General features: G+C 40.9%; 5 protein-coding genes and 2 long non-coding RNA genes across 16 annotated transcripts; 4 read left to right on the top strand and 3 right to left on the bottom strand.

Moving 5' to 3' along the window:
* The first annotated feature begins 3,508 nt into the window (after positions 1 to 3,508).
* Positions 3,509 to 71,251, top strand: mef2cb (myocyte enhancer factor 2cb). Of its 8 annotated transcripts, none has more exons than XM_086030833.1 (11): positions 3,509 to 4,133; positions 27,106 to 27,340; positions 37,428 to 37,631; positions 52,845 to 52,988; positions 55,361 to 55,541; positions 57,363 to 57,410; positions 63,385 to 63,557; positions 64,845 to 64,868; positions 65,647 to 65,776; positions 66,720 to 66,855; positions 68,065 to 71,251. In XM_086030833.1, exons 2-11 carry the CDS (start codon positions 27,287 to 27,289, stop codon positions 68,318 to 68,320), a joined length of 1,350 nt encoding a protein of 449 aa, XP_085886959.1. In that variant the 5' UTR covers positions 3,509 to 4,133; positions 27,106 to 27,286; the 3' UTR covers positions 68,321 to 71,251. The 8 variants fall into 8 exon arrangements, with proteins under 8 accessions (XP_085886959.1, XP_085886963.1, XP_085886961.1 ...); XM_086030837.1 differs by having other exon boundaries at positions 55,364 to 55,541; XM_086030829.1 differs by having other exon boundaries at positions 3,512 to 4,133; positions 67,969 to 71,251.
* A 4,154-nt stretch (positions 71,252 to 75,405) lies between these two features.
* LOC147147329 (uncharacterized) lies at positions 75,406 to 113,175 on the top strand. The gene is made up of 4 exons (XR_015086990.1): positions 75,406 to 75,622; positions 85,782 to 85,878; positions 107,203 to 107,296; positions 112,967 to 113,175. It is a non-coding gene; the product is annotated as an uncharacterized LOC147147329 (long non-coding RNA).
* Positions 113,176 to 130,753: 17,578 nt separating this feature from the next.
* On the top strand, positions 130,754 to 147,212 carry tmem161b (transmembrane protein 161B). Its single transcript, XM_086031491.1, has 12 exons — positions 130,754 to 131,035; positions 135,681 to 135,784; positions 136,611 to 136,691; positions 138,317 to 138,414; positions 138,541 to 138,697; positions 141,327 to 141,478; positions 141,560 to 141,620; positions 141,692 to 141,832; positions 142,054 to 142,167; positions 142,887 to 143,061; positions 144,283 to 144,379; positions 145,332 to 147,212. The coding sequence occupies exons 1-12, from the start codon at positions 131,033 to 131,035 to the stop codon at positions 145,607 to 145,609; spliced, it is 1,461 nt and encodes a 486-aa protein (XP_085887617.1). The 5' UTR covers positions 130,754 to 131,032; the 3' UTR covers positions 145,610 to 147,212.
* A 12,527-nt stretch (positions 147,213 to 159,739) lies between these two features.
* Positions 159,740 to 190,367, bottom strand: LOC147147331 (uncharacterized). The gene is made up of 3 exons (XR_015086948.1): positions 190,227 to 190,367; positions 160,271 to 160,377; positions 159,740 to 160,123 (listed from the first exon to the last, which is right to left on the bottom strand). It is a non-coding gene; the product is annotated as an uncharacterized LOC147147331 (long non-coding RNA).
* A 410-nt stretch (positions 190,368 to 190,777) lies between these two features.
* Positions 190,778 to 196,298, top strand: ccnh (cyclin H). Of its 2 annotated transcripts, none has more exons than XM_086030851.1 (10): positions 190,778 to 190,905; positions 191,197 to 191,315; positions 191,408 to 191,530; positions 191,955 to 192,028; positions 192,279 to 192,492; positions 192,863 to 193,026; positions 193,262 to 193,332; positions 193,412 to 193,520; positions 196,043 to 196,106; positions 196,187 to 196,298. In XM_086030851.1, the coding sequence occupies exons 2-10, from the start codon at positions 191,199 to 191,201 to the stop codon at positions 196,211 to 196,213; spliced, it is 963 nt and encodes a 320-aa protein (XP_085886977.1). In that variant the 5' UTR covers positions 190,778 to 190,905; positions 191,197 to 191,198; the 3' UTR covers positions 196,214 to 196,298. The 2 variants fall into 2 exon arrangements, with proteins under 2 accessions (XP_085886977.1, XP_085886978.1); XM_086030852.1 differs by having other exon boundaries at positions 190,784 to 191,094.
* rasa1a (RAS p21 protein activator (GTPase activating protein) 1a) lies at positions 193,960 to 219,969 on the bottom strand. 2 transcript variants are annotated; one of them, XM_086030849.1, is made up of 27 exons: positions 219,570 to 219,969; positions 218,666 to 219,480; positions 207,487 to 207,639; positions 206,218 to 206,353; positions 205,932 to 206,002; positions 205,608 to 205,725; positions 204,771 to 204,802; positions 204,631 to 204,683; positions 204,340 to 204,490; positions 204,189 to 204,267; positions 203,860 to 203,983; positions 203,615 to 203,771; positions 203,405 to 203,492; positions 203,182 to 203,262; positions 202,571 to 202,728; positions 202,415 to 202,491; positions 202,146 to 202,318; positions 201,909 to 202,068; positions 200,521 to 200,663; positions 198,979 to 199,094; positions 198,776 to 198,862; positions 198,428 to 198,495; positions 198,004 to 198,092; positions 197,856 to 197,933; positions 197,581 to 197,715; positions 197,267 to 197,346; positions 193,960 to 195,514 (listed from the first exon to the last, which is right to left on the bottom strand). In XM_086030849.1, exons 2-27 carry the CDS (start codon positions 219,193 to 219,195, stop codon positions 195,466 to 195,468), a joined length of 3,186 nt encoding a protein of 1,061 aa, XP_085886975.1. In that variant the 5' UTR covers positions 219,196 to 219,480; positions 219,570 to 219,969; the 3' UTR covers positions 193,960 to 195,465. The 2 variants fall into 2 exon arrangements, with proteins under 2 accessions (XP_085886975.1, XP_085886976.1); XM_086030850.1 differs by lacking the exons at positions 218,666 to 219,480; positions 219,570 to 219,969 and adding an exon at positions 211,482 to 211,858.
* A 27,813-nt stretch (positions 219,970 to 247,782) lies between these two features.
* cox7c (cytochrome c oxidase subunit 7C) lies at positions 247,783 to 249,021 on the bottom strand. The gene is made up of 3 exons (XM_086031017.1): positions 248,867 to 249,021; positions 247,981 to 248,110; positions 247,783 to 247,884 (listed from the first exon to the last, which is right to left on the bottom strand). Exons 1-2 carry the CDS (start codon positions 248,939 to 248,941, stop codon positions 247,994 to 247,996), a joined length of 192 nt encoding a protein of 63 aa, XP_085887143.1. The 5' UTR covers positions 248,942 to 249,021; the 3' UTR covers positions 247,783 to 247,884; positions 247,981 to 247,993.
* Between the last annotated feature and the right edge of the window lie 20,868 nt (positions 249,022 to 269,889).

The following is a 269,889-nucleotide window of genomic DNA, read 5'->3' on the forward strand; positions in this document are numbered from 1 at the left end:
CCCCTCCTGACTAAATGGGTGAATGCAGCACAAAGCTTATGCTTCACAGGTGAACTTGAAAGGAAGGAAAGATTAGGACGCTGCTTGGTGTCAACTTACTCAAGTGAGGCACATGAGGGAGGTCTTTTCTTTCTTATTACATGTACAGTTTTTTCTCCAAGGGACACATACAGAAGAGTTGAAAGATACAAAGGTCATTTAGAAGTTCTTCATATTTAATGTACTAAACACATCCATCGAGACCTTATTATATATTTTATTGATTATATATCATCGCTGCCAAAATATGTAATATTTCATATTTTTTCGACAAAACGATACCATTCGTCTGTCCTCACATCATTTGTATGTTTTGCACATTATTAACTAATTTAAAGTGTTGAAAATCGAATAAGAACAAATACATTAACTCTTTTGGACACTTGAACCATCTGAAGTGTCATAAAACTCTGCTTTTTCCTCACTCCACGGGAGCCGTGCAGCATTATTTCGCCTCATGATTGAAAGTCTGGATGTTTTTTTAGACAATAGCGTGTGAAAATAGATGACGTACATTTGAGTAACCTTTTGTTAAAATGGATAGCTCTAATGCTTTAGTGAAGAAGAAGCATGTCAGCAACAAAGGTAAATGTGGTACGGATTAATTTCTGCCTATTACACTGCTTAGTCATCTTATTGTTGTGTTTATTGTGTCACTCATGGCCAAAGACCTCTTGAAAAGAAAAAGCTTCGGGAAGATGCTGTAAACACAGCCATTTGCTTTTGTGAGGCAGTAAAGGCTTCTTATGTTGTGGAGGGAGCATGTGAGCACAGACTGTGATGTGAAGGACTGGCAATGCTGACTTGACTTTGAATTGCGGCTGCGTATGGTAAATGGTCTTTCACTTTTCCACCTATTTAGGCACTCAAAGCGTTTCACACTGAGTTCGCATTCACTTACTGATGGTGCCGCATCATGGAGCACCTGGGGGTTCAGTATCTTACTCAAGGACACTTCGACACGGTCACCAGGGTCGGGGATTGAACCCCCAACCTCTGGGTTGGGAGACGACCACACTACCACTGAGCCATGCCGCCCCATAGCCTGAGTCAAGATGACTGAGCTGCATTATTCTAATGCAAAAAGCGCGGTGACAGACTTGAACTGGAGCGCATTATTCAGCAGTGCACCAGCGCACCTCTTAGGTGCACCCCTGGATATGAGACATAATACTAATTTGAATGCTGCAGTGTTTTGTAACTCAAGCACAATTTTAGAGATGCAACAATTCCACCTGACCGTGACAATATGTATTAGACTTATTTTGAAAAACTATGCTCAGCTATGTCACAGCTATCTGTTAAAACTGATAAAGGAAAAAGTTGAAGTTTTTCAGGATTACGGGGTGGCCCTGTATCACACTATACTAGATCTGCCCCTGCACTCAGCAGATCTCCACTTACAGAACTAAAACAAGAGCAATCTTTTGTAAACTGATTAAGTTACTTTAGGATCACCAATCTGGTATGTTCACAAATTGTACCTTGACATCAAGCAGAAAGTGGAGCAAAACAATGTTTGCTTGTGAACCTGAATTATCGTTATTCACAGGCACAATATGAAGAGGCAAATTTGACTATTTTAGTTATAGTTATAGTATATTTGAAGCTGCATATCTAGAAAATCTCGATATTAAACCGCTGTATCAATAGTCGTAGTCATCAGTGATCTCAATCACCCCCCCCATATTTTTCAACTTTTTACAGACCCATACTTTTAATAATTTTCATAATGCATTTTCCATGTGGTATATCACCCGGGCTGCTAAATAATGGTGTCCCTGAATGTTTTAGATTCAAACCCAGAACTGCGAGGCAGACTTGGCAACCACACGATCACTGTGCTGCCGCTCCCCAAATCACGATGACCAAATATATAAAGTAGCAGTAAGCTAAATTTTTATATGTTTTCCTCAGGCGGTCCTGCAGTTGTGGCATGTAATTTATTTTAAATGCGGTAAGCACTGCACATACACAAGTCTGCAAAGCGAAGTTATTCAATAAAATAGGTTGCTACGGCAAAGGAAGATGTGATACTCCTTACATTACAAAGCACTGTCGCATCACTGTGATTTTAAATCTGTTATTTTAAAATAAGAGTTTTATTTTCATGATTTTATACGCATGGGTTGATTACAAACCAAACAAGCATTGACGGAACACACTTGAACCATTCAAAATCTTCCCTTTGACAGCCATATAATATTCAAATAATAGAGCAGGATTATTACAAGGCCTATCTGGGATTCATCTTTGTGCATAAAGCCATGGTGATGCCTGTCTGGCTCTTATCTGAAGTGGCAAACTTGCTGCTTTAATTGTTATCGTCACAGCAGTGGAGTGGATGTTTTGAAATCATTCAGTTGGATGGATAAGGGCTTGCTAATTCCCCATGCTTACTGTCTGTGTCAGGCCTTATCATCTGCAGATAGCGCCTTCTTCCACAATGATCGGCGCCATGCGGGAGGTGGAACTTTTTTGACGGGGACCACCAGAGAGGGGGAGGGGACTGTGTTCAGAGTTTCACTTTCGACAAAATCTGCTGATGGCGTTTCTTTAAAAGCACCGTTTACACTATAGTACAGCACTCCTAGCTGGACTTTTAGGGGCAAAATGGTACAGGTGTCAAGCACAAGTTGCAAATGTCAAGAGCTTCAGCAAGATACAAGCCATGCTAATTGCTAAGCTAACCTGTGGTTGACACGGCTAGCGTATTTAACACCGGAATGGGATATGATGGAGTACACTTTTCCAAGACGTCTGGCTGGAATTGCGTTAAAGCAAAGAACATTAAACTTTGCAAAACAAAATAGCAGGCAAGTTAATAAGTGTCTGGACCCTGGAGAGAAAATTGTACTTGCGAAACTGAACCAAGATGGATGGAAATGAGTAAGACCTATGCGCTGTGCCATATGTCACCCAGGAGGAGTGGCCTATAAGGTTAGAAGTAGGTTAATATAGTATAAAATATTTATAATACCCATAATCTTACTTGTTTGTTTTTACAAAATAGTCCTGAGTTTGGAGTTTAAGTCTTTTGAGGTCTGCGCAATAAATCTTAAAATTACATTAGAGTAGGATGGATAGATCTTCTCTCTCTTCTTAAAAAAATCAGTTTAGCTTTGGTTCTAGACATGAAAATACAGTTTACTGCTACACAGAATGTAAATTTAAGAAATAAATACTATAATTTATTTTAAAAAAAAAAGAAAATCAATTGTTCACGTGTAATGAACCTCTTTGCTTCAGTTCCTTGTGATTGACCTGCAAAAAATTGCTCCACTATATATATATATATATATATATATATATATACGCACCCCCACACACACACCTACACACCCCCACACACCACACACACACACACACACACACGCGCACACAACAACAAACCATTAGAGCAGACGTGCCTTCTTTATAAAAGTCCTGTTCCGGGCAAATGTGATCCCGCCCCCTTTTCTCAGTATTCAAACAAAAAAAAGAAGAAGCCACGCGCTAAGAGGAAATAGAAGATAGCCTTTATGGAAAGATTTTGTCACGACTAGAGAGAAGGGGGGCCTGGGGGGGACAAGACTATCAACCCCCCCAGACCAAAGCAGACGGTCCACTGTACACCAGCATCACCAACACCACCCAACGGCACCGATCCACCGGGTCTGTACCTGGCCTCGCCGTATCGACTGACACTTTCTGCTGCACTCTCCTGCCTGCGAACACGCTCACTGAGCGATTAGAGAGAGGGAGAGGGAGGGAGAGAGGGAGAGAGAGAGAGACAGAGAGAGAGAGAGAGAGAGAGAGAAAGAGAGAGAACGCGCTCGTAGTTCTCCGTGACATTGTCGAGACTCCCTGCGTGTACTGTAGATGACTTTTTTTCCCTCCCAGCGGCGTTCTCTGCTAAGTTGCGCTCCTGGATTTTAAGTGCGCGCTCGATCGGTCCGTCCTCTAAAACCGAGCGGCTGTCTCGCGTCCTGTCAGTGCTGTGCTGTCCCGTCCCGTCCGGACCCGGAGCCCGACCCACCGGCGGACCTGCTCCTCGCTGTTCGCAACCTTCTTCCACATTGACACCAAACGGATGCGTTTTGTGGCTTCTTGAAGTAAGTAGAAGCGCGCGCGCACGTCGTCTTTGACAGTTGGGTGGTACTATTTTTTTGTTTTGTTTTGTTTTGTTTTGAAATGTGTTTTTCTGCTTTTTAGTTGTTGTTGTTGTTGTTTCATTATCCACTCTTCTAATGCGCGCACCTCTCAACAAAGTTACAGTTGCGGTGATAATCGGCTCATTAAATGGGTTTTTTTATGGTCTGTTTGGAGAGTTAGGCTCATCGTGTCCACATGCAGGCGCACACCTCAATGTTTAGTCACCCCGACGCACTTTATTTGTCTTTGAAAAAAAGTTTATTGTACCTAACACATATTATTTTGACATTTAAAAGTTAGCTTGACTTTATGTGGTAATAAAGTGACAATAAGTGTCCTTTGAAGTGTTTAAAGGAAGCTGAATCGCCTTTTAAAATGGTAATTGATTCTAATAACTAAAATATGGACAAACACACTACAATGAAGCTTCTTTGGGTAACGGTTGGACAGGTTCAAACACTCCAGTGCATTGATTTACAAAAAAAAATAACATTTTATATGTTTTCACATTAACACTACTGATCATAAATTTTAAATGTTTTTTTATTGTTTGGATAAATATGAATAGAGCAGAGGTCAAGCATACTAAAAGTGATTACAATGTTAGCCTATTCAGGCTGTATAAAATGTATTTTTTGAAATACTAGGAAAATATGTATTTGGCGTCATTTATTTGTAGCGTAGTGTAGTCTCATATGTTCACTTAACCTGTTGCAGTCTGAGTCTTAATGTTTTTTTTACCATAATGAACATGTCAACTGAATGGCTGGAAATTAAACATGTATAATACATACATTATGTATGTTTTTTTTTCCAAATGACAACAATCATTTGAAAAATGCAAAATTCACCAAGCAGTCTGTTTAATTCTAAAGCAGCCGTAGAACTTCCTTATTGCATTCACTCGCATAGTTCTTATACACACACACGATTAATTTTACAGCAAATACACCCTTTGTTCCAATGACCCTTCATTTTAAATGATGTGAATGTAATTCATGAAAGCCGGAGTCCACAGCACATTTTATAATCCACGGCAATTGAATTTAAAGTATGAATTAAAATTTTCAACAGCACGTCAGCCTGAAAGTTGCCCTGCTTAATAGTTGATTCAATTATAGGATACAATTAGAGCTTGTGAATGTTTTTTTTTTTGAATTATTATTTATTTTTTTACTTTTATAGTGAAAATGATTTTTAGTTTTAGACAAATATTAGTCCCTTTGCCCCCCTCCTGTGGCCACGGTCAATGAAGTTGTCCTGTCTGGCCTGTTGCTCTCTTGGGACTTAGCGTTGGCTTAATCCGCTCAGAGGAAGGTGAGTGCTCGCATGTGGACCCACGATTACACACTGAGGACTCTGTCAGCCAAGCACTGTAATCTCAGGGACCCCGTGCAAGCACACACACGCACGCACGCACGCACACACGCACGCACGCACGCACACACACACACACACACACGCACACATGCACAGACAAAAAGCATGCCCTGTCCCCTTAATGCTCAGACACCCTAACACTGTACTGACTTTTTGTTTCCCCTCTTCTCCTTTTCGGACAAATCATGTGAGATTTTGGGCGCTGATTCACAAAACCAACAATGACAACACACATTTGCCCCTCTCAGAGAGGGATTAGAGGGTCACGTGGCCCTGTGATTGGCCGGGGCATTGAGCCGATTGTCAGGGCACTTTGCTGTACACTTGGGGCTCAGTGAGGCTTTACTTAAAGGAAGAAGTGTGTGCGCGTGTGTGTGTACGTTTGTGCGTGTGTGCGTGGATCATCAGCATATGCACTGCATTAAGCATAGGTGATAACAGTGGTAATTCAACCCCCCCCAACCCCCCAGCATGCTAAATTAGGAATTAGCCCCCCAAGCATCATTTACCTAAATTGTATCTTTTCTTTTAAATGTCGCAGGAAAAAAATATGCCAAGTGTACCACATAGACATGCAATCCCGAAGAAGAAAAGAAAAATGCACATTTCACGATTCGCTCCTCATGGAAAACCAGATCTATGAAAACATTTAGCTTCATAGAAACATCAGAGGCGCCCATGTTTAAGCAAATAATTCAGCAGCCCCCTTTGCTATGCTTTAAAGTATCCCCCCCCCCCCCTTCCGCCTCCAATGGTGTTCCAAATATTTTGGAAGAGGTTTTGTAGAGTTTGCTCATGTTAACCATCAGCAGAACGCTCATTTGCAGACTGCAGGTTGGCAAGATGTGGCGGGAGATCTCAAAATGCAGTAATTGGACTTCATTCCCCTTTGGTTGAAAGGAGAAGGTGATAGAGGAGTCAAGTAAATCAAATCAGGAGGAACAGGTAGAGCGCCAATAAGATCATGAGCTAAATATTATACAGAAAAAGTCATTCTTAAGATCATTTTGACCGACAAATGCAAATTTTCCACTGGCTGCTGCGAAGCAGATGAAAAGTTTCTTACCAACTCAAAGGCTTGTTATGTAGTTTTTTACACAAGGCCGGCCAGCCTTTTGTTGTTTTATGCCCATAATGAAATTATTTTTGCACTAATGAAATTAGAGAAATAAGACGTGACCTCACTTTTTCATGCTACTTTATCTCCGTCTTCAAACTGGCTGCACCTTCTTTTAAAACTTTATAAAATACAGCAAACCCAAATAAATAGCCCTCTTGTGTGCTTTATGGTGAATGCAAATATTTGAAAATGTCCTTATTTTTGCATAATGATGCCAAGTCTTGTGTCTCTGTCTAGTAATTAGCGCTGATGCTCAGCAGCGTTCTGTGTGTGTGTCTGAGTTGTGTGTTTGTGGGGGGCGACGCAGGGGTGGGGGGGCTTGTTCACTGGGGTGTTAAAGATCACAGCGGAATAGATCAGCCTTTGATGTTTAATTGTATTGTAAAACACGCTTTAGAATATTTTCTCTCCTCTAAAGTTGATTTTTGTTTCGTGCTGCTTTGTGTTTTCTGCGTGCGCGTGTGTGTGCATTTATTGTCTCCGTTTGCACATCGGAGTGTTTATGCCTTTGTTTTTGTTTTTTGTCTGAGTCGTGTGAGGTTCTTGCTGGTGTATCTTCCGAATGAAAATGCGCCGTCGTCGCTAGTCTCATCTGAAAAAGAAGCATTTTGAGTTTGAGGGCTGAAAAGGCAAACTTGAGAAGACCCCGGGAAAAAAAGGAGATCAAATCCTATTAGTTAATCACGCCTCCCTTTTTTTTTTTTCCAAAAAATGACACCATAGTGATGTCGTAGTGAACGCGGCCATCTCGTTGGACAGGACGTCCTGCCTCCTCCTTCCTGTTTCCTGTTTCCTGCCTGGCCTGTCGGTCACGATGGCGGCGGCGGCGGTGGCGGCAGCCTGCTGGGTGGTCCGCAGGCAGCCGCGCGCTGACCACACAATGGTATCGTCAGCATTAGCCCACCTAAAGAGACACCCGAAGCACCTCTCACCATGCTTGAGGCCGGCTCCTTGATATATTTGGATAGGGAGAGGAGGAGGGAGTTGTTGGACTGCATGTGCGCGATAAGACAAAGGAAACATTTAGACTAGAACAAAGTTTGTACATTTCGCTCTAAATATTGAACTGTACAGGCTCGGTATTCAGCTTTAAAGTTTTTTTTAAAATGAGCTAAGATACTAGTTAAGTAACTTCCTCAGCGCTCCCTTTCTGAGAAATTAAACATTTCATTTAAATCTTGTGGGAAAGGTAGGATATTATCTTGGACCACCACAAATGTGTTTATCTGTTTATCCGAGCAATCGGCGTCCCCCATGATGACACACAAGAGGCCCACCTGTGACAACTTTCGACATATGTTCGCTTTAATGTGCACCGTATTTGGACTACACCCGCTATCAAACAAATAAACACAGGACAAGAGATATAGAGAGCGGTTGGAAAATGTTTTCCAGCGACTGTCATTTGTCTTTGTCGCGCCTGCGACGCAGCGGAGTCATTCGGTAGCGTCTCGTCCGGCGAGACGCACAGAGGTGGCTCTGTGCGCGAGCACGCATCCATCTGAAGCGTCTCCCCTGCGCCGCCGCCGCTCCCGCTATCGAGTATTTTTAGACGATCTCGTGTTGACACATGAATCCAAGGGGGAAAAATGAGTCAAGTTTTTAGCCTTTCTGCCGCCACTGTCTCACAAAAAAAAAAAAAAAAAAAAAGAAAAAATCTTTAAATCTTCTCCCGCTGCCATGGACAATATTACAACGCTAATTCACGTCATATTAGAATGTTTCAACTCTTTTCAACTCATACGCGTTTAGTCCTTTCTGAGAATCAACACTCGGCAGTCTCCGTCTCGAACAAGAGGCTTCGACCTGCCAAAGTCCACACTGGCGTTCCTTTCCAGCGTCATCTGGGCCGTTTCCCCACACTGGAGGCCAGCTTGTGAAAGACTCGAGCGCGCAGGCTACTCGCATGGTCCTCGATGAAAGCGAAACTTTACAGCACAGCACTGCAGCACAGGCCTTATCTCCTTTCCTTTTGGTCTGGCTCATGTACAGTAGCACTGTGACGCATGCCCCTTTTTCCAAAGTGCGGCTTATGATGTCATTAATTTTATTCATACTTTATGGATGCTTCGTCCGGAGGAGGGAAGGAGTGGTCGGGGGGGGGGGGATGGATAGAAAGGAGAAGAGATGGTGTTGCGGAAGGAGATTTTCAGTGGAGGAGCATGTATAATGAATGAGGGGGGCACTTTGTTTGAAACTCCAGCCCCGCGCTTCACTTCAAGCCTTGCTGGCCAGAGTGGGGGCCTCTCCCTCTCTCTCTTTAGAATCTCTTTGAGATGCTTTCACCTGGCTGGCGTTGCGCTTCCACCCGGTGGAAAAACAAATAGCCTCGTAGGAGAAGGCTCAGAGAGCTCGAGCCGACAATGGAGAGAGGGTCGGGTGGAAAAAGGTTGAGGAGTGACTGAGAGAGAGAGCGATAGAGAGAGGTGAGGTTTGTATAGCGCCCAGACGATGGAGGAGAATACTGGCACCCGGCCCACACTTCCTAAATAGTGCTCTCCACAGAAATAGCTCAGCCTTGATATTGACTTTTGTCTGCCGCTTTTGTGTGTGTGTGTATGCGCTCAGTCGAGTGACACTTCCATTGTTTTGTAAGATTTTTTTCCCACTTTGCCAGTTAACTTTTTTGGCACAGCGTGTGTTCATGTGAGTAAGCCAAAGGGGGCGTCACCTCGATCGTGTGGGATAAAAACGGCCTCTTGACTTATTTTTGGCCCTCCGCTGGCCCGGCAGTGTTTAAAAATAGCCGAGGAAGTGTGGGAGATACCTACCGTTGCTCCGGTTTGGCTCCCAGGGCCTCCTTGCCGCATCCATCCGCCGCCGGCCCGCCCCGGACGCCCCCCTTGGGAGCCGCGCAAACAGGATGAGGGTGTGAGAAAACCAATGACTGGGGAAGAAAAAAAAACTGTCAAGTGTCAGAAAATTAGAGACACATAGTCTACAAAGATGTTGCGACAAAACAAAAGCAAACTGCAGGCGTACAAGGCCTTTATGGGGTAGGGGGGTTGTATTCATTCGTAGACATTTTTCAATTTTTCAATTTTGACCATTTCCGCACAATAAATAATGATGCTTGATCAAAATATTATTCACGAAGAAAATGTACATCAAGCAAAACAAAAATAACTATAAAAGGGAAAATGGAGCTCGGAAATATTAAATACCAGATCAGTAATAATATGCAGCGAACCTATTTACAACCTCACAGGCAGTTAGGTGCCGCTGTTTTGGTTAGCAACTCACACAGACGCTTTAATGTCAATGTGAGAATAATTGCGTCAATCACCAGGGGTACTTCAAGTTGCCACAAGTTTTTTGTTTTTTTTGTGGAGCTTCTATTTCAGCATATATATATATTTTTTTTATATATTAAAATGGAGAGCACTGTTTGAAGAAGCATGGTACTTGGACTCGGCATGCGAGGTCACAGGGTGCTTTTCTCTCCTCGCTGCCATCTGCACGCCGATGTGTTAATTTTGTTTCTGGATCTCGGGCATATGTCATGTGAACAGTGTCAAGAGTGTTAACTTTCTCTCGTCGCCTCACGTTTGGAGTGACAAACAGCTAAATTAAACAAAAGAAGATTTTCAGGCGAAATGTGACTCTTCTACATCTTTTCATGTGTGTGAGTGTGTGTTTTTAGTATTGCGTGTGGTACATGCAATTTGCCCCTTGAATGAGTGGCAGTGTGTAGCTGGGGCCCCCCAAAGTTGATGGCCAATAATCATATTAAGAGTTGGCCTGAGAAAGAGAAATATACAGACTAAGAGAGAGGAGGGAATCTGTGAAAATCATTAGTGCCCTTGGTGTTTTTTTTACACAGCCAGAGAGAGATCATTCTTTATTTCCAATGCACCCCCTCATATCCCCTCTGTGTGTGTGAGGGGAATTGAGCGGCCTGTTATTAATGTGCTTTTGACAGCTTAATTTGATAAGCGGGCTACTTGTTAAAGAAGTCGCGGATTGTTCGCCGAGAAAGAACACGCTTTTTTTTTTCTCCCGTCTTCTTCTTCTTCTTCTCCCATGTTCTTCAAAATGCTGCCCATCGATGACCCACTTCTGAGAGGTGGTCGAAAAACAAGGAAAAGCAGTGCAAAATCTACAGGGAAAAGAATGAGAAGGCAAAGAGAGGGTAGCGGGTGCACCAAAGGAGAGAGTGAGAATGGATAGTATGTGGGAAGTTAACGCAAATGCTTTTTCTCTCTCTTTCTCTCTCTCTCTTTCTCTCTCTTTCTCTCTCTCTTTTTGCCGCCTCTTCACTCGCTTTCCTCAACCATCTTCGGCTCCTCTTCCCTAATCAAGGGAGAAATGCTTGGAACGATAACAGGGATTAGCTCTCAGCGCTCAGCAGCTCCCCTCGGTTAAGTACACATGTAATACGTTGTTTATTTGATATAATGCACAGTAGGAACCACAGAAGCCAGCGCTGCCGCCCGCTGACGCTGCCACACGCACGCACGCACACACACATTCAATACAACTATGTACAGTATTCGCAGGATCAAGTCATATTAGTCGTTTTATTCACACAGTATAGCTCCAAATCACAACAGAAGTTTTCTCAAGGCACTTTATGCATCCAGCAGATCAAGAACCAAACTCCTCCTACATTTTATATTTCATTTGTTTTTCAACGATTTAATTCATCTAAATTTCATCCCAGTTTTCAGATCCACTCCAAAACAACACATGACTCGGCCAGTCTTTCCCTGGAATCGATGCGTGCTCATCCAAAGCGTTTCATAAGTTGTGTAAAAAGGGTCCAGTGGACGTTCTGTACAATGCAAGTGTTTGTTAACAACTCAAGGCAATGACCCTCTCTGCAACACTCAGGGAACGTCGGTGTAGCGCAGCATGTCAGGTCAGACCTTCAAAAGAAAAACACACAAAAATAACAGTTTCACAACACTTTCTTTGGCTACATTGTGTTTTATTTAGCAATTGCACTCAGTAAACAAGCACACACCAGCTTGAGTATGATTTCTGAATCAGCCACAACGGGGCCACAGGAAGTGAAACTGTCATTAGACTTTTATATCTGTATTATAAATACTATATATTTTGAAGGCCTGACTTCTGACAGAATGTTACGCCGAAGTCGCCCCAACTTTTCCGACTGTTGCCGAGCAGACCGGAGGACTTGTTATTCCCTTGAGGTGTGAATCAAAGCTTTCCTTAATGTCTCTTGAACCCTTGTTAAACAATACATGAAAATGGCTCCGAAAATGGCTCCGTTCGCTTCCATCCTTGCCGTATACGTCATCAAGGGTCTTCACTAAAATTGAAAGTTATCTTGAATGTTCTATTATCACCTTCAGCAGTCATTTATATTTATTCCACACTGTTTTCTGCATGTAAAACTATAGTTATTCTCTATGTTTTTTAATGTATTTTTTTTAATTTTGGGAATTCTGGAACAGATCATTTGAATTTACATTAATTCCTGTGGGATACGTTGCTTTGGTTTTTGTATGGTTCGGTTTTAGTCCGACTTTCTGGAACAGGCTAATCACAAAAACTAAGGTTCCATTGTATGTTTATACAAAAAACAACAGTACCTCACATGAGCAAGCACTCGGTGATGCAGGCAAGAAAAACTAACTTGAAGGAAGAAACCTCGAAGGGAACACAAACTCTGTCTTCCTTGACTGATTGGTTTGAGATGGAGGGACGGAGATTGTGGTTATAAGCAGTCAGTATTCGGGTTAAGGTCAATATTCCGGTTTCCGAAACTTTTGGGAATAACCTGTTCAATGTGTGAGGGGACAGAGTTACTCCCGCATTTGAATATCTCAATTGAAACGGCGACGCACGGACTTCGTGACGCACATGACGTCATTTCCACTTGTTAGTCCCATCAATAAAACACATGATATTAATGTAAATCAAAGTACTTCCTGAACTACAAAGACCAAGATTCCTTGTGGGTAGAGCAAGAACACAAACCAATGCCCATTTTGAAGGCGGTAACACGATCGCGTTTACATGACCCAATATTCGGATTAGAAAAGGCTTAAAAAAAAAACAACGGAATTTGAGCATATTCAGGTTTTTGTACATGACCTTTAAAAACCCCAATGCTGCCAATATTTGGATTCTAAAAGAGTTATTGACTGCATGTAAACGTGGTCGGAGAGGGACAGGACAGAGCGGTTGAGCAGCCAGGGGAGGGACGACGGAACAATGGGCACAACTACAGCCGTACCGACAACAGTAGTCACACACGCAGCGTGACCGTGCGCAGGTATGTGCAAACACACGCGTTCACACACTCCACCATGCAAGTTCCCACACACAGCTGCGATGCAGGTCACTTGCAGTGAGGGGGGAGGACACAGTGAGAGAAAACAGTATGGAATCAGAGGGGCGCTTAAGTCTGCGTCATGTTACTGTGCGAGTGTGTATGTGTTGGGGGGGTTGTCTCGCATTCTCAGGCCTTCTTTGGGTCAGAAGGCAAGGGGATTTTTGGGGGAAGGAATTGAGTGATATGAGAAAAATAAATGAAGGGGAGGAGAACGAGGGAGAGGGTGTGTGCGCCGTGCCCACTCGTTTCTTGTTGTGAGTTTTGTGTGGAAAATGCTTGCGAAAGGGGACATGCTCTGCTATCATTAGCCGGGGCGGCGGTGGTGGAGCACTGGGAGGGGGCAAGCGAGGTTATGTGAACGATGCAGCTGTCCTCGTAGCGGAGGGATTTGAGCGCTCCTGATGATGATGATGATGATGATGATGATGAAGATGATGGTAGCGGCGTTGGGGGAAGTCCAGGCAGCCAGGTCCTTCGCTGAACCAGAAGCAGAAGACGAAACCTTGTGAACCAAACAACTCTTCTCGCCCCACCACTCTCACTCTTTACTTCCCAAATAGGAAAAATAAATAAGTAACGATTGATGCTTGATGGCAAAGATAGGACTGCCAGAGAGACGAAGAGGAGGTAAAAGGAAGCTGTCATGATTTATACATACAGAGTGGGGGGGTACTTACTGACATACTCCCCACCATTTGTGGATTTCTCTGATGTTTGTTGAAGAATGCATTGGCCAAAGCATTAGGTACCCCTGCACCGTTTAGGATCTGCTATACAAGAGCTTTGTCTTATTTTCTTCCCATGCTTAATTTCAGGGATGACCAATTTAAATGTTGGAGGGGGCCTCAATTTTTGACAGTGCTACTGCGGGGCCACATGGGACCACACACTTCCTAACCAGATGTATGACAGTTTTTTGATAATACATGTATTTTTCAATGTATTTTTTTTCCAGTGCAAAGGGTTCTCTTTTCTTGAAATTTCCATTCAAGGAGGGCACAAAAGTGCCGAACAAGAAACCAACATTAAGTGCAAGAAATCATTTTGTCTTTCACTGACTTTAATTAGGTAAAGTCATAATTTTGTCAGTGACGCACATTTAATAATTATCTTAATGAAATGTATTTCAAAGACAATATACTGGAAACTTTAAGCACTTTTTTTAAACAGATATGTTGCTGCCCAATTAAACATTTCCAAACCGCATGCCTATTTTGTAGTAATTATTTTTCAAAAAACATACTTTTGCTTGGACAGTGACAAAATACAACATAATGATTTGATTTCATTCCAAATCGTTTTTGTATGAGCAATATTTGATTGGCTGTGTGACAACGTCTTACTCGTGAGGCATGCATATTTAATATTTTTTTAATATTTTAACTTTTTACCAAGTATGGTTTGTGCATGGCTAGACTCGAAGTCTTATCGTTATAGTGATGGAGCAAAAGCAGAAACAGACTTTTTGTTCGGGATTTCCCCTGTAACTTGGCACACAATTCCATAAATCACTCAAAAGCGTTCAGCGCTTCCTCCCCGCACCTTTTTGTTGTTTGACTTTGTGAACGAGTCAGATCCCACGTAGTGAAGAATGTGGCTGCAGACTGCAACCCAAACTGGCTTGTCAGCCTCGTTGTGATCAGTCGATGCCGAGGAGACAAGGCGCAGGCGTGGCGGCGAGACAACAGATAACAGAATGGCATCGGCATGCGCTGCTAATGCATTCAACCTGCCACCGCGCTCCAACAACAAGGCAAGCGATCATATAAGATATTCTGACATCGACAATAACATTCAGACACACGCATGCATAAAGAGCGTCAGCTCGTATAGTAAAAGCCAAACACGGGTGGAATAGAAATGTATACGCAAACAAGTTCCAATGTAACTTGTCTAAGTCTTGGTGAGCCGAAACAATAACAGAAGACGTCGCCGTGCACCTGCCATTCCGATGTTGTTGTGACAATGAGCAAATGAGCTTACATTCCTGGCACTTTTCTCATAACGGCCAGACACAATGGTGTGAGTGGAGCTAAAAATAGAGCGTGGTCAAACAGCAGGGCGTGGGGTGGGCGGGCGAGGGTCCATGTGATACAGTGGCCTGCACTGTAGCCACATAGTGAGCCCGAGGCACTCTGCCAAAGTCCGTAGCCTCGCGGCGGTAATTTGATATTTGTTTGTCTGCATTAGTGCATTCTCTGCCCCCCGCACCCCCACCCACCCCTGCTTGTGGGGCTGAAGTAACAGTCAGCTTTATCAGATTACTAGCTCTGAGGTCTCTTTCAAACCTTCCCTTTGCCATCTTGATTCCATGCAGCTGTGCAGACTCTCTAATCATAAGCTATCTTTTTTTTTTTTTTTCTTTTTTTACCCGCTGTCCCCTCCTCCCATCTCCTCATCCTCCCTCCTCCTTAACATATGTTAATTGGCTGCTTTCTGTGACAAATTACGAGCGCTCGCTTTGATGAGGTCGCCTTGTGATGGCGCGGGGAGTGGAGTACGCCGGTGCTGCCAGTCCCTCGCCTGTAACCCTCCCACCCCCCCTCTCTTAACCACTCCAAAAAGGAGCGGCTAATGAGAGGCTTGGGCTGGGCCTGGCCCGGCCTTGGCCCCGGTGGGGGCCACTCCCCTAAACAGAGGCTCATCTGTAGGTGCCGTCATGCCACCACACGCCCGCCACACTTCAGACAACCTTTCTCCTCACACGCACACCCAGCACCGGCGCCCCCCTGGGAACTGTAAAGCACAGTTCCAACTGCAGAACGCAAGTTGTATGCAGTAAAGCTTCAAAATGTGGTGTTTTGCCAGCTTAAATGATCCATTTGTGATTGAAACAAAAGAATATGAGTGGCATTAATTATGAATTCAGTTTGCTGCCCGTGTATCAAGTTTACACTGCGTGCGTGTGTGAAGAGACAACGCCTGGAAACATAACACCAGCCTTGCTTGAACAAACACTGGCAGTGCCACAATCTGTGTTTAATGATGCGCACAATGCTCACAATTATCAATCAGAAAACGGAAAAAAGTCAGAGCAACCATTTTCTTTACTGTTTTTTTATTTGAATGCCAACCTGTACCAGCACTCAGCAGTCTCATATACTCTCTTTCGTCCTCGTTCACCATTCCCCTCTTGATACGTTACAATCTAGGTTACTCGGTTTCCGAGTAGAGCAAAGGGACCTGAGGAAAAAGAGGGAAAAAAAACCAGAAGGTCGTATCTACAGTATGAAGGACATCCTTGTTGAAGTGTGCAACGGTCTACTTCTCCGCAAATCACACTCACCCTGTGACTGCCACTTGTCACATCATACTACATGACAGCTTAGCAGCAATTAAAAAAAAAAGTTAGAATGTGAAAAATGTATCACCATTCTATGGATCACTATTTCTTTCGGAGCCCCATCGTAAAAACATGGATGTAGTGCTCTTCGTTCAATTTTGCTCCAAAAATGCCAGTGCAGCAGTAGTTCAAACCAATTGAACAAAATATTTTATTAGCATATCATTGGTGCAGCACCAAATATTGCTGCAAATAAACACATTTAGATATCATGTCTTAAATTAAAGGAAACAAAATTAAAATCTAAAGAATGAAATATTAGAGAATCCACATAGTGCCGTAACAAAATAAAGATCCTCCTAATCGGTCAATGAATCCATTTCACACAATGTAACATTGAAGAAGCAAAACTAAAGCACCTCACTCCACTTCAGACAATCAACGCTAATGTTAACAATCATCATCTGGGTAGTGTTGAGGAGTTCTCTTGTTGCATGTTGCCTCTACATTATCGGAATGCGCCTTTGTAACGAAGGTTGGTGACCACGCCTGCCAACAGGGAGATGTTTTTGATATAATGTATACCTCCCTTTTTTTCAGTCAACTCACTGCATAATGCTAGGTAACATATGGCCACGTGTTTTTGCTTCATGCATAAACAAAAATAGGTGCTATACAGCCACTCTTAAAGAAGAAGTCAACCCACACATATTTTTTTCAAGAATATGTTCTGTGCAAACCCACTAGTTGAAACAAGGCATTCTGATAAATAGGCTATTGCGTTTGTGGAATAAGAGTTAATCCACCCGTTTTTATTCATCTCTGGATGGCCATTTTGTCACTTCTGTGGACAGAAAATGACATCACAGTTGTTCAGGGCTCAGGTAACAACCAATCATGGCTCACCTGTTTTCTGAAGCTGAGCTATGATTAGTCGTTACCTGAGCTCTGAGCATCTCTGATGTCATTTTCAGTCGACAGAAGTGACAAAATGGCTGCCTCCTGAGATGGCTAAAAAGGAGTGGATTTTGCTGCGTAACTAATATTCCACAAACACAATATTAATCAGAATGCCGTGTTTCAACTAGTGGGCCTAGAACAGAACATATTCTTGAAAAAAATGTTTGGGTTGACTTCCGCTTTAAATAGTGGTAGCTCGAATAAACAAGCATTTTTGCAGAATACCAACATTAGTGTGTGTGGTCTTTTTCACAACACCAAAATGAAATGTGACATTGTGTAATATAAACCGAAGCTATTGCTGTTCAATTTAGCAATATATTTGTACCTCAGTGTTATTATGTCTCTGTAGACCTTTAAAAATTAAATACATTTAAAAATATGATCAAACACCCGATTCCGACCAACTGAAAATTACGTGATTGGCCGATCACGTGGTCGGATTTGGACAATTCTAATTTCTTGTTATTGTAGAGGCCAAACTTGATGATGAAGTAAGTAAGGGGGGAAACTTCCCAGTAGACCTACCATTGCCAACTTACTGACTTACTTACCACAAATACCCAAAAAGGGAAATCCTTGTTCATCTTACCCTGCCCATTAACCACGATGCAAACTAGACCACTGCCCGAAAGCATGTGTGTCTTTCCTTGGAGGCAGCACACATGCCCTCCTGTGGAAAAAGGTGCCGAAATGAAGCCTCTGATGGATAAAGGGAAGTGCACCTCGTGGCTGCATGAGGGTTAGCCGTGTTAGCATTAGCCTGCGGGCCTTAATTGAGGCCAGGAGGGAGCATTTAATAATTGCTGTCAGAAGATCAAATTTAATTCTCCTCTCTTCACAGCTACCACTGCTGTAGGGGGGGGGGGTGAAACAAATTGTCATCAGAGATTTCTAAATGAACAAAGCTTTTAATTAGGGTGATTAGAAGACTGTGGCAGCCAGGAGGAGTCAGGGCTGGGGGTGTGATGAAATCATCACCCTCAACCGCCGCGTCTGGTGTTGATTCGGTGCTCGGTTGAAGAGGTGGGGTATTAGAAGAGGGGGTCACGGCCTCAGGTCTTCATAATGCGCCTGTGCGGCGCTCACCTCTAACACTCTCATTGACTTACTTTTCCCCACTGAAGACGACAAAGACATTGTCTTAGTGGGAAGAGAACGTAATTGGTTGAATATGTTAGTGCTTTGTGTCGTAAGTGACATGACTCGTGGCTGTTCTTGTGGGGGCAGGGGGTGTTGGCTTGTCTCGCCGAGGGCTAACTGCATTAGTTTGTTGTTCGTTATATTGTTTTATATACACAATAGACAAGTAGGGAGTTAATGCCTGCGTACTGTACGTGAGTGTGTGTGTGTGGGTGCTGGAGCCCATGTCTTCAAACTCGGCTTTTGGGAGCAGTCGAGTATTGATTTGAGGAGGTGACTTAGAACATGAGTAAATGACCTCACAATGACAGGAAGGGGGGAGTGAAAGAAAGAGAGGAAGAGGGAAAGAAACCGTGGTCATACTGCTAGAGTTCAAATTAGTCCGTCAGCCTGTAGCACTTGCAACACTGATTTCAAAAAAAGATTTGGTTTACATGATAACAGCCTTTTGTAGCCTTAAAACACATTAGAAACGTTTTTAGAAAAGTATTTAAAAACACGTTTAGAACGAGAGCAACAAGGACAAGCTTTTGGTGTGCATATTGTTTCCTTACATTACAAAGACGTTGCTAACTACTGGCCTGGCATGCAAATCACAACACAGTTTCCAAAACAAAATGTTCTCTTGTCCTCAAGAAAGTTAAAAGCTACATGAGCATTACATTAGTGAGCATCGCCTTGTCTTATCATAGCTTCAACACCATGCGAAGTGTGAGCTAAGCTTATTATTAGTTGATTGTTGCCTGAATACATTTCACAGCATCAGTCCCCAACCTTTTTTGCGCCACTGACCAATTCCACCTAAAGTCAAACAAATGATTTAATAGACATTTCACCATGACGCTAAATGTAGTTGTTGTAATGAGTGGGAGCCCTGCGCTAGTTTGTCATCCATGGGTCGGGCCCATCTTGGGTTAATTTTAGCTCAAAATGTGTGTCTTGTAATGCCAAGTGCTTGCACTCCTTGTGCCGAAGCAATTTTGATGGCTCCGTTGCCTCATTTGCCAGACGCATATTAGCAGGTTTGGTGCGTGCGAGTCAACAAGCAATAAAACCCTACCTTAAGTAGGATTCCCAATATTGCATTTTTAATGCAGCTTTCTTTTTCTTGGAAGTTATAGGCTCTTCTATCTCATTATTTGGCCTGTTCCACTTTTTGAAGAAGCTCTACAAACGTGTTTGTATTTTACTCATTTTGGCTAGCTTGTCTGCTTACCCTGTATCGTGTGACCGAGTTTTGACAGAAGCACAGGTGGATGCATGTGATTTACAAAATGAAATGTCTCTTAGACTCTTGACCAAGGAAATATTTATTGTTCATTCATTCTTTGCAGCCCCGGTACCAGTCGACGTCCTGGTGTTAGGGGACCCCTGGTATACAACATGCATTTCTAGGTTTGTTAAAACAGACGGTGTCTTCTGATGAAGACAACAAGGCTATTTCAATTAACCTCCGCAATATGTTATTCTTCTCTTATTCCCATGAGAATAGACGCATTATGTTGATTATTTTACGTTTGAATCCATGTCCCCCCCCCCCTCACTTCCACGTGTGTGTCCTCTGGCTCGGCTGCCTTTGGTCCAGCAGCTGTGGCTTTTACAGCCCTTGGCCTGCTTTCAGAGAGGGGGCCAACGCATTGTGTCAAGTCACCACGTCCTTGGGGAAGTCAGCACTAGGCTATATGGGAAGATGGCTCTCACCTGTCTCGGTGTTGCCTCTGACGGATGACTACCTGTCTACATGGTGGCTCTGGTCACCTACTGTTTGTTGCTGCTGAGTGAGATGAACAGCTGCCCACATGAAGGCTCACATTTCCAAACTCCACGTCTACACTCGGCCCTTAAATATCCAAGCAACCAGAAATGCATTCACTTGCACGGGCAGCCAATTAAAGCTTGCCAAAAGGCTAGGAGGGTGGAGCATGCCTATTCCTATTGAAAAAATAGTGACTACATTGTGTTTCACGCTCAGTTTAAAATTGAGATAACTAAGTTTGCAATATACAGTACAGTATATTTTGCTGAAAAGCTACGATGCAGAAGAGAAACATTTCTTAGCATTGTTAGCATTTGTGGGTTACATGTGTTTGAGTTTTTTCTAAAGGCTCTTTCCGGCCACATATGAAACATATGCTGTAGGTTCCCCACCCTGCTGTTAGAATACTAATTTTTCTAGTACATGATTCTAACTAATTGTTAGTTCACATGCTGTGATCTCATCTTGTGTCACTCTCCATACGGGCGGCTCCAACTACGTCGGCTCCGTTCTTTTTGATATCATACTTCCTTGTAAGTGTTCTATTTATGGCCAGTCGGAAAAAGAAACACAATTGCTTAGCATTTGCATCGTGGTTCCATGATAGTGTTTTCACAATAGTAAGCAGTTGCTTCATGGAAATATTTTTAGCAAATGACTTAAAATAAAGTGTATGGGGAAGTCAACATGAGGTCTGGTAATCCGCATCCACAAAGCTGTACTGCTTCTGTACCTCATGTGGGGAAGCGTACATGTCTTTTAAGTTTTGGTTTGAAGAGATTGAGGAAAGGAAGCAGCTTTGATTGTCTTTGGGTGCTGATGTCACATCCTTCCATGATCTTTCCTGTCTTTCTGGCCTCTAAGACCCTCTTGGGCTTGACAGAATGAGGCACAAGAAGTGAAACATTGCTGGAAGAGTCTCATTAGGATGACCATCAATTACATTTCATGCCTAAGTTGAAAAATTGCTTCAGGTGTCGACGAGAGTTCAGCACTTAAGCAGACACTTCTGAGGGTCTTCTTTTTTCCATGCTGTCAGTCCCAGTTAGGAGTGTAGCATTATGTAAATAAAAGTAATTTTCAATAGACAGATGTCTGACTTCTAGGGTACATGTAGATTGACAATAGGATACGCATGAAACCGTTGCTGTCTTGCTAATGATCAGAATAGATCATGAGCTAATAGAAAGAGACAAGCAAGAATATATTCCAATATTTTACGACACACATATAAGAACACCCCTACACACACACAGACACACACAAACATTCAAATTCAGGTTTAGCTCAAACCTTCACTGAGGAGAATGAACACATTATAAGATGATCCGCCGCTATCACGCTAATCCCCGGGTGTACATGTTGCTAATCTCTTTAGCCGCTAACATGCTAAATTAGCCCTAATATCTGTAGCAATTCAAAGCCACAGAGGCCCACCTACACGTGGGCTACCACCCAGCTTCAGGTCACTCGGAGAAGATATAGACATTAGGGAAAATGGAGGAGGTAGAAGTAGTAGCGCTAGCCATTCGTCACCCTACCTATCTCGCTGTGACAGACTGCAAACGCAATGTCCCACATAGACGAGTCACCGCCGCTAATGACATTAGAGGCACAAAGAGCCCCGATACACGTTTTTCCTCCTCTCTCCTATGCTGCGTGGCCATTGACTTGCTGGATCCTCTCATTCCTGCTGGTGCGTCTCCATCAGTCCTTCGAGGCACCACGTGTGCCAAGTGCACCGCTTATTCCTACTCCAAAATGTACGCACGTGTGCTACAACAAAATCCATATGTAAACTGACAGACAAGATATACAACAGACACACAAAGAAGAAACCCGTAAAAGAAAAATGAGAATGTTTAGCAGAAAAGATCTTGCGAGAAGAGACATTCAGATTGTATTTGGAAAACGATATAAAAGTACTTTTTTCTTTGCCCTCCTCTTCAAGGAAATGAGAGTTTATTTAAAAAGAGAGCACGTTTATTTAATGTACCATACACCTCCTAAAAGGTTTACTTACTGTCGCGGAATATGTTATTTCAAATCCTTGTAACCACATTTCCTCAGAGAATAAGGGGATACTGGCAATATAAACAGATATGTATATATATTTATATAGACATATGCGTGTATATTTCAGGACACATACTATTACCAAATGTGTTGCAGATGTACAGTATGGTGAGCCCGAGACCATCCTGCTGAGGTGGGGTTTCTTAGAAAAACATCACCAATCCTGTCATGATAAATCACCTTCCCCAAACTGCTATACACTGTAACATGTAGAGAATCAGAATTCAATATTACCCACCTCAGCAGATTTCTGGACATGTGGCACGATGCAAAAGCGTCTCTTTCTCTGAATGCAGATAATAAATCTGTGGATGATTCTGTAACGTGTCTTATTGGAACTTATGTTCTTCTTCCTTGTAAGTTTTGCAGTTGAGTAAATAGTTCATGTTAAACATAATATACCGGTAGTTAAAAAGAGAGTTTGCAGTTTTAAAACTGTTGGCAAGATTTTCAATGTTGCCGTACATGAATGACGAAAAGTGATATATATATATATATATATATATTTTTTTTTTTTTAGCTCAAACTCACCCCTTTAACACAACTTAACTTAACCAAACCAACAATGGTGCACCACAGTGATGTTGCTCATGAGCGCTTCAGCAAAGCGCACAAGCCCAAACTCGGCCATATTAACAGAGTGTCTATTAGAATGTGAAAAAGCACTGGGTGCTGTGTATTAGTTTTTAGCGACTAAACGCTTGGGAGAGAGGTGACCTAGAATCGAGCCTTGTGGTGCACACAGGAGTGTTCGTGTTCTCATCGTCCTCTCAGCTCCCACTTCGGAGACGCCGGGAGAGAGAGCGCTCATTAGATCTATGTGCTGAATCTCCCTCTCCAATACTCCCATCCTCCCCCAACCTTCATCTCTCTCTCTGGTTTGCTCTTTCTGTCCGTCTGCTTAACAGATGGGAGGGTCATGGCTACAGCGCTTCCCCTCCCCCTGGAGAGGCCTGGTGGCTGTTCAAAAGATCCCTCTTTTTGCCTCACTCTATTTCCTTCTTGTATGTATGTATCTGCGTGTTACTCTCTCCATCCATTGTCACCTGTCCAGCTCCAAGCCCACAGAGCCATGATATTAAACAAGCAGAGGAGCAACTGTTGTCCTTCTGCCTTCATGGCGTCTCTTATACTTCAACATTAGCAGGCAGGCGCCCACCGAGATCCTTTCATTCCTGTGGAATATGAGTTAAGCAACAAAATCCACCAGTTTTTAGCCATCTCTGAGGGCGGCCATTTTGTCACAACTAAAAATGACACCACAGTTGCTCAGGGCTCAGATAACGACCAATCACAGCTCACCAGGTTTCTGAAGCTGTGCCATGATTGGATGTTACCAGAGCCCTGAGCATTCTGTGACATTTTCCGTTGAGAGAATTGACAAAATGGCCACCCTCGGAGATGTTTAAAAAACTGGTGTATTTTGTTGCTAACTCATATTCAGCAAACACAATATTAATCAGAATGCTGGGTTTCAACTAGTGGGCCTGCTGGGAACATATTCTTAAAAAAATATGCTTGGGTGGACTTCCTTCTGAGGTCTATTTATTGCACCCTGTGCTCACCTCACCTGCCCTCCCAAGGTCAGAGGTCCCTTGTGAAAAATTCCCCCAGGGGATTACTGCCGTGCGCCATGTGACCCCGCTCACTAAGCGGCGCTTGTTTCCCTCCATATCGCCACCCTGGCTTCACCAGGCCAAATTGGATTGAGCGATTCACTTGGTAATCTGTTAACTGATGCTCCATCACCACAGGGGGAGGCGGAGGAGGAGATGCGATGGGTGCGCATATCCAGGAGCGGGCTGGCATTCATATGGGACGGGGGCAGGTAAGAGGAAGAGGGGTAGGGGAGCTTGCGGTGATGTGTAGGAGGCGGTAAAGGTGTTGAAAGTGCGAAGGGATGAGAGGAGGAGGTGGTGGTTGGGATTGAAGGGGAGCGCTCACACGGCTTCTCCTCGGGGAGTGCTGCACTGGGAGCCAAAAGCAGGGATTAAATGTTCAGGACACGGGCTTTGTCTTAATGTTACGTAAGGCCTAAGGTGTTGCCCCAGCGGGTGTTGACATTGAGAGGTTGAGCTCTGCTCACGAGTGCTTTGGGAGGATCGAGGAGGAGGTGGTAGAGGCCAGGAGGCAGGGATCATTGAAGTAACCCCTGGCTTTTTGGAGCCCTGCCCGAGCTGGCTTGTGTTGACTACAAAGGTTGGGAGGGGATGATGCTGTCAGCCTGTGATTGAGGTACGCTGCTGGCTTGATTGATACGCTTGTCTGGCTTTCTTGTGCCAAGCGTCTTAGTTGGCATGTAATCCCAGTTTGTCTGACAACATCCCTCTTTGTTTTTTTCCAGAGGGCATTGCTTTGTTTTTTTTTTCTGTCTTTAAGGATGGGCATGTTTGCACAAAAATGTTCTGGATAGCCTCCTCAGAAGTGACAGAATTATTTTAGATCTTATTATTTCCCCAACTGCCAAGCATGCTTTGCATTTACATCCCTTTCCTCCTGTTTGAGGTTTCCAGACAATCAGATAATTTACATATATGTCAAGTATTGTTTAATTAATTAATGTATTTTTTTTTATTTCCCCACATTCTTTACTCCCTCATACTAATATTAATATGTAGAACATTTAATCCTGAAATCAATACTTTTAATCCAAGTGTGGGTATGCTGCATGCATCCTCACACTGAACTCTACTTGCAGGACACTTGATTAGGTACATTTGCATGTTCTACTGCAGGTGTTCCCAACCAGGGATGTAAACTTTGCTTTGGTGTGAAGGAGTGTGGCAACATATTATATATCGTCACTGTCATGTGAAAAACACTTGTGTCCATTTTTTTCAATTTTCGTATCTTCACTTGAGTGGCGGTTCCGCGTTACAGACATTTAAAAAAAAATCCAAAATTGGACATAAGTGTTTTTCACAGGACAGGACAACATTTTCTCAGGGTGTGGTGCAAAAAAATAATATTTGGAACAAATGAAATTTTTTTTTAACAAATGTCTTTTGCTTGATTTTATTTTATTTTATCTCTGACAGGTGTCAGTTTTACACCCCCCTATAATTGTTGTACTTGTGATTTGCACTTTAATGTTTTTGATTACCTGTTTATCTCCACCAGTGAGCCCTTATCATAAACAAAGCTCAGTATGATGGCATATAGTTCTGCAACACCACAAACCGTTCTGTTGCGCGTAACAACTTGGTGGATGTCCCTATTGCATACTTTCATTATCAATGTCCTACTAGTGGGGGAAAAAAGAGGTCAAGTGCGTAGCCGTGTGCTGTGTTCACCTCAGGGGTTTAAAGCATTCTTCTGCTTTCTCATGCATGTTACTCAATAAATACATGGATTCGGGTTAGGGGGAGATGAGGAGAAAAGAGGAGAGGGGGGTAAAGGAAGTGCAGTACAGTGTGTGTGTGTGCGTTCATGTGTGCGCAAAGGAGAGAATGTGAGAAGAGCGAGGAAGAGAGCAAGGGTGCATGAGAGAAGAGAGAAAGAGTGATAGAGAGAGACTGTCATGTCTTTTGGTGAAGCGGTGTCGTCTTCCACATCAATGTCTGATGCTCGTGCTGCCAGGTGCCGGAAATCTGGTTCAGAAAGGAGAGAAGAAAGAGAAGATGGAGAAAAAAGGCCGGGTAGATGGCGGATTTTTATTTTTTTATTTTTGTGTGATGGCACTGACAGCTTCCCTGCATTGCACTGAGCTTAAATAATGGGATGCTCATTTGCATAACGAGGGACGTTATCACCTCTACTGTCAAAAGAAAACACAACAACAGTTCTTGTGCTCCTCCCTTAGATAGATTGGGTTGGCCTACTTAAGCACCTCCAGAGAGATGCGCGGAAGCTCGGGCTTAGCCACGCTCAAATAAAGAACACACACATGCACACACACGCAAACTTTTTGGAGCGCGCGCAAAACAAAGTCCAGCTCGGCAGCTTTTGACCAAGAACACAGTCCACGCAGAATACTCAGATTGAAAATTCAAGATAGAATTTTGTTTGAATGCTACCTCAAAAAACGCATCCCAGACATTTCAAATATTCAGCATTTGTCTTATTTGACCTTTTATGTCTTTTGTTGAACCAGAATGGGACAAAGCACAGTTCAAATTCCCCATTTGAATTCCTTCAGCTGCGCCATTGATATAGTTTAGCGGTTCATTAAAAATGACTTCAGCGCTGCTGGCATGGGATTAACAATCACTCAATACCTTATTCCCGGGCAATCGGTACATGGTTTAACCAGCACATGGGACAGAGGTACAATCGATTCCATTCTCCCATCCCAATGAAATGTTTGTGTAGTTTAAAAAAAAAAAAAAAAACTCAATATCAAATGCCCAAACTAGGTTCACCGTTCACCCGGGATCAACCGGGATAGCCTTCAACTGGAGCAGCGTAAGTGCTATATGTCTGGAATTCCTTCACCTCACATTTTGGAGACGATGGAGCAAAAGTGGAAGTGGGGTAAAGCCGGGTGCTAGTTTGACTGTCGATACAGTGAAGTTTTACAGGAGGAAGTAAAAAGCTTTGCTCAGTCTGGAGGTAATGTTACAGTGCTAGTGATTAGAGCGTTTAAGTTAGCGGCACTTCCAAAACACTGTCAAACTCTCTGTGAACGAGGCGAGATCCTGACAGCGCTGTCTCCTCTCATAGTCTGCGCCGGGAGAGAGAGAGACCAAAAGAAACAAAAACTGATTTGCATGATATCGACAGTGAAAAACACAGCCACTCTCACAACATTGTTGACAGATTCTTTGTCTTTCTTCGCCCTCCCTAGTGGCTGCCATGATGCCACTTTTATATATTTTTTTCCATTCCTCTCAGTATTTTGCCATATTTCATTTCATTTAATGCTCATCCTCTCCCCCCCCCCCTCCTTCTGTTCTCTCGCTTTCTTGCAGGTACAGATGCTGGAATCTTTGAGTTGATTGGAACAAATAGAAAGCCGGTGAGAGAGTGAGAAAGAAAGAAAGAGAGGAAGAGAAACAAGAGGAAGAGCAAAGAAAGAAGAGGGAAGACGAAAAGAGAGAAAGCAAGCATAAAGTTCTTTGGGACGAGGAGAGACAGAAAGCGACGGGGACGATGGGGAGGAAAAAGATTCAGATCACGCGGATTATGGATGAACGCAACAGACAGGTATGTCTCTGGGGAATGGGAGGATGGATGAGTGTGAGGGTGGGGTGGGGGGGGGAGTGGAAAGAGTGGGGGTTGGGGGGGCACCCTATACCCCCAAACACAACTCTCAACAATGAAAATCTTTCGGGAGTCTGAGCAATATGAAATGCGGGGACAAGGGAGTGCATGCCAGCAGAGCAGAGTTATTGCTTTGGGGGTGAAGTGTTCCTGGTTTATAATGACAAGGCTTGTTTCCCTCACTTCACCAGCCGGTGTTGAGGCATCCTGGGAGTGGTAAAAGGTGGTTCCGGTGACAATATTCTCAAGGCTTCAATCCCATTCTGCATGTCAGTGCCCACATGGAGCGCGGTGGCCTGCATTAAACTGTAGCGGCCCTCGCACACCATCCTGTTCAGTTCACTGCCAGCAGAATATTACTGAATGAATGCAGGGTGGAAGTGAGGGTGCTGCTTGCGGAAACGACGCTGCTCTGCAGGGCTAATCCAAACACATTGACCAATTGGTTTATCGATCAAGACTGCACTTGTTACCTTATTTGCACCTCACCTTATTCTTTATTCTTCCTCTTAAGCCCGTAACTCACTGAGCGGCGAATGCTGGCGATCGTAGCAAATTTGGGGTTTCGCCTGAGTGTGTAAAATGTTGCAAACGTTCGCTCATGATAAGGGCTGCACGATATTGGAAAAACTTGCGATATGGATGTTGACTATGGCGATATCGATAGAACATGTACCTAAGGTAATGACATTTTCATTATCTAATGAAAGAAGTACATTTTTTTTCATGCGGAAAAATAAGCAAAATGAATGCGTTCTTAGCTAGTTAATTGTAATTCCCCAATATAATTTCCAACTATTGGGTGGCGATGCACTTTTTGCATCTGACTGGTCAAATTCAGATAACAGCATACAATTATTAAAGAAACGCATTGCAGCCATCAACATCATGTCGGGCAAGAGGAAACAAGGCACAAAGGAAGGGAATGACCCCTTTTTGGGGAGGCTGTGGACGAGGAAGAACTCCCAGATGAACTCCTCTTCCTCAACCTCTGATGAGGCTCGAGTTTGCGCATCTTTTCATTGGGTTGAGTCCATAGATTCGCCTGCTATTCCAGGAGTTGGCAAAAGGTCCCAGAGCTTCCCAAACAGTCGCAAAGGAGTAGCAAATACTAGGTAATCTTCGCAATGCTGTCCCAAATAGTCGCTAGTAGTCGCCATCTTCCATTCGCTAACACATTCGCAAACAGCTTAAAGTTGCTAAATGTCGCTAATGACAGGGGTGACCCGTGATTCTCGCCAACATTCACCAGACAAGTTTTCAAATGCAACGTTAGCTACCTTCACAAATTAGCATTCGCCGCTCAGTGAGATGCCACCTTTAGACATTTTGGGCAATTGCGTGGTTCCAACTTTCTTTGAACATTTGGGAAACCCAATGCACAAAGAGAGTTCCATGAAGGTACAGTATGCCTGGATGAGCTTGATGTGTCAAAATTTTACCTCAGCCCCATTCAGCACCTTTGGGATGAACGACAACAAGGATTGTAAGCCATCAGTGCTCACAGTTCCAACATCAATGAACAAAGAAAACTCCCACCGACGTAATCTGTTTTAGATGGAAGACCAACCCTATATGTTTTTTTCCATTTTCACTTTGGGTACGTATAATGTCTCGGTGTTCCCAACACTCTTTATATTTTTAAGCCAGCAACACAATTAAGCTCTATAAATTGTTGCAGAAGCCTCAGCATTCAATTTTTGAAAAATTGGACACTCTGTGACTCATGCCCACTCTAAGGTCCGCAGTTGTAAAAAAGGAAAAAAAAAAGGCAAAGAGAGCACTCCTTCCTCACTGCCCTCGAGGCACTCAATCGATCACTTCCTGTGCTCCAACTGACCACTGACACTTTTTCAGCTTTCCGACATTCCAAATTGGATCCATACGCATCTAGCGTGGCCCCTGGATCACAGGTCAAAAACACACACATTCTGACCAGCTTCAAGCCTTTCTTAATTCTCCGACATAAGTCTGACACAGTAACGCTTTCTTCCGTTCTTCTCTGTATCTCAGTCATCTGAAGAGTCACTCTGTGTAAAAATAAAATGGCTCGTGGAATCTATTCGTCAATGCTGGAGGTGTCCTTTTGACCTGCGTCATGACTTGTCTCTATGAATGTGATTCCAACTAACACATGGCTATGAGAAAGTGGGTGCACCTGAGATAAAAAAAAAAAAAAAAGACACTTCTAGTAATTCCGCTGGTTGTGACACAGCATCCACTCTTTGGAAAAGGTGGCGAAGCAGCGAGGAGCGTCACTTTGTCATCGTCATCGAGCGACCGAAGCAGCGAGAGAGGTCACTGAGTTCCCAACGAGGACTTGAGCTATCGTGTTGCAGCAGCACCCTGGCTTCCTTCTCGCTGTTATCTCAGCCCTTCTCTCACCTTAGACTGAGCCCGCCTCATGCACCAGGCCATCCGGCTCCTGAGGATAAGGAGGGAAAGAGGGAGACAGGAAGGACACCTGAGGGGAATCGATGCCTGAGATATCCGGGCTTTACTTACAGGGGGAGAGAGAAACTGAGAGGCAGAGGAGAAAGGGTTCAGGGAAAGGAGAGTCAATAAACCACTGGATTTAGTTGTTTGGATCTCCAAAATGATAAATAAGGCGTGATTAAATGATGTCATGAAATCGTGCCGGATGCGTCACATGATCAGTGGAGCACATTGTGTTTAGTGTATTCCTATATATGGTATGCATGAATGACATCACTGCGTTAGACAGCATCACAAGACAGACCAGAAACTCCAACCTTCTTCTTAAAAGGGGAAAAAAAACAGAAGTTGAATTTTGCATATTTTCACTTCCTTTTTGAGAAAACGCCACCCCTTACCCAAGCCAAATAAACTCAAGAAGAGTTTATATAGAGCTGCTTTCAACTTCACAATATTCACATACTTTCATTCTTTTCAGTCATTTAAAAGGAACGGGTCTCATTCATGAAGATCAATTTAATTCCATTTAAATTTCACAGGGTGCAATCAATCAATCAAATATTTGGACAACATACTTGATATCAATTGCAGTCTTTAGAATGAGAGAATGGATTGTACCTTTTGAGTCCCTATTCCAAAGACTTTTGAACCCCTGAGAAATGGAGGTGCACTGCCTGTTGCCCAGAGTCAAGCTGAGTGTGCTCCAGCACTTCTGTGATTCTTATGAAGATAACTCAACCCACTCAACTTAATTTATAGAGAATACAGGGTGCCGTACATAAAGACAAAAATCCGACGAATAAAAACACAAAGCAATAAATTAATAACATACAAATAGTAAACACAATGAAACAATGCAGAGTCTCATGCTGAGTCGAGAGCAAAAGAATAAAAGTGTTTTTTAAGAGAGTTTTAAAGATGGACAAGAGAGGGCATGTATGTGTGGGTGGAGGAGCTCAGAGAGGTAAGGCGGGGCGAGACCATTTCAAGACAAATAAAATCTTAAAACGAACTCTAAAATGTACAGGGAGATAAGTGTCACGGAATATGGAGAAATACTGTACTTGCACATTATACGGTCATGTATAAGTGCACGGGATTCTGAAAGCCGTACGCAGCACAGCACACATGTCAAAGACTCCTAATTGAACATTTCCCCTCTGACTCTTTGCACCTTTATGCTCCGACCTTATGATGTAGGGGCAAAAAAATATCTGCTTGGATGTCATCACCACCATGCCACCTACAGCGCTTCCCTACTCGCACTGCGGCAGAGGGAGCACGGCTATGGGCACAGGGCCCGTATCTCCCTGGGCGGCCACTTTGAGTTGCCACCCCAGGCCCCCCAAACACTTCCCCAGGGCCATGGCAGAAGGGCCAGGCCTCCCTGTTGTTGACTGGCTGCCCAAAGCTCTGGACAGTGGACAGCAGTGTGTGAGGCCTGGCTCGGAGCCCCCTGAACACTCAGACCCTCTCCCTGCCTCAGGCACATAAAAGAATCCCTCATGGACTGCATACGAAAAGCAGACGCACGCATGCAATATACAGGCACAGGTGTGTGTAGATTTGACACATTGCAAATAATTCAATTCGACACTTTGAACGATGGTGAATTTAATTCGTTCGTTAAGGAGCCGGCTTGTAAAAACGACCGGCCAACATTGTGACCACTTGCCAAATTACTTATATCCAATACAAGAACAGTAACAAGTTTTCTGGCCGTGTCGAGTTAAAAAAAAAAAAAAAAAAAAAAGAGGAAAAAAAAAAAGAAGAACGTGAAAAATGTTTGAAAACAGCTCTGTCTCGCTCTGTCCCTGCAGCCACAAGAATGTTAAAACCTCTCTGACGGTGTCAATCAAATCGGAATATTTTTGTAAAGGCAGAATCTTATATTGAATCGTTCTAATGTTGTTGTTGGTGGATGTACAAAGTATAAACAGCACCATCTATCTCTGTAGAGCTAGTCTGGGGAGCAAGTCATTTACTGCAATTGGCCTTAATTAGTGTTGCCTCTCCAGTGTGCTTGGAGGGCTAAATTCAGGGCGACTTGTTTGTACATTCATGTGTGTGTCGTTGTGTCTGTGTGTGTGTTGGGATGGAGACATTAGGGTTCCAAGGAGGATGCAAGGCCAAAGGTTAAAGATGGAGCAGGTCATCAGTGTCAGGAAGTGAAATAACTCCATCTCCCAGCTTTCAACCCCCAAACAACACATGGAAGACGCAAAGTGATGCTTTTGGGCGTGTGGAAAAAAAATTGTTTGTTCCTATGACAAAGCCTTAATCCAATCAGTGGTGCCAGGGTGAGAACAAGTGCCGGTGAAATTAACAGCAGGGAAATAATGAGGCCCGCAGGGTATCTCCTCGTCACCTCTTTATTTCCCTCATTCTCACCTACCACCTTCCCTTTTGTGAGTGTCACCTTGGCTCTGTCATCTGCTCGGCACCGCATGACCTCACCTGTAAAGTGCTCACCAAGATCTCACCTCATTGTTTTGCTCCTCTTTGGACTGCTCAACTTTTTCGCCTCTTTTACTGTACGTCTTCTTCCCTGTGCTTCATTTTCCCCAGTCACACCTTATTCCTGAGCGGTGGTTTGATATGAAGTTGAATGTGTGAGTATTATAATTAATCTCACGTTCTTGCAGCAGATGTGGAAAACTGGTCTGTATAGAATTCAAAATGCATTTCAGCTATGGCGCTGGTAAATGTTTACAGCAAATGACAAGATATTTTTGTCGTGATGGTTACTAGCTTGGGCTCTCGTAATGCGACTTTTTTCGTTTTTTTCCATTTGTGGCTTTTCAACATCAACAAGAATATTGACAGGAGGAACTTACCCAGCCATTATCTTGCTGCGTGGTATTATAATTTCAAACTTTTTCAAGAATATTTCTGCAGTATTTCAAGATTTGCCATAATGCACGCGTTAGCTTTTAAATACTCAACATGGGTGCCTCATTCAGCGCATCTTGATGCAGACTTTGAATGAAAGGGAAAAACATCTCCTATCTAGTGCCTCTTGCATTGAAAATGACGATAAGTGGCGTTTTGAAGAGAGCGAAGAGCACAGCATATATTATAGGAGGGACAAAGCACCTTTTGTCAGGGTAGCCCCCTTAACTGTTTCCTTGGCTGTGAAGCAGAGTTCAGAAGCAGGTCCTGCACTCCTTGTATTCCTTTTGCGTAAGCCAGTGTCTTCCTGCCTGGCCCCTGACAATGGAAGAAGTGTTTGTCTCAGGACAAAACTAAAACCGACTGACATGGATGTGTGTGTGTGTGGGGGTGGTGGTGGGGGGGGGGGTGCGCGCCATGTTTGGTTTGCTAACAAGTAGTTTTAGGTGCCTGTCTCTCCACTCCTCCTATGCCTCCCCCAGGGAAGCAGGCGGGAGGTGGGAAGCAGAAGCGAAGCCATTGTGAAGGGGAAGCCACTGGCCTCTTCCTGTTATGAGAGGAAATGCATACAAATGTGCTTCCTGTGCGTCCGCCCCCCTCCCTCTCACCCCGCCGCCCCCTTTTGCTCTCTTCCCTCTGTCTCCCCTCTCACCCATGTGGCGTGGAATCTGCCGCCGCCTCTCCTTCTTCTCTGTTTATCCCGGGCCGCCTCGCTCCTCGTTTGCCAGCGGAAATGTGACATGTCATTTTATGCAGAGCAAATCTCTGCTCATTTGACTGGGACGCGCATATAATTGCGGTTTCACAGGCAAGCATACGTACATGAATAAAGATGACAGGAAGAAGATGAAAGGACTTAACAAGAAATTTAATAAAGCAAGCCACTAAAAAAAAATCGTTTTACAGTGATATTTACACAATCACCATTGGGTACACCTGCAAAATCTAATGAGATCCAGTATGAGAGTTGTCATCAAAAAGTCTTCCTTTACAAAGATCAACTTTTGAGTGACACTGTCATAAAGATTAACAGTCTAACAATACGTTAATTATTCGTGCCCTGTGAGGCCCCCATTGTTCATGTAGAAATTATTATTATTATTGTTATTATGATTCCCTGAAATGAATCGCATTTTGAGGGCCTAAACATGCACGAAAACTCACCAAACTTTGCACACACATCGAAAAGTAGACAATTACAAAAAATGGGTCTCTAGTGCCCCTTACAGAAGTTTAACGGAGCTCTATCCTGGTACATTTTATTGAGAGCTACAACAACTACACTGTATACAACTCCAACCATTAATATATTATAAAATATGTCAAGAAAAGTCACTTACCATATTGGATCACATTAATTCATCCCTGTGTAAATGTAGGGGTTAAGAGTATATGTGAAACATTAACATTCATTTTAGCCAATGAGTGTGCTTTACATGCAATGACTTATTGGCGACATGCAGAATAGCATTTTTCAAACAGCGCATTAGCTAGTCATCCAGGATTACTCAATCGAGCAACCCTTCATCGCATTGCTTCTGTTTCAAACCACTGAAAGTGCTGAGTAGTGCCTAGTTTACAGTTTCAATGATGTCAGGATGAGCAAATTTTACACACAACACACCAAGCATGAATGTTTATGATCTAAAACGATCACATTTACAAGCAATGGAGTCACAGTGAAGTTAGCCCAAGTTGTACTGAGACAAAAACTTGAGATCCAGCACCAATTAGTACATCCCACATGAAGTTCATGCACAAGGGTGGTTGTTCGACCAAGCATGTACAAATATGCGTGTTTGCGTGGATGTATGCTATACAGCAGGTTGTACTGTATGTGTCACATTGAGATGTGTGGGTGTGGTGTGAAATTCAACTAGGTGTTATTGTTTGGTCAGTTTGGGCTTTACGTAATCACACTCATTCGCCTCCTGGATAGTGATAAAAAACGTTTTGGAATGATCTGAAAAACCTTCATGTACAAAAGTATTGGGAGAATTGGCCATTACATCTAATGGAGATTAAGAACAATTGAAGCAGTAATGTCGCAAGAAGAGACTCACACTACTGGGAGGAGTTTATTTAAAATTGTATCATTCTTTTGGGCCAGTTATTGAGCAGAACAACTGTGTGTTAAAGAGGGAACTGTCCTAGCGCATAAACTCTGCTCTTAATCATCGAATTTGTGTTTGGAGTTGATGTCATGTTTTTCAACACCAAACTCATACAATGGTGCCTATATGGATCTTGCTTTTGGCACTGGGGCAGTCACGCTGGAACAGAAATTCACCTCTCATCACAACAAGCAGCACTTTGGCAAATAGCGAACAATTCTTGATAAACAGGCTTCGAGCTGTTTAATGCCACTCCCAGTTGAAGTTTACTGCTAAAAAAAAACCTAAAATGAAGATAATTACTGCTTATTCACGTTGTAAACACTGCTTAGCTTAATGCTAACAAATAATACAAAACGCCATACAATGGCTAACTGATAGCATCTTTATCATAATGTTAAAAACCTTTAATCAATGGCTATTTGAACACTAACGGTAATGCATGTAATACACGTAGACAGACAATAGAGCGATACTCACAGGCAAATTTTCATTATCTTTTGCGAAAAATGACTAATATTACTGCGGCTTTCTAAGCGTAGTGAACGTCTACATTTATATCCATATGTCTGTATTATACTGTCTCTGGATGGTACATCAGAAAAGGCCTCACAGTCGATAAATTAATCGTCATGCACAAATTTCTGTTGGTACATTAAATGATATTATTACTATATAGTTTTATACAGTACAATAGTATAAAGTGTTATTTTCTTAATAAAAAAAAAAAAAAACAATACAAAAATATGTAGGGATCTGCTGGGTAGGCTGGAATGGATTACAGTACCGGTAATGGAATTTCCTTTCATTTCAGTAGAGAAAGACAATTTTTAAATACAATGTGATGGGAACACCAATCAGAGCCAGCAGGTGGATTGTCCCTCTATTATCGCTGGGCATGTGCTCCTCACAGTCAGCCCACTGCAGGCCAGGTGCCACCTTTTAAAACGCTAATGGCTCCAGTAGAGTGAGTGTCTGAGTGATAACAGAGCTCAGTTGGCCGCTAACTGTCTCCGGCGCGTGTCCCTTGGAAGACAACACTCCCAAGTCCTGTTCTGACATAGCCAGCTTTGACCTCATGTCCTACATGTCTTCTCATTTGTGTTGTAGTATGCCCCACAGGGGTTTTGGGACGTTACAATTAATCTTACTGTCGCTGTTTTTATTTGTTTCACATTTAAGTCTGATTGTGTAAATGTCAGCGTGGTATTTGGGAGCCCATGAGAGCGGTTTCTCCTTCCGTCATCGTTGAATGGTACAGCGACAGGATTTACGGAGGTAGCTCCAAATGGGCAAGAAAGTCTTTTGGAGGGAATCAAGCTTTAAGGATGGAGCAATTCATGCAAGGTTACCAACTCAACGTAGGGGGAGAGGGAAGGAAAGGGTGGAGGTGAGGGATGGATTCAGTTTCCTTGGTGCATCCTGGGAGACGTGCTTGCATGTAATACAAAACTATCCATCAATATCCAGTCATTCCCAGCTCCTCTTTCAGCTTTCAAAGTGTGAAGGGCAGCGTGATCCTTTTCTCTTGAAAGACTTCACTTCACGTCTTTATTATTGTATTCAAAGCATGATTCACTGAAAGTTGGGAGGTTTCAATTCTGTATTTTTTGGCACTCGTTGAAGAGAATAGACAAATATGCGGTAGATAATGCCAGCTGAGCACAGCTCTGATGCAATGTTTCTCATTAAAAAAAAAAAAAAAAAACTTTGTCTGAGCAAATTTCCAATGTACATAACAATACAACGCCACAGAATAAAACATCAGTAACCACACAGAGATGGGCCCTCGGAATAGCAGGACTTATATTTCTTGTCTATATTTCAAAGAAAGTGCGAGCAGGTGCAGCTCACTTTTGCTGCTCTAGTTCGAACCAAGCAATCGAGGAATATACACTGTTCTATTAAAAAAAAAAAAGTGACTACTTTTGATGCTTCTGCCTCATGCAAAAACACCACAAACAAACCAAGAAAAAACCCACCACAAAATATTTCGTTTGAGTTCTTTTTGAAGGGTCTGGTATTACTATGAGTAGGTGCTATTTTTATTAGAAGGTAGTTACTTGGGCAACACTAACTTTTTATTTTTGACTAAGGATAGTCGTCAGTATCTGTATTTCTTTTAATAGCACAGAAGGAGCGAGCATTTTAAAAAGGGACATTTCAATCTGTCATAAGTCCCTTTGCCTACTTTGATGTACAAACATTAACGGATCTTCTTGGCCGTTATTTTTCCGAGAGAAGAGTATTTTCAGTTCCTTAAAATGCAGCTTTTTTTTTTCTTTTTCCTGGTATAGTGGTTGGACTGTATCGGTCGGGGGCTGTTCAAACTTCAACGGATTTCTGTTTTCCTTGAATGCACTTTCAAGTTGAATGATAAAATGATCACAAATGTTTCAGGTTCCTTTTTGCGGCGTGCATGTCCTGGCCAGGGTTTTTTTTTTTTTTTTTTGTATTATAATTAAATGATGACCACAAAGCCAAAAATGTTGATTTCATCACAAGGATTGCTCTCTGTCCTTACGCATTTGTGAACAGAAACGTTTCTAATCCCCCAAGGCTAATCATTATCTTCTTCTTTCTCCCAGGTGACATTTACAAAGCGAAAGTTTGGCCTCATGAAGAAAGCCTACGAGCTGAGTGTGCTGTGCGACTGCGAGATCGCCCTGATCATCTTCAACAGCACCAACAAGCTGTTCCAGTACGCCAGCACAGACATGGACAAGGTCCTACTCAAATACACAGAGTACAACGAGCCTCATGAGAGTAGGACCAACTCTGACATTGTGGAGGTGAGTCGCAAGTCGACACAAATGCACATGCGCCCGAATGCACTGAATCATGCACGGAAACGCGCAAACACACCAGATGGTTGTGACTCATTACTTCTCTTTTTGTCTTCACACTCAACACTGAAAGGAAAAATTGTATGTCAAGTTCTACGTGTTCCTAATTTAAAAAGAAACAAAAGTGTAGTTACATAAATGGTAAAGTGCCTGTCTTAACAAGTGGTGCAGTAGTTTAGTTCAGCACGGTGTGGTTTAGAGAAAACGATTATACTTTGCAAGCTGCAATGGGTGCCTTGACCCTGTCGAGTCCGCTAGCTCATTAGCCAATATTGGCAAACGCTAAGGGTGCGATGGCCTCCAGAGGGCGCCCAAAAATATGGGAAAATGTCAATTACTGGTAATGCTGTAATTATATTTAAACTAGTTAACTCTTAAAATAATCCCTTTATTATTTGGCATGGTGTACTGTTAAATTGATGACTTCCTTCTAAACAATCAGACTGAATATAGTATGCTATACTATCAGTAAATTAATGTGAGTGAAGTGAGTTTTATCATTTTGTTGCTGGATGCCATCGAGGGATCCGAGCTGGGATTAAACCTATGGCCCTTTTCCATTGTAGCGGTTCTACCCCAAGACAGTGTCCACCCTGTGTGGTCGCTTTTCCATTACACTTTTTTGGGCGGTTACAATGAAACCGTTCTTCTAGTGTCTACTTTGGCCTAATCCATGCTTTTGTTTTTGTTTTACAGTATTTATAGATGGTTAGCTAACATTTTACCCACCTTTAATGGTCAATTTAAGTGATATTTCCTTTTTCACCCCTTTATATAACCAGTTTTTTTTTCAATACTTGTCCTTTAAGATACAGTTCAAATTGTCTAAAGCAAACTGTCTTAAGCATGTTAATTGTTTTAATCTTTACATCAATGTTAAAGTGCCCATTATTATTATCATTATTATTCATACTTCATATTTTGCCATTCCCAGATGCTATATTAAATGCAGTTAATTGCTTCTTTGAGTCTGCTAATCCATATTTCGCCGTGATGGCAATGAAGTTGAATTTAATTTAATATGCATTAAAATTTTTTTAAAAAAACATGGTAGCCTACACACAGTGGAGCACTGCATGCTCACAGTTTGGCTCCTGCGTATTCATCTGATTTGTATTTTGAATATTTTTTTCATGTATATATTCATTTCAAATTGGAACCCCCTCACCAATTAATCTGTGAAACGCATGTTTTAGGTTTCTTTAAAAAAAAAAGTATTTTATTTTTCAATGCATTTCAGTGGCTGTCACTTATATGCGGATACTTGCTATTCTGTTCATCTGTACTCATTTGTACTGTCTTGGCATCCATATCAAAAGTAATTGAGGCAGAAAAATGTGTCACTCTTTGTACCGTGGCAACCATCGATAATAAACGTCACTTTCTAAACCAATCGTAACTTAGCTGTACTGGAGACGGCTCTCAAACAGCGGACACATGTCGCTAACGTGGCTGCCAACAACTGTAAACATCGGTGTCAGAGCAGCTTGTGAGAGGCAGATAAAACAGCAAATGACGCCGGTGCTTTACAAGATCCTTAAGCTCTCGACATGAACCTGTTATGCAACAATCGCACCGAAGTTCTGACCAACCGTGTGGGCAGAGTTGATCCCTTTCTCTTGTGCACACGCACGCATAACCTCTCGTGCCATGCATGCTGATCAAACTGCACTAGAAGAATACATTCTATTTTTGACTAAAGTGACGGCATTGATCACATTTCAATTTCAACAAATTTTAGTAATTAATGTACTTGAATCAAAGGAGCACTTGTTATCATACTTATTTTTTAGCTAATTTGTTACCCACACTCGGCATTTAATTAACAGGCACCTTATTAAGCCATCATTTGAATTTATTTGTTCTACCTGATGACAAATTATGTACACCAGTCTGAAATTGTTGGCTCAGAATTTAAGACGACAAGATGTACTGGAGCCCAATGAGATGTAATGAATGAATAGTCAAGGCCCACACGCACCTATGGATCAGGCTGGCCAGCCTAATACAGGAGCCCGCAGCGTGGGACATGTTTTTATCTCTTCATATGGGTGTTGCTGGGCTCGATGCCCAAACACGGGTGGACAGGTCCACCGGGAGTATCCCTGCTTCTCCAGATGGCAATCTGCCCCTCACGGCGAACCTTTTCAGTTTGCACATTCGCATCGAATGCCGTCTGTTGTGGAAGAGAATTGGCATTGCATTATTCCAATGATAGACATCCTTTGATAGACATTGAAATAGTGGCCGGGCTGCAATCTTCACAGTAGTTTGCTCTCGTTACTATTTGCTCTGCTTCGTATTCGTTGCCGTCAAATGTGTTAAGGTAGCTCATACCTTAGGTGGTACAACAGTTAGCATAAGGGCTGATCTTGATCATTCAAACAAAAGAGAACACACTGGGCATTTTATTCCGAAGCATCCACATGTTACATATTTGAATGTTCACCATTCACAGTGTCAGTGTGAAGCTTTTCTGAAAAACTAAATAGCCTAGTACATGCAATGGAATTCTTCATCCGTGCCTATGTTACAGTCCGATGATCACAAATGTACTGCATATGAATTGTAATTCTTTGCTAAACATCCTTGTAAAATCACATTTGAACCGGTCATGCGTTATATACATTAGCCCATTTGTCCATTAAGGCTAGTGTTCTTTATGCAAAAAGAGCCCTTCAGTCACTGTAGTTCATGTGACCCCACTGTTTGAATAAGTGTTTATGATGGTACATCGCCACTTTGATGCTCTCTGTAACCGTGTCTCCTTTATTGAGCCGAGGATGGGTAACATATAAACAGCCATGTCAGGAACAATGTTGGAGAGCCTAATGGGGGTGCAGGGATAGAGCTGCAGAGCGCTACCAGCACAGAGACCCCCAGAGGTCTGCGCTCCAGATCGATGCGATGAGGCCTCTGCGTGCTAACGGGATTGGCCACAGGGCCGACACAGGCACGTTTAGCGCGGACGCAAGCAGGGCGCAACGAGTCGGAGGGGCGGAGGAGGGGGAGGTGAACGCGGGTCGGGACCCTCGAGTGGAGCCTTGTGTGCCGCTGCTAAGCTTGGTCAAGGTTCATGAACGTGGGCGGGTTGCTGGGTCAGGGGGAAGGCTAAGCGTATTTTGTGTTGATGACAAAAAGGGTCAACATTAGTTGGAAAGGTAAATTCTAGCAATGTCCTCTAAAATCGAGGTTTGCGCACGGAGGAAGTGTAACGCTAAAATATGGCTTTAAATGCGTGATGTCTTGTTCCGAATTTGTAAAGCACGTTTGCCTTCAGAAGTATGCAGAAAGGCTTCCTTCTCCCTCTGATGCTGCTGCGCCTGGAGGTGTAGTGGGAGGAAGGCGAGGCAGAGGTATGGGAGCAGAACTCAGCGTGGGCGGTCGGTGTCGAGGCCCGCTACATTAGCAATAAAACTCTATGTAATTAGCATGTCTTTGGTTGATAATTAGCGTTGTTGAGAGAGTGCCACTGAGAGTATTACACAGCCTCTGCAGCTACTGTATGTTTACAAGAGGCTTCAGGGCTTTTTGTGTGTGTGTGTGTGTGTGTGTGTGTGTGTGTGTTTTTTTTAAATCCATTGAACATGCTACATCTCAAGTCATGAGAGGATTTTCCAGTAGGTTGACCCGATGTTTGGGTCAACTACATGAGTGATCCATAAAAAAAACCCTTACAAATGGGCGCATGCTCATACATTTCCACAACAAAATCACATGAAATGTACTTTCCGTGACACCTTTAAGGTTGAACATAATCGGCTCAAATGAGATGGAAAATGTGGTTTTGCAAAACTCCCTCGTTTCTGACCAATGTCGTAAAAAGTCAAAGAAAATAAAAACAAAGAGGTAATCCCTTGACGCTAAATCAACTAAAGTCTCGGGAGGTCTTGCCTGTTATGCGGACGTCTCACATGATGATCATGCATGATGAGATTTTGAACTTGAGATTTCCGATTACTTTTTCCAAATTCTGAGTTGCACAATCGCAGGGGCATTTCGACTTTAAAGAGGTCCATGTATTTAATACTTCCAAGCCCCTTGCAACCATCTCATACACCTTTAATTTGCACACTTTGGATTAAAACACATGCCTCAAACTGTAAACTCAAGGAAAGGCAGCGGCAGCTCCTCAGTCAGATGATGTCCAAGTGTGTCCTCCTGGCAGGTCTGCAGTAAAATCCTGAGTCTGGCTCCAGATAAAACAGACAGGTTTCCCAACCTTGTGTTTGCCTGGCCAGTTTCATGGCCATGTGAGTGATATCAGAGAAGAAAATGGAAAGCATGGAAATACATCCACCTCTGCTTGTCCTTCTCTTTCAAGTCACATAGGCGGCATTCTGTGTGAGTTTGGGAGTTGTTAATTGCAAGAGCATATCAAAAAGTCCTTTGGTTCTACTCCTGATGATTGCAGTACCTCAATGTAATTGCTTGCCACTTCAAATCCAGCAACACATTTTGTGCGTGCCAAATCCCTGATTGACAATGGGGAGATTTTAGTTCTCTGTGTTGGAATGTTTGGGAAAATACTACACTGTTAGTTATGCTATAAAAATGTAGATCGATAGATAGATTTCATTAATGCCGTACCTAATGTAGTGCATGGCGGCTCAGTGAACGATCGTGGCAATTGGCTTAAAGCCTGCAGAATGCATTTTGATGACCTCAGCAAGAGCACCGCTCTCATACCATTGGTGAAAGCATCACATGGCGTGGCACATGGCACGTGGCGCTAAGCTGACCTGGCCGCCTTCTGACCATACCTGTCAGAAGACAGGCTGCCAGCCAATCCCATTCCAGCAGCTTAATCTAATCTGAAAGTTCAGCTCTCCTCGTAATCTTCGACAGCAGCAGGAGCAAGAGCATGCTTCCCTCCCCGCCTCGTTTTTCTCCGCCTCGGTGCTCACCAAGGAGGATGTATTCCTTGCAAAGGTGGAAGTGGGGAGCTGTGGGACAGAGGGATGGATGAGTGTGAGCAGAGGAGGAGGGAGGGGGAAGAGGGATGGAGGGAGGAAGGCTGGTAATTATTTCCAAAGGTCATTCTGTTAATGACTACCCGCTCGGCTAATGAGATTCAGCAAAGCTCCCTGGCCATGTTTCACCCGGCGTATGTTTCACCGATGTGCCAAGATGTGTGCGAGGCACAGGTGTTTACCCGGGCCAGTGCGGGGACGGTCGACTGCGGAAGGCGCTAAAGTAGCAGGAAAGTATGTCTACAAGGAAATTAAAAGAACAAAGACATCGCCTTGTAAATACGACGAGGAGCCATTAAAAACACTCGTCGGACAGTTCATTAGGCACCCCTGCGCACTGAAACGGTGTCAAAAATTCCATCTCGATACACAGTGCTCAAATCCATGTTGATTGTAGCATTGTGACCTTATTAGTAAGCTCCATGAGAGCAATGCGATTCTACGCAACCTTTTACAACCACCTTATACACGTGTTAAATAAATACCTTTGTGACGGAGTCAATCAAACATGAGCTTTATTTCATTTGTGAAGGCGCTCACTAGATTTTGCAGCAGATGTGGATAGGGAATTTACAGGTATATTTCATTAGCAGCAATTCTATACTGTATACAGTAAATGTACATTAACTCTCTTCAGCAAATCAGTAGCAGGACATGTGATCTCCCTCTCAGAAGTAGCAGTGTGCTCATCTTCTGCCTCGCGCCTTCGAAAATATTTTCCAGCATGTGTGCTATTCTGTGTGCTTGTTTGGTTTCTAAACACCGTGGAGAACATTAGCCTTAAGGAGTTTCAGTGTTGATCAGCTCTCTGAATGACTTCTTCTCATGGCTCTCAAAAAGCTGTGTAATCGTGGCAGCTTGAGCAGCGACGCTAATTTATCCTCCACGACTTTAACATGTGTCTGCCTCGAATGGAATTAATGGAATCATATCTTATGCCCCCACGGTTGTCCGCAGTGACCCCGCATAGACTTTTAAAGATTTTGAGGGGTATGGGGTGGCAATATGGGGCGTGGTCGCCATGGCGACAGTGCTTCAGTGTTTGCTCGTGGCGCAGAGACGGGCGACACGACATGTTTTTCCCGCTGAGGTGAGGATTAAGGTCTGAAGCTGCTTTGGCTGCCTAAGTCAATTATGACATTGGTAAGATTAAGAAATTACAAATTTGCTCAAGGTATAGCCGATGGCAAACCTGGATAATCGTTGGGATACATCAAGTCAGCATGAGTTCTTTATTAACGCATTCACTGCCATTGACGGATTTACTTGTCTTTTCAGAGTCAGAGTCAGAGCCATTCAATCCCAGGAATGTATCTATATTTATTTATTTTTTTTTTTTCAAACGTTAGGGTTAAAGGGGGTCTGAAAATATCTGGCAGTGAATGAGTTAACTGGACAGGCAATGTTTTCGTAACATTTTGATGTTCTAAATTGTACAAGCAAATAGAAACAGTAAAACTTTGAACGTACCCTTTACTTTGATACAAAAGCAAGACAGTCTCACGTCTGGGTGGTGAGTCTCTTCAGATAGGAAACCAAAATCTCATTTCAATTATATTCTGTTCATCTTTTATTTTATTATTAAAACGCATCGCAATTTGGGCAGAAAGGGGTGTGCCACTCTGCACTTTTCCTCACATGTTTTATCTTTTCCATCACTCCAGCAGTAGTATCACAAAAGCACAAAAAAGCCAAAGACATAACACATGTGGACTCAATCCTTTAGATGCTCACTGAAGTCGTGCGAGGTACACGGACGACTTGCTTGATGGTTGGAACAATTTTTTTGGTGCAGCTTTCGCGATGTACATTTCCTGAAATGTTTCCCAAATAGCCGGGACGTCCGACTTTAGAGGTTCCACTTGTTTTCTTAGGCTCTGTGTTAACAACAGTGGCAGCTGTAAGTAAGCTGATGAGTTGGTGGAAAAGCAAACAGGCTACTGTATACGTGCAAAACCTCTTCCATGTGTCATGCAGCTGTGTTTCCTTCCCTTCTTCCTGTCTTCACCAGCTTTGTCCTCCTTGCTCCACATTGGGGCGCCACGTTTGCGATCATTTTTACTTACAAATTACTTATTTAGTACCGACACTGGATGTTTTTCTTTGACTGTGCTTTAAGAGCTTCACTTTCTAAATGACTGCTTAATTTTGTCACATAGTCAGCACAGCAATCGCTATCGCTTACGTTTCACTGTATGTGACCTCTTTTCTAATAGATGCCTTTGTATAAAAGGATATAAAAAAAAGGGATTTTAAAAATAGTTTGTGGTGAGGCTAAAAATAGTTAGTAGCTGGCGGTCTTTGCTGGGAGGACTTTCTCCCCCCCCCTTTTGAGTGTTGGTGTGGGGGGTTGTTTTTCAAACAGAAGAGTGAGTAAGCAAGCAGCGCTTCATGCTATTCATTCGGTCCTCATCTCCCCCTTTCTTTTTTCCTCTGATCATCCAGCATGAATAATTGCTCTCATCAACCACATGCATGACACCATCGGCCCAAGACCCCGCGGTGCCTATAAACATTTGATCCGTTGAATAAAGACGCCTGTTATTTAATTCACTTGGCTCCCCCACTCCCCACGCTTAACCAAACAGTGGCTTCCTGTCTTGTTGTTTGTTAAAATTCATACATAATAGAGAAAAACATGTACCCCTTTCACAAGTAATGCTGAGACCCTCTTTGTCTGTGTGTTTAAAATGATGTTATTGAGAAATTGACCTATGACCGGCCTCCAAGCGTTATCAAGGCTGGCACATCAGACCACATCTGCTTGTCCCAGACATGAGAGGAGAACTTTAGTGAGTTCCCGTTTAACAGACTATACACTATGCCTCTTTTAATTTCATATGAGAGGCTAAAAACAGGAAGGCAGATAATGTACTTGATCTACAAGCTCAGCCTTTTCGCCCCAAATCAGACAGCCACTGTCCAGAAAAGCAGAACCTCAGACGTTAAACTTACGACTGGTTTGGATCTCTCTCGGGGGGTGTTTTTTAAGGTCAATATGTTGCAGCGGAAGTCTGAGGTAGGCGCACGACAACAAAAGTAGCTTTTAAAAATAGACCGTTTGAAATGTGCCAATATGTGGTCCCTGTGGTGTGGAGAGTCAGGCCACTTCTGAGGCCACGCTGCCAAGGCTGCCAGGCAAGGCTTTTCCACTATACGGCCCAAAACAATTCACGCCAGCCATTAAGATGAAATGATGCCTTGTTCTTTGAAACTATTTGTGGAAAATTTGAAATAATGATCTATTTTTAAAAGTGGCATTCCCTCCGCCCGGCCCCAGAGCTTCCGTGCCCTCCGCCCCCTCCTCTGCCGCCGCCCATGCCCCCCTTCCCTCCTCGCCATAATTGCAGCTTTGGGCAGGGTTTGGAAATCCAAGGTCACATTACAGAGGTCAAGCAGCTGGTCATTGTTACTCAAGGCCTCCCTCAGGCTCCCTCTTCCTGCTGTGGAGCCACGCGATAAGCGACCAAGTGACAAAAGACGATAAGTCATGATTGGTGGGCAGCGCAAGAAAAAAAAAAAAAAAAAAAAAAGAAGACATGGGGCGGTTGTTTTAAAGGACTCCGTGTTTTAATATTTCCATTTAGAATTGATATGTCATGTTTGGAGCTAAACGAAGTCCTCATGAATTATGAATCTGAAGTCAATGTAGACACATTATCATGTCTGTAGTTTAGAATAGAGACTATGCTATGCAACGGGCCGGGGGGGGGGGGGGGGTGTAGAGAGAATAAAAAATGGTAGACTCAGGGTGTAGACATAAGTGCCCTCTTTATCCACTTATCTGAGCTGGTATTGTCTCGTAATGTCTATCTGGGTAATTATACAGTGTGGTGACTTGTCTGAATGACCACTTTGTTCACTGGGCTTGGATGCTGCTGTAGCAAAGCGTGTTGGATTGTTGGTGCTCAGTGTGTGTCTCTTCCATATGGGAACACTGCACCATCTGGTATTGTGCTTGCATACAGCCTAGCTAAGACCGTCTGTATGTGAGTGGGCTCTTGTCTGTGGAGGCTTTTCCTAATGGTGATTTTAGCATGTGCATGTCACATAATGTCATTGTTTGATCATGTTTGGAGTCTAGTTGCACACATGACGTTTATCCTTCCTTGTAAAATTGAACATTTAGCCATTTGGGGATGGTTGCTCTTCTTGTGGCTAACCTACAAAAATCAGCCATCTCTCCCCAAATGCTCTCTCACACGTGCACACCATGCACCATGCGTTATCCATGGACATGCTCCTCGACATGGTCCCGGCATGTTCAAACCACGCTTCATGAAACTGTGGCCTTCTTTGCCTTTGCTGTGCCATCTGCTTCCAATAAGCTAAGCCAGCTTGATCTCTCTGATGTCACCCCCTCCCACCCCCACTATCAACACCACCAAGTCTGAAAATCAGAGAAAACGAAAGGCCGTACCTCGCTGAGCGGCGAAAGTTTGCGAGTGTTTGCCCACGGCTCCAATGTTGGGTTTTCGTCAGCGTTCGTTCATGGTTGCAAAAGGTTGCCAAGACGTTCGGCAGGGATTTGAAACAGTTTTTGGCTACAACAAAAAGACACCATCATTGGAGCCCGGTTATGTCAATTCACCACTGAGCTAAAACATGTCAAGTTTGAATTAGAGGTACTCACGCGGGAGAAGAGTGATAATATTATATTCCATGAAAAAAAGCAACACCGGTGCAGTAGCGGAGGACAGAGAAGAGGCGTGGGAGCAAATTGCTGCACGAGTGAATACGGAAGTTTGAATGAACTACTGTGTGATGCACTGACATATATAACCACATTTTAAATCCTACCATATATATCAGGGGTGTATAAATCTAGTCCTCGTCCTAACCAGCATGTGTTAGATGCCTCCCTCCTCCAACACACCTGATTCAAATGATCTGCTCATCAGCAAGCTCTGAAAAGCCGGACAATGATTATGATCGTTTGAATCAGTTGTGTTAGAGGAGGGAGACATCCAAAACAGGCTGGATAGGGGCCCTCGAGGGCCGCAGTTGGACACCAGGTGAAATAGTGGTGTATTAAATAACGTCTGATTTTTATTTAGGTATAATGTAAGTCAGAGAAAAGTACTTGGAATCAGTTAAAAATGTATTATAAGATACTGTCATCGTTTCAAATTTTCTGAAAGTGTAACTTTCAAAATGTGTGATATGAAAAATACTACATGGCATAGGGAGCCATTGTAGTGCCACAGTACACACACATTCTGTCACCATGGCAGGTGTGCATAACCGACATAGCTTCATGTCTCAAAAGAATGTAAGACTATTCACTTCAAACCATACTCACAGCTATCATAATGCATTACAATAAAACAATCAGGGTAAACCATATGGGGAAGAAGTTTCAATTATTGTATTCCAGCAAAAATGAAATATAACTGTTTGGGGAAAAACCCATGTAAGTACTTTTGCAGACAAAGTCTTTTCTGAAGTCCCGTTTTGGCATCTGTTTTTGTAAGAGCTTGTTGCACCAATGCTGCTGGCTTGAAGACATTCAGATACATTAACTGGCCTGTCTGTCGGCGATAGCCATAAACACAATATTGAATGTGTCGTACCCTTCAGCCACTGCCAAGACGACGGTCAGTAATAAAGAGCTTTCCAAACATAACCCAACAGTTAACACGCACGTCTGTCAAAAATAAAGACGGACCCATCTAGCCAACAATGTTTTGACTCTGCTTATGTTGAGATGTGGTGAGAGTCCAGAAAATGATGGGGACGGCTGCACAGTCGAGCAGAGGGAGACAGACTGAGAAGCAGACTGGGACAGAGCGACGGATCAGAGGGCTGGAGAGGGTGCGAAGGGTGGCAGAATGCCGAACAGAAGGATCCTGCTTTGGTGGGCATCAGCTGTCCCTTTCAGACCCCCTGGGGCCCGATCAGAATTCACACCCAAATACCCTGCGAGGGTCCTTGGAGTTATTACTCACACCCCGGACTGTGCTAAGGAACTGTTACAATTTAAAACACATTAATATGACAGATGCTATACAAAGAACTTCAGAAACAAAAGAAAGCTGAATATTCCAAGTCGTCATATTCCAAGTACAATTCAGTCTAATGAGCGGATTGTTACCAGTTGAGTTTTGAAGCAACTGAGGCAAAATCGAGTATCGAGTTGGCTGACAAACGCGCTGTTGAATCAATCTCAACCGGTGTGTTGTCTAAAGCACAACTACATAATGTCAGCTAAGAGCTATCTATACCCATGCAAATTTAGAGAATAATGCATTGTTCATTTTTCCCATAGTTAAGTCATTCACTGCCAGACATTTTCGGACCCTCTTTTACCCTAACGTTTGAAAAAATTGGGAAAAAAATACAAATAAATTCCTGGGATTTAATGGCTGGACAGCGAAAAGACAAGAACATTTGTCAATAGCAGTGAATGATGAAAGTTAAGTCAAATGCTCATCCCTAATGCCAACACGGAAATTCATGTTGGGTTTCTTGACGTGCAAAGAAAAAAACAATTGCTCTTCTTCTAAATTTTGTTCCAACCTGACTACATCATACCGCCGTTGAATCGACTGCCAATATCTGATTCTGCCGTGTAGGCCTTCCTCACGCTGCGTGAAGAGCTGAAGGGTACTGATGAGACGGGTGTCTAAGTATGTAGGCCACCGTGTCTATGCCGTCCCTGCTTGGCAGAGGCCCTGTGACAAGTCGAGTCATGAGGGAGCATCATGAAGAAGGAGTTTAATTAGGAGCAAGCCTCCAAAGGGGCCGCAGAAAGACACAAGAGCCAAGCAAGCAAAAACAGCTTTTTTCCTCCCCTACCAAGAAGTATAGTTCTTCTTTCTCTCGTTCGCTCACTCACTCGCACTATGTATAAATATATACAATGACGTTAGGGTGTGAGGTGTGAACACAGCTGGGCCTTCTATGGTGATGTGTGCACTGCCCCAGTCGTGATTGGTGGGTGGGTCGTGTGTCAGCCTTTGGCAACAGGTGTGACGTCGGCGGACAGGTGGTCATAACTGGGATGAATGGCATAGCGCCCTCGTAGCACTGCCTCAAAGTGCTGAGCCCCGATGGAAAGCTAAGCCCGGCGGGGGGGTTGGGCCACATGCTTCCAAGTCATATAACACCCTGCGACCTATCAACACCCAACACAAGCAGAGCCCCGACCCCCTTGTATGACCACCGCTCTTTAAGCCCTTTTGGGTGCCTCCTTTTCCCTCGGGCAACGCTGTTTTTCCTAAAATGGGCATGTCTATTTGATCTAGGCATGGGCGTTTGACTAACTAGAGCAGACCTGGGCAAAGTGCGGCCCGGCAGCCACATCCGGCCTTTCTAAAGTCTCTGAGCAGCCCTAACGTAAAATAAAAGTAAAACGTAAAACATGCAATGTTTTTATTTCGAAAGTTGTTCTTTTCAAGAGCTATAACTTCTGTCTGAGGTGATGCCAACTTAGTTTTCGCAACTATTCTATCAAAAATGACTGTTGGCCCAACGATAGCAACATCCTTATTTCCTGTACGGTGCAGGAAAGAGGGCCAAGGAGATTTGGGCTGATTCTCTACAGAAATCTACAGTTTCATATACCTTACGTATCGTGCGGATTATAAGTCATCACTATATCATTATACATCACATGTCAGTAGAATTATACTTCGCACTTATCTATATATTTGGGAGTGGCTAGGAATGGTTGATATGAGTTGGATGCATAAAATTGCTAGAATATTCAAAGTGTAAAGATGTAATTTTAATGACGGCTTATAATTGTATTTAAATTTGTATTTCTGAATGACTATAATACCAGATCAAAGAAAAAGAGGTGAACATGGTGGATTGGCACTTAGCAAGCTTTCCAGTTATTTAGATGGCCTGAAATCAATTGCCCACCCCTGATTTGCAGTGTTCTGAACTCTTATTTTGATGCTTGTGTTGTTACCGGGAGGAGTTTCCATAGCCGCGGTTACCTTGAATAACTCAACATTATTTGTTTTTCTTTATACTAAATAGTAATTGAGACAGAATGGTCAGCTCCTCAACTGGTTGCAGCCAAGTAGTGCACTCTATTTTGCCTCTGTGGCTTCCAGTCATTTATTTAATCAACAATCCATTCCACACAATGGACGGAATTCTGAGCAATCAACAATCAAAGATTTTTTTTATTTTTTTTAAATAAAAAAATGGCCATCCCTGCTGCGATGTATCATGGATTGGTGGAAATATGTGGAAGTTTAGAAGTAAAGTTTGGTTTGTCATGTGAACAGAGCAACGCTACAAGTTCAACTCTTGTCAGTTCAATACGATGCCTCGCCAGCACCCCAATGCAACTGCACCAAAGACAGACCAAAACTGGAAATTTCACATCCTCACGCCTTCGCCGAAAAAGACAGCGTGATGAACCTCTGCAACCCCTTTGTTCTCCTGACTCACACACCTCACATGAAGCGAGAGCGCCTGTTTCCCGGCTGCTCTGTTAGAAGTCAGATCTCCTTGCGTTTGTTTGCTGTGATTTCCTGAAGACTGTCAGAGATGTGAGAGATGCTTTCAAATTCCGAATTCCAGATTTCCACTCTCGGGGGGGAGGCGGGCGTCAGCGGGCAAGTGAGAATTCGGAAAAAGAGGAGAGCCGGTGAATGTTGACACGCTGATATACAGTAGCTGCTTCGCCACAAGACGCCTCAGGAATCAAACAGCAATCACGCACACAAAAGGAGCCCTCTAAGTTCACTAAAACCACACTCCAAACAGGCCTTTGTTGTGCTGACATGAGAGATGAGCGGATCCTTATTTGTTTTCTAAGCGGGCAGATCGTTCCCTGTCACCGGCGCTGCCGCTCGTGATGGAGCAGCTAGCATCACTCGTATATCCTCTGTGAGCGAGCGCCAACACAGAAAAACAAATGAGAGGAAGAAGTTCACTGAGATTAACTTATCTCAGCATCTACCTTCCTCCTTTATACACCCACACTCGCACCAGCACACAATCCTTCCCTTCACACACACACACACACTTCATCAGCATCAAATACAGGGTGTACTAAAGTAAATTTAATTACGCCTGTCTGATATGGAGCCTCAGATGAGAGTAGGGGCGCGCAGTGTGAAGCAATGACTACACAGACAGAAGCAGGCCCGTGATATTCCTCCACTAGACTAATCTCTCTTTATTAAAGCCAGGGGGAGAAGAGGGGGGGGGGCAGGCAAGGCAGGCTGGCGGTGGGTGGTGGTGGTGGTTAGGAGTGGAGTGAGGATGGGAGAAGGGGGTCTGCCTTTGATGAAATCTCGAACTGTCAGCTACTGTACTTTCTTCACTCGCAGTCTGGTCTTTGTCTCACTTTGCAAATGAACTCAACGTGTATCAGCTAACGTATAGCCTACTTGCTCTAGTTAACGCACACACACACACACATTTTACTTCTGAAATCACTTTTGGTCATCATGGTCGTCAACAATATCCTCATAAAATATGACTTTCTCAAGCAAGGTCTCTTTGAGTGGCGGACCTGAGCTCTTAGGGATCTAATGGGGGCAGGTGGCCACCAGGTGGCCAAAATGGAAACTGCTACCTTCAATCGTGTATATGTGGCCTTTTACATCCCACTGGTCATTGTTGTTTCTCTTTATTTCTGTTCTTGCTGTGCATCTCATTGTTTGAAATCTTTGAAAATGTGTGTGATTCTAATGTTAAAATGTTCTTATTTGAACAAGTACAATATGCATTTAGCACCAAAGTTGTGTTTTTTTTGTTTTTTTTTTTTTTTTTTGCTACAAGTCATTTTTATTGTTTGTTTTACAGAACTATAAAAGACAAACAAAACAAGTTTGGGATCATTTTGGTAGTAACTGTACATTGTTTACCACATTTGTAAAATGCTGGAGTTTCTTAGCGACAAAAAGTGCCAAAAAGTGTCAAAGAGTTTGACATTGCAAATCATATCATTGCCTGAACATTCCAGGTCCATTCATTTTCTCCTGACTTTTATTTGCCTTACGCTTTGCTGTGTGCGTATCCTCACATCAGGCTAGACACTGGCCTGCCAAAAACGATGAGCAAATCGGTCACTGTATCGAATACCGTCAGTTAGGATGTGCCCTTAAAGCTCCGAGTTCATCTTCATGTCCCCCCTTGCCCTCCAAAGTGTTCACCTGGGTTTCCTGAAGCCTGCAGCCCTTCCTTCAACTGTGCTGTGCCACTGCTTTGTTTACAGACGTTGAGAAAGAAGGGCCTAAATGGCTGTGACAGCCCCGACCCCGACGCAGATGACTCGGTCGGCCACAGCCCCGAGTCCGAGGACAAATACAGGAAAATAAACGAGGACATAGATCTGATGATCAGCAGACAGAGACTGTGTGTAAGTACCTCTTGTTAAACCCCGAGTCTTCCTCACCACTTTCTTTCCTCTCCCCCCTCTCCCACTGTGCTGTTTGTTGCTTCGTCCTCATCTCCACGTTTCCGTCATTGTCTCCCCGCCATCCGTCCCTCCGAACCCCCCACCCCACCCCCGCCCCGTCCCGTGTTGGTTGCGGAACCCGGCAGGCTTTGAGCAAGAAGGAGAACAAAGGTGGCGAGAGCCCGGAGCTTGAATCCACTCTCATCCTCACCCCGCGAACTGAGGAGAAATACAAACAGATTAACGAGGAGTTTGATCACATGATTAAAAGTCATAAGATTCCTGTAAGTACGGGCTTTTGACGTCACCCGGCGTCCTCGGCGAGCTAACAAAATGCTGACTGGCCGGTTGGTGTTGTGCTAACCCAGCTAACCGCCATTGTTTGCCACCAGACTAAACACACAAAGTGAGAGTGCGAGTACGACCGCAGATTGCAATGTATACATGGAGTGGAAAAGATTACAGCTCTCACATTTTGCTTATTGAGGAGAGGTCCTCTAATTTGACGTAACTGCAGCCGCAACCGGCAGCCATTTTTGCTTCATAATTGCAGCGTTTCTCTCGTTTAAACGCACTGGCTTCCCCACCGTGAACCTGTTCCCCATGACGCCTTGCTTTTCAAGGAGCAACTGCAGCCTGCATGCATATGAGTGTAACATTTGCAAAGATGATGCACCTGAATACAGCACGGATTGTACTTTCCATTTTACCGAAGAGTCAGTTGCTAGAAAGCACACAATAAAAGTGGCTTTGTCTAAGCGGACCCTTTCCTCCATTCACAAAGCATCATATTGGAATGGTTACACGGGAATATACAGTAATTCTATGGTAGATCATTTGGAGGAGAAGTGTCTGACAAAACCTTGCATGGAAGGAGGGGAGATGTGGTTTTGGTGAGCTGGAGGCGGCGTGGCTTTCTGGGCGAGATGCGTTTGGGATCGGCGCTGCTGGTGTAGGAATTGGGGTGCGGTGTGGGGGAGTGTTCAGCACAACACAAGTGGCAGTTCAGTGTGTGGTCAGGGTGGCTGCCAAGCCCTGGGCCTCTCTGGATTGCAGGGGACTCTTTAGAGTGGGGGGGGGGTGCTGGGGGGGAGCGGAAAGGAGGACGATGAGTGAAAGCGGGAAGGATGGCACCCGTTAAATGACAGTTTTGAGGCGTGCACATGTCTTATGAGATCCACTTTAAGAGCTGTTTAAAAACAGGGTGGCTACATTCCTGAAACTGAATTTTATTCGACTAAATGAAGGCCCTTAACTTTCCTTGAAAAATACGCCAAATCCTTAATTGAGAGTTTGGTAATTGTAGTGCATAAATGTGTTCACACGTTATACATGAAGAACAGATCTTTGAGCGATCCAGAAACAACAAAGCCCTTCCAAGCAACCAATGTATCACTCTTCCATTAATGAGTAAAATAAAAGTAAAACAGCAATTAAAGTAACCAGGAGATGTTAGAAAAGGCAGCTAAGTATATATTCCATACAAGCCCAGCTGATTCTCCCTATATTGCTCTCAGACACATGGCAGTAATTTAGAGCCCTATTTTCTACTTCCTAAAGCTAACATTCAGAATCCAACCACTTCCAGGGCACTCCCAAGGTTAAGCCCTTGTGCCAAGTGACACAAAAAATGTCACCCCAAAAAAAAAACAAAAAAAAAACGAGGTGCTTCGGGCTTCTCATGTTACTGATGAGGCTGCACGCTGATCTGAGTAAATACCACTAACACTTTACGTTAGCGCCATGAAAAGGAAAAGTGAATCATTTCAGATTCAACTCAAGCCCTGCCACCTCAAAAGGAATTTTGCAAAAATCACTGCAGATTTGCGCAAAGATGAAAACCGAGTAGATGATCACTTGGCCTTTCAGAGCTGTGTGTGTCATGTCTTTTTATTTATTACATGTCATAAACTTGGGCACAATTCCGGGCCTAAAAATGCACTTATTTAGACTACCTGTTTCTCCCCAAATGAAGAAAGTGATTTAGCTTTTGAAAGTAACTCTGCAGATTTCAACCCATCAGTTTAATTAAGAACACGTTGGGTTATTGTGGCAGTTGTTTTCTCGGCAGTACTTCCGTAAAGCACCCACTCGCTACTGGTTTGTGGTCTTGTCGTCTGTTTTATTCAATTGCGCATGGATGTCTGATGTTAGTTTTTCCATTTAAGATTTTGGCTTCCTCTGCGTTTCTGTTTTTTCTAATTTCCCTTGACTGTGTCCTTTTTTTTTTTTTTTTCTTTTAACAATGTGGTCTGGTTTTGTCTCTTGTTCTGGCTAACTTGCAAATCTAATCAAACCGGCCCCTCTTGTCTCTCCCTGCCTCTTTCTCTCAGCAGGCAATGCCCCCGTCCAACTACGACATGCCCGTGTCCATCCCCGTCAGCAACCAGAACAATCTCATCTACAGCCATCCCGGTGGCTCCCTTGGAAACCACAACCTGCTACCGCTGACACACCATGGACTACAGAGAAACAGCATGTCTCCCGGAGTTACACACAGACCCCCCAGTGCAGGTAACACAGATAGTGCCTACATGCATGTCAACCTTGTTGTCCCTTCTGTTTATCTCTGGCACACCTAACACAACTAAAACTGTCAATTTAGAGCATTTCCATAGCACATCCAAATTAACAGCAATTCATTGATCCATCTGGTAGTGTAGTTGCTCACGTAGCTGACTTCATGTAGGTGCGGGTTTAATTCCAAGACAATGCTACATTCACTACTCTGCTAAAATGATTTCTAAAGCACTTAAGAAAGGAAATGCAGCTGTAACCAAGTGCTGCACATAATAAAGACAAAATGAGTCACAATTATTAATAATCAATGATTAAAAAATGTTATGACAAAATCAATAAATGAACAAACAAAATGTTCTTTTTTATTTCAATATGCTTTGAAAAAAATGTACTGCATCGCCTCATCTGTGTCTTGGCCTAAACTGTCAAGAGTTTTTTTTTTTATTGGCCACCTGCTGTTCCACCAGCAGCCTGTTGGTGGTTTCAAAGTAATCGAAGACTCTCCAAAGGAGTGAGCAAAGAAGTGGTATTTGGTGAACAGGATGTCCAGAGCTTTATTCCCTCTCGTTTTCATCGTTTCACAGTCTTAACATGTTAATTGAAGCGAGTAGATGACAATGGAACATGACTGATGTGTACACTGACCAATGTGAAGGCAGAAATGAGGGCTGTGCAATTAATCGAAATGCAATTACAATTATGATTATTACACTCCACTCCACGATTACAAAATCAGCATGATTAAACAAAATAAACGATGATTAATATGCATTTATATCCAAATCACTTTGTTTGCACAAGGAAATCATACTTGAATTTATACATTTGCGCCTTTTTAAAAATGTTATAATAACTAATTTTATACATTTTGTTTGATCCAAAAGTAACTTACATAATTACAGTGTTTCAAAGAAATGTATTTGGCTTTATATTTTTTACGTTTTACCACAAAATAAATGATCGTTTGACAAATCCTGATTTCAATTATTACCAAATTAATCGTGATTCATATTTTTTTCATTATGGAGCACCCTTAGCAGTAATTATAATTTGGTAACCACAGCGTGCATTTTGTCACTCGCGTTGGCCGCAGCTCTAGCAACTGAAGGTTGAATATAAACAAACAAGTGCAGTTTTCTAACAGCCGTTAGTTCGGCTGCTAACAAGTAACCTCACATCCCCCAATAATGATCAATGGGAGGAACAGCTCAATGCTTCAGCCCCTGTCGTTATCCTTAAGACAATGAAAGGAAATTGATCATCTTAGTCATGGACGATTCATTGTCATTGTTAGTCTCACTTCATTGTGTGGTTGATTTGAGTTGAGCGGACTAGTTGTCTGGCCCCATGTACAGTATAGTCCTTCAGCGTGCTGGTGACATAAGGAAATCAAGCCTGTTGGTTTGTTATTGTTGTCCTGAGTCCTTTTTCTGTCCCACTGGTCTGAAGCCTTCAGCCCACACCCTCACCCTGTCATTACAACTGGATGCGAGAAATGCCAGCACAAAACTAAATATGAGCTTTGGAGCTTGCTGCATCCACACCAAACCGCACAAGTCTTGAAACCCTCCCACTCTTCCACCTCACATGGCTTAAAAATAATAATGTGTCATTTTTCTTGGACGACAGCGTCCAGTTGCGTAGTGTGTTTGAGAGGGAAGTTTTTTTTTTTTTTTTTTTTTTCTGGTAGCAATACATATTTTGATGCACCAATGTTAATGTGCCTGTGAGTGTCGTGCTGCGTAAGCAGACTAGATGTAACGCATGTCCCCGTTCAACCATTCAGCCATTTATTTTTTATTTTTTTCATTTTAGGTGGCCTCATGGGTGCTGACCTCACCACTGGCGCAGGCACCAGTGCTGGTAAGGATGTGCTCTCACTCCATTGTCTAGCAACTCATACAAGGTATCCACTCACCCACTCGCTGCTGTAAAACACATGACTAATATTAACCCAAACCCAAGTGGATATTTTGTCCGTGGTGTGTTGATGTTAGTGGTGATGAAGTTCATCTGGGAATGTTTACCCAGCGCTGGGTCTGTGACACATCCTGCCCCTGTTGAGTTTAGCAATAAATTCATACAAGGCAGGGAGGGGGGATAAATGAAACGTACTTCCGGATGAGGTGAAGAGAGGCGCTATATCGGACTTTTGAATACATTCACTTTCTGCTGTAGTGATTTTTGGGAATCAAGTTCAAAGTGTGTGTTTTTGTAACAGTACTTGTACCTATCAATGTGTGACAAAATTTGAATTGTTTTAAATTTGATTTTTTTTTTTGTAAAATGTATATTTAATATTTTTGTAAGCCACTGTAGCATTATGCATAGTTTGAACATTAACACTGATAGTGAATTGACCACAAGACAAATTTTGGTACCACTCAAGAATCACTCATTGTTCTTTTACTATACCAGTAGTTTGTGATAAATACAAGTGAAGTCTCTTGAATGCAAAAATCACTTTAGCTAAAGGAAAAAAAAGACATTTGGGGTTTAACTGAACATATCCATAAATTGGAGGCCGCTCAGGGGGAACATTGTGCTTGTGTCCAGCCAATGCATTTTAACATCTTTGTGCCTCCTTACAACCAGCTTTTTTACTTCTTCCCCACACATTAACAGCTACCATATGTCTTGTAACCAAATTAATGCAGTGTTTTAGTGTCTCTAACCAAACCCGAAAAACGTCTGTAGGGCCTACAGAGATTTGAGCAAACCCCAAAACGTATGTAAGCAAATGTAATGTTTTAGCTTCTGTGCGCCAGTAGGTTCGTCCCTCAGGGCATGTCAGGCCAAAGTTTATGGCAAAGAGACCCCCATTTAAAGGGTGAAATTTTATAGCCTCAACATATTTTACAGTGTAAAAAAAGGAGGGAAGGGGCGGAGGCTGCGGAGTGGTGGCTCAGTGGGGCACAGCTGGGCAGCCCTGTCTGGCCCCCGGGGCTCCGTCATGGAGGTCACTGCTTGGTTTCTCTGTCTGGCCACTCGTCGCGCACACGCACCCCGCACGCGCACAACAGGATCGTTTATTGTGGCGTGTGTTCGCTCGGCGGCGTGTTGCGGAGCAATGCTTCCAATGTACTCTTTGTGTCACCGGGGCCAAGGAACAGAGGCGCTCTGTGAGGAGTGTGGCGCGTCGCTCAGCAGCAGCAAAAAAACACGCCGCGCGGAGAGACTTGTGCAAAACTAAAAGATTCCATTCAAAGGGCCCTTAAATCATATCTAGAGGCAGAGTGGAGATGGGGGGGGTGGAGATAGTGGGGGCGTGTGGTGATGAATATCCACTGGGGCTTTTGAGGCATGTGTGCAAAGGAGAAACAGCAGGGTAACACAGATGGAAGTGTTGTGTGAACTTGGTCGGTCATTGTAATGATGAGTGAGCCATTGTGAGGTGGCTCAACCACAATCATGGTATTATTAATAAATATATGTTAACAGTCCTCTGCCGCTCACGAGTTTGGATCAAAATTGTACAAATAGCTGTCAGGTGTTTCTTCAGTGTGGCAGTCTCAAGGAAGAGGAGGTGTGTTTGTTTGTGTGCGTATTTCCACAGATGTCATGGTTTCACTGTCTGTAAAGAGACAAAATGACAGCAAGCTCCCACATGGGACTACTATTACCTGGGGTCCCCCTGTAGTGTGGCAGCATGGTTTAAAAAAAAATAAAAAAGGTTTTGTGCCTGAATCCAGCACACATATCAGACTGTTTGTTAATTCCATTATTTGAATTGTTTCATGGTTTACCTTTTTTAAACACAATCAGGTCCTTTGTCGACAAAAAATTCCGCTTGAATTGTCGTCTTAGCGAAGTGGAATTCCCAAAAGATATTTTTTAACTACTTATCCTACACTGATGACAACGTTTGAAATCCAATTAGCATTTTTGCTAAATTAAAGAACACATCACTCGCAACCACAATATTTAGTGCTCATTCAAAAATGTAAAGAGATACAAGTGCGACATTGTAATTCGGTCTATGATACTTTCATTGACAATCTCAGAGAGATATTACTTAAACAGCATGTTTATTATTGGGGTTGTAGTTTACAGTAATGTACAAATGCACTGAATACTGAGAGGCGTACAAAGTTAAATAAGTTAGCTTAAATTAGAAGCACCTCTTAACACAAAACTGACTTGAATTCCTCCCGACTGCAGTAATAGTATGAGGGAAGTCGTTTATGTCAAGGTTAAGAAACCATCTATAAAGAGAACAGTCCGGTTGCAATGAGTCAATGCCCTGAGAAGAGAATACAACAACCAGAATGAATGAGAATCTTCACATGTGTGAAGGGACTTGAACTCAGCACATTTTGAGAAGATGTGAAAATATTGAGACTGAACCGCCAAAGCAAATATGTTGCATTAAAGTGGGAAATCAACCCAAACATTTTTTTCAAGAATATGTTCCCAGCAGGCCCACTAATTGAAACACGGCATTCTGATTAATATTGCGTGGAATTGAGTTAAGCAGCAAAAACCACCCCTTTTTAGCCATCTCAGGTGGCGACCATTTTGTCACTTATGTCGACTGAAAATGACATCAAACCTACTCGGGGCTCAGGTAACGACCAATCACGGCTGACCTGTTTTCTGAAGCTGAGCCGTGATTGGTCGTGAAAAAATGTGCTACAATGTGCTACTTCCATTGCAATGAGGACAAGTTACTGAAAGGCTGAGTCATCATGCCTCCTTCCTCTCAAATGTTGTGGAGGAAGAGTGAACATGACCGTGCTTATGTTCTTCTGTATTAGCTGAGTCTGGGAGGCAATAAAAAACCAAGCGGAGCGATCGGACTTAGGTCTCCCTTTGAGCTCGCTACGAAGCATTTGAGTTAACCCTCGACGGGTTAAGACGTTACAGTCTACACGCGAGCTCTACCCTGCCACCTAACTGTCTCTTGGCTTGGCTGCGTGTCACTTCTTCCTCTCCAAGCGGTTTGTTGCAGCCTGTGCCGTGCAAGTGCCGTTACAGTGTATATAGTCACGTCTCTGCGAGTTGAGTCAGAGCATCTGCCCCCAAATCAGAGGCAACCAGACAACGAAATGAAAAGACTTGACTCCCAGATCTCATTTCATCTGCTTAATGACTTCATGATTTCACTTGTGAAGTGCTTTAAGTAGCGGCGCGTGCCACCGGTGATCATGGAGCAGTAATAATTGACTGGACCGCCGCCACGGCCACACGGTGGCAACGCACAGATGTCCGATTGAATCCTTACCGACATGAAGTGCGCGTGTGTCGCTCTGACCAAAACCGTGTATTAATCTAGCGCGTTTTCATCTCTGCAGAAACACCGAAATCGTGGGTTATTTACCAAAGTGTGTGTATGCGCGGTGTCAATGTGTGTTTTAGGAGTGTGTGAGGTCTCATTCATCTATCTCCACATGCACCCACTCCAGCTCACAAAGGGCCAGCCATGAGAATGAGAGAGCAGGAAAGCTGAAGAGGCAGCTGCCACTTTGCTAATGTGAGGATTGAGATAGACTTAAGAGTGTCCCATAGAACACACACACGTGCATCCATAGGCATAGCTCGCTTTTTACGTTCACGCATACAAAGATGCGGCTCTCACGCGGAAAAAGTGCGTACAGCTAAAGACGCCTGACACCGTATATTAACAGAATGACATCACACATGAGACGAGCGCGCGCGTGCGCGCACACACGCGGGTTTTATCCTCCGTTCTCTGTCACCACTGGCGGCCGTTTACTCGTCAAACTGTTCAAATTGTGCTTTTTGAGACGTTTCATTTCCAAACAACAAAAACCTCGCTCTCAAATTAAACAAAGATCAGCAAGGGAAATTGCCCAGGAAGACATCTGCGACTCATTTTCCCCCCGGAGTATATGATTAGGAAATTCATTTATGTCTAACGTATAATTCCTGCCTGTCTTTCAAGTGGGAAAGTCCACACTGCGCCCTGTGTTCTAACCCTTGGAAGAAGGAAAGAGAAGTAGGGGGGGCGGGGGGCGGCAGCTTGTGGGATTGGGTTAGAAACAAAGAATATGTTGCTTGCAGGAATGCTTCCCTCCTATTTTTTTTGTCTTTATGATATTGCGAGGTTTTCACCGCATCGTTTTTCAAGAGGCAAAAGCGTGTGCTGCACTTGTGTTCTCTTTGGCAGCCCCAAGGGAGGGTCTTTGTGTGGAGCGACCGCACGTGTTTAGTTCTGATGGCCAAATGATGGGCCCCATCCCGCTGTGGTCCTGCTAGCCGTAATTTGCTGTTTTTACATGATTCACTGGCTGTCGCCGGGCACATGTAGCCTTAACTGACTGTGACAGAGTTGGAGGCGGAGGTCCGCTTTTTGTACCGTCGCCAAGTAAATGATACGACCACTCCAGGGTCCTCTGTCAGAAAGCAACGTTTCCATGGCTCATTTAGCCAAATGACAGAAAAGACGGGGAGACTTGAAAGGATTGCAAGGTGAAAATGGAATAATGTGGATCCTAATTATCTTACGCCGCAGGATTTCGACTCAGGAGTTTGATTTTGCAAGAATGGTAGAGCACAGAATTTCAGCAATCCTCATTTGGATCAGCACCGTCTGCATATGTCTACATTTGATCATGAAGAGTTCATCCAGTAGTACATCCTCCAGTGATGTCGGGTTTTCATTGCCACGTTATGCGCGGCAAAATATTCATATTTGAAGGGATTATTAAGTCTTGGTGGAAGTTTACATTCTATTGAGTGCCATTCTATTGTCAACACAAGACATTATATGCTGTATACTTATGATAACTGTAGCAAAAAAAGGAAAAGTCATATTCCTTTAATGCCATACTGAAAAGGGGGAGATGGAGTAAAATCCTGGAACAGACCAAACCATTATGGGTTCTTCTTTGTCATCATCCTACGTAACCTAGCTAATTAAAACAAAAAAAAGTATGTAAACATAATGTCGTGGGCAGACGTAATCAAAATATATTTTTTTAAAACAAAGACTTGTGGCCCTATTTTCGTGCCCAGCACAAGTCTAGCGCAAAGTTCAGTCTTAACTGTGCGTACGAATGGAGTTTTCTCTATTTTGGCATGTTTGTAGACGTACACAGTTGGAAATTGGTGTCTGCGCGATTGTGGGAGTGGACACAGCTGAATTGCTCCCTGGCCAATGGAAGTGCCTTCTCTCATTCCCTTTAAATTCAGTGCAGGAGAGGTGCCACCTGAGCCACAAGTTAGACCTGCTTTCATCTGGTCTAAAATCTAGTTTAGTTTCAGTCACCAAATTGCCAACTGTGCCAAGGGACGGGTAAAATACAATGCCCTGGCTCCACCAGAACACACAGTGGGGCGCAACGCAGTCTGCCCCATTGACAAACATCATCAACTAGACTTGCCCCGGCACGAAAATTAAGATGCGCTAGTTTTTACGCAGAGCGCACAAGCGCCTGTCTACAAAAACCGAGCCCACGATGTTAAATGGACATGTACAGTAACTCGTGGGTTTGTCCTCACACCAAACCAAACCCTCCGCTAATTTTGAGTGACTTTATTTTGCCTGAGGATTTTTGTCAAATTTAGCAGGTAGCGATGTATTTATTTGTTTATTTATTTATATAGCAAGTGGACTTTTAAAAGCAAGCTGTGTTTAGGAACAATGGTCCATCTCTTATGTTTGAGTTAAATCCAAATTTTTGTCATTTACTGTGTATTATATAATATATACCTGTAAAAATTATATAAAGACACGGTTCAAAAGATTTGTGTGACTTTTTGTTGACATGTTGAGTAAACTTTGAGGCCTCGGAGGTGTTGGACCTGCAGGTTCCTACTGTACTGCCATATTTGGGGAATGTTTCTGACTGCCATCTTTTCTTTTCTTTGCCAGGAAATGGATATGGCAATCACCGTAACTCCCCCGGTCTGCTGGTCTCTCAGGCCGGCATGAACAAGAACATGCAGGCAAAGTCACCCCCACCTATGAATTTAGGCATGAACAACCGCAAACCCGACCTCCGTGTTCTCATCCCGCATGGCGCCAAGAACAACATGCCCTCCATTGTGAGTAAAGCTTACAATCTCTATTGGCTTACTTGTTTTGTGTCGTTTTCTTCCATGATTGTCTTTTTTTGTGTGTGTCTTTGTATCAGACCTGTATTTCATTAGGCCATTAGTTTGCAGCCCAAGTCTGATATATTGTATGTGGTTCTCAAATATTTCTACTAGTTACCACCTCAAAAAAAAGAGATTTCCAAGTACCAGCATAGTGACCAACATTAAAATAGAGTAATATAGTAATAGTATGTTCATCAAAAATGAGGCTGTGGTTTTATTCCTAAAAAGGTTTTATTATATATAAATCAGAATATATTATTGTTTGCACATCAGCACTATTCTTAAGATTATGGGGGGGGGGTCTGTGGAGAAATATTGTCTGTAATCATTCAATTCAAATGCATTGCAAATAAATATTGTACTAACATGTTTAAAAACAATTCTTAACTCATTCACTGCCGTTGACGAATTTACTTGTCTTTTCACAGTCCAGCCATTCATTCCGAGGAACTTATTTATATTTTTTTTCCAATTTTTTTCAAACGTTAGAGTAAAAGAGGGTCTGAAAATGTCAGGCAATGAATGACTTAAACATTAAAATGCAAATGTACATGTACTTAAAAGTTAAATACAACAAAATGCTACTTGAAAAATGAACTCTACTTGAAAGATAAAAAAAAAAAAGTCCCGTACATGAACAGTAAAAAATGTCCAATCCTGGATTAAAAAAAATGTTTAGATATATAGAAGCATAGCTACAAGATCCATTACAATATATGTGATTGTGTTATATGTCTTTTGTATTTTTTATATTTATATTTATATGTCATTTTTTTATTTTTAATTCAGTGCTTATCTGATATACCACAAGAGAGGACGAGAGTCTGATAATTGCTGTGATTGATTATGCGCGTTTTCTAATAAATTTTAAATCGTTTTTTTTTTTGCTTTACACTTTTATTCCTATTTCAATGCATTCCTAATCACTATTTACCAGATGCAGTGATTGCATTGTGTCCCAATAGGTCAAATCAATTTTGTATGCATTTCATGAAAAAGTGGGTAGGAAAATAATAAATTGTTCATTCCAACTTTATGAGCAACAATGTTTTTGAGCTGCTGTGTTCTGTCTGCTTTGACTTTTTTTTTTCCTTTAGCGAAGGTTAATTTAGGTATTGTAGTAATAATATTCTTAGTAGCAGCTTCTTCTTTAGACCCACACCTAGTCACCACTCTATACTCACTCACAATCTCTTATTTGCATTTATCACCCTCCCTCTTTAATGCCCTCAGTCTGATGATGTCGATCTCCTATTGGTAAGTCGGACTGCTCAAATGTAGAAAATCCCAGCAGCCTCCCTCAAATGAACCTGAAACAATCTTTACCTTGATGTCCAGTTATTGCAAAAACAGTCGCTTTTCCTTTTCATTTGCACAAACGTTTTTGCTGCCACTCCAACGATGATTAGAGCCTAATATTTCTGAATCCAGTCAACTTTTTCCATCTCTGTAGCTGACTGCGCTCAAGTCTGCAAAGTGGGCTGTTTTTCTTTTGTTAAGGCACATCGTGCCCCCCAGTGTTGTGTGACTGTAACAGCACGTTGACCTGACATCTAGTTTCATAAGTTTGATTTGACATTTAGTGTCTGCCTTTCACTTTTCTCTGTGCACACGACCATGCAAACCACACACAATTTACAGTGTTTATTACTGTGATTTGTGTTCCGCTTTTTTTTTTTTTTTGCATCCTTCGCCAGCAAATGCTCACCTTCGCCACAGTAAAGCGTGTCCTCTCTCTTTGCCATCGCTACCCTACGTTGCCTTGGAGACAGATGGTGTTACTATAGCGACAGTGGGCCCTCACTAAGGGTAAATGACAGGGTTGGCTGGGTTCAGTGCGTGTCAGGCAATTGCTTCCCCACGCAAGTTGGCATCACATTCATTTTGTCGGCATCTGCTGAGTGAAAGAAAGGAAATGAAAAAGACGAGTAGAACTTTCGTGCTGTGATTAGGCTTTGTTGTCCTTTAAATGTTTTGAACTCTTTTTTTTTTCCTCATCTCCTTTTTCTCTGTCTATTGCATTTTCTTGTCACAGAACCAGAGAATAAACAACTCCCAGTCTGCTCAGTCATTGGCCACCCCAGTTGTGTCAGTAGCAACTCCAACTCTGCCAGGGCAAGGCATGGGTGGTTACCCGTCGGCCATCTCCACTTCTTATGGTACAGGTATGTGTCACAAAACATTGACTTTGTAATTCGTCTTGTTTTATCTCAAATTAGGATTACGCAAAGTATAACTAAAATGAATGCCCCTCTTTGAGTGTGACCATTTTGCATGTTTTGCAAATTATTGCGTTGAATGACAATATTTGTATTTCGGAGTTGTCTCGTCACTGGCTCTGGAAAAAAATAAAGAGGGCCACTGCAAAAAGATCAGTTTGTCAGTTTTTGCCATTTATAGATATGTGTTTAAGTAGAACAAAGAATATAGATGTATATTATCCTCTAAAGTAATGACAACATACAGTAACTCTCAAATTCCAAATACAAATATTGTCATACTCAAAAGTTAAATACAACTGAACTGTCACAGCACTTTAATTTGTATTGCACTTTTATATGTGATTGTTGTTCATGTTGTAAATATATTTTTATTTTAATTGTTTTGAATTCAGGGATTCTCTAGAGTACGACTAGAGGAAGTGTTGATTTGCAGAAAATTGTCAATATACCCCCAAAAAATGTTATTTTGTTTTTTGAGTCTATTAATTTTTTCCAGAGCTGTAAATGTGTTTTAAGCATGGATAGAATAATGTAGTGTCCTCTGGCTGCTATGAGGCCTCCTCTCCCTCCAATGGTGATTGGGGGAAACAAAAATATAATTTTATTTATTTAATGGCACACTGAATGTGTCAATCACAGTGCCTTGTATAAATAATAGTGGTATAGATGGGGAAAAGGTCTGGATTTCAGTAAATCTGGCCTCGAATTAGCCTTCGTTTGAAATGTTGTACAACGATTGAACAGAAGAGGGGGCTGTTGTCTGACAAATGTATCGAGAGTTTGGGACTATTATTCAACCGAGCTGCATGCTCTTTGCAACTTGCACAACAATGCACACATTCCTTCCATCACTTATTGTTTTTGTTTTGGTTTTTTTTCTACAAAGAGTATTCCCTAAATAGTGCAGACTTGTCTTCGCTGTCCGGCTTCAACAGCGGCAGTTCCCTGCACCTGGGCTCAATGAGCGGCTGGCAGCAGCAACACCTCCAGAACATGCAACATTCGGCCCTCGGACAGCTCGGGTGAGTGGGAGCAGCTCGGGTCCTTTTGGAATGCATGGTTCAGAACACAAGGATGATGTTACACCCAATAGCCAAAGAGTGTACAGTGTAGTTGAAGCTCGACTTTCTAGTGACCTAATTTATGAGTTTGGCAGATTTTTTTTTTTCAAATTGTTCAACGCAGAGGCCAATTGCTTTTGTCGCTCCCTGTTGAGGTGTTCCATCAAACTAAACTTAAAACAAAATTATTTGCATGTTGTGTATTTAAAACAACCCCATACCTTTGTGTACATGAAAGTCCGCTAGCTAAATGCTAACAGGCCATGCAAAACCCCATGGACTGGCTAACATAACTAGCCTTGACGTTGTGTTGGCGTAACCCTTTAAAGCGGAAGTCAACCCAAACATATTTTTTCAAGAATATATTCCCAGCAGGCCCACCAGTTGAAACAAGGCATTTTGATTAATTTTGCGTTTGTGGAATATAAGTTAAGCAGCAAAATGCACGGGCGGCTATTTTGTCTTCTGTCAACTGAAAATGACATCATGACTGCTCACAACGACCAATCACGGCTGACCTTTTCTGAATCTGAGCCGTGATTGGTCGTTGTGAGCAGTTGTGATGTCATTTTCAGTCGACAGAAGACAAAATGGCCGCCCCCAGAGATGACTAAAAACGAGTGGATTTAAGCTTTAAGCAATGATGTTTGAACACAAATGGTTTCTCAACACATATAGACAAATAATTTATCCCTATGGCTGTATTATACTGCCTCCTAGTGGCCAATGCACCCAAACCAGAAGGAGTCCCACCATAAATTAAATGTGATGCACAAACTTTTTAATTCTTGACATTTTGTTAAATCATGTTATTAATTCCTGTTTGTATAATGTAAAATACTGTCGGGTTTTACTGGGGGGCTGGAATGGATTAATGGCATGTCCATTCATTTCCATGAGGAAAGTCGTTTTGTGTTATAAGCATGGGCAGTAGTCGAGGCACCGCTATACCGTATATCACCCATTTCCTCCAATCTTCACAGCACAAATACGACACCTCTTGAAAATAGACAAATGCATGTTTGTGTGCTCTGTATCTTTGTAACACCTTTCCTTTCCTCTTCCTTCCTACAGAAATTGCTCTAGCTCTCACTTATGTCAGGGTTCAAATCTCTCCCTGCCCTCTGCTCAAAGCCTGCACATCAAGTCCGAACCTGTTTCTCCTCCTAGAGATCGCACCAGCAGCACACCGGGGGGCTACGGTGGTGGTGGGGTAGTCCCCCCCCAGAACCCCTCATCCCGCCAGGACTCGGGACGCTCCCCGGTCGATAGCCTGAGCAGTTGTAGCAGTTCCCACGAAGGCAGCGACCGCGACGAGCACAGGAACGAGTTCCACTCTCCTCTGGGACTGGCACGGCCCGCCCTGGACGAGCGCGAGAGCCCCTCCATCAAGCGGGTGCGCCTGTCCGAGGGGTGGGCCACATGATAGCGCGGCCCTCTCCCCAATCCCCCCCCCCCCCCCCCCCCCCCCAATCCCCAAACAACAACAGCCCCACAATCATCTGACAGCCCCTCTCAAAAGCCTACAACCATTTTCGTTTTCGTTTTGTTTTTATTTTTTGCTGAGTGCGTGTGTATGCTATACATATGACATCACATAACCCGGTGGGCTCTTGTAGATGTCATTCGGGGAGGGGGTGTTTTGATTCTATTTTTAATTGGGGAACTATGCATAAATTGCTTTGCGTGTGGATGAAACCAATCACAAATGCATATATCTTTACACCTGTGTACATATATATGCATATCGCCAACAACAATAGTCAGGTACTCTGTTTCATACAAGTTACAATTCACCGCAGAGAATCATCAGTGACTAGAAAAGACGAAAAAAAAATAGCATTAACATGAGAGCGAGTGCAGGAGGACAACACCTTAGCACTTGTCAAACACGCGTGTGTACAGTGTCAGTTTCCTCGCTATGTACCGTCTCCCTTGCAAAAACAAGTGTGTGTTAACATTAGATGATGTCATGTTGCAGGTTCAACGTATTTATGTAAATAGAGGTCGAAAGGGGGGGTGGGTAGGCGTCAAGAAGTTGTCGAACATTTCAAGATTTATTTACTCGCTAAAGGAAAAGCTAATATGCAACATTTGAAGGACTGTACAGGTAATCGGACCCCGACGTGTTTGGAACTTTTGGTGTATAAAAAGTGGGGTGAGGGAGGCGTGGCGTGAGGACCACCCTCTGATCCAAGAGTTAGTGTAATCAACAAGCCTCTGGATCTAGTATTAACTATCAGTATTATTAAAGGAGAAAAAAAAACAAAGAAAAAAACAATTGTACGATACACTTGCTTATATTTTCATATGAAAGGAATACAATGCAAAGCATTTTTGTGGCTTTTTGTAGTTTCTATAAGCCAGAATGTGTTTTTGATAGCTTTGCTAAATAAGAGAAGGATAGTGCACCCCACCCTGTTGTTGGAGGGGTAGGGGGGGTGGGGTGCATGGGCTTTGGAGCCCGAAGCCATGAAACAGACTAAGATCCAATGCTTTGCTGAACTGTTTTATCTTTGTAGAGGTTTGTTATTAAACGTGTATTTCTAATTATATATAATAATGGTAATATTAAGAATCTTTAAAAGAAAAAAAAACATCTGTGAAATTAACATGCTTGTGTATAGCTTTCTAATATATAAATATATATAATAATTTTTTTGTTGTTGTTTTCTTAGTGGAGTTTCTATGTGCAGTTGCACATGTTTGGTTTGTTTCTTTTGAGCCCTGAGCAGAGCTGGTGTATTTCCTACAACCTTTTTTTTTTTTTTTTTTTTAAAGCGTCAGTGTGCAAGCAAGGACGGCAAAGAAATCACATTGACGTCCAAACGCGTCTGACCCAACATGCATTTGATGTCTCACATGTTTCATCCTTAAGCTTCATTAACTTATTGAACATGGCCTCCCTTATTCAGCCCCACACAATCTCAGCTTGTCATGTCCAAGCTCAAGCTGTACAATTTCCCTCGTGAGCTATTAAGTAATACAATTTTGCAAATGGATGGTGAGGAATAACCCCAAATCATTTGCAGACCTAATTTGATTCTGTATATCCTCAAGTGGAATTATTTTCAAATAAAACATAATTTGCTACAATTTTGACAGCTAAGGAAAAAATGTGATCACCGGTCGCTAATTTCTGATGGATAGCTGTTTTGATGACCCAAACTAGCCACTTCTCTCTGCCTCTGAGTCATGTATCTGCTGTCATTTAAGTGTTATGATATTTCAATGTGCATATTTCATGCAGGTTCACTATGTTGTTACTGTATAGTCTGTGCATTCAAACAGGGGCAGAGCCTCTATAGCAGTGTTCTTCTCACTCTCTTCTTTTTTTTAATTCAGTACAAAAACGCTGAGAGGGAAAAAAAAATAAAATAAATGTTTGAGGCAAGCGAGTGGAGAAACCAAAGCCAGTGGCATTTGTGTGTTGTAAACTTCTTATTTTCACATTCATTTATGTTTTTATTTTGCAAGCATTGAAACATGACAATAAAAAAAAATGTTCAAATGTACAATTTCTTTCACACTTCAATTCCATTCAAGTACGGTTTGACTTTGTGTCAATTCCAACAGCATTTACTATTCTTGACTTTTTTTTTTTTTTTTTTGGAGTGATGTGTTCTGAGAAGTGCATGCATCAAGAAGTCACATGACAGTAATTAGCATCTATTTATATTCACTCCCAGCTTGAGCTATTGCCAACATGTCCTGGTGATTAATTAGAGTTGAAAATTAACCAAAGACATGAAGCATATTTATATTTTCTTTTGTTGTTGCATTTAATTGTTTTCATCATCTGTTGATCAGTTGTTGTGTTGTCTTTGAGATAAGAGATTAAAAGTAATGCTGGTACCTCCAAATGACCCGAGCAGTACCTCGTCTGATGTATTGTCAAGTCACTTTGCAGTGCAAAAGGGAGAGCATCCACCTGTACAGCCATGTGTAATAGCATATCATCCCTCTTTGTTACTCCAGATTGTGTGGTTTATTTAAATCTTGAAGAAGACGAAAAAAAAAAAAAGGGATTCTGTTTCTGTTCAATGCTTAAATCGTCAGTCCGTAGTGTGAAATGTAGCTTGTGTCAACCCAGAGACTGGGGCAGCTTTGAAGAAGTTTTGTGCGGAATATGAGCGGCTTTCAGCGGCATAAGCTGGCCTTTGTCGCCACTTGAGACTCATGGTGATGGTGCTCAATGAAAAAGTCCACGTGTGCAACTCAAGGGACTGGACTGAGCCGTGTGTGGTGGGGACGCCGAGGGGCTGGAATACACAAGTCTCCTCTGCTGAGACGGAGTTGAATTGTTTGTACTTTGCAGAGATTTCAGTAAACTTACTGGCTTTCTTAGTTATCCTCATTGTGACTTGGTGTGACTTCATTGTGTTGGACTTGTTTCTGCATGCATCGCTGTAACAATATGGCCCTTGTTTCAATGCAGACTCAAAGAGCCCATCCACGTGAAAGTGGTGCGAACTGATATTGCCCAACGCTCAAATGGTGACAAAAGCATTACACAGGAGCACTATTAGCATCTTCTCGCTTAATATTACAGGGAGGGCATTTCTTCCTTTCACGCATTAAGATAAATTCATTTAAATTCACTGTTAAAGGCAAAAACAAAGCAGTTGACAATAAACAAAGACAAGGAACTTGCAATTTGCTTGTTTATTATCACATTATTATTATTTGGAAAATACAATGCAATGCATACACATATTCACAAAAGGCAGGATTGTTATTTATTTTTATCGTATGATTGAGTAGGCCTTTAGTGGTCCTAACTATTTGAAGGCCTCTTTTTAAATTGTGTTTCATTTACAGTCAAATAAACATAAAATGTCATCTTTAGAATTACTTGCAGTTGGACATTGTATGCCTTGTTTTTTATTTGTTTTTTTATTTTTCAGATTTCGTTTCATGCAGTCGCTGCGTAATAACTGGCCTTAGCTAAATTCGTTCCATCATTGACATTAACAAAACCTTAGCATATGTGTATCAAAATAATGTAGGTAAAAAGCTGCTTTAAAAATAATATACTAAATCTAAATAACGAATTTTATAGCCCAGTAACATTTCCATTCAGTGTAAACTCTTCAACTCTGCAATCATATTTATTGAAAATTAAAAAAACAAAAAAACATTGTTTTTAAGAAAAACAAACTAAAAATATCAATGTCTATTTGAGCAGTAAATGTTTAAATGATGACACCAACAAAAGCACTATTTAATTTAACGAATACATATCTGCTGTGTAAACTTTGAAAACACGGTGAAAATAAAATATGAGCACTCTGGTAAGTAGACTAATATAGATGTATTGCTATTAAAATGTATTATTCCAAGTGCATAATAAACAGGGTGCAAATGTAGAATATTGATAAGAGGCAAATGCGTATGGAGCCACAATTTCTAGCAGTTTAGAATTCGTTTTTTTCTGTACTGTATTCACCAGGCAGTTACAATTCAAACAAATGCACATTTTTATTTTGTTTAAAAAAAACTGAAATGAAGCCGTAATTGAAATAATCATGACGTCAAAATCGACATTATAAACGGCGAGGTAAATTTGTATAATACAGTGAGTCAGGTTCCATGTTTCAAAGATGCAAAACAATTTAGAAGAACAACATTTATTTGAATGTATAAGAATTTTATCGATGACAGACAGCGTTTTCTTGCCAAGGATGATTTTTGTCTTTGTGGAAAACGTTCATTTAATGATTTACACCTGTTCAGCCGTTCTTTCCAATCCAGTTGTAGCCATCTTCAGTGCCGCCACTAGATGTCAGCATTGGGTCGTCGAGCGGAGCTCACTTGGTCTTCGTTGTCTTGCGGTTAGTATGACAATGAACATTATAAAAATATATATCTTGTCTATTTTTTCAGTTTTCTCAAAAATCCCTCGAATTTTGAGACGGCCAAGTACAGTTGAAGGTCATCGCAAATCACCAAATATTAGCTACATTGGGAATACCTTTGGCAACAATAGCAATACAACATTTAGCATACAATAGAACAGACAATAGCATCAGCATCGTCCAATTATTGAAACGATGCCAATCGTTATCTTTATACCATTAAAAACATATAGAACAGTGAATGCTAATGCTAATCAACGCACCTTGACAAGTGCAAGGATAGAATTAAATGAATTCCTACAGAACCCTCCTCCCCCTTCTCTTTATTTGGGAGTATTCGGGAGCCTGCTACAGCTATATGATAAAATGATAAGAAACTTTTAATCTTAATGTGTGACTCTCATCACGTCCTGTCCACGTTCTTTGAAAAAGTAAATAAACACTTTCGGCGGAGGAAAAAAGGTAGATTCTGTAAAAGGACATACACATTTCTGACAATGCCAATAGTCAGAAGTAATCTTTTTAACTTATTCTTACATGAATCGTTTCAGGGTTCATTCTGCATTATTGTAGTCTTTATACGTACTGCATTAACGAAGGTATAAGTGAACGTACGTGTCACGTCATTTGCCCTTTTAAACCATGGTCCACTTTCCTTCCCTCTAAAAGAATGACGCAATCTAAACAGTCCACATAGAGACAACACATTTAAAATGTATAAAGTTACATAAACAATAATAAAACATTTAAAATATCCAAAAGCTACAGGCGATGTGAATTGTTTTATTTGGGGGAAATTTAGCATCCAAAGACAGATGGGCATCAAACCTCGTGTCAACATCACCAGCCTCTTTATGACTCTTTAGGGACGCAGCGAAGTCTGGTGGTCATGAGCCAAGCGAGACACGACACGACACGACACGACAAGACACGTCATTGATGAAGTAGTCGCCATGTACTAAGTTTGTGTGCAAGCCTCAAGACGACGAAGAAGGTGTAATAAGAGTTGAGGTCACGTGGCATCTTATCAATAGCTTGTATTTCAATGTGATCAATGGATGGACATGAGTTGGAAATTTGAGTTCGTGCGTCACTGCACTTCCGACAAACATGTATAAGGACTTTTGTAGCCACGGCTTGTATTATTTGCATCGCTTTATAGGTGTCATTTCTCACTCGCCATTGTTGTGGCATCAGGAAGATGCTTGCTGGATGCACTACTCACCGCTCATTTACATCAATAAATGAATTTTCTTCATATATCAAAATATCAGCCCTCTTATCCTAAAAACATAATTTTCACAGCATTTAATCATTTTAAGAGTAATTATATCATTTTGAGGAATAACTCCTATACTCCATAACTGCATAACTCCATAACGTCTTGTACGTACGTGCGTCAATATTGTCGATAAACAATAAAGCAAAATTACTAAGTCATTCCATTAAATATGCATTCATATTAAAAATGATAATACCGTCGGAGAATGTGTCATCTTGAAGTCTTCTCAATAAAAAAAAAAGAAAAAAAAAACGGCGTTTCCTCGCATGCAAGAGCCGCTCGTCTTCTACTTCTTTTCTTCATTGTGGTCCAAAGCAACTAAATAAGACAATGCTGTATTTTTGAACCCCCACTAGTTAAAAAAAAAAAAAAAAAAAAAGTAAATGGGGGGAGCATTAGTCCGTCTGCGACCACGCAGGCACATGCACACTGACTGGCTAGGAGCTGAATTTGCATATTCCAATGCGCTTAATTGCCTTGGCGTATTTAAATATGGCTGCACGTCGACGTCACTGGACGTGCACGCGCAACCTAACTACAGCCTGAATCAATTAGACAAGGAGGGCTTCCATGATCACAATCGTTATTATAATAATGAAAGGGCACATTTGCCACATTATGACAGAGTCCATAAATAAAAAATCTCTCGGGTGGAAATGTATATGGATAATTTATACATCATTATTTCAAAATCTTCTTTTATCACCAAAAATCTGCTATGGGTTACATGTTAAAAAATAATAATTAATTTAAAAAATGATTCGTTGTTATATTTCTCAGAATTTCACACTGGAGTTATGGTAGTCGTATAAAGGTGTCCTCTATTTCAACCCTTATTTGAAATAAGGTGAGTTTCCTTTTTTTGTTGCTATTATGCACGTGGATGTGTATGCTTAGCGGTATACTCGTCTGCTCACTCAGTGACGAGTGTGAATGGTTGTCTGTCTCTCATGCGCCCCGATAGACCGGCGACCAGTCCCGGGTGTCGTCTGCCGAAAGTCTCCCGCGACCCTGAACGGAATAAGCGGCATAAAAGGCCAGGAGCACTTTATTTTATTATTTTTTTTTTTTTTGCGGGTGGGGGTGGGGGGGACAAACGAACTTGGGAGAACTTGTATGGATTTCTGGGCACATCCTCACACAGAAGGATAGACTTAACACCAACCACCACCTTGTCCCCCAATAATAATCATCATCATCATCATCATCATCATCATCATCATCATCATCAACCAACTGACAGAAAACTTTGCACGCACTTTTTCTATTTGGTGGCAGTATGGGAAAGTTGTCTAGTGCACCCCCTCCCTTTTCCATCCATCCCTCCCCCTCTCCCTCCCTTCCTCAGCGCCCCCCCCCCTCTCCGTCTATCATGTGCTTGGGATATGATCACACCGCTCAGAGCGGCTGCAGCATGCATCAAATGCAGGTTATTCTACAAAGTGCACGGTGTGTGTGCCCCCCCAACCCACCCCCACCCCCCAACCACATCTCTTTTTATTATTTTTGAACGGGATATTTGAGGGGAGAGTGTATGACGACCAGACACCACGGACCATTCATTTCGTTTGACTCACCTCTGTAGAAAGTAAGTGCAACTTTTACGCCTCGTTTGTGAATAGAAAAGTTCCAGAATAGAACTAGCTGTCTGGAAACGTTGATATATGATGTGCAAGCCTCATTTTAAGAAGGACTGGTTTCGGGTAAAAATCTAAAGTTTGTGGTAGAATATATCTTTTTGACCCACATTGAGATTGAAGCAGATTGTGTTTTATTGCTGAAATGATCATTTTCTATTACCAACGACAGCACTTGACATATTTTCCCAACAAATAACAAATTGCTCGTGGTAACCTTGTAACATAACACTTTTCAATACAGATGGCTGCGATGTGTAGCCGAATTTGAAAAAAGTCTTTATTTTACATGTGGCCTATATTTAGGTGGATCGAATTATTTCAATCGTCATTAGATGTTACGAAACAAAACATTAATGTCAACTTGTAATGTCACTCGCATTCCGTTACTGTTGTTAAATTTCTTCATCCGGCATCACAAAGAAACGTTTCGTTTGTGTATATATTGCGTATTCTATAATAAACCATGTGCGAGTTTAATTAAACTTTTCTTCATCAAGCGTTGAGATGACGTGACCTCTGTTCGTGTATGCGCGTGCATGTGCGCGCGCGGGAGGCCCGTTGTGAAGCCTTAATGAGGTGGCCTTCCTAATTTGATCTTTATAATTTACTATATAAACGGGGATTCGAGGTCATAAATAAGGGTTATAATAGCAAGAAAAACAAGTAAATACAAAACATGCGCGTGCACACGTGCTTTTGGGAAATATCTCTCTTGTTATGAATGCAGAATATAGGTGCCACATTGTGGATAAATGATTGTGGATAAATGAATGCAAGTGTGTAATAGAATCTAACCATAAGCGACAATATCGGATTTGAAACTGGTAATATTTAATGAATACATGCAAGTCAGTGTGCATGGGGCTCATTTGGCTCATTTTTACACCTGCCTAGTTAGCTCCGCCCACCGCTGATACTTGAGTGAGTGGGACGCCTTGGAAAGTGGATGGCGTGATTGACAAACACGAATCCGATTGTCACTAGATTAATTTAATTGGTTTAGGTCGTGTTTAATGGTACCAAGACCGAAATTACATTGAACGAAGAAATGGCATGCACGTGCTTATTGTCCAGATATTATGCTCTCATATGTTCTGAGATGTCCATCCAAGCTAACTACTTACACTTCTGTATGTGCATGGTGAAACGAGTAACACACGGACACGTTGAGGAGGCGACCGTGCCATTGTAGTCCACACGCTGCGGATGCGCTAAGAAGAAAACGACAAAAAAAGGGCGTCGATAAGGATTTTGACGCATGATACAGCAAGCGAGATCTTAATATTACTTTTGTAAAAGCAAAGCAGCCTACATTGTCGCAGTTCTCTCCCCGCAGATAGTTTTTTTTATTTGCGCGCGCGCGCATTTTCCATTCAAACGCAATCGCTCCTAGCTTGAGGTAGAATAAGAAAAAAAAAAATCCTAGCCAAGAAAGACGACGTGCACTGTGCTACTCGCCGCACAAGGCGGACGTTTTCCCTCCAGCGCGGACGTGTGCGCGGATTAGAAGGGAAGAGGATGAGGAGGAGGATAAGAAGGAGGTGGGGGTGTGATTTTGCCTTTTTTTTTTCATGACATCACCGTATTTACATGCTCGTGGTCCGAGGCCTTTGACCTCACCGGGGTTGGTCCATATTTTGTCCAGCCTCCCCATCAAGCTTTGGGGTTTGCCCTATTTACTTCCACACTGCTTGCAGAGCGAGCGGGCGCATGCACGCCGCCTGCACATGGGACCCTCAGGCTGCGTAGCTGCGAGGCTGCGAGGCATCGGCACTGTAGCTCTCCTTTACGTTGGAGGTGTACGGACAATATAACCCTCAAAATCAAGCTCCCGACTTCATAATCCGAAACATTGGCGTCCCGATTCCCTGCGCTGTTGTTGCACTTTCCACGGGAAAGCCGGATTCCCCCCTCCATTCCTCACGCCTTCCCTGCGTGCTGGTTCTCCTCCGGCCTCACAGGATATCTATGGCTGCTCCACAACGACTTAATAGAGGCGAGCGAGTCTTTTGTGGGATTCAGGCATATTTGCATTGCAGATGAGGGCCCCTGTGCAAGGATGACTGCACTCTGTAGCCGGCCTGCTTCAACTCACTCATCGCTTCATGTCAAGTGAATGTAACATTAACATTGGGATTATATTTCTTTTCTTTTTTCCCTCACCCTCTTTCCTATGGAGGATTTTTTTTTGCATCCTGTGTAGTGACCAGCAATGACAGAAAATGGAATATAAAGCAGAATGTGATTTTCAAAAAGGATGTCTTTTTTTTCGTGCTTAAATGTATTTGAATTCTAAGAAATGGAAAGTTGGAGACCAGAAGCGGAGGTGTGCATGTGGATTATTGCAGAAGATTAGGAAATGGGTTGCTATCTTTGGTTATCTAGCTGTATGAGTGTTCTGCTCGTCATAAAGCTAGATAACCGAAAGTAAAAACCACTTCCAGACTCATCGAGGACATGCACCATTGATTTTTTTTTCTTCTCTATTTTTTCCCAGACTTGACACAACTCTATATATTTTATGTAATTGTCATTTGCTGATAACTTTGTGATGTGAGACATTCTATGTAGTATACTGCACCACTTATACCCACACAACAAACTTCCCCACCAATCAAATGCAGGTTTATATTCATTATTGCTTGAATTATATCATGCATTTAAGTCCAAATAGTGCCATTTTGTGCGCATGTGTTTTTACACATGTTCTAGTCAGGCCAGGAAACGGCGCTGGCATCCCAAAGCAAGGTCCTAATAATTAGGATGTATAGGGGGGCCTGACAAAAAGTGGAGAGTTGGGGGCTAGGAGGGATGGGGGTCAGGGGGTGTGAGGAGGAGGGGGTTGGCAGAAGAGGGGATAGAGTGGCTGTGTTTGGGGCGGGGGGGTGCAGGGGGGGGGTTCGTCTAGTTAATTGATTCCGTTAACCGCAGTGCAGGAGATGTGAACGGCTGGACGATCCCATTCCCACGCTCGGTGGGGGCAAGTGGCAATGCCATGACCAGGCCCAATATGACAGGGCTGCGGGTTTGGATGGGGGGGTAGGGGATAAACGTAGGGGGAGTTGTCATGAAAAGATGTCAAGTGCACCCTACTCATCTGCATCCCCACAGAAAGAGGGGAACGTGGAGTAGACTAACGGTCTTTGAAGGCCTCACGCCTGCGCCAGTTGTATGCATAATGACATGGCCATTATCTTTGTCATAGTCTTAGTGATTTTCAGAGGGTTGCACTGCATATGGCCCCACTTGAACACACCGCGCCTCGGCATTTAGCTATACGATGCAATTTTGGGCTAACATGTCTTTATGTGCATTGTTGGAATTGGAACATAGAGTCTTTGTAAGGACCAACTAATCGTATGTCATAATGTGGTATACAGGTTATGTACCGTACCTGCACGTTTTAATGATAGTCAATGCAAAAAAAATCGTTAAAAAAATACCAACACCAACAAGCATTTGATTGACTCTCAACTACACTGCACCATACTGAGGGATTTAATATTTTGTCCTTCTTATGGATCAAAACAAGGTAACCAAACACCTGACAGGGGCGGTTCTGGTTGCTTTAGTGATCCCTGACACCCTTGAACTGACTTTTATTTTCTCAGTGGTTGCTGGATCAAGTCTATGCTGTGTACACCTTGAAAACATTGTTACAGATTAGATTAGCCTAACACACCCTTTGTTTGGGTCAATTTAATTTGATTCCTCCACAAAGCTGAGTCATTGCATAGTTGAGGTGCTTCAACTTTTTCAGATCAGCTGGCTGAATTGGACCTTCACTGACATATTTGCTGGCCATCTCCAAAAGCAGGTTATTTGCCTGAAAGAACATTACAGGAAGTTGGCCTGGGTTGTTGCGAGTAAAACAGGCGTTATTGTCACTGTTTAAGACCAAGCTTAGCTTTATGAAAGGGACTAGTGTTTAAATTCTGTGTGTGTGTGTGCGTGTGTGTTGGGGGGTGGGGGTCGAGGGGGTGTCATTCTGCATGTCAGCCCACAACTAGCTAAAACACTAGGCCTCTCTCTGTCTGTGGCAACATTATCTAATGTCCTTTTCTTAACCACTCTGAGCATTTATACTTTTAAAATTATTTGCACTTTTATTATCGGAGAAAAAAAGAGCCATGCTTGCTGTGTGATTATTAAAGCCAAGATTCGGAAAGATTCATCTCTGAAGTCAAGAAATGTAATTGAATGGCACGGCGTATCGTTACCAGGAGGGAGCAGCATCTCGTCTCACACACTTGCATGGTCAGACTTGCTGAGTGTCCTTCGATTAGCTTTCATAAATTAGCTTTGCATTTGTGTGTGTGTGTGTGTGTGTGCTTTTTTTTTTTTTTTAAACTCACTCTTTCTTCTACTTTTAACTCTTTAGTGCCTTTAAATGTTAAAATAACATTGCTACCTTTGTTCATGCTGTATATGATATACATGTTCCTGCTACATAGCTGGGTAAGCCCGCCATCATTTGCATATAGCTACCGTGTTACCGTAAATTTGGCTAGCGTGCCCCCCTTGCTCGCTCACTCCACCACGCTCATTAGTCCTCACATGATTTGAATTGTAACAAAAAGCACGGTGACCATGGAAGATGTTTTTAATATTCATCCCGCAGGAAATCAGCATATTTCACATTCAAAGCTTTTATGTGCTCACTCGATTCCTCGGCATTGTGAAAACAGGGCGCTGCAGCTTCTACATAATGTGGAACAGCCTTGGTTGGGTTCTGTCACTAAGCATATGAATAGCCTATATCTAGCTGATGGCGTATCATTTGTTACTTATTATGGCAACCTCCTGCAATGTTATTTGCAAAGTTGACATGTGGGGGGAAAAAAAAAACGTCTGTTCAACAAAAGATTTCCAAAATATCATCTTCATTTTGAGCCGCCCATTCCAAGCGACTTTATTCCGCTTTGCCTATGCGTGCCTGACGGTCTATACGTGGTCCTGTGCATTTTGTGTCCGCAGTTAGCTGACCCAGGCCTCTTCAGATAGTGAGTCTGCATCATGTTGATGAAAGGGAACAATAGCTGTGTCTCGCTCAACAACGTCTGTCTGTCTGGGCTTAAGCTCGCTCTCTTTTGCTGGCTTTCTATCTATCTATCTGTGTGTGTGTGTGTGTGTGTGTGTGTGTCTCCTGGACATGAACTTGAACTTGAGACAGGCAGCCAGACACCATCTGTGCACCAGGGCTAATGAATTCAGTGCATTCATGGCTGCAGAGCGAGCCTAGGCCACCACCACCCATTGATGAGCAGATGACCCCTATAGTCTGAGTTAGCTCTTCATCACTAATAGAATTCAACAATAGCAGATGCTGGGAAGGGGACTTTACTTTGCCTGTCTGCTTGAGGGGGGGGGATGGTAAGTGCATGCGTAGTGGTGCAACTTTGCATATGTCTGCGCGTGCTTCCCGCTCATCTTTGTCAATTTCAAAAGTCGTCGTCATGCATCCTTTCCCATCCCTCGCATGCAGTGACTCCGAGCACCATTAAAAGCACCGGCCTGCGTTTTTTATTGGCAGCGCCATCTTGAATTTACTGCCTTAATAATTGAAAGGCCTGCTTGTTTCCCCTGGAAAAAAAGTCGAGTAAGTGAATGAGGCATAAACCTTAAACAAGCCAGGCACAATGTGAATTCCTGCAGGCCCTCCTCGTCCTCCTCCTCTTCCTCCAGCTAAGGCGTCTGTCACAATCACAGTCGCACGTACGCATGCGTACACACAATAAGGCTTTTCCCTCTGGTTGGTGTCGCCACGGCAACGGTAGGTGAGATCACCGTGCGCATGGCAGCATCAGCCCCTGCCAATGCGGGCCGGGTTCCTGGTCTGCGCGTGTGTGCGTGGGTGTGTTGAATGCTGTCGGCACCAAACCAGAATGCCACCTCCTCTCCATTGTCTGAATGGGGAGACACATTAGTCATATTTAACCCTATTATGCTGGATTTTCACAATAAGCTAAGGTCTTGACATTCTCAGGTTCAAGCACCATACAGTAAGCAAGGAAACTGGCACAAAAGGCACGACCAATCAAAAGGGCTCCTATTGACCTCTCGCCGCATCATACGCGGCCGTCATACTTTCCGATAATCCAGCGAGGAATGCTGCAGTGTTCAGGCCCTTTTTAATGACATCATGCATGGCCACTTGAGCGTCTTGTTGCAAGCAGCGGGCATGCTGTGCTCTGCCATGCTGGACGATCCTCCCCTTCTGATGATTGCATGGCCGACATGTTAGTCCTCTCATCGCCGGACTGTCAAAGATCTATTTCACACTTATTTGGATGTCATTAGGTTGTGTTTTTATGTGGCGGTGGTTGTGGAAGATTTGCACAATGATGTGGCTCAACTCGCTTACGACAAAATCCTCCGCTCTGTACTTAGGATGTGTAAAATAATTCACAATAAGGTGTCTGATTTAGTACTCACGACAGAACGAAGCCTAGAACTTAAGCCTCGGGTAATTTGTTAGAATCGGGGTTAGTGTGCTTCTCACACAATAGATGCTCTCGTCCTGATTGGCTGCAGTAATGGCATAAAGGAAAATGTTTTACCGAATAATCTGCTCTCTCCGTCTTACCCCATTGCATGAAGAAAAAAAAAATAGCTCCTTTGAATGAAAAATGAACAAATAATATAATTGGTAGCGTTTCACTAAAATGCTTTTTTAAAATAAATCTGAATTGTCTTCACTGTCTTCACAGGCCATGGCAATAGGCGCACGTTATACCGCAAATAATAACAATAAAAAAATATGTACAAATGCGATGTCACTGCAGTGGTGCCCAATCACACCGTGCACATAAAAATGCTATTTTTACACTTAGCTCTGAAAGAGGGCTGCCATGCATGGCTTCTTGGATGTCTGTGCTCCACTGACTTTTGATTATGCAAATACTATGGCATATAAATAAATTACGATAATTGCGCTTTCAATCGTCCTTGCAGATGAAAGGGTGTAAATAATAAATTTTGTGCCGCTGCATTATTCATCCTCGACTAATTACAAAACAGTGGCGCATACAACGCTACACGCTGAATGTTTTCACGATAGGCTCTGTGTATGCGCACAATTGGTCAGTCCCTTGGTTGTATTTGGGAATTTGTAAATTTATGGGTGTCAGCTTTTCACATTTGGAAATGTAGAATGAGCTCCTCTCTGCATATCATGAGAAAAAAAAAATGTCGATGAAAAAGGTCAAGCCTTATTTGTATTGAAAATTGGTTCACAAAGGACTAACAGTAGCATAATAAATGCTGCACTGGCACAAGTGAAAAGCTGCTTTCCATGAAGCATGCGATATAGAGGCCTGGTTACATTTGGCATGCAGCAAAGCATTTGAAAAATATATGATGGTGTTCACCATTTAAATTATACGGGGGCTTGGACTGGAGGGCCAGTAGCAGTGCTTATAGAATAGTGAGCAGGAGTTGCTACGCTCGCATTAGCATCTGGCCCTTTTATGTAAATTTGATGAGAAAGGAGTCATGCATATACGCCCGGGCGGGATGTACTCGCCTTAATATCCTTATTAGAGAGCCGGGAATTAAATATTTATAATGCGGGGCTCGGGGAAGGGATAGAAGGGGGGCCTGTCCTGTGTTGTCGTGCAGAGTCGAGCTGGAGGAAGGAAGCGATGGGGACTGCGAGGAGGAGCTTGGCTTTCTCGACGCGCCGCCTCAAGGTGCCACCATCTTAAGGCGTTTGGCAGTAGCACGCGCAAGGAGGGTAGACTTAAAATGTCCGCTGGCATAGACACATGCTTGCATGCATATCGGAGCCAACACGTTTCCTATTGAAAGCAAGGCGGAGGTCTGAAAAGTCGCATATTCAATTAAAGTGGTCAGCCGCTATCCAGGCTGAGCATTTCATTCGCATAGATTAATGTTCCCGATTACTGTCACGTTTTGCGTACACGCCATTTTTTTAGCCACGGCTAAAACTAAATGCTGCTTCCGTGGGATTTCCCGGAGCCTATTCATTCATTCAGTCCTAACCAGATATTTTGCGGTTTAATCTTTATCAGGTAAAAATAGACTTTTATTTGTGAAAACAATTCAGATTTCAAGTATAATTGTATTTTGAATTCTACATATACTTTTATGTATTTCCCTCCTGTATTTTCACTAAATAGAAATTAGTTATATTATGAAGAATGACTCAAATGACAGTATTATAAAAACATGTATCTGCCCTCTACTCCCCACTCACGCCCGTATTGTGCAACACACACACACACACACACGGAGGCCAACCTTTTCTTTCATGTTCAAGTGCTTCTAAGGCAACGTATGAAGAAGAATGTGCGGGAAATTATTCTACTCGAATTGTACCATACAATGTGCCTATTTTGCAGGCACACGCACGCACACACACACACGCACACGTAAACACAAAGACCCATCCAAGATGCATTTTATATTCGATTATACATTGCAGATATCCGTCGATGCCACCAGGTTACATTTCTTTGGACCTTTTGCATGGATGATTAAGTGGAAGTCAGCGTATGATCGCGTGTGCATGTTGTCACGTTTTGCATGCACATTATCAATGTGGCACCCCACCCCGTCGCCCCTCTGCCATGATGATGAGTGGTACAGGCGTGCTGCCCACAAAGAGACAATAATTAAACGGCTACTTGTTTGAGCCTAGCGCTTGCTAATGGATTGTTACCGGGAAGGAAATGAGACAGGCGGCGCAGGAGGGGGAGCAGGGTGTCAAAGCAGACCTGGACGTATAAGAATAATGAAGCGCAGAAGGCCACCTTCCATCAACTAATAATAGTCTCCGCAGGTGTTTAGCCTTAGCTTAATTTCCTCTTCTATATGTTTTTAAGACGTTAGCACGACTGCAAAAGTGCCTGTTTAGCATCCTGTGCATCATCACACTGATGTTTTCTTGGAGTCAAAGGTTGACATGTCCAGTATGGGCACCACCCCCATAAATAGCACAGGCTAACAGTGGATGCATTGCACGGAATGGGGCGAAGGTGGGAGATGGGATGAAACATGCCACACAAGCCGCAAAGAGAATGAATGGAGAGTAAATGCCGGGAAGGTAGTGTGGGAGTGCAGAATGGCTCCCCCAAAACGCTGCCGTAGGGCTACACACTTGCGCACACGCACACACTGAGAGGTCGGCCCAGAAACATTACGCTGGGGAATGAGGAGAATATGTTTCAGATAAAGAACTCTGTCAGGATGTGTGTCATTTTTGGAGTTCTTTGCTCATCACAGATTGTAATTTGCTTGTCTATTTTTAACGTGTTTTGTATTTGATGATCTAAAACATGAATAAAGTATAATTCAACCAAAGAATACCACGGGTGATATTGCTGTGTGCGAGTTCATATTACCTCTGCCTCAAATGAACACAAAGGGAAGTGACAAATTCTTCACTGCAATACTTCTATGCATTATGTATTTTTTATATCAACACCAAAATAAAAATATATAGTCCAAATATATAGTCCGTTGATCAAAAACAAGTATTTGAATTAAAAAAAAAAAATGGCCCAACCAAAATCTTTAAAGACATTCTTTTATCATTGACCACTAGCCACAACTAGATTCAAAGCAATGGTAATAATTTTAGCTAGACAACAACAAAATAACTGTGAAGGGACACCAACTGGAAATAGGGAAAATGTTTCTATTGTCATTTCCATGGCGATCACTTCCTCTCATCTACAGAATTTGGTGAATAAGGCAGGATGCCTCATGTTGTGCTTGCATTAGCATATGTGCTAGTACTTTTGTTCAAAGTTGTGCGCAGTACTTGTGCAAAAATTACAGCACAATGCTTATTTAACAACGCACAGTTGGTTAGCATTTAGCATTGCTTCTTTTGCTTCTGGCGGTGTCATTATTCCTTAATTGCACTTAAGTGTATAGTGTCACTTAACGCTTTACAACTATAAGGGGTGGTCATGGGCCCAATGTATTATTAGCATACATGTCAACATGGCCATAGGTAGATTTGAATATTTTGAAATCTTAAAATCTCTACTTCACTTAACCTTCCACTGCTTTAGCTGAATTGTGAGTTGACCCTTATTTTAAACATTTTCTCCTGTTAAACATCATCTTTCATTTCAGCAGTGATGAAGAACTGGAGCTGCGGAGGATGCCATATATACGGCAGGACGACATGGACGTGATGTTTGGGATTTGTTTTTCACTGCACCTGTCTGAGGTAAGATAAAACTGTGAAACCAAGTAACAGTTGGTTTGTCAGTACCATCATATTGACTAAATTCCATAGTAACGCAGTCGTAGATAGTACTGAGGGAAACTTGAACCAAACCATATATTTTAAGGGAAACATGATAGGACAGTACAATTCTGGATAGATGGATGAATCAGCATTTTTGTGTTAGCGTCACACACTTGACACACACACACACACACCCACACACACACGCAATGAGCAGTAGAATTTGGAGTATGTCTGTAGTTCCTCTTATGACAAAACCTATTCATACACACTTATTCATATACATTTTTGGTCAAGGACTACAAAAATCACATAGTAATGTCTTAATACTTTGATCCCAATTGAATTTTTTTTAGTTTTTTTTTTACTACTGGTGTATCCCAGTCACTAATCCTGGTTGTTTTACCCCTTTGATATTATCTCAAAATTAATAATGAGCTCAGAAACAGTCACATTTGTTTCTTCTCTTGTGTGCTCATCTCTGCTGATGCGTGTGATGCTTGCTAGCACGTGTGTGTAAGATACAGTCAGAGATGTTAGTCGTGGTCCAGAGTACATGGTAAATGACATTAAAGCACGTATGTTCACGTATGATCGTGGGCACAGTCACGTCCGGTGACCACTTCCAAGCTCTGTTTATGCTAAAGTCTGGAATTGGTCATCATCGCAGTAACAACACACACACACACACACACAAATACAAATGTGCAGAAGTGATTTAAAAACATTTCCTCCGGCTGAGGAAATCCATGCGGTAACACTAATTGGTCTCATTTATGTCCCGTGGAGGACATACTTGATTTTCAATTAGGCCCGTCAGTCATTATTACATGTTAAATTTGATGTCACTGAAGAGAGACAAATCACTTTAATAAGTCCATCTGGTCAGACGAGAAATGTTTTTTACCTCATGGCGGTGGGTAATAATTTAGTTAGGTTTTTGTCAAATTTAAAAATTTGTCACTGAATATACGAGAGGTCGAGATTGTGTTAAAGTGAGATGAGGCGAGCAAACATGAATGAAATATACTCACTGGTCATAATATTAGGAACACTTGCACAGCGGAACAGAATACAACACAAGAGCTGTATCAACATGTTTGCCCTGATAGTTCATATACAATAATAGAGAAGTACTATTTCAATAATGTTGGTTTTTAACTCCTCTCCTTATTCATGGAAAGCTTCAAAATAAATTTTAAGAAGCAAAGCCTGACAGCAGCACCTTAAAAATATAATAATAAAGAGGCACAAATTGAATAGATCTTATTAATCTGGTAATCAAAAGTTGATGATGCTTAAGCAGGGAGTTTGTCAACACAAACGGGCTTCAGTGTGAGGATATGATATCTTGCCTATCCTGTCATGGTACCAGAGCAAGCCGATAAAACGAGCTGTTGATTGGAAGTGCAGCATTTTACTTGTATAGGCGTAACATGTCCTGTATGTATTGTTTCCTTTTTGTGTGTGCGTGCAGAATGTTGCTATACTGTTACTGTGTTCATGGACCCAGGCAATGTTTCAATTAGTGAGTAATCAACCAATCAAATATTACGTTAAGTATTATGTTTACCTGTTGAAATTATTTAATTGTCAAAGGAACCATTCAAAACGTCCATATCAGATGGAGCTCAATCTTTGAATCTTAAAAACAGAAACGAGAAGAAAAAACACACACACACACACACAATGTATTTTCCTCAAAATAATAGCTGACCATCACCATCCCCTGCCAGCTGGGATGGCCATCAAAGGCCAGCTTCTATATAATTATTTAAGCAAATGTGGTAACATAAACAACAACAGAGAACAAAAGACGCCAGCATGACGTGGTCCTTAGTGGTCAAAACCCCAAAACAGAAGAGATCATAATAAAAAGCAAAGCTTAAAATCCACAGTGATCACAACGGAATGAAATAAATGCAATGGAGAAAACAAGAAAGGGTCAAATAGTATGAGCAATAATTTACAAATTTGAATGATTTCATTTCCATCTCTAGTTCTCCTGTTTATATGTCAGGTAAGTCCATATTTCACGCTTGGATGAAGTGCTTTAGCCATGCAACATGCTGCCAATGCTCATGCCTCTTAGCGATAACACAATGTCAATTACATGCAGACAAACCGCCGCAAAAGTATCCACATCTATAACCGCCCCCCCCCCCCCCCGCCTTGCACTATGTTGTGATTTTTATATGAGCACACGTTTGTAGCTTTTGTGAAAATGTGTAATCAAAGTGGACAAAACGGCGGTTAACAAACACTATCTTCAAATCCAAGCAGATTTCAGCAGACTGTATAACAGCGCAGGGGGTTTTCTTGTGCATCACCACACAAGCAGAACAAAGGATATGCACATTGTGAAATCATGCAAATGAATGCAAATCACTAGCAGCAACGACGGGCGGGCGAGGGGGGAGGAGTTTGCACATGCAGAAAAGGATGCCGGTGACTTTGTACACAAGGTGTAGGACAAACCTACTCTATGTCTGAAGAACATCTACTACATTTAGCTCTATATTAAGTCCTGCATTTGTTCCTTATATTTAATCAATTTATTGTTCACTATGTGATTTAGCTTCTTACACCAAGATGAAGAATAATAAAGCTTGCCTGCATTGTGCGTGCACGTTAGGATGATGCAATATGTTGAGACCACCACCTTAGTAAAATACAGAGCACAAAACGGATGCAAATAAAACTCTTGATTTTTACAACCCAGCATTCCAATTTGAAAAAACGGCCTGTATACACTTTTTTTTACTGGAATTGTGCCTCCCTCTATGAATATTTACCCCCGCCCCCCAAAAAAACAAACAAAAAAAAAACACAGCAGACGATTCTATTTTCATCGTTGCAGAATGTGCACAGTCTATTTGGGTCTCTAAATGTCACTTCACATTTATTATAAATAATACACCATTTTTATGAGTCGTATACGGCATTGTTGCTCTGTGTAAAGTTATCATAAATGGCTTATCTGTCTTGATATTGTCGATACGTTCCAGAATTTTCCTATTTACCTCAATTGGATATAACCCTGATAGTAACACTATTTGCAATAAAAAGAACGCACTTTTATTTGACTAGAACAGCTTCGTGGCCACACAAACAGTAGTTGATGTTTTCTATAACGGCGCCGATCTATTTTTAACACATTCTACACAGACAAACCTAAGCGGACACAACGTGGGGACTGCGGTCACAGACAAGACACTGGCAATTGTACATAATGATGTTAACATTCCCGCATGTCTAATGGGGTGGATATTGCCACAGAAGCAGGCTGCTCAGCGCTCCTGCTGTGTGTTGTTCTATGTACATGAGGTGTAAACTGCAGCGCCACATAATGATGCATTAATTGCGGCCTGTGCCATTCGTCAGTGTTCGGGCTCCTCGCCGAGGCTGCTGAAAGGCCCAGGATGTGATCGTTAATCTTATCAGATTATGCATGGCCACGCCGTGCTGTATTTTCAAATCTGCGATCATTAAATTGCACATGTACCTTGATATGTGGGGGAGGAAAAGCAGCAGTTACGCTAAGCTAATATATTTAAAGCATCTTTAGCCTCACTAATAGTGTGAAGGCTCAAAGGGTTACACATATGTTATTCTGCACCCCATTTTTTATTATTATTATTCCACACATTTTTTGACATTCAGCTTCCACATTTCTCAAGCCATTCAAATCATTCAAAATGTCATATATTTCCCTAAATCCAGCCATGTTAGGCATTAACATCCACATTCAAAACATCCCCAATTTTCCCAGGATTTCACATTTTTCACCTCAAAAAACATTCAAGATAATGAGGCATACGCTTATAAAGTTGGTTTTTAGATTTCACATTTCCCGCGCCTGTTTCCACTTTTCTTGACCGATTCAAACCACTCCAAGTCTAACGTGTTACATCTCAACATTTGAATTTATTACACCGACATTTCAGTTCAGTGTTAGAATTTCTTCAGACATCGCATTGTCTAGTTGAGTTTGTTTTTGTGTGGCTTAATTAAAGCTATAAGCAAGCCCTCACACACACACGCACCCCCCCCCCACACACACACACACGCACGCCCAAAAACTGACCATCTTCCATTTGCTTTTCCAACTTGCCTCTTAATAGAAAGGCACCAAGACGAAGGGGAGGGGGAGTGGATATGAAAATGGAGCGCATGCATGCAGGAATCATAAAAGATGGAAACAAAGGGGGACAGACAGCACACACCGAGAGGGACGGGCAAAAGATGAAGCTCATTTTCCGTGGGCACCCAGTGGCGTCTGCATTGCAGATCGCTGAAATCCGCCCCCCCCCCGCCCCTCCGAATGCGTCCCTGGGCTTAAAGGGGGGTGGGGTGGGGAAGGATGAACAAGGGATGGGTTTATGCTGTCTCTGCTTTGGTACACTTTGTTTCCCCCCCCCCCCCTCGCCCTCTCCTCCCCCACTGAAATATATTTTCTGTCTGCATCAAATGTCAAGTTAATTTCCTGGGTGCTATGAGCGATATGTCCTCCCCTTCGGTATGTGTAGCAGGGTGCCGAGCATGCCACTGTGTGTGCGTATGGCGGACAGGGGCATGGCAAAGCGAGAGATGAGGCTTGCTGAGGGTAGCTTCAGTACAGTATCTATAAATTGGCTCCCTGTGAAGGGCTGGAAAAGTGTGTAGAATGTGCACATGCATTGATATATTCGTGTGTGTGTGTGTGCTGGTGTGTAAAAATATAATGCAATTATTAATAGATGCTTTTGCCAGTGTTCCTGTTCCCATCTGCCTGTCCTTATTGTGCATTCATATGTTCAGCTCCTTTAAAAGTTCATCTGAATCGAATCCTACACTCACACACACGCACACAGACACAAATGAATGCTTAGTAATTCAATACCCTGCCAAAAAATAAAAAAATAGCAAAAAGTGTCCAGAGTATTTCACAACAACGCAGAGTAGTGAGGTTCGCTGGAGCTTTCTCATTAACCGAGCTGCATTTCTGAGCGGCCAACAACAAGATCTAAAGCTTATTACCGGCAGACATATACCATATTTAACTACTTTGCTTGGCAATTGATGTCTTTGAGGACCTCCGCCTCGCCTATTTCAGGATGGGGACATTGTAATAGTCACTCACTGCCCACATCATTAGGTACACTTGCAAAATTGTATGACTTCCAGATCTTTATCAAAAATGGTTCCTTTATTTACATTGCAAGTGTTGTATCAATTCAATCATGAATACATATTTGTTTATTAGGGCTGTACAATATATAAACAATATATAAAAAAATATATCGATATCGCGACATTGGCTCATGCAATATGCATATCGCAAAAACATGCAATAGTTTCTTATGGAATTGTATGGTTTTATCTGAATTTGGCCAGCCAGACGCAAACTTAAATGTGCATCACCACCCAATAGTCGAACATTATCTAGGGTGATTCCAATTAATTCGCTAAAAATACATTGAGCTCACTAATTTTGCTGCATGAAACAGTGTATTTATTTCAATAGATGATAAAAAAAGTAATTTCTTTAGGAACATGTTAAATATCGCAATAATATCGTACTATCGATATCGAATGTTTTTCCCATATATATACATCCATCCATCCATTATCTATACCACTTATCCTCACAAGTGCTGGAGCCTATCCCAGCAGTCTTCGGGCAGTAGGCGGGTGACACCCCGAATTGGTTGCCAGCCAATCGCAGGACACATAGAGACAAACAAACATCCGCACTCACAATCACACCTAGGGACAATTTAGAGTGTCCAATTAACCTACTTCCCGGGAACTTATTTATATATACATATATATATTTTTTTCAAAACGTTAGGGTAAAAGAGGGTCTGAAAATGCCTGGCAGTGAATGAGTTAAAAAGAATGCAAATGCACTCCAGTTATCTTTATGTATTATTTTAATTTGACCAGTAATGATAAGCTATTATAAACACATAATTTATACTTAGAAATATCATGTTTGCTGTCTTAACTTCATCTAAAAATGCACTTATATCCATGCGATACCGTATAGAAATGTCACGTTGATTCCTTTTTGCATGCAGCTGTAAATGTGTATAAAAGCCAAAGGTGCAAAAAGCCTTATTGCAGAGGCGAGGAATATGCATTTGTCACTCATCTTTATGCTGATGTATGCTTCTGCCTCACACACGTCACATCCCATAACCCAGAAAAATTACACCAGTCCCACCTAATTGCGCATATTCATGATGCTGCTTTGCATAGAGCTGCTCACATATTTCCGCAAGAAGCCACAAGCGCTGAGGGATGCAGCTGAGTGAAAGAGCTGTCAATCCACTGATTCACTACGTCTCCGCCACAAGCATCCGTTTGATAACTCTCCCTCCATGCCTCCGTCTTTTTTTTTTTACTTCTTTTATATGATCTGAGGCCATCACGCAAGAGAGCCTCCTCTTATTTCTTGCAGTCAGTCATACCGCCACTGCCTGCCAGCCCGTTCAATTCTAGTGGGGATTTTAAATGAAGAAATTAGCTTCGTCCAAGATCACCAAGGTCATTTGGCTGTTTATAGGTGCGCGTAAAATTGTAATAATCAAAAGCTATCAATACAGATGATTACATTTTGTTGAGCATTTTCAGAACGTCCTATTGAATTAATGGTTGTACAATTTGCAAGTTTGGGTCCGTTTTCTCAGAACAGTCGAAATGGATTCATGGTTATTTTGGAAAACGGCTCTTAAATCTGAAAATGTGTCTAGTCAGATCATGTTTTGGTGGAGTAAATATGTTACAAGCACCTCTCAGTGTAATGCAGGGCCACTACAAAAATAAATGTGTAAAATTAATACCTCTGTGACAGAATCCATTAAAACTGAACAGTATTCCTTGGGATATAACGATTCACTCAAGCCCCGATTCGATTTTCAATTTTCAGTTCCCTATTTCGATTCAACTCAATGTATTTTTTGCAAAATGACAAAACAAAACAAAATCAATGGTTTATTTTATAAACAAAGTATGTTTTTATTTTACAACCTGCATTTTGTCCTTGTTCCAAACAGTCCATTTTTGTAACTTTACAAAAATAACTTGAAATTGAACTAATAATTTTGACCTTTTAACTACATTTTTGCGTTGTGATCAGTGTTTTGTTAGTGCCAGAACTAACCATGAAAATAAACAAATCTACAATAGATTCGACTGTTATCATCGCAAATCCTTTGTGATCAAAATTTTACTTTAAACATCTTTTCATTTATTTATATCAAACTGGCGTTGCAAATCGATTCCTTTATGTTTTACATTGAGGCATATAATAGTTTTAAATCGATTTTAAATCGATTTTATAATTACTACCTTTTTTCCCCGTGTACATCTTTCTTTGTTACCACACCTGAGTGTAGATTTGTTTTCTTTATTTTGTGTTTTTTTTGTTTTTTTGTTGCCAGCGATATATAACAATAGACTTTGGTGGCTATATGTAAATAGGTAGATATGCATAGTACATGAAGAATGTGCTTTTAATTGCAGACAAGGGAAGCAGTGCATCTTAAAGTGACTGATGGAGCGTTGTCCCTACGGCTCATTGTAGAACTTGTGAAAAGGACTTAATCAGACTTGGCCTTGTAATGAAGGAGCGCTTTCGGGCTGTGCTGATGCTTGGGTAAACAGCGATTGTTTCAGTGCGGGCTTTCCAAACATGGCCGACAATGCTACCATTGTCCCGCCAGCTCTCATTAGGACGAGCGTCACAGAAGCACTGAAGGGAGGTGGGTGAAAGTGGGGTAAGAAGGGGCGTCTAAGTGTGTGTGTCTGCGTGTGTGTGTGTAGTTAGAAGCAGAGATTGTAATGGGAGGCGTTGAACAAGGGAAGGAGGGAGGAAAATGGCAAGATGTTCTCCTCTGATCGTCCACATTTATAGTCTTTTAACATCTTGCCGCTGTGCCCACGTCCGTCCTTCTACCTAGACGCCGTTCTGTCCTTTGTCCCTCGCGATCGTGGTGGATGCTTTGCCAGTCATGCCAACTTTTGCATCACCTTCTCCCACCAGGTGCAGAAGAGAGGGGGGTAATTGAGGAAGAAAAAGAGGCCGGGGTGGGGCGAGCAAGTGAGGGAAAGGGACAGGGAGGGTGACGGGGGGGTGGGGGGTTTGGCAAGAAACAAGACAAAAGGAAAAGATTTTCTTGCTTCCTGGCTTAATGAACACGGGCAAAGAATGCTCACAATAGAATACATTATCCTCGCGTTAGTAGAAGCAATCAATTAGCAAAAAAAAAAGACTATTGCAACTCTGTTTTTTCTTTTTGTGTTCATCGGTTCTGCCTCATTCACAGTTAAATTGAGTGACCCAATGAAGCACCTGGCTTCGCCATTTTTCTCACATTTAATGCCAGCGACCACAACAATAGACTCCTCAATAATGTCAGTCGGGATCCATGAAGAATATCTTTGAGTGAGGCGACGCTAATCCGTTACAATGTTAGGTTGCTTGTTCGTTTTTGATTGACACTGTCGGTGAGATATTAGCAATTTGTTTGTTATTGTTATTGCATCACGCTGTTACTGACCCGCTTCAGAGAGGCAAACTATTAATACAATATGATGCAATGCAGACGTGCAAACTGCAACCACAATAATAAATACATTGATGAATAAATAATCATGTCAATCAAAACTGGGTATTATTATCTTACATTTGGAGATACCACTCCTGTATTGGATTGCATTGTATCGAGGGTGACCAGTGGGTATCTGTTTGACATTCTGATTGGTAACCCTTCCTGGGAAAATGGCCTCTGACAACTAAAGTTGGACTAATGCTGACAATTGCAGACCAAATTTTCCCACAGGTCCCATCAGCAATTCACACGGCATTTAGATGATTTTTTTCTTTATCAGTTTTCTTCCATGTTGTCTCCTTTTAGTGTGTGTCACCTCGAAAAATAGCCCCAGATAATGGCAGCAATCTATACTGTGAAAACGACGTTGGGTGGCTGTGCCCAAACGCATGCAAGCACAAAGCGATTCTTACGTGTTATTAAGTGTTGGCAATGATTGGAACACAATGTTTGAGTTGCTGTGATTTAAGGTGAAGCTTGTGAATGGCAGAAACTACAAGGAAGGAGAAGGAAAACATGTATTTAGAATCAGAATAGAGGCAATGTGTTGGTTATATCTGCACAAGTGAGCTTTGGTTGGCACGAAATATGTGCAGGTGTTTTTGAGGTTGGAGTTGGATTGACGCTCATGATTATTCTTCATAAAACATTTGCTTTCCAGCAAACAATAAACAAAAGCAAGAAAATAATGTACAGCTAAATCCATACCTGAGCTTGTGTCAGAGTCAGCCGTGTTATTACCCTCCGATGAAAATTCCGCAAGTTTGTGACTTTGTCCGTATATGTGTACGTATTTGTGTTTTCCCATGTGAGGTTGCGTTTTCGATTTATTGTTTGAATCGCACCCGCCATTATGCAATGTATAGCGAGACAACCACAAACACATGTAGTAATGTTGCACAAGGAGTAAAAGTAAAACTTTTGTGGACAACATGCAATGAAGAGCTACTTCAATATAATGCACGATGAATTGAAGACCCATCCCAATGTACATTCAAGGGAAATGTGAACTCTAATTGATGTTTGAGTGCATCGGTAGATGTTTTTTTTTGCTGTTCAAAGTGCCTCAGATGGATGCTGGGTAGTATTTTGACCTTTTACGACAAGACGATAAACCACATTTTCCATACATTCTGTGTCTGTATTCCCGTAGTGTGGATTGTATGTGATTAGATGCTTTAAACCTTGTTGCTGCAAGTGTAACGTGTTCTGCACTTTGAAGGTTGAAATTTTCATTTCAGGCATGTGAGGAACACACATTTTAGCTTGTCTTTGGTAAAAAAAAACTGTAGGGTGAAATTGACATTATAGCCACAACATTAAGTACACTAATTTAATGAGCTCAATACAGGGGGGATTGTGATGCTCATAATAATGCTCAGTTGTGATTGACATTATTAGAAATGGATGAATATATTTATTACTATATCCAAACTACACTGCAACCTATGTTGTAATGATTTGATAACAATATTTGGCTACATGGGAAATTGAAAAAGGTTGTGCAGGTTTACCTAATGATGGGTCCGTTGTGAGTGTACAGATCCTATTTATAATCGAGGTGGATTAGTAAATAGTAAGGATTTTTTTTAATGAGATTGCCTTATTTTGTCACATGTTTTGTACACTGTTGCGCTTGCGTTTGGACATCTTTTCCTGTCCTCCTCTGGGTCATATCCTGTTCTCACACAGATGGTATTCTATGCGCAGTCCAGGTCGTCATGCTGGTGGCATTTGTGTGTGAGCAAGGCCCAGTGACATGGCCTTTACTGGCCTTACCTCAGTCTCTCTTCTATCCCAGCCCCCTACGGACACTTTTAAGACATCAAGTTCTCTTCCTCAGGGTGCAGGACTCACCCATAAGACAGGTGTGTCGATGCTTTATCAGGCACATTCCTGCAAAAAAATATATATAAAAAAGAGGTATAAGTCAGTGGATAGTTAGTTACTTATTTGTAATTATAATAGTCTTGCATTAAAATACACTCAATGGTCACATCATTGGGAACAGCTGAACAACAGATGACATCATGTTGTTCTTAGTTCAGATCACAAATTAGTGGCGACTGAATCAACAGTCCCCGCGACCCTTGTGAGGATAAGCGGTATAGATAATGGATAGATGGATGAATCGACAGTGTCGTTTTGCCTCATTTTCTCCAAGATGCAATACATCACAATAAATGTTCCAAACTTGACAGCAATTAATTACTGCTATGCATATCCATATTCCTGACATACAGTAATATATTTGATGTCAATCTAAAACATAAGTTGTCAAAAGAGTTATTAAAAATGTCCACGCTAAATGCCTTGAGATAACTTTTTTTTTTCTTTTTTTTTCTTTTATAAATCTGCTATAATTATCTGTTAGGCCGCCAAATTAACACAATTTGTTGATATGGCTCAAAGTTGTTCATATTTAGCAATAAATATTGGGCCTTAAAATCAAAATCTAAAAATATGCATACAAAACTGCATTACCCCGAGAACCATCCTCCCTTTCAACCAATTTGGACCCCTATCGTTTGGAGCAGACGCACGTATACCCCCACAGACGCACGTGCGATATACTGACCAGCCCTACAGCCCTGGGAAAGAAGAACACTGAAGGTTCAAGGTCATTGCAAGTATTCATCCGCCTGGGGCGCTCCATTGTCGAGGCACCGCATCCTTTGCTCTCAAATGCACCCACAGGCTGTGACAGGCACAACACATTGTAGGTAGGCGAGTATTGAGGCGCCGCATCCCACGAACACTCTCGTCTGCAACAGTATACGGTCCGTCAGGTGAGACATACGCAAATAGCTGCGGGTTCTATGTAAACACTGTCATTTAGTTGTTATACAAATATTGTCAGGTTGCTATTATGTAGCTTTTTTTTTTTTATGTATATCATTGTGCCTGCTTTATACTCTACAGATTGTCCAGCGCTTGTTAACCTTTTACTTGACCGGACTATTGTTGGCATTGAATGAGTGCTTATTTTGCTTGGTACTTAGTGAAGAGTTAGACCGCATCGAAAGAGTAGAGAGCCGTTTTTGTGAGAACCACAGTAAAGGTGAGGCAGAGCAGGAAGGAGGGAGAGAGGCTAAAAAGGGAGTAGCAGCAGTGGGTGTGATTAGCTCCTTTGTTGGAGGTCTGTTGAGCTTCATTGGCCGCAGAGAATAGCTTCCTAATGAAGCCGGCCAAGCTTGGACCAAACTTTGTGCTGAAGACAAACTAAGTTATGGTGGTCCGGCGGCGCGCTGGAGGCGAGACAACTGATATTCAACGCCTGGACATATGGTTTCCCCCCTCCCAGCAGGGCCTCCCCAAACCACTTTCTCATGTATTGGCTCATTTGTGTGGATGGAAATATTTATATTGTGGACTGCTCCATCTATTGCAGTTTCCTTTAAAGCGCAAGTCAATCCAAACATATATGTTTTTAATAATATGTTCAATGCAGGCCCTAGTTGAAACACAGCATTCTGACTAATATTGTATTTGTGGAATATGAGTTAAAGCGGAAGTCAACCCAAACATATTTTTTTCAAGAATATGTTCCCAGCAGGCCCACTAGTTGAAACACGGCATTCTGATTGCATTCTGCGTTTGTGGAATATAAATTAAGCAGCAAAATGCATTTGTTTTTAGCCATCTCTGGGGGCGGCCATTTTGTCTTCTGATGACTGAAAATGGCATCTCAACTGCTCACAACGACCAATCACGGCTGACCTGTTTTCTGAATCTGAGCTGTGATTGGTCGTTGTGAGCAGTTATGATGTCACCAATCATGGCTCAGCTTCAGAAAACAGGTGAGCTGTGATTGTTATTTGTTGTCATTTTCAGTCGACAGAAGTGACAAAATGGCTGCCCCCGGAGATGGCTAAAAACAAGTGGGCTAACTCTTGTTCCACAAACGCAACATTTATCAGAATGTCTTTTTACAACTAGTGGGCCTGCATGGAACGTAGTCTTGAAAATGATACGTTTGGGTTGACTTAAATCTTTTAACCCATTGGAACACAAAGAAAATCAGAATGGAAGCAGAGGGTAGCAGAAAGTAGATGTTGTTGATGCTTAGTAGATGCGACAGAAGGGAGAGGGCTGCAGGCTTTGTTTCCCCAGATGACCCCAATACAGAATTCTTACTGACACGTCCTGCAAGAGGTGAAGTCACTGAGTAAATGACACCAACCTGGCTGTGGCAAAGATGCGGTTTATTCAGAGGTAAGAACATTGAGGAGAATATAAAATATTCAAGTGTGTTGACGTGTTTGCGCATGGGAGACAGCCCAATTGCGGTTTGAGGCTAATTGTTTGGGTCAGGGTGGGAGCGTGGGGGACGGGCGGCTTCCGTGTCTCACCAGCCAAGCACTCGGTAACTGAGCCGGCAAGGGGGAGAATGGGCCCACTTCAGGGCCACACAGCAGGCTCGAGCAACACTTACTTCTACTGGCCAAACTGTCAGCCAGAACAACTTCATTGTGCCCAAAATTGGAGTTGAAAGCAAGGCAGAGACTTGGGAGGAGAGGGGTGCTTGGGGGCTAGGCGTGAGGAAGAGTGAGGGAAGGATGCGGAGACAGAAGACCGAAAAGAGAGGGGGTCTGTGGGAAACTGGGGGACTGGAAAAAGGGGAGTCCTGGAGAAGGTGCAAGATCTTTTCAGTAAGAAGATTTCCCAGGAGCTCTACACTAGAGAAAAAGAAGTCACTTAAATCCCAAACATTCTCAGCCCAAGACACAAACTATAACTTTTGCGAAAGCCCAAATTTGCATTAAGAGTGTTTTGCCATTACATTGATAGACACATAAATGAATGACAACTAGTATAACAAAAATGATGTTGTTGAATATGAATCAAGCAGCTTAAAGAGGAAGTCAACCCAAAAATGTACTTCTAATAATATGTTCTCTGCGCCTCCACTAGTCTAAACACGGCTTTTGATTGATATTGTGTTTGTGGAATATGAATTAAAGTGGCAGTCAACCCAAACATATTTTTTCAAGAATATGTTCCCATCAGGCGGCACGGTGGTTGACTGGTTAGCATGTCCGCCTCACAGTTCAGAGGTCGTGGGTTCGATCCCGGCCCCGGCCTCCCTGTGTGGAGTTTGCATATTCTCCCCGTGCCTGCGTGGGTTTTCTCCGGGTACTCTGGTTTCCTCCCACATTCCAAAAACATGCATGGTAAGTTGATTGGACTCTCTAAATTGCCCCTAGGTGTGATTGTGAGTGCGGATGTTTGTTTGTCTCTGTGTGCCCTGCGATTGCCTGGCAACCAATTCAAGGTGTCCCCTGCCTACTGCCCGAAGACTGCTGGGATAGGCTCCAGCTCTGCTTCAGAAAACCTGTGAGCCGTGATTGGTTGTTACCTGAGCCCTGTGCAACTGTGATGTCATTTTCAGTCGACAGTAGAGACAAAATGGCCGCCCCCAGAGACGGCTCAAACCAGACGGATTTTGATGCTTAATTCATATTCCCTTAAACACACTATTAATCAGAGGGCTGTGTTTTGACTGCGCATAGAAGATATCATCGTAAAGAATTTTCAGAATGCAGCCATTACTTCACTTCTGTCGACTGAAAATCACATCACAGTTGCTCAGGGCTCAGGTAAAAAACAATCATGGCTTAGCTTCAGAAAACAGGTGAGCTGTGATTGGTTGTTACCTTAGCCGTGAGCAAATGTGATGTCATTTGCAGTCAACACAAGTGACAAAATGGCCGCCCCCTCAGATGGCAAAAAACGGGTGGATTTTGTTTCTTAACTCATATTCTACAAATGCAATTGTAATCAGAATACCATGTTTAGGAGGTGCAGAGAAGATATTATTGTAAATATTTTTTTTTAGTCGACTCTTCTTTTAGTTGAAACTTTCAGTTTTTGTTTTAGTTACTCTAAAATCCCCCCCCCCCCCCCCCAAAACGGATCCAATTTTGGTTCCCAGCTCTCAGCTTGAACATGGGTTAGTGAGTTGAACCCAAGTTAAATTAAATTTTTCCTAGTCCGAAAACGTACCACCTTGCGCTCAAGATGTAAAAGTCAAATGTTAACAGTACAAAAGAGTACTGCTGAGAGTGACACATCATTGTACCCATAAAGGTAAAATAATGCCTCACAGTTTTATCAAAGAGTTTTGCATAAGCCTCTTGGGAAAGTCTGACACGAAACCAATCCGGGTAAATCCAAAAAGGCCTTAACGTCACCACTCTCTTCTGCGCCGCTTCTCTCTTTGCCCAATTCAAATTCATCTCTCCACTCTTGACAACTGTATGGCAAAAAACTGAAGAAGTTTACTTTGTTATACCGAGTTTAGGGAGGTAAGAAAAGTCTGTTGCACCTCAGTGTATGAGTGTGGGCGAAGGTGTGTGTGCGCATGCATTTGTGTGTGCAGTCTTTTCCTGCCAGCTGCTAGTATGTGAATGTAAGTGAAATGCAGAAGTCCAAGAGTGCGCACACGCACGCACTTAAGCACGCATGCACATACGCACACACACACGCACGCACACACACGTTTGATCCAGAGAAAGCCCTGCAGCTCCCAGAGACCTAACAAAAGGCCTCCTCTATCCATTGTATGAGCTGTGTGTTTCCCAGGAGAACCTAGCCACAGCCAGAGAAGAGCCCGAGATCGCTTTCCCCTAACATAGCTGTTTTTTTCTCTCTATGGTCCAGCGCAAACCTCTCAAAAGAACCAGCCTCAGTATTTTTGAGGTACAAGATACTGAATTTGGGAGAGAGAGAGAGAGAGAGAGAGTGATGGTGAGAGGAAGAAAAAGGGAGAGTGAGCGTCTTGACAGATGAACAGACGCGCCAGACAGACAGAGAGCACTCGTTCCCAGTGCTTGTGAAAAGGAATATTCAGGGTGTTCTCTGCCATTTTATTTGTTCCTTGTCTTTGCACTATAGTCGGCTCTCTCGTCTTTGTTCATGGATGTACATCCACTCGTGGGTGGGAAGGGATGTTTCCTCCTTGTGCTGACAAGCTCACCCAGCAACTACATTCTAATTTCTATGCTGAACTACTGAACCAGACAAGAGCAAATTGCCAGTCACTGCTTCCTTAGCAAAGTCTTTGAAAGTTAGCAGAAAGAGTCTGTCTGCAATGCTCCACCAAATCCAGCAGTCTCAACTTTCTTTTATTTTACATAGCATTGATTCAAATTTTAAATAACGGTGTACGAATGAACTTCTCTAATTCAGCCCTATATGTACTTTGTAGGTGTGTGTAAAATGTGTGAAGGGACCAGGAAAAACAACCGGAGAAAATCTGTTGATTTATATTGCTGCATTTGCGAGATGGGGGAAAAAAAAAAAACCTCTGTGACCTCAGTTATACGTTATGAGTGATTTTTGTTGCCCGTGCGATTTATAACATTGCCAGTGGAAGAGAAATTGGATGTGAACAATGCTCATCAGACAGCTAGAGAAATTACTGTATTTTTAAGGGCTATGTAGCCTCCCTAAGCAGTTGGTGGGCCAATTTCTCTTTTTCAATATAAATACAACATTGATCTGACAGCCAGAAACAGACACGATGACTTATATATAAAATGTATGAGTGAATAGCTGGCTATATATGAAAGCAATCAATTATCTCAGATAAAGAGATGAATATGCAAATACATTGATATTTAAAGTTCCGGATACCTGACAAATTGGCCATTTAATCAACCTGCCAATCTAATAACAAGCATGTGTCATTGTATGGTGTCTTCGTACAGGTTTTGAGTGATGTCCATCATAGCTGGTGACTCTCCTAAGTGATATGTGAATAGGCCCATTGGTCGTGTAGTGAGTCACATAATTGATCATTGTGTACTGATTTATAATTATTATTGAGTATCAGTCTAGATTGACAATAGCTTTATTTGAGTATATCATATAAAAATGAGAGGTCAATAAAGGGCAGTTCCAGATAGAGCTGTGCAATTAATCACAATTCAATTACAATTACAATTGTTACCTTTCACGATTACAATTACGATTGTCATAATCGTAAAAGAAACAATTATTAATATTCATTTATATCCAATGCACTAGGTTTGTTTACACAAGGGAATCATACTTGAATTCATACATTTGCACCTTTTTTTTAATTTTATATTTTTGTTTGGTCCAAAAGGAACTTACTTTCAATTTATTTGTCTTTATAATTTTTAGGTTTCAACATTTTCTTGTTTTGTACCGAAAAATTAATGATCGTTTGAATAATCGTGATTTCAATTACTACCCCAAAAAATCCTGATTAACATTTTTTTTCATAATCGAGCAGCCCTAGCTCCAGGTGAAAAAAACAGCCCCCATATATGAGCATGATGCTGCCACCATGATGGATCGCTGTATGGTATGATCGCTTATTATCTCCCAAACAAATGTCAGGAAATGTCATGTGTTATGTCGAATGAAACTAAAGTTGAATTTTAGGGCTGTATTTCTTCAGCTGGAACTGGCGCATTGTAAAAGGTGAGAGGAATAGCAGTCAGAATTTGTACAAAAGCTTAATGTTTCTGATGGAAATCGGAAAAAAGCCTACTAGAACACCTGGACTTTATTTGTGGTTGATAAAAGGCTTTTGAAATGGTGACTTGTGAATTGTCTAATATTTTCCATGAAAGATCCAAGATCTGGGACAAAGAAGTGATTGCTCTCATGCCATTTCCTGTGTCCTCGGAGCTGCGTTAACCAGCATCAGGGTCCTCAAATAATTTTGACCAGCGGCATTTCGGCTCGGCAGCAGCATCCCTTGGCTTTTACACAGAAATGGGAATTGCGCGTTAAAGTGAAGTCATAGTTAAAGTGGACTTTGGCGATTCCCGAGAGGTTCACCATGAACTCAAATAATTTTGACCAGCGGCATTTCGGCTAGGCAGCAGCATCCCTTGGCTTTTACACAGAAATGGGAATTGCAAGTTAAAGTGGACTTTGGTGATGCCTGAGAGGTTCACCATGAACTCGCTCAAGCCGTAGAAGCCAGGATCTGAAAACAAACATAGTAGGCTGATACCATCTAATCTCAGCAGCACCATTATCGTCTAAGATATCACCATACGCCCCTTCATACTCGCACTCACACACCCTCCGAACCAGATTTTCTCCCTTCCGCTGCACACCCTTCGAGGTAAAGCTTGAGTGTTGAGGATGGGAGTGAATGTAAGCCATTGTTGTGGTGTAACTGAACTCCGCAGCCGGTTGTTTGATCCTGTTTTGGGCCTTTTTTTTTTAAACCACCACATCAGCTGAAAGGCAAGAACATTTCTATTTCTATTTGTAAAGACTTTGGTCTGTCTATAATAATAAAAATCTACTCAACGTATTATTCTACCTCCATATTTATTCAGAAGGTTATACTGCATCCTACTGAGATTTTTTTTGATTCTTTATGATACCTTATTAGCAGCTTTCAACTCACCGGTGTCGTCGGCAAAGTTTCTGTCAAGTTGTTCACACACTTGTACTGACTCCTGGCGTTGCAGAACTCCCTTGCACACAGTTTGTATCCTGTCTCTATTACAGTTTTCGTACTTCCACAGAAGGTGAAAAATTACCGGGTTCACTGACCTGCATTTCGTGTCATCTGTACAGAACAGAAACATGGAAAAACGGTGAAAAAGAGGCTTTAATTGCTCTTGTACATCGTTTGATTATATCGTTAGAGTGTAGTGTCAGACAATAAGTGTATGGAAACATTCCACCATATTGTTGGCATTCTTTGGCAGCTGACTCAGACTTCTCTGGCCCGTTTGGTATCATGGGTCTTATTTTATAGCATCTTCAGTTTCCAGTCTGCACTATATGCATGCAAATATCCGCATCATCCTATTGTGGCGGTGTGGCTTTGTATGTCAGCTCTCTTCCCAAGGAGGTAAAGATAAAGACTCGGAGGCGGGGTGTCGTGGAAAGATGTTTGGAGGGAGCTTTTTGTGTACACACGCACCCGTCCGTGCCACCGACTCATTTCGGAGGTGAGAAACTGTCCTGTCAGTTTCATAAGAATAATTGACACTTCAAGTTAGCCTTCCAATCAAAGGGGATTATTTCTCCCCCAGCATATGTGCAGCCAGTGAGCACTGCCTTACTGGAGAATATGAAAGGGAGGGCAAAGAGGAGGTAAGGAGGGGACACATCATAAAAGCTTAACCCTTTCATTCCTCCATCTCAGAGTAGAGGAATAGATGTCATTTTATCCACCTGAAGTGGCTTTTGGAAGAAACTCAAAAGTTAAAGCCCAGTAGAGGAAATTGGGTTCCTCGAGTTTTTTACTCTAATGTGCATGTTTACGTGCGAATGTACACTTTCTTTAGTGGCAGTGAATGCAGGCTAAGAAGAGTGTGCGTGAATGTGTGTATGTGAGTGTGTGCACACCCAGAGTGAAGGTTTGCCCACATTAAACCATTATAGCAAGTGTGATGTTGAATTATTGATAATGGCTAATGAAACGGATCAGTTCAGGATGAACTATGGGCTTAACCAAAGCCCTAAGGCTAACTGCCCCCACCACCCCGCACACACACACACCCTCCCGGAAGGCACACACACGCACACGCACACGTACACACAGTTTAGTTTCTCTCCTCCACATCTATCTTGGCTTGTTTTAGAAAGAATTGTCCTGGCCACTTCTTTTCTCACTCTGTCCCACTCGCCATGCTATCCTTCCCCCAACTGGAGAGGACACCGGCATTCTAAAAACATGTTGGTTGACTAACTGTCATCCAGCAGAGTAGAGAGCAGTTGTGATGCTAAGCCACATTTCAGGGAGACTAGGGATTCGGTATTGGGGGGAAGGGGTAGAGAAAGCTGGGGAATGGGGGCTTGGGGGGCTGGAGAATCGGCGCCAGCCCCTCTGAGGCGCTCAGCATCATCCCCCCGCTCGTAGGATGGTGGATGTGTCTGGAGGTCTCCATGACAACACTACTGTATGCCAGGGACATACCACGGTAACGTGTTGAAGTAGAGTTAGCGCTGGTGTGTGTTTGCCCGTTTTTTTGTTTTTTTCTATATTTAAGCATGTATGCAGATGCAATAAGGCCCACTACTCAATCATATTAATATTCACTCAGTCTGACTGAAAAGCTTCTGCAGCCTAAATAAGTTTGTTGAAAGGGCCCATCATACATCATTTGACTCAATGGCTTAACATTTACTCACTTTATGCAACTAATATGTCTACTTAGAATCAGAGTCAGAGACTTGCCTATTGAACTCCAAAAAATTGAAATTTTCCATTAAACTTCATATTCAGTTTAGTGGATGTTACGTTGTCGGAAATCAATATTGGTCAAGCTCACAGATTTCTTTATAAATTATTATTACGCACATGAAAATATGTGAGCTTGCTCTCAGGGTGGACAATGACAGAGTGGACATTTTTTTACTCATCTAAGCATTAACTGTGTACTGTTTAACAAATTCATTAGTTTCTGAAGGCTTTTTTATATCGATTTATATTTCACAATGGCAGAGTGGGCACACTATGATGAAAATGACAAAATATGTATTTTTTGATTATTCACAGTTTCAGAAAAAGACAAAATTCCGGTCATTATGTCATTGAAAACATTAGAGGGGGGGATAGATACCCATAATGACAAGGTGGACAGCAATTTCAGGGACGCATACAATATAGCCTATATGATTCCGTAAATAGAATGTAATTGATCAAAAGGACTGAGCATGTGAGCAAACAACTTGTTTTGGATAATAAAAGCATACTAAAAACATGATTTTGTATCATTTGAACAAACTGTTACTAGCAGAGCAGGGGCGTTGCCAGAAAATATTCAGTGGATTTTGGGTTCATGAAATAAAATTCACAAATATCCAGAACAATGCTCATCACACTCATAATCAAATGCAACATTTGCCCACTTATAATTCGACATCCGACTTTCATTATTGTGCTGAATTTTCATGATGACTGAGTGTTTCTGGTGAGGACACCAAACGCACTTTGTTGTGACATTGACCGGACAGCTAAATGGCCCCATGCTAGCCATCCAGCGCTATAGTATTTGGACCATGTACTAAAAAAAGAAACCAAACATTTTCCTCTCACACTCATTAAGGTCATGCTACACAGGTCAAAAATCACTCTGACAAACAGATACACACCGTCACAAACAGTCACACATTGCGTCCTAATAGTCCCATAAGGGACAGCCGAGATTCTCCACATAACAGTCCTCTGATGAGCTCCTAGAGAAGGGGCAGTGCTTTGAGTGTCATAGGTTATATATTGCTTTGTTTTAGGGGCTTTTCTATCCTTAAATGCACCCTCCCCGTCCTCTCTCTCTCTCTCTCTCTCTCTCTCTGTCTTGCTTGATCACACAAACACACACACACACACACCCACGCACCCCCACACACAGATGCAGATCCTATGGGAGTATATTTTTAACCCTGACAGCCCTGTGCATTTTCTGAGAGGTCAAGGGGCCGGTTGGTGAATCAAGTAAATAATTCACAACATCTGAAACTCTTTCGATGTAACGTCAGCATGAACGGGGGAGGGAGACCAAAAAGACTTTTTACTTCCACTCCAACACATTTTAAGTTTAATTTGAACCAAGTTGATTTTTGTTGCTAAACTCGCAGGGAAACAATCACATAATTTCATCTAGCATTGTGGAGCGATTAACCAGTCTACTGACGCTTGTGTAATTTACGCCTGTGTGTGTTCTTGCAACAAACCTGATGTCTGTTTTGCATTTTGTAGGTTTGATGAAGACCTCCCGGAGGGTGACCCGGAAACAAATGCTGTGGTGACGCCGGTCTTCAGGCATGTCGAGGATATTCATCAGATTGCAAAGGTGACTTTCCCCTTTCGCATTACTGTTTCTGCCCTCTTTTTTATGTGGGCTATATTTCAAAAATTCCGCCGCTATGGATCACCAGCCTCTGCATCCCTTTTACCAGAGAATTCACCATGAAAGCGTCCGTTAGACATTTTGAGTGACATTGCATGTGTCAAACTGCTGATTGAAGGAGACGCGTAGAGAAATGCTGTGCTAATGAAATCATCTGACCCACATCCTTTAGTGCTATCCATTTCTCCAAAGACACAGAAAGGGCATTTATACAGGTAAACCATGACTGGTCCCCGAAGTGAGAGAAGGAAAAGGAGCATCCATTATTTACCATAGGAGGGGGTGGGGGGGTTCTACCAGACACTTAGCACATAATGCACTGCTTCAAGCATACAGAACATTCAGCCTCCTCTGTGCTGACAAGACCATTGTTGTGTTTTATTATTTTTGGGGAACATGTATGTTTCCATCCATACTGACAGATGAAAAAGAATATGTCTCCTTGAGGTTGAGAGGAACTGACAAAGGTAGAAAGTGAATGGCGTGGGGAAGAGGTGTGCTCTCTTCCTGTGTGCCGATTATATTTTGAGGTGGTTGGCAATTCGTCTGCATCTTTTTTGTACGTGTCCTTTTATTCACAGGTATTCATATTTCTGGTGTTAAAAACAAAGAGACCATACTATTCATAAGTGCTTCCACCTCGACGAATGCTTCAAATATAACTGAAGGAAAACAAGCCCATTGTTGCTAATCCTGCACCAGCCATGTTTCACCGTGACTGTGGTGATCCTCTGATGATGGTCAGTGTTGTTTTTGCACTCAGATACCTTTTTGAATCACCTTTTGAATCACCGACTGATGGACCACCGGAATTCTGATGGACGAACTGATGAATTTACACGACAGACTGACTGACGAATTGACGGACTGACGATTACAATTTACTTCATCATGAAAAATGACGGACTGATGAATAATGGATGGGTACCCTGGCCGCTGACAAATGACGGACCAGCAACATTTAGTCAAATGCCCACCTCTACTGGTCCCCTTTAAAACAAAGAAGTCTAAGGAAAAGAAATAATATCTTTACTAGAAGAAAATCAAGTTTTGGACTGACCAATTGGTATGCATACTAATCAGCAGAGGTGGGCATTCCGTCGGACTGACGGACCGGTCCGTCAGTGACGGATGCCCGTTTTCCTGACGAATGGCGGGACACCTTTTAAAAATGACAGATTGACAAATGACGGAAGTGGTTCTTCATCCGTCAGTGTAATCGTCATTAACCGCGTTCATCAGTGTCGGTCCATCAGTCAGTCACCAGCGGACACACATTTTTCTGACATTTTTTAGGGGGGGACTGACTGACAGATTAACGGACTAACTGACGGACTTTACTGACTGACTGACTGAGTTCCTCACAAAAAAATGACGGACTTACAAATGACGGACGGGTAACCTGGCCCCTTCTGGATGACAAATGACGGACCAGCAACATTTAGTAAAATGCCCACCTCTGCAACTCGGTCATTCACTTGTTCACTTGGTATGCAGGATGGTCGTCCCACTAACTATACCAGGGTACAGCAGCAACACCCTATTAGGAGCGACACACCCACCAAGGCATAAATAGAGACTCCACACTTATAAAAATTAGAAGCCTTTTGGATTAAAGATGACACATCTTTAACAAGTCTAGTAGCCTCGATTCGACCTCTGCTGATTATCATGAATGAGAATCTGCACAGACATTGTTCAGTAAAGTCTTGGATACACATTGGACAGACATCATGTTTATACGTCGATATGTCCAGGCATTTAAATGACATGTCAGCAGAGACAAGTGATGCCGAGGCAGGCTGATGCTGGTTGAACTAATATCAGCTGCTAGCAGACAAGCAGGCCGACATATAGGCAGGCCGACATATAGGCAGGCAGGCAGACAGGCAGGCAGACAGGCAGGCGAGGTGCATGGAGCAGGCAGCGTCTCACACTCGACTTGTCTGAATTCACTGGCCTTTATCTTTTGGAGATGGGCTGAGTTTGCCTGTCGATAGCTGAGGGACCGCCTGCCAACCCTGAACTCTTCTGTACTGTCAGCTAAGCATCACAGGCATTTGTGGAAGAAGAAAGCCTGGCCGCAACACTTTTGTTGTGCGGACTGAATTCCTGGAAAAATGAGGGCAGTTGCTGACTTATATGTGTGAGGGACTGACTTTCAATATTTCAAGTTCATGATGAGATAAATCAGGTTTAGCGTTTGAAGTGAAACTGCTTGGAAGTGTTGAAAAGAGGGTAATGTAAATTGATGTTGTTCTGCATCTGCTGTTTGCAGACAAGGAGGACATTGGAGATATGACTGAGAAAGGCCGTCTGTTTACTGATTTTCTCCTGTGACCTGAGCTGTTGTAAGAGCTATGCATTATATGCGTATCGGGCTCTACAGTGTAGATTCAGAGAGAAGAAGTAGCATAATGCCGGTTGGCGGGGTGTCAGGTGTGTTGGGACTGAGTGAGAAAGATTTGGAGGTTCACGGCCAGGCAGGAAAGTCAATTTGATAAGGAGTCTAGTGTTTGGGCTTATTGAAATAACAATCGACACATCCCATCCTTAACGAATGCCAGGATTGTGTGTGATAAAAATGGGACCAAAAGAAATCATTTCAAGCAAAAAACAAAAATAAATAAATAAAAAGTATCACAAAAAACCTACTACAACAGCTGAACTTCGTTTAGTGTCAGTCAGAGGCACCCTAAATGGTCCCATTTAACAGGAGTTTGAATGTGATCGGTTGATTCCGAACACAGTCACATCCCCAGTTATAAGAAGGTGTGCACACTCGTGCAACCACAAATAGTAAGAACTTGGGTGTCCATGGCATGGACATATTATGACAAACCGATATCTATGAGTTCCTTCTGTTCCACTCAGCCTCAGTCGGCTCCAAATATTACGTTCAAAATCATCTTTGGCGAGTGTATGTGTGAGGACGTGTGGTCTAATGTGGACGTACATATTTTCACAGTGGTGGCTTGTGTATTTGGGACTTTCACGACTTAAGCCACCTCTTATTAAAACCAGTCGCAATTATAGAAACCATTGAATATCGCCACAGATGTATTTTGCTACTCAACCAGTTTTGCTGTGAACAACCAATCAGATTTTAAAAAAAAAACAATGTCACTGAAGGCAAATTTCAATGTCTCATTGCTAAAATAGTTTAAGTCAAGAGTTCGATCCACATTAGGCTGGCATGGCAGCACATCGAGGCCGAAATATGACTAGGCAAACAAATTCTAATGTAGCTTCACGGAGGAAGTGAGTGAAGCCAAGCAAAATGCCATAAAATGAAGACAAAAGACTTTTGGGAATAAATTAATTCAATGACACGTGACAAATATCAAAATTTAGGTCGAGTGCATGCAGGAGAACATGGATAATTTCATTATGGTAATTCAAAGTGCTACAACTGGCCTGGCATGCATATTACAGTGTGTTGAGTCACGTTTGCATGTCTGTGTGAATGAGGATCATTTTGACAACGCTGCCATCTGTGTACACTTAACTTCGCCCCCCCCCAACTTGATTTTTGTAGTGTAAACATAAACCCTCAGTCTGAAGGTTTGGCGAGAATAATAAACAGGTGTAAACCTGAGACACTCCTGAGCCATGTGTCCTCAACCCCAACCCCCCCCCCAAAAAAAATGTCAGTGGCTGTCTTATCAGGTTCTAAAGTATATCATGTAAGACAATACATGTGAGAAGTGCAGCAGAAAGAAAGGGAGAAAAGTGCAGGGCGATATGAGGTAGTTGGGGTTAATGTCCGCCGCTATTGTTGCCTTCAAGTTCACTGAGACCTCACGGCTCATGAAGTCCTTTCATTGAAGGATCTTACTGTGAGCTGAGAGGTAACTCTACTAGCGCTTCCCGTCCATACAAAATAGACACACGGGTCACGTGTGTGTTGAGCTCAAAGTCGAAAACTATAGTGTATATTTTTGTGAATAGTGCTTTTATGCATGACATAAAGTTTCATTGAAACCTTTAAATCAGGGGTGTCCAAACGTTTTCTTCAGAGGGCCACATACAGAAAAATAGAAGGAAGCAAGGGCCAGTTTGATTTTTTATTCTTTTTATTTGAACTTATTCAACACGCTGAAACCGAATCAGGCAACTACCTGCTGTTTATATAATGCTGTCATTTTGAAGAACTGCTACATCAAGGCTGTGAAATGTGATAAGGCAAATGGTTTCGGATTTTTCTTTCAAGATTTGAGGTGTCGCATCGCACTAATTCGATCCCCACCTCCAGTGAGCAGCATCTGAATCCCATCTCCGCATTCAGAACCAAACCAAGAGCAATCTGTAGTAAGATGACCATACTTTAGGATTCACAAATCGTAACTTGACACCGCGCAAAAGGTGGAGGAAAACATTTTTGGTTTTATTCTTCACAAAACTTCTGTTCCTATTTTGGCTGACAATCTTCTGTCTTTGCATATCTAGAAAAGCTTATTAATTAAAGACAAAGTCAACCCCAAAATGTTCGTTACAACACTATGTTCTATGCAGTCCCACAAGTCCAAACTTGATATTCTGAAAAATATTGCATTAGTGGAACACGAGTTAAGCCGTGAAATGCACTCATTTTTAGCCATCTCAGGGGGCGGCCATTTTGTCACTTGCTGTGAACTGAAAATGACATCACAATTTCTTGGGGCTCAAGTAACGACCAATCATGGTTCAACTTCAGAAAACAGGTGAGCCGTGATTGGTTACCGGAGCCCTGAACAACTATGATGTCATTTTCAGTCGACAGAAAGTGACAAAATGGCCGCCCCCTGAGATGGATAAAACCAGACAGATTTTGCTGCTTAACTCGTATTCCACACAAGCAACATTAATCAGAATGCCATATTTAGACTAGCGGTGGCTCATACAACATATTATGGTGAAAAGAATTTGGGGGTTGACTTCCATTTTAATAGTAGTATGGCCAAATGGTCTCCGGGCAGTAGTTTGGATCCCACTGCTCTAAATTGTCCATATGCAAATGTGATTGCACAGATGGTGGTTCCCTGAATGTGTGTTGTATCTGTTGGTTTTAACCAACAATATGCAGCAAGAATGTTTCATTTTTACGCATGTAAGGGGGTCCTCAATTCATGACGGTTTTGACATTTGCAGTTTTGTGGTTACAATTGGAACCAAGATAGGTTGTGGAGTTGACGCAACAATACGTCTTTACTCTGCCCTAGAGTGCACACTCAGTTATCGACATACGTTCTGTTTTTCACATGATTGCTTTATATTGGTAGACGAAAAGTGTCTTTCAAACAAATGTTTACTGCAATTACCGTGTTAACATAGGTTAGTGATAGATTACAATGCGCTCCGACAGTCATAATGACCAAATATTCTTGTTCATTGTCATTTATTTTTGTGAATCCAAAATTTACCAAACCTTTATTTTGAGGGTTCTTTGTTTTTGTTCAGTTTTTGTTTCAGTTTTTCTGATGTATGAATAATCTAAAATGAGTGTCTCATTTGTGTCTTAAGGCATCACAGTCCAACTGGAGTTTCGGAAGTTTGGTTTTTGCGTGTGCTCTGTTGGTTTAATACAAATGATCAACCTGGAATTTCTTCTAATCTTTTGTTTGTCTGTTTCAGGTTTGTCCCTATCGTTCAACAACTTGGGGAGAAAAAGTCATCTGTGCTTTTTGATATCAGTGTCAGGTTCTTACAGTAACTGCGCAACATATTGTGAGCCTGTGCTGATGAGAACCAATGTATTTCTGTTCATATTTTCATTAAGCAATTGCGTAAAATTGACTGTCTGTTGAAAAAGTAAAAAATAAATAAAACCACTTTTAAGAGCACAGTTGTTTTCCTTGATTCTTAAAGAGCACTGGGCTTGACATCATTGTGTCCTGTTTGCTGACGACAGGAGCATGCGCGCTGATAAAAGGCGGCAGGTTGATCAAAGCATCCACATCAAACTGACGCCCGACACTTTGGAGTTTATCTGGGGGGAAAAAACTCATAAAACATTTCCCAGCCTGCTTGTGCACAATAAATCCTCTGCCTTGTAAATCAAATGTACCTGCATGTGCAATATGAGCAACACCATCGGAATATTTTCCTCTTGTGTCACCAATCACATTCATATATATTTTCCATTGCATATTTTGTATTTGCTTCGTGTTTTTTGGGGAAGAGGGGAGCATGACGCGATCCAATCTGAGAAGATCAAAAGTAGGTTTGAGAAATTGTTTCATATGAGAAAGGCGCATAATTTTTCCTGCTCTTCTCGCCATTCATCTTCATGTGCCTCTTCATTTCCCTTCTCCTTTCCCGAACCATATTATTCTCCCTGTCGCTTTCTACTTAACATTCATTCTCACTATCATTCTCCCTCCTTGTTGCCCCATCTTCATTTCCTTTAGCGACATCACTCCTCCCTTCTTTTCAACCAGCGTGTAGCCTCCTCGCCTCACCCCATTCTTTCTCTCCCTCACTTGTCTTGCTCTCCCTCTCAGATGTCACATCAGACGCTCTTGTCTTCCGCTTGCCCTGTCATCACATTTTTCACACAGCCTCATCCCTTAATTGGGCCTGGATCATCATATCATGTAGAATACCTAATGGCAAGCAAGGGATGAAAGATGGCCTCTACCTATAGCACCACCTTCCCCCACCTACACTCAGACACTCACATGCTGTCATGATCACACAAACAAGCATGGCGGTGGCCGAACGCCGCCGCCTGTGCACATTTTTACACCTTCTGTTTACACCACAGATGTCAATGGCGTGACAGGTGAGATGGTGTGTGTGTTCCCGCAGTGTCCAATGATGTTTGGCGGCTTGTGTGATGAGACAAAGGATGCCCCCAAGCCGGCAGTCACATCTACAGCGAACAGGCACACACACACAAAAAAAAGAAGAATCCAGAAAAAGAGTCCAGAGGGTTTTCGTGTCGCTCAAACAAAGCCAAAAAAAACAACAAAATCAATTCGACGTTTAATCGAGTTGACCAATCTTGTATCTGTTTCCTGTTGATCACTTTAAACTAGTGTCAAGCAGTTTGCTTCACGCAGACTGCTGCACACTCTCAAAATCTGTGACGTTCATTCTTTCCATTTTCAATTGGCAATCAAAAAATGAAATATAAAGTCAAAAAAAAATGTATATATTTTTTTTAATCCAACACATAAAAATAAAAATCCTGATTTTTTCATCATTTCCAAGTAAAAAATGTAAAAAAATGGATCATACATGGTGTATTGGCATTGATTGGGAAACAATTAATCCAATTCCTTATCAATTCACATATCTATTCCAACTGGATGAGGGAACGAAACAATACAAATCATATATGATACAATCATCATTGTACATATTGATAATACAAATTGTATGCATACTTCTTGGCAATATGGACAATATTTTTACGTTTTATATATAGGTCATTTTAGAACCAGATAATGATATGTATCACAATATAGCATTTTCCCTTAAAATTAAGTGAAATTAATGGCAACTTTCTCTCATTATTTATAAAACACATTTTACACAGAAAAAAACAATGAAATGGATATGAGATCAATAAAACAGATAAGACACAAACATCCAGTCTTGTTGAGTACATGAAATTTCACTGTGTTAATTCAACACTTATAGAGTTACATTTAACACAGTGTCTGAGTGTATTTGGTCCTTATCAAATTGATGTTAAGATAACTGCACAGTGTTAAAAATTCTGTGTTAAAATAACTCAAAACTGAGTATATATTTTACACTGGCTAACATGGCACAGTGTTAATACAATTTGACACCACAGGTTAAATAAGTCTGGAGAGAGTAAATATGACTCCCGGCGGTGTTGATTATTTATTCCTGATTGTAATGTAGGGCCCTATTTTTGAGCCCAGCACAAATCTAGTGCAAAGTGCAATCTAATTTTACGCATGGGTGGAGTTTTCTTTCTCCTGTTTTTTTTGTGCACAGGCGCAGTTAGAAATGGCCATCTCCGCCGTTGTGGGAGTGAACACAGATGGCTTTATTCCTGGCCAATAGATGCGCCTCCTCTCATCCTCTCACGTTCGCAGGAGTCCATGCAGGAAATCGGTGTGCGCCAAGTACATTTAAAAGGAACTGCAAGAAGATCTCCACTTGCGGATGATGTCACCATAACCAATCATGGCTCACCTATTTTCTGGGTTTGGTCATGTGATGTTTGCAAGCTGAGCCCTGAGCAACTGTGATGTCATATTCAGTCAACAGCAAGTGGCAAAATGGCCGCCCCCTTGATGGATAAAAATGGGTGAATTATGCTATTTAATTCATATTTCATAAACACATTAATCAGAATACCACGCTCAAGGGCTGCATAGAACATATTATAGTTAAAAAAATGTTTGACTTGACTTTAGCTTTATTGATCCCATAGTGTGCAGTATGATGAACATACTTCTTCACAGTGTGAGCTGGCATCCGTTACACACTGCAAGGTTTTGAACATCATCACCGCAGTCCACTCTCCAGGCATTACAAATTGACTTACGCTCAATTCAACTGTTACACTAATGTCACAGTTGGATTAAGCCTGGGTTTATTGATCATGCCTGAAGAGTGATGCACATGGATGATGTAAATGAAAAATCAGACGCTATTAGTGTGAGGCTGATTTTCAATTTTGAAACCAAATGCCTAATTTCTTCCTTAAGAATAATTCTGTTAAAAAAATATTTAGTCAAGACTCTGACTTTTGAAGAAAAGCAACGAATTCTACTTTTATGGGGTTTTTTTCTGTCCAGGGAATATGAGTTTGGTGAGAAAAAGCAACAACAACAAAAACATTTTTGTGTGTTTTCTCGTAGTTTTTCCTCTTTTCTGTTCTAGACAGTGTTTTTTTTTTTTTTTTGCTATTCATTATCCCAACAGACCACAAGATGGAGGACTCCATGTAAGGTAAATTCACATAGAGCAATAGTAGTACATATGAAAGTCGTATACTAAAGCCCTTTCAAGTGCAAAACCAAGCCAACCTGTGTTAATCGTTAATCATAAATTTGTCACAGTAAAACAGAATTAAAGCGGAAGTCAACCCAAACATATTTTTTTCAAGAATATGTTCCCAGCAGGCCCACTCGTTGAAGCACAGCATTCTGATTAATTTTGCGTTTGTGGGATAGAACTTAAGCAGCAAAATACACTCATTTTTAGCCATCTCCGGGGGCAGCCATTTTGTCTTCTATCGACTGAAAATGACATCACAACTGCTCACAACGACCAGTCACGGCTGAACTGTTTTCTGAATGTGAGCCGTGATTGTGTCAGTTGTGATGTAATTTCCGGGTCGACAGAAGACAAAATGGCCGCCCCCGGAGATGGCTAAAAACGAGTGGATTAACACTTATTCCACAAACACAATATTTATCAGAATGCCCTGTTGCAACTTGTGGGCTTGCATAGAACATATTCTTGAAAAAAATATGCTTGGGTTGACTTCCGCTTTAATCTTTATGAAAACTTAAAATGGGGAGTTTGAATGTAGCTTCACGTTACTAATCATGCACAAGCTTGATTGTCAAATTCACAGAGAATACAAATCCAGCTTCAGCAAAGTAGCAGTGCGAGCAGAAGTTGCGGAATCCATGCTGTCATGAAAGGCGAAGCTGGATAACAACAAGTTTTGTGTTGGATGCGTGAAAGTCAGTGTGCTTGCAAGTGTGAATGAGCATGTGTTTGCCTTGGTGCGCAGCAGCGAGTGATTGATTTTCAAGTGTTGAATGTTGACTGAGTGTTCCGCTATCCCGGGAGATACGACACCTCGCTGCCTTCCCCATCTCACTGTCCATACTCCCACCTCTGCCCGCTCTCATTGGCAACCTCCGTCCACTTTCAATATCAGTCCTTTCCCTCCCTGCTATCCCCCGCCCCCCTGATGGCTTTATTGATAGGGAACATTGATATCTATTGCTGGCTAAAATGAGCCGCTGTCTTGCCACTAGTGGCTGGACATTCCTTATGCGGGTCAATAAAAGATGCTTGGTAATTTACTGAGAGGGGAACTCACAGCTGCTGTAGCCTGTACCACTGAGATCGAGATATATATTGTGTCAAACACGCCTATATACAGAGTGGAGGAAGCAGGAGTGATGAGGAATGCAAGGGTGTTTTGGAACACCGTTTCACGGCTTTTCAATTTTGCTTGAATAGAATCACTTTTGTGCCCGAGCGCCAATCTGTATAGTCAGCAATCACTTTCCTACTGTATGTGTATTTGCACATATATGCAATGGCATTGGAGTGGGTGTGGAGATAAAGAGGGCATGCACAGCTGCAAATGGATCAATTTGTGCTCCATCTACTGTTGTATGATATTTCTGAAGGCACTTTGGAAAGTATCCAAAGGGGATCACAGTCTCCTATAGGACACTCACAGAAATAATTGCAAATTCAAAATTTCACCACATGTATCATCATCTATATAGTGCAGGGATGGGGAACTTCAATGCTGCACGGGGCCACAATTTTTCTTCAGTGCTACTTGAGGCCCCCATAGGACCATACACTTGTAACCAGATTCATGACAAAAATGCAATTTTAAATATGGACAAAATACATGCATACTCTATGTGCAAAATGTATGCTAAAAATAGATTTCATTTTTCATACTACATTTCTTAATAAAAGGGTTTGAAGCAAACAATGAACTAACCACAAACTGTGATTTTTCTTTCCAATGCCGAGGGCTTGCTTGCATAAAAATGGCCATTCAAGGATGGCACAAAACTGCTTAACAGCAAACCAACTTAAAAGCAAGAACACTTTTTTTCACAAAAATCAGCTCAATCAGGATTTTAATTTTATGGACATACGATGTTTGTCCTGCATATCATTTCAAAGCCGCAATCTTTAGGCCTACTCGTGTTGTACTATAGGGCAGTGGTCCTCTTCATTCAAATTCCGCCATGCCATGCCTCTCTTTGTGGTGACCCCTGATGGAACAAACCGAAAATTGCTGAAAAACATTTTGGACATTTATGTTTTGTGATTGGCCTTGGCTCATTAAAGACTGGGAAACAGTGGTATACATCTCTTAAAGCGGGAAGTCAACCCAAACATATTTTTTTCAAGAATGTTTTATGCAAGCCCACTAGTTGAAACAAGGTATTCTGATAAATATTGCATTTGTGGAATATGAGTTAAGCAGCAAAATACCGCCCGTTTTTAGCCATCTCTGGGGGCGACCATTTTGTCACTTCTGTCGACTGAAAATGACATCACAACTGCTCGGGGCTCAGGTCACGACCAATCACGGTTGACCTGTTTTCTGAAGATGAGCCATGATTGGTCGTGACCTGAGCCCTGAGCAATTGTGATGTCATTTTCAGTCGACAGAAGTGACAAAATGGCCACCCCTGAGATGGCTAAAAACGGCTGGATATTCCTGCTTAACTCAAAATGCAATATTATGGAAGCACAGTGGCTGCAAAATCAGATTTTTAACCCCACGCGTCGACTCTAGTTACCATGATTTAATATTGAAATTAGAGCGGTGGGTGGATGACAATATCCTGCAATGAAAGAAAGTCAGATCTAGAAGAAAACACCCAAGAGAGTCGCGTTAGGCTTTGGTGAACGTCAGTAAGCCAGTTCAGCTGTGCAAACTTGACATTTGGATGGTTGAAGTACATCATCAACCTGCTGCTCGTCATGACGACTGAGGGGAGCAAAACAGAGGCAACGTTCCCCTGTGCTCCACCGTTAGTGATGTCGTGTCAGCCACTCCCGAGGCCCTGGCTTTGTTTTCCCATCATGGCCTCGCTGCCGCCTGCTTGGTTTAAACAAGCTGTATTCTTTTTCAGCCTTTCAATTATACCATGCCCCGCAGCAGCTCCCTGCCTGACACCACATCAGCCAGGATTGGAGCTTGAGAGAGTGGGAGGAGTGATTGAATTTGGTGTTTGGCGTAGGGGTGTGGTTCTCTTCCTGCATATTGCCATTGTCAATGGTTACTTTTAACTCCTCACAACTCGATATTCGCTGTGCGTTAAAGGAATTCTTTGGAATGTCAAATAGGGGCATCTGAAGGAAGTGTTTCAGGAAATTATTCCGAGCAGATATAAAATTGCATGCGTAGCCATACGCACGGGTTGGAAGTAATCAAGTACAAATAGTACATTTTTACTGTATATTTTTTAGGTGTCCGTACTTTCACTGAGTGTTTATTTTTCTGACGACATTTTGCTTGTACACCTTACATTTGAAAACAGGTATCTGTTCCTCGTACATTATTTAGGAGAACTGTTTGATGTAACGGTAGGGATTTAAGAGACTTGTATAGTGGATGAGTTGACTTTAGTACTCTGTAACAGGGTTACAATAGTTTGGGATTTTTTATTTTAATTAGGTTTTATTCCCTTTTGACTTTTTTTTTTTTAATTCAGTTAGTTTTAATTAGTTTTATATTAGTTTTACCGGTTATATAATAACCTTGATCTGCAATGACTTTTCGAGCTTGAAGTCAAGTAATCGCTAATAATTTACAGTGGCTAGCAAAGCCTGGTCGGTCGGCGACGTAGAGCTATCATGACTCGCCCGTCCGCTACCGTCGCTGGTGAAAGATAATCTGACGGACGATAACGCTCTGTACAGAAGGCCAGCAAGGTGACATCATCTTCATACAGCTACGTGGGTTTGACAATATGAAAAATCCGCTGGTTTTCACTGTCCAGATTGTGGATGAGAATAACCATGTGCCGCTAGCTTTGGCTAGTCTCATCTCCACTAGGAACGTCTTAAGAGAATCATACGTATCAGCAAGACTACGGCTATTGCTTGAAAGTGGCTCTTTATCGTTGTCTTTATCTTTCTTTTCCATCTAGCGTCTAGCCATCCATTTTCTAGAGCGCTTGGACTGATTAGGCTCACAGGTGACCTGGAGCCTACCTCAGCTGACTTTGAGCGAAAGATGGCACACACTTTGAGCTGGTTACCAACCAATCACAGGGCACATTTAGAAAACAGTGTGCAGTGGTCAAAATGTCATTACCGTGAGGCAGACGTGCTAACTAAAAGCCCTCCACTAGGCAAAGCTTTAGTTTCATTATATCCAAGTAAATCCTTTTCACTTTTTTTTGCGAAAACTATACAGTCGTCCATGTCCAGTGTGATTCCCCAATTCCTTCATCCGCGACACAGGTCAAGTTGTCGAATTTAGAATGTGCATGCAGGCTAACACCCTGGAACCACTAAAGCAGAGCGTCTAGACAAGGCCCCTCACTCCTGACCCCTGTTAGCCTCCGACCCCCAAGGGCCCTATAATACCTTTGTTTGCATGTTGATCAATTCTGTTTCCTCTCATTGTAGTCGGACGGCAAACATGGGAACATCCAAACTTGGACTCGTCTTGGACTACAAATACTCATATTTATTATATGTACTTAATAGTATACAGTAAGCCATTTTGCAGACATTGCTGAATTGTGCTACAGCACAATTAGTTGGTTGCACCCCCCACCCCCTAACAAGAAAAACCCAAACTCTTACAAGTATCACTAATGTTGGGGGCATTTCCTGTTATCATATTTCACCAGATAAAACTTACTCTTTCTAATTTTTGTAATGCTGGTTAACCAGATGCATAAGTGTCTTTGTTGAGGTGATTAATGTGTGAAATTGACTTTGGGCCCTCCATTCCCACACAGTGACTTCTTGTCTCCATTGATGTTTTGTGTGTGTGTGTTGGGGGGGGGCTTCTGGTGATTTGGGCATGAATTATCGTCTAGTCACATGGCATAAATTAACAGACAAAATCAGACGATGTGTACAAGGCCAGTCAATGCCTAGCTTATGGCTAGATGTTATGCTAATTAGCTTGTGTTTGAACACCACATCTGTGCTTTTTTTTTTTTTTTTACACAAAGCACAGAGAAGATTATTTTAAGCAATTAGCCATTTTAAAAGCTAGTCCCCTCCACCGATGTCTCGATTCGAATAATACATTCAGTGTGGCTTAGTTCTCACAATTTATAATCGAGCCTTAGACTTAAGTGCACTTTCATGTAACATATCATTTTACAATACGGTAGTGACCTAGGAAGTCATGTTGCATCCATTGGTTTTAAAAAGTCTACACACCCCTCATCAAATGCCAGGATTTTGTGATATAAAGAAAATGAGAATATTTCTTCTCCTGTAATCTGCACAACTCAATTGAAAAGAAAAAAATACACTGTATATTTTCGCATTGGAAGACATGAGTAATGCTGTAAAATGTCAGTCTTTTTCAAAAATGGAAAGATTCCATGTGAATTAATAGGAACATTGTGGTTATTTACAGAAATCAAATCTTTAATATTTGCAAAACATTGTAATAAGGTAGTCTATAATGAATGTGCATCTTAAATAAAAAAAGCATGCATAATTATGATTGCTGTGATTTAATGTAAATTTAAATGAACTGTGCACCCTTCAGTTCTGTGTACACACACAGCAGACTACCTCCCACAGGGCTACTTAAACTCTACTTACACACACATGCAATGATCAGTTCTAGAAAAATGAAAATACAAAAATAAATTTTGGCCACTGTGCTGTGGTCAAATGTCATGTCTGGAGCTCCGTACACAAATTTGCAAATGAAATCAACAGATTAACAAAACCCGTGCAACCTCCACAGTAAAATGCCCCGGAAGTTATACCATTTTCTGAGAAAATACTCTATGTTTGAAGTTTAAACTCGCACTTCCCACACACTTGGTAACCTAAAGGTTGTGTATTTGGCCTTTCGTGTGTCATGCCATCACAAAAGGGTTCAATCGCAACCACGGTACAAGCAATGGAACATAGAATGGGTCTGGCTGCTGATTACCTGTACATTTAATATCAGAGACTGACCGACGAATCAAAAACAAAGCTTTGTACTTGCTTCAATAGACTTCAGTCCAGCAATTTTGCTTAACTACATCTACAGACTACCTATAACAAAATCAGAGAATCTGGTCATTTTGCAGTACTCTTGTATTTTTTCAGAGCTTTATATAAAATACAATGCATAAAATAAAATACTATTCAATAAATTTCCATGAACTCCAAATTGTGTTCAACTTTCTAAATATTTCCTAAATACCCGAGCTAAGTTTCCCATGAAATGTTAGTGTGGATTTTCCAAATATTTTCAGGAAACAGTCTGCCTCGTTCCTTTTTTCATTGCTTTATTCTCCATTTTGACAACATACTGGCTCCAAAGTACCTAAACTGATGTTAGCCTGCCGAACAGAGTGTCATGAATTATTGTTAGTCATTCTCAATTCATGTGAGCGAACAGTCAGAATATACAGGTAAATTGTATGTGTGCCCTAAGATTTGTACCCTTGTGTCTGATGACTCACCTTGGCTACTGTCACCAGGACACCTGACATCAGCCATGACACTGAGACTTATTCTTGCAGGTGACCTCACTCTGACCAGGTTACACATACAGTATACTGCTATGCGTTAGAGCGAGCGTGTCAAACAAATAGCGAGTAGGCAAAGACGGCACACTGGGAGGTTCGGCTGGCCAGCAGGATTGATGAAAAGGGCAAAAATACATTAGACAAGACAATTTTTAGCTTTATTAGGCTCTAGTATATGAAGTAAAAATAATTATTCAATAAAAATTAGTGAAACGTAAATTCAATTGAGATGTGTGTTTGTAAATCATACTACGTACAAGTTTGAAGATCATTTTGAAAACGTGTCCAAAGACAGCTATATTACTCAATTTAGGAGGTATAGCTTCAAACTTTTTTTTTTTTTTTACGTTTCTAAAACAGCGCCCGCTGAGCCATTATGAAGATTGGCATGACTCCGCTGTCCCCCACTACTTAAGAACTTGACATACTTTGTTCACATCAATGGTTATCCAATGCAATTGCGAGTTATTTAGCTATTATTACATCGTCAAAGCCTGTTAGCTTGTGAGCTAGCGTCTGAGCTAGTGCTTCTCATCACGGAGCTTTCTTGTGCCTTGAGCCATTTTTCAGTGGGGCGCGGTTTTACACATTCAGTAAATACAGTGTTTGAGAGTGGACACCAATTGTTTATTCATTTAAATTTTATATACAATCATTGTGATAATTTATGACACACACATGTAGATGATAAAACTGAATTAAAATCTGAGGTTGTGCTTCATGTTTTGTAAAAAGACACTTCATTAAATGCAGATATTGTCCCATTGTATTGATTTGCATTAAATCAAAGGGATTTTTCTATTTTTATTTTTTACGACTTTACTTATCTAGCCCCCTTGATATGAAAATAGGTTGTATGTGGAACCTTCACTAATTTTCTGTTTTGTGTTAGACGGTGCCTCATTTCATCATGTATAAATATGTGCCGCCATGCTTAAACAATGATGGCGGTGTAGTGCAGCTGCCCGTCTCGTCTCGTTCAATGAAGGGGTCTTTTTTTCCGGAGCGGGGAGGCGAATAGCCGCTGAGAGATGGTGAAATACTATATTAAATTACCCTGATTAACAATTTAGCCACGATCGGGCGAGCCATGTGTGCATGGGGGTGCCCGTGGAGAGCACCGCAGACCATTCATCCCCACAGCGCCAAGGTCGAAAGGTGCCCCAAGTTCACAGGCTCGGGCCCTTTGTTATGTTAATTGACGTGCCCAAATCAGCTGCCTGCTCCGTGGTCAGACACAAGCACTTGCCTGAGAACTTTCAGCCAGTCGTCATTCCGCTGTTCATCTTAGCACCCCCACCCCATACACAAACAATCCCCCTTGACACATTCCACGCACAATCCAGCATTTTTTATTTTCCATGCAGAAAAAGGGTGGGGCATGTGGGTGTTGGGAATGGTTGTTCTTTCAAGACCTGCAGCTACAGCTTCTTGTTTGAAATACACACTGTAGTCAAAAATGTACAATTTGTATTACTTATATAATCTTGAATTGGAATCATATATATCTTATTAATATTCTGTATATTTATTACTCAATATAATTTGTAAATGTAAATGAAACGTAATTATCCAACTAATTGTCGTAATAAAAAATGCATGTCTTTGCAAGAGTATACAGTAAAACGGGGGTCGGAGGGCGGCTTTGTTGGGCCGATTTTTGCTTTAAGACATGCAGCTACAACTTGTATTAAATATACGATCTCCTCCTGCCAAGAAAGAACTTCATAATAATATGCTGTGCATTTATTTAATATTTATTATTAAAAAAAACAAATTTTTAAAATAAAATACCTGGACATCATATATAATGCAATATTGCAATTATCTTTAAATTATTTAAAAAAATAATATTAGAATGTAAAACATTAGATTTAAAGCCACTGATAGTATAGTGGTTCACTTGCCTAACTCCCACTTCCCTCCAAGTGGCAGTGTGAATGTGATTGTGAACGGTTGTCTGTCTCCACCCAGTGATTGACTGGCTAGCCTGCCTTTGACCAAATGTCAGCTGGGATAGGCACAAACTCCCCACAACCCACAACAGGATATGCGGAATGCAAAATGGAGGATGTCAACATCATTGTAATAGCATAAATTGTACAGCAAAATATCATTTTGGAAAATCTACACATGTAATGTTTTGCATTACAGGGGGCAGGGACAATCAATACACATTAACAAGTGTGTTGATAAGACATGTGCTAGAGGTCAAGGGTCAAATTCTGCTCAAACACCCTTGTGACCAGAGGTCAAAGTCTTTAACTTAAGTGTGCCTTTGGTGCATTGTCTCCAGCAATATTTATTGCATCTTAAGACAATACAGATAAATACAATTTCAGCACAAGTAACCAAAACAAAAAAAGACAAAATGCTATGAAAATTTTAATTCTAAACATTTTTATTCCTTTTTTTTTTTTTTTTGGTTGTTGTTTGTAGTGGGAGTGCATTTTAAGTATTCATGAACATGAAGGCATACATACACATATTACATTAACATTGACTGCAAAATCAACAGCACAGCTCCGCCAGTTTAGAATTAACATGACTACATAAAAAAATATATCTATATAGTAATAACAATAACATGCAATATAATTATGTACCCCTGTCTGGATGACATATTGTGGACAGCCATGTCGTCCTGAGTTGTAGGCGTCAACGAATAACTTCTCCTGTCTCATTCACTTCCACTCAAGACAAAAGAAAAATTCCCATCAATGCAAATGAGCACCCGAGAAGCCTCATTTGATTGTCCGAAAAACACGACAAAAAAAAAAAAAAAATCACAGGTTGTGTTTGTCAGACATGGCAACAGATGCTCCATGTTAACACGGCACAGTCAATCACATCCTTGGATTTTTAGTCTGCAGTCACCAAAGCGTCTTCACACTCACGCTGCCACAAGAGAAAATAAGGACGCTTCTAATTCTGCCAGCATAATTGCCTGATTATAATGAGCTTCTCTCTCTCCCCCTGTCTAGCTCGGCCTTTATTTCTCTGTGCACGCGCACACTCATACACTCACACACAGTGTATCCCATTTGCAATATAAATCAGTCTTGATATGAATAGGGAAAATATGTATTCATATATCATGACGTGGGTCCGCGTTGGATAAAACGTACAATAAATCGTCTATACATTAAAATGACTACGCTGACATTGAAATTAATGCTCAAACTAATCTTTTGATATTGTGACTTTGCAAACATAACACTGACAAATGGGAAGCTGTGTGCATTGAGCATCCGGCTATACATGTCTGATCGGTAACAAAAAAAATGTAAATGTTTCTACATGTAAGAATGATATATTGGAGGAAGTGTGAGATAAAATTCTGTGTATGAATAAAAGGTTTGCCAGAGATATTACATGAGGTTGTATTTGCTAAATGTGAATAGCACACCACAACATATTTCAAGGGAAGTGTCATTAAAGTAGAATTTAGGATAACGTTTCATTCAGATGATCTTTTGCCTTGTCACATTAATATAACAGCTAAGTGCAAATATCATTTAGCGTGCCTCTGAATGAAATGTTTCCTCTTTTTTTTTTACATTGTGTAAAAAGACCGTCCTTTTTTTGCTCAGGAAAACTAAAAATTTCCGTAAATGACATTTAAAAATTCAACACGAACAAAATACAGTGGCTATAAAAAAAGTCGTCACACCGCGCTTTAAATGCCAGTTTTTGTGATATAAAAACATCCGTTAAAAAAAGACCATGAAATGTTTTCGAGTCGGGAAGTAAGAACAGACAAATGAGAGAACGTGTATAACTGCTGGGGTGGCTGTGTTCACAATGAAACAATTGCATTCAAACTCATTGTCAGCCGGAGTTAGCTCACGCATGCAACCATTCTAAGTGCCTCTGATTGACCCCAAATGAAATTCAGCTTTTCCTGTCTTTTTTTTCTAGCAGAAGCCTAAAGGTTTTGTAATAACACTGACTCCTATTTGGCATTTCCCTCCATCTTGTCTAAGGCTGCAGTTTCATGAGTTGAGAAAAACAGGCCCAAAGCATGATGCTGCCATCATTATGCTTCGCTGTAGGTGTGGTGTTCCTTTGGTGATAAGCAGTGTTATATTTGTAGCAAACATACAATTTGGATTATAGCCCCCCAAAAATGGAACCTTGGTTTCATCAAATTATATATATATTATTGCTGTGAAATGATTAAACATTTTGAACTAATTCATTGCAAAATTTTCCATAATTGATCGCAACTAATCATGATTTTTTTATTTTTTCACAAAGCTTGTTACAGATATGTACTTAAGTGAAATATTGAAATTAATGTGGAATAAAAATGAAACGTATGTTTGTATTCAATGACTGTTCTAATAGCTTTCTTTGATCCTTGAATACGATTATTTACTTGTAAAATACAACTGTTGAACAATACATCTAAGACATACAACTAATACGGTATTTGAATTTGCCTTGCGAAGTGCGCAAATCATTTGGGATTTCTCCAATTAGTCATCGAGCAACTTTTTCAAGTAAAACCGCGTAAAAGTCTGTCTTTGCGACAGTGACTCTCCTCTAAATATGGCTGCAAAGTGGGCAACGGTCAGCTGCCATAGAAAGTAAATAAATCTGAGTTAACTGAGGGGTTTTTTTTAAACGCGTTTCCATATTTAGTGCTTTAACTTTGACAGCCCCAATATATATATATATATATATATATATATATATATAAAAACCTCCCAAATATGTACATGTTGCAAAAGGATTTATCTTGGTTTAATTTTGTTACATCACAAAAAAAGGCATTTGAACAGGGGTGTGTAGACTTTTTATATCAACTGTAGATGACCTAGCAGGCCTGAAGTATCAGACCACTCACAAAGTTATGAAGTAGTTGTCATTCTACCTGCATTGGGTTTCACTTTGGCTCCAGTGTCGTCGTCGTCGTCGTGTTCCACCAGGATTTGTTCTTCCATCGCCTTAAAGCTGTCTTAGCCCAAATGCAGGCTAAATGAGCAGACTCACTCATGAATGCTCTTGTTTAATTAAAGTCCCTGATGGGAAAACCACTGAGGGAGAAGCCTGAACACAGTCACGTATAAGCAGGGGCAGTAAGTAAGAAGCCCTGACACTGTATGTATGTTTATGATTTAACTATAAACACACCTGCAAAATAACAACATTCAAGAGCTGTATGAAATTATATCATACAGTATATACAATGATCGGTTTTGATTGACATTGTTAGTGTTATTCATTGAATAAGATATTTAGTATTGTAGTTGTAGTTTAGAGCAGGTCATGGTGACAATATTATAAACTCCTTTCCTTTGCAGTTATACACCCATTAGTATCAATAGTATCTACAGTATCAAAACTGAACGTTATTATCATACCATATGAGAACAAAGGAGAAATTGAACTAGACTAAATTAGATCCTTGAGCACGTGTCTGTGATGAATGTGTCTGGTGACGGTGAGTGTACATATATGTAATTCATTTATAATAGGTTTTCTTTCTTCATGCCACGATGCAAAAAGTGCTTTCAATGTGCTTGAAGACTACATACAGAATTTGAGCGGATGAGAGAAATGTATATACTTCATTTTATAATTAATGGGACAGAAAATGAATTCCTGTGAATTCCTTCCCAATTTTCACATTGTGAAAATTCATGCAGTTTTCTTTCCTGTCATCCAAACGCCTGTTTTAAATGCCACAATCCCCAATTGAAGCAAAAAGCTTCTCTGCCTTCTGTAAAAGGGCCGTGTGCTACAAATAAATTATTCAGTGGTATTTGCATTTGCATTGTAATTTGCATTCGTGTACAGTAGATTACACAGACTGGAGAAGGAGGCGCCGCACCAAAGAGAATTACATTCACGACCATTTTCAGTCCTGCTTGCTGAGAAGTCGACTTTTTGTTCTATTTTTTTCCTGCGCTTAAAGCGAGTACACCGCTGAGATCAGTGACACACATTTCAAACTGCTGTTTGATTAATAAAAAAAGGAAACCACGTATAATGCTCCCCCACAAAAAAGGCTGTGCCATAAAAAATGAATGATGACATTCAACAGTGAGTCTATTTGATTGACTGGGCTGAGATTTTCACTGTAATATTCTCAACATCTTTATTTATATTGTAAGACGAGTGAGCCAAAAGCAGTAGCAGGCACCGAGGAGATGTCATATGGATTAAACACTCCGAAGGAGTATGGAACTCTCAGAGATACGCTGAAGAATCCGGCTATTATGTTTCATCTAAAAATAACAAGGCTGACTAAAAAGATGAGAAGAAGAAAAGCACAGAAACTCCAGAGAGAGTCACATTCAAACAGTAGCAGTGATGGTGCCGAGTGTGATATGGAAGACGAGCAGCAGAATGTACAGTAGGAAGACAACTCACTTTAATTATACATAATAAGGCAGACACGGGAGGCACCGTGCAGTATGGGATAGCCAAAATTCTCAAATAAAGACAGCGCTCTTTCTCTATAGGGTACCATTGGGGAACTGCATTTAGATTCTGAAATAGAAACGTTGATGTGTTTTTGATGATATGCAATTTCAAAGCATTACCAAGACACATGATGGGATTTGTGTAGTAGACTGAGATTAATTGGAAGTTGTATTGTGACTGTACAGTTTTGGAGTACAGACATTCCCATGGTGTATATCTTTAACAAGAGAGACTATCAAAACAATTTCATATAGTGTACAGTAGTGATGCACACTGAGGGCTGCAGGCTTAAACATGATCAAAAAAACTGACCTGCATTTTACATGAAATTGGATTAGTATATTTTCAACAGTCTTTTGTCGTGTGTGAATTTTCCCAGTCAGATTTCAGCTTCTATGTGTTGCCATATCAACGTAACCTTTTCAGAGCCTTGCTAAATAGAAAACCAACACATGAAGAGCCAGAGCCAAGATTTGAACCCGCAACTTCAGAACTGCGAGGCAGACCTGCTAAACTAGTGCACCACTCTTCCCAGAGTGGAAAGTATGTTCCAAATTAATACAACTGTATTCAGATGCAGGAGCTCTTGGTCAATTAGAGGCTACTTACCCAAGACAGGCAACATAAAAACATTTTTACCAACGCAATACTTTATGCATTGTGTAACTTCACTATCACAAAATTCTCTGATTAATTGTGTGTCTCTGTGACTGCCACAGCTGAAACAAAGTGCCTTACATAAATACAAATCTAACATCAAACACACAAAAAAATATTGATAATAATAACAATAATAAATTTTATTTTGAAAGAGCTTTTCATAGCACTCAGACGCTTTACAACAAAAATCAATGAATAAAACCTACAGTTTAAAACAAAATACACACACATTCCAAAGCAAACCAGTCAAGAAAAGAAAAACAAAGCAAGAAATGAGTAACAAAGACCAAGAGATGCTAAAAGCATGACGGAATAGGTGAGTCTTGAGAAGTGGTTTGAAGGATGAGAGGTCTGCACAGTTGCGGATGTGTTGTGGTAGAGAGTTCCAGGGGCTGGATTTTTATTAATTATTAATTATTAATATTCCCTATGAATAAAATATAAAAATCTAATCTTTAAAAGCAAAGCTTCAATCCTTTTGAAAATGCATAGTGGTAGATTATTATTTGATTGATATATTTAAAAATAATTTAAAAATAATAATAAAGTTTAAAAAATACATTAGTGTTCAAGTTACAATTTTAACTGAAGTCAAATACTGTACTGCTTAGGCGGTTCATAGAATGGCTAGATTGATTAGAATAGCATTTCAGTAAAAGAATACGCTTGGTCTAACATGCTTGTCAATAAAGTCAAAAAAAACATCGTTCCTTTGGTCCTTAAACTTAACTTAGCGCTCCGAGTAAAGCCTGTTCAAAATTTTACATTGCAACGCATTATCGAGTTATATATTGATGAACATACCAAATATTAATACTTTATTTAAATTTTAATTTGTTTATAAATAGAATACACCCATACAGAGATAACTCAAGGTGATTCCCTCACGGTGATTATGCAGGCATATTCTCAGACACCTGCTTACCCGGAGTTTCACCGTGACCTCTACCGCTGTTGAAAATACTTGGTAGCGGAGCTGCAATCATTCGGGTTGAATTTGTACGATGTAAAGCGCTCAGGTGGACGAGGTGACAATTCTGACTGAAAACAAATAATTCATTTTGTATCACAGCGTCGCAAGAAGGGCTTATGTGCTCCTCGCCGTGCCATCTCCGACTCGGAGTGCTCTGTGTTGTCGGCGTTGAGCCTGTTTCAGCTGCACTGCATCAACATGGTAAGTGTGACAGCAAGCTCAATGTGCTGTGCTCTTCCGTTATTTATTTTATTTGCGTTGTCAAATGTGATTTTGTGTCATCGGACGTTTATTCCGACTGCCTTGAATAGTGATCCCATTCAATCTATTTTGCAGCACTGCTATAGCATTAGTTTAGCTTCTTGCTTAGCTTACCGGTAGCTAACATTTGAAGTGCACTTGGTGTCGTTTCATTCTTTTACTGCACTTACTTGACAATGTCAACATTTTAAATAACCCTGACGTGCCTTGGTTTACTTCGAAGTTCCTTTCTGTTTTTTTCCCTGTTGGAGGCTTATGATATTGTGCAATGTAAGGAGTCCTTATTAGCGACAATGCTACCTGTTAGCTGACTTGTGAGCCTTTTAATGGCAGTGTAGGTGTCTGCATGTACCTGAATCATCTTGTTTGACCCCTGGATGCCCTTAGAGTGACTATGGTGTTGAATTGTATATTATGACTTTATGTATGAGTTAATAAATGGATCATATCGCAGCTGACATACATTGACATCTCATACTCAATAACCTAACATATTCTATAATCTTTACAGGTCAACTAAATATGACCTCAAACATTTTTTTGCTCAAGTTCATTTTAAAGTATAAGTACTTTTTTGCACAGCTTGCTAGTTTCTGTACTCTAATAAGGAGCTCATTGGCAAACCTTACTGCAAGTGGTCTGATCCATGAAAGAATCAGTACATTTCCCAGGGCGTACACTATTTATGCTTTCAGTGACTCATCCAGTCTCTGTGTCTTTGTTGCAATCTTCTGATAACAGTTCAAAAGCCAACTCGTAGCTTCATTCTAATTGGACCAGGAAATATATTCACTTATTGTGAATTTTGTCATTCATCAAATTGTGCATTCATCCTGTGAATTTAAAAGTTTAGAGGTCAAATTGAATTCACCTATAAAGGTTAGGAAGTTTCACCCAAAAGCCGAATATCCCCAAAACTTTAGTGTGTATACATATGATATTTAACATATGTCCATCCATCCATTATCTATAGTGCTTATCCTCATTAGGATCGCAGGTGAATTGGAGCATATCTCAGCTGACTTTGAGCGAGATGCAGTGGACAGCCCCAACTTGCCAACAGCCATATAGGGCACATATACAGACAAGTATTCACACTCATATTCGCACCTACGGAGAATTTGGAGCCTTCAAAGTAGGGCTGTGCAATTAATCGAAATTCAATTCCAATTACAATTATTACACTCCACGATTACAAAATTGGCATAATCGTAACAAAACGATTATTAATATGCATTTATATCTAATTTACACACAAATAAATCATACTTGAATTTATACATTTGCACCTTTGATTTTGTAATAACTAATTTTATAAGTTTTGTTTTAAACTTACATAATTATAGTGTTTGAAAGAAATTTGTTTGTTTTTATATTTTTTAAGTTTAAACATTTTCTTGTTTTGTACCAAAAAACAAATGATTATTCGAATAATCGTGATTTCAATTATTAGCAAAATAATCGTGATTAATATTTTTTTCGTAATTGAGCCGCCCTACTTCAAAGAACAGAACTTGCATGTTTTTGGAATGTGGCAGGAGGCTGAGGTTTGAATCTCCAACCTCACGACTGGAAAGCAGTTGCTGTTGTTTTGGATTACAAAAGCGAATTGGTCCACGTGTAGAGAAGTTTAGTGGTGGTTAGTCTGGATGTCCCAGGTCTGAATTTTATTTCAGGCCCTCCTATGTGGAGTTGGCATGTTCTCCCCCGTGCTTGCATTGGTTTTCTGGGGGATCTCTGGCTTCTTCTGACTTTGTAAAAATATGAGTTAGGTCAACTAAAGGCTCCATAGGTGTGACTGTAAAGGGTTGTTTCCCTGGCTGTCTACCTTTCCGCGTTGCTTAGCGCCCAGTGGCATCCTTCTTCTTGAGGAAGCAGCGCATAAGTCTGGAACAAAAGTGAGCACACTTGAAGGGGAAGTCAACCACCCCCAAAAGTCTTTGTAATAATATGTTCTATGAGGCTAAACTAGTGTAAATATAAACATGACATTGTGATTAATATTGCATTTGTGAAATATGAGTTAAGCAGCAAAATCCAGCCGTTTTTAACCATCACAGGAGGCGGCCATTTTGCCACTTGCTGTCGACTGAAAATGACATCATAGTTGCTCAGGTAACGACCAGTCATAGCTCACCTGTTTTCTGAAGCTGAGCCATGATTTTTTTCGCTACCTGAGCCCTGAGCAACTGTGATGTCATTTTCAGTCGACAGCAAGTGGCAAAATGGCTGCCCCCTGAGATGGACAAAAATGGGTGGATTTTACTGCTTAACTCATATTCCACAATCACAATGTGAATCAGAATGCCATGTTTTTGACTAGTGGGTCTGCATAGAACATATTCTTGTAAAAAATGTTTGGTTTGACTTCCTTTTTAAAGAGATTGAAAGTATTTTTAACTTGTTGAGGCATAAGTGCATACACTATACTTTGTGTATGTGGCACATGGCGGGTGCCATGGTCAGCAATCACATACAGCCTGCCCCCACACCACACTGGTGTTGACAAGTTCATCTTTGCACCCAACAAAACTCAAAACAGCTCACCATGTTTGAAGTCGCTGTCGTATTTTCCATAATGTCCCCTTTGAATTGTTTCTTCATTTTACAATAAGAGAAGGGCTTGAACACGCACGCATCAAAAAAAAAAAAAAAAAAAAGATAAATAAATAAAAGGTTCAATAAGGTTCCGAGCTCAGCATCATGGGTAGAAACCCCCCCCTGCCTCGCTCCCCACAGATTTCAATTGGTTGTCTGGTGGAGGGGGTCAAGCAGTACGGGCAAGATAAGAGAAACCGTGCTGGCTCAATTTCCTCAAGGTGCGAGATCCTTGCAGGTTTCCTATGACGAATGGTCAGCGGCACCCACCTAACCAACTTGAGGTGGTGGGCTTTTGACCCATATAACACACAGTGGGATGATGTGAGCTGGGGGTCTTGAGCCACAGACATTATGTTTGGCCACCATTCAGTCACCTCTGAGCAAAGATAATTGCCACGTTATTGGCACTTTCTCTCCTCTCGACTTGAAGAAGTAGTATTGACGTGTGGTTTTGGAGCTTAGACCAGGTGAAATGTGCATGAGCCCCGTGACCGATTTCAAATGTAGGTCTAGTGTGCTGCTCTGGCCTGTCATTCACATCCCCTTCCTTTTGTCTTGGCTGACGTGGGTTTAATTGCCCTTGAAGCAAATCATGCTAATTTTAATGCGGGATTGTATGTAGCATGTGCGTCATGTACAAACTTGGAATGTGCAGTTAGCCGTATTTATTTACGATACAAGTTTTTGTATGGGACAGCAAATACAAGAGGTTGGACTGAAATAGCAGAAAGTTTGGATCTAGAAGTAGAACAACAGTCAAGTTTATTTTGATTAGAGAATGATTGTGATGTTGTTTGGCTGCAGTTTCCATTGGAGTAGAATTACAAGCCTAAGTGTGAATGCACATTTATTTTATTATCAATTTAATGTTTTTTTGTTTGTTGTTGTATTTTGCAGTGATGAGGATTTTTTTTTCATATATATAACTGAAATTCATCGCATCATGGTTATAATGTTGTCTGGTCGATGCATACGGGAATTTAAGATATACTGTGCCCAAAACATTTGGGTCACCACAAGCTTAGTTTTTATGTTGACTCTTTCTCACTGCATTCATTATGACATTGTAAACCAGCAAATAGAAGGAGGGAAGCATTTAGAATAATTGTACAATTTCCACAAAATCTAGAGGGAGGCAGACAAGGGAGAGTAAAATACATGGTGAGAATCTGGAAAAAGGTGCAGGAATGTGTCAAATTTGAGTCACTGAGCTACAATAGAATCATAATTGCACCGCCCTGGTCTGTTTGTCATCCACCATGAACTGGAAAGTAGCCTGAACCTTTGGAACAAATGTTTAAAAATATGACTCTCTATGATTTATATATTTTTTTTAAACGAAAATTTCACTCACAATTCAGCCTTGGTGAAAGGCAGCATTCCACAAGGTGACATTCTGCTTGTACATAATAATCTTTTCTTATTATGCCATAGCATTGATAAAACACAAATCTAATGACCGTTTCCATAGTACTGTATCTGTGGAGTAGTAGCACTTAGCACTTAGCCATTAGAGGACTTATGTTCAGGTGATGTGAATTCTTTGTGTACCTACAGTAGCCGTGCCAGCTTTCTATTCTCTTAGAAGGCCGATATAGTTACAGATTCAATGAAAACAAAATAGTCGGACCATATACTTTTCTACTGTGGTAAAACAAATCATGTTTTGAATTCTTCATCAAGACTGTGGTGGGTACTTTTTCAACACTATGCTGTATAATACCGTCGCTGTCTTGTGAAAAACACTCATCTCCAATTTTGGAAACTTTTTTTAATTTTCACTTTATTGCGATGTCTGTAACGCGGAAACATGACTCAAGTAAAAATAATCAAATGAAAAAAAATGGAGATAAGTGTTTTTCACATGACAGCGACGATATGCTGCTATGATAGGCTATGCTACCGAAATCATGAATCACTTCACCTACTTAAAGTGAAATGTTATTTCCATTTAAATGCCACTTAAACCTTTCTGTTTTCACAGGGTGTGATCGGTGTGCAGCTGGTGGTTACCATGGTAATGGCCAGTGTGATACAAAAAATCATACCTCATTATTCCTTTGCAAGATGGCTACTTTGCAGTGGCAGGTAATTCACTCTGTCACACACAGCTTTGTTTGTTTGTTTTTCAGTTGGATACCTTTTCTTGAATTATAAAAAAACAAAACAAAAAAAAAAAAACGTTTTGGGATTAATAATAGATATGAAAGTGAGGAAAACAGTTTGGATAGAAGAAGGCGAAGAGTGACAAAAATAATGAAGTGATCCCAGAGAAGGCTGCATAACATAAAATAAAAGGTTATCTTTTCAAATTGGCACCACAAATGTTTTTTAGCAAGCAAGATTTTGAAACATTTAATAATTCATATTAATGTTGATGTAACATAAAAACATTTTGGAATTAAAAAGGTTTTACATTGCTTTTATAATTCACTTTTATATCATTAAAAAAACAAGCTGCAGCTACCGTATGTATTCATGTGTTCTAAAAAAATGGGCTTCTTAATTAGAGATAACTGTGGTTTTAACAAGCCCTTATTTCCAGTGTTGGCCTGTAAAGGGTGTAGTACTTTAATTTTTCCACAATCCCTTCTTAAATGTGTATCAGAGGAACAATAAAAAGCTTTATGGAACACTTTTGCTATATGGAGATTTCACAAACGTTTCAGAGCTGCTCAAAATGCATTAAGTTAAATTAATTCAAGATAGACTTTGCAATGAAGAGCATTTCTGTCTTTCAAGTTGTTGCCCGATTTTAAATGAAAGTGAGCACAAAAGAGAAATGTTGTGGAAGCCCAGATCATATTATCAACTCTTTTCTACATCACAATAAACTCACAAAAATATTCCTTGTATGGTTAACTGCATCATCCTTATTCCTCTCACTTGTCCCATATTGCTCTCGTTTTGCTAGTCTGCGGTGGTATCAGCACCCGACGGAAGATGAGTTGAGGAACCTTGCTGGGAAACAGAAGGGACAAAAGAGAAAAGACAGGTATGTGCGTATGGCGAAGATCTGTCGTAGCCTAAATATGCTATTCAGTGGAAGCTACCCTCTCACCCCAGTCGAAAGAGAACGTGTGATAGCTGGAGACCATCATGTTGGCGAAGAGATCACATTAAAGCCTTTTCATGTCATGTTTAAGGTGGTGTCAACTTTAGTAGACGTCGCCATGAAATGAGGTGATGGAGGAGCGTTGCCTCATATGCCCAAAATATTTCTACCTCCTCCCACCTTGCTAATCGACCAGTATGAAATGATAATATGAGGCATTTACTTCCGTATACACTGCGCCATGTGATGTTATCACGGATATGATGGAAATTTCTACAAAAAACAAAACCCAAATAAAAGTCAAACACTTTGACAGTCAGACTAGAAGTAGGGGAGAGCAGTTTGTGCTGAGCTACATTGTCTTGTCTTTCCTCGTTTTCGTCTAGCATTTTGTCCAAACATTAGTCGGTATTTCATATTGCTCATCCGCCAACCTTGCACATTTTGAGGAGCCACTGTAGTCCCATTAAAGCACACTGAACTTGGTCTGCACACTCCCCCATGGACAACTCTTTAGAAGACTATTTCTGCTATACCTGAACGCTACCCTTTGGAGAATGCCAACGACTCCTAGTTGCTCATTGACACGGTTTCTCCAGGTTACTTTGAAACACAACTGCCCTAAACTAACAATTAGCACTAATCTGTGCTGTGGAAACCTGAAAAAGTGAAACATTTCATGGTGCAGTCCCCTTTTGAAACTTCTGTTTGTGTGGCTGGCCCTCAGTCAAGACCTGAGCTGATAACTTATCCAAGTGGACCAATTTTATTTTGTTGACCTTGACAAGGTTGTTGATTTTAGTCAAATTGGTGTTTCTGAGATGATATGAAACCCTGTCAGATCAAAATGAGTGGTGTTTTATACTGTGATGGTTTAAGGCAACTCTGAATTCAAAAACATTTGCCGAAGACAGTGTTGTCTTCAGTGGATGTTGAAGCATAGGTTGAACACATGAATTTAGTGCATTTTCCTGCGTCCTTTTATTTCTTAATAGGAATTTAAATTGAAGTCAGTACTGGAAGTTAATCCTCAAAGGGCGTGGGGGTGGGTTCCAAATAGTCCTTTTCTCTGACCCTGTATGAGGCAGGTTGGTGTTCCGCGGCACCACAGGTTCAGTAATCCCCCGAAAGAAAAAGATGGACCACTGTCTTTTCGCTAGCTCATGCCATCCAGCTCAGTTTCCATTGTTGGCTCGCTGACTCCCTCAGTGGGATCAAGCTGAGCCCCTTTTTTTGCTGTCAGGTGCCTCGGAGAAGAAATGTGTCTCGGCTGTGTTTTGGCCCGGGACACTTACAGTGGCATTGTCCTGTGAATGTAGCGCCCACACTGGGCTGAACAAACACAGGCGAGAACTGAGGAGGCCCATCAGATAGGTCCTCATGCTCAAAGAGTAGCGCTCCCTTACCTGCTGTGAGTGTCTTAGTTCTGCCTGTAGACCGCAGTTTAGAAAGAAATAAGTACTCTCTTTCCATGTGTGTAAGTTTATATGTATGACTAATTTTGGAGTAGAAAAATTCAGTGTATTGTAGAATTCGATTTGACTGATTTTGATTCTTTACGCCAGGAAGTACAACGGTCACATAGACAACAAGCCGCTAACGGTACCCAAGGACATCGATCTTCAACTCGAGACAAAATACATCACTGAAGTCGACACATTAGGTACAAACGTGTTTTCTCCAACGTTTTATGTTTTTGTTTGTGCCAGCGTTTTCGATACACTGTTGGTTGTGCTTTCTAAATATAGATATCATTTGAAAAATCAATTCCCTTTTTCTATGCCCTCAGCATTGCACTACTTCCCAGAGTTCCAGTGGCTGGTTGATTTCACAGTAGCGGCCACTGTGGTCTATCTAATAACGGAGCTCTACTACAGTGTTGCCCAACCCTCAGGAGAGATGAACATCAGTGTGGTCTGGTCCATGCTAGTGCTCGCCTTTGTCGTGTATCCTTCAATCAGTCCTTGCGTGGTGTCACGTCAAATGCTCTCTCAATTGACAACGTTGCATGCTGTATTGGAATCTCATAAATGCTGCGCTGTGAGTCATATGGAAACCAAAGACCATTTGAAAGCTTGTGCTTTATGTCCCCAGTCTTTCAAAATGACAGCAGAAGGTCATTTTTAAAAGCAGCTTCTACAAATCCCTCGAGTTGCTTCTCAGACTGTGAGCAGCTGTAAGAAGAGAAAACTATCATGGCATTCCTATGACAGCGTTGAACAATAACCTTTATTATCAGATGGAAGTTGTCCCTGCCAGTGACATGAAAAAGAAAGGCTTTATTTCCTCAAATTGCGGCCCTAGTGTGTCTCAATTAGTCATCGGGTGTCATCCGCTTGAAGAAATAAACACCTTACTTTACAATCAATAAATAAAACATGAAAAACAATAATAGATGCTATTGATTTTTCTGATGTGAAATTTGGTGCCTTGGCTCAGTGAAGGTTGGGAAACACTTGTTTGGTATTAAAAAAAAAAAAGTGTTACTAAAATTCTTATTGTATGCCCTTTGACCGCCGCTCTGGCTGCATTGAGCAAATGTATGTGTAACTACATACATAGCCTGATGTCATAGCAGTGCAACAGCATGAAATTCAGCAAAGTCTCATGCAAATTTCTAAACACGAAACTCAAGCTGCTTTGACCTTTTCCCCTTCATAACCCAAAGCAAAGGCATATTTGTCATTACTGTGATGGTGGTTAAAGATGTTTTAGAACATAGCGTGAACAGAAATGGACACAATGTCAACTCCCTTATTCATTCTAACTTAAATCCCTCCTATATTAAATGCCACCGTTAAGTGATTTCTTTGTCTGCCAAATCATTTCAGCATGATTGTGTAGATCCAAGCAGCAGCCGAGGCTCTAAATGTGGCCATCTCGTACTAGGCTTGACTGCCAGCACCTTTATGGTCCACAGCTCCCTGCTATTTGGCCACGCTGAATGATGGCCTAATAATATGCATTATCCGTGCCGCCAACTACAGGAATCAATCTTTTCCAGTGCTCCTGGTCAACCTCGGCTCGCCGCGGTCAGATGGTGTGTCATTTCCTGGCTACGTCAAAGATTGGAGACCTAAATTTCCCAGCGCAGCACCTGACAAGGAATAGACCAAGGATCAGATGACATGGGACTATGTGTCAGTTTTTCGTGGTGGAGGACCCAAACGCAGGAGGCAAAATGGTGTGCAATATAAAGTATTGAATTTAAAACAAAAGGCAAACAAGGTGCTGGGATAATACCAAACCAACGAAAAATGTAGAAGTACAAAAAACTACAAGGACCAAAACAAACTAAACAAACACTAGGACTATGACTAGGACTGGACGGGACTTGACTTTGACAAGACAAACCAAAACGAACCAACAAGGACTGAAAAAAAGCGGGCAACTAAATACAGACAAGTTGACGATACAACGAGGAACACCTCGACAAGACAGGGTAGGAGGAAGCTGGTTGGCTAACACAAGGGACCGGGGATGACAAGCACAGGTGGACTCAATAACTTAACGAGAGACAAACAAAGGAACACAAGGAAAAACATAAAACTGCAGTCAAAAACCAAACTCAAAACACAGACCATAACACTATGAATATGAGGGAGCGAGTTTCTTCAATATATGTGCTAATGGAGCACTTGATTTTCAGTTTTCCTGTTTCATTTGTGATGACAATGTTTGAGACTATCTGGAATTAAAGTCTACACACACCTGTTCAAATGCAAGGTTTTTTGATGTAAAAATATGAAACCAAGGTAAATCATTTCAGAAGCATTTTCATCATTATTGAGGCCTTTAGCCTGTACAAATCGATTGAGAGAAAAAAAAGATTCTTGTCAATATCAATCAAGATCATTACTTTTACACCGTAGCAAGCATACATCCCCATTCATAAGAGGTGTGCACACTTGTGCAACCACATTGTTTCAGTTATTTACCGTATTTTTTTTTACCCTCACAAATATTTTTCTTGTTGATGGAATTGTACAGGTCAACGGGTGACATTAATGGTTGAAAAACTTTAGAATTATCTTGCGTTCTTGTTGCATGTCACAAAAAATGGTGTTTGAATAGGGGTGTGTAGACTTTTGTATACCAACTGTACATGAGGTGTGTGTAATATGTTGTTGCCCTTGTCACATAGATTAGTCATTTGTCTCATTATCACACAGGATAGTTCTGTGCCATTTCAGCGTACAGTCACATATTGCACTGCACTGCACATGCTATATTTTCTTTTTTCTTTTTTTCCCACAGGTCATACCTAATCTTTCTCACTTGTAATCTCAACATTTGCTATTAGAAGAAAAAAAAAAATCTGTTTTGATGACTTACATTTTTTTCCCCTCTTTCCGTCATTTGATGTCACAAAATCAGAAGTTCCTTTTCCCCATCAAGGCACGACATGGAACTAGGTGGTTGGAAGAGAAAAAAAAGACTGAAAGAAAAGTGTAAATGTTGTGGAAAAACAGCAAAGCAGGATGTCAGGACTTCATCAACAAAATCATTTTTTTTATGTATCAAATACTTGAAATGTACCACTGGAGACACGTTTCCTTGACTGCGCCCCATCAGTAAGATTCTCTTCTCTCTGACGACTCACTATTTTAAGCTGGAGGAAGGAGGCGAGCGCTCCCTCTGCATAACGTTCGGCTTCTTCTTCTTTGTCAAAGCCATGGCCATTCTCATCGTGACTGAGAACTACCTGGAATTTGGTCTGGAAACCGGTGAATGCTGCTCCACTCTTTGCAATGCTCAACCCTCATCTTTTGTCAGTCTCAAGTTGATCTGTTTGTCTTCATTCGAAGGTTTTGCCAACTTCTCTGATAGCGCACTCCAGTTCCTGGAACACCAGGGCTTGGAGTCGCAGTAAGTTTCTTTTCAATGACTCTTCAGAAACTCTTCCTGGTTCGCGGTCATCTCTTTTCTCTTCTTGACAGGGGTCCCATTTCAAAACTTACCTTCAAGCTAATCCTCGCCTTCCTCTGCGCCCTGATTGGAGCCTTTTTAACCTTCCCAGGTCTGCGATTGGCCCAGATGCACCTCGATGCCCTCAATGTGACCACAGCCAAATTTACACAGTGAGGCATAATATTTCATTGTTTAGGTTTTCTTTTCTTTTTTTTTTTTTTTTTTTTTTATGAAGAAAAAAATATATATTACTCAATATAAGTCGTCCATTTTTCTGACAAATGACCTTAAAATTCAGGTTAGGCTTATCCTCTAAATGGCTATTTGACAGTTTTTTAATACATATTCTGTACATTAACTGGCAATTTTCTTTCTGTCTCGCTCGCTGAAGAACTTTGCTTCATATCAATTTCCTGTCCCCACTCATCATGGTCCTGCTGTGGGTGAAGCCCATTACCAAGGACTATCTAATGAACCCCACCCTGGGAAAGGACAGCTTGCCTTTGTGAGTAAACCACATTCAAGTTTACCTATCGACTTTGTTCTCAAACGTACAGCATGTTGCCTTATAAGCCTATAACTCATTCACTGCCAGACATTTTCAGACCCTCTTTTACCCTAACGTTTGAAATTAAAAAAAAAATGTATATAAGTTCCTGGGATTGAATGGCTGGACTGTGAAAAGACAAATAAATTCATCTTTGGCAGTGAACCGATTTTTGTAGACCATAATTTAGGCTAGTAAACATTTACTACACAAAAGCCTGCAGGCCCTGCAGGTTGTCGAGCAGCTTTTGCTGCTATAACAGCTTCCACTCATCTGGGAGGATGTTCCACTAGGTTTTGAAATGTCTGTAAATCCAGAAGAACATTCATCCACACAAAACTCATCCAACCATGTCTTTAGGGCCATTGAGTTTGTGTTGAACCATAACAGGGCAGTCCGAAGCACAGAATTATCCAAATTATTTTAATGTACAATGAAAATCAAGACTCATATTAGCAGAAATTCTGTAGTTGAATAAGAGTTGTCTCAAGACTAGTGTCCATGTAGTTGCGGTGACTGAACAGTTCCTCCAGAGTGCAAAATCCACTTTCCCCCATTGCGCCAACTTTATTCCCCCCGTGGCACGCAGTCCAAATGATGGAATGATGTAGCGGCAACAGAGAAAAGCTGCCATCCGTCTCGTTCTTATGTGACTCAGCGCACTGTCTCCGTGTCAGGATGGCTGAGCAGACGTACGACACTCTGCGGTTATGGACCATCATACTGATGTGTGCGCTGCGGCTGGCGATGATGAGGCATCATTTGCAGGCCTACCTCAACCTGGCGCAGAAGGCCGTGGAGCAGATGAAGAAGGAGGCGGGGCGAATAAGTACCGTCGACCTGCAGAAGATGGTGATTGACATCATTTGCGTCATAATGCTTATGTATTCCAAACGCAGGGCTGTCAAACTAGCTTTCATCGCGGGCCACGTTATAAGGTTACTGAAAAAAAAAAAAAAAAAAAAGAATTCCCTTCGGCACATACCTTGGTTTTAAGAGCACGATTTGTTTCACATTGGGCACAGTAAGTGAACAGAAACCGTGAGCCGTCTTTGGTATTTGTTTGACCACCTGTAGGCACGCTAACGCTCGTAGCTGATTGCAAATGTTCACAGAGCTCTCATAAATGTGGTTTCGTATTGGAGGTATTGCCTCCTCGAGCAGCTACTCTTTGGAAGCACATTTTGCGCATCCTCCCTCTACCAGCCACGATACCTGAACAATTGCCAAAAGAGCAGCCTTTTTCTGCAAGGCGAAAAGTCGTAGGGCTCACTGACTGCTCGCACCATCAATGGTAGAGGGAGGGGGAGGGTTACTTTGCATGCTCCGACGACCCAAAAAAAAAAAAAAAAACGGCTCTTATCACTGATGGAAAGTTTTAGCGCCTTTTAAATGATGACTTTTTAAAACGGTAGTAATCTTGAAACTGGAACAGGTCCATCCCGAGTCCACAGTGGCGTCCCATTGGCCGTGTAACGGTGCAAGTGAGACGGTGTGACTACAGTACCTGATTAAGAGACAATATCCATACTTTTTAAGCCGCAGTTATTGCTGATCAATCAAAATGAGACAAAATAATGAGAAATTGTCAATGATGAATTATACAATGGCTGGAACTGGCTTCATTAGTATCCAAGCTGTATGTTTTAACATGACATAAAACGGGAATTTATTTATTTATTTTAATTGTTACATGCAAGCCCGTTTAGACCAGTTTAAAAAAAAAAAAAAGTATAATAAAACTACGAAATTAAAAAAAAATTAATTAAAAAAAATAAAAGTATAGAATGTGTTGTTTATACAAAAAGTGAAAAAAAACAGGAATAGTACAAGTTAGAATTTTCTTTAATTTACTTGCTATTTTTTGTACTTTTCCTGCTTTTTCCTTTTGTTTGTTTTTTTCACAGGGGGAAAGGTTTAAATAAAGAAGGAAACGTAAACAATCAAGTCATCTTTTTTTATATGGTGGAAATGGATTTTCATATCTTGATATACTTTCTCATTAAGAATGGTTGATTATTTTGTTGCTGACTGTACATCAATACACCCCATCACCCTTTTGTTGTCTCCCAGGTCGCACGTGTTTTTTACTACTTGTGTGTAATCGCACTACAGTATGTGGCACCGCTGGTGATGCTGCTGCATACAACTTTGCTGCTAAAAACCTTAGGTGAGTCTTCTTGATGACTGTCCTAATAAGACACATGCGCATTTGACTCGACCCAATACAAGACCTACATACCAACTTTATGGAAAAACGTCTAAAGTGTTTGTGCTTCGAAAAGAAAAGCAATTTCCAACTTATCCCAAAACCAGACACACCTTTATTTGTTATTTTTAGATGATTTGGTTGTGTGATAAAAGCAAACCTAAGAATACATTCCATGTAAACGCTGACGCTGCCGAGTTGAAATGGCAAACGGATGGAAAATCTGCATTAGTGTGACATTCTGATTATCATGCACACAAGTAAAAATGGGGGGGCATCATAAATGTACCTGTATATCAAATCAATATTCTTCATTGAAGTAAACAAAAAACAGCATTTTTTTTGTTAGCTGTTTATAATAATGGAAAATAGCTCTGTATTATAGAAAAACATAAAAGAGAATGAAAATAATCAGCTTTTCTGAAGTGTACTTGGAGTACAAACCTGTACTTTTGTGTGTGCTTTTCAAGTGGGCATGGAGTAGTGAGTGATGTCATGGTAGGCGTCTAGACCCAAGCAGTGACTTGATGTAGTTACACATGCCTGTTTTCATTTTTCTATCCCTGTTTTGGGGCTGTGTGAAAAAGTGCAAGTTTGGGGGACAACATCCACATGAGTGCTGGAATTTGTATTTGAGAATTTTGGGAATTTGCGTTTTTGCCATGACTATTTATTCATGCATGCCCCAAAAGAAGACATACTTAACCAAAGGATTAAAAGAAAAGCTACAGTGGATCTAAAGTCTACACACCCCTCTTCAATGATGGGTGATATAAAAAAAACAACAGAGGCCAAAACAAATCATTTCAAAATTGCTCCAGCATGTGCATGACCTACAGTAGAACCTTTACAACTCAATCAAATGCAATCCCTGAGCCCCGCTTTGATGTAACGTGTGACTTCTTGATGTCAGGTGGACACTCGTGGGGTTTCCATTTTGAAGAAGAGCTGCCTTGCACACATCAGATGGACACTGTGCCGGGGGATGCGCCAATAGCACCCCCAGTGGTGGAGGCGGCAGCGCGGGCCTCCGTCGCCCAGCTGTCTGTAGCCTTGGGGGGCCTGAAGACCGTTTTCAGCCCGCTTCTTTTCCGGGGCCTCTTCTCTTTCTTCACATGGTGGATCGCCGCCTGCCTCTTCTCCACCTCCCTCTTTGGCCTCTTCTACCATCAGTATCTCATGGCGGCATAAAGCAAGGGCCCAGCATCTCGCCGCACTGACTCACCATATCATCTGAACTATTGGTTCGACTCCCAGTGCTTCCTCCAACAGATGAAAACTCTGTGTTTTTTTGCATTCACTTCTTTTTATTCACTTCACAAGATTTCTTACATTTAGTAACCATCACAAACATGTGACTGACTGAGTAACAATGGAGGTGTTTTTTTATTTTTGTCAACTCGTTTGGTCAAATACTGTATCTCACGCTGGACACGGTTACGCAAACGCAGCGGTTTTTAGATTTTTGTTTTTTCTTAATTTGTCCTCAGTTATTCACATGAAAATATTACTGAATTTGGAGGTAACTTGTTGGGTATACGCACCTAAAAAGCCACTGAAACAAGCTTGGGTAAAAACTGTCAATGCTGACAGGCAAAGTGTTTCAAAGAGTCTTAAAGTGATGGAGCAAGAGGGAGGAGCCAATCAGCGAAGAAGGTTTCTGTGTGTGTGCGTGCATGCGTGCGAGAGACACAACCGCGACTGAGGAACGAGACTTTAGCTCGTTCAGAGACGATTGTTTAAATGTGTCCAAATGAAGTTCAAGTTGAAGACGTTCCAGAATATGTCGAAACAGGCAGCGTAACCTCTTGTTTTTTTGTTGTTGTTGTTTTTTTAACTGAGCCATTTTGAAACAAGTGCGGAGCTCCCTCCGAGCAACTGTGACTGTTTTAAAAGGGAGGGCTCCGCTCGTGTGTGCTGTTGCATGCACGGCGTCGCGATTAGGACAAAATGTGTCGGCTACTGTTTGTTGATGCGAAAATGCCTTTTGTGTTTTCTTTTGCTTGATTGTTTTTCTAACTCCAATCGCTTTTTTTTTCTTTTGAGTTTTTCTAACAAATCAAGTTGATTGCATCAATGGTGCCAAGTGTTCCCTCGTTCCCATGTCTGTCACAAACCACATCCCCACCTTAAGGGCCTTACAAGTTCATGAAGAATTGTGCGTGTGTGTGTTTTTGTACGTGCAAAACAAGACCGAAGTGTATCTCTTTATTAATCTAATACCGATGTCCACACTTTTCAACAAAGCAGGGTGCAAAGTCCACAACTATTGTGCCATCTTAGTTCTTTGCTACATTTGTTACGTGGAACGTTTAAGTTCAGTTTTCCAATGGGAGACAAGTTGCATCTTAACACATTCTTACTTTGACAAAATGGGAAACAATGAATGTATCAAGCCTGCCCACACTTCCTTTTAGCCGTTCTGCCACAAACTTAATGTGCTCACACCATTTTATTTGTCCTAATGACTGTTTTTTATTGATTTTTTTGTTGTTGTTGTATTTATTAAAAATGTCTAGGCCTGTAAACATGTATTATTTTAACACAAGATCTGGCTTGGTGACTTGAATCAGTTTTGTACATGTTATGACATTTTTTTTTTTTTTTTAAGTGAGGCCTGTTCATTTGGGAAGTAGCTGGGATACTTTCAGGATTCACTTTTCTTTAATCCACTACCACTAAAAGTTTTGCTTTTATTCCATTTCATGGATTCACAAAGTAATGTACTGACATTGCTCCTTCATGTATTTATTTTGGCATCGAAATTTGTCTTTGAATAAATTATGTTTCTTTACTTTGTGGGTGCATTTTCATCTTTAGCACTTGTGTATGACAAATAGTTGAAAATGGAAATAAAAAAACAATGTGAGGAATCCAACCCGGTTTTGCCTGGGTCAGGGTTAACTCTGTGGTGGTTCACAATGTCTTGTGCACATATAAAGATGCACTTCTTAAAGCACTACTGCATTCACATATCTCCATTGTGCCACGACCCCCCCCCCCCTTCCCCCCCTCAATGACTTTCATACCTCAATAAGAGTGTTACTACTCCAGTTATGATATGTGTCCTTGTGTAAACTGCAATTAAGACAGTCAGTAGCCGTCAATTTAGCTTGTTTTGTTTCTGTGTCCTTGCAGGAAAAATTGGGGGTAGAAATGGCAAATGCTTCCAAAAGTCCTCTTAGCGTAAGCTTTCTTCTGGGAATTACATCAGGCCACATAATACAGGCCTCAAGTGCCATTGTCGAGCCGAGTGGCCAAACTGGGCCAGTGCATTCATTGGTAGGTACAGATCAATACAAGATTATAAGCTTTTCAAAGACTAGACTCGTGAAGAGGTTTCTCTATTCACTTGCTTTAGCTTACTCCATTTATTGGGCGATTTCAAACCTAAATAGTTGTTCATGAGAGATTGTGTATAGAGTCCTCAAATTTCATGATCAAATTAAATATCCACTTGTCAGGTGTATCGACTACAATAATGCCTCATTCTTGGCTGTTGATATTTTTCAGGTTAGAATCAATATTACTTTTATTGCCATTCAATAAAGCGTGTCCTTGCCCAAACAAGCACTTATTGAGGCTGTCAGTGGCCACTCAAATGTAACGCTTTCTATTGGAAATTCAATCAACACGATTAGCAACTGGGCAGTTTGTCATATGCTGCCGTAAAAAAAAAAAATCTTGAGTGTGATACCTTGTTTGCTAGTGGAAAATACGACACTTTTATTTTGAGGGTAAATCGGCCTAGTATATCCGGAAATTAGAGATATTTGTTACAGTGCCAAAAAATTTCAAACATTTAATTCCATCACAGCTTCCTTTGTTGGGGTGAAGTCGGAGGAATGCAAACAGCACAATACAGTATACAATAGTATGCCAGATGTTTACATAAGAAACATGTTTCATGTTTCAACTTTTTGTCATGCATGCTCGCAGTCTGGTCACATGAAGCATCGCTAGTTCCTCCTGGAAAATTGTACGAGATTCAATGACTCTGCGACACTGGTGAGGATAAGCTGTTTGGAAAATGGATGGATGAATGTAAATGGTTAGAATTGAAAAGTGAAGTACCACTGAACTGAAGTGGACATAGGCAGTGATTCTTCGGTGAGGGTTAGATATGGTTAGGGCAGGTTTTAGGGTAAACATTAGGGGTATGCGTTAGTGATTATTTGAATTAGCTACTGTATATTATGCTGTGTGTAATCCATCATCAACCACTGCACTGATATGTGCAGATGACATTTATTAAAATATAGTGATGATAGAAAATGAGATTGCCGAATCTAATACTGAGATGAATATTTGTTATCCTGCTGTTGTTCTCACGATGAACCTTCTTTACAGCAACCAACAGAGTGGAGTGCCCCCTGGTGCCACCAAACGAGTGTGACATATCATGCAAGAGGGCGCATGCATGCGTGTGTGTTTGTGTGTTCGCAAGTTGTTACTGGCATCCAATCAGTGAGCACTTCTGCATTGTGCTCACAAATCGATTCGACGACTTGGCATTGAATGCAATTGGTCCGAGACGAAGGTCTCTCCTCTTCACCGTTGTTGCCCTCCTTTCAAGTCCCAAATGATGATGAGGAACAAGAGCGTGAGGACAGCACGAATGAGACGAGCATCCAGGAGCCCTTTGATACGGACTGCTGCCGAATATTATATTAGTGTCACTCACAAGGGTCTTGACTGACACTTGATTTTAAAGACAACTGGGAGCAAAGCACAATTGTCTTCATCTTTTTTTTTTTCCTTGTGTATGAATAGAAGAGGAGTCATCCAGTGCTCTCACTAAGAACAACTTCGACAAGAAAATAGTCAAAGAATAAAGTAAAGATTTAGTGAATTAAAAAAAATACGCGGCACTACTCAAAATGCTCGAATTTTGTGATATAACGAAAAAAAAAGATTGGAAGTAAAAATAAACAAATGAGACACTGTGGGGGTCGTAGTCCGACCCTGCTGATTCCTTTGAACATTGAATTGTCTTTTATGCTGTGGATGCTCTCTGCAGACCATGACTTGTACATTAAAATGTCCCACCAAAGATGTCACGAAAAGCCTACTAGAACAACTGAACTCTATTTTGGGGTTTCAGAGGCATTTTAAACGGTGGCTTGGGCTGACTTTTTTTTTTTTTCCTATTTTAACATGAGTTTGAATATGAGTGGTTAATAATTGTGAACACAGCCACACCCCCACTTGTAAGCGGGTGTGCACAAACCATCCATCCATCCATTCATTATCTATACCGCTTATCGTCACAGGGGTCCCGGGGAGTGCTGGATCCTATCCCAGCAGTCTTCGGGCAGTAGGCGGGGGACACCCTGAATTGGTTGCCAGCCAGTCGCAGGGCACACAGAGACAAACAAACATCCGCACTCACAATTACACCTAGGGGCAATTTAGAGTGTCCAATTAACCTACCAAGCATGTTTTTGGAATGTGGGAGGAAACCGGAGTGTGTGCACAACCACATTATCTCATTTTTTATCCTAAGTTTTTTTTTGTTTAATTTAGATGGACAGGTTATAGGTCACACACACACGCACACACACGCATATATATATATATATATATTAATGAATATACAATTAATGAATATAGATTCACGTCTGAATTTGCGTTATGTAGTGTTAACTGAGTTCAGTGTGTGGCAAACATGATCCCGTCGAGACAATGACTTTCCCATTGGCTTTTGTGTGAGAGGATCACACACCCGTGACCTCTTGACAGCCAACAGGCGACGTCCGCACCGTACGCTGACCAGCAACGAGGGCGGCGGGTCACTGGCGTCATCTCAAATGAGTCCTGAGACATTTGGGAGGGGGGCCTTCAGTTTGGTTGAACATGCATACTGTAGCTCGGGTGGTATGCTGGGGACACACTAGACACTGAAGAATGTCTGAGAACCTTTTTTTTTTTTTTTCCTTTTACCCTGCGATATTTCGGTCTACAATAGAAAATGTAGCAGACTTTCATCATTATCAATTTAGCTCCTAATGAAAGGAGAGAATTATCTATCACTTTTACCACATTAGTGAATATAACATAAAATGTGCGGTTCCTTTTGAAGGCATTTCCTTTATTCTTGCGACAAAAAGACTATTATCCGGCGTTGGCGGCCGCATATTAAGCAAGAAAAGCAAGCATCAGTCATCGTGCACAATGCATAGCTGCTTTAAATGACGGCATTATCTCTGATGGCACAGAGGGAAACAGACTCAGGGTGGAGAGGAGGTAGGATGTTTTAAATAAAGAAGACGTGATGTGGGGGTAGAAAAAGACAACCCTTCAACTTGAAGAGTTTCCTGTCCAAATTACGACAGGGGGGCCATTTGCAGCCCGCCAAAATGTTGTACTGGATACTATATGATCATCGGCCTGCAGCCTCACACCAGCCGTGGTGATAAACAGTGCTACAAATATCATGACCTCAAGTGTGATTTTGCTTTTATACAGCAGTTCTACAAGTGACATTTATTAATTAACACGAATAAGTAACAACAAAGTGATAGAATGATTTGTTAATTCAATTCGTTTTTAAGCTCTCAAATAGTTCCACATTGAGCATTATTGCCAATTGGTTTATTGACAAGTGTCCCACGTGCCTGAATGTAAAAGCTACGATCAACACAACACACAGGGGCCACCAATGAGCATTAAAATTGACTTTTTTAAATGAAAACAACCAGCAAAGTGATCAAGATTAACACTTGATTGCACACGTTACATTGCTGAATGCTGCCATTTTGTCAAAACGCAGATTTATGATTCCCTACTGTTGCAGCAATATTATACAGCAAACTAGCCCGCTCAGCCTTGTTTCTGACAGTTGTAAAAAATAATGCACGCAATTAAGGATGAACGTGGCATTTGAAATCATACACCTGTCCAGTTTCTTTAGGTCAGGGATGGGCAACTTTTAAATGATGGAGAGGGCCACAAATTTTCATCAGTGCTACTGGGGGGTTCACATAGGAACATGCAATTCATATCCAGATGCCTGACAAAAATATCATTTTAAAAATAGACAAAATATGTGGTGGCCCGCGAATAGTGATACTCTGCATATACGTAAAGTACGGCCACAAACTTCCCAAGACAATACTAAACTATTTTCCTTGTCTCTCTTGACAGAAAGCAGTTTTTCCAAATTGAAAATTATAGAGTGCATATAAAAACATATCATTGCTTATCATATAAAAACATATCATTGCTTATCATATCTTCCCATACAGCGATGGATTGGTTGAGTTTTTAATAAATTAAAGGTGAAGAATCTTTGTTTATTGTTTATTGTTTATTCAGTACGCAGCCCCTGAGAAAAAAAAAGTTTGAACACCCCAGCAGGAGATCCTGTCAGATTTCTTTCCAACATCATTTCTTTTCATCATCATCAAGTCACAGTGGCTTCCGAACCCGCCCATCAGAGGGTCTGTCCAGGTCTCTGTGTTGTCAAAGTGTGTGTTTTGTTGCATATCCGGGGTTGCAATTGCCGAGGCACGCGGGCACACAAACGCACGGCTTTCACCACTGCCTGGCATTTCAGAGTGAAACAGGCGTCCTCATTGACACAACGGTGGGGGTGGAAGGGCTGACATCCAGATAAAAGAGGACTCCCCCCACCTCTCTGACGTGAGCTGTAAGAGAAAAATGAACATATGCGGAAGGAGTCAAACAGCTCACATTTGAAATCCTTATTATGATCAATCAAGGGTGGGCAACCTTCCTACCAAAGGCTACCATTTGACTTTTTACAGTCATGTAGTCATGGCTGAGGCTGCTATACCAGCTGACTTGAGGCAAGAGGCGGACAGGTTGACTTGGACAGGTTGCCAGCCAATCGCAGGGCACAAATACAACAACCACTAACACTCACATGCTCACTTATATGGACAATTTGCTACTCATATACAAAGTTTAGACGGCCACAAATGTTTTACATTACATGATTAATGTAATGCAACACGGTGCCTTCGGGGTGCTTTCACAACGCAGGAACTTGCAAACCAGGAAATACATATTTCGATAATATAATATATATCATTCAAAAATATAAAATATATTCAGATATCTGCATGTGTTGCTCCACCGTTTGTGCTCAAGTATCAAGTATCCGTTGCTTAAAGGGTTGCAACATGCTAATTATTAGTCGAGACACTTGTATCTCAAGGCACCACTGTATTACGTTCCGAGTAATTGATGCTTCTACTACAGTTCCTGTGAGGTTTTAATTTTTTGGTAGAATGACATTGTTGGTGTGATCAAATGCTGGATGTATAATGCCCACGGGCTATAGGTTCCCCACCCTTGCTGTATGGGATGGGTGCAGGGTGTGCTTGCATTGTTCAGCGCTATGTACTCATACTCACACACACACACACACACACACTCTGAGGCGCCCGTGCCACACCAGCCTGCGTGGTGTAACCTAGCAACTATTTCATTAAAACAGAATCATTCAACGCACATCAGGGCGTTTTCCAGCCTTCGCAAGGATTTCCTCCAATCCCGACGCCTTTGAGCGAATCAAAAGCCACGCTGTGTCTGCCACCGCTTTGAACAAAACCTACGGCCTGCGTCGCAGACACCTGACTGGCCGCTGAGGCCCCGCCGCTATTTTTTTCCCCTTTAATGACTAGAGATTGAAAGCAAGACATTATTATGCCACAGAGGTGTACAAACAAGGCCGTCACCTCTCTGTCCTTCAAGAATAATAAACGCACAAACACGCGTCCGTTCCTCCTTGTCTCTGTGCACGCCAAATGTATGTTCCCAGCTAACTTACCATGCTGAACATGCAACACGGGTGGAGCAATTAGATAAAATGCGAAGCAGCTCCGTATGCCGGCGCACATCACGCTTGCTGTCACTCACATGACTCCCTCTGCTTGCACAAACAAACAATGTGGAGCTATATTTCGTATCAGGGGTGCCGAAATAAAAGGACTGAACGCTAGTTGGCTCTTATTTAGAGTTTTCTCTTCCGTATTCAATGGACACTGTGATGTGTCGCAGCGCAACAAAGGGAGAGGGGGCAAAATTACCTACACTCACACTATTTTAGCAGACGACATCAAACAGTTCTCTTAAATCAAGACATAGATGGGGAATATCTTGCTTCTCTAAAATCTATTCTGTCATTGCTATTATTGCTGGTTTATGTTCCTCCACGAGTGTGTATATTTTTTAAGCGGCTGCCTTCATCGCATGTTAGTCGCTGAGGCTACACACTACACTATTTCATCCACAGGTACGCCTACATCTTTGTTCCTTGCCCCCACTAACTGAAGGTATATTCCATCCTTGATTTCTCGATAATGTCGGTGTAAAATGGAGCAGAAGGATGCACATGCCACTTTGTACACAAAGACCATTTTGATTACACCAAATGTAATGCTGGGACAGTGACTAAAAATGGCTTTATTGCCACTCCCTGCAAATGGCGACATCACAGAGTTAACTTCAGTCTTCCTCCGCAAAAGCCACATATTGTATCTTTATCTTGACCTCTGTTTTTCTAGTTACATGCCTGAAGATGCCACTATTCTTATATTTAAACCACATTGAAAGTTAAGAAATGCAAAATAGGCATTTGTCATCACCGGTAAAAATCACTTTGAATCCAATTTGAAGGGCTGTTGACATCCGACCGCTTAGTAAGATTTGCTCAATCAGTCAAGTATCAGTGGTGAAAAATCCTCTTGAGTTAAAAGAAATGTGTTCAAATGTAGCCATATTGGTGCACTGTGGTTCAAGTGCAACTTTTAAGGCTTAATTTTGTGGCGATTTTACAAATGTCAAAATAGAATGACATTCTGTTACTGTTAATATTGACACTGTAAGATAAAATATTTTTATTTCATTTACGTGTATTGAAGGTTTGAAACTAATTTTATAGCTTTGTTTATACAAGAAAAATGATTGCAATGTCTTAATTTCAGCATTTCACTGTGCTTGTTAAAATGTTGACAGAGGGGGTATTTTCATTTTTGTTATTTGTTATTTATAATGATGTAAATGGGATTAACGTGTAGCATTGATAAAAACAGTTTGTAATGTTAATGAATACATTTTAAAAAATCAGGACTGGAAAAATGGATTCAAACAGATATCTACACATCATCATAACAATATTTTAACCTCTCATGCTGGAAGGAATCGTACATTTCATAAATGAGTCGATACATTGTTAGAAATCATCGGAATTCACTATGGCCAACAATGGAAATGTTGACGAGAGCGTGTTCAAACACGATTTGCATAATGGTGCAGGACTTTGACAAGCAGGACAAGAGAGAAGAACCCCTTGACAATTTTATAATGGCACTTTAAAGGGGGGGGGGACAAGGTCAGATGGGGGAGCTACTCCACATGCGACTGTACTGGCACAACAAAATAAAGGCACCTCAATTACAGTACGCTTGAAAGGAGCTGCCTTAAAAATGCATAATGGCTTTTTTTAAAGTAAGTCAAATGATTGACAGGAAAAAGTAGAGCAGATATTCATGTAGCACATCTGCAGTGGGTCACATCCTATGTGAGATTGAGCACAAGCTCGAGAAAATCATCTGTAATTCTTCTTTAATTCTTCAGTTTGGGAATAGGTGTAATTGAACCTCTAACCTGAATTTGAAATTTCATTAATTACCCATCAGTCGTATTTTCACAGACGTCAAGTTGTGGATTACAGCCGTGTGAACAGTTTTACGAGCAAATATGTTCGAATGTATTTGCAGGCTAAATGCTAAAAAATCACGCGCACGCCTGGTGACATTATGGGAAAGAAATGCAGAAAGGAAATGCATTGCAGACAATAATAAGACCATAAAAATTACGAATAAACAACGTTCAAATGTAACGTAGGCCAAATGCTAAAACAATAACATGCACAAGTCAATGCATTATGGGGAATTTCTTTTTTAGCATTTAGCCTACAAGTACTTTTAAACGTATTTGCATGAACGTTCGAACATATTTGCCAATTAAAAATGTTTACTCCACATTGGCAGTTACATGCTTCCGTAGTAGACAACAAAAGTCAACTTAAGGACATTTACATGTCACTTATCATTTTCTACGTAATCCTGCTACGGCTATCTTTCAAACTAAGAAACTTTCAACAAGCTTTCACACCAAACGTGTTTTGAGAGTGTTTGCTACACTTTGAGAATAAAAATCACAATTTTATTGATGATTCGGAGTCTCCAAATATCCCTGAAAATGATTTATATGCCATTCCTGGGTGGATCTGCTTTGAGCCCCTATTTCTCAGCATAGTCCGACGCTCGTCTCACTCTGTGCCCATCCCATCATCTTGACATGCAAGCACACACTCAGACACCTCATTAAAGATGCACAAAACCGTCACACACCCATACACACTCACTCCGCATGCATTAATTAGAACGCCGGTAACAAGCTAGCCTCTCCATTCACACCCTGGGTCTCTTTTATTAGCATGACAGTGGTTAGCAGCAGCCAGGGGCCCCCGAGGAGAGAACCAAGTCTACTTGGTTCTCTCCTCGGGGGCCCCTGATTAAAAACAGAACCCCCTAGGATGCAAAGCTCTTGATTCCTTTCATCAACGCACCCATGCAGTGTCTCTCAGATGATCCCTGAACCGCAAACTGTCAAGTATACCTGTTTCTATGGGACCCGCACCCACTTGCCATCCCTTTGACGCTCATCGATGTCTTTCCACAACTCGCTCGGACCTACTCCGGAGTCCTTTTTACCATCTCAATCTAATTGTCACCTTCTACCTCTGTGCAAAGTCTTTTTGGCTTGTCTTTTTATCCACTTCAGCCCCTAATACATATATGCAAAAGGAAGGAGGCCTAGCTGGTGTCCACTCTCTCTTGGCACGTATCAAAATGACAGAGGTCGACTCAAGGTTTCCGCCCTACGTGGTCCAGAGAAAAGTGCCCATTCACGAACACACGTTTTGATATGCCGGTTTAAAAAAGAAAGAAAGAAATATAGATTTAAAAAAAGACAAAAACTATTTTCCTCATCTCAGCAAAGTCCAACACCTGACGTACACTGCTTGCTGGCTATCATCTTCAGGCTTCGCCCATCGGGGTCTCTCATGCTGCCGCCTGAATTTCAAGGAAAAGTGTCTCATTAGCTGCGGCCCTTGAAAGAAAAGGCCCACTATTTCAAATTCAGTTACGCATTCCCTTTGAATGGAAGGACAGAGAAAAGCAAAGACTGAAGGCCGGGCGTCGGAGAAGGACTCAGTTGAAGGCTGAGGCCCGCACACCCAGAGGGAGGCACAACTTTCGGTGGGAAAAGACATAATTCAACACCATAATTATCTTAGTGTTGTTAGGGTGATGGGGGGGGGGGGGTATGCCAATATAATTTCAGCAAAGTAGCACCAAAAAAGAACAAAGTAGTTGCTTGGTTGTAGGCCAGATTGTGTTTATGTCTACCTGCTTTGATTTTGAGACTCCATTTATTTCTACACATACTGATTGAATTTAGCTAGTAGTATTACTCAAGAAAGGTCCTGGTCGTGTAACGTTTGAGTGGTCTCAGTCTTGTCACAGAATTCATTCTAGACCTATTTGGTCTTATTTCAGAGTCAGACGTGAGGAATGATGGCTTAATTCCCAACACCACTCAAGGGCAAAACTGCAGGGACAGTAGAGCTTCATGTGTTAATAAATACGAAGACTGTTTTTGGATGACTGACTGCACTTTTCTTCTGGTCCAGAAATTACGGCACTCACCCCTCCTCATCACAATTTGGCACTGAAGGTGTTAGGAGAGGAGGGTAGCTTAATAATGACATCCTAATTTGCATGATTAGGTCACAGTACATTGCAGTGTTTCATATTTTTGAAATGGAACCAAACGCCAGACGTGGATATTTTACTGAAGTTTGCCGGTTCGTCATTTATCATCCGTCAGCAGCCTGGGTACCCGTCCACCATCTGTCAACCCGTCTAATTTTCAAGGTGAACCAAACTGTAATCGTCTGTCGGTCAGTCCGCCCTGTTATTCTAACCGCGCTTCTGTCAGTAAACATCAAAAGTGCGCCAGTCCGTCAATCGTCTATCTAGAAAAAAAAAGGTCCAACAGATGAAAAATCCATCCATCCATCCTTGTTCTGCAAACAATTATCAGAAACGATTTGATTGAAATGGTAAATGGAGTGCACCATCTAAATCATAATGTGTCGGCTTGCTGCTCAAACAGCTTTACACTCACATACATTTGACATTTCACATAGCCTACATTTATTTGCCAATCCATTGAAATGTTAAGTGGGAACCTGCTGTCGCTTTAACTCTTAAAAGTTTTACTTTAAAGTTTTGCTTAATTTAACAAGAATCCCTTGTAACATTGTTGCCAAAGGTACAATCCTGGTGGATTAATATGCTTCCAAGTCCTTTGTGAAAACTGAACCCACTACAATAAAATAAAGGTTTTTTTTTCTTCGAATTTGTCTTCTTTTTCTTCTTCTACTTCTTTTTCTACTTCTTCTTCTGTCTTTTAGCGGTTGCCAAACATCTTTTGGTGCATTACTGTCATCTGAAATGGAGCATGGGCAAGGCAAAATACCATTTCACAACCTCCTAACTTCACTCTTTGCAAAAATAAAAATAGAAATGTAAAACTTAACTGAACTTCTCTGTAAAACTGTCTTTGTATTCAAAGCAACTTTTTTACTACTTAACCATCCTGAGGAACTGATGATTCTCTCTTTGGTACATACCACCACCTGCTGTATATATACAGTCAATGCAGTCTGGGTCCCATTTCCCTCTCTGTTCAGCAAAATGGGTGTCCGTCAATAATGGACTGTGAGGTCCATTCGGACTTGACCAGTTTAGTGATGATTACAAAGATGGACGGAAATCCACTTTTGTCTGTGCGTAGTCCGTCCGTTTGTCTTTTTTTTTTTTTCTAAAGTTTCTTATCATCTAACACCAGCAAAATGGGTGTCTGTCATTGACGGACAGACGGAATGCCCACCACTCCCAAACACTATTTAAAACAGTTTCCAACTGACTTTTTGAGAATAAATTGTTTTTTGGCAACATCCATTCCTGACGATACTTTGTTGTGTAAGACATCTTTTCCAAATGTCACACGGGTTTAAGGTGATTTTAAGCTTTCCCTTTGTCTTGTTCTTGACTCTCTCGAATCATACACTACATCTGTCTTCCCTCACCGCTCTCAACTCCGGAAAGTCCAGGTCTTGACTTGATTTTGTATTTCATTGTCACAACAATATGGATGGTAGCTGTCAGTGAGATGAACAATACATGCTGACTTCAACCACGCAGATCCGTGACATCCAAGAGAGCCAAACCTCCATCAAAGCATCAAACAACTTCAGGCAGAGGTAGGAATCACATTCAATTCGACTTCGTCAACCACTCGTCGAGGCATCGGGTAGATGTCTCGCTAAGCCACATGCTGAACTGTGATTGTGCTTATCTGTGCGATTTCTGATCTTGATACCCCACTGCTTCAGGATAGCCTCCCAGAGCTCGACAATGCTGCTCCTGAAGCGTCATGGTGCGCCAGCCACATACAGCATCTCACTCACTATTGATAGTCATATGGAAGCGGATCCACGCAGCAGGTAGCGAGCTGACATTCTTCTAACAAGGACCAGTTTCACGGAGAGAAGGGTCAAGGGTGTGAGTACCAGACAGCTATCACATCACCCACTGATGTAGAAAATGTTGTCATCTGCTCATCCAGCCAGAGCTCAACTAATAAGTTGGATTAGTTGATGTTAGCGAGAGCAGGCGGGGGTGCTGGTACCCCCGCTGTGTCTCATAGATAATGACCAACACTTTGCAGAAGAGGTTGCAGTGCAATAATGTGGGAATCGATCAGTGCTGACCTCTCTGCTGTTCTTCGTCCTGACCTATCGATTATGATACCTATTGATCTGCCTCTCTGCTGTGTTCTGTTGCAGGTATCAGAGGTGAAATCAATGCACGAGAAAGCTTCAAGGTGGTGAAATGGAAGAAAGGTTATCGTTACCCGCACCTTGACTTCATGACAGCCTCATCACAACTCTTAATAATCAACAACGCTGCCATGTAGTAAAGTTTAATGTGTGATGTAAGGTGACAGGGCTGTACTATCTTTGATTTCAACAGTTAGTGCTTTATTTACATATAGACACATTTGTCTCATTTTTTTTTTTAAGAAAACAGAGATCGTATAGCTCAAAAACTTGATGTGATCGAAAAAAACTGACATCAGTTTTGGATTCCGAACCTAAAATTGAGTTAAAAACAGCTGTCAGACCAAACTCAACAAAAAATGCATTTCCCAGTGTAATCGGTATCAGAACCGAAAAAATACATTAGTCTATCACTACAACAAACAAGCTTTCCCCTTTTGAAGTAACCCCCCAGGAGACTTTCTCAGCCTTCTCTGCCTCGCCTTTTTTTGTTTGTTTTTTTCGGAATCCTCCTCAGCTCCATCATCACAGCCATCTAGATGATGTCCATGTCTTCAAAACGGTTCCCCCTTGATGGCCCTCTTGCGCTTGTTAAAGGTGAGAAAAAATGCATGGAGCCAGGACGGGTGAGTAGAGAGGTTGCTCTGGCACAATGATGCTCTTCTTGGCCAGGAACTCTCAGATGCTCAGGGAATTGTGAATATTGTTGGGTGGAGCAGCCAAATCTCTTTTTAGGCACATTGATTGCCTGGCCCACACTGAAGGGGAAAACTCATAGATGTTCTAGTTTTAATTTGAAATATAATTTTTCTGACACACTTTGTATATATTGAATGCAACCTACTGTGCCGGTGGAAGAAAAAGTATCACGTACTACATCTTGAAAACCAGGTTCACATACTTACATTTGTGAATGATTATCCATCCAAATTAGCAAGACGGTTGGCAGAAAAATAACTGGCGATGACGGAGCGTTTCTTATTCTGGTGCACTTGAAAACCCTCTGTTGCGACTGAAACAGAATGTAAAATTAGAGCTAATGATGGTAGGTGAGGGAACCAATAACGGGTGTCCATATATTCAAGCCTGTTTTTGTGATTTGGACAAAAACAATGATAGACACATTTTGTTCATTAAGATGGTATTTATCCACCTTCTGTTTTATCCAATAAGATGAGTTTCAACTAGATATACCCCAAACTTCTGGATAACAGAGAGATACTATTTATATGGATCTAGTGTCAAACGGCTTCCTTTGTCAAATGAATTATGATTGCCTGTCGGGGAGCTTGAATTTAGCACCAGAGGATCTTAGCTTTTTGCACAAGTAAGTGCCAATCACGATAAGGCCACACATTCACGAGATGGTTTGATTTCCTGCCAAACGAGGGCTCCTCACCTCCAGACACTGATAAAAATTTGTAAAAGTGTGCATACTTTGGTATAATGGCTGTCAAAAGTCAATTCCTCCCTCCTTGAGCCATCTCTTATTGCTGCAAATTGAACTGGGCCACGTAGAAATGGGGCGCAGAGAGGCACACGCAAATGGTGCAGCAGGAAAAAACTGTGTCGGAGCCGCACCGGGTGGCTGCTGCCGGTTAGCCGCACTGGATGGTGAGCACTTGTGCCCTACAGCAAACGGCAGGGGCTAAAACGCTTCTCCACATCCATGCAGGTAGCTAAGCGACTGGAGGCATACATGGGATTACATCGTGTGTTATTGCCTCAGGCGGCGACCACGAGAGGCCATTAGGCATGCAGCATAAGCACAAACACGTGCAACACATGAGCAACCTTACCAAATAAATGCGCTCGCACAATTCGCTCGGTTGAAACACACATTTGTGTTAACACTTAGCTTACCTTAGTAAAAGAACAAGAAAAGAATAATATGCACACGGGAAGATACCATGAAATGTTTTTTCCCCCATTATTCGTAATTTATTACACTAGTGTGACAATTCTGAAAAATTGAGAGCCTTGAATGTTTTATTTTTGTTGTAACGTTTTATAGTAAACGTCAAATTAAACATTATTAAACAGAAGTGGGCATTCCGTCAGACCAGCAAAATTTAGGAAAATGCCCACCTCTGTTCTTACATTTCCTGTGGACATATTCGGTAGGAAACAAAATGGAGGTTTACTAGCATTGTGCTTTTAAACCTTAGAGGTTCCATTGCATTATTTAACTAACATCTGAAGTTAGTAAAGTCTTAGAAGAATTTGGTCTCTTGTCGTTGGGTCACGGACAGTACGTAACTTTAGTCCCACAGACATTCAAGTTCAACACAGTAAATTCTTACAAAAAAGACCTGCAATGATAGTCTAAAGCACTAAATTAAAGCGTTATATACTGTAAGTGATAACACAAAAAAGAAGCTACAAAGTTGATTTTTATACTTCTAGACTTCCAGTACAGATTAATACTACACATTTTGTTTTAGAAAAGGTTAAGGTTAGTTTATGCTTTACCTTCCACATTTAGATGTGTTCTAGTACCATCTCAGATATAAAAGGAAATGTCAAAAACATTTCTCTTCGTATTCTGACCCTGCTGCCCGTGAGCAGTTAGTGCTGGAAGTAATTGTGGTATGAATGTAACCTCAAATCGGTTTAATGAGCGCAATGATCCGTGGAGGGAGCACAGGTAAAGTTCTTTTAATTTCAAGCACAGTGGTCACTACAGTGGACAGCTATTTAAAAGTTGCTTTCGCCTGTATTAATTAATCTAAAAAAAAAAAACCTTTATATTATAAATCATATCATCAAACCATAATTCATGCATGAAAGGGTTAACGAGAGGGCCTTTATTTTACCGGGCCGAAGCACTCCTATTTCACATTCAGTTTCAAAGCGCACTTGGAATTGTGCCGACAAGATTTCCTCTCATCTGCTTGCGAGTCCGTCCTCCAGAGTGCGGGCGTACCGAGCCAGAATGTGACAAAATGGCGACTGAAGACGTAGGGAGCACGCGGTGCTACAGAGAGAGACGAGAGGACCAGAATGAACTAAATATGAGCTGGTGAAATGGAGGTTGTCAGACATTACAGCTTCCTGCCAGGTGTGAGAAGTTAAAAAGTGGCTCTCTCGGGTGACGTTTTCCTACAGAAATCCTGGTGCATGAACTGATGAAGCCGACTCGGATGAGAGGCGAAACCTCTTGTAAGACAACCATAACAGTGCAGTTGTCGTTGGTTTGATGCCTTGTGAATAAAATGACCTGGATGAATGAGATTAGTCACAGGCAACTTGGTCCTGGTCAGTGTCATGGTGAGCTGGATCGCATCCCAGATGACATCAAAAGGCAGACTACACCCAAACAATGATTTGCATCCAAATCTTGCAGCAAACCACGCCAACGTTAGTGATTGTTCCACCAAATTAAAACAACTGATGATGATTATGATGAATTAGTGACTACGTTTACATGCAGTCAATAACCCTTTCAAAACCCGAATATTGGCAGTGTTTGGGTTTTTAAGACATGTAAACACGCGCAATAACCCGAACATGCCGTTATTTGGGTTTTTAAAATCCGGAATATCATGCCTTGGTTACTTTCGAACATGTGCGTACGTATACGCCGATCGGAATACCTCGATTGTACAGGACACTGAGCATGCTCAACTGCAAAGAATCTTGGTCTTTGTAGTACAGGAAGTGCTTTTATGCGGACTTGACGTATAATTGCATCATGACGTTGTCCGTGAGTCGCCGTATCAATCGGGTTATTTAAATGTGGGGGGTAACTCTGTCCGCTCAAGCCATGTAAACGGGATATTCCGAATGACTCAGAAATCGGAATTTTGACCATAACCCGAATATTGACTGCATGCAAACTTAGTCTGTGATGCCTTTGATCTGTATGTGCATCTACTGAAAGGTGTGAAATAAATCTCCCATTTTTTGCTATGTTTGCTAACTTGATGTTTCTGCTCTTAGGGAAGCGAAACTAAAATGAAGTGATGCACTTCTTGAGGGTGAAGTTTCAGCATGCAAAGGACATTACAATGTAGATTTCGCCAGTAACATCTGCGCCTAAATCTCCTGGTGTTCCATTACCCAGTGATCGAAATCGTAGCGAGTAACTAGAGCTAACTAGAATTCGACCCTGCACACAACAAAGCGCCTCCGATGGAGAGAAGTAGCGCAGGAAACCTTTGAGGTTGGATTGAATAAATGAAAAACGAGAAAATGTCACCAATTCCATCTCGGAAGATTTCAGATAGAGTTTGACAATGAAAGTACATCAAAGCGAGACGCGGACCCCACAGTCTTCAAAAGGCAGCGTGAGCGCCACATTCAGGGTTATTAAATAGATGAATATTGACAGGCTCTTCCTGTTTGAGCTTGAACGACATTTCAGCTATCTCCACATATCCAACAGGACAAGAGAGATGATGGCAAGCGCAGCCGGGGCGCACTTCACCTCCGGGCATTCGCGGCGGCTTTAATTGACAGGCGACAGCTCTCAAATATCTCCCTTCTCACCATCCCCCTCACACCTCTTCCCATAGAAACTTTGCTCATTGGACTGAGCTGTCGCTGGGCCAATCAGGAGAGGTTGTGTTTGCTGAACTGGTGTGTCCTTCAGCAGTTTGGCTGCTGTCAACTCACCAAACAATCTCGCTTAAGAATTTAACTGCTGGGCAAACACACACTGTGTGGGTAATGAAGGGGGCACCTTGGCTTTGTGTGCGTATTTACCCTGCCATCAATAGAGGGACATGCATATAAATCTACGCCGTAATACACAAGTTCAGGTGCAAGTATGTGAGTATGATGACAGAATGGATCAGATATTAAAAATAATGAGCAGTGATTAAAACAAGGCCGCTATTTTGGGGAGGTGTACTTCCCAACAACAACAACAAAAAATTACTTCATATTTTTTTTAATTGATGGCCATTTATTTTGAACACGCATTACAAAAATACCTGGCATTTCTGTAGGTCACTAAACTTTGGGACAAGCATTTTTTTTGCTTCCTGACAACAACAGCAACAACAACTCATGCCTATTTAAGTTTTGCAAAAGTTGTTCCGCTGAATATTCGATTCTGTTGTTTATAGTCTTATAAAAACCCACACCCACCACACTCAATTCTTAAGGGCCAGGAAACAATTTTGCTAAGGGAAGAAGCAAGAAAATAGCTACGATCAGCCAACACAGAGCTATGTTTTGTCTACAATTTGCCAGAGTGGAGCAATTCCGGAACTCTAGTTGCAAAGCCTTATATGCTTCTGGTATTAAGTGCAGCTCAGGCCAATTTACAATAGATTGACATTTTATTGAACGTTGTATTTCATTGCCCTCGCGCAATACGGTGATGTCGGGAAAAAAACAAACACTTTACAGCTCCTTTCCATCATGAGGGAATATTCTCAATCACTTCAAATGACTCTACTTGGTCCAACATGTCCACCAGATTGTGTCTTCATCTCAGTGGGCAGGAGATTCATTCATATCTCAAATCATCTTTCAGCATTCGAATGAATAGAAATGGCATCTATCGGTTCCAGCTTCCCCAAATGACTAACCAAAAATGTTGTAATTGTTTGTTTGTTTTAATACGGAAAATAGCATTCTATCATAATTTACTCAGACTAGTATCCATCCATCCATTATCTGTACCGCTTATCCTCACAAGGGTCGCGGGGCGTGCTGGAGCCTATCCCAGCTGTCTTTGGGCAGTAGGCGGGGGACACCCTGATTTGGTTGCCAGCCAATCGCAGGGCACACAGAGACAAACATCCGCACTCACAATCACACCTAGGGGCAATTTAGAGTATCCAATCAACTTACCATGCATGTTTTTGGAATGTGGGAGGAAACCGGAGTACCCGGAGAAAACCCACGCAGGCACGGGGAGAACATGCAAACTCCACACAGGGAGGCCAGAGCCGGGCTCGAACCCACGACCTCTGAACTGTGAGGCGGACGTGCTAACCAGACTCAGACTAGTATAATACCTAAATAAAATGTAAATTATACAATTTGAGCATCATGATTAATTCATTTTGGTTCCTTCTGGTGTGCGTGATATGCCCACCAGGGGGCAACATAATACAGTCATGTTGACACAAATGAAGAGTCTCATAGCTACTGTAAGTGACTCAATAAGACGCAGTAATATTGGCCCTTTTCACAGAGAATAAATAATACATACCTGTGAGTATTTTTGGATTGCCTGCCAACATGAGTTGCTGCGTCGTTTTTGTTCCAATCTCCATTGCTTAAGGTTTTATAATCCTGCCACATAGATGCTATTCATTAACCTATCTATAGTGTTTCCCGTTGTGCTAGCATTAGGCTAGCAGACTTAAAGACAAAGTTATGTGGTTATTCATATCTCAATGTATTGTACTGTATTTTGTCAAAAAAAGAATCCATTTGAGGCAATATCATTTCTATTACTTCATTTGATATTTAAATATAGTATTTCACAAAACTAATTAATCTTTTGTTGTTATCAAATGATATTATTGACCAAATACCTCACTACACACTTCTGCATTTCAACGTCAGTGTCAGAGTTTACATAGTTACACTGAAGCAGCAACAGTACTCGCATAATAACAAAATAAATAAATACCGTAAGTGGACCATTTCAAAAGTAAGCGAGCCCTCTTGTTCCCCCCCAATTTACTGCTGCATTTTTGTTGAGTTGTGCTTTTGTGAGCAAAAGAAAGCTACCATATTGTATCCTTCCTTCTGCAGGTTTTATTTCTCCTCCTCAGGAACAATGGTTGGAGTGGGCTAGTGGACTGCGCGTGTGTGCGTGTGTTTGTAGTGGAGGAGGTCAGTGGACAGTAGGTGCCTCAAAGCCTGTGAGCACACTCATCCCACTTGTGAAAAGCTGTGGTCTAACATTACAGAACACGCCAATTCCTGGGAGAGCCTGAAGATACGAGCAGACGACTACGTATTAAAAAAGGATGACCTTATTAGAACTTGGAATGTGGGCTATTTTTTTTTCTTCCTTTAGCATGTAGATGGTGAAAAGAGTGATAATGGCAGAATGGAATGTTTTATTTATTCATTTTGCTGATGTCAATTTATTATTCAATAGCTCAGTGTTTCAGCGTGCAATGACACCCTTGGACTACACTTGGCAAAATGTAAATGCACGTCGACTTACTGGAAGAAAGATGGAATACGTGTTAATGTTGCAAGGCAATGCTGCCTCATAAATACGCATTAGAGAAAAATTGAACACCGTGCATAAGTGGTGTATTATTTGCTTTATGTTAAAATTACATACTAGCATAACACTGATCCAAATTCACTTGCCGAGTAATGCATTCTGTTAACGAAAATGAAGACAAAGACAGTGTTGCCGTGAGATAAAAGATAGGCTAACGCTAACCACTCATCTCAAATAATCTTTCTCCACTGAAATGAATGTAAATACCATTCATTCATTCCAGCCTCCCCAAAACTTGTGGTTTTTTTCATACAAAAAGTAACACTAGTCTATATAATTGTACTTAAGAAAAACATGCGATATTTAACTAAAATCACTGCTGCTCATTTTGGTGTGCTTCTAAACTCATTTAAGAAATGTCCTTGCAGAGGATAAACACCATACACCCGAGTATTGTTATACTGTCTGTTTACATGAATTGTCGCACCATTTTTGTTCAAATGTTTGGTGCTCAAAGCGTTATAGCACCACCACAAGGTTGCTCTTTGTTAGCCTGTGGCTATATCCTGCATGTCTATGGCATTTTGCATTATTTGTTAGCATAAAGCTAAGTAGAACCTGACGGCAAAGTGACGTTTTTATACACAATGCGTAATCCTCTTTGTTTTATGGGCATTTTGACAGTAAACTGATAATTGCAATAAACAAGAATAAGAATTGTTTACTCTATGCTAAATTGCTTTAAAATGCTGCTTCAGCTTTGTGAATCATGAAAAAAAAGAACTCTGATGTCATTGTCCTATCACATCACCGTGGCGTTTTTCTACATCCTCAGCTATGTTGACAATTAGTTATTCATAAATTCACAGAACACACACGCACACACGCACACAGATAGACAAAGCCCTTTGTACCATCTTCCACACCGTCTCTCCTCCCGGGGCCAATACAGGGCTCCAAAGCCCTTAAGAGGGGCAGCAAGCCGGAAAATGACCCCATGCTGTCTGCGTTCGCCTCAGCCCCGCCTGGTTACGCCCGTTTCCCAGGGACCCGCTGAGGGTCCAATGCCCCGAGGCCTCCCTCTCACGCCACACTACCTCCTAGGGCCAAACGTTAAAGGGGGCTCCCGGTGGCAGACAATAGGAGACTAGAAACGTGGGAAAGAAATGTCACAAGGCTCTCTGACAAGCTCGTTTCGACCCGCTGACCTCCGGGCCTGGTCCCACTGGGCCTCTTTATGTAAACACTAAACAAAGGCAAACCATGCCTTAATCAGATTCATAACCCATGTGAGGAGATGTTATGAAGGCGCCGAAACCCCCACACTGGGTCAGACTCAAATCAACATTATCATTTCACAGAAACGGATCAAATTAAAACTGTAAAAAAAATGTGCCAGAGCAACACAACACTGGACAAAGACATAAACAGGCCAAGGAGAGCAATTGTTTCAACTGCCCATAACTTTGTAAACAGTCCTGGTCATTTAACCTTTAACCTGTCGTCTTGTCCACTATCCACGACAATTGGACCAAGGCTATGCTCCATATGGCTGGTAGGGGTCAAATGAGGATATTGTCTAACACAACGCCATCGAAGAGGTCAAGGGGCGCTTCAGCCAATGGACACAGACAGGCTTCTTACTGATGGTCAGGGGGCAATTTGTTATGAAGTAAGGGGTTAATGAGGTAATGATTAGCACGAAGCAACACTCAGTTGCCCCTCTCGCCCCCGACCCACTGGCTGGCCCGGGTTTTCCTGGGATTCATAGTTTGTCTTGTTTTTTTATTCTTTGAATTGTACTTTTCGATTTATTGATAAAATGCTGCACGGAACATTGGTAATTGGACCCGTGAACATTGCAAAACTACGGAATATCAGAGAAAAAAATAGAATAGAATGGCAATGAAGTTTAGCATTAGAAAAATAGACATCATTTTAAGAGAAAAATGTGTCGGAGAACAAGTTAAATTTTGACACTAAAGTGACATTTTTTTTTAAAAAAGTCAAGATAAATCATTATAAAGGTTTACAATATCATGACTTTATTCTCATAACAATAGACATTTTTTATGATACATTTCTTTATTGTGGCAACATTTTGTCCAAAAAATAAACCTCACAATATTGTGATTTTTATTGCAAATATGACTTATATTATTACTTTTCTCATCCTAACATGAGAAACTTATAACTATAAATAAACTCTTGTAACAATATTACTGTACCATTACAAGTTCCTTCCCCCATTACAACTTTATTCTTGTAACATCTTGTAACAGACTTTTTTTTCTCACATTATTCCAACAACTTATTTGTTTTCTGGTAATTTTACAATTTTTGCCCCAATATACCTTTGTACAAAGCAGTATAATACGGTTTGAGTATCAAAATGTTTGTTCCTAAATAAAAATTCATTGACTCATTTATCTAAATATGACTGCTTGTCTGTGCTTCCTTTCCGTCACGCGTCAATATAATGACGGTGATGGGCAGTGAGGCAGCTGGTCATCCTATTTAGCAAACAATGGACTTAATCGGTTTTCTCCAGGCCCTTGACAAGATTCCATTGATGACCTCATTGCTACATGGGCAACATGTGTGGGTCAGGCCGCTGTGGTCACTGCGGGTCAAGGTTCGCGAACCCAGCACCACGACCTAATTCCCAGAGGGATGCTACTGATGGACTCCCGTGTTAGTACACATCATTAACCCTAACATACTGTTCGCGTCAAATTTGCCGCGGTTTGACATTTGACAGCAATAAAAATAACCTGGATGCCATTCTTTCACCCTGAAACTTGATTCGTTTCCTCAAGTGATGAACAAAAATAAAATGAAATTGGTTTAAAATGGAATTCTGTTGTATAAGTGCTACCAAGTTTGGGTTACACTGAGGCTGTTCTGGTTTAAATTCGACCCATATCTACTAAATTTTATTTTAGATTTACCAGTGTGTGTTAAATCATTGAATATGTTATGATCGGAATCTTGAAAGTGTGAAACAGTACATGCCATATACATGTATATATTTTTTAACAGTAAAAGTGTCTTTCTACCACATTTTCACAGGTTCATACAGAAAAAAACGTTTTCTATGATTAATGTGACCAATGACTGCAAAGACTTGTGTGTGCAACGCAGAAAATAAAAATAGACATTGGCTTTTCTCTGAAACGTTGATTAAGGATTCATCATGCATTTATTAATGTCAAACAGGCTATTATTTTTTTTTTTTAAAGAACTTTAGTTCACACTTTGATACAGACTATTATCTGGATATTATTGGCTTGGTTCAAAACTGACCCTGAACATACAATGTGAGCATGAAAAACGAACAATACAGTTGAGGGTAAAGTGCTTATGGCGAAGTGAAAGATTAATGATCATGGATGTGATGAGCACCTCCATTTAAAAGCTAAAGAATTACTAAAATGTCACACACTTCCACATGTGGCCCCATTAATGACTCCAAATAATCAGCCATCAAGCATGTCACTTAGATACATTTTGGCTCTCTGCCCAACAATTAGCATAACATTAGTAGTCGCCCCCAAACTAGTGTTGACCTTGAGGTACAGCTAAACCAAAATTATAGTTGTTGAAACAGAGATGAGCGAAGGGCAAATATACAGGACATACAGGGAGGCATTAATGCAGCACATCATCAATCCTTTTTTTTTTTTTTTTAAAGAGAAAAATAATCATAGCTTTAGCTAGGGGAGGGGTCTTCGAATATAGCGTTTTCCATCATTGATCTCGAGGTTAATTATCCTACTCGGAAATAAGAGGCCAAAGGGGCGGCATTTCCTGACCATTAGTTACGCTAATAAGTGTTAGGAGTTCCACATGAGCATCCACGGGGAACTTTCCGTCGGAAATAGCACCAAATCAGTCAGTCATTACGGCGACATCATCATAACCACAGCACCTTATATTACGGTCGGCCCTTCTCACCTCCACAACCTCCTCATCATCGCTATCATCATGACCGCAGACAAACCCCAAACCTAGCCGACTGTCCTGTTTATGTGAGTTTAGATGAGATGCCGCATTGTCCCACATCTCCTTGTAACCTCACGCCCATAAATCTGCCCGCGTGGCCTGTGAGAGTTTATGGGCACTTTACATGAAGATCACTCTCACAAACAACGCCCTTCAAGACGGTAATGAAAGGCGAGCGGCAAAGGTGGAGATCAATGTCAGGTTTGGGAACTGGTGACAGGGCCTGCTTGCGCGCACAGATGGGAGATAAATTAAAGGGGGAACCTAAAGAGGAGAACATAAAATCATAACAAATGTAGATGGCGCACGGCAGCAAAAGAGGCGATATAAAGCGTTTGAAAATAAGGTGAAGCACATGTCAGAGCCTTTGTGGTCACCATGTCGAAACTGGAGATACATATTACAACTGAGTGAGTCCATTCTAAATAGTTGAACATGCATGTTTGGTTCATTGAAGTCTAAATTGGTCTAAGGGGTGAATGTCAGTGTGGCTGGGCACCAGTCCATGGGGTACCCCGCCTCTCACCCAAAGTCAGCTCGAATCGGCTCCAGTTCTACTGCGACCCTAATGAAAATAAGCAGTACAGAAAATGGATGGATGGATTTCGGACGATTGTGTGAAATGTATTGTTGATTAAATGTATATTGAATCAATCAATGAAGGCAACAACGTGGCTGCAACAAGCAGAGGTGCTGTTGATTCTGTCGCAACTAGTTTGTGGCCTCATCTCTCATTTGCCAGAGGTTGGCAAAGTCAGCGTCCAATGTTAAGTTCTGCGACATTCTTGAGTAGTTTTAGGTCACGTTGCATGTTTTGGGTCGGTGTGCTAGCCCAAATTCAAGCTAGCTGGGAAGTACAGTTCTCCCTGGAATGCCTTGATACTAGTCTTGAGATTTTGTTGTACCCTACAGATATCCAAGGCACCCGATGCGCAAAGCAGCCCAAATCATCACCAAGCAACATTTACAACCGAGTGTTATTTTCTTAACCTTCTTTGTTTTAGCATCCGAAAACAGTGCTAGAGAATTGACTTGCTCGAAAATTCCAGTTTTAACTCTGCGTTCCAAAAGACATTCTCCAAGAAACTTTTCGGCTTCTCAAAATGTTTCACAAAATTCTGGTGACATTAAAGTACAAACGTACAAACTATTAGTAAAATGTATTTAACTCAAAATTAGCTTTTACTGTCAAATATATATAACTTGGCAGAATGAAAAAAAAAATTCTGCTCAGAAAATAGTTTCCCTCTTGCATATATAGTGCTTGCACTGAGTAGGAAAAAAAAAACGCTAAACACAAATTGGCCGCAAGTTAAATCAGGAACTGCTGAGTGTCCTGCATTAGCAAAACAAACCATAACAGAAATGATAAATTAGCTGCTAACAAAAACAACTTAAAAAATGAGTAGAAAGTACTGTATGTCGTCCAAGCGTAGGGACTAAAATTAAAAAGTTATCAGAGAAATAAATTCTCAAGTACAAGACAAATACCTGAAAATCAACCTAAGTACTTTAGCAAAGTGTTTTTCTTTTCTTTTTTTCTTTGTTACTTCCCACCATTGGCGTCAGGTCAGGTGTTAAACATCGCACGCCTGCTCTGAGAGGTTCACCCTAACACACTCAATCACAACTACACTAGATAAGCTTACACAGTACAAAATGTCCACAACAGGAGTCAAATGAAATATTCTGCCTTTTTAAAAAATGACAATACAACTCAGTTTTCAATTAGAGTAAATATTCAGAGTTATATTTTCATTTTGATATAGCTCTTGTGTACTTAATATTGTGGCCAGTGAGCATGTCACTCACAACACAGAAAGACCCTTAACACTTTCGTCTCAACCTTGATTGTGGTTGACACTCCACTAAACTATTTCTGTTGAAAAGGAAAGCTTTCAAAATTCAATGATTTACAAAGAAACATTTACCTCCATAAAAATAATAAATGTCCTGAAGGTCAAGGGCCAAATGAAATAAAACGAATCCCCGGACTGAGGATTCCTGTCAGTCTGTGGTCGAGGTCAGGGGTTAAATGGGGTCAGAGAGTCTTGAACCTTGAGTCCAGGGACGCCTCAGATCAATGAAAAGATGTTGAGCATGATAGTCCATAATGGGTGATTGATAAGAGGATAAATACATCATGTGGGTTGGCTGGGTAGGTCTGAGTTGAGGAATAGATTTTCTAATTTTAAACTCAATGATAAAATGTCAGTTTTTTTGAATAACAATAATTGTACAGTATTTTTTGTAATAATAAAATTGTAGTCATGCTTTATTGGTTTAGTATAGAAACTTCAAATAATGTTACTCATACTCATAAGGTATGTTTTTCTTTTTTTTATGTAATTATACAGGGTGGAGCAAAAAAAAAGATTTGAAATTCAAATAGGGAAACAAAAATTAAGTAATAAAATGAAAGAAATAATTAATAAATAAGAAATAAAAAGTATAAGCAGAAATCGCAAAAAAAACCCATAATATTTATTTGATAATTAAAAACAAGACAACATTATCAGCTTTCATCGCTATATATATTGCATTGTTGAACTGAACTGAGTGTTTTTGCATTTAGGGAGACATTTTAATGAGAGCCTTGGGCTTGAGCTTGACTCAGGATCTTTGTCATTCTTGCTGGCGGGGAGGCAATTGCTGTGATCAAGCTCTTTTTTTTTCATAGATGCTACTTTTTAAATATATTTTAAAATCACATGTACCACATGAAGTAAAACATTAAACTAAACTTAACAAACTTACCTCTTATCTTGGTAAAATCTGCGACCATTTGAGAGCAATTTTAATCATATTTTCACCATTTTAATGCCTTACTGTGAGACTTGGGATGCTCATTTTATGATTCTTTGTCTCATAAAGTGCTACTATGGCAGTGAGTGGGTATGTGCAAAGTTCGGCATGGTCTCACTATACTACTTGGACGATGTCAATGTCAAGTATGAACGATTCTGTCATCACAAGCGGTGCGGTTGTAGTTTGGCAAAATTAATCAAAAGAATCTGACTAACAAATGCGGGATGGCTCTTTGTTCCTCTTTCATGCCTGCTTTTGACCCGATGCTGTGCCAAGACTTGGTTCTGGCTATTTGCAGGCAGGTACCAGCTCAAATCAACCACCCAGCCACAGATTAAATCACGACTCCACTTTCATCTACAGCCAGCAGTCCGGCTGAGCATGCCTCTTCGCCTCCCCTTATCCCTCCTCACACAGGGGGCCCGAGGGTGGCATGCGGGGACAAACCTGGTTCCCGAAAAAAGGGAAGGAGAAGAAAACAGGAGGGGAAGGACGATTGAAGGGTTGGGGAAAGAAAGGAGGCGAGGAGAAAAGAAGAAATGCACATTGTACTTTTCAAATGGATGGGAAATGATTCGCTGGGATTTGCTGACAATTATACGGTGAGGTTTAATCAATTCGGAGCATTCACAGCGTGGAGAGGGCTGATCCTTGAGTACAAAGGAACAGACCGTGGGAGGGCGGTACCTGAGAAAGCGGCAGCCTGGTGTAAGTAACATGAGGCAACACTCCCCTCCCCGCACATTGCACTGCAGCATATGGCCCCTTTCTGAACTTATTATCCAGCGGATTAAGGCCAATTGCAGGGACCCAAGGGCCTGTGGCTACCTCCGTTGCACCCTCCCTCGCCCCTCTGCGCCCCCCAGGAATGAGGCTGACTGACAAGGGGCATTGTGTTGGGCACCTCCACTGCCACACCCCTCACTTAGCCTGTCATGCTGCATAGTGTGATGAGGTTATTTGCTAGCCAGAACAGGATCTGACCGTTAGCTCTGAAGCTACAAGGCCTACTGTAAACATGCGGAGAAAACGCCAACAGTGCTCGTGTCATACGAGAGCGGCTCCCTTTCAACTACTTCAAATTTGTTTCATGAAATCACGTCACCCTTTTCTCCCGGGCCGCCTTGACAACAGGCATAATAGCCACAAATTAGCAAGACGCTCAGCTATGGAGTGGATTAAAAGCACCTGAATGTGAACACACAGATTAGGCCGGCAGATATGAGGGCTAATTAGCATATCATTGCAACTCAACATGCAGGATCAACGCGAGTGCAGACATGCTGAGAGAAAAGACTTCATCGGCCAGAGGTTGATTATGGGCCCATTATGCACATAGTACTTTAGTGAAGGGCTGAGAGTACGAATTAAGATCTTGATGACCACTGTGAGGGGACCTAGGATAGAATATATTGACGTTAGAAGTGGACAGGCTCAGGGGTCCACAGGAGGCTGAGACTGTGGGAGGGCGTACAGTAGATTGTGGCCTTCCTGAGCATTCATGGTGAGAGGTTTGACAAGAGAAGAGCCCCTCTTTAAACCCTCATTTGATCTGGCAATGGGCAGGTGATCCTCGGCTTCCTTTTGTGTCCCACCGCAGGGGTTTGTCCACCCCATGTGACCTGTTTTACCTGGAGCTCTTCAGGGCACCTCATTTAGAGAAACGTTAATTCAGGCCTGCCCATTCCGCCGTCTCAGAGGTCCACCTGATCATAGGCTGGCAGTGGCAACTCCATGCTGAGTCAGCAGGGAGGCCTGATGCCTGCTTTGCTAATCCCCTCACATACTAGGAGGTGTGGAAGGGCCAAAGTTCAGAGATGGAGCAGCGGAGCCATCTTCCCGCTTCTTTTAGACAGGATTAGCGGGCCCAGTAGGGGTTCGTCCTCAGGAGCGAGGTCTCACTCTGGCCATCGTGAGGCCACGTCCAAGGAGAGCAGACGAAGGACTGACTCTGGTATGCTTCCATCGTCAGACCACTAGCTGAAGACCTGCTAAAAGCCAAATGTCCACAAAGTGGTACAGTTGAATTCGTTTGGCCACAGGTATGCTTCAGAACGGCAAACTCTGATCAAGAGTGTGTTGGTACTGCAGTTTGTAAGCAGGATGGCAATCGGGTACGTAAATTCAGTGCAACTTGACAGCGTGTTATGGTGCAGTGTTACTTGCGGGCATTATCAAAAAACAAAAAGATGTGTAAATTCCTTTGTCGTAATACTAAGAACTTTATTTTCATCCCATTCCACACTAACATAGTGTCACTGCTGGGCAGAAACTTTGCTTGCCCAAATATGGTAAACTTGTTTTTTTTTTTTCACAAATCAATACTAATGTTCAGTCCCCACGTTGTCTGCTTTTCTTACAAATTATTAAGTAAAGTTTTGAAAATAGCTCCAGAGCAAATCAGTGAAATCTTTTGAACACTTGAAATGTCTGAGAAGTGTCATATCACTCCCCCACATTTTGAATCCATTATGTTGCCTGAAGATTGCAAGTCTGGATGGTTTTTTCTTTTTTAGACAAAAAAGAGAGACAATAGTTAGGTTGAACACTCAATAGCTGTAATGTTTTGGTGTAGAAGGAACCCATCAGCCACAAAAGGAATGCCTCTTTATGAATCTTTGGACCTTGACCTTTGGAATTGAATTTGGTAATATGAAGTCATAATGTGTGGTAATATGAAGTCATAATGTTTGGTTAACTATTAAAACCTTGGTGGGCATTTTACTAAATCTTGCTAGTCCGGTATTTGTCAACCGTCAGCGGACAGGGTACCCGTCCGTCATTCATCAGTGCATCTTTTTTCGTGACGATCTGAATTGTAATTGTCAGTCCATCAGTCCATCAATTAAGTCCATCAGTTAGTTCATCGGATGTTTCAAAAATGAAAAAAAATAAATAAAATAAATAAATAAAATAATGTTTCACTTGGTCATACACATGAAATCCAGAGTGCTTCTTTTGTTGTTTTCACAAAGGAATTCTCAACCAGAAAGCAGAATTTAAGAGAGTGGACATCATCACCATATTTTCCCAGCAGGTTGGATCTCTCTGTAGACAGTACGTTACCCAGTATGTCTTGTCATTCGGATGTGAGTGACGACTCCTTCCAGAGAATCAAAAAGATTAATGAATTATCCGACCGTATATGCTTAGAAACCTTGGATTAGTAACGATGGCAGCACATAATGTCCCTGGAGTGAATGAGATTGTGTTTGCGGTCGTTTTATTTTGAAGATGCGATCAATAAAGTCATTGATCGATCAGCAAATCATGATATTAAAATCGATCCATCAATTTTGCATAAAAATGCTAAATATCTGCCAATCCCATCCAGCCAATCTAGTACCAAGACCTGGGCAAATGTTAAGAGTCCAGATTAGCTGGAGTAGACTAGCTAGACTGCACGTTCAACCTCAGTGTTCATTTGCTTGCATTTGCTGCCATTATCAAATGAATAAGCAGACCTTCCTGGCAGAGAGACGTTACATGCCACAGCGCTCTATCCGAGCCCCCTCAAATCACGTTAGCTCATCAAATCGGGTTAGCTCCTCCTTAGCGGCAAACACTCTTTTAATTCAGAGCGTCGCTTCATCCGCGTCGGCATCCTTACAGTTGTCAGGGCCTCTGCGGCGCTGAGCCGCATCCAACGGGGTCAGGTGTGTCCATGCGTGGGTGACTAAAGAGATATTTTACCAGTCGGTGACAATGTGGCAGTCCTTCACGCCGGCATGTGTGTTTAATGGCACACACAGCCCATTGTCGCCTCTGTGACCCGGCGCTGTCACAAAGGGTCGAGGATGTGACAAAGTGCCGCTGTTTGCGCAGCGGAGGACCACGGTTTGTTGAGTGTGGCTAGGTGGTGGCAAGGACACGGGTGCATAGGGGGGAGGCTGGTACTAAGGACAAAGGTTGTGTCGAGAGTTCACAGTTACTGTGAGGTACGCAACCGCACTGCATACACGTAGTGAATTTTCATTTTCCAATCGGACCAAAGTTATAAGAGATTCAGAGTTTTTCATTATTTTTTTCTTTCATTAGATTTAATTATTTTTCTTGAGGTTTATTCCTTTTTGGGGGGGTATGCTTTGTTTGGTTTTAATTTGTTTTTGTTTTGTATTAGGTTTATTTATTTATTTATTTTTTAAATACGGCATATTTCTTGTGTGCAAGATTTTAAAAAACATGGATGAGGGATAGACAGATAAGGGCTGAGCAATTAATCGGAATTTAATCACAGTTTAGATTTTTGCTTCTATCCATCTTTATAATCGAAGAAAAACGATTAATGTGCCGCAACAAACGTGTGATGTTATGTGATTCTGTCTCCCCCGAGTAGCTTCAAGCTGTTTAAGGACACCCCAGCTGGAGTTTATTGTAAAACTAAACAAACAACAACAAGCACACATTGTATATTTCAATACAAGACGTGCTTCATTTTAAAAACATTGCAAGTGCTAATGCTAAAGTCAGCGACAACATTTACATGCAGTCAAAATTCAGGTTAAGGCCAAAATTCAGATTTCTGAATCATTCGGAATAACCCGTTTAAATGGCTTGAGCGGACAGAGTTACCCCCAACATTTAAATAGCCCGATTGAAACGGTGCCGCACGCACAACGTCAATAAGGCAATTATACGCCATCACCGCTTGTTCTTCCGCTTCCTTCCTTTCTTCCTCCTCGCTCCAAAAGTGTGGTTTTGTACTTGCTCTAGCTTTCGCCGTGTTTTGTTTATCACTACACCAAGATTCCTTGAAGTTGAGCATGCGCAGTGTGCCTTACAATCGGGCTATTCCGACTGGTGTATGCATGCGCACCTATTCGGGTTAGAAAAAGAGTAACCCAGGGATGATATTCTGAATTTTAAAAACCCGAATAAGGGCATATTTGGGTTATTGAGAGCGTATACAGGGTTTATTATTGTTTTACTTTTTAGTCATTTATTTTATGGTTGTTCTTTCAAGTTATATTTTAAAATGAACTTTTCACGTATTCAAGGAATTTTTATTGTCAAACCAAGACACATTTCCACATGATATGACATGAAATATGATACCCGAGGTCCCAAGACTTGTGAAAATAAAAACAGAACAATATAAGATAAAATAAACGTGACGGAAATAAGGGAGATGCTTATTCACGGTTTGAATGTGTGCAAAGATGCAATGCAGCAAAGGTGTGGCTGCAGCAGAATGAAAATGCAAGTGGCTTGAATTTCACATGATATTTACAAGGTCATTTTGTACTTGACAAAAAGAACAGGAGTGTTTAAAATTGTGTTCAACATGCAGGGATGAATGGGCATGAGGCTGTGGTGGTACTTTTGAGAAGTTCAGCCTTGGTAATTGAATAAATACAGAGTTTTAAAATCATATCCGGCGTAAACTACTTGGCCAAATCAATGATGTGAATCGAGCGTGCACTTGATTCGCTCTTGCGACCCCTGAGGGGAAAAGCCGAAAGGATAACAACAACTGAGTTTTAAAATCGACAAGTAATCATTTTTGTTTATCGTGATTTCGATAATCCCAAAAAATCGCGATTATTATTTTTTTCCAGTTGAAAGTTAGTATATAAAGACAGACAGACTGATAGATAAAGACAGATGAAAATCCCAAAATCTCATGAATGAAATTAATTGACAAAGACTAAAATGAGAGAAATGTTCACTAGTTACCGGTAGTTACTTTTAGTTCGTTTTGTGAATGTAAATTACAGTTTGAGTTAGTTATCTTAAAAACAAAAAGTCACATTTTTATTTTCATTCATTAATTATATAATAACCTTCATTAACTACATAATAACATTGAACCAGACCACTGTATAACCAGTAACAATAAAACAAGATGCATCCATCCATTTACGTTATGGCTTGTCCTCATTAGGTTTGTGGGTGATTCATCTAACTTCAGGTGAGAAGCGGGGTACACCCTGGACTGGTCACAAGCCAGGGCACAGGTAAACAAACAAGCATACACACTCACATCCATTCAAAGAACCTCACATGAAGGTTTTTTTGGACTCTGGGTGGACGTTGGAGAACCGGGAGGAAAATGTCAACAAATTTTCATGACAAATACTGCAGGCCACTGTTACAGCACTTTTTCCAAAAGGACAACCAGCATTCACCATCCAAATTGAACAGATTTTACGGTGGGGAGAATTTGCCGTATATTATTTCTGTTTCCATTATTTCCTACGGGAAACAGTGTCTGTCATCCCGAAACCGATTGCATTCAAACTTAAATGTTGTACTGTATAAAGACAAAACTCTCACGCTCCGCGCTTCGTGACGCACTCAATAAATGTCGTCTCCAAAGACTCTCTAATAAATTCCCTTTGCCCAAAACATATTGATGTCTTTCCCTGCTCAATTTTCCTGAATTCCGAGCAGTGAACTGATGCACAGCGTCCACATGAAACAATTACACTCTTGAACAAGAAGTGAGAACGAAGGTCCTTGTGACTCATATGCATGCTGGGAGGTGGAGTCAGTCAGTCTGAGTGTCGAAGGCTAATAACAGTGGAGTGGGAGGATGAGGTGCACCGAGTTAAAAAAGGCTGAAAAGGTGGCTGTAGGCGGATATCTGTGTGTGTCGAAAACCACTCGATGCAAACTCTGTTCCGATAAACGTGTGGCGTGTGATTGCGATGGGCCTTCACTGTAGTGCAATGCTGAACGCCATTGTAGAGCGACTTCTTGTCTGTCTCTCTCGCTCCACTTGACTCATCCGTATTCCTAAACGTGTGAGGTAATGTCTTAATTAACCCATTTCCTCAAACAGCGGCTGAGGCGGCCATTTACTCAACGCCAGAGAGTACCGGGAGTTTATTTGAAGGAGTATACAGAATTCTTTGTTATATTTTGTTTCTTTTCAATCCAGTTCTGGTGGCTTGGTTGGAATCCAAAATAACGACTCAGGCTTTGTGTGCTACACTGGGATGCCACAGAAAGGGAGCAAAACAAGCGTCGTTTGACGTTGACGCCAGTAATGTGTTTGAGAAATACGATATCGTGGAAATTAGGCATGAAATGTTTGATGTTCTCACCCACCTTTACATACTGCTCTGAGTCAATTTTGACATGGACCCATAATAGCCTCATAATAATTATATCAATTAATGAAATACAGATGATTGAAAAATGACTGACGCTAATGAACGGATGATTAAAGCTTACCCAAGGATTCAGAGAAAAGGGAAAATATATTTTTTGCGTTTTACACCACACATTTTGGGATTTAAAACAAATCTACTATTTAGTATGTACTATTTATTCTTATGTTGTTTTTCTCTTTCACTGTTGCGAGATTTCCCCATGACCCTTCAAATTTCAATGGTAGCATCTCTCTGGGGTAATCTATGAAAATGTGGTGGAAACCAAGACAGTTCTCGCGGCTGTTCCAAGCGCCCTCTTAACTCATTCACTGCCAGACATTTTCAGACCCTCTTTTACTCTAACGTTTGAAAAAAAAATTTGAAAAAAATACAAATACCTTCCTGGGACTGAATCGATGGACAGTGAAAAGACAAATATATACATCAATGGCAGTCAATGAGTTAAGCGATGTTATCAGTGTCCCATAAAATAAAAAAAATACACACATGAATAGTTTCACAGTTTAAAGCAGCCCAATTTTCCTTGATTAAATCTAAAATTCATATTAGTAGACATGGGTCATCCTAAGAATGCACACATTTTGTCGAACCTGAACAAAAGAACATTTTTAAATATTTTATTGTTTATTTTGAATCACTTTAGGAAAAGTCATCAAATTCCAAGGTGAGAAAATTACATAGGTTATTTTCCATTGCTGTCAAATAGTGCTGCAAATGGTTCATTAAAAATGTCAGTTGAGACATTGTTACTTGGCCAAAAAAATCCAACTCCCGATTCCTAATTCATGATGTAAACTAACTGATGTGCAAAACTGCAAAGCCTCAACAACCAAACATTTACAAATCTGCAAAACATCTGTGACACAAACATGTTACAAAAGTCATTTTTGCACGGGAACTGATGAGATCTACGAGGGTGGAATCAAATAAAGTGTGTACAACGGGAAGAACAGGTTGAGTACGACGAGGCACACACAAAATAGGGTGTGTTTTCATTTTATTTTTGTACACAGGAGTTTCTCTGGGATAATTGTCAGGATGAGCCGTTTGGAAGATGACTGACAAAAGCGGAGCTGCGACAGTGAAATTTGTTGCGGAAACATGAAAACGTGTCACACATTCATCCCCAAAAGAAATGCAATATTTATGAATCCTCCGAGAACTCTCTGTCTTGCTGACACACACGCACACGCCCCGACTGTTTAAGTATTCTCCGCTTCTCGTCCACAAATCTTTCCCCTGCATCTTCATGCGTCCCTCTATAGCGTTCCTTCATAAAGGGATTAACATGCAGAAAGGCCCGTTAACATAACAATGATCGAAGTGTTTAAAAATCCATATTTTAAAAGCTGAATGTAATAATCACCGTGTGAAAGTGACTGTACATCACAGGCGCCCGCCCAACTGTGATGTCATGAATCAAAAAAATGCACCCCCTCGTTTTTCTCATGGTTGTCACAGTAAATATAATATGAATTTAAAAAACACATTTGAGTAGCTAATTTTATATGCGGTCAGTGGCCGCAACATTTGAGACGGTATTTCAAACGTTTCACAATTACAAGATGATTAAAAAAAATCAAATTATTAATATTGTATTAAAAATCGTAATGCTCACTTTTATTGATTGTTTATATTTAATTTGCAGAGCGGCACAATCGCACTGCAATATTTTTGAAAGCTTCCAATGTTTTTTTTAACTCATTCACTGCCATTGACGAATTTACTTGTCTTTTCACAGTCCAGCCGTTCAATCCCAGGAATTTATTTATATATTTTTCCATTTTTTTTTCAAACGTTAGGGTAAAAGAGGGTCTGAAAAGGTCCGGCAGTGAATGAGTTAAGAGGGAGTTTACAATGTAAACTCTTCTTCACATTGATTAAAACAGCCCTTCTGACTTGACAGTCTTACATTGCATGCTAAATATGAAAGATGATGAAAAAAAAATGGCCATCTCTTCTTGCAATACAAGAAACTACCCAACCCGAGGAAACACAACCAATGTGAGATCAAAGTCGTGACTTACCCGGTGTCAGTTATTTGACGTGCGCTCACGGCCACCCTCACCTCACAAATATCTGTCATCAAAATACAAACCATACCATTTAGCTTTATAGTAATACTGCATAACAAATTAAGTAGCAAGGTTTTTGTCGTGGAGCTTTTGAGACGAGCAAAATAAGCGCTCCGTTCGTTATGTCTTGATAAAAAAAAAAAGAATCGAAAAGGGAAAAAAAAACCACACACACACACACACTTTTACTTTCTAACTGTCTGCCCATCCAATGACAATAAAGTCTTTCTATTCTATATCAATCGATTCTATTGGGCGTACCTGAGAAAGTGGCCGGTGAGAGTTTACGTAATAAGATTTTACATAACATATCGCAACGACTTAACAAAGACGAACACGCGTGCTTGTCTCTGCTAATTGGAATGGAAAGCCTTGAGAGTAAAGCGAGGATATTACACATTTTGAGCGAGGCCGTGATTAATTGGAGCTATCTCTTTGAAGACCTCCTGCTATGGTAAGACAACCACTCCTTCGTCTTCAAACACACACACGCGCGCGCGCACACGCACTCTCGCTAGGCTACTAAGAAAACAAAGCCCCACTAATCATTTGAAGCCTGCGCTTTGTAGGTGGGACTCCGTCATTATCAGACGGCAGCAGTTTGGGGTTTTGTTGGTTTTAGCTTTGCATTCTCAATCAATGGCTCACAGGAAGAGCTTTAATCAGCCTTCTAATGCAGCTGTACAAGAGGTGGGCCGGCCTATTGTCTGGCGCTGAAAGGCCGATCCGGGGGGAGTCCTCTCGCGTTTCTTTACATTCACCTGCTGGGCCCTATTGGCTCTCTTTCTGGGAGAAAAGGACAAGGGGGAATGAATAAAGAACACGGGCAAAGTGTGGCTCGGCTCAGTCAGCCTTTGGGCTCATCAAGGAGTTCCTTGTCATCTCCACAGTTTGGCCGGTTAAGCCTCGGCCGTCTCTTTCCCAGGCCAATTCAGATGCTCCGAGGAGCCGGGCGGTGGCCAACAAGGGCGAGCCACAACACGGCCATGAGCTAATGATTTGCTACTTGGAGAGGAATGGCGCAAGTCCAAACATTATTAAGAACGAAATTAACCACAAAGAAGTCTACAGACGTTTAAATAACACACTCAGAATATTGTGTGGCAGGGAGATTTAAGTTTGGAAGTAATTTTTAGAGGTTCCACTTACCATGGAAGTGCTCGATTGTAGTCATTTCAGTGCAGTACTTGGCTGCAACCAGCAGAGGCACTCTTATTCTAGCCACAATTGGAACGTGACATTAGCTATGCTATTTGCTACACAGTGTGTAAAGCTTATTTTAAAATTGAATGTTTTTCAAAAATCACAATAATCCATGATAATTGATTGCTAACAATTATTTTCGATGAAGTATTTTTTAGCTTGCGATGTAACAAACAAAAAATGATACAGCGGCTATGCTATTTTTACATTACATAAATTTGACTTACTTTGACTTATAATAATAATAATAATAATTATTATTATTATTATATTATTATTATTATTATAACAAGAAGAAGAAAAAGGAAAATTTTACGCTTGATTGCTTGAAAAAAAAATTGCTATGCTGCTCTACATTTACATGAAACATATACGTACTGCATTTTCTAAAATCAATAATATTTTTAATTCATTGATCTCCTTCGTGTCAGTCATTGTGCATGATTTTCAAGAATGATTGTAATCCATGAATTAAGAAGGTCTAGGCTAGGGGAAAAAAAAGCTCAGTTCCAAAGCCTATAGAATGATGTTCTTACCCCATCTAGTGAAGAGCGAGAGTAGTTCATTTGTATGTGTGTGCGTGTGCGTGTGCGTGTGCGTGTGTGGAGGCGTGTGTGAGTGCTAGCGTACATTTGGGAGTGTGCGTGCAGAGTCTGTTAAATTGACCCCTCCAAAAGAAATTGAAACAAAATGAAAATTCATATAGTACTGCTCAAAATTAATCATCAGGTGAAATTTACAAATACTGTTTAACTTGAATACGTCTTATTTGATAAGTTAATATTACTTGTCTTAGCACCACCAGGGAACATATTTTAACGCAGGTGTGGACTTAAAGCAAATACAATAATGGTTTTAAGAACGGGGGGGGGGGGGGTTGGCTACTTAGGATGATCATTCTGTGTTGCAAATTGAACACAGGATCACTCGAATAATTCCTAATGTTAATTTCATGGCAGAATCATTCAAATATACAAAATTACATCTAACTCATTCGATAACTTATGTGGCATCTTTTGCTTCATTCTCATTTTAATGCTCGTGACATTTCAGGATTTTTAAATGCATGTCATTTGCATGGCACGCACAGAGAGTGTTTTGGAATGATGAATGTGCTTTAAACATCACATTTGTCCGACACAATGAAGAGCAGTGCGGCTAATGGCCGCGACCACCTGACAGGCCTTTTTGTGGGGCGTCCACAGGAGGCCCAAGAAGAGCTCACGCACTTACAAGAATGTGCCCGGACAAGAGGGGGATGGCGACAATTAGGACAACAAAAGGTGGCAGGGTGCCAGAGATTACACAAGAATTAGAGCAGCAACACAATAAAAGCATCAGAACACAAATGCAGTGTGTGCTGCCATATTTGGTTTCATGCTTAGGAATTATTATTATTGACGGTTAAAAAAAAACAAAAACAAATTTCTGCTGGAAAGAAAAATGTCTATTTCATTTTATCCACTGAAAAGAATACATATTTAAAAAATCTCTCTTGTCTAATTTGTGGCGCTGGAGTGTGATTTTGACAGCCACTTGCTGGGGAAGGTCAGCTATTCACCTGTAAGAAGCAAAATTACCCCCATCTAATTCCTGCTGTCCTTCAGGTGCAGCCAGACAGCCTGCTTTGCATTTTAATGCCCACAACCTGATTATTAAATCTCTGAGGTTTTTTTTTTTTTCCGAGGGGTCTGAAAAAATGATTTGGGTTGCTAAGCAACCAGCCTTGATCAAGCAGGCCCCATTCCCTGTTTTTTAACACCTAATTCTTCTATATTCAAGCATGTAGCTCACTAACTAGAATAGAGTGCATACAAAATGTACACCATGGTTAACCTTTACTTGGCACTATTGGATATTTGAACCCCAGAATATTAATAAGTAAAAAGCAAATACATGACCACTTTTTTTTAAATAATATTAGTAATAATGATAAACCAGAATAATTTCTCTTCTTTATATTTACTTTAGGTTATTATTATTACCATTAATGTTGATGCTTAATTGTCCTGTAAAAGGTTATTCTTTGCCGCAAAATGTGACAAACCAACAAAAGTTGCAACATATTAATGTATCGAATGTCAGATGACAAAGAATAATTCATACAAAATTATATACAACCTTATTTTTTTAACCTAATGACTGAGTATTTAATCAAAATGTGAAATGAATGTTACTATAAACATAAGGTGCACTGAATTATTTAAAGCCCAAAATAGGTCCATTGCATACATACAGCATACTGTACAAAATTTCACATCCAAGCACACACACGTACACACACACAGACACACTCTTTGCAGGGTCTTTCAGACGGTTCACAAAATTAATGTACACAATGAGGAAAAGTGGGCCGTGCGCACCCATTTCACTCAAATGTTCCGACTTTAGCATTTACCGTATTTGTTCACTCAAGCGCTTGCAAGCATATGAAGTTTGATCCCACCCATTTCTTTTCATCCATAAAGACTCATCTAAATACTGGCAACCATTTACAAATGAGCATTAATTACCCAGATTTCAAATCGTTACCATGTGAGTCCCATTTCATCATATTTCTTTCCCACATAAAGTGCAACAGCCACGACGTTCTACACAAAACTTAAAATGAGAGGAAATGTCATAAATGTCCACCAGTTTGCCTAAAGTGTTTTTTTAAAAGGTTGCCATCAAGGTTTTGTTGTCAAGTGTGTTTAGAATTCATCAAAAATGTATGGTAATTGTGTCTCGGTGCACTCATGCAAAACGTCAGTGAAATTCCCAAATGGTAAACAAGTCCTCTCTGTTGGCCGAGCTTGCTGGAGTCGGTCGAGGTTGGGCCTCGACACGCAAGATGGAAGACAGCTTGTAGTATTTGACCTATGTTGTATGCGACAAGCGTGTTATTCCAGTATACACGGATGAATCCGAGTAAGTAACAACGACTACCCATTGTGTAACACGTGTGCAGATGTTGCCTCCTAAAAATAATCTTAGCACCTCTGGCTACACTTTTCTAACATCATCGTTGTGGCTCAGACAAAGTGTGACACTGTACATTAAAAAAGCATATTTATTTAGACTGGACAATACTTCAATACTGATCTAAATTGGTCAGTTAGTAAAGTGCTAATGCTAGTGTGGATTAAGTTTAAGTGATGTTTTTTATGGGTATTTGTTCTCTAATTGTGCCCGTTAAAAATGCAGGCTAGCAGATAATTAGCTTGCACTGCATTATTTCTCCTCGTTATATGTGCCTCAACCAGTAAGTCTTTATGAAGGAGTGTTCACAGGAAAAAAAAAAAAAAAGCTCTGCATTTCCGCATTTCAAGGAATGATCATTAATAAACTACATGCAAAAGTCATGATCCTTAATTCATCATTGATTTTTTTATTTTTTTTAATAGATTTTGAAAGGGAGCAAACAATCCCTCTGAATGTTCTGAACTTCTATTATATATATATATATATATATATATATATATATATATATATATATATATATAGATAGATAGATAGATAGATAGATAGATAGATAGATAGATAGATAGATAGATAGATAGATAGATAGATAGATAGATATGGATTAGATTTTGCAGTTTTTACATTTCATCAAAGTGATTAAATGGAATTGTGACTGGGGACAGAGCAACCGTAAAGTATCATTCCTCGAATTGCTGTTTGCACAACACAAATTCTATGACTCCTTCACATGAATTTATAAAACAAACAGTTTTGGCACAGTCAGTAAACTGTGTCTGTCTTTTCAGGTGGCTCGGTGTGAATGCATTGATTTGGTTTTCCCGCTCATTTTTCAGGCGCTTGTTGTATTTTCCGGAAACATTGACAGGATGCGTCGGCTGCTTAGTATTCACTTCACATAAAGTGGGTCTGTGTTCCTCATTTAGTTCTCTACTGTACAGCTGGGGAGCTGTCCGTGGTGTGGCAGTGGTATGCAAATGAGGCTGTGTTTGAATAGAGATGGAGGTAGACACAAAGCTCAATTAGAGAGGGAGTGGGGGTGAGGCAGCGGGGGTGCGTTAAGTGTCTGCAGGGGAGGGGGAAGGGAGGAAAAAAACAATGCCAACCAGAGGAAAGCAAATGTAGGGACGCATTCAAACCAATTTCTAATTTCTTTTCACAAACCTGTGGCTCTCCAAGGGGCTTCACCTACACCACACGTATCAAATCAACATGCGCTTCCTGCTTTGTTTCAAGCTCAAACACACACTCCCCCATGCGGCAAAATATACTGTATGAGAGGGCGGGGGGTTGGTGGCCATCTTGGTGTTGATGCCCAGCTTCGGTGCACATGACCCAGTGCCTGTACGAGTGTCCTTGGAGGTAGCTCTGACATCAAGTACCGGTTGCCATGGTAACGGCTGTACAAAACAGGGCGGTGGGGGGGAGGATTGCATGTTGTAATGGAGGGAAGCATAATTAATATGCACATTGGGGGATTTAGAATCAGGCTTTAATTGTATTTGTTGGCGCGTGAAGCTGAGCTGCTTAACAAAAATGAAGACCATCAAATGAAATTTAGTGAGGTCATTGGTCAGAGAAATCATTTGCATGGCTGCCAAGGTTATTTCCAAATGGTTTCCTTTTACACAAGAGAGAGTGGCTTCATACACGTGGGGATAATTATTGTATCAGCCTTCATCCACCGAGATGTGTACGGCCAAGGTGACAATGTACCCATCTATCAGTCAGTGCTTGGATTTCAGGTGACATTGTGTCTGTAAATTGCAATCTTTTCACATTTTGTGCATGAAAAGGTTTGTCATATGCGAGCAAAGACACGCTTCAAGGTGGAGGCTAACTTAATTAGACAGGCACTAAAATCAAGAATATGACAGCAGGGCAAATCTATAATGGCAACTCAAGGGATTCTCAGACCCCAAAACACAATTTTAACTTCCAATTAATAGTTTCACAAAATAACCGTCCTTAAAATGGAAATCAACCCAAACACATTTTTTTCAAGAATATGTTCCCAGCAGGCCCACTAGTTGTAACACGGCATTCTGATTAATATTGCGTTCGTAAAATATAATTTGAGTAGCAAAATCCACCCGTTTTTTAGCCATTGCAGGGGGCGGCCATTTTGTCATTTCTGCCGACTGAAAATGACTGAAAAAAAAAAAAAAAAACCAGGTCAATTTTGACCCCAACACAATATAAAGGTTAAAATGGATTGGAATGAGCTACAGAAGCGAGCTACTAAGACAGTGGAGAACCATGTCTTCTGAAAACAAATTAAACAACAGACAAACTGCTCTAAAAGGCCCCAAAACATTTAACCTACAAACACTCATAATGTACTATATAATATTAACAATAAATATTGGTTCAATCTTCTTTTTTCCTCCATTCATTTCGTATGGCCCGAAGAGGACTTTATAACAACCGAAATGGCCCCTGATAGGTTCTAAGACTGGGTTTGAGGATAATATTATATAGTGATAATCATAAAATATAGTACATCATAACTACATTTATCACCTGTGGTATTTTAGGAGTGCTGAGATAGGGTTTAAATATGCCTGTGTCTTGCAAAGTGATGACCTGCAATCACACTGTTTCCCATAAAACACTGGCAAGAGTATAAAACACACACGCACACACACGCAAGCACATAAGACAGACTTGCCATCAAGCAAAAACAGACAGTTGCGTGGGCCCCCGAGATTTCCAGGGTCCCTCCCCAAATGTCTCATAAAAACGGATTAATATTTTTTTTCTTTGATTTAAAGCAATAATTATGGTTTCAGTCTTCATTTACACACTAAAAAATTTTAATTTATCATGATTGTTTTGAGTGCAACCCCCTTCCTTCTCATGCAGCAGGCTACCTCATCTTCTTACTACTCAACTCAGCTCACTTCACAACAAGCAGCCGTTTGGCATCGAGAACAAATCTTCAATAAAAAGCCTTCAAGTTGTTTAATTAAAGCTTACTGACATACTAAACATACAATAAAGAGAAATGCATGTTGTGTACTTAAAACAACCAAACACTGTAACTTTGCCTTTAAATATGCTATCTTAACGCTAACCATAACAGGAAACACCATAGATGGGCTAACGAATAGCATCTACAGTATGTTGCTTTAAGCAATGGCTATTTGAACACAAATGGTGCATCAACACAAGTGGACACAATACAGCATAATTTGCAGGAATATATACAACTTCATCCTTCACGAAAAATTACTAATATTACTGTGGTTAGATAACCATCAAGAATGACTTTAAGGACTTTTTTTTTAAATACAAGTTGACATGATAAACAATCATTTGGATGCATGGGTGGATTTAAAATATTAGCAGAGCACAACTGTGGTGGGCCCATTGACTGGGTTTGCCTTAGGCCCTCGAAATAACTAAATATGCCCTTGCGCACACGCACACACACGCACACCCACACGCGAGCGCACACTCACACGCGCATACGCGCGCACACGCACACACTGCAGACTGTTTTGATAATTTAAGACATGTTTTACCATACCATAACTCGTACCTGTTCAAGCTCTATAATTCCTTACTTGTGGTTTATGCAGGCTCGCAGGGCTGTTAAGGGCAACAACACCAAGCCAGGAAATCAAACCATAGCTGTGCTGATATGCAAATGAGCGGTTCCCGCTGAACGCATGTGTATTCATTATTCATAAATGACTCCTGTTTATGCAAATTGCGTTGTACGGAAACTCTGGCGGGGTGTTCAGTGGCGACGTTTCAAACGTAGCCTATGTTCAAGAGCTGGCACGCTCTTAAATAAATGCACGTTTTGTGCAAACGGACTTCAGGGTCAATGACATATAGTGAACTGCAAAGTGTTATAAATTCCAAAAATAAAAATAAAAACAAAATAATAAGAAGTCATGTACTGTTGTACTGATAACTAAGTGCAAACCTTACAGTAATCGTGGGGATATTCCATAACATAGATTGCTTATTTGATCTTTTCGTGTGCCAATGTTTATTACAAACGCGAAACAAAATACTAGTAGTTTAATTCAAACAGCAAAACCTACAAAAAGACAATTTTACTGCGCAGTCCAGCAAAGATTACGGTAACGTCATCAGCGAGCGACGACATGGTGTGACGTATTTAAAAGTGACATCTATTTAATGCCAGTCGTTTCATGAAATTCACGGACGCATACAAGCTACTATTTGACAAATTGATGTTATCAACGGTAAATATTTTCCCCACACCCTTTAAATAACCTGTATTTAGAAGACTTACTCGAGCCGACGTAATTTAACATGCGCGACAACCGTCGTTGAACGCTGCTTTGAAACAATTACACACGAACGTATAGTAAAAAACAAAAACAACAAAAACGCAACATCTAAGCAATTGGTTCCACTGTTTTTGATCACTGGTAAATATCAGCCATGAAATAAAATGGCTTTATAGTTGCATTATCTAAAACCTCTCACTGGGCAGCCAACAAAAGATAACTCACTGACGTCTTCTCTTGCAGCCATGTTCCATGACAGTTCACAAAGAACATATTGGACGTTTAACAACGAAGACGAATTGGAACAGTTGAGATATGAAGCTAACCAGAAGTTCAGGAAGAAGATGAGAGAAAGTGGGAAGGTTAATAACAATAATAATACCACAAATCTTTGGCCAACTTCACCCTTTGCATCTTAACTTGACCCTGCATTTTTTTGTTTGTGACTCCACAGCACGTGATAAGTGAGTCCGTGTTCCTGGACCGTCACGAAGAAGATGTTCTCTTCAGAAACTACGAGAGAACACTGCTGGACTTCTGCAATGTGTTCAAACCTGCAATGCCCAAATCTGTTATCGTATGTATTTACAGTTTTTAGACACAAAAACAATGTACGATGAATCCCTGTTTATTAACGTAATAGATGCAGTGTGAATGAAGGTCCTCAATTCACTTGTACTTATTTCTTTGGCAAAAAGATGCCACGAATTGTGGCAAAGCTCCAGTTTTGTCTAAATAAAGTTCCTCAATTCACTTATAGTCCCTTGGCATCAAAGTGCCACAAGATGGTGTCAAAGTAAAAGGCCTGAGCACAAAAACAGTAAATAGATAGAGGATGGGGGAGGGAAAAGTGCACAACAAAATTCAGACTTGTAAAACCCCTAAAAAAAAACCTAAAAAAAACTTCACTTAAAAATGTGCGATTTACCCTATGTATAGTAGTGATGTTCACTATGAAGTAGTTCCTATAGTTATGTGAAAGTTGTGTACTTTGTATGCAGGGTACGGCTATCATGTACTTCAGAAGATTCTATATGAACAACTCTCTAATGGAATACCACCCAAGGATTATCATGTGAGTACACGTGACTGCCATAGGTACAGAACTTAACATGACACAGCGTGGGTGCGAATGCCTAACCGCGATGTAGTTGTGTTCTTACCCCCATCAGCAATGTAGCTGCTCCTCAAAACCTCAAAATTTTGTATATTGGGACCGCCGCAAATAGAAACCTCCTATGCATTTTTAATTTGAATGAAGGTGACATTTTTGAAAAGCTTGTTCTAAGCAATTTCCTACATTATTTTTATTTCCCCCGTTTCAGGCTGACATGTGCATATCTAGCCTGCAAGGTGGACGAGTTCAACGTATCCAGCAGCCAGTTTGTGGGCAACCTCGTGCAGGAGAGTCCGGCTGAACAGGAACGGGTTTCGGAGCAGATTCTGGAGTACGAGCTGCTGCTTGTCCAGCAACTCAACTTCCACTTGGTGGTCCACAACCCCTACAGACCTCTGGAGGGGCTGCTGATTGACCTCAAGGTAGGCCCATTCTCAGATACGAACCTGCTTAAAAAATAAAATAGAATGTAAAGAACTAGGGGGGAAGGGGAAGTAAAATAAAAACAGCTCAGTAATATATGCTATGCATCCCCACTAGGATGAGTTAAGAATTATCCATCTCGGGTCGACCAAAAACGCAAGCACTAAACACACCGGTACATAATTTGAATCCGAACTCTGATCGGATTAAATTAAATGTCCATGTAAAAGTAGCCTGTGTTATAAATTGACAACAGGCGGATACACAAGTAAACTGGACTTTCTGCCATCTAGTGAAAAATCAGGTCACACTTATTGGGAATCACTGGTGTTGTGTATTATTAACTTGATCCCAACTCTCACTCTCCAGACCAGATATCCTACCCTGGAGAACCCGGAGTCCCTGAGGAAGAATGTGGATGACTTTCTGGCATATGCGGCCATGACAGATGCTGGGCTGCTCTATTCCCCTTCACAGATTGCACTCACCGCGATCCTAAGCAGTGTCTCAAGAGCCGGACTCAATATAGAGAGGTAGGCCATTTTGAGACTTGGAGCAACTTTTGGTTCCATACTTAAGAGGGTCTTACATCAGAAATGGAAGAAAAACCTGAGGCCATTTGGGCAGTACAACCCTAAGCACAAGTTTTCATTGTTTTAGTTCAAAATCAGTGGTAGTGAATCACTTTTCTGACACCTGGAATTAGCCTGCAGTCTATTGTTTACTAACACGAAAAGGCTATTTACCAAATAATGCTTTGTTCCCTAGCTACCTGACTGAATGCTTAGGACTGAAGAATGAGCAAGAAAACCTGTCCAAAATGTATGACTCCATGAGACGTGAGTAACCTGCCACAAGGTGGTGATGTTGCATCCTCGCCAAGGCTGTGAACCTGCACGCTCCCTCTGCCTGCTGTAGGGATCAAAAGCCTCCTGAAACGATATGAACTTCCAAAACCCGATGAGGTGAATGCTTGCAAGCAGAAGTTGGCGAGGATCCATGCGGAATTTAGTACAAGTTCAAGCAAGTAAGGATCATCTCGACTGCCAAGCATTGCATTTACAATCGATAAGACATTTTGCCAAACATTGCTCCGTTTTGAGTGACACTTCATTCATTTGGCTGTTCAAAACTTTGCAAACCACCAGATGAAATACATGTTCATTTACAATTAATCTCAGTATATTGGTTGTGTGAATTGCACTGCATCATATTGGGATTTTTTTTTTTTTTTTAAATAGTTAACAGCCCTCTGCGGTATACTACCTACAGGTAGTTGTAATGTACATTACAAAAATTACAAACTAGGATGAACATATTGTAAAATGAATTCCTCTGACGGTGTCATTCAAAACTTGGCATTTGTTGGATCACATCAGGTTTTTGAGAGTTTTCTATATTTGCATTCAGTTGTGACTTTACTGCAGCAGTTTCCAACCCCCCGCTGCCCAGTGAACCACTCCATGTTTGCGTCATGTCACAACAGGTGATTTTATTTTTGCCAGGTTGTCGTACCTAAGATGCAAAAAGGTTCAAGGTTCAGTTTCAGGTAGAAAAATAAAAAGGAACACATCGAGCATACGAAATAAGAAAGTACAAGTACGACACGCGGCCGTCACGTCTTCCGTACCTGCTGGCACAGCTGACGGCGGTGGTCTTATCTCACTTGGAGAGCTCGGTGAGGTCTGTGGTATCATTACGTGCACACTTTGAGCAACATGACAGGCACAGATGTAGAAAGGGAGGCCAGGTCCAGCTATGACCAGCCAGGTTTGCTGGGGTGGGAAATTTTGAAAGTTGGAAATGTTTCCTGGGAGTATCTTCAAAATTCCCTTGAACTCACAGGAAATGAACCCCCGCCCCCCCCTTTTGCAACCCTACCGTGGTGTGATTACTTGTGAGGAAGACAATAGTCGAGATGCGGTGGTGTGCTCCAAGAAAGGGAGACTGCAGCTGAAGCGGTGTACACGCATACTGACAGTTGTCATGACGTAATAAACAGAAGTAGTGCTCCCAAACTATTTTTATGTGACTGATAACTATAACTTGATAGTCCAACTGTGGAGGAGAAAAAAAAAAACTATACCTGTAGTGTATGGGGATGAGGGCAGTGATTTTCAAAGTGAAGTACAAGTGCTCCCTCTAGTGGTACTCAATTATTAAACGTGCAAACTGCATAATGTTACAGTGGGTCATTTTAACAGCACAGTACATTTAAGTACAGCTTAGTTGTATTTAACTTTGAGGTACAATACAGTTGCATTTAATTCACCTTTTAGGATACAATGTGTAGAGTCTCAGTGAAGAGTTAAAAATCAGTATGCGTGTACTCTGCTGAAGTGAAAGCTTTCGATCAAACCGCCGGCCTTTAGTTGATAAGAGCAGCGGCGTTTATGTTGCAGGATTAACACATGCACAAGACAAGTTACACACACACACACACGTCTCCTAAACAAGACTATGTTTCTGCCTTTGTAGCTACACCATACAAACACATTTTGATTCTCTACCAACAAAGCAGTATATAAAAAAAAATGCAATAAGTGTCATAGGGTGGATGATGTGTAGAAAGGGGACTTAAGGCTTGTGTAGTCTTCACGTTCAAATTCCCTGATGACTGCAGATGATGCTACTTCAGTGCTTTGGTCACCCCGCTCCCGCTAGCCCCCTCCCCTTATGTCCACCTCCATGTAAGGGGGTTCAAACAGTTCTGCAGCTGACTGTAGCTCAGGTCCATCATCAATCGTTGCAACGGTGCGTCTAAAGCATATTTGGGAAAGGCTTTGGAAGGACAATGTTCACATATGCAGCAAATGTGTTTCCACCCACCCCCTCTGCTCTCAGTGGGAGACAGCCATATTGCATTTGAACTATGGAGATAGTAGGCCACATGCTGAGAAATAAGTTGAGGCCGGGCAAGGCCTCGCTTTTTCTGGCCGGCACTTGGACTCTCAGGTGTGATTCCACAGAATTCACATGACCTGGATGGCAGCTGCCAGTGACATGATGGTGCACTCTGTCCTGGAAGATAAAGTGGACACGTTGGGAATAGTACACGCCGTCGTTATGTGGGTGGATGTGCTATTCTAGTGCAGTGATTCCCAACCAGTGCCTTAGGAAATTATTTTTTTTCTACTTAATTGCTTCCAAAAGTATTTACTACAAATAATGTGTCATTGCTCAGCTATCTCTGCCAGCTCCTTATGTTGATAGGGAGAACTAATAAATGTGCTACCAGTACACGGCACTGTGCATTACATTATCATTTGTTTGGTGGTGTGCAGAGATTTTTTAAAAAATATTTTTAATGTAAAATGTGCCTTTGCTCAAAGGTTGGAAAACACTGCATCTAGTCAATGTGCTTACTTGAGATGGAGTGATATGGGGTGGGAGGAACAACTACTTCTAATGAAAACTACTATGTAAAGTTGCGTCAATGAAAATGGAAGTTCGTTTGATCACAAACACTGATCATAGAGCTTGGCAAGTCCAGCGTACTCAGGATGTTGCAAAACAATCACTATTGACGTTTTCTTGTGTGTGTGACAGCAAACGCAGGCACGGGTACGAGGAGGAAGGCCATGTAGCAAAAGAGGCACGGATACAAGAAGAGGTGAGACCATATTCTACACTTTAGATTCACATGGTTCCAAATCATCTTTTTAGCTTTTAATATGTTGTTTTTAATCTCAGGAGTGGACGGATGAAGACCTTATTTGACCTTTCTTCTTTAAAGTGACCAATCTGAAGTAGTGTAAATGGTTTGCTTTCATTGTGTGTTAGAAATAAAATGTATTTTCATACACCTTGGCCTCAATATGACAAAGAACAAGCCCATCAACTACTTTACAAAAACTGTTTAATAAGTGCATGCATGTCTGATACAGTCTGTACTATTTTTCCAAAAAATCTGATGTAAACATTTTGCATCATACTTGGATTCTCGGATTATGCTTTTTGCCTGGATTGCAAAGGAGGGAAAAAAAGGAGCTTAACCAAACAATCAAAACAGCTGATACAATCTGAGGGAGAAGAATTCAGCTCATCTCTCTGATATACTCATGATTCCAGCAAGAGAATTTATTTTTATATAAAATAACCAGACTTGTTCTCAAAACACTTAGTTTCAATCTAGAAAACTGAACAAAACAAAAACAAAAAGAACCATGCTCGTTTCAGCACTTTGCCTTACACTGTCACAAACTTGAAAAGAAGTCAGTCAACTACTTACAGTATAAAAGCATCCTTGCTCGCAGTCCAGTTTCAACAAAAGACAACTAGCTTCTTCATGTCAGTTTCCTCATGCGAAGCGGGAGGGGGTACACTTTGGCAATTTGTGCTAGAGAAGCATGGTGAGTACTGAGAAACCTTTCAGAATCCAAATATTCTCCCTCATGTGCAAGGGAACTGATTGTACCCAAAGTTGGAATCATCCACACAGTTCGAAGGGGGAGGGGAAAAAAAAAAAAAAAGTTTTTCCTGTGCAGGCAGCTGTCAGTCACTGGTGCCAGTTAAGTACTGCATTGGTTTTACTCAGCTGTTGTTGCATAGCTCACATGGTGAATGGGACAACATGGATGGGTATGGGTTGGACTATCAGACGACTTTATGAGGCGTGGGCGGGTGGAGGATGGGGTTGCCATGGAAATGAGGGTAGAACACGCGAGGTCTCCCCAGTGCATGAGACTTGTCATTGGGGAGGGGAGATGGGAGTGAAGTAGGATGTGTGGCGGGGGTGGGAGGGGGAATAATTCGGTGGGGACTCGGTACTACCTGTTGCTGTTGGACATGGCATACTGAGCCTGCTTCTGTTGGAGGAGCTCCGTGATGGCCAGCAGCTTTTTTAACACATGCTGCACATAGGAAAGAAAGAAAATGACACCAGTTAACATCCAGAAAGTCAGTGCTTCGCGACCAAACTTCCCACAACACATACTTAATATTCGGGCTGGAGAATTAAACAAATACAAATTGACATTGAATGACATAGGGGAATTAGCAATTTGATTATTTCTCAAAATTGTTCAGCCCTACTTTTTATACCTGTTTTCTAGAAAAACAGAAGCATAACTTGACTCTTCTCTCACCTGCTGAGCCCCCCTCTCATTACTGAGTGTCCGAAGCTCGTCTGAGTGCGCGGCGCAGAGCTCGTGCAATGCGGCCAGGTCTCGGGACAGATCCGTCCTAAAGTGCTCTGTGGTTTCAGGGAGATCACGGACATTCTGCAAACAAAGTCCCAAAGACAACTTGTGAAGAGTCTTATTGTTCATGTGTGCTACTGTATATGTGGCGGGGCTAATGTTCACTGGATTTCCAAAATTCCCCCTGTAAATTTACCGGAAACTCAACAAACGGTACTCACCCCCAACTCGTCCAGAAACATGATCATCCTATGCTTATTGTTTTTGATAAAAGGATTCACACCCTCCATGTAAGGCTCCTGTGCGTGGACACAATGACACAATGTCAGAACTATCACAAAATGACATTCCTGGTAGACGTCTCCATACCTTAGCACCGAATTCCACCAGGTTGGCAAGATTTTGAACGGACTTTGCCACCAGTGTGAGGGTCCTGCCGGCCGTTGAAGACGGAGGGTCTGCAAGAGGACAGAAAGGTAACAGACTGGAATCACGTTCAGGTGTTCATTGATCGGGACAAACAGCCAAACAAATGCAAAGTGAAAACATGCTCGTAGAGCATGAAGCAGATCTTCATGACCAATCAGAACTGGAGCCAGAGCTTCTGGACCTCACTGACCAGGTCACTGGAAAGTTGAGAAACTGTAGAATGTGACTTACAGAACAATTGTGGGGAAAATGCTAACTGAATATTTACCTGTGTTTTTTTCAATGGAATTTTTGGGGTAAAAATAATTAAAAAAAAACATTAGATTGTAAGGCACTTTGTGTGTTGCTTTGGATGGCTGCTCACCAGCAATGATGTTAAACATTCTTGGATTGAGGATTGCAGGACCGATGAGTCTTAGAAAGACGAAACCACTGCAAAGACAAAAGACGAGGTGAGAGGCGTTATCTTAGTTATGAAAAGCAAAATATCTGAAAATGCCTTATGTTCTTAATTTGATACCAATCAAGTAACTACAAAGTGACATAAGGTTAATGTCTCAAATTTGTGGACATCGAGTCCTTCTTTTATCTTCTACAAAGGTTTTAGCAGCATAAAACGCCCGTCAATTCAGTGAAGCAAATAAGCAGCAAAAAGCTTATTTTCATCAGCAATAATAAAATAAGAAAACATTCTGTATGTATTTGTGTTCACCTTACAACTCTGGTCCTCATGGTGGTATTAGTTGGCCATTTCTGCTGCACAGATTTTTGCAAACAGCCATAAATGAATCTTAGAGTCCTGCAACAATAACAATAACAGCTTTATTTGACTCCCTAAGCACATCCATTGCCTTTGTGCTGTTGACGCTCAACCATGAAAATGGTGCGCTTTATAAAAGTCATTTGTGCGCTTACGGTGGTAGGATCTCAGCAGCCATGAAGATCTTTTCTACCAGTTCCGAGAGGATATTGAGGAGGTGAGCCAGGTTCAGGTTGACATCCTCATTCTTTTCCAGTTTGGAGGGGTTCAACTTGAAATTAGACAGATGGCAACGATGATTATGTCATGTCTACCGTGCGTACGGGTATGTGGTTTGTAAAATTGACGCTTTGAACATTATACCTATTCATTTAGGTATAATGTTGACTTAAATTGACAAACTGGACCTACTGATTTTGCATTCATTATAGTACTGTTTCTGGAGTGAACATTCTTTCCAAGGAAGGCTTGAAAAGAAGTGTTGCTTAAAACCTCAAACCCTGACATCATATTAGTATGAACTCGGGCTGAACGATTATGGGAAATAATCCAATCGTGATTTTTTTGGCCCAAAAATTGCAGTTGCGATATAAATTGCAATTTTTTTCCCCCAAGGTCCTTTTCTAATGTATTTTTCAACAATTAATATTTATGACAACAAACAATATCAGATCTGTTATGCATTATAGAATATAGTGGTAAAGGCAAATGAAGCATTAATTAATATGAAAAACAGTTTTATCTACTACAATTAGAGGTATAAACTTACTAAATATAGCTTTGTCACTAGTTCCTACATATTACTTTGTTTCATGAATCATGTAAACGTGGACTGCACTTCTTAATCATCTTATATAGGTCGATAAACAATAATCCAGTGGCTCTGTACCACTTTATTTCATGAAACATGATATGTAAATGTGGACTGTACTTCTTAAAGCACTAGACGGATAAATAAATAAAGCATACATGTAAAAAATTAAAGCTGACTGATCTCCAGTTAATAACATAACACACGGCAACCAGTAGGAAAAGTAATATAATGCCTACTTATGACGGACGTAATACCAAGCACCAGCGAGCATTACCACTCTGCAGCGTCTCATCATTAAACATCTTTCCGTCTGTCTTTTGGATCAAAACATACGCCCGAATTCATCCTCTTAACATTTGACCGCTTGACAGCATTGCACAGATGAGTCATTTATTTTTCGTGGCTCAAGTAGCCGCTTGTTCAAACTTCAAAAAACGTAAATCGAAGTCAACTCTTACAACGGCGGCACACATCCGACAGCCATCGCGCTTCCTCACAAATGCGCTCGGACAAACGATGGCAGCCAAAACATCACAAAATAGACTACACACGTACATGGGTTCCCACTCTATCTATCCATCTATCTAACATTATGCTATTTTATTGTAATAATAGTTGTATTATTTGAAGCTTCAGTAGAAATACCAGCAATAGTTTTGTGAATAATTGACTCCAATCATTATTGCTTACTATCATACCATTATCACTGTTTTTGATACAATTATAATGTACACGGTTTCTAATACCTAGAGTTCATGGCAGACGGTTCTATCTGAGCTTTTCTTAGCTTGTGTAGCTATACCAAATGTTGTGGCTGATGAATGGATACTTCAAAAGAAAACGCTTGCAATCCTGACTCGCTCCATAAGGAAGTTGGATTTACCTCACAGGACTGTTTGCTCTCCATGATCTTGAGAATAGTGTCCTTGAGAGCGTGATGGACGAAGGGCGTCGCCGTGGCCTTCATGTACTGCTCCATCAGCGTGCTGGCCAGAGTGGTCGCCCGGAACAACGTTGTGGCTTCATCTGTCCACAAGCAGAAACAGCTAGCTCAGACTAAATTGATTAACTTAAACTCTACAGTTGTACACTGGCTTACGATTGTTACAATTTACGAGTTTTTCAGGTTTACGAGCTGTCGCTGAGTAAATTTGATTTATTACTTACAAACTTGAGTGAAGTTGCGGGGGGGCACACACTGACTGATGCACTTTCACCACAACACACATGCCATTTATGGCATTTTGCATTGGTTGTGAGCATTAAGCGGATTTATTTAAGGCAATGCTGTGTGGTTGTTTTAAAAACATCGGTAATTCTCTTAGTTTTAAGTTTAATTTGATATTAACCTCCAACTGGTCGAGTCAAAGCGCTTGAAGCCGCTTTTTAAAAAAAAATGTTTTAGTATTATTCACGACCCTCCAAATAGGCATGAGCTGACATTAGATTCTGCTGGTACGATAACTGGGCAAAAATATCACAGTATGACAGTATTAAAATTACAGCTTTAAAAAAATATTTGGTAGATTAAGAAATAAACACCATGTTAAGTGAAACAAATGTTAGAATTCTTCTTGTTTAATTCTCCTTAGTAAGTCACAGTGTCACTGGTGAGCAATTTTTCCGAACAGACTTGCTGGCTACTCATGTTGTCCTTGGGGCTAACTAGTACCCTCCGGCACTATTTAATTTTTTTGTATTTCTTTAAGGACTACGAGAAAAATGCATCTGTGTTTGCAGTGTCTCTTTCATCTTGCTCACCGCATCAAACTGCTCACCCCTCCCCTCTCTGCTCGCCCAAAAAAAAAGAAGAAAAAAAAAGCGACTCGCCCCATTCAAAGAGGCGGCTCATTTACTCAACTCTGCAAGCAGCCAATAATTTTGTGCCAATTGTTATTGAAACCACAACTTTTTAAAAGCAGGATAAACCATCAAACCGGTATTTTGCCCATGCCTACTGCCAAACTGCCAACCTTGAGTTGAGTTCACTGCCACAGCACTATCTCAAGCTTTTGCTCACAAGTCAATGCAAAAAAAATGCCATGAGTCAGGTTATATACTCATACCTAAAGCGACCACTGTATGAGTAAATTAAGTTTACAGGCTTGGTCATGTAACAAATTAAACTTGTAAATCCAGGCACCACTGTAATTAGGACTGTACTGCAGTCACAAATGTTAGTTATACACTATGACACGCTTCAACCTAAATATAAATACGGGTTATGACGACTATACACGGTATTTTTTCACTTTCATTACATTTTCTTACCCTCCACGCTAATCTCTCGGTCATTGAGAGTCCTGAGAAGAGGCGCTTCAGCTTTTTCATGTCTGAAGATCCTCAGGAGGAGGCTTGCCAGTAAGGTGCGGTCCTGACCACATACGTGGGCCAGAGCATAGATGATATGGAACTCTTTCTGCAGTATCATCTACATGAGGACACACAAGCATGCGATCGTTGTGGACAATGTATGGACCAATTAGTGTGAATGGCATCGGCTCTGACCTCTTTAAACTCGCTGTATTCCTCTTCGGGCATGATCTTCTCCATTGAGTAGCGTGCGCGTACACGCAAGGAGCCTGGCTCGATGCCCTTCAGAGGCACGTGAGAGCTGAGAGGGAACCACTCGTCAATCATCTGGCCCTTCTGCAAACGGCTCAGCTGGCAACGCATGAATACTAGTAGAGACACCGAGGAAGAGGAAATGTTGTAAAGATGAGAAAACAAAATAGGCCAGGACTACAAATGGCATTAAATCACACCGATCCACATACAGATGTCACTTTCTTTGCTCTTTTTTGTTTTGTTGCTCAGGCTGATCTCAAATCTGTTGATTTCACTCGAGAGGTCACTATTAAAACAGACAAGAGTTTTAATTTAGCGAGCAAGGAAAAGAAGGAACTCCAAGATGAAGCGTAAAGGAGGCTCACTCGAAAATGAACTCTTCTGTGAAGACAGGGTTCGGCCCCTCCCTTGGGTGCGTTTTGGCCACCTGGACGTTGTTCAGGTAGATGTTACAGTAAGGGTTGGTGAAATACTTCACCGGTAGCTTATGGGCCTCCTCCACATAGAGCACCAGGCTGCTCACCTGAGACGGAAGGGAACAATGTGGACTTAAAACAAAAGATCAGTTGCAATGACATTCCTACCGATATTTTCTTTCCCAATTAAGAAAATAAAGATCTCATTGCTTTAGACCGTCTAACAATGCATTTAATGTTCTCCTGCATTAACTGTTAAAAGAAAAACAAACAAACGTTGACATGTTTATAACAAGTATTGGACCACAACTGCCGCACTCACTTTGCAATGAAGACGACAAACAAACAAAAAGACTTGCAATCGCCCTTACTTTTGTTTAAATACAACAAGCGCTGTCATCCCTGGATGATGACGATGATTTGTTTTGAGCAGTTGAGATTTAAAAAAATCTGATAAATCATTTGTGGTGTCTTTTTGTAAAATAGATAACAGATTTCAAAACAGTTGGTTTACGGTTGAAGAAAAAACAGAAATGTAACATGCATTCATTCATGCATACCTGTCTCAACCTTTTGTTGGAGGTGGGTTGAGTTGTCTTCCGTAAATTACTGCAGAATGTTTGAAGGCATTTCATCCAATCCTGGAAAGAAGAAGGAAGAACAACAAACATTCAAACAAATCAGGAAATGTTGTCGCAGGAAAGTAATAGAATACTGCATTTTAGCACAACATGTCCTTGAAGACATGGCCGACTTGAAGTTTATGTCACAGCCTTTTATTACCTGCGCCTGCTCTGGAGCCTCCCCGGCAAAGTAGAAAATGTATTGTTCCTCGCTAAAGTGCTGGACAACAATCTGGAAACAGTTTGGCCTGAAAATGACCAATAAAAAAAAAAAAAAAAAAAAAAAAAAAAAAGACAATTTTATTACCCCGATACCTTCTCCAAACAGCCTCACTAAATCATGCCAAAGAAAAATATGATAACGCCTCACCTGCCAAAAAGGCTGTCGTGAACACCATACACGGAGCACACACTTAGATCGATCAGCCCTTTGGGTTTGGTGGCCCTTTTCTCACTCTCAAAGTAGATTAGCTGGGCGTCGTTACCCTCCAGGATAAAGTAGAGGTTCTTCCACCGTTTGCCTTTACCTGCAAACGTTAAAATGAGAGACAATTTAATCAGAACAGCGGTGAGATATAACCTTTGTGCCGTCAAAATACTATTTGTGCAACACACCTTTGTTGAAGAGGAGGTAGCCTTTCTTGACAATATTTTTGTAGAACGCATCTTTTGGTTTTCGTCTGATTGTGTTGTAAATTTCTCTGCCGTCCACCGTGTCAGTGATGACTTGTTCCTGGTGCTAATTAAACACAAACACAAGGTGTGCCGTTACAACCACACACTTAACAAATTTTTTAATACAGCTTGGATAAATGATGTCAAGATACGGCTTCACTTTTAATCTGTATACAAAGTAATGCAAAGATCTTTATTTTAAAGAAGCAAGGTATGGAGGAAAAGAGAGTTACGTTATTGTTTGAAACATTCTAAATCCATGCGTCTACCTGTACTGAAACTGGATCTTTCAAGTTGTAACCCTCGACAATCTGCTCTTTCTTGTAATGATCGATGATGTCGTCAACACTGGCGAACGAGAGCGCAAGTGAGACACACGTTTACAGTAGAGGACGATGGTGAGCATATGTTAACACTAACCTGTTATAGTACCTCCCTCCCATCATGTACTGGTTGTTGGGGGTGGGAGAGATCTTAAACCTTTGGATGTTTTCATTGGTGCGAAAAAAAAGGGAGTAGTCCCCGGGTGTGTTGTCCGACGGACGCACGAGGAAACTGCACACCTGGCCAACTATGCATGTGCGGGGAGAGTAAGGACATTTTGTGTTAAAGTCTATCATGATATATTGATCTCAAAGTTGATTAGACTGCAATTACACTTTTTTTTTTATTCAATAACTTTGGCATGTGAGAGTGAAAGAAGAGTGTTACCCGTCATCAGCAGGTTGTAGGCCTCTTGTTTTGTGATCTTTCCATGATACCAGCTGTGGAGGAGCCAACGTGAATAGCATTAGTCAATTTCTTAACATTCAGACATAAATGCTAACCATAAAAATAATTAAAACACCTACATTTTTCCCTCATGTGGATCCTCTTCACGGCACTAGAAACGTATGAATAGAAAGTTGTCAAGATGCATTTTCTTTGCAACTGGCACATTATATCTGCTTGTATGTTTTGATCGGCCAACACCACCAAGTTACTTTTGCAATTAGTTTTAGGCCCGTGGTTGTTGCTGTCTTACTTATGATGCAGGATAAAAATAATAATTACAATATTGAGAATAGAACAGACCAATAATTCTCAAAGCGTGGTGCAAATACCACTAGTGGTACGCAGGCTCCTTTTAGTGGTATACAAAGTAATCCGTGAGTTAAATACAAATGCTATTTACAACATTTAAAACATGAAATACGATTACATATATTTGAAAGAAGCTTGAAGCTTTACATAGTGCCCGTTTAAACTTTTACTTTTCATGTACGGTACATTATATTATATAAATACAGTTGGTCGTATTTAACTTTCAAGCACATTACCTTTGCATTCATAACAGTTTGTATTTAATATTTTATTCATAAGCAGTATTGAAAATGGATGGATGGATAATTCTCATTTAGGTAGTCACTTTATTTTCTTACATTTAAACACAAGTGGTAGCATGCTGTGAGTAACTTACAATCATAAACACACAGTATCCGTTTGTGTTGAGGAACGCTTAAGCTTACTATATCAATGTATTTTAATGTTGGTCAATATGGTGCTACAGTGAGAGCCAAGTACTTTTTTTTGGAGGTGATGCTTGGTGTAAACACTTAAGAACCGCTGAAATGGACTATTGTTCTATTATTGTTACAGTTGCAATGAAATGAAATACGGTAAACAAAGTCAATGTAGGATCCGCTTACCACCTCCTCCACCAGATCCTCCACGATGAGGCCCTGCTCCTCCGTACGAACGTTCGTCACCCACATCCAGCCGTCATCCAGTTCATTGTGAACGATGAACATGTCTCCCTTCAGGAAGCTGGAAATGCATTTGATAAGTTTCTTGTTGGGACAAAATTGTGTGGGTTGCACTATTTTAACAGAATCACCCCCACTAACCACGATTCACTTCCTGGTATTTTTGATGTAACATGAACTAACCAGCAGGGGTCGGGCTTCAGCTACATTGCTTAAACTGCATTTCACATGTTTATGCTACATGACAATACAAATATGAACGCTTACCTGATCTCATCAGTATCTGGCACTTTGGTGTATGGCAGTATGGCCCTTACTCTCCTCCTGTCTTCTACAGGCTAAGCAAAGAGATAAAAAAAACAAAAAAAACAGAAAAAATTCTCACCTTCTCAATGTGACATTTACTGGTACAGTATGTTAAATTTTATCCTTTATCATTATGCAAATTACTCAAATTGCTCTACTGAATGTCAACTGTCTGAATGCAGTTTAGCTGTCTTCTCATATTCTTGTACAATGTCAACAATATTTCAGTGCTAGACTTTCATCTAACCTCTGGAGGGGCCACAGGCCACTGCAGCTTTTCTCCTTTGAGCAGGCAAGACACATAGCTGTAGTAACCAATTAGGTCTGACAAGGAAGAGAACCGCCTCCCGCCTATGTAATAGTCCCCACACATGGCAATTATCCTGAAATAAAAACAAAAAAAATGAGAACTGTCAGTTATACATTATTTCATCATCACAGATTAGTAGTAATTATTTGATTGTGTTTTAAATAAACTGCAATTACCAGTTTGATTCATGGGCCATCCAAGCACATCAACCATTTGAAGTGTCATACAATTAACCTGATTTTCATAATTCCTTTAGAGGGGTCTTTCGGCTCCTTCCCGCCATACTTATATCATGGCCTCAAACATTGATACCTAATTAGAAGAGCATGCTTACTTTAAAGCACACACTGTAATCTCTCTAAATTGGGAAAACATACAGAAAACCTCCACAAAATTATGATTTTCGTTATCCGCGGCAGGGCTCGGTCCCTCACAAAAATCGGCCTTTCACTAAATAAAAGCTCACGGATGAAAGCCAACAGAGGTTCACCTTCCTCATTTACTTTTTGTTCACATGTGTCAAAGAAAATATTTTTTATGCATTTTCTGTTATTGGAAATAGCTGGTGATGCCATTTTTATGGCACAGACAAAGTTACTGTCAGCTAGACAAAAATAGCTATAGTCCACCGGAAACTATAACTCCGTGCCGTATCGTCACTTCAGTTTCTGTGGTTTTCTTAAAGACAACTATATGATTAAATGCAGCAAAATGAAGTGCAGTATATGAAGTAGAACTAGCCAACTACATGACGGGGTTTATGAATTGGATTTAAACCGGTGTCACTTGTGGTTGCCAAAATGACTGGTGAAAAATATGGTCCACAGATAAATATAGTATGACCTTTATTGTTCAGACTTGCTATTTACATCGTGAGACATCTATTGCATGTACGTATATTGCCACCCACTACGTGGGATGCTTAAAAACTTGCATGATTAATATGTGGCAAAAACATTTGTTTACAGTAGTAATTTGCTTCACTTGAATGGATTCTTATTTAGCTGAATTTTAAGTTATTTGGTAGTTTGGTTTATTACTGTGACAGATACTAATGTAGACCTAGACTATTTCTGGTAATTTTAAATAATGTTGTTCTGAATAGCGTGTTTTTTGGAATACGGTATAGGAATACATCTTTTAGAAAAAAAAATATAGAAAGAGAAAGTGCCACACAGTGTCCATTCTGCATGTGTGGAAACTTACCTGAAGTGGTTGACCACATTGGTCATGCTGAGGAAAGACAGGACAAAGGAACCGGGCCGGCGGTCACTCTCCCTGATGAGGTAGCTGCCGTGGGTCCGAGCCTGGCGCAGCCGCTCCTCAGCAATGGTTCGGTCTAGCTTGCCATGGTACCACCTGGGACAAACACGCAAGGCGATTTAGAGGCCATGGATGCAATTAGATTGTGCTTACTGTATGTGCAGTCTTGTCCTTGCACATATTAGACCTCTGTGCTTCCACAGAGTTCACAACCAGAACACAAAATCACACACTGTAGGCTGCCAAGGGCTTCCACCACATTTTACCAAGCAATTACTTGAGCAGCAATCCCTAAAATCTGTGTTCTGTAAAGAAATCATGAAAGACAAAATTAATAACGAAAGAAATAACCAGTGTATGAAAATACCTTGGCATAATATTTAGTTTTGATGAAATTCTAGGATTTCAAATGACGGCTTGCTCTCTTGCTTACTTGTTTTTGGAACTCTTTTTAAATTTTTCATCAGTTGAGGCTGAATATTGTAGTACTTTCCCAACAGAGGTAAACAATTAACATGCTTTATCCAAATTTAGGCCACAACAAGTGCCTCAAAAGGGCAGCCACTTGGGGAGGATGGTGGGACTTGGGGGGTGGGAGGTGGTGTGGGGGGCTTGGCAGTGCAGCAGTACTTCTTGTAACAGGAGAGCTAAAAGGTCTCCCGTGTATGAACCTGCGTGTATCTTTTTGGAAAGAGGTGTGATGAAGTCTGCTACCGAGTACAGAGAGGAAGCCAGGAGCAGGAAAGTGAAGTGTCTGTGAGGGGGGCTTTGGACGGATTTGTGTGATAAGAGTACTGAAGAGGGCAATTGAGTGCAGCTGGAGAGTTGGTCCAAACCGCAGCAAGGAGCCAAGACAACGGTGGGAAATAGCGCTGAGGAAAGATGTACAAGTGAAGAGGGAAAGACAAAAAAAAAAAAAAGTGTCCGAAAGCATAGCTCAGCACACCATTTTACAAGCCCAACTAGTTTGGCTCCAATTATGACCGCATTACAAGGTTGAAGCACTTGCCATCCCAAAATTGTGCACACACTGCCCACTATTAATTATACACAAATTATACACTCTACACGTAAGGCTCATTTAATGGTAGAACCGCACTGCAATGTAAAAACCAACATATCCTATTGGAAACTTTCTGTTCTGTTTAATGTTCTTAATCCTGTGAATCCAAAAATGTCTGTTACTATCATGAACATAAAAAATGCAATTTATTGTACATTAATCAAAAATACAAGTGGATACTGTCACCATTAAAAAAATTACATTTAAATAAAATAAAAATGGTCAGTGATGCACTAAAATTCAAACTGCAGAAAGCATTGCATCCTGCGACAAATTGTAATTGTAAAACGTGACACCCATAAGCTTTATAATTGTCACTCCAAAAAAAGCCAATAGAAAAAACAGCATAACCAAACAAGCCAATCACTGTGAAAACTCCATCATGCCAGCTACAATACATGTTAAAAATCATCTGCACGTGAGCGTGGCTGCTCTCTGGGACTGAAATATAGTACACTCTGTGTACATTGTTTGTACATTGTCATGTCATCTGTCTCCATGCTTCATTTTTTTTTTGCCGCAGGTACACATGAAATAAGTAAGAGTAAGTATCATTGAAAATTGTATGGGTTGCTGGCAACTGGCTGGGTCTCGCTCCGTACTCAAAAACGTAAACGTTGTGAAAGCTCATGCGACGATACATGGCATTTCCGTTAGATCTGCGACATTGCAATGTCGTTCATTTACATTTCAAATTTCGGATCGCAGAAAAACTAGTTGCCGACTGCCGGCCACTCATGAACACTACGGTAGTTGCAGAAACCAACATACTGCACGACGGTTCAGTCGCATTCAGTCTCTTCGCTGAGTGTGCTGCAGGGCCGATGGTGCTACAGCATCAGTAGTGTGGGAGCATATAGATGTCCTCGGTAATGTTACACACAAAAAAAAAAAAACATTGCGTTCCAATGAAAAGCATTAATCTCCAAATATTGTACAATTTTATCAGAAAAAATATTCCGAATGCTTATTGTTTCAGATTATATTTAATAAATGCCTTTCTTTGGCCAGCAATGAAGAGATTCTATTGGGGATGGGTGGAATCGATTCATTCATGTTGAGAATTTTTCAACTGCGTTGACTGGATTGTTGATTAATCGAGTCTTGAAGAAATAAAAGCCCAATGGAGTGCACCACTCGGCTGCAACCCTTAGAGGTGCCGCTGATTTGAATCGAGGCATGAAGAAGATTCACATTCACAGACTTCTACGAAGGCGCAACTCCAGTCAGCACATGATGCTGCAGCTCAATAGGCTATTGGCATGGGCACAGGAGTTCAAAGCAATCAAGAACATTTTTCACATGCTTCAATCCTAACCCTACACTGTCAATAGAAAGAATTTCTAGTCTAGCCAAGTTAGCACACAGGCTAGCAAAGTGAGCAAGTCTGTAAGCACGGGATGTATTATTTGGGGGAATGTGATGATTTCATCTAATGCCCAAGCATAGATTAAGGCGTAATTACAGTTAAGGTGTGGGCAAAATAAGTGATGAATAAACATTTCATTTTAAACAAACTTCAAAATTCACTTTAATATGATATGGCAGGAACACATTAAATGAAGCATCGGCCATGTAGGGGTTATAGGAACAGGCGCCACTACCAACTTGAAGAATGCCCCGTCATGTCTGAACATGAACACAGAGCAACACAGTGACGTCCTGTTTCTCTACATGAGTGACACCTCACTCAAGGGAAGGCACTCATTCTCTGCATTATCCCTCACTCACATAAAAGCCCCAAAAGGGCATTTTTAAAAACAACGCAATAAGGTCATGCATAATACTGGAAAAGGCAACGTTTTCCCCGGATATCAAGTCACCACAGCACCAAAATATGTGGAGTAGCCCACAGTGTCATGTTATCATGAGGCAAGATGAAAAGGCAGATAATTTTAGCGTTTCCTGTCAGCATGTTCGACTGACTCTCGGCTGTCAAGTAACATATCACTCAAGAGTGTTGAAACTGAATATGTCTAAATAATAAGACAGTAGCCTCGGCCCAGATTTAGCAAGTTTTACGACCTCCAGATCTAGGGACACAAAATGGTGACCAAGATGTGTTCCCACACTGGGTGGTAAAAAGGAACTCAACATGAATTAATAATAATAATTTCGTAGAAAATGCTGTCTGAAAGTAGACTTGACCTAGAAAATATACAACTGTCTCAGTCTTGCAATACTTTAAGTATTATTCTATTTTACATTATATTAAACCAAACCTGGCCCACTTTCTGTAGCATGCCACTTCATTCTCCTTCAAGCAGTGTGACAAATGTATCAAATACAATAGGCAATTTTCACGGTGTGAGCATTAAATCTGCACACCACTCATTAATGGGTATTTTAGAGATTACCGACAAGTTGCATGCTACCCCTAAAAGTGATTTGGCAATCGTCAATGAATGGATTAACTAAAAACGTAATAGTCTACCTACATAGTGAAACAAAAAAAAAAATGCTGTGATGTACTCAGGTAGTCTTCATTATTTTAGATCATCAGAAAACTCACTGCCTATTTAATTAGCGTAAATAGCCCAATTTCACAAGAAACATGCAGACACACACCTCATCAACATCAAAAAGAAATGAAAGACTGCCTCGTTTGACAGTGTTAGCTCACTGGCGCTAACAAAATGTATTGGGGGACACACAAAACGTTAAGTCAGAATTTTAACACAAATGAGCCCATGAACTGATAAGTTGGACTTGAATAATGTACAAAGCATATTATTAGGTCAACGCACCGAATGCAGTGCATCCGTGTATCATTTTAAACACAAGAATTTGAATCTGGACCAAATCAGCAGGCGCCGTCAGGCAGCTGCTTGGGAATTGAGGTATGGGTTGTTGATTTAATGGACGCCCCACTTACGACGAATTCACCCTCTGCTGCATCTCCCTCCACTGTGTCCCGTGGTCTCAAAAGCTGCACCCGCTCCACTGATGCGGCTACCGCGTGGCCAACTGTGAGCTTTGACGTGGGAAGCTGAGCCCAGGCAGCTTGAAATCCAAATAAGCCATAATGATGCGATGCTGCTGTCGCCTTGATGCATTCATCCCCGTCAACATCCACGGAAATAGGACGAGGGCGCAAAGACTCAGACGAACGCTGCTCGTGTATTTATTTTTACTAACGATGTCTGTGATCCATTAGCAGCAAAATGGGGCGAATCGTTCTTATGAAGGAGAGTGAAGTAAAGTGTAGCCCTGCAGTTGTTGCTGTTACTTATCCTCCTCTGACTTTCTGCCTACTCCTCTTCCCTTGTTCTCCCTCATAAAAACCATGAGCATGCAGCCGATTGGTTTCTGACTCAGTGGGACAGAAATGGTAGGGAGTGGCAATTTTGCACTCAGACATTTGGATGATACTCATCATTCAGTGACGCTCAGAGGTCCTAAGACAGTAATTAATATAAGCTTGGCCCCAGCCTTGCCCCAAACATCTAAAGAGAACACAATTAAAATGACATGGATAGCAATAACCAGACTACTGACCACATACTTTGATTATAGTCTGAATGAATGGCTTGTTAATGAGAACCACTCATGCCATCGTTGTTTTCTGTTCCGGGACCGATAACTTAACCAAACCAAAACAAAACAAAAAAAAAACAAATGAAACAGTTTTATAGTAAATTATTAATAATTAACTTGTATATCGCCACTGTCATGTGAAAGACACTTATCCTCATTTTTAAAAATTTTCTTATTTTTACATGAATCATGTTTCCGCGTTACAGACATCGCATTAAAGTGAAAATTGAAAAAAGTCTCCAAAATTGGAGATAAGTGTTTTTCACAGGACAGCGACGATAAGTAAACGTGTCTGAGCAAGGATCAATAATAATGGCTATTATATGAAAAACGGATACTTGAAATTATCCATGTTGAAATCAGTGTAATTCTGATCTGCATGCATTAGTCCTTTGTTTTCAGTTGCCTGTTCAAACATGGCATTCGTTTTCCAAGATTGTCAGTTCTTGGTTTATTAAAACGTCATTTTGATCGGCTTATGTCTTCACCACACTGGGATGTTGCACGTTTAAAAAAAAAAAATACATATATATATTTTTGGGGAAACATACTTATCAATCGCACTCTATGTTTCGTTTTAACCATCCTGCATATTTGAAGTTTTCTGGTAGTAAGACAAAGCACCAGAGGAAGATCAGGAGAAGATGAAACTCTTTAATGGTAATTCATTCTCATTATTATTACCATCGTGGAAGTTACAGCATGTATACTCACTGCAAATTTATCATTATTTAAGTTGTGGTAAGTACCCATACTTGTCTTAAAATGTTTTTATTATTTTTCTCATTACCTATCATTTGTAGGCTGTAGTATTTTAGATGTTATGCTTCCAGTTGTTTGCGTGTATTCATTCAAATGTTTAAAAAGTGTTTAAAAGATATGTTTTAATCTGTTCAGTTTGAATGTACAGGAGGGGAAAAAGCTTTCGGTTTGCGATGTCCCGATCTCATCTTGTGATCGGAAATCTGGGCTGCTCACGTCATTTTCAGATGATCGGTATCACTAGGTCAAGATTCACTTTTTTTTTCTTTCCTTAAATAAATGGTATTATTTTAACAGAGCCAGTTTCACACTGCAAAACATGCATTTGCAGATATAACTAATGACAGTGAAGTACGTTGCTGTAGACTGTAGTGTTACATCCCCGCACACTCGCAGTCTCGAAAGCAAGAGGGACATAGCAACTACGAAAAACAAATGCAAATTCACAAGACATTCCACATCGGCACCTTTCTCCAGAAGGCTTGTGTTCGGAGAGATAAAGGTACAGTATGTCCACAGGTTTTGCTTACAGAGCCGGCAGTCAGGACAGAACAGGACAGAAGTCTAATGAGTGTTTATTGCGCAAGCAAACTTGTGCCCCACTGGTTGCATTTGATGAGGCAATGGTGTTGTTTGTAGATTAGCAGAGTCATGAACCCATTTTGCCATTTCAGGGAGCAGCCATTTTGTCACTTCTGTCCACAGAAAATGACATCACAGATGCTCAGTGCTCAGATAACGACCAACCATGGCTCAGCTTCAGAAATCAGGTGAGCTGTGATTGGTTGTTACCTGAGCCTTGAGCAACTGTGATGCCATTTTCAGTTGACAGAAGTGACAAAATGGCCGCCCCCAGAGATGGCTAAAAACAGGTGGATTAACCTTTATTCCACAAACGCAATATTTGTCAGAATGCCTTGTTTCAACATAGGACATATTCTTGACACAAATATGGTTTGGTAGACTTCCCCTTTAAGACACACACTTTTAAATAAGCACCACATGGCAACAAATAATATGCATTCAATCATATACTTTTTGTTTAACGCAGTGCCGATGTACTGGATTTAGCTCTGATCGACCAATACTCAAACACAAGTGACTGCACAACAACGTAATCTGAACATCCATACGTTATATACTGGATGGTCTCTATTAGGGCTGCACGATGTTGGAAAAAAATTAGATTGCGATTTTTGGGGGGTTTGCGATATATATTGCGATGTTAAAAATAGAATTTTCACCAGATGACGTGAATAGATTTGTTTGGGAATAATTTGGTTAACTCACCATGACATCATTTTAATCATATAATATAATTTAATCTAGACTAAGGGAGTTCATCTGTGAATTGCTGATTGCTGTATATAAAAGGGATCACAGCGGTCATGTCTCTGTAACATATTATTTAACATTGTGTTTCACACATCAATGTAAACAGCAGCAAAATATTAAACATATTTTAAACAAAAAAATAAAAAGAGCAGGTGCACTAGACCCTTGAGTCATTTAAAAAAATAGAAGAAAATAAATGTGTAGCATAAAGTTTCAAATATGGGACAGGTGTTGCAAACGTGCAATATAGCTCAAGTCAAGCAACGCACAACATATTTCTCAAAAAGGAGACAGGTGGGTCAGTTGTATGAAAAAGTCACATAATCGACATAATGACGATTAAGTCATCAGTCCATGAATACAACTCTGCTCTTTTGAACCAGAGTACAATGGCTACGTTTATATGGACAAAATGTCTTCAATCCGATCAGAGTTCGGATTAAATTTATGATTGAATGCACTGTTTTCATAGACAGTAAAAATATTGATCCGAATAGGACTTTGTGTTCATGCATCACACTTTTGATTGGAACAAATTATTTTGACATGGGCAGATTGACCAAATATACCGGAAATCGTAGTAGAAGAAGAAGCTGTACCGACTTCCGTGTCATCAAAACATTACTCCATCCATTTCTACTTTAAATTTTATCTGTATTTTGCATATTTTTCCCATTTGCGCTGTGACCTTGCGTTAACACTTCCTAATGGAGCTGCAAATGCACCAGTTCAGTCTTGCGCCGCTGTCTTTCGCTCGCTCTGCTTCTACTAGCTTCCGGGAACGACAGAGACCCGTATACGGACATCACAGACATGCGCGGTAAAGACAGTTATGAAATTTTGGAATAATAATTAGTAAATCATAATAATTCATATTTTCATGAGCGCCAATCGGCTTATCAATTGACATAAACCACCCCTCTCGTTTGGAATAAAATTTTGATCGGAATGGGCTTGACAGGATCAGAATATTCCGAATGGGGTGTGTACATGAAGAATTTTTATTCCGATCAGGTTTTTAATCCAAATAAAAGCATCCATGTAACCATAGCCAATGATGGGAATATTACAGTCAGCATCAGCAACCTTGAAATCATATCTGACATTTGCTTGAGACATTTAGGAATCATATTCTCTTTGTCGCACTGTGCAACATGCATGTATGTGGTGAAAAGCACATTTCCACCTAGTTAGGAAATCCGGTAACTCATTCACACTTGTGGCAATCATCTCTAAATCCACCCTCCTTTTCTTCTTGACCAACAACTCTGGGAAACCCTTTCCGACTTAGGCAGTCTCTAATCTTCGTGGAAACTTGAAAATCTACGACTCATTTCCCAGGGTTGTTTGTTTAAGCTCAGGCATTAAGCTCGCACGTTTTGCAGGCAGTAGCAATGAACTCTTGTGCAGCCAAATGTAGCTTGACTTTGTTAACCATCAGTGTCACATTCTTATTGCATACACTAAGTTCCTGAATGGCACGTCGGTTGTAGAAGGTGTTTATGAATGTCTGTCTGTCTCTGTCTCTCTCTCGCTCATATTTTCACTAGAGGCTCTCTGTTCAATGTGCCGAGTTAAGCTTTCACGGTCAGTGTGCAACATGCAGCGAAGACCACTTCTATCAGGGCAAATATTTTCCACTGTCCGCTCTTATCAAATACACTTCACGAGCTGCTAACTCAAACGAATTGAACATCAGATTTGGTCCCAATTAGAGAAAAACCTACAGTCCATGGTGAGAAATGGTGCCGCTAAGAGGGTGAGAGAACAATTCTCGGCAGGTTGTTGTGAGTGTAACATGCATGATAAATGTACCCACATCAGGTGGATACAGTCGTGGTTGAAATGGACGATTCAACTTCTCTCACACTAACTTCAATGAACAAGAAAACAATAGTCCATAAGCGTATAGGTGAAGAAACAAGTGTACCTGACCTGTATAAATCAATTATATTATAAACTGGTAAAAAGATTAACAGCTGTGAGATGTCTGAAATGTAGTTTAAATTCTATTCTAGACTTTGCAGCACAATCAAAACAGTTTTACACTGGACGCCTGCTTGCTCGTCTAATCGACAGGGAGATATAGAGTGGCACCTAAAATAAAAGATGAATCCACACGCCGGCCTTTCCATATCTGATAGCATGAGGGCCAAAAATGACCAAGTGTTGCACTTCGCTAATGAGCATATAACAAATGGGAAGGCTGTATAAATGTTATGGTGTCTTAACAGAATCTACAGTCAAGATGGACCAACATCATTGCAATGCAGGTGTAAATAATTCTGAAATGAATCACAATCGTCAAAAATATTGATCATTTAAGCGGATAAGGCAATGGATGACAAAGTGAAGTTTAGTCATGAAAAGCAATTACAATTACAATCATCCTCAAAATGATTTAGTGCATGATGTCATCTTTCCATGATATCGCTTAAGAGACTGAGCAGTGCAAAGTGGCGCTAGCAAAGATTACATAAAGTATCCCGCTGCAGCATTAAACTATTTAAGACAATTCTGGGGCAAAGCAAAACACTCAGACAGCCTCTTGTCAGGTCTTAAAATCCCTCCTCTGTATGTAAATCTATTGCTACAACTACTCTTACTGTATAACAACAAATACTGATTTTTTTATGCAAAACTATTTTCTGACAATTTGATTCATGGATGAATATAATAAAGGATGAATTGTGCATTTTCCACTTGAACAAATAGGAACGAGTAAACGCCACCTTGTTCCATTCTACAAAAAAGTAATGTGGCTGTAATTACCTTTATGAAAATAACTGCTTCCACCGGGTGTCGCGTGACGTAATTTACAGAGATTGCATCTCTATAGCTGAAGCTCATGGTGGAATTTAACGATTAAGTGTTGAGTCAAGTCTGTTAAATATTTCAATCAACAGTGTCCAAATAAAGAATTGGGGATTTGAAAAAACAAACTGGATCTTCCTCCAGAAGATCATGGAATTGGTGTTGGCCTATGCTTTCACCTTCAATAATGCTGCGGTCAGACCAAACACGAGTTGAGCGTTTCTGGCACTGCGTTTCCATATGTAGTTAATGCAGTTTGTGCGGTCAGGCGCCAAAAATTGGACACAAGTGTTTTTCACAGGACCGTGATGATATGCATCGCTTTTCTAATAAATCTAAAAAGGATAATAGTAATGTTAGATCAATGCATTTAAATAATCCTCAATGGATCAAAAATAAATCCTAATTTCATTAACACTTTTGCAATAGTGTTTGAACAAAACAATCTTTCTGAGCAAATCTTTACATCAGGAGCTGCTAACCGCCAGAAATTACGATCATGACGCTTTATAATAAAAGCATAATGCGTTCTCGCATGGCAAACTTTGATTTCGCCCAGAATGATGCAAGCAAGTCACTTGCAAACCTGCTACCGTTTCATTAACCAATGCCTAGATTACGATCTCACATGGCAAATTGTTAAGATTAACATTTGTTTTTCAAATTCCATGGTCAAGACACTGCATCAAAATATAACTTCTTAATTTCAGCCTCTAATATGCTCTCTATTTGACTACAAAACATAAAATAAAAGATATTTAGTTTGATTTCAACTCTAAAAGCACTGGGCTGTGTTTTGAGCATGGGGTTGACCCATAAATTTCAATCGGATGTTAAAATGTATTTTAGAAAAAAAAAATGAATTAAAAACTTTCCATGAGAATCTACAAGGATTTGAGGGTAATTTTTTGGAAAGTGTGCTCTCCTCTGTGCCATCAAAAAATTCAATGTTGGTTCTAATGAATAAACCCCTTCCCCCAATTAGTCTGTTAAATTGTTAAATCGAGATTCCACAGTATACTTATATTTTATATATATATGTGTGTATTTAAATTCACCTTCAGTTCATGCACAAGGCTTGGTGAGGACAGACCAGCCTTAGTTGGTGTGGAAAACTCTATTTATGCTCCAAGTCATGGGGGACTGCAGAGGTAGCACCCTACCTTTTGACAACTGAACAGAATATTCTCTGCAAGGCATCTTAATGAGAGTCAGTTGCATCACAAATGAATGATGAGACCATTTCCGGTGTTGTGGTGCTCTTCCAACTGAGAGCATAAACAGTTCAGTTTTCCACATAAACTCAGACTAACAAAGTCTTAACGTAAAAACTGATGAAGCCTTCTCGGATGAGAGGCGAAACATCTAAGACAAAACAGAGCAGTCCACTTAGGATCAATACAATGCCCTGAGAAAGAAATTATCTGGATGAATGAAAACATCCACAAGAATGTAAAATCCAGGTTTATTCCAATGCCTTTTGAATTCCCATGTAACGTTTCCAACTTTGAAAATCCCCCAAATTTTCCAACCCAATTTATGCCAAGTAAAACTGTGTTTATTTGCATGCATCACTGGGCAAAACTTGGTTGTCAATGTTATTGTACTCACTGGTTTGTGGGCGGTGCAGAGAGGGGGAACACCACCTCTTCCTCCTCGTATTCCGGCCCATCTTGCAGGTCGCTTTCATCCATCGTGCCCCCACAACTTGGAGGCGGAGGCGGAGCAGGAGGAGGAGGAGGAGGGAGCGGTAGTGGGGGGAAGTCGGTCACCCCGTCCGCATCTGAAGATGTGGGTGAAATCCGACAGGCCGGTGCCTCTGAAGTGGGCGAGCCGCACATGTCGCTCACGTTCCCTGAGCTCGTTCCTTGGAAAACCGAATGTCCACCTCCGCCACTCCCTGCTGTGCACAGGGCAGATCCGCTTATATCCCCACTAGACGTGGGATAGATCATACTCATGTCGGGGAGCGAGTCCGGAGATGTGTTTGAGAGTTGACGTAGGGCTGGCGCAGGTCCCAAATCCGCCACCCTTACTCTGGTCGGCCTGGGATAGCAAGGGAACGGGGCCGTCTCCGGGCCTCCTCCGCCTGTCCCCGTCGTGACCGAGCCCGTCTCCTCACTACTGACCTCCGCTGCCATTGATCCGGGAAAATGTGTAGAGGGGAACAAGTCCAGAAGGGAGCCCGCCCTTCCCCTCTTTTGTTAGCACACTCCGTCAGTGTTTGGGCTCCCGGCAAACAACAGCAAAAGTTGACCAAAACGCGTTTGAGCCTGTCAAGCTAGCGTTAGCCCACAAGCTAACTCTGCTTATGGGCTGCAACTAGCACGCGTTAGCTTTACCTCGCATTCGCTCTCAAGCAGGATGGCTAGCAAGTCCGACCAGACACTTGATGACTTCTTTCTTCGCTACGTCTTCATTGTTTCCTGAGATGAAAGTTCACACCGGAAAAGCACATGTTGAACATTCAAACAGCATATCAAGTCTCGTTGTTGCTTCTGTGCTCGGATCTCACCTTCTGCACTATTGTTGTGTTGTTTTATTGTCACTGGTGTGTGTGTGTAATTCTCGTCTCTCTCGCTGTCTTTTTTTAAACCACTGTTGTTTTCTTGCGTCCGGGGTCCGGTCGTCGCAAATGTTGTCCACAAGCGACGCGCTCCAGTCGCCTAAACCCACGGCGCGGTGCGTTCTTCGGCGACACCGAGCATATCGCTATGTCAAAGTCGACATTTCTTGCGTGCTGGGAGCTAAGTTGACGTTGATTTCCAGGTTTCTGCGCTGCTGGTGGCTTACCCGCTCGCTCGCTTTCTCGCTCTCTCCTCACTCGCCCACTCCCCTCTAGACACTGAGTGAGCAGACAAAACCAAGCGAGCTCAGAGCGACCCCACTCCCCTTCAATCCAAGACACCTGCAATCACTGACGGGGCCGCATTTCTCTCGCAAATTTTGGTGGATGGCTCATTTGAAAATAAATGGACGGGCTGAAGAAGACATAATTTAACAATATAGCAAGATTTAAGATTTTTTTCCCCCTCATAACATTTAGACGGACCGTGTGTATTTGCAGAATTTTTCACTTTTTCTAAACCCACTATTAATTTCAATAATGTGCAAAACAAAACTATTACAGCAACATATATTTTTAATATAATCGTAGGTCTAGTAATCGCTAATTATATTTCTTGTGTCATCCCCCATTTTACAGTAGGCGGACATGTTTCGCAGCCATCTTTCTGCTGTGGATAACCGAATGAGACAAATCAATCGATCACAAATTTGCTGGATCAAAGACTACAGCATGTGTAACAAATACAAAGTTGTCGATATTTCCCTACTGTTCTTTCCTGTACTACAAATGAAGATAACAGAAATGGGAAATCCAGGTCCAGAGAGTAACAACCCTGACACGGTTTGGTTTTAGCCACAGGCAGCAGGTAAACAAGCTCAGTTGAGTAGAAGCACCTGTGGCTCAAGACAGGCAGGGTTTTTACTTTCTGGACCTGAATTTCCCATCTCTGGAAAATAATTTGAACAACAGATAGCTTCCACACTGCCCTTCAACTGGCCCTGATTCTTATTTTCCAGCACCACCACTGAGAGATTGCAGATTGCACAAATAAACAGAAGCCCACAAATCTGTCCTATATTTTAAGGTCCAAAATGCCAATTAAATATTGGTTTCAGTAGTAATTTGTTCACTTGCAGAGATCCTTCCAGGATAAGCCTTGACCCAAAGCTTACGGTACTGTACGTGGTCTTGTGGGCCACTCTCCATCTCCACCCATCATCTCTGCCCAGAGGGCAGCTGCCATCACCATTCTCCAATCTTAAAACAAGTTGTATACAAAAATGGCTCCTTGTTGACATTTGCACATTTGAATTTCACCTTCTCCTGTCGGTGTTACATATGTGTGGACCCTCCATTCTCTTTCAACATTCAAACATTCAAGGGAAACCTTTTAAGACATACACCATACATACATGTATATATACCATTATATATATATATATATATATATATATATATATATATATATAGAGAGAGAGAGAGAGAGAGAGAGAGAGAGAGAGAGAGAGAGAGAGAGAGAGAGATGATAGATGGATAGATGGATAGATAGATAGATAGATAGATAGATAGATAGATAGATAGATAGATAGATAGATAGATAGATAGATAGATATACTATATATATATATCATATATAGATACGGTAGGCTATATCAAACACACACAAAAAAAATGCTGTCACCCCACTCTGTGCATTCAAACCTGTACTTATTTGCAGTGGTCTCTGCGTTAATGTCAATGTCAATCGATCAACCCAGTTTGTGGGCAATAGCTCAAAATGTGTGACGTGACGAAGGTGGACGCGGGCATGAAAGTGAAATAGCCTTGGGTCATTCAGAGAGTTGATGTGTTTTGTTTTTCCCCAAGGCATTATGTACCCTCCATCTCGACTTACACGGGCAGAATAGTGACTTTCAAACATACAAACAATGTAGGTCTACCATTTTTATGGAGTTTAGGCCTACAGCTGCTTGGCCTGTTAGTCACCATCTTCAGTCTGAATGTGACAGTGTGCTGTGGATCCTCAAACTGAAGGTAATAAGATTTTGGACAGGATGCGGATAATTGGTTTCCCCTGACTGAGCAAAGAATCTAGTCTAGAGAGTGAGCTTCACATGAGAATGAAAATGAAAATGAAAAATGTCATGTTTGACCCAGATACCATGACCTTTCCAGACTCAAACCTTGAATAAAACAAAAGCATTTATAAAGTTTTGAAATAATTTCTCTGCTGTAATCATGCATCTTGACACCAAATGCTTTATTCTTGGATGGCCTGTTTATGGACTTAAAGTGGAAGTCAACCCAAACATATTTTTTTCCAGAATATGTTCTATGTAAGCCTACAAGTTGAAACAAGGCATACTGATAAATATTGCGTTTGTGGAATAAGAGTTAATCCACCCGTTTTTGTCCATCTCCGGGGGCGGCCATTTTGTCACTTCTGTCACCTAAAAATAATTACCTGAGCCCTTGAGCAGTTGTGATGTCATTTTCAGTCAACAGAAGTGACAAAATGGCCACCCCCTGAGATGGCTAAAAAGGGGTAGATTTAGCTGTTTAACTCATATTCCACAAACGCAGTATTAATCAGAATGCCGTGTTTCAACTCGTGGGCCTGCTGGGAACATATTCTTGAAAAAAATGTGTTTGGGTTGATTTCCCCCTTTCAGTGGTGAGCACATATTCTGCCTTTCCAATTGACTCTTGTTTAGTGTTCTTTGGTGGACTGGATGCTTGAAGACTAGGAAATAAGATGTATAGGCCAATTTACTATTTATTCTTTTACAAACGTCAGGTACCTCAGTGGTACATGGAAGAACCCTACACAGCAGACGGACGCCTCCTCATCATGCTGGTCACCAACCTGGTCACACACTACTCTGGGTCGCATTCCACTCAGTCCTCAATCGGGAGTCACAGTAAGTGAGCCAATGTGGTTGTGTTGCTCACCCGAGCACAAACAGGATGCCCAAGCTTATTCCACGCAGTTGGCTCTAGGTCAGACTTGTTGGGTGGCATTTTTTCTATTCTCAAATCCTGGAGGTAAACACACATTGTTTGTTTTGCTTTATGTTTAGTATGGTCTGCCTGTGATATTGTCTGTTTGTGTGCATCTTTGTTCTCAACAAGCATGCTCAAATGAAGAGCCTTTGTGTTGACTTACTGCCAAAGAATGAAAAACATGTTTAGAAGAACAGCTGTCCAGCTCTGTTTTTGTCTGTTTCAACGTAACTGAGACATTTCACATTTCGATTCTTTCATGTTACTGTCCACTGTAATTAACAGTTAATAAACAGAATGAAACTAGTCCCGAATCAGTCCTCGATTTGCCTCAGAGTTGTTATTATAATCACATATAAAACAGATAGAGATCTTGCAAAAATCTGCTCCTTAGCTTGTTTTCAGGAAACATATTCCCTATGCATCACACTGAAAAAAAAAAGTAATATTTTGATCTGAATAATCAACAACATCAAGGACAATTTATGAGAAACACCATCAGTATGATGCAGTGCAATTCCACACGTGTACAAACTGCAACCACATTAGGAAACAAACATGTTGTTAAATGGCAGTCTCAGTCAAAATCAAACATTATTATCTTTTTGAAAGATTGCATTATTAATACAGATCCTGCATTGGATCCCCTGATAAGATATTAAGCGTACCTAATGCAGTGGCTGATAAGCATATAGACGCTTTAATTACATTTTAACAGCGTGTGTCAGCTAACTATCCATATTGATGAGTCTACTCGATCTCCTCTGCGCAAAGCAATCCAAGGATACTTGTGGTCACGTCAGGATTATGAGTGAATAATTCACAGCATTGACATAAAAGTTTTAAAAAAGGCAGTGAGTGACAAATGCATGAATAGCATGAGCAAAGGTCCTTGGGATTAGGGGTGTGCTTTTTCAACATGGGATTTATGAAATGATGATGATTTATGCCCATGCCATGCACTATACAATGTCAAGCAGGTGATTAAACTTTAATATGTCATCTTGGATCATTCTAATGGGACACGCCATTTTAAGAAATCCTCTAAAAAACACAATTAGTTTAATGTTCGGAACCATGAAAGGAGTATCTTTATTTCACGTTAAATAGGATTCTGTGACTTACATGTACTGTATAGAGGCCATTAATTATCCCAACAATCATGTATAGGAGTTGCTTGCTGCTGCTTTGCAATATACCAAAATATTCAGATTACATAGATACAGACAAGTTCCTCATTTTATTCTGGAGGAAAGTTTGCATTTCATTCAAATTGTGGATAATGTTTCAGTGGTTTACAATAATGTTACTTTTCTTTTTTTTTTTTATAGAAATGAAACCTCTGTCTCGTTTGATGAACACTTGTGCTGACTACGCTGCCGTCTGTGTTAATGTTTGTCAAAATGGTGTTCTTGGGGACCTATGTTTTTTTATTTTTTTTAGGTGGACTATTGATCATGGGTGTAATACTGATAAACCTTTTATACAACAGACAGCAAAAGATGGCTTTTTTTTCTCAGCATTCTTTTTCAAAGGGCAAGTGAGGAAGCTTGCAGCTGCCACTTGAGTGCGCATATGGGCAAAGTGGTGATGTGGTAGTTGGGGGTGGGGTATTGGCCAAGCATATGTCCTGCTCAGTCACACTTAGAGAGGGATGGTGTCAGCTCTGTCCAAGCATAACTTTGTCAAAGGAGAGTGACTCGGCACTAGAGAATGCCAGGAATCACTCAGTGGAAATGTTCTCTACTGCAAAAGCCTTGCCCAAAACAAGCTCTAAGACGGTTTCTTTTGGGTCGCAAAACCCTTAAAGCGGAAGTCAACCCAAACATATTTTTTTGAAGAATATGTTCTATGCAAGCCCACTAGGTCAAACAAGGCATTCTGATAAATATTGCGTTTGTGGAATAAGAGTTAATCCACCCGTTTTTAGCCATCTCTGGGGGCGGCCATTTTGTTACTCCTGTCGACTGAAATACATCACAACTGCTCAGGGCTCAGGTAACGACAAATAACGGCTCACCTGTTTTCGGAAGCTGAGCCGTGATTGGTCGTTACCTGAGCTCTGAGCAGTTGTGATGTCATTTTCAGTGACATGACTAAAAAAGGGTGGATTTTGCTGCTTAACTCATATTCCACAAACACAATATTAATCAGAATGTCGTGTTTCAAATAGGGGGCCTGCTGGGAATATATTCTTGAAAACAATGTGTTTGGGTTGATTTCCCTCTTTAAAGAAGACTCGCATGATGTCATGCATGAGGACCAGTATCCAAACGGCATGACATTAGGGGCATTCGACTTTGGAGCTTCTACATTTGTTTTTGTTGCTTCTCATTTTCACCATTATTCATATTTTATTTTGCAACATTTACAAAGGCGTCTAAATGTCATTGTGGTTTCTGTCCTTGCTGATAACAATATAGTTCACAGTCGCACAGGCGTTTGATGATGAAATAATTAATGACACTGAAATCATATTATGTCGAAATGTATATCTCTCCTTCCTCCCACTAGAATTCTTCTCACAAATCTTGAGTATTAACAATAATGTCTTAGTAAGAACCTAATAATGGACTAGTATCTTTATGCAGTTTATATGATGAACATACAGCTTGGGTCTGCATTTACACATTTGTGCTTTGTCATACTGCTCGGAAAGAGTCTTGTCCAGATGGACCCCAGGGGGGATTAAGCGCACTCAAGTACACGTAGATGGACAAGTGATACTCCAAAGAGCGACTACAATTACAACTGATGGACAACATCAATAAGACAAGCTCTGTTAAGCTTCAGAGGGTTGGAGTAATATTTTACTATTCAAAGTTGATAAGGCTAATTTACTTTCAGATCTATAACGCTCATAAATTCCCATTCTATAAGACCTATCTAAACTGACCCGTCCTATGGATCAATATCCATCCATCCATCCATTATCTGTACCGCTTCTCCTCACAAGGGTTGCGGGCGTGCTGGAGCCTATCCCAGCAGTCTTTGGGCAGTAGGCGGGGGACACCCTGAATTGGTTGCCAGCCAATCGCAGGGCACACACAGAGACAAACAAACAACCGCACTCACAATCACACCTAGGGGCAATTTAGAGTGTCCAATCAACTCACCATGCATGTTTTTGGAATGTGGGAGGAAACCAGAGTACCCGGAGAAAACCCACGCAGGCATGGGGAGAACATGCAAACTCCACACACGACCTCTGAACTGTGAGGCGGACATGCTAACCAGTCATCCACCGCGCTGCCTGGATCAATATTTGAGGGAAAAAAATGTCCTGATTATATGAGTGGAAATTCTGGGATGAGGTCTTTCCTCTATATGAAAATGTACTGTGTGGCTCAGTGCCCATGCTTTAGGTACATGATTGGATGATATCACCCTGGCACCAACGGTCTGGGCGGTTCCTCGTCTGCCATCAGTGATGTGAAGTAAAGACGCTCTCACAGGCCCAATGAATCGGGTGGACATTAGAAGCGATTCTTGTAAAATGTTACACTCAAATATCATAAAACACAAAAATGGTGTGTGTGCATCTTTGAGTATGAGAGAACAAAAATCCACAACTCCCAGCCCATCCTGCATGCCTTCCTTTATTTAAAGGATGGAATGCCCCACAAGTCGAAACATGGCATTCTGATTACCGGTAATATTGTGTTTGCGGCGTATAAGTTATGCAGTAAAATCCACCTGTGTATGTACATCTCAGGGGGCGGCCATTTTGCCACTTTCTGTCGACTGAAAATGACATCACAGTTGCTCAGGGCTCAGGTAAGAACCAATCATGGCTCAGCTTCAGAAAACAGGTGACTCAAACCCCACGGGAACATATTTGGGGCTATTTTCCTTTAGGTGGAACTCAGGCGTTAGTCAAGGCGGATGGAATTATGAACAGTTCAAAACAGCAGTCAGTTTTATCGCAAAATGTTCAGGATTGTGAGAAAGCAAAAAAAGCCTACTAGAACATCTGAAATGGATTTGAAGTTAATCGGAGGCACTTGAATGGTGGCTGGTATGTGGTGATTTCCATTCAAAATGAGTTTGAATATGACTGTTTTTTCTGAACACAACCATTATATAAGTTACATAGCATGTGCACAATTGTGCAACCCAGTTGCTTGTTTTTACATATCACCTCGAAAATAATTCTTGAAAAATCAGTACAGCTGTTGAGGCTATAGGTCATGTTGATGGTTAAAAAACTGGTAATCATTTATCTGTCTCTTTTTTTCCTCTTAACAAAATTCCGGCACTTGAACAGGGGTGGTTAGAATTTTTGCATGTACAATAATATGTATTTTTTATTAGTGCACCAACTAATTTCATCATCCCCCACATTTTGTTTATTTATTTTTTGTTGCTTCTATAACTAGGTATTGCCTGCGATGACTGTTTCCCTTCATAAGTTTGTTAAACCAATACAAAGAAATCGCCCAAGCAAATAGACTTTGCATGATATTAATGTGCATCATGTGGGTTCGCCACAAAAGAAACATTCAGCTTGATATATAGACACTCATTCGCAAAACCTTCGCGTAAAAACCCACTGGTGTATATACACAAAGTGGGGGAAAAAAATCAGCTTCCATTAAATTGCATGTGACCTCAATACCCATTAGTCAAATTGTATTACTTCACTCATACGATTGATGTGCTACCCCCCCCCCCCCTTTTCTACGGGCTTCAGCTTCTGCATGCTGGTTTGTTGGATGAGTGAGTAAGTGTCTAAATGAGGTTATCCCATCCATCCCGTCTGAGCATGCTGCATGGATGACACCAGAAGCCGCTCGTGGCCGACCTATTTGAGCAACAGCTGAGACATCACACTCCCCGCTGACTGTCCGCTCAATGTATGACATCATCTTTGCTGCTGTGTTTTATGTGCATCAGGAAGGGATTAATGTTTCTCCGGCTAAATTAAGGCTGCTGTTGCCGGTTCGCCCATTACTCTTCCCTGTCTGCCTCATTGTAGCCTCCGAATAGCATTCCTGCTCGAGTGTGTTACAGTATGTTGCTTTATTGCATGTCTTAACCCCCAAGCCCCCAACCCCATTTCTCTCACATCCTCTAACTACTTATTTTTGAGAAGCTTTTTTTCACAGCCCCCTCATCTTCCTCCTGTCCCTACATCCCTTCCTTCCTGCCTCACCTCCCCTTCGCCCCTCAGGCCGTGCGATATGCGTGTTGCAATCTACAGTCCCGCTTCTCTGCCGTCCCTGCCAGGCCTAGCCACCTCTAGGTAGCTTCCCCCTCTTGTGCTTTTAGACCCCTCTGTTTAATTTATGAGCTTCCTGTAGCTCCTGTCATGTCTCATCGGGGTCACAGGAAGACACAGTGTAAATAATGTAGCGTCCCCAAAGACGTGCTGACAGTCACAGCTGCACCATGTGCTCCCAAGGAGAGGACATGTACCTCTGAGTTGCCTTACTTACCTTCACACATATGTCATGCTCAAAACATGATCTCATGTGAGACCCGCAAAGCACTGCGAAGGTAGTTATGTGTAAATAGTATGTTCACAAACATAATTCCCCGGCTTTTATTTGCGCCATTCACAGCACAGGTGGAATCAATTAAATCTCTCCCTAAATCCACAACAACTCGATAGGATGCTGAAAGTATTGCTATTTTTGTGAGAAAGAAATGGGAAATTGCGGCTGTGGCAAGAAAGCTTGTAGTCTGACTATTGTTGTTTTTTACATGGTCTATATAGATGAAAAACAAGTATCAAGACAAACTGCTTGTAGGTTAGACATGGGGACAATTGAATTTGACTTCAAAATTAAAAGCAACAATTATTCCCCATCAGCCGAAAACACCAAGACATAAAACATTGTTATGGACTATACAGACTGGTGCTTTGTTGAAGTTATCACAGTCATTTTAAAAAACAGCTGTTGTTTGTGAGTTTAATCTGTTGTATGTGGCAATCTGTCCAAATATATTTGTCGGTATTGTGTGTTGTGCATATGTCAGCAAAGAAAGAGGACGTGCAAGATAGAAAAGTCAAGCTACTAGAGCCTTGAAAAGGGTTCTTTGTACGCACTATGTATCTAATATAAATATACTATAAATAAAATATAAATAATATATTTTGTGATAGCTGCATTTTTCAAACAGGATATGCAAATATATGTTGTCATTGGGTTTTAGTACAATTACTTTTTGTGTGAATGAATACCCTTTAAAACCGATAGCAGCATTTTGTGTTTTACATGTTCATGTGTTATCTATACGTGTTTGATGATCAACACTCCTTAGGGAGTAGCAACCTGTTCAACACAGCTTAATGTCTATTGATCAGTGGAGCCTTTCAGCAAATACATCACTTAGGTCGACTGCGCTTTACAATCACCTGTGCAAACCCCCCCCACTGTTCAACCCTGCTGTGTATGTTGTTTACTGCATGATATGCCCTTCTTAAAAAAACTGGGTCAAGGACAGGATAGGACCATATCAATGGCTCCTTTGTTTGATTTTACAATAAACACGCATGAGATGTAAAACATCTCCATAGGAAGCTTTTGTTTTGCCTTATGTTAGGAGGAGAAATGATGAGTGAAAAAGAAGATCACCGCAGGTGGAGAAATCTAGGCCATGCTTTCAGATGAGCAATGCCGCTTATATTTTTACCCACAGAATTATCCTCAGAGTACCTCGAGAAGAGGATTTGAATTGAACAGATTGATAATGAGGACTTTATTCCTGTGCTCTGTTTTCATTTTTCTCTATATATATATGTTGGATTATGGATCTGTGTTGAATATATGACCAGCTGAACCTATAAAGACCAAGTCTGACAGTTTGTTATGCCATTCCTGTTTGCTGGAGTCAACATGTGACAAATCCAAACACCTCCGTTTTGTTCATTTCTCTACTTACCTTAAATTGCTTTTTAATCTTTAAAACATCTCCCCGGGTCCCTCTGCGACAAGCCAGCCGCACCCAAAACAAACAAAAACTCTTCATAAGGAACATAATGAAAAGTAAATCTCTTCTCCATTAAGTCAAAATGCCTCAGGGATTTCTGGCCACTGTTTCATGTCCCATCTCTTTCACAATAAATGTTGATGTACACCACTAACATCAACAATAACAACAGCAAAAGAAAAAAATAAAAGTCAGCCCCTCTAAGGATACATATAACCTCTTGATATTTCTAGGGAGAGAACAATTGAAATTGTGATTTTCACTAATAACTGGCACTTATATGACAAGTGTATTGCTGAACCATGCATTAATTTCTGATGAAATTCTGAGGTGGGGAAATGAGAAGGTGGTACAGATAGTAGTGGCTAGTTTTAAAAAAAACAACAAAAAACAATCAAACACAAAAAAGTGCCCTCTAGAAGAAGAAAAAAGGAAAACTGGAGATAAAGCGTCCTCTCCTGGACAGAGTTGGCGACAAATACTATGCAGTATACTTTGCAGTAATACAGTACTGGAAGTAGTGTTACATTTCCATTGATGATAATAATGACTTAATTAAAATAAAATACAATTATATTATATTTTCTTTTCATCCCAAATTATCAAATTAATTTTATTTAATCATTTACTCATTGATGAAAGTATACATTATTTTTTTTTAAATAAGACAAAAAAAAGAATGATTTCATTTTTTAATTTTTTTTTTTTTTTATTTAAACAATGTTTAAAAAATGACACGGAACGATGTTAAATTGCAAACATTAAAAGTCATTTATGTAACTACTGTGATCACATTTTAAATTGTCCAGTAGACGGCGCTGCTGTAGCACAGATGATGCAATTATCTCACGCCCCAATGCCAAGATGATGTACAGTAGTGAAACACATTACCACATCTCATTATAGGGCAGACCAGACATAGCCAATCTTCTCTTAAATTAGGAGAGCAGATTGGATGATAACAGAAATAGACATCATACCATAAAAATTAATTGATCATATATTTTACTGTATATCCAAAACAGAAATGAGTTTCCGGAGCCAATACAATTATATATCGGATTGGGATTACTTCCTATGAAGGTAAAATTGTGACTCAACCAAGTCAAAAAGTTAGTTCTATACCGGCTACTCACCAATGCTGTTCTGATGTTTTGAGAACAAGAAAATATGATGCGAATAACAACCTCTCCATTTGGCTTACACTGCCACAGTTTCCCTCATTGCCTTCTGTAGGTAGCTGTAAATAAAGATAATTGTGCAAAACCTTAATTAAATGGCATAAATTCTCTTTACAATGTTGGTAATTTAGTGAGCCATAAATCGTGGGGTGGGTAACTTGCAATGTGTGCGCATTTATGCATCAACTTCCCTCCTGCTGCTTTAGACATGCTTTCACACTATAGCCAGTAAGATTCTTTCATAGGTTTTATCATGGCCGAGGGTATTTGTGTTGAGCTTTTATGACTACTAGTCATCATGACCTTGTGACCACACGAGAAGTCCCAAAACCTGCTGAGCAAATGCAAAAGGCAATTAATACTGTATAGCATTGTTCAGCAAAACAGTACTTTCACATACAATCTACATCTCAGCATTTTCTCCACTCAACACCTCTAATGATTTAGTGAAATTAGATGATTAGATGATAGATTAGAGTGTTGTTTAAAGACCATTACGATACTGATTGGGCTTCAATTTTTAATGAAAAGTGCTATAACAATCTAAAGTTTACGTGTAGTGAGCTCATGCAGTACTGTTTTGCTTCATTAGCGACTCTCACAAAGACAAATTGGTTGCATTACCAGCTGTCTGATGTTCCTTTGTTATTTGTCATAATAAGATGCCGTATATTTGTACTTGTCTGATAATTGATTATGTGATACAGCACATACACATTCTTCGTCAGGGTGGGTAGTATGTAGGAGTTACCATTGAAGGGACGCTACGTAGCGCCACCCTTTGAGAATCACTGCCCTATAAAAAATAACTTATTTTGGTTTCATATACCGTATATTTTTTTCAATTACAAGAATGCCATAGTGGTGCCTTGAGAGATGAGTTTAATCCATTCCATTACCATGCTTGTAATCTCAAACTCACCTTAACCCTTTTAATTAAATTGAATTGAAATACTATTAATCCGTCCCATCCAACCACGAAAAAATGTTGTAATGTTTTTTAATGAGAAATATAAAACTTCTTCCTATAAACAATACAATAATGACATAATTAAATAAAGTTCAGCAATTAATTTTGCTTCAATTCAATTGACATTGTGCTGCTCTTTCTGGTGAGTGTGCCTTGGCCAACTGAGCGAAATATAATACAGACATATAAATGTACATGGAGACGATCACAGCTCCTCAGTATGCTGTAGTAATTTCAGTCACTCTTTGCAGAGGTTAAAGAATATATTCCTGTGAGTATTGAAATTTGTTCGACTATTGTGTACCACACTGGGAGACTCACTGATCCAGAACATTATAATCAACTATAGATTTAGATCAATTGATATACCTGCCTTGAGAAAGTCTATGAATGATTTTGGACATAGAACATTTTTTCAAATGTAAACACAATCATGGAAATATTGAATGAATTCAAAACGTGGTCACGGTGTTATTTATTTTGGACTTAACTGTGTTTTATTATGGTTGCAGTTTACAGTGGTGTTGAACTTGAATATTTCTTGTACTTATCAGTCATGCTTTGGTCACCTTCCAGAAGTCGTTTCAGCATGGTGCACTGCAGATCATTGCAAAATACAGCCACAGTCATTATCATATTGTAAAATGACTACATCTTTGAGCAGTATGACCCTTTTAAAGGCATTTGGAATCATACTAGATTACCCCAGTGTACCTAATAAACCTAATGTTATGGTTGGTGGCTGAATAGAGAAAATCGTGTGTAACCTTGCTGTGACCCCGAAGAGAATAAAATGAATGAACGAACGCAAAAAAAAAACCCTCTTGCTTTTCTGTCTGAATTATACTTTTGACACCTGACTCCAAACATGACCTACTACATATCTGTGAAAGCAAAAATGGTTGTTTTCCAGTGTGCTTTTATAAAAAAAAAACATGTAGAAGGTTAAAGTTGGTCCAGTAAAGTATTTAGATGATGTAAACGTCGAGTAATTCACATTCAGAAGTAGTACTGTTCCCTAGTCTTATTTCATCTTTGGCTTTCTTGTATAATAGCGTGTGGTAAGAACTAATACCTAAAGTCCAGAACAATGTAGATCAGAGTTCAATGCACACTACAGTGACAGGTGGGCACAGTTACCAGTCCTCTGTCTTTACTGTAGCCGATGAAAGCTCTCCAACAATGCTTTCACATCACTGCGGGCTATATCGCACATGCATAGTGTGATCCAAAAAAAGTGCAATGAGAGCTTTTGAATCAAGGGGGTTGGCAGGTGGGGAGGAATTAAAAGTGTAAATTTAATGAGGGCAAGTAAAGTGGGAATCGCTGCATTGGAAAACCTCAGTGCACTGCTGGCTGGGAGAGAAAAAGTGCTGCCCAAAGCAAAGAAGCCGGAACAAATCTTTAAACTGATTCAAGCATTCTTGGTGAGCCGAGGCATCCTGGTTCCTTTTTAAGAGTGAAAATAAATGAATTCCGACATAATCGCCAGAGCTCTAAAACTAGAGATACAACGTGTACAAGAGCACAACTCCATAGGGGTGATGAGGCCTACATCCTTCCCAGGCTTATCTTCCTCAGCATTCTGTTCACTTCAGTGCAAACCCTCAATATTAAGACCTGCTCAGCTTCCCCTTGCAGTGGATTATGATTGTATGTCGCTATTCTCTCAAAGGTCAAGAGAGGCGATTAGTCTCTCTCCCACTCCGAATCCCAGCGGCGTCTGAGCAGGAATGATAGAGTAGTCTGTTGCCCCTCTTCCTCTTTTTCTGTCATTCAATTTCTCCTCATCCAAATAATGTCAAGTCATAAAGCAAAAATGTGTGTTTATATGTGTTTTGTTTGAATTTGCTCTTCAGTTGATGGCACTGTTCCCAAGTGTTTGTGTTGTCGCATTACCCCTGGAAAGGAGCCAACGTTTGTCTGAGGCTTATTATATTTTCTTCCAGTGTATTGAAAGAAAGTTTTCTCCTCTACTTGCACTATTCTTTTATTTGCTTTGCTCCCTAGCCACCATATTTCTTTTTGTTGTTTGCAGCTGCTGCCACAGATTGCATTCAACATTTGCAGGGTTCCAAAATCCCCAAATGCTCAACCTTCCCTGCTTCCTTCAAAGAAGGCAGCTGAAAGGAACCCAAAGCCAGGGAATCTTTGCAGGGTTTCATCCTCTGCTACTGTAAGTACCGTACTTCCAACACAATACATTCCCCATAGCTTTGTTTGTATCCTCTTTGCCTAACCCTTTATAGGGCAAGGAACCACGTTTGGTATATTTCTTCACAGAAGTTGAAATGGACGCCACGCACCTACTGTAACTATGAGGCAATTAGAACCATACCATCTGGCCAAGCCAATCAGAAAAGAAAGGTCATGCCAATAATATAAATATTATACTGCATTTAAAGTTGAAGTCAACCCAAAAATGTTCCTTACAATAATATGTTCTATGTGCCACCACAAGTCGAAACACGACATTCAGATTAATAATGTATTTACGGAATATGAGCTAAGCAGCAAAATACTCATGCTTTTTACTCATTTTGCCACTTTCTGTCAACTAAAAATTACCTCACAGTTGCTCAGGGCTCAGGTAAGGACCAATCACAGCTTACCTGTTTTCTGAAGCTGAGTCATGATTGGTCGTTACCTGAGCCCTGAGCAGCTGTGATGTCATTTTCAGTCGACAGAAAGTGGCAAAATGGCTACCCCCTGAGATGTACAAAAACGGGTAGATTTTGCTGCTTAACTCATATTCCACAAACCCAAAACAGTGGTACCTCTACTTACAAACGTCTCATCATACGAAATTTTCAAGTTATGAAACGCCTCAACAGAAAAATATTGCCCCTTGATACGAAAGAAATGTCAAGATACGAAAGGTAAAAATACAGTATGGGCTGCTACTCACAGCTCCGGAGTTTCCTGAACGCAACATACTCATAGCTGCTCTGCCATTGGCTATTACCTAGCATCTCCCTGGCATCCAATTGGCTAAAAGGGACCTCTACCGTATGTGTCTATGTGTGTTGATAGACAGGTAGATAGATATATATGTGATAGATATGTCGATGCAGCGTCCTCATCATTCGCCCCTCGGGCCATGAGGTGTTCCGATAGTTTTAAGTGAATTAGAAACGAGGAAAAGAAAAAATGAGAAAATCGTTTTTTTTGTCCATACAAACAAAGCAAGAGGTAGTAGTAAGGTATGAAAAAGGGATGCGTTTGGTTTATCTCGCCAAAGAATATGACCGTAATGTATCGACAGTCGCCACGTTATTAAATCAGTTCTTTACAAAATGCCGGGCAAAAACCACTTCTGAGAGAGAACATGAACCAAAGAGGGCAAAAGGCGACGAGGACAGCAATTAAAAGATAAACGACCATCATTTTTATTCTTTACTCTATTCTTTGTTTTTTACATTATGCACAGCTCTCGTTTATTGTGCAATAATCTAATTGTAACATGTTTGGATTTGTTACATGTTTTGATGCATTTTTATGCTTTATAAAACATTTATGTCTGAATATTGGGGTTCTTGCAATGGATAAGGGCATTTACATGGAAAACACGTCTACTTACAAAATTTTCTACTTAAGAAATTTCTTCCAGAACCAATTAATTAAGTAGAGGTACCACTATATTAATCAGAATGCCCTGTTTAGACTGGTCAGAGCGCATACAACATATTATTGGAAAAAAAATTTTTGGGGTTGACCTCTCCTTTAAACACAATGAAAGAAAAATATTCAGCATGTATGTACTACAAACACATGTACAGGGTATGTCTACAGGGGGTTCCAAAAGTCACTATCAACTTTTGTCTGTGTCATTTCAGGTACTATCCAGACAGACATGAGGCTATCAGCATTTGACAGTTAAAGCGTTGCAGTTTTTCTAAGAACATGCCCTTGCCTATGGCTTGCCAATTGACATTGGAGCAGTGTTGCAAAATTGCTCCCTGGCAAGAAGCCTTTCTTTCTTTAACTGCAGTTCAGAGACCGTTCCAGAAGCTTTAGAGCCGCCACACTGCTGTAATGCATAGTTTACACTATTCATGTGAAGTTTCTCGAAACGGATCCGTTTTTAGCAAAGCACGCAGCGTAAGGTGTGCCACTGCCACCAATGACAAAAACAGCAAACTCTTAGAGCAGTTATTCGCTCAAAGCCAGGAAAAGTTGAGGACTGCAATGGGTCCCAGCAGCATCAAAAGCCCGGTTGGGGGTTTGACGTGCAGCTGTCTTGCGGCGAAAACGAATCGTCGACATCGTTTGGCGTGCGTCCGTCCGTCATGCTCTGAAAAGTTGTCATTAATGGGCCATCATGCGCCGAAATGGAGTCGGCAACGGGGTCCGGCTGTCACATTGACGTTGACCAGGACCGGCACGGAAATACAACGGCCCCTTGGAAAAATTCACATATTTTCCTGAAAATTTCCACCGTGCCCCTGCCCCTGACTGTATTAGTCAACTTTGAGACTGTTTTGTGACTTACGGCAATACAAATATACTTGACTTGATTTGGCAGTTTCCCAGTAGTCAAATCAAATCAATCAAATCAAGTTTTTATGTTCGGCCGTAATTTACATTTGAACAAGTTCGTTAATTAAAAAATAGATGTGGTGGAAATTTACACATCCTATAGTTGACATGATCATTGAGGGAGTGGCTAAGTACTTGACTTTTTACTTGCTCATATTAGTGGCACAGACACGTTCTCTTCATGCGGCGTCCTACATTTTTCATGATTGCGGTGCAGATGATGGGATTGAAACAGTACAGTTCTGTGGGACTGTCCAACCAAAAGGCAGGAAAATGTCCCATAAAGTGATGGCAGGTAGGAAGGGAGAGTAAGTATAAAGACCAATCTCATTTCACTCTTTAATGTTATAATGAAGATTATACATATGAGTTTGAATGCTAGTCCAAGACCAATTCATGAAAGAAACCAAAATAATAGCTTCCTCGCAAAGTAGTAAGAATTAATTTCACCTTGCAGCAAAGGTATTTGACAACAGAATAGCAATGAATAGCAATATACGCTTAGTCCCATAAATGCCCATTATGTACTGCTGAACAACACCCGCTGAGAAATAAATTACCTTATGAGAATAGACATTAAGAACAAAGACACTTCAGACCAAAATCACATTTAAAGTCTAAGAACTCTGCTTAATTGCATTAGCCCAACTTTGAAGTATAGGTGAAATCCAATTTCAAAGTCTAAAAGAGCAAAGCTGCATCAAATTAAGTCTGCTCACTTGTTTGAACGTATTCCAGTGAAAATGACTGAAACACTTTTGATATAGGCAGTGGGGGAGCTTTTGAAGGATGGATGGAAAATAATTACTCACATTAAAGGGACTGCACTGTATGATGAGATTGAACTGAGATAATACTAAAAATGATGAAACAATCGTGTAATTCTGGTAACATTGGGCTAAGGAATTCCTAGAAATGAATATTTTGCTCCCTTCCTGATTTAAAGGAGAAGTCAACCCCAAAATGTTCTTATTCGCCCCCACTAGTCCAAACGTGGAATTCTGAATACAAATGCGTTTGTGGAATATGAGTTAAACTGTTATGAAATGGGCTATATCAATAACGTTGTATTGTATTGTATTGTATTGTATTGTATTGTAATAGAACATATTATAGGAAAGAACATTTGGGGGTTGACTTCCGCTTTAATCTGCTAAACTGCAATCAGTGTATGTCAGACAGTTTGTGCAGATGGTGTTGTTGCCTGCTAATAGCTGAAAATGAGTCTAACAACATGCATCAATCAGATTCCATGCAGTTGTGTTTCACCTAAGAAGTTTTACTGAGCTCCAACAGTTGGTGCATCAAAAAAAAGAAAAGAAAAGAAAGAAAAACACCCCAAATATATTTCATACAAAAGAAAGCTCAGTCTTGAATGACTCTTACTCTATTAAAAAGCAACAAACACATTATGAATTCACTTTACAGGCTATTTAACAATGTGTACATTGTTATTTCTTATTTTTAACCACACTGAAGTATCAAAATTAGTTTTGTAGTCAATGCATCCCAGTCTAATCTTTGTAAAGGCAGAACTACTAATACGGCGTTCATATTGGATTGCCGGTAAATTACATTGTGCGGGTGTACCTAAAGTTGTGACCGGTTTATGTCGGTCACCACTTTCTTCGTATTCCAAACTGTGAATAAATGAAATTGCAGAGACATCATATATGGTGTGAACATGGAACATCTGTTTTGTGACATCGTCATGCAATACAATTAAAAATCGTACGATGAAATTTAATTCAAGAAAATTCATGATCATGTCTTTGAGGATTGGGTTTGGGCCTTTGTTTTCCAACATCACTCTCACTTGGAGCGCTCTCAGCATTCCCATTACACATTCAGCAGATGTTTCTCTTCACTCAGCTTCCTCATTTGCCATGCAAGCTGAGCTGTCAGGAGGAGGCCCGCAATCTTTCCTTCAGTCCTTATCGTGCTTCCTCTCATCCATCCCTTTCTCTTTGCTTCACTTTTCCCTGAGTGGCCGCCCACCCCTGCCATGACTTTGTTCACCAAATTAACTTGGGCACCTACTGTGATTGGGATCAGCCAGTGGAAAGTCAACTTTAACCTTGCTTATTAATTGGATATCACAACCTCTTCTATGAGAGTAAAGCGTGTTTCCAGCAGATAGCGTGGATGCATACACACAAGCTCCCACACACACACACACACACACACACACATGCACACGCCCATTTAGACGGTATAAGACACATCACTGACATTATAACCATCACAACCCTGTGACACGCTCTGAACAAATTCCATACCATCCTTGACATCAATTCCCAAACTGCTATTTCATCTTGTGGGCCACAAAGTGGGCACTAAAACAAAGCTGTACACTTTCAAATAAAGCACGGTACTAACAATAGAAATGCTCTTTATCTGGTGCCTCATCTTATCTATAACTGTGAGAAATCCAGATAACTCTTCACACTGATATGAAAGTTTTAATGGTGAAAAAAACTGGTGAAGTTTTCTTCTGCTCCTTTTCATTCAGCTCTATGCCCAATTATATTTTGTGTTCAATGAATGAAAAATGGGGCGGCACGGTGGACGACTGGTTTGCACGTTCGCCTCACAGTTCAGAGGCCGTGGGTTCGATCCCGGCTCCGGCCTCCCTGTGTGGAGTTTGCATGTTCTTCCCGTGCCTGCGTGGGTTTTCTCTGGGTACTCCGGTTTCCTCCCACATTCCAAAAACATGCATGGTATGTTGATTGATCACTCGAAATTGCTCCTAGGTGTGATTGTGAGTCCGGATGTTTGTTTGTCTCTGTGTGCCCTGCGATTGGCTGGCAACCAATTCAGGGTGTCCCCCGCCTAATGCCCGAAGACTGCTGGGTTAGGCCCTAGCACTCCCCGCGACCCTTGTGAGGATAAGCGGTATAGATAATGGATGGATGGATGAATGAAAAATGTTTCATGTGCTGTACATTGTAGAGCCACATTTGTCCAAATGGGGGCGTTATTGAGCTGTTCCGCAGAAGCAAAGGAAGGCTTTTGACCTCTCTGGCTCCTGAGACACCGCAGTAGAGCTCCACTAAAGACCCTGAAAAGATGGCAAACACACTTGCAACAATCACAAAAGTGCTGACTCACACTTCAGAATGATGTGCTCAAATAGGGGGCAATGACACTGTTCTATAGTAGATTTTTTAGGTATCTGTGCTTGGCTCAAGTAGGCATTTTGCTGTTCTGACCAATTTTTACTCTCTGCATTTGAAAACAGTACTTCTACTCCCGACTTTGGCAATATAGACTGGTTACCTTTTTTCAATCTCTGTGGATGACCATGCTAAAAGAAGTTAATTCAGCCACAGTTGAGATATTGATCGACTGAGAATGATCTCTGGGACTGAACCATGATTATTCACCATGAAGGCAATAAATTCGAGTAGCAAGATATTCCTCATCCATGGCCTTTTATAAGAGAATTGTTTAATGTTGACCGCTCCAGGAATGATTCATGTTTTGTCTTGAGCAAGCCTAAAACCACTAGCTTCTAGCATTCTCTGTCTAATCTAAAAACATATAGGTAAAGTGTGTTTTTTTTCAGTTGTTACCACAAACTATTTCTGAATTTTGTAAGTCATAACACAGTATGTACTTTTGTAGTTTTACTAAAGAAGTTGGATGAGTACTTCAACTTATACCAGTCTTTTTTATTTTAACATTTTCTAAAAGTATTTGTACTTCTACTTAAAGGGGAAGTTTGCAATTTCCATCCCCCAAATCAGTTTTTGTCATATTTGTTAAAACTGACAACATGAACCAGGCAGTAGTGCATAAGTAAAATAATCTGTGAAAAACAAAGAATAATAATTTTTTAAAAAATCCATCCTTCACTGGAGCCATCTTCTGCCACAAGTTTGATATGCAAGAAACCACTGTGCCTGAGGGAAGACAACCAATCAGAGAAAGAAGGCCTGATTAATGAAACCTTGGGATTCGGGAGCTTTGCTGAAACTATGGCAGAATATCTACCTCTGGAAAATAATAAAGTGCAAACAGGAGTTACTTTTTAGATTTTGAGGGACCTCGGGCAGCTGAGAGGCTTCTGAAGTGATGCCGAATTAGCAACATTTCTACATGATAGGTAAATTACCACCTTTTTTAAAATTTGTAATTGCTTGTACATTCAGAAAAAAAAACTTTATACTAATCACATTTAGTGATACAGTAGTAACACTCCATTTTGAATAAGTCACACTGCCATTGTAGCAGTCAAGGCTTGGTTAATGTGCTAATACTATCTTACTATAGTATTGCTAGAGCTGCTATTTAGTTGGAGTTGTGTACTAAGTACTTTTGCCACCTCTGCAAATGTGGCACCTGTGCACCAATTCAATGGGAAATGCTGATTGCTGACAACACCTGAGTGACTCTGTTTAATTTATGCAAATATGCATAAATTGATGTCCTCACAAACAGGCGGCCTTGGCATAAATGTGACAGATTATAGTGGGCTGTCTGTCTGTTTGTTTCAGCACACAAAACACACACTGTTTGAGTGGCGTGCATGTGGATGTACTCGAGCAGTGTTTGTACATCTGTTTGGAGGCTTAAATATGTGCAAACACAGATGAGAATAGGGAGGTGTGTGGCAACAAGCTCTCACAGAGTGCAACAAGACTGTGGGCTGCGGGAACGAGGGAGGGATAACATTGGACAGTTTACGGAAAATCTTCAAATATTTTCTCTCTAAATGCCGGTGAAAAGAAATCCGTGGCAGCGAAAACAATAACAACTGTTCAGCTTTTCAGCCTTTTATTCTCACTCGCCATCTGGTGTGACCTCACATTGTTAGACCTCATTCCCACACTGCATGCATGGTGTTCGAGCATATCTGAAGGGATGGTTCACTTGAGAAAATAATATCATTCACTGCTGGGTTTTCGTAGTCTGTGTTGATCCCGTGGAAGTTGAACAGCACATTCCTGGTGGGGCTTCATTTTTTTTTACACACACCTATAGTATACTCCCATTAGACTGACTGTCCTAACTCATGTCCAGGTATATACTAATTTTTGAGCACTTCAGGTTTTTGTGACAAGAATTGGTGATTTTGACTAGTCTTTTTTTTTTTGATGACACCTCAAAGTGTCAACCACACCCACCCCAAAAAAAAAGTCTGAGAAAGATCTTTTGACGGCAACATAATAATTTATTTTCGCGTTAATGAACTTGGATTGGTTAGTTACGCTTCATAGGCCAACAAATGGAAAATCTAATTTAATCAAAATGGTAAATGGAGTGAACTTAATACAGTATAGCGCTTTATCTACACCAAAGCGCTTGCCTCATTTATTCACTTATTCACTTATTCACTTATTCAAAGACGCATCTAAGTAGAGGAAGTCAACCCAAACATATTTTTTTTCAAGAATTATAGATAATGGATGGATGGATGTTCTATGCAAGCCCACTAGTTGAAACACGGCACTCTGATAAATATTGCGTTTGTGGAATAAGAGTTAATCCACCCTTTTTTAGCCATCTCTGGGGCGGCCATTTTGTCACTTCTGTCGACCTTTAACCTGAGCCCTGAGCATTTGTGATGTCATTTTCAGTCGACAGAAATGACAAAATGGCCGCCCCCTGAGATGGCTAAAAATGGATGGATTTTGCTGCTTAACTCATATTCCACAAACGCAATATTAATCAGAATGTTACTCAGATGTTTCAACTCGTGGGCCTGCTGGGAACATATTCTTGAAAAAAAATTCTTTGGGTTGATTTCCACTTTAAACCTACTATGATGATGGTGGTACCTAGAGAGCCAAGTATTGTGTTTGTGGGTGTAGGCGTGTGTGTGTGTGCGTGTGTGTGTGTGTAAAAAGTTTGACAACCACTGATTTAGACCATCAAACACTATGTGACTTAGGGCACATTTTCCAAAGAGTGTCTTGATGTACCTTGACAGTGAAGTGTTTCTGCATGGCTGAGGCTTCTCTGGCAAGGTAGAAGGTGCAGGTAGCTTCATCTTTCTGCATGGGCAGTTCTGCACTTCCCCTTGAGTCAGCATCTTTGAGCTAGAGCGCGGTGCGGTAAACAGAGACAGTAGCGGATAAGTGGATGCGATTAGCAGGAAACTTGAGTGTGTCCTTGAAACTCGGAAGGACTGACAGAGAGTCTTGTGAGGCTGCTGTTGAGACACTGTAGCCCTCTCCCGCTTCCACCTCCTGGCGGCATCCGTGTGATAAGTGTGCTGCCATCATGACATAAACCATAACACAATCAATTGATTGCCACAATCGTTGCTGTGCAAGATGACAACAAAGTGCTTATTAGAGCTCTTCCAAATCACCCATAAAGTAAATTTAATCTGCCGAGTATTTGTCAGACACCCACTCTCATTTAGGCTAATGTCAATGTTTCTACCTTCAGTCACAAACATCACAGACTTAATGTTCGACTATAATCCATCCATCTACATGAGAGAGGAGGAGAATTGTAAAATATCGAGTCTTTCTATTAGATAGCTGCACCAAGCCAAGCCCAGTATATTCTGCTCTGAAGTGCAAATGAGTCCTATAATTAGATTCCACGTGTGCGATGTGGAAAAGGCGAGTATTGAACCCTCCACAGAGGCCGCAATGAATAGCCACAGATGCTTCAAATATGGTGACTTATCAGGGAGGGCACATAAAACAGCATTTAGCCACTCGGACCCGGTCTCAAAGTACAGTAATTGCTGCAACAGAGATTACATGTGAGGACATACCATTTTAGTTGCAGCAGTAATGAGGATAACCTACTTATTTTATTAGCATGCATGGCGCTAAGCAATCGCTGAATGTGGATAAACTGGCATGGAATTGATCTTTAATGACTACACTTTGTTTTAATTAGAGCCTGTATGCCCGGGAATGCAAAGCATTCGGCACAACAATTACAATAATGAGTTGTCTTGCTTTAATGAAGATGCAAACGCTGGCATAACCAGGCAAAAACAGCAGAAACGTATAGCATATTCCATTCCGCTGGCATGCGGAATGTACCATGACAAACTCATGCAATAGACTTGGCATGCTGGTGTCATCCTCCCGCATGCTACTCTGTGCTTCCCTCCCCCAGCTTCTCCACGCCGGGTAGACATGACGAGCCCAGCTGAAATGTGTCATGTGGGCTATTTGTGAGCACTACAGGACCCCTGCTGCAACGTGCCCTCATCCAGCAGAGACTTTTGCGAAGTCGCCTGAATAGCACTGCAGCTTGGCCGCCGTATATACTGGATAACACCACTGTGTCTAATTTGTCCACGTTGATGGAGTGGGGCATCACCGAGGGTTCTTAAAAGCCCCACTCAGAAGCATAATGGTAGATAATAGATCAAACATTTATACCATAAATGCCCAAAGAGTGCACTTGTCTCTCCGAGACGGCCAAATAATGTGATTTTCCACTCTATTTAATCCAAAATTTGTACTTTCTCAAGGCGCAAATCCACATTCCATGTCATTTATTTCCAAGCAAAGAGGGTCCAAATATGGAAATACTTTTGAACTGGCAGACATACAGGAAGTCCAACACAGTCAAGACAATGCTTGACTAGGTCAAAATATCATTATAAAACTATATCTATAGGTAATGTTTTGACAAACATCTACTAAACAATGTTACATGATGATATTCATGATATTTTGGAAAATATTGGTTACTAATACAGTGGTGTCTTGAGATGCGAGTTAAAATTGTCCGTGACCATGCTCGTAAATCAAAACATTCATATCCCCAATCATCTCTCCCCATTGACATGAATGGAAATGCCATTAATTTGTTTCAGCCAACCCCCGCCCACCAAAATACACAAACGTTTTGGTACTGTGATTTGCAATTAGAATTGTGCAATATTAATATACATACAATAACTGCATATTAAATAGAATGTAATCAATTAAAAGGTTTCGGTCACATTTTTGCTTCAATTCATTGGGCATTGTGCTGTACCTTCTGGTGTGTGCGTCTTGGCCAGCTGACAGAATACAACAGAATTATAGATATCTTTCAAGGAGACAGTCACAATAGCTTAGTCACTCACATAAGTAAATATAACATAAAGAATTGAACCGTTTGATGATTTATGATTTTTAATACTTCGATGCCCATTGAAATTGACCCGTTTTCTCTTGAGCCAAGACGGAGACACTGAGGCATGATTGCATACATTCTAAAAGTACATTTGGTGATGAAACACAAGATGGTGCATGCGATCAGTCTGCCTATAAGTGGCCGCATATTAAAATTTTATGCAAAAAAGGTCAATTATTCAATTAACTGATCATAAATTTTCCTTACAGCCAATCAAGGACATTTGGTCAAATGCCACAGAAAATGCCATGTGAAGGCAAGCATATCTGCTGGTGTTTTTGTTCTTTCACAGTGACACATTGTCAAAGTTCAGAGAAGAAAAGTTCATCTTTCGAAGATTCCAAACGCGGAGAGGGAAAATCTACAAGCTGCTGCGTTTCTTGTCTGACAAATGGCATCATGAAAAGTCGCATATTCACGGCCTCTTGTGTAGTACTCAGTGGAGGGCGCTGGGATGAAACATCGCTTCAGAGACACGTATTTGTCTCTGATGCCTCGAGAGCTCTTAAGAGGTGTCTGCAAAAAGAATGAGCGACATGAAGGATGGCTCATTACACGCTGATATGAGGGAACATCCTGAAAAGAGATTGTTGTTGGCGGCGACGGCGGGCTCAGCGCTGCCGTCTGTATAAGCAGAGAAAGATATGGCGAGATCACAGAGAGCAGAATTTCAATGTCATGCATTATGCAGTGTTGACAATTTCTCCTGAGACGCTGATGTTGTTTCCTTACGTGTGGAAACAGGAGAAATTAAAGGTTGCTACAAGAGTTAAATGTGGCCTTAAGTGAAAAGTCTTTGGAGATTTAGAATGCTGCGACAATGTGCATTAAGACCACATCCTCTCTCCCCTTGAGCGATACACAGAGGACAACCTATTCGAAGTGAAACATATATAAAACACTCTCTACTCGTTGACCCGATTACATGTCTGATATTTCATCAGAGACAACCAAGAGTGGTGCAGCATGCTTGCTCGACCATTCAGCAGGCCAAAGGCACACACGATACAATATATTGAAGATTCCAGACACACGCACGAGTACCTGGCAGCCTTACAAGTCACAATTAGGGATGTGTTTGTGAGACACAAAAAGGTCTGTCAGGGTGTTTTTCATGCTCACGTCGGATCGTGTGCCTCTCGTGGATTCGTGCCAACTCAGGCACTGCACGGTGAACAAAAAAAAAAAATCACATTACTGCCGAGCTTTTGAATACTTTGTCCTTGGATAATTACCGCCAAGAGCACAAGGTTAATTGAATGGAAATAAGTTACCAAGAGTTCAACTGAAAGAAGCCATCAGGAGGCATGAAGACTACAATTCCCCATACGGCTTACATTTTTAATGTTTAAAGGTAGTTTAGAGCAGTGTTATGCAGGACTTGATTAATGCAGATTCTAGTTCAAAACATTACAATATGCATGAGGTTTTGTGGTGTATTTAACTTCCTGTACGCAGAAGGCCGAACCACAGAGACCAGTGCAGGCAACGCAGTCTTCATACAGGCTTTAGAAATGCACTTGTGTCTTCAATTAAACAATCCAAAAAATCCATGCAAGCACAGGGAGCACATGCATGCACACTCCACACTGGAAGGCTAAGCAGAGATCTAAATCCTTGAACCACAGAACAGAGGCAGACGCGCAAACCGTGAGACCACCGTGCCCTGTAAACTCATTTTCCTCCAAATCAAGTCAAGCAAAATCCTGTTAACAGTTCTTGACCTCGGTTTGGATTTCAAGTACTGTTAGTACCAACCCCCACACCCCTCGAAAAAAAATAAAAGTAAAATAGGGGTTCCTAGGAACACTTCTTTGAAAAGGTCAAAAAGAGTCTACAGCTTAAAAGAAAGGAAACCTGTATTTAATAAGACAGTGGAAAGTCAAATCTTACATTTAAACCACCTTTAGCCTTGTTGAAAAGCATCATCACATGAAGCTAACACGGAAAGGTATTTACTTTCCAAAATGGGAAGATGCTGTTTAAAGGGGAAGTCAATCCCCACATTTTCTTTTGCACTCCCGATAGTCTAAACACAGCATTCTGATTACGATTGCATTTGTGGAATATGAGTTAAGAAGCAAAATGCACCCGTTTTTTTTTTAACTTGCTGTTGACTGAAAATGACACTACAGTTGCTCAAGGCACAGGTAATGACCAATCACAGCTCACCTGTTTCCTGAAGATGAGCCATGACTGGTTGTTACCTGATCCCTGAGCAACTGCGGTGTCATTTTCAGTTGATAGTAAGTGATAAAATGGCCACCCCCTGAGATGGATAAAAACAGGTGGATTGTGCTGCTTATTTCATATTCCTCAAACACAATATTAATCAGAAAATCAAGTTTAGACTAGTGGGGATGCATAGAACATTTTATTGTAAAGAATTTTGGGGGGTTGACTTCATCTTTAAGTAAATTCAAATCCACTTTACCTTAACCATCATCGGCAAGTATTCCTGTCAAAAGTCACTACTATGAAATTTCCATTTTAAGATGGACTATGACAAGCTCTCGTTTGATCCATGCATACAAACAGGGTGACCACAAAAAAAAAACAAAAAACAGGCCCCTATTTTAAGTAGACAATTTCTTACATCACATTAAGACATTATATTATAGTCATTGGCCTTTCTTCAGAGATCCATTTAAATTTCCAAATCGAAATCCTATTTCGGGCCCGTTCTTTTTTTTTTTAAATGGATCACCCTGTATATGCCCCAAATATGATCACCTGGCTGCGAATATTCATTAGCAGTTTATTTCCCCACCACCCCAAGAGGATTATACTTGAGGCTAAGTGCATTGTTAAGGCTCACTTTAGAGCACAGGTGTCAAAGTCAGGGCCCGGGGGCCAGATCTGGCCCGCAACTTCATTTAATGCAGCCCACAAATCATATGCGTCAACTTTACGTTTCTTGCAAATTGTTTTCACTTTTAACAGCACTGAGATATGAGATACTGAAATGTGTTATTTGCTACCAACTAAAGCCACTTACGGCTTCTAATTTCGAAACAAGCTATCCTTCAATTTGTTGTGTATATATGATCTCATAAGGCGACCATAGATTAAAATGGGTTCAGTCATGATGGCCCTCTGAGGGACACCATAACTACAATATGGCCGCCGACAAAAAAATTGTTTGACACAACTGCTTTAAAGTAACATGCGCAGCACTCCCACTAATAATTACTTTCAGTGTAATAGTGAGTTGCATTTTTAATATTTTTTTTCTTTTTTGTGGGCCCATCAAAATATTGTGGCACACAAAAAGTCTGGAGAAGACTTTTAAAACAGTTAACATTCAGATTTAAAATGATTTACTTTCACACCAAATGCATAATGGGGATTATTTTCAGATATAATTGAACAACATTGCAATTTTGTAAAAAACAAAAAAGAAGAAGAAAAAAAAGAAAAGACATGGTCATATTTGAGAGTAATTTTATTTACAAAGATTGTTAAGAGATGTATGCATACATGCTCTACACATGTAGAAGTCTGATGACGATATATTCCTGCTGATGGCCTGCAATTAGAAGAAAAAAAAACATGAGACTGCTTGTAAATAAATACATTTTGGATTATAAATTATTTTATCTCAGGAATAACCAATAAGAGTTACCTTTGAAGAGATTTTACTTCTTCAGGATCTGATGTCTGACCACAATAAAGGGAAACGCAAAGCCGCTGCCGAAGAACACCACCATCATGCCCAGCAGACGCCACTTGTTATCCACGGAAAATGGAAGGTTCTATACAAACACAAGGGTATTCAATAGAAGTCAGTCATACATTGCCATGACATGACAGCTGCAAAACAAATACATTAAACCGTTCTTTAGCAGGCTGTGCTGCCACACACACACACTACATGATCACTTACTAGCTAAAAATCAGACAATCTCAACATTTCTGTTACAAATTACTTTTATTTCAACATATCAGTGCCACAATCAATTCCAATAATTGAGAGCGTAAAAATAATTCTAAATTATCATTGACATTATAAAAAAGGGCACTTATTAAATTGGATGCAAACGTCATTTACAGCACAGCCCCTGATAGCATATCATGCTAATGATATGTTGTTAACTAAATAAGACCACACCACACTAGTAAACATAAACGTATGGAATAACATTTACAAACTTGCTTGTTGAAGTCTTGTCCATGACACTGACAATTTTGTAGTGTGCTCCAAAATTACAAACAGGCTTGACCAGCTAGCTTAGCCACGAAGCTTATGCTAACTGCAAGAAGAATCGTTCACCCCCTTCATAACTATAACAACGTCAGATATTACGTTAATACTTGCCCAAATAGTAACAGTAATTCACACGACCTCCTTTGAAGTCTATTCTGTTTCAAGAGATTTTGCAGTAATAATGTTGAACAGTTTACGACATGACCTCCAGGTTACCTTAGCTACCAAGGTACGCACAAACACTAGGCCGCGGTTGAAAATGACCACATTTAACTTTCTATTTCTAATCAGTTATTTCTTTTACCTTCCCTGGTCCTTCAGCATAATGCGAAGAACGAACAGCGGACGTCGTGAATCGCCTTACAGCTTGTCCCAACATGGTGAGGTGTTGATTTCTGTGCTATGCTCAGAGCGACCTTCTTGTTTCTGTGAGATAGCGCGTGCGTGGAGCAAAGGATGCTGGGAAAAACAATGCCGCTCATGGGAAATGTAGTTCAAATAAGGATAAGCATAATCTTCCCTTTGGATGTAACATTTCTAACTACTTACGGCTAACTATATTTAACAACTAAAAATATATAAGTATATTTAAAAAAAATGTTATTACTGTTTTGATTTGAAAGAAAAAAATGCAACAACTGGCAGCAGTTTGGCAGATAGTCAACAATTCTAAAAAAAAGAAAAAAAAGAAATAAAGGCCAATTAAGTGCTTGCTTACAGTTGTTCCTCGCCACTCGTAGTTGAAGTTTACTGGAAAACTATCATAAAACGAAGAGAATTGTATACCTTGTATATACTCACCTTAACTGAACTGTATTCATTAAGAAACAAGAAGCTGAAGCAAAGTGCTGTACATAAATACAATTAAAACGTAAAACACAAAACTATTGAGGAAAAAAACAACAAAACTATAACAAAATAAAAAACACAATCAAATAATGCACTACAATAATCTCCATAATGTTATGTTATATGAATCATATTAACCTTAACATAACTATATATTTTTAATTACGTATGGAGCCAAACACAGCATAACTTTTGCCCGTCAAATTTCTTAATGCTCACACCAAAGCAAAATGCCATAGACAGGCAAAAAATAGCATTGATGTCGTGTTGTTATAAAACGTAAAAAAAAAAAAGAAGATATTTGAGTACATCCTGATGGACAATATAACAATACTCACAGGCATATAATCTTTGTCGGCTATGAAAAACGATTTACTGGAGCTTACTGAGCAGCTTTGACCAATGTTCCCTCTAAGCCGCGCGCGTGAGCAATTGCGTACTGCTCTCACTCGCTCAGCGCACACAGTGACGCTAGCGCGGACCACGCGTACACATTACATTTCTAGACTCATTCCTTTATTTCCACCCCAGTTGAATCTACAAACAGGACCCACCCCATTTCCCACTCCACTTACAGTTTCAGTAGTGCGTGTATTCACTATAGTTTGAAGCATACACATGACAAACATATACTCTCACGCACCACTGACAAAACGCTGTGACATCCCTACTGCCCACTAGTGGCCAATGTGCGCACTCCAGCGGCACAATGAATGTATGAACTCACGATGCATGAACTGTTTGCTACTTTATTTTCAATGTTAATACTGTATGTTTTTTTTTTTTAAACACAAGTCTGTAGAGGACTAATTTTCTTATTTAAAAAAACATTGCAAAATGGGCACCTCGACAGCAATCAGGATGCAGACTGCTCATCTCGCCAACAACTTGTTGCAATCTTCCATTTTCTTTTGTCAATATTTTGATGTGGCGTGTTTAATAACAAACCATGATTTCAATGAGTATCTATAAACCATTACATGCTTGTACCACCACAAAGTGTACTTCCTTTTTGTCTGAATCAGACGTCAGGTCATATTAATCAGTTCTTAAGAAGAAGACTCCTCTATTTATTTATGTATATTTTGCTTTGTACCACATGCATACTTGTATACACTCACATGAGCAACCTTGCCCAAGGGTAAGGTCTCCAGCAACCACCACGTCCCCAAACCAGATCCTTCCAACTGAGCCACCGCTGCTTCGCAATAACTGTAAGATGGGATGCTTATCAGAAAAAAATGCTAATCAGTGCCTATTTCTGTCAATTGAGAGATTTTCATTGAGACAAGCTTCCCTGTCTCTTGTCACTGTATAGAGCCACCAAATCTCCATTAACGCATACATTTCGTTCACATTGAAGCTCATTTTGAAGCATATTGAATAGAAGAGGTTTTCTGTCAGAATTTCACATTAGCCTACAGTTAATGCTTTGATATTCAAAAGTCTTTCCCCCCAATTTTTAAATTATGCATTAAAAAAAAACATGCTTTTTGTTCTCATTTCTATTTTATAGTTAAACACCACTTGTGAAAGTTTTCAAAAGGTGCTTCCCATTATGGAAAAGAGCAAAAACCACCTCAAGCAAGAATGAAAATATTTGAACTAAATTTGCAGAAACCTGCCAACCATTTAAAAATGCACATCATAATGCATTTAATAGAAACGGACTCAAGGACATCTCAAATACTGTAATGTCCAGATGAGCTAAAAACCCAAAAACGTGTGCTGTTGCCTCCATCATGTTAGATTTTTCACTCAATTGTCAGGATGGTCATTTGACTACATTTCGTAACTAATTAACTGTGGGGGGAAGTTATTGGTCAGTTAGTCAATTTACCTGGCTCTTTACAGAAAGCCATTCAGTTCTAGTTTTATTGTTGACTTTTGTTGGATTTGTATGCTGTGTATGTGCTTTGTCAGTGGTCATGTGGGCGGAAAGAAGTTGTGAAAAAAAACACCTCATGCAAATAATTAAACAAATCTCTCTCATGAAATAATAACCTGCGTCATCATTTAGGACTACCAATTAGCATCGAACTGACATTACCTTGATCCTGTCACATCTGTAAACAAACCTATAATGAGGCATCCACAGTGCATAATGATTTTGTGGGCTGCATTCATAATCACAGTGCATGTAAAATTACTACTTTGATTCACACAGTCATTAGAAAACAAAACGATATCACCATATACAATGATATACAATACTGGCTTCTACTTTAATTGGAATTTGCTATTCAGACTGCGGCTGTGATAAATAGCAGTTTGAACTGCCAAGGTAAACAACCTCGTTCAAACAATGAGATGGATAATGATAATCAATGAGGACGACAGTGAGGACAGTTCATTTTGCGCGTGGGTTGAAGGTGTTTTTCCTAAGTGCCACTGATGGGGCCTGACTTAGACAATTACAGTGTCTCAGGTACAAAAAAAGAATTACAATCAGGATTTTCTCGCGTGGTTGAGTTTGCGGTGCCAAAGAAGGGATAAATCCTCTGTCAAGGTAGTTTGAGGTTGTTTTCCTCAGAAGGTTAGAGTGTTTTCTGACGTTTTAGCCAGAAGTGAAGTGGCACGGTGGCTGAATGGTTAGCACGTCCGCCTCACAGTGCAGAGGTTGTGGGTTCAAATCCGGCCTCGGGCCTGCCTTTGTGGAGTTTGCATGTTCTCCCCGTGCCTGTGTGGGTTTTCTCCGGGTACTCCGGTTTCCTCCCACATTCCAAAAACATGCACTGTAGGTTAATTGGACGCTCTAAATTTCCCCTAAATGCGATTGTGAGTGTGCATGTTTGTTTGTCTCTATGTGCCCTGCGATTGGCTGGCAACCAGTTCAGGGTGTACCCCACCTACTGCCCGGAGACAGCTCCAGCACGCCTGCGACCCTTGTGAGGACAAGCGGATTGGATAATGGATGGATGATGGAATGAGCATGCAAAATCTAGTCACAGAAGCACTGACAACCTCCCAGCCGGCAGCTAAATCACCATGGGAGTTCATTGCATGCACACCGCACTGTGATTCTGACACGAATCTTTATTGTGGATTAACAAGGGGGATTGCAGATGACCGAGCCCTTTTGGGGTGACCAACCCTATGTCCTCTTATATTCCGGGTTAGGCTTCTTAAAATAGCAGAACTCCTCACCTCAATTGAAGTTCATGCCCTGTGCAGTCTTCCAGAGCACATCGTTTTTTTCAATAGAGGCTCAGTGTGTCAAATCACTTGATTGTCCTCACAATGACTCTTCTTCAGGGAAGGCGTGGACACTAATCACTGCATTCTCCATTAACCCTTTATGGACAGCAGGTTCATATTGGAGCCCTACTTGAACACGCAGTGCTTTCAATTGTACTAAATTATTTGGACACACATTGAAATATATTTCTTTACCACTAATCCTCCTTATATCATTCACTGCTGGCCATTTTCAAAACGGAGTTCCCCATATTGCCAGGTGTTTGAGAACATTTTGAATGAATTTTCCAAGATCCACAGAATATTGTTTTCTATGACCTCCCAAAAGAAAGAGTAGATTCTCTTCTATCACCAGAAAAAAAAAACATTTTTGTTGTTGTTGTTTTTTTTAGTAATCAGCAGAAGAACATGGGTTGGTATCACCCAAAAAACAGAGAGAACAAGCCTTTTGTAAAAAAGATGGTCTATTTCAGTTGTGGTTGTCCACATCGCTAGTTTTGCGCAAGGCTTTACCAGGATCCGCTGCGGATGATTACCACGCGCTCCTCGGCGTACAATGACAAGCTTTCTACATAAAAGGCCACAAAAAGCATAATGAACTCAAAACCAATTTTTTTGGGTGGAAATTCTAAACTGTGAGTTTGCCAAAGCATTCTGTCATGCTGACTCATTCCTCTGAGCTGACTGAGAACATCATAAGCGTCATACAGTGCCTATTCTGTGACAAAAACCTCTAGCTAAGCAAATTAAACTTCTGTTACAACGGTCACTCAGTCTTCAGTGTCTTTCTTTGTTTAAGCTGTCCCACTTTTTCCTCTCAAAAACTTCAGTCTTCCGACTCTATTACATGTTCGACTCATTCTGCTTCACCCTTGAGGCTTTCCAAAACTTCAAAAAGGTGTGATGGAAAAAGAATGTAATTTTTTGTACTGAGTTTTAGAAAACAGTGGTGCCTCGAGCATTCCTTGTTCGTTTTTTCAACTAGTAGTGTGAAAGTGAGAAGTGAACTTTTGATCTCTGTTCTGTGACAAATGACAATAGTTACAGTAAAGGCAACATTTCTGTAAAGGGAACCACTGGAGCAGAATAAATGTGTCTTGGCCTGACTTTGTGTGCTTGCTTAAATTTTTGGCCCACATTTCAGTTATTTTATCTACCAGTGACTGGCCACAACATTATGGGCTGTAAATGGGCTGTCACTTATATAGCGCTTTTCTACCTCGGGTACTCTAAGCGCTTTACACTGTACCTCATCTACCTACTGATGATGCAGCATCAGGAGCAACTGGGGGTTCAGTATCTTGCTCAAGGATACTTCGACATGGTCACCATGGCCGGGAATCGAACCCCAACCTCCGGGTTGAGAAACAGCCACTCTACCACTGAGCCATGCCACCCAACATGGCACCCCACAATTATAACTGTCTATCCATCCGTCCAGAAAATTAATCCATGCCAGAATATTGCAAAATCTACATGTGAGTCTGGCCAAGATTCAAACCCCAAACCTACTTATGTCAAGCTACAGGACATTTTTGGGGATTTTTGAAACGAGTTTTGTGTTGGAACTCATTCGATTGTGCAAGTAGTCATAACATTGATATTTGCCGTGCCAAAGCGCAAGTGATGTCAGATTGTCTGCTTAATTTTCATGCTCACAAAATCTTAAATTAAAACATTTGCTTTTTCTCATACATTCAGCCCAAGCTTCAAAGTCAAGGTGACCTATCAAAGTCTCAGAAATGTCAAATATTGATTACCTTCTCTGAAGTGGACCACCACAAAATCACTCATTTGTTTCATGATGTTATAATATCTAAACCAATTTAAATATACTGCCTTGGATACATTGCTCTTAAGCCACTTTAAAGCCTCCTCTTCTTTGAGGGAACTGGTCAAAATTACTTGATGCTAATATTTTGGATGTTCCCACAACTCGCTGCTGATAGTGTTTTTTTCAGCAAGATGGTGCACTGCCACACTGACATCTTGCTGTCTAGAGATTGCTCAATGAGTAACTGCCCAACAGTTTGATGGGCCGTGCTAGATAAGATGATCGGGTGTTCCGCAAGCGGCCTGCAGCGTCACCGAAACCTAATTGCGTGTGACTTCTTTCTTTATAGAGCAAGCTTTATGTACCCTTACTTCCTGGAACCCTTGATGAGCTGAGAAATAGTATCGTTGCAGCGCACTGCACTGCATAACATTGTATAGCGTCATAATACAGTATGTGTGAAATCCATTGCAGCCTGATCATCCTGGAAGGGGGATTACCCCATCTGTGGTCCCTTCTCAACGTTTCTCATTTTTCCCCAGATGTTTTTTATTTTTTGTGGCGTTTTTACTTGCCCTCCCGCGGATTAAGATCAGGGGATGTCATTAATATTTGTCAACTATGTGCATGTGAAGACATTTCAGACCTTCTTGTGATTAAGGGCTATAAATAAATAAACAAATAAATATGATTTGATTTTAATCACTGAAGCAAAATACTCAGTATGGGAGCATAGCTTGACATTACTTGTAATTTCCTAGTTTTATATGAAAAATAGTAAAGGGTAACTGAACATAGTAATTATCTGCTATTAATATCATGTGAAGTCTTTTGATTTGGCCCTACATTAATTTACTGCGACATAAGGATTTGTGTGTGCTTAACGTGTGTAAAACAGCTCTTGTATTTGTTGATCCCAGTAGTCCATTGAAGATGAGCTGCTGCTTTACCACCCTGTCAACCATGAGACAGGGCCACAAAGCCACCTGTCAGTAGGCCGTTATGCAAAGCTCCAGGCTGACCAAGGACTGACCGGGAGCATCTGTGCCACTGTTTGTGTCTAATACGCTAATGAGAGCTGTCAAGCTGTCGTACTCGCTGCCGTCGCTCTCCGGCGCTAACCGTGGCTCCTTCCGTTTGGCTGTCGCGAGTGACATTGAAAAAACACGCAGCCACAAGGAAACAGGCATGTGCCAACAAAATGCTGACAAGCACATTAAAATAGCACACACACTAAATAAAAAAACAGAGATGATAGAGAGTTGCTTTCATTGTGAAATTACGATCCTTGTTGTTCAGTCCAGCAACGGGTTTCAAAGTATGACGCTACTTTCCACTGAGAGTAGCCAGAAGACTTCAGAGTATGCGATGTGGCTTGAGAGAAATAAAAAAAAAACAACAGCCGTCTGTTTCGAACAAAGCACACAAATATCTTGGGAGATAAATGTGAATGCTTGAAAATAACATTATTGTCAGTCGGGATTATGCGATTTAACATCATTTGACTATTCTATTTTTTGTCATGTGTTTCTATGAATTGTTTAGCAAGCATTTAGGAATTATGCTATTGTTGCTTGTTTTTATAAAAGTACAATACTTTAGAGTTCTATTTTTCACATTAAAGAACAAGTTAAATAAAACAGTTGGTGTATTTTTTTTTTCAGTGGCTGGAACAGATTAATGGCATTTCCATCAATTTCAAATGGGAATGATTATTTGAGATGCAGAGAAGCACACAAACTGTAAGTGAAGGCACCGCTGCATGTCGACAGATTCGGGAAATAAGAGAGAAGAAAGAGAATGTTATCTCCAACTGAAAGAGAAAATTTCAAATGAACACTCCATTGATGCCATCTGCCAAACTGCGCCTCCTCCACTACCCCATAAAAAGAGCAGCGCACACCAGTAAGAGGCCAACACTTTGCGAGGATGCTTCACTGTCAAGCTTCCAAGCGTCCATCAAACACACTCCGCCTCCTCTCATCTCACTTTACATGCTCTCCCCCTGCAGTATCCTGGGCTCTGACCTTGTTTTACTGTGTTATAAACAACCCCCCCCCCAAAAAAAAACTGGAAACAGAGAAATTGAAGGTTGGGCAAACAGGCTTGAGGGTGCAGGCTGAAATGCTCCCTGTAAACTCTCTGTATATACGATGCAGTCGGAAGTACTTTTTCCATTTAGGAAAATAAGATGAGGAAAAAACACAATTACATTCCAATGTCCTAGCCGACTAATTGCTTTAACGCCAACGCTTCAAAGTCAATTTGCATGGAAAGTATTTGCGGGCAAAATATGCATATTAGCACTACATCAGTCTCAGTGAGCTCACCAAAGGCACCAACACTCATTCCTATTGGGATCACGTCGCTCATGGCGCGATGTTTTCGTAAAGGACAACTCAGTAATACGTATGTGGGGCACTTCAGAAACTAATGGCAACTTCTCTCAGTATAGTATCAAAAGGTTTAATTAGCTTTAGTTAAAAGCCATCTCATGCTCTGCAAGCAGCAAAAGGAAGTCCGTGTTGATTATGGCAGTTTAAAATAGGCAGAGATGAATGACCATATAAAAGTCAAAGAGATGAAACAACTGTCCCCCAACACTTTGGCTTCCCTTGACTTCACACAGCTTGTTTTGTTGGTTTTGTTTTATAAGTTCAATTGCTGTTTGGCCGTGCAACCCAAACTTGCGACTTGCTGTTTCACGGTCCAGTCTCACACAGCACAGCAGGCAGCTGTAAACACAAAGCTCAGAGGGTCTAGTTGACAAACACAGTGGTGCAGTTTAAGGTGAAAAGCCAACATTTCCCACAGTAATGATACATGACTACTGTTTGTATACAGCACGTACTGAAAAGAATGTTGCCGGTCTGTTTGTTTCCCAAATGTAACTGTCGTTTGTTTGTGAACCTCAGAAATTGAAATCTGAAAAATGATCTGATCTCAAATGGAAGTCAACCCAAACATTTTTCTTAAAGAATATGTTCTATGCAGGCCCGCTTGTTGAAACAAGGCCTTCTGATTAATATTGCGTTTGTGGAATATGAATTAAGCAGCAAAATCCACCCGTTTTTGTCACTTGTGTCGACTGAAAACGACATCACAGTTGCAGGTAACGACCAACCACGGTTCACCTGTTTTCTGAAGCTGAGCCATGATTGTTATCCGAGCCCTGAGCAACAAACAAAATGGCCGCCCCCTGAATTGGATAAAAACGAGTGAATTTTTCTATTAACTCATATTCCACAAACTCAATATTAATCAGAATGCCTTGTTTCCACGTGTGGGCCTGTATATAACATAATCTTGCATATTATGGGATGACTTCCTCTCTAACTGCGTTTATAATTTTGTACCTGTGGCTAAAAAATGAAGCATCAGGAGAGTCTATGTCGCCAAAATGCACAAGTGCAGTCAATAAGTGAATGAGGCCACAAAGAAAGAGTAAAATTAACAATATGCAAAGCAAATGTATGAAGTCCCGGATGTGCCACTGGGTTGTCAGCATCCCATGATGAGAGCAGGTGGGTATTTGGAAGGTTTGGTTCTTTGGAGACCTCCAGCCTGCCAGCAACCGACAGATCTTTTTTTTTTCTCTCTAAACCAGCAGAGAAATAACTCGTTATCAGTGTAAGAGAGGGGATGAAGCTAATGCCCACTGAGACACAGGTGGCACTGTCACACACCTGTTTTGGCAGGTCATTTTGACCCACTCACATTGTTCAGCCTGATTTGGAATGGTCAAAGCTCTTAACATACGGCAGGGACAGGTGCAGCAGAGGCCATGTAAGTGAAAGGCATCTGTGTTGGCACCTCTATGCCCCTCTAATGATGTTTGGATGACATCAGAGGTACTCATGACTCACGAGTGGCTTCCAGTGGGATAGATTTCACAAACCCTGAATGTTGGCAGCTTTGTTTGGCTTTTATTTCATTAATGGACAACGAAATGTCATCCTAAATGTTCACGACAATACACATGAAATACTTATGCAGGCAGAACTGGCAATTAAGCCTCTTTTGCTACAGTTTGTTAACCACATCTCAACATGCAAATCCAATATTTGATGCATGCTTATCTATTCAGTGTTAAGGGCTAAGACATAAGGCAAGAGGTTTGCAGCATACTTCAAAGAGCCAAGGATTGTTGTAATTAAAGCAGACACGCAATTCATTATTATGCCCATAAATCTTTTCTTGATTTCCCCTCGCTCGGAATAAACTGGCACATTTGCGGCGTTTCTCTTCGCTGGTATTGGCTATGTGCTTTTGGCTCACGGAGAAATGTGCAACCATTGGAGTAAAGTTGTTCTCATCTGTGACTGCAGCAGATGTATCGCTGTGGAAAACATGATTATGTACACAAGTGGACTTGGAGGTTTATCCTGTTGCCCACTGGGGACCTTGAGACAAGGTCATGGAAGGGTGGAATGTTGATATAGCTGAAAAACAAACCTCAGCTGGAAATCGTTTACAAATACATATGTTTTGACCTATCCAGTTTAAAGGCGAGTGCAGTAATCAAACTTGAAGTTTACCAGCAGAATAAATGTTTTTATTTACTTTGACTGTCAATTTAGTCTGTTTCAGTTTATAAAGTAGCAATGCTCTTCCCATGGTTGTGAAGTGTGTAATATGTAAAGGCAATGTCAGTGACTGTACACTGTTGAATAACGGTCTCATTGAATGAAATATTCAAAGTGAAAATCTTATTTCATTACATAGTAGAAAAAAACAATATTGACCCTTGGAAATAAAAAAAAAAAAGAACCCATATGTCATGGATGGATCCAAATGCAGGGAGGCAGGAGAAGCAGGGCGTACAGTTGAAAATATTTATTAACAAAACACCACCACGAACAAATCTAGAAAAGTCCAAAACTCAAAGTAGCAAAGAACCACTGACAATCAAAACAACATGACAGCAACAACGATCCGACAAGAACTGAACAAAAACTACTAACTTAAATACAAGCATACTGATGAGACAACGAGAAACACCTGGATGAGACACACAAGGTAGGAGGGAGCTGATTGGCTAACACTAGGGGGTGGAATGCAGACAGGTGGACACAATCATTGACAAAACAGACAAATGCTGAGAAAATAAAACAAAAAAACCCAAACATGACACCATGGCAGTGGGAATTCAGAATAATACTCAATATAAGTGGAAACCTCTGTGCAAGACAATTCAAAATGACAAAACAGACAAAAGCTGAGAAAATAAAACAAAAAAACCCAAACATGACACCATGGCAGTGTGAATTCAGAATAATACTCAATATAAGTGGAAACTTCTGTGCAAGGCAATTCAAAATGGGGCTCAGTAGTGTGTGTGGCCTCCATATGCCTGTATGCACACCCTACAACAGGAGATTTCAATCCTGTTCCTCGAGGGCCGGTGTCCTGCCTGTTTTCCATCTCTCCCTGCGACAGATATTCACCGAAGGTCTACAAAATCTGGATAACGCTCCTGATAATTTGAATCAGGTGTGTGTTGCAGCAGGGACAAATGGAAAGCAGGTAGGACACCGGCCCTCGAGGAACAGGATTGAAGACCCCTGCCCTACAATGTCAAGGCTTGCTTATGGTGAGATGACGGATGTCCTCCTGAGGGATCTCCTTCCAAACCTGAATCAGGGCATCAGCCAACTCCCGGAGTAGTCCATTGTGTGACATGGCAGCTGTAATTTGAATGAGACCTAATGTCCCAGAGGTGTTCGATTGGATTCAGGTCTGGGGAATGGACATACGAGTCTGACACACTTGTGCCATGTGATCACCATTAGGAACACAAAGATAGAGGACAGTGAAATGGATTTGGCTACCACTGGCACAGTTAACCCTGCACTCAAAAAACAGTTGGTTGAAAAAGAACACAATTTCGAGTCAAAAATGGACCGATCCACTACTTGGGTCAATTTGACCCAACTTCCCAAATATGGGTAGTTTTGTCCAAAACAACCTTAAAAAATGGGGCTGTTTTGTACAAAACAACGTAATAAGGTGGGTCAAATTGACGTAATTAGTGGATCGTTCCATTTTTGACCCCACATTTTGTTATTTATAACCCAAAATATACTGCTCTCTTTTTTGTTTTTTAAACACAGTGTATCTTTAAAACCTAGCTGTAAGATTACAAATCCCTAAATTAAATCTTGCAAAGGTGTTGTGAAATCACTCATTAAAACACTAACACTACCCATACCACTATAACATTGAAATTAAATTAATCCGATCCAGAAAATCATTCATTTCAATTGTCGATTCAGTTGTCCAGACGTTGTCCTCCATCCTCGCAGCCTAATGGACTGTGACCTTCACCGGTGACTTTGCATTTCTGTGGATATATGCAGCGTCCGTTCAGCACAGGGAAACCTTCCGAGATGGTGCAAGCGGGCAATCAGTCAGTGCTGTGTTGCTGGGCTGAGAGGCACAAATATTTCATGAGTATACTGCATTAAAGTTGCAACGCATTGTGCCAGTGTTGCTCACGGAGTGTTTTACTGTGATCAATGTTCTAAAAAGAAAAAAAAAGTAGGCTAAGTATTCACAGAGAAATCAAAGACAGAAAAGTTCAGCGCTGCGCATCACCAGAAGAACACCATGCCCAGGGTGAATCATGATACTGCCAGCATCATGATTTGGCTTGTTTTTTTGTAGAGGGTACAGTACACTCAAATTAGGTCATTAGTATTGCACAGTTGACACCTAAAGACCAGATTGTTTTGCTAGCGTGAGTGTTTTTAGAGGTGTTCAAATGCACGCCTACCCTGAATGTGCCAATTGCTCACAAATCTGTCGAAATTTGTGTTAGTGAGCACTTCACTTTTGCTGCGATAATCCATCCACCTTCATTGGAAAACATCCCACTTCTTGGATGGCCAGCATAACCGCCGGACATGTTACTCATTGACATGTTAGCCAGCAACTTCGCGCAGCCATTGAAGAGGAGCGGTGCATGTATTCCACAGGCCACAATCGACGATATGATCAACTCTATGCAAAGAAAATGTGTGGCAATTCATAAGACAAATGTTGGTCACACCACATATTAACCCCCAAAATACAGTAAAATGGAACATTTTAGTGTGGCCTTTAATTGTGGGCATCCATTAGCATCTTGATAGACCACACCTATGAGGGACTATCTCGGCAAAGGAGAAGTGCTCATCGGGGCTGTAGTCAAGTCCATCTTTATTCAGTCCAAGTCAAGTTTGAGTCACAGAGATCTGAGTCCAAGTCAAGGCCGAGTCCAAGCCCAAGTCTGTTTTCTCATTACCTCCATTCAGAATCATCTTCTGTCTGGTAGCCCACATTTGTCTTGTCAATGAATCTTCTTAAACCACCTCTCAGCTTGGCCTAGGCCTTTCAGCCGTTATGTGACTGATATAAAAATACTACATAAAAGTAGGGGAATAATAATTATAAGCATTGTTGGAGCGCTTAACCTCTTTGAGCTGTAATTAATGCCATGCATACAATCTGTTTATCGCAACAGAATTATGCAACAGCACGACTGTTTTGCCCTGCGAACACAAACCCGCTGAGTCGAAACTGATATGATGGAAAGTGAGAGAAAAAAAATTTGCATTCTAGTAGCATATCACGATGTAGCATTGCAAAAGGGAAAAGATCAAGCATGCCGGATAAGGATGAGCCAAAGTCCTTATCTGCAAAGGGCGGAGAAGTGAAGAAATTCACACTTGTATTTTGAACCGAGTTTGATTTCATTTCATACAATTATGCCCAACCATTTGCCTGCAGTTAAATTCATTGGAAAATCCATGCCTGCGTTAATAGAATTCTAATGATGTAGTGTATACCGAGGCACCTAATCAAATGAAATTGATTTAAGTTTCTTTTTTGCCTAAGGCCCTTCTAGCCCAAGGGCTCTGTCTGCGTTTTCTGTGTCTCTGGTGGATCATAGTTTAAGGCCCAGACACAATGAATGTGTGTGCATTTGCCAGTGTGTGTGTGTGCCTTATAATGTAGCATTCTAGCTTTTATTGTGTGTGTGGGTCTTGAATGTTTTACTTTATGTTGACTAATTGTGTCTGAATTCACGGAGGTCGTTGGAGAACATCATTACTTATGAATTATTTTCAGTTTACAGCCCGTGCTACATGGGAACAGAATCAAAATGTTAGTGATAAATTGCTTACCCATTAACATTGATCAACCCTTTAAAAGGCACACACACTTGAACAAATAAATGCCTCTCCCCAAATAGACACCTCCTTTTTTCACCGCAGTTAGCTGTAATTACCTTACCTATTGCAATGTTTCAACCGAATGGGTGCTGTAACTACTCCATGATTTGGTTAGCATTTCCACTGCAAGTGTGTATATCTGCGAAGCACAGCAGAAGGCTGAATGAGCTCTGTACATAATGTGACATCACAGCTGCAGGACAATAAATTCAAAAAGAAACACAAACTTTGAATTCCGTCTGTGTTGTAACCCACTGCATGTTTCAAACAACTTTTGCTTTCCTCCAATTCTGTGAGCGTCCCCAAGTAGCACACACAGCCAAAAACATTCCTTTATTCTTCACGCAAACCATTTTGGAGAACAGGATGAAAAATAAACAACTCACATTATTTAAAAAAAAAAAAAAGACGAACAAAATACAGAAAGCGCAAACTCAAATATATAGCGCCAGGCTTGTATGCTTCAGCTGCATTGTGACTGTAATACATAGAAGCATGCCTCCAACCTGGGGCGGAGCCATGGGTGGGCCTGGGTATGCACAGGCCCACCCAGATTGAGAGATTGCCCACCCATCTTGGATCATGACAAAAAAAATATATATATTATTATTCAATTACTTCATATTGAACATCATATTATTCAGTTTAACATTTTATGTGAATATACAATGTGTCGGCACAGGAAGATTGTCATTGTGCTCAGTGAGAGAAATTTTGTGCATTTCAATAAAAGTGCATTTGGCTTTGCAATGTCAAACCGTACTAGACAAACAAGCTCCATATGTCTGACCCAGGGAACTACATTATCGACAAATGTTATTCAGTAACTTAACATTCATTACACATAATAACACCGTTTTACAAATGGGCTGCCCTCTGACCAAAATAAGAATTGGAGGCCCACAAAAATAGCTGATGTTCAATTAGATGCCCATCCAAACAAGGGCAACAGCTTGTTGTGAGGCTAAAATCTTCCAGATTGAACTGAGATGGCAAATCAGCCATTTAAATGATTCTGAATGTGTAATTGGGTAGATGATGAAGGAAAGCCACAAGGAAAGGGTGACATGATGCCTGGAGGAACACATTTGCAAAAGGTCATTGAAGAAATTCTACTGTCACAATAAGATGAAGGACGGATCTCACATGACAACAAAGCTCCCTCTGATGAGTAAAAATCACAAACCACCCAACGCTCCCATTTCCTGCATGCCTTGCAAACACAAAAATAACGCAGTGACATTTATTGCTCCTGGTGTTATTTGTATTCCATCTCTGACATCTCTGACTTTGCCACGTCAGCTTTTATGAGCTCACTCAGGCGAAACATTAAAGAAGCTCATTCTTTATTAATCCTCGCAATGACAATTCAGCGCTCCCAACACAGCGGGTTTGCCACGTGCACTTACACTTTGAGAAAACACGTGGCTGACATTACCTTTTAAACATCCCTTGCTCATGGGCATGTGTTTGCAACCTAACTTTTGATCTTGTCAGAGAAACTTCATTAACTCATTCACTGCCAGACATTTTCAGACCCTCTTTTACCCTAATGTTTGAAAAAATTTGAAAAAAATATAAATAAATTCCTGGGATTGAGTGGCTGGACTGTGAAAAGATAAATAAATACGTCAATGGCAGTGAATGAGTTAAAGCGAAATTCAACTCAGCCATATTTTTTTTCCAGAATATGTTTTATGCCGACCCACTAGTCTAAACACGGCATTCTGATTAATATTACGTTTAAGGAATATGAGAAATCCACCTGTTTTTAGCTAGCACAGGAGGCGGCCATTTTGTCACTTCTGTCGACTGAAAATGACATCACAGATGCTCCGGGCTCAGATAACGACCAATCATAGCTCAGTGTCAGAAAACAAGTGAGCTGTGATTAATTGTTATCCAAGCCCGGAGCAACTTCAATGTCATCTTCCATCGACAGAAGTAACAAAATGGCCGCCCCCTGAGGTAGCTAAAAGTGGGTGCATTTTGCTGCTTAATTTATAATCCAAAAACGCAATATTAATCAGAATGCCGTATTTGAAGTAGTGGGCCTGCATAGAACATATTCTGGAAGAAAATATGTTTGGATTGACTTTCAGTTTAAAATTAGTACTTCACATGAATAATGTTTGACAACTGTGCTCCTAATACGTTTTCATAAGAACTTGTTGGTAAGCGACTTTATCTTGTTAACATAGAGTGGCACTCTAAATCTTATCTGCATCTACTTTACCTTGTGTTCATACAAATTCATTCAAATGGAATTCATTTAGGGTTAAAGCCAAAGTTTCTAGGCAGCATTTTTCGATGAAGTCAAACAGCTGACTCACACCAATTTTAGCCACTTTGCAATGGCCTTGGGCAAAGTTTTATAATTTAACTTCTGCACTCACCCCGAGGAGGGATAAGCAGGCATGTCAGGTGTCACTGAGCTAATGTGCTTGGCCATATTGACTGAGATGTCTGACAAGCATTTGATCAAATTTGAGCGCCAAGTCTGAGCTAATTTGCATATGGGTTTTCTGGGCTGCCGATTCACAGGCGCTCACACAACAATCAATGACAATGTAAGGTGCACTTGTATGTTGCATTATTTGATTTAAATGTGAGATCATCTACTTTTTGAAGGTTGTTGCATTCAGATGCTGGTGAAATGACATTAATATCTGTATGATAGATTTTAGAGTTTGACATTTCTGACATACAGTAAGCTCAAGACCCACAAATGACTTTGACGCTACCTCTTACTTTTTGTGTTTGGGAATAATTTCATTGACAGACAACAAAGTGAGATGTTGGGACAAGCGCTACTTCATGGCATAATGATGGATTATGGCTAAATCAGGCTGCTCGTGGAGATGCACAATCAGCTAAATATATGCCAATAGCTGACATTTTCATAAATATGCATGCTATCTTACATATTTCTAAAAACCTGTCCTGAATTACATCCCATATTTAACTCTTTAGACCAAGTAGATTCCACCACAGTAGTTTTCAAAAGTGACTTACTTTATGAGATGCAAATAAGGAAAACTACTTAATTGCCTCACTTGACTTTCATATGCACATAAAGTACGAGTTCAAGTGACATTTTATCCCTGAGGTGTTCACCTATCTACAAACAAATGAACAAATCTGAGGGCACTTCATTACTCCAAAACAAAGTTTCCGAGATAAATTGGTTATAGTCCAGACATGATGCTGACACCATGGGGCACAAACTGGAAAGCAATATCTGCAGCAACACCTCTTGCCATCTCATTTTCTCTGTCTGAAGCAATCACGGGCCACCAGTGCACAACTGCACAACAATTAAGCTGTCTGTGGTTTTTAATTAAAACTAAGAGGCGTCACCCTTCTGAAACTTTGTTTGCCTTTCAGCCAGCACAAGTTATCATCTTCATAATGCATACATACAAATATGTCGTTTGAAAAATGATCACATTATACAATTCCGATTTTGAAATTCTACAGCGAGAGACACAGTCAGCCTTGTTTCCTCCCGAGCAGTTTGCCATCAAAACATTGGAACAATTAGGACAATAAATGTAATGCAGCAATGAATTATTCATCAGTGTGAAGACGTTTCAGCCTTACCCAACAGGCACGATCAATAAAGCGTGTGACGCCTTCACCAAGGCAAAGTCCATTACAAGTTCTAATGCATTTGAGAAGCTTCTGGACCTAAAAAGCAATTTAATACTGATATCACCTGGGAATGCAAAAGAGAACTTGAGAGAAACAAATAAAAATAATCAGCATGATGGTGAGCTGACGCTAGCCGGAGGACGACAAGCATTTACTGTACAAAACGGCTGGCCTTGACATTTATTGACAATTTGAGCACTGAGCTCAGATTATGGCTGCTTGGTGGGTTGGGGGGGGGGGGGGTGCTGGGGGTTGCGTTGTCACATGATAAAGAGATAAATGGGACAGAGGAAAATTCTCAACATGAGAACCGTAGATATTTTGAATGGTGTCCATCCACCACATGCATGACAGTAATCGGTATTGTAGCGGTTCAAAGGACTGGTTCTCACTCAGTGACCATAATTGTGAAAATCAGAGTCAAAGGTTGTCTACCTCTTTGGGTGCCCTGTGATTGAGCAATCCGGGGTGGAGTTCAGGGGAGTGAAGTGGCATTTAGACAGGCCAGAGTTCAGACGTCAGAGGGGTGAGGCAAGGTGAGAGGCTATTTGCATACTCGGTGTGGTTTGACCAAATGGGAGAGAGTAGAAATAAGTCTTACGTCGAGATTTAAATATTTATAGCCACTCTCATTTCCGTGGGTAGAGTATTCCGGAGTATTGGAGTCGGAATAGAGAATGCTTTAGAACCTGTTGACTTTTTTTTTTTTTTGTAGCTTTTTGTGTCACTAAAAGACCAGCAAGAGGTGAATGTAAGTCTTGGGATGGTGAATTGTTTTGTGTTTTTAGTAGGGCTGTCAAAGTTAAATCGTTAACTATGGAGATTAATTTAAATTTCATAACACATTTTAAAAAATTCAGTTAACTCAGTTTTATTTACGGTTTTAGTTTTATTTACTTCCTGTGGCAGCTGACCTCTGCTCACTTTGTAGTCAAACTTAGATGAGAGTCACTGTCGCAAAGATGGACTTTTACTTTAAAAAGTTGCCCGATGGCTCATGGGAGGAATCCAAAGTAATTTGCGCACTTTGCAAAGGCAAATTCAAATACCATGTTTATTTGTACGTCTTTGGTGTACAGTTCAACAGTTGTATTTTACAGGAAAAAAATCGTATCCAATGATAAAAAAAAGCTATTAGAACCGTCTTTGAATCAAAATATTCTTTTAATTTTTTTCTACATGAATTCCCAAATTTTACTTAAGTAAATATCGGTTCCAAGCTTCGTAAAAAAATTGTAGTTGAAAAATAAAATTAATCGTGATCAATTATGGGAAATGTTGCGATTAAATTGTTGAAAAACTTTAACTTGACAGCACTGTTTTTAGGGATCTGTGCCACAAAAACAACACCCCAACTGATTCTATTAATGACATCTGACCTGAGATAAATCATGTAAGATGGTTTCAAAGTTTGTATAAATACAGGTTTTTGTTCAACAATTCTACAGATTGTCATTTGCACATTGTACACATTTCTTTTGAAATAGTTATCGCTTTGGGGTTTAGGATGAAAATACATAATTGTTAATATTGATTGTCACTTTCATTATGAAGGATTTCTTACAACTTTTTATTTGAAAAGTCTTTTAATTTTTTTTGCAGAGGAATAGTTCTGTTTTGAAATCTAATGCATAATTTGTCCTGCTCCTCCTTTGAATATAATGTTTTGAATGAATTTGCAAAGCACTTTTGGTGTCACTTAGCAATAGGCTTTAGCCTGCTATGGCCAGTAGGAGCACAGTAGAGCGGATATCAAATGTAATTCATCTGTACTGACAGCAAATCTCCAAGATGACAAGGTGTGTGCAGGATCCTGGACTTTATTGGCCGGGAGATGAATGGACACAGTGAGTAATTCAAAGTGAAAAATCATTCCCTGGAGCAATAGAGGCCCTTTTTTTTCAACCACTGTGAAAAATTCTGATTAGAAAATGGGGCAGTTTTTCTTCGCCATCCTAATTTATACTTGGCAGTTAGACGACAAGCTGTACCTTAACTGTGCAATCCAATCATGTGGAACCAGACTGATTTTGAAAGCAGAAAATAACAATGATAATTTCTGTCTCAATTGAGGGCCGCTGAACATTTTTATGTCTAAATCTTTAATGAGTGGCTTTCTGTGCATGATTAAATTCTTTCAGGTTTGGGGCAATAGATAAGATCATTTCCAGGAACAAATTATGTAAAGAGTGCAATTTGAATATTAATAAGTCCAAAAAACAACAATGGCACATGGCTTGTCTCTCAAGTGGAAGATTTTTTTTTCTTAAAGATGACATGCTCAATGAATAATTTCTTAGATGATAGTTGTATTTTTGAAAGAAAAAAGAGGATTAATTTGAAATCTTTTGCAAAAAAAACTCATTTGGGGATACTTGTTCTATTTTTACACAAGCCGATTTCGTGATCATTAAGAAACATTTATTGTTGTTGCATTATTGTTTGATTTACTATGTACACCAGAAGAAACTGTAACTGAGATCTTCGGTATGGAAATGTAATGTATGGGATGGAGGGCTGAACAAACTGGCACTGACAAATTTGGTGGCATGTTTTTATGTACATGTTTTTTTTTTTTTTTTTTCCATTAGGGAAAAATGCCAATTGATTATTTATTGTGATTATTTTGTGTCATTTGGGGATCAAGAGTATCCTGAACTTAATTTTCTTTCTGATCAAAGATTAATGGGCCTGCAGCTAAGTATGAGTCATTTATGCAACCGAGCATGGAAATATCTAGTTTCAAAACAGGTGCTATCTATTCGTTTTTAGCACAAAGAGCCATTAAGATGTGAAGAAATAAAGAGCTGTTTTTTTTTTTTTTTAAATCACAGGGTCCTGCGTTTTCCATTTAAGTAATAACTATATGTTGGTGCTGTGCATATAGCCTATAGCTGAACTTTGTAATGGATGCACAAACCTTTTTCACTCATTTAATCATTATGCCCAAGCCAATATTCGCTGCAGCCCACCATCAAGGTGGAAAATAAAACCTAGCTACTGCTTGCAATAAAATGCATGGTTGGTGGAATTAGATTTATCACTGATGCTGTGGGAGGAAAAACACAATTTTTATTACTGAACGATACCATCATTTTATTTAAATGCTTATTTGCACAAATATAAATAGGGTTTAGACTTCAGGGAGGAAAGTAATAAGCTATCTTTAGAATATGACATCATCTGTGCTTGTTGCTATGATAATAGTGGGAATTTTAATCCGTCTTTTCCCATTGAATTCAATCTGACAGACACATTAATAAACACAGGAGATGCGAACAGCCACAGATGTCGAATGCTATGTTCATTTTCATTTTTTTTCCACTTGATTTGTGACACTGCTTCTATGAAATGTAAAGTTGTTGTCAAACCTCTTCATTTCACAGACTAAGGAGGAACATGAAGTTGAGCTCACAGGGAGACAAATGTTGAGAGGTCTCTTTATGTTTCCTTACAGTCCAACGAGACCAACCTTCGACTGACACAATCGTCTTGCCTTTTCCACCATTGTTGTCGGGCAAAATCTACTCAACGGCGACGCAGTGCATCAACTATCTGTCTGGCGCATTCCTTTGTAATATGCCCTATGAAACACCTTCTCCCGTGTCACCTGCCGCCTGTCAGAGACTTTGTGAA

The sequence above is a fragment of the Filicampus tigris genome, chromosome 5 (assembly GCF_054856515.1).
Source record: "Filicampus tigris isolate MCC_2025a chromosome 5, RoL_Ftig_1.0, whole genome shotgun sequence".
Lineage (NCBI taxonomy): Eukaryota > Metazoa > Chordata > Actinopteri > Syngnathiformes > Syngnathidae > Filicampus > Filicampus tigris.

Coding starts and splice junctions, on each gene's coding strand:
- mef2cb (XM_086030829.1), top strand. CDS start 27,287: ATGGGGAGGAAAAAGATTCAGATCACGCGGATTATGGATGAACGCAAC. Junction 55,542..57,362: donor ACACAGACCCCCCAGTGCAG/GTAACACAGATA, acceptor TTTTCATTTTAG/GTGGCCTCATGGGTGCTGAC. Junction 63,558..64,844: donor AGAACAACATGCCCTCCATT/GTGAGTAAAGCT, acceptor TAATGCCCTCAG/TCTGATGATGTCGATCTCCT.
- tmem161b (XM_086031491.1), top strand. Junction 141,621..141,691: donor CACCAGGGCTTGGAGTCGCA/GTAAGTTTCTTT, acceptor TCTTCTTGACAG/GGGTCCCATTTCAAAACTTA. Junction 141,833..142,053: donor ACCACAGCCAAATTTACACA/GTGAGGCATAAT, acceptor CGCTCGCTGAAG/AACTTTGCTTCATATCAATT.
- ccnh (XM_086030851.1), top strand. CDS start 191,199: ATGTTCCATGACAGTTCACAAAGAACATATTGGACGTTTAACAACGAA. Junction 191,531..191,954: donor CAATGCCCAAATCTGTTATC/GTATGTATTTAC, acceptor CTTTGTATGCAG/GGTACGGCTATCATGTACTT. Junction 193,333..193,411: donor AATGTATGACTCCATGAGAC/GTGAGTAACCTG, acceptor TGCCTGCTGTAG/GGATCAAAAGCCTCCTGAAA.
- rasa1a (XM_086030849.1), bottom strand. CDS start 219,195: ATGGCAGCGGAGGTCAGTAGTGAGGAGACGGGCTCGGTCACGACGGGG. Junction 202,729..203,181: donor CCAACAAAAGGTTGAGACAG/GTATGCATGAAT, acceptor CTTCCGTCTCAG/GTGAGCAGCCTGGTGCTCTA. Junction 202,492..202,570: donor ACAGAAGAGTTCATTTTCGA/GTGAGCCTCCTT, acceptor CTGTTTTAATAG/TGACCTCTCGAGTGAAATCA.
- cox7c (XM_086031017.1), bottom strand. CDS start 248,941: ATGTTGGGACAAGCTGTAAGGCGATTCACGACGTCCGCTGTTCGTTCT. Junction 248,111..248,866: donor ATGCTGAAGGACCAGGGAAG/GTAAAAGAAATA, acceptor GTGTTTGTATAG/AACCTTCCATTTTCCGTGGA.